Here is a 241,830-nt window from a genome sequence, read left to right on the forward strand (position 1 = left end):
TTAGCACCTAAGACAGTGCCTGATACTTAAAAAGTGCTAAGTATCTGTTGGTGAGAGCACCAGTGAGTAAGTGCTTGAGTTGGTAAGAGCATACACTAGGGATCTCTGACTTCAGTCGACTCCAGCCACCTGAAACTGGCAATGAGACTTTCATGTATCAGGGTTTCATTAGAAGATATAAAGACAGCCCTACTCTTTAAGCCCTAGATAAGGCTCCAGGGATGAGAAACGGTCAGTACTTGGGGGTCAATGTGTATTTGACCCTGGTCTGTGAGCCTCAGAGCCCACTCAGATGATGTTTGTCGTATCTTGTAGAGGCAGACAGCTGGTCAAAAAGCATTTGCGTGTGCACGTGTGCAGTGGGTGGGAGAATTCAGGACAGGGTGTTTACCAGGTACTATTAGCTCTTGCCCTGGATGGCAGACTTCCATGAAGCGGGAAACTTAGTGCTGGTCCTAAGGACCTTTCCAGTGGATTTGTAATTTAGAAAGAAGTGATTACCATGATGACTAAAAATCAGCAATATTTTATTACTTCTGGATCTATTTATGTATGCTGGATAACCAATTTTTAAAGATCTGGGAAGAAAGAGAGGAGCCAATGAGAGCTTTCAAAGCAAAAGATTAAGAATCGACAGTGACATTGCCACAAAGCTGGTGCTCTGATGCCACAATGTTAGTGGTTTTTCTCAAGAGAGGAAGATCACGGGGATGAAGCTCTGCTGGGGTATTCCCACAGTGCAGAGCCTCAGCAGAAGCCAAGAAGGTTTGGGGTTTTTTTTTAATTAATTTATTTTTAATTTATTTATTTTTGGCTGTGTTGGGTCTTCGTTGCTGCGCGCGGGCTTTCTCTAGTTGGGGCAAGTGGGGGCTTCTCTTCGTTGTGGTGCGTGGGCTTCTCATTGTGGTGGCTTCTCCTGTTGTGGAGCACGGACTCTGGGTGTGTGGGCTTCAGTAGTTGTGGCACGTCGGCTCAGCAGTTGTGGCACGCAGGCTCTAGAGTGCAGGCTCAGTAGTTGTGGCGTACGGGCTCAGTTGCTCCGCGGCATGTGGGATCTTCCCGGACCAGGGCTCGAACCCATGTCCCCTGCATTGGCAGGAGGATTCTTAACCACTGCGCCACCAGGGAAGTCCCCAAGATGGTTTTAATAGGACTTCTATAACCAGTATGTTGTGTAAGAATTGATTTTATTTTTGTCCCCCACTAATCCTTCGAAACTTTGTTGAGAAGGCATGATCCTCCTCTGCCCATGGGTGAAGACTTGGGCAGACACATGATTTCTGTCAGATTAAGTCGTCTTGTCACTTTTAACCATACAATCTCATTACACTGAATTATCTAGTCACATCTAATAGTTAGAACTACAAACTTGGCATCAACTCTTTCCTAACTTGAGCTTGCTTCAGGCTTGAAACCTCCAGCGGAGCCATGGGATGGGGTCCTCTGCTCTCTCCTCTTTCCCCCTCTTCAACTTCGCCACTGCGGGAGCTGAGGGAGGGAGGAGCACCAGAGATGGGACAGTTCTTACATAGCTGCTTGGCTTCGTGCTCTCTCTGCCTGATGATTAGAGCTGGTTCTTTCTCTTAGGTTGGCACTTTCGTACGCTTACCAGGCGTTCCCTGACCCTGGCAGAAGCATCTCCATCCTGGCTGCTCACTTGCCGTCTTCTCTCCTCAGTCCCTGGGCACCAGGCAGTACACCTCCAGACCCTTTCTCTGAGGTCTCCTTGGCCCTGCTGATGGCTTGTTGAGCAATGTCAAATATGACCCCATAGCATGGTCCACGAGAAACACTTGTGCATCCCAGGGCTCTGTCATCAAGGTAGTTAGCCTTGCCTTTCTCTCACCCTCTAGATTTCCTGGGCAGGAGTCAGGCCCCAGCCTTCAAGCCCACTTCTGCTTGCTTTCTCAGGCCTGAGTCAGGCACCACTTTTCTGGGTCTCTCAACTGCAGAGGACACATTTCCAAACTCTCTGAGTTGTCCCCTTGAAAGTCCCCTCAGCGGATAGTGGTAGAAGGTGTCATTTCCTCACCCTTCCACCAAGATGGGGGTTGGAACTCAGCATAGCAACAGCTTTAACCAAGGAAATCTCTTCATCAATCTTCCTACCAAGTCCTCTCTGTTCTCTCAAAACTCATATTCTTGAAGTGGATAAAGGGGTTCAAGAGCCATGGAACAAGTTCTCATGTTTTCCCCTTAGAATCCTCAATTAAATTTGAGGCAGAAGAGTTCTATGCTAATACCTGTGTATTAGTTACTTATTGCTGCATGGCAAATTACACCAAAACTTAGTGCTGTAAACAATAAACATTTATTATCACTCACAGCTTCTCTGCATCAGGAATTAGGGAGCGGCTTCTGGCTCAGGGTCTAGTGAGGTTCCAGGCAAGATGTCAGCCTGACTGAGGCTTCACAATGGCTTCCAACGTGGTTCCCTCACATGGTATGCAAGTTGGTGCTCGTTGGTGGTGGAAGGCCTCAATTCCTCTCCATGTGGAATTGTCCACAGGGCTGTCTGAGTGTTCTTAGGACATGGCAGCTGGATTCCTGCAGAACGAGCAACTCAAGTGATCACAAGGTGAAAGCAGTAACATCTCTTATGATCTAGCCTCAGAAATCACACACTGTCACCTCTGATTCTTTTTTAGTCATGGCAACCAGTTCTGGTTCAATATGGAAGGAAACTACAAGGGCACGAATATCAGGAATCAAGGATCATTGGTGGGAGGAGGGGCACCTCGGAAGCTTCCTAACATACCCTGTTACACTTCAAATGACCACTGTCCCCTAAAACAAACTGAACAAGGTACAAATAAAGAAGAACCCATTGACTTAGATTGTTTAATCAAAATTTCTTTGGGGACTTCTTGATCTTCAAAATTATATATGTCACCTGGCCCTCTTCACATTTGTTCCTTATCTATAAATGGGTCCAGGACTCTTCCTGAAGGAAGTCAGGGCCCAGGCCTGATATTAAGGGTTCTTTTTGGTTCTCCTATCTCTGATTCTACATAATAATCAGAAAATAAAGCTTTGGAAATATCTTTTAGTGCTAACATTTACACTAAAATTTACAATTAAATAAAAACATTCTGAGGTGTATACAAGAATCATCTCTGTTTTATTTATTTACAGAGTAATGATTTAAACTGAATACATTTGGGCACAGTAGATATTTGACATGAAAAGCAGTTGTATCAGAATGGGCATCAGAAAAATAGCAACTCATCTGACACATAATTACTAGAAAATATTTTTCTGTCGATCATTTAAGTGTTACAAATCCTGAGAATGTTAAACACTGAACAAACTAGGTACTACCTTATAATTAAATCTTGCTTGGAAATCATCCTTTAAAAAAATGCACTGAGGTACAAATCACCTACATATTAAACATGAGTCTTTTACATTTTACAAAGAGTTTAAACAAATATATCAAATGATTCCAGTTCAGTGGCTCTTAAAACAGCTATTAGTCAGGTTCAAGGACACACTGTTCCACGATTTCCCGTAAGTTGGGGTTCTCCATCGCAGCTGCCACTCGTTCTTTGTCATTTATCTGCTTGTTGACTACAAAACACACAGGCAAAAGTTAGCAGGACTATGTCAATACACAGCAGCAGACAGTAATTTTATTAGCTTGTTAAAACAGAATTTAACACCTTGAGAACTTAACGCAGGTTTTCGCTAGTTATTCATTAGTTTTGAAGGGGAGACTTAAAGAGAAAAAACTCCCCTGTAATCCCACTTTTGCTTTTCCTAAATCCCACCTCTGTTATTTTTAAGCAGCTGCCACTTTATTTCTCTCCGTAGGCTAGAGATCCTTTATACAAAAATGCTTCTCTACTCCCATTTTAATACATTAACCCAGGAAGGCAACACCTACCCCAAGATTCCCTAAAGCTTTACTTGCTGGACCTTTGATTTCAATTTCAAGTACACAGCTCTCTATCCTGCCACCAAAGAGAAGAATCAAGCTCTCTTTAGAGCTTATAATTCAAAGTTCCTACAGCTGGATATTCCTCACAGATGTGTGGCCACTGGCCTAAACCAGTCAATATCCACAGGGCTTAACTCTAGTTACACTTCAAATGACCACTGTCCCCTAAAACAAGCTGAACAAAGTACAAGTAAAGAAGAACCCATTAATTTAGATTGTTTAATCAAAATTTCTTTGATTAAGGAACAACTTAGGAAAAGCTAAGAGCTGATTTTGTTCTTCTTTGCAAATGACCCAATAGATACTTGGCTGGCAGAATAACGTAATACCCAAGATAAAGTACTATATGAAGCTGTTTTCTAATAATGGTTCAAAATTCACTTACTATCTTCCTCCGTTGAGTGGGTTCCTTCAGAAATGTAGATTTCCAACTAGGAAAAAAATACATTAAAAGCAAAACATTTAGAGCATTCTAAGATGAGTGAGGTGGAATGTACAATGGACTCAAGAGTCTAGGGATGAAAGCCCAAATCCTGTTTCCATCATCAAAGACTTGGGACAAATCTTCACATTCTTCTCTAAAATGAGGGCTGAAGTTAGTAGGATTTTTTATTTTGGTCATATGGGGAAGGCCCGCGGCGGGTATTCCCATTCATTATTTTTTAATGAATACAAACCTACAATTTTATGCAAGTGAGATCTCATACATGTTTTACTCAACAATATATATCCCCTGCACTCTACCTCTTCCTCCCAAATCAGTATCTAAACTTTCTCCCTGCCCCACCCCACAAGAAAGCCACATTAATAATCTAGTGTTGGGGCTTCCCTGGTGGCACAGTGGTTGAGAGTCCGCCTGCCGATGCAGGGGACGTGGGTTCGTGCCCTGGTCCGGGAAGATTCCACATGCCGCGGAGCAGCTGGGCCCGAGAGCCATGGCCGCTGAGCCTGCGCGTCCGGAGCCTGTGCTCCGCAACGGGAGAGGCCACAACAGTGAGAAGCCCGCATACCGCAAAAAAAAAAAAAAAATAATAATAATCTAGTGTACTTTCTTCCATATTTTTCTCTATTCCCACATAATTTAAGATTTCACACACACACACATTACATACATACACACACACACACACACACACCCCAAGGCTAGAAGTTTCTTTTTATTGTGTATTTTACAAAAATCGGATCACAATATACAGTTTTCAGTATCCTCCTTTTCTCATCTACTATTATCTTGATAAATTTATTCTCAAGTACAATACTGGTTAAGCTATCTCTCCTGGTCCTGCTGCACTCACTCCCTTAAACTAGCTAACCTCCAAGAACCAGAGCTTTTGAGACAAACCCACAAAATTATTGCAAATCTTGTGGTAAATAAATCATGCTATATGATAAAGATATGTCTATTTTTCAGGGAACATTGGAGCATGTGATCTAATTCGCATATACTTATTTACTACTGAGATAAATGTTTTTCATGAGGGGGAAAAAATCATAGCCTATTATGGCTCTAAGAGACCCTAGAGACCATTTAGTCCAGTCTTCTTTAAAAGACAAAACACCTTATACATTCCCCCAGTGGCATAACACTAACTCTTATTTTAAACAACAAAGGAAGTGGTATAAAATCACTCTATACTCATTTACTTTGGCTTAAAATTATGCACGACTCATTATTCTGAAAAACGGTAAATAAAGGGGAAGAGTCAAGCATTTACCTTGCTATTCCTATGCAAACTATACCTCAGGGTAACCAAACAGTTGGTTTGGTCCACAGAAGATTCTAAATTTGAGAGGTTTCTTGTGGCCCTTTTTAAGTGGTTCTTAATTGGTTTTAAATTTTTGGACGAATATTGTCACCCATCAGGGAAATGCAAATCAAAACCACAGTTAGATATCACTTCACACATTCTAGTGATGGCTATAATGAAAAAAAGAGATAATCATGATAAGTATTGGCAAGGATGTGCCGAAATCAGAACCCTCACAGGCTGCTGGTGGGAATGTAAAAGGGTGAAGTGGCTATGGAAAACAGTCTGGAAGTTCCTCAAAAGGTTAAACGTCGAGTTACCATAGAATCCAGGAAGAAAAGAAATGGAAAACATATGCCCTCGGTGGAAAAGAAATGAAAACACATGTCCACACAAACACTTGCACACAAAGGTTCATAGCAACATTATTCATAAAAGACAAAAAGTGGAAACAACCCAAATGTCTACCAAATTATAAAACAAATAAATACAATGTGATATCTACACAAAAGAACAGTACAAGGCAAAGAATGAAATACTGATACATGTTATGACATGAATGAATTCTGAAAATATTATTCTAAGTGAAAGATGCCAGTCTTAAAAGACCACAAATTATATGATTCCATTTAAATGAAACACCCAGAATAGGCAAATCTATAGAGACAAAAGTGGTTGCCTAAGGATGGGAGAGGGTTTAGGAGAAATGGAGAATGACTGCTAATTGGTATGGGTTTTTTTTACTGGGATGATGAAAATGTTCCAAAATTGATAGTAGCGATGGCTGCATAATTTTGTGAATATACCAAAAAACATTAAATTCTATACTTTAAATAGGTGGTTGTATGATATGTGAATCAAATCTCAACAAAGCTATTATAAAACAACAACAAAAAACACATTCCTTACCTTATGTTTAAACGGTAAACACCGCTGAAGTTTAACTCTTAAGCACAGCCCTGCAGAGGAAAAAAAAAAGCCCCAATTATCTCTTCTTATTGGTTCTTGAAAAAGCATACAGCTGTGTCTAGGTGTCTCTATACAAAACAGTAGCTGAAAAGAGCTTAGGCTCAATCCAATGTACGCCTCCGTTGAGCCTGGCACCTTTACCTAGCAACTTTAATATTGATACATCTTACGAATTCCTCATGATAATCCAGTGAGCTAGGTATTGTCAATCCCATTCTACAAATTATGAAACCAAGGTCACAGTGTAACTTCCCCAAGATCAAAGAGCTAGTAAAATGACAGAGTTGGGACTGGAACCCGAAACCACTGCAAAACGCAGGTCATTTCTGCTGTATCAATTTGCCTTCCATCAAAGGCCAATTCACTCATTAAACTTTATTGAATGCCTGCAACAGGTCAGGCCACACAAAAACTTAAAACCGGGGCGTCCCTGGTGGCGCAATGGATGTGAATCCACCTGCCGATGTAGGGGACACGGGTTTGTGTCCCAGTCCAGGAAGTTCCCACATGTCGCGTAGCGGCTGAGCCCGTGAGCCATGGCCGCTGAGCCTGCGCATCAGGAGCCTGCGCTCCGCAATGGGAGAGGCCACAACAGTGTGAGGCCCGCGTACTGCAAAAATACAAAAAAACAAAAAAACTTAAAACCAAGTAAGAGCCACTTAAAAAGCACCACAAGCGGTCTTCCCTGGTGGCGCAGTGGTTGAGAATCTGCCTGCCGATGCAAGGGACACGAGTTCGAGCCCTGGTCTAGGAAGATCCCACATGCCGCGGAGCAACTGGGGCCGTGAGCCACAGCTACTGAGCCTGCGCGTCTGGAGCCTGTGCTCCGCAACAAGAGAGGCCGCAACAGTGAGAGGCTCGCGCACCGCGATGAAGAGTGGCCCCCGCTCGCCGCAACTAGAGAAAGCCCTCGCACAGAAACGAAGACCCAACACAGCCTAAATAAATAAATTTATTAAAAAAAATAGGACCACAAGCAATCTCTCAGATTTGGACTCCTCTGTGCCTGCAGGGTACAAATAGAGTTGTTTCCCTAAAACAAGCTCCTCTGAAGTTCAGTTTATCACCCCAATACCAAGTCACAGTTCAATATTTTTTTTTCCATTTGAGACTTCCAAGAGAAATTAAAAGTCAGCTTGGAAAAGAGCCTCAGTGCCAATGTTTCACTTCTCCCCCACCATAAAACATAGCATACAATTTTAACTAAGTCTACACCTCTAGACAGAGAAGATAAACCAAGCTGCTCTTATTATGAGGAAAAAGTGTCTCTAGTTCCCTGGCTTTGCAGGTTTTTATTTAGAGCAATTTATTTCCTCTCCCAACTAATATCAATACATAAGGGCTTGTTACGTTATAAGGAACATTTTCTTAGTATTTTGGTTTGATTAAAAATAAACAACAATAACAAAACCCCAAACATAACACAGCAAAACATAATTGTTAGACTACCTCTCTTTTGGGGAGGTATGAAATTAATTTGCTTGTGGTTTTCTAAAGTACCACTAGGTTTTCTAACAGAATCATCTGAAAAATTCCAGAGAAGGAAAAAGAATTAAATGAGCTACAATGAGATTGGGCCTACCTTAGAGTCTACAACACAGTAATTCCATAATAAATATTAGGGAATTCTAAAGAAAATATATAATTTCCTTAAGAAGGGTCCCCCTTAAAAAAAAAAAAAGAAGGGTCTCCCTTTAGAGTATCTATCTGCCTTAAAGCTTATCTGGAGGGTTTTCCTTCCTCTGCTCCCCCATTGTCTCCTTAATTTGTTTCTTGAGCATCCTCATGTGTTCTAGTCACTGTTGGTAGGTATTTTACCCATAAATAATAACTGTTTTACAATTCACAAAGCACTTTCTTGAATATCAGTATCCTCAAGATAGGCAGTATAGCATAACTGAGACAGGTAATTTGGGTTCAAAAGTGGCTCCACTACACACTAGCTGTGTGACGCCAGGCAAGTTACTTAACCTCTCTGAACTTCAGTTTCCTTATCTGTTATACAAGTATTATAATAGTACCACTATATATAAGGTTGTTACGCACGAGGAGTAAATATAGTCATGCTTAAAACAGTAGTTGATGCATAATAAGTATCCAGTAAATGTTAGCTATTACTATTTTATCATTTTCATTTTACAGCCAGGAACCAAGATGAGCGATTTGTTCCACATCACATAGCTAATATGTGGCAGAGCTGGAAGCTAAATCTAGACTCCAAATCCTATGCCCTTCGTATCCTGCCTTCAGCCATTCTTGTTTAAGTCAACAGAAAAGATTATCAAGTGGTTTTTCTGCTCTACCCACTCACCCGCTTTGAGTCTTCCTTGTCTTTGGAATGATATACCAGGGTAATTGAGTAGGTGACAACCTAAGCAGTCAGGGTGGAACTCTGACTCAGATGCCTTTCTCTGCTTAGTACTACCTGCTCATAGGAAATGCCTCCTAATGCATCAGCCAGAAAGAGGACTCCCTTCATCGAGTTTTCCAGTCATGTTGCTTGAACACGATTACTATGATACACTACCATACAACCTTCTCAAAAGCCAATGGTCTTAAATGAAACCCATATCAAAAGGGCCAAAAAAGTGACAAAACTCTGTCAAAAGGTGTAGAGATCTGAAATTCAACCATAATCTAATCTTGACACCTTTACAGTTATTTTTATTTCATGTGCTCTCTCAATCTTTGTCCACGTAAACACAGTTTTTTAAAATAACTGCAATCATAACACAAATTCAATTTATCATTCAAGCTTTTTCATCCACTCTCACACAGATACTTTGATTCCTTGATTATATTCATCATTTTCAATAGAAATAAGAAATGCCATTATTTTTATATCATTTCAGTATTAATCGATACTATAGTTTCTTCCAGGATTTATTATCATAAATTTACTATATATGTTTTGAACATGCTACTATTTTCTCCTAGGGAATTATTTCCTTAATTCCTCGGTCAAAGAGTATGAACTTTTTTTTTGGCTATACCACGCGGCTTGCGGGATCTTAGTTCCCGGACCAGGGATTGAACCCGTGCCCTTGGCAGTGAAAGTGCAGAGTCCTAATCACTGGACCACCAGGGAATTCCCTGTGACTTGCTAATATTTACCCAGAGACTTAAAAATATTTCTACCATATGACCCAATAATTCCACTTACAGAAATTTATCCTGAAGTAATAACTAGAGATAAATAAAAATATTTATGTGTAAAGCTGTTCATCATAGTATTATTTATAATTGTAGGAGGCTAGAAGTAGTCTAAGTGGTTACAAAAATGATGACCATATAATTACATGACCATATAGTTGACCATATAATTAAACAATAATATTTAAGGAGAACTAAAAAACATTTCTCATCTACTTCATGCTTTCTATTACTTAACCCTTACAACTCAGTAGTTACCCTTACTATCAGTATTTTACAGATAAGGAAATAGGCTCGGAAAGGTTAAGTAACTTGCCCAAGACCAAAGAGTGACAGAGCTGACAGAGCTGGAATTTTAGCCTAGAGCACACATTCTAATGACAACTTTTAAAAATTTTCTTCTTTATACTTTTGTGGAATTTCAAAATTATTGCCAACAAATATGTTACTTTTATAATTTAAGAAACACAATATAAATATTACTTTTTGAAATCTGTTTTCGATATCTGTTGATTCAGAAACTGTCCAATGATGAAAAATATGTATTCAAGAATGCTTTTTCTAGTATTGGAATTTTATAACCACAATAGTATCTATGGATTCACAGACCATCTAGTCCCTCAAGATGTGCCCCATATGCTGGAAACCACTACTTGAGGGATCCCAGGTCCAACAAGTGAGAAAAGAAAGACAACTCACAACAATAGTAGAAACAATAATAAAATATTTACCTTTCCAATCCTTTTTATAAATTTGTCTATTTTTAAATAGGTAGTATAGTCTCAATGTTCAAAAGCTTAAACATATAAAAAGTTATAAAGTCTCCCTGCCACCCTATCCTCCATCTGACCAGTTCCCACCATCACTAATGCCCACACCCATCTTAGCTATTCATTTCTTATGTTTTCTTTATGGATATGCAATCAAATATAAATGTATATTTTTGCTCTTCTTTACACAAATGTAGCAATATTATACTTGCTTTTATTTCCAAACAGTATGTCATAGAGATCTTTCCATATTAGTATATGGAGAGCTTCTTCATTCTTTTTTATAGCTGCATAGTATTCCATTGTTAATAAACACCATCACTGATTATTTAATTGGTTCCCTACTGATCAAGATCTGGTTTGAAAGAAACTTTCTTTACCTTCTTTTTAACAAAGTATACATTCAAAGATATCTATTGTATATCTCACAGCTAACTAATCCAAAATATTGGGAATGCAACCTCTCAAAAAGAAAACTACCTGAAAAAATACCCTCCCACCAGGACTTCTGCCCATGCTACATAGAAGCCAAGAGAGCAGCTAAAAGGAGGAGATGGTAAGGACAGCAGTGCTAGTCTGACAACACCCATTCCGATCTCCAGAACTGAGGAGAGGAGCTGGCCCACACTCAGGCTCCATTAACTGTAGAGAAGCAGCATGGTATAGCTAAAGGAAAAACACACTTAAAGTCAGGAGACCTGGAATTGAGCCTCAGCTTCATCATTTCCTGCCTACATGATGCTGAGCAAGTCCCTTAAACTCTCTGAGCCTCAGGTTCCTCATCTGTAAAATGAAGATAATATTGACCCTCTCATACGCTAATTGTTGAGAACTACAGAAAATATTCTGTAAACCATAAAGTATGATACATGATGCTAATTGTTACTGCGGGTCAGTATCAGCTAGAATAATTCAGAATTAATATATAAATATCTTTATCTAAAACCTTACCAATAAGAGTCGCCAAAGAGCAATGAGGTACTGTTGGCGTGAACCTGATAATAACCAAATAGTCTTCTTCATTTATCTCCTGAACCTCCACACAACTTTCCGTTACCACTTCCAGTTCTTCTAAAGTATTGGGCTTCTCTGGGTCCCGGATAGTTCGAATCAAATCTAAAGAAACATCAGAGAAAAGGTTTTATGTTAAAACATGAATATTCTAAATACAAACAATTTTGCCAGTCCTAATCCAAACACTTACTTCTTTTTGTTTGAGCAAATACTACAGCCACTCCCCAGGTTTCTGACAGAAATTTCCACTACTAGTGTCCTTTTGAGAAAACCATTTTCTTGGATTATTACTACCTCATGTCCAGTTTCTTGGATCCAACCTTGCAGAGAGAATACATGAATGGGGAAAGTGTCATAGAAGTTCAAGGGAAAAAATAACTTAGTTTGGGAGAATGCAGTATCGGGATTTATGGAAATGGAATCTGAATCAAGCCTTTAAAAATGGGTAACATTTTGGGGAATTCCCTGGCGGTCCAGTGGTTAGGACTCCACGCTTCCACTGCAGGGGCCCAGGTTTGATCCTTGATCAGGGAACTAAGATCCTGCAGGCCACACTGCGCAGCCAAAAAAAAAACCCACAAAAAACAAAAACAAAAAAATGGGTAACATTTCAATATTTGCCATTTAAGGTGAAGGAAAGTAAAGAACAAGTTTAGTTTGCACAGAACTCAGCATAAGGGAAGAAGTTATTAAGAGTTTAGGCCAGCCCATTAAGGCTCTTTTAGAGTCAGCAACAGGCAACAGGATGTCCTCAAGAGGTTCTGAACAAGGGAGTGACATGGACAGCATTACACTGTCAGCTGGTAGACTCAGAACTAAAGAGCAGAGCCCGGGATACCAGCTGAAAAAGCTGGGCCTAAAACAGGGACATGACCATAGCAATAGAGAGGAGGGGAAAGACGAAGAAGTAATTTCAGAGGCAGAATCAACAGAATCTGACAACTATTTGGATGTAGAAGACAAGGAAAGGGAGAAAAGGAAGATGACTAAGATTGTAAATCTAAGCCCCTGTGAGAACAAAGATAGAATTAAAAAAAAAAGAAGAGAGAACAAAGGAAGAAATTTAGGTGGGGGCTGAGATAAACAGGTTAAATCTTATATATAATCATTCTGAGGTGCTTAAGGGGCAAACCAATGGAACATTCCAGCAAACACTGAATTATGGCATAAGGTTTAAGAGAACCAAGGCTGGAGTGGCTGTTGAACTCATGGGATTCACAAAGAACAATGAGTAGAATCATAGTTTTCAACCTTGGCTGAACAATGGAATCACTAGGAATGTTTCAAAACAAAAACAAAAACTGGTGTCTGAGTCCTACCAGGGATTCTGATTTAATTGATTCACAGTATGACCTGGGCATTGAGACTTAAAAAAATTCTTCAGGCTGTTCTTATGTGCAGTCCAGTTGGAGAATCACAAATGTAAAGGGAAAGAGAACCAAGTATGGATCTGTAGGAAGCACCAAATTTGGGGATCAATAGGAGGAAGAAAAGCAAAACACAGCATAAAAGGAAAGAGGGGATGGTTAACAACATCAAATGCTGCAGAAAAGGGCCTTCCCTGGTGGCACAGTGGTTAAGAATCCACCTGCCGATGCAGGGGACACAGGTTCGATCCCTAGTCTGGGAAGATGCCACATGCTGTGGAGCAACTAAGCCCGTGCACCACAACTACTGAGCCTGCGCTCTAGAGCCCGCGAGCCGCAACTACTCAGCCCATGTGCCACAACTACTGAAGCCCGTGCACCTAGAGCCTATGCTCTGCAACAAGAGAAGCCACCGCAATGAGAAGCCCGCGCACCACAACGAAGAGTTGCCCCCGCTCGCCACAACTAGAGAATGCCCACGTGCAGCAACGAAGACCCAACACAGCCAAAAATAAATTAAAAAAAAAAATGCTGCAGAAAAATGCAGGTTAACGAAAGCTAAAGCCGGTCTCAGAAGGTCACCTGTAAGAAAGCACTTTCGGTAGAGAGGTAAAGGCAGAGGCCAGCTTGCAAAAGGGGAAGTGAGAAGGAACTGCAAATGTAATCCTAGGGCTTTGACAGGGAAGGAGGGAAGAGCAAAAAAAGGACAGTGCGTTTAGAAAAAGCTAGAACAATGACAAGGATAAGGGAAACTTGAGTATGTTTTATAGCCCAAGGGGAAGGATCAAACAGAGGAAGGAAAAAAAAATAGAGGAAGAGCCACTGAAATTTCAAGGAGGGGAGTGGAGGAGGCTGGTAAACTAAGCAGAAAGGAATGAGACCAAAGATGTGGGAGGCTGGGTTCGAGGTGGAGAGGAAAAGATTTCCTTCTTACCCTGAGGTTGTAGAAAAAGATGGAAAAGGAGAATGATAAGAGAAATAGTGAGGTAGAAAAAAGCAGAGGGAGTTCACATGCGACAGGCTTGATGTTCTCAAGCCTGAGGTTTTGTTCTATTACTCACAGCACCCCTGTAATCAGAAATCCAGCTGGGAAAAACAAATCAATCAAACTCTATCTTCTCGCCAGCAACTCCTGAGCTTATCACTTGATTAGAAACAGAATTTGAAAAGGGAAGCAGGAAAAAGAGGCTTCACAAGGCTGTGAAACACGGGGCTCAGGGAAACAGGTTTTTTTGAAAAGGAATTTTTTCCCTTTCCTCCTAGGCCTTTTCCCTGTAAGGCTCATATATACAAGCTGCATTATATTGTTCATATGTTAAATAACTCTGAAAGTAAACCTCACGCGTTATTTAACTTCTCTCCTTTTCTAGTGATTTGCATTTTTTTTTTAGAAAGAAAGCAATGTTGCTCTCCTCACATTGCTCCCTTGACTTAAATTCTTCTACTGGCTCTGCACTGATATTAAATTCTTCATTTATATTTAAACCTTCAGGATCCAGTTCCAACCTGCTATGTAAAACAATTTTTGACCACACCTCCCTCCACCTTTAACCACAAACCCTACCTGTACAATGAAGATGGTTCAAGGGGTTGAATAGAGAATATAAGTGTGTGTGCATATATATATATTGTATATTATACATATATAACTCACTGTGTATTTTTTTTTGCACTCCAGTCTTGGGTGTGTTAAAGAACTATAAGTTCAAGGCCGGGCTCTTGGGGACCTCTGCTTTACTGCTTTGTGGAGATCAGTCCACTCACACTTGTCACCTGACTGGGTTTAAGTCCTGCCCCTAGCAAGAGGTAAACCAGATTAACTCCGAAGGTCTTTAACATCCCTGGCTTCTTTCTACGGGTCTATAATCCTTACCTGCATTATCTGTATTCTTGTGGTTATACTTTTACCCTAAGTCAGCAGGAATCTTTGAACGCTCGTTAGATCCAGTCGTTTTAGTTTTCAAAAACAATACTAATAAGTCCAAAAAAGGCAAGTCATAAAGCAATTATGAAGTGATGAAAAGCGCACTAAGTTTGGAATCAGAAGACAAGAGCTTTGGTTTTTGCTGTTTCTTTACTGGCAGAGTGGCCTCCAGGTAGTTGTTTAACCACTCTACACCTTTATTTCCTCATCTGTACGATGAAGATGGTTCCAGGGGTTGAATAGAGAATATGTGTGTGTGCATATATACAATATACGTTATACATATATGTAACTCAATGTGTGTGTATTCCTTTTTGCACACCAGGCTTGGGTGCGTTAAAGAACGATAAATTCAAGGCCGGGCTCTTGGGGACCTCTGCCTACGGCCTCTGCAGCAGAAGAGGGTGGCTGTGACCTTGGGCCAGTCCCCAACTCGGCAGTCAGTCAGCAGTACCCTCGGCGGCGGAAGGAGAAGTGTGTGTGTGTCCAGGGGCTAGGAAGGAAGGAGGTTCAAGTAGGGCAATCAGGCCAGCTTTGCTTCCTAACCAAACACCCTAGACGCTTGCTCTGCCCATAAGTCTTGAGATAGCCACTAGAACGTGGGGGAAGACAAGGGAAATGAAGCGTTTGAGACCTCCAGGCTCGGCCTGCCCCGGGTTTAGCAAGAGCCTGGGTCCTAGAAAGACCCACATGCCCGTGTGACTTAGGACTCCGGAGAAAAAGCTTCCTACGTTCCCGGACGAGATCTGGCAAAAACTCGAGTCTCCACTCTTAACCCTCAGGTGAGGCCCTCGTTACCCCCGCCTCCACGTATACCACCAAATGCTGCCCTGGGTAAAATTAATTACCATAAACTTCTAGCGCTTTCTCTTCCATGATCCGGGGCTGCCGGGCAGCTCCCCGCTCAAAGAGGCCCGACAGCCACAGGACTCTGCTCAGCGTCCAGGAGAGCAGTCCGGACACTCGCTCCATCCTTACGCTCCGCCATCCCTGGCGACTGTCCCACCCGAGCCACCGTCTCTCAGCAGCGAGCCTCGCGACTTATCAACTTCCTGGTCTTCAAACGGGCCAAGAGAAGCCTAAAGGTCCGGGGCAGAGAATAGGCGGGACCGGACGGAGTATCGCGAAAGACCTAGGTAAGGGAGCCACGAGAACTACAAGCCCCAGCATGCTTTGCTCGGTTTCGGCGGAACAAGGGAAAAACAATTCCTAGAGGCCCATGAGGCGCGTTGCGTGCTGGGTCGTATGGGCGTTTTCTTTGGAAGACGGTGAGCTGCAATATGGGATCTGTAGTCTCCAACGGTGGGCGGGGGCAGGTAACGGTCTGTTAACCGCCGTTAATTGCCTCACTCAGCGTCTGGATAAGCTAAAGATGAAACCCTGAAGAGGTAGGGGAAAGGAGATCTTGATTTCTAGTGCTGGAAGAGCGTCTGCACGGTGACGCCCTACTATTATTTCTCCGAGGGGGCCGCTTCCTGTCAAAGTTTTCTTACGTCCTAGTCAGGCCGGAAGTGAGTTTCCGTCGCGGTTAAACGGGATGTCTTTGGAGCCTAGTAAGGATGGTTAGGCGTGGCGGGAGGAGGGGTTCCTTTTTGTTTTCTCGTCTCGTAGAGACTCAGGCTAGCACAGCTCCCCACTACGAGCTGAGTATTTCTGCCAATCGCCTTCAAGATAACTTAGAACGAGAGAGCTTTCCGACTGTCCAGTGTGTCCAATAGTGACATTGGAGATCGCCATCCTAAAAAGAACGTCTTAAGCCCTCCGGTTTGGTGGCAGTGATGGATGCCAGTAACAAGGTTGATGATGCTAATTTTACTTTTATCCATCCATCCCTACAGTCAAATCTCAAACCTTTATTCGATACTTAATTTGCCAGACTTGGTCTATAGACGCCAAGGATACGAAGATAGGACACGGCCCTTACCCTCAAGCAGCTCACAGACCTGTGAGGGAGCCAACCCCTGATGTTGAGGAATTTGCAGTTTCGAACAAATGAAACCTTTTGTCAAAGGTGATGACAAGTTTCGTACCATCTCTATTTTATATTTTATAAATTTATTAATTTTATTTGTTTTTGGCTGCATTGGGTCTTCGTTGCTGCGCAGGCTTTCTCTAGTTGCGGTGAGCGGGGCTACTCTTTGTTGCAGTACACAGGCTTCTCATCGTGGTGGCTTCTCTTCCTGCGGAGCACGGGCTCTAGGCACGCGGGCTTCAGTAGTTGTAGCATGCAGGCTGAGTAGTTGTGGCTCGCGGGCTCTAGAGCACAGGCTCAGTAGTTGTGGCGCACACGCTTATTTGCTCTGCGGCATGTGGGATCTTCCCGGACCAGGGCTCGAACCTGTGTCCCCTGCATTGGCAGGCGGATTCGTAACCACTGCGCCACCAGGGAAGCCCTCATACCATGTCTATTGAGAGGAAAGTAAGGATTATCTTGCTGAATTATCCCATGATAACATATCCCATTTATCTTTTTTTAATAGATATTTATTGGAGTATAATTGCTTCACAATACCGTGTTAGTTTCTGTTGCACAACAAAGCGAATCAGCCATATGCATACACATGTCCCCATATCCCCTCCCTCTTGAGCCTCCCTCCCATCCTCCCTATCCCACCCCTCTAGGTCATCGCAAAGCACCGAGCCGATCTCCCGGTGCTATGCTGCTGCTTCCCAGCAACCAACTGTTTAACATTCGGTAGTGTATATGTCAATGCTACTCTCACTTTGCCCCAGCTTCGCCCTCCCACCCCATGTCATCAAGTCCATTCTCGATGTCTACCTCTTTATCCCTGCCCTGCAACTAGGTTCATCAGTACCATTTTCTTTTTTTTTTTTTAGATTCCATATATATGTGTTAGCATACGGTATTTGTTTTTCTCTTTCTGACTTACTTCACTCTGAATGACAGTCTCTAGGTCCATCCACCTCACTACAAATAACTCAGTTTCGTTCCTTTTTATGGCTGAGTAATATTCCTCCCATTTATCTTTAAACTCTTGTCTAGCTGATTAGATTTTAGGCCCACCAGACAACCAGTGAATAATTTAGGTCCCAGGAAAATTTCGTTCAGAGTTTAATAATTCCCCTGCCATCTGTTCCACTCCACTTACTCCACAGCAATTGAGAGGATAATTCTAACTTCCTTGTAATCAAATTTAGGACACTGAAGTCTCACCTCCTCTTTGAGGCCTCCCGACTTCTCCAAACAGAATTGATGATCTCTTTTACTATGCTCCCACAGCACATTATAGCACTGTTCACTTACATGCCCATCTCCCTCAAGCGCCTAGGGGGCCAGAAGCGTCTTTATTTCTATATCTCAAATGCATAGCAGGGTGCCAGGCACACAGTAGATGCTCAATATATATTTCTTGAATGAATTAACTAAATGTTGTTGAAAGAATGAATAGCAAAGCTTTACTGTATCTGTTCAGAGACCTCAATCAAAAATATTTATTGAGGACTTCCCTGGTGGCACAGTGGTTAAGAATCCGCCTGCCAATGCAGGGGACATGGGTTTGAGCCCTGGCCCATGAAGATCCCACATGCTGCGGAGGAACTAAGCCTGTGCACCACAACTACTGAGCCTGCGCTCTAGAGCCCACGAGCCACAACTACTGAGACCGCGTGCCACAACTACTGAAGCCCATGCACCTAGATCCCGTGCTCCTCAAGAGAAGCCACCTCAATGAGAAGCCCACGCACCACAACAAAGGGTAGCACCCCGTTCGCGGCAACTAGAGAAAGCCTGCGCAGAGCGACGAAGACCCAATGAAAGCAACAATTAAAAATATAAATAATTTTTAAAAATATTTATTGAAGCTCTATGTAGCCACTGTGCTTGGCATGGGTTGGTGGCACGAAGAGGTTTTCAGACTCGCTTCTTCATCTCCTTAAGAAGCCCGGTAGATAGAGCTATCTAGAGCACAAAGAGCCCTTAAGCACGTCCCCGAGCGCCTCCTTTTCTGTCCCTTTGCCGCGTAGGTTAAGAGCTCAGCCCTGAGACCAAGGGTTTGGATTGGCTGGGCAGGAGCTCCGGGTCGTCCCGCCCCGCCCCCAGCGCGTAGGCCCCGCCCCGCGCGCCCCGCGGGACTGGTAGCGGCCTTACCTCTTCGAGCCGCTGGAACGCTTTGCTCGCGGCACTATCTCTTTATAAAGTTGTTGTTGCGGCTTCCGCCGTGGGTGGAGGAAGATGGCGTCGGGGGGTGGTGGCTGTAGCGCTTCGGGAAGACTCCCTCCGCCCTTCCCCGTCCTGGAGCCGGAGTCCGAGGGAGCAGTCGGGGGGTCAGAACCAGAGGCCGGGGACAGCGACACCGAGGGGGAGGATATTTTCACCGGCGCCGCGGATGCCGTGAGTTCGCACCCTTCGGGGCAGGCGGGCGGGCGCCCCCAAAGGAAAGCGACGCTAAGCGAGGGTTGGGGAGGCTGGGCAGAGTGGGCCCGGCGAGACCTTACGTTGGTGACAGTTGTCGTGGCTTGGGTTCTAGATGAGCACCGAGACGTAGGGCCCGGCTTCCCCGCCCCTGGGCGGACGGTGAGGAGTGAGGGATGTGGTGGCTTCTCAGCTGAGGTCCGTGACAGCGAAGAGCCTCCGAGGCGGGCATTTGACCCTGCCTTGCGGCCCCACGGACCCACGGGGCTGGTTTGCTGGTGGTTTCCTGCCAGGCTGATTTAATAGATCAAGATAAAGGGGTGGGGTGCAGACTTTCCTTTACCTCGCCTTACTGTTCCAAGGATGAATAATGTTATCTGGAGTTGCCCAAGATAGTGACCTGCCCACAAATCCTTTCGTTAGCTCCATCCTTACCGGTGATTACTAAAGGTCCTTTTGGATCTTAGTCTAGGAGAATTAACTTGACTCCTTTGATCTCTAGGAAAATCCTGCCAGATGTCGGTTGAAAAAAAGGTCCTGCCAGATAAACCACTACGTAGATCGAAAGCTTTGTCCCTGTTTTTTGTGCCTAAGTACCTCAGTGGGAGCAAATCTGTAAATGAGAAGAGGAAATGGTGTTTCCCATAGTAATATCCGGGTTTCTTTTAAGAGTTAGGTATTAAAAAAACTCATCTTTATATGTGGAATGTGGAAATCAATAATCAGTTCTGGAACCAATGGAGATGTTTTTGGGCTGTTTTATAAGAATACTGACTCATACCATTTGGTACAGTTAGTTCCAGGTTGAAAACTTCTTCAGTGCTAGGAGTGAATTTATGTTTCTTTCTATCTTGGTTAATGCTTAGCTTCATAGTAGCTACTCAGTATATGAGTGACTAAATAAAACAGCTTTAAATTCTTTATGCAAGCATGTGTCTGAAAAAGTTTGAGGCTTCTCTCATTTTAAGTCAGAAAAAGGTTAAGCTTCTTGGCAATGCCTTCTGTGATAATCATTAGATTTTTCCGTGTACTGTATTTAGGAATTAAGTCCATAATCCCAGCTCCAAAAGTGTTTGCTGATGCTTATATAACAGCTCAGACTGTCAAATGAAGTCTCTGTTATTCTGAGAAATAACTCTTGTTGCTAATTTAGTTCTGTATCCCATTTAAAACAAATCTTTTGTCTATTCCTTTAGTAATTCCCTCATAAGCCATGCAGAACAGCGACTGTTGATAACTGCTGAGATGGTAGATAGTCAGACTGAACATCTGAAAACAGAGACTCTGGCTCTGAAAGCAATTGGTCACATTGGTAAATGATGATTTATTTTTCAAAAAGGACCCTGGAAGGATGAGTTGTTATTTTCTAAAGTTCTCTAAGTAAGTTCAAGAGGTTGTGATTTGATTGGTCTCACCAGATTACTTCCCAGAGGCATCCATACTTGTCTCCTAAGATAGTGAAAATACTTTGCCTAATTTCCATCTAAGGGGAGGAGGAGGGGGTCAGAATGAACTTGTTCTACCACAGAAAGCCAAATTATTTTTATTTAGATTTTGATCCAGGAAAATTGAGTTGCTGAGGGAACTAAAATGCCACCTGTAAGCCATTTTTTAGCAGCTTGTCTTGATGTTAATCTTCAGAAAGCCATTTCTGATTCCTCACTAGTTAGGCTGTGACTTTTTTATTAAATAGTCAATACAAATTATATTACAATAAATGCTTTAGTTGTGAGCCAGTGTGAGAAGATGGATTGCAGTGCTTCTGTATCTTAAGGAACAAGATTGAAGAATAAAGTAATTAAGAAAGTGGGCTTTGAAGCCTGGTTTAAATCCAGGCTCTGTTACTTGCTGGCTTAACCTTGGGAAGGGTACTTATTTACTCTGTACAGTTTCCTCACCTGTAAAATGTGAATAGTAATAGTATTTACCTCCACCATTATTGTGAGGATTAAATTAGAATACCTGTAAAACACTTAGAACAGTTGAGCATTTTGTAAACTAGAATTACTCAAAGAATCAAAAAACCCACAAAATCTAATAATGAATTAGAAAAGTTAAATTAATTAATCCTAAAAATGGTTAATGTAATTTATCAAAATCAAACTGGTAATAAGATTGATTAAAATCCATCAAAGTAGGCACTTAATGACTTCAGTAGCATCCTACTGATTTAAGTTTATCTTCATACTAGGTTTTGTTGCATGTTGGAGGCAAAGAGAGGAATATTAAAGAATTGAGAAGCTGAGGCATATAAAGTTTAAAACTCATTTTTGGTATGCATGTAATTTCCTGGACATTGATGTAACAGCTGCTGCTGTTAATCATCCCATCTGCTCTCTTTTAGAGCCCAAGAGGCTTCCTTAATATGGTAATAAAAATATGATTTGATTTTTAATGGAAAGAGCAGCCCCTGATATGCATTTTAGGATCTACAAACCAGTTATTTGAATGGGATAGACTGGAGTTAAAAGGATTATTAAAACAAATCTGAAATCATTGCTTTAAGCCTGAAAACCAGTTTGTGGAAGGTCTGGTTCTTAAGAATACTCAAGACCTTATCTTCTTTATGCCTCTTACTTTGTGGACCTATGAATAAAAAGGTCTAAAATTTTAAATATATTATCTGAATCTTTGATTGAACCTGAATCCAGATATGTATCTATTTAATTAAAACTTTCTTAGTTCTAGGATAGGATTAATTTTTCCCTTAGTAAAAAGAGAGACTAAATTAGAGCCCCTTTTCGGTTCTTCTAATTCTTAAAATTGTTATGTTAAAAACACTAAATAGCATACATGTTTTTACATCTCATTTGACCTCACTGGTCTTATTTGCATACTTCTAAACCGGAAAGGTAAAATTGAAGCAAGTTCTTTATCTGCCTTCCCAGAAGCTCGTATATGCTCATCTCTTTAGCAGTATGCCAGGACCACCATTAGATTTGCCCTCTGAATAAATGAGGAGAACTGTGGTGTCCTTTCTCATGCTGAGAAAAAGGAGGGAAACATAGATTAATGATATCCTTGGTTCAGGTTTTGGCCAAATCTGGTAACTTCTTCATTTGATGATATATTATACCAATTAGATTTTTTTTTCTCACCACTCTTATTCTTGAATTGAAACCCTTGTAATTAGAGAAATGGCTAGAAAAAAAGAATAGGATAAAGACAAAATAGCAGGGGACTTGAAAATGAAAAGTCACATATTGAAAAAATTGTCTTTGGTTAATCAAGACTTATTTACATATTTCCACTGGTGTTTAAAGAACAATGTCACTAGCCTTTATTGGTAGTCAAAAGTCAAGGATAGCAATTGGCTTCTGATTGACAATGTTTTATGGACTATAGGGAATTATATAAACATAAGTTACATATTAACATTTAGACAGAAAAGGGCATGGTATTTTTAGAATCCAGTCCTACATCTATGATCAATATAACATGTATCCTGAGGGGAAAACAAATCAACTTTTTTTAAATTGTGGTATAAAACACACAACAAAATTTATCATCATAACCATTTTAAATTGTACAGTTCAGTAGTGCTAAGTATACTCACATTTGTGTGAAACAGATCTCCTGCGTTAAATAACAACTCTCCTTATCCCCCTCCCCTGGGCCCCTGGTAGCCACCATTCTACTTTCTGTTTCTATGAATTTGACTGCTTTAGATAACCTCATAAAGTGGACTCATACAGTATTTGTCTTTTTTGTGACTGGTTTATTTCACTTAGCACAGTATCCTCAAGATTCATCCATGTTGTAGCATGTATCATAATTTCCTTCCTTTTTAAGGCTGAATAATATTCCATCAAATGTATATACCACATTTCGTTTATCCATACGTCCTTCAGTGGACATGTAGGTTACTTCTGCCTTTTGGCTCTATGAGTAGTGCTGCTATGGGTATGCAAATATCTCTTTGAGACCCTGCTTTCAGTTCTTTTGCATATATACTCGGAAGTGGGATTGCTGGATCATAAGGTAGTTCTATTTTTAAGTTTTTGAGGAACCTCCATACTGTTTTCCATAGCAGTTGCACCATTTTACAATGTTATCTCAGCTCTTTTTTAAGACCAGTTTATTTCCTTTTGAGTGCTTATAGGATAACTTTTTTAGATCTGGATATAAGTTGGTAATTTCATTAAAAGCTCTAAGGAAATTGATAGTTTAACTGGCTAAGATTTTAATTCTCTGTTCTGCAAAATGCGTGGTGGCTATTCCCAAAGGTATAACATGTCTTCAGTAAGTTTCTTGATACTGTCCTTTCTCTGTTCCTAATCAGACTTCTTTTTTTTTTTTTAAAAATAAATTTATTTATTTATGGCTGTGTTGAATCTTTTGTTACTGCGCATGGGCTTTCTCTAGTTGTGGTGAGCAAGGGCTACTCTTTGTTGCGGTGCGCAGGCTTCTCATTGCTGTGGCTTCTCTTGTTGTGGAGCACGGGCTCTAAGCGTGCAGGCTTCAGTAGTTGTGGCTCGCAGGCTCAGTAGTTGTGGCACACGGGCTTAGCTGCTCCACGGCATGTAGGAGCTTCCTGGGCCAGGGCTTGAACCCGTGTCCCCTGCATTGGCAGGCAGATTCTTCATCACTGCACCACCAAGGAAGTTCCCTAATCAGACTTCTTAAAGTTAATCTATACAACAGTATTTTTAAACAGATTTAATACTTAGTTTCTTTAGTTAATGGTATAGTCATTTACAACTAATATTAGTAAATAGTCATGGGTAACTGTCCGTCTAGTTTGTAGTATTTTCTATACGCATATTGTCCCAAACACTTGTTTTTGGAGCTAACATCACATCAGGTGGTCAGATCTAATCAAAAGATCAGAAGTTGAAATTACACATTCTTCACACAGGTCTGATACAGATGTTCTTGGAAAAGTCAGTAACTGGTGTTTTGTCTAAAGATTCATTTTAATGCTCAGCTCAAATTGTAAACTTCTAATAAGTTTAGATTTTCCTGAAGTACATAGACTCATTGGTTTCTTGATCATAGACTTGTACTAGCAGTTAACCTAGCTTTCAAGGTTATGGAGGAGAAGCTAACAAAAGTAGTTACAAAACACTTTTGGAGAAAGGGGCATGAGAGAAGACTTAAAGATGACTAATAAGAACCCAACTTAAAATGTATTTAAAATGAGAGTTGTGGGGGCTTCCCTGTGGCACAGTGGTTAAGAATCTGCCTGCCAATGCAGGGGACATGGGTTCGAGCCCTGGTCTGGGAAGATCCCACGTGCTGCGGAGCAACTAAGCCCTTGCACCACAACTACTGAGCCTGTGCTCTAGAGCCCTCGAGCCACAACTATTGAGCCCACGTGCCACAACTACTGAAACCTGCGCGCCTAGAGCCCATGCACCGCAACGAAGAGTAGCCCCCACTCACCGCAACTAGAGAAAACCTGCACGCAGCAATGAAGACCCAACGCAGCCAAAATAAATAAAATAATAAATAAATTAAAATGAAATAAAATTAGAGTTTGGGGCTTATGAGAGAAGCAACTAACATTGTGATCCGACTTCTAGGTTTTGTAGGGAGTTGCTGCCCCTTTACTTACTCAGATGTCAGGGTAACTCTAATGACTTGGCCACTTGTGATTCATTTGGCTGGGAGAAGGGAGAGGAAAAAGAACACTCTAATTTCTCTCCCTTGGTCCTCAAAGCTTCTCAGCACTCTTCAGTAACTGCTGTCATAAATAAATCATGAGTAGTTGATAGTTACTAGAGCAAGTAGCCATAAGTATCTCATCTCCAGGAAAAGTCTGTTGCTCAACTTTGGCGTATTCTTTTGCTTAGTCAGATGGACAGCTGGGGCTTTGTTTTGCTTTCAGAGCAGATTTGAACTGGGTTTGTTCTGCTTTTTCAATTTAGAAGCTAATGCACCATTAGTACTCTGATCCTTCTTCAGTTCCAGGCCCTTCCAAGTTATATTAGTGTGAGACCCCAAAAATTTGGTATGGAAGTTACACCAGAGGATTCAGTAGAATGTCTGTAGCTAAATTTTGGTAGATCATGGATGGCCTTTCACTTTGAGGTCTCTACTGCACTTGCTCATGGTTTTCCTTTACTAACTCAGTGGTCAGTTTCAGGCTTATTTTCCCCACCCTTCTAGCTCCCCCTTTTCCATTTTCATTAGTCCTAGAGGAACTAGCTCAGAGGTTCTCTACCTTTTTTGTGTCATGGACCCATTAGCAGTCCACGGAAGTCTGTGGACCCATTCTCAGAATAATGTTCTTAAATGTATAAAATACATAATATTACAAAGGAAACCAGTTATACTGAAATGCAATTATCAAAACGTTAGAATAATTTTATGTTATATGCTTTTTAAAAAAATGCTTTAAATAATATCTAGGGATAGGTTTCATACCGTGATTTTTAAATTGAGATGAGCATAAATGATATTTTAAGGTCTGTAATAACTGTAATATCAAATAAAAATATCTAATTTTTATTAGCTATGTCTCAGGTACTGCTACTACTCATGGTTTGTTGCCTGTCTTTATAATTGAAGAAAATGCTGAATTTCAGTTAGAGGTTAGTGAAAAGTAAATTGTAATTTTATTCCCATTTAAATTCATAGGCCCGATTCTCAATTCTGTGGCTCATGGACCCCACATTAGAATCCCTACTTTAACTCCTTAAGTTATGAGAGGGGGTAATATTGTGAAATCATTTGGGTTAGTTAGATATCCACCCAGTTTGTAGAGTAAGATGTACCAAATCCAGTGGACACTTAAGGTCCATTCTCCTAAGCACAGAAACTTTTAGTGCATCTGTGCCATTTTTGAAACATGGTGTGGGAGAGGAGTCACTGCCTGCGGTAGGCGGAATGACTTCCCCCTCCAGCATGTCCACTCCTATTCCTGGAACCTGTGAAGGTCTTAGGTTACAAAGTGAAGGGTAAATTTGAAGTTGGAATTAAGGTTGCTAATCAGCTGACCTTAAAGTAGGGAAATTATCCTGGATGATCTGAGTAGGCCCAGTGTAACCACAAGGATTCTTTAAAAATGGAAGAGACAGAGAGTCACTACCTTCAGAAGAAAGGCACAGAGAGATGTAACATTGTTGGCTTTGAAGATGGAGGAAGTGGGCCATGAGCCAAGGAATGTAGGCAGCTTCTAGAAGCTAGAAAGAGCAAGGAAACAGATTCTCCCCTAGAACCTCCAGGACGGAATGCAGCCGTGATGATACCTTGATTTTAGCTCAGTGAGACCTGTATTGACTTCTGCAGAACTATAAATTAATAAATTTCCATTGTTTAGTCTGTTAAATTTGTGATAATTTGTCACAGCCATGATAGAAAACTAATACACTGACCCACTTAGCTCATTTCTCCCCAGAAGTAAAGGTGGCAAAAGGAGTAGTATTTCATGCCAAGATCTTCCAGTGTAAGTTTTTTTCTTGGCTGCGTTGGGTCTTTGTTGCTGTGCGTGGGCTTTCTCTAGTTGCGGCAAGCGGAGGCTACTCCGTTGTGGTGTGTGGGCTTCTCATTGCGGTGGCTTTTCTTGTTGAGGAGCACGGGCTCTAGGCGCGTGGGTTTCTGTAGTTGTGGCACGCGGGCTTAGTTGCTCCGCGGCATGTGGGATCTTCCCAGACCAGGGCTCAAACTCGTGTCCCCTGCATTGGCAGGCAGATTCTTAACCACTGCGCCAACAGGAAAGCCCTACCAGGGTAATTTTTAAAGACTTTGTGACTGCCGTTTTATCATCTGGGTATAACTTCTGGGGTTGACTTATTCCTAATTGTCCTTTCCTTGTCACACAATTCCGTAGCTCCATATTGCCTTAACTAAATTATCCAAATTTTTCATCGGAAAATGAGTATGTACCCAGTTTTCCAGAAGCACTGTTACTTGAGCTTTTTATTTGGATTCATCCTCTAAATGCAGTTGAGAATTTCAATTGTACTACCCTTCTGAGGTCCCTTGAACATAATGCAAAGATTCTGCCTGGAGCAAAGAGCAATTGAGCAACATGAGGAAGAATCAAAACTGGTTAACATAAACGGAAGATACCTGGAATCACAGCAGTACTTTTCAGTACTGAATGGCTGTCAGCTCTGGGGGACAGGAAGCCCACATCTGTCCTTCCCTGAGCTAAGAAAATTTCATTAGTAGCCTGAGCCTCATGGTTTGAAGCCAGTAATTGGCAAGGAATACCTGTTTGCTCTTAACACAAGTGCTGTCTTGCTGGCATATCTTTCTAGTGACTCTCTGAGAATTAGGATTAGGCTGTCTGAGTGCTCTTGTAAGTACAAACAGAAGCACAAGAACCCAGAGAATACTGTTCCTCTGAGCACTTCCTTAGACAGCCAAAATGATTGAAGACACATAGACATATGGACCGGTGGTGAGCACTGAAGATGCAGTTGCCTATAGAATTCAGACTTAAGGAGGAATAAGGAGAGAGCATCATATGTCATGGTCATACGCTCTGACACTACAGATACAAAAGAACTATATTTTTTATTTTTTTTTGCAGTACACGGGCCTCTCACTGTTGTGGCCTCTCCTGATGCGGAGCACAGGCTCCAGATGCGCAGGCTCAGTGGCCATGGCTCACGGGCTCAGCTGCTCCGCGGCATGTGGGATCTTCCCGGACCGGGGCACGAACCCATGTCCCCTGCATCAGCAGGCGGACTCTCAACCACTGCGTCACCAGGGAAGCCCACAACTATATTTTTTAAAAAGGAAAGGGAATGGGGATAACATTTGCAAAAAAATGTTTGACTGTTTTCAGTAATCATAGTAGTTGGTGATAGTATCAGCATTGTTATCCTGAGACTGTAATGTGGGATAAATCAAGTGAATACTTACGAGACAGTCTAATCCTATCATCCACTGTGTTCTCGAGAATCAGAATTCTTATATGAAAGAAAGGAGACTTGAAATTTGTAGTCTTGATATTTGAATGGAAAATGTCAGTATGAACACATGAAACATTTTAAAAACAAATGTGTGTATCTATATCTTTCTACTGAAAAGCTCTAGGTACACTGATGAACCCAGGTACCTCTGAATACCCCTAGTGCTCAGACCGTGGTCTTGAAATAGTATTTCAAGAAACCAGGGCTTCTGGTTCTCGTAGAACAGGCTGATTTCAGGTGTGAGGTAGGAAACGTACAAAAAGAGCCTGGACAATCTTGTCATTACAGATAACAAGGAAGCTTTCAAGAACTACAGGGTCACGTCAAAAATACTCAGAGCCAACTTGAAGAGGTTCCCACTGGCCAATGATGGAATGATTTGAGCTTAAGTAATGATAATAACGACCATGAATTGCAACACATAAAATATATATGAATTGTAAAACAGTATGGAAGTTTCTTAAAAAACTAAAAATGGAACTACTGTATGACCCAGCAATTCTACCTGGGTGTATATCCATAAAACACTAATTTGAAAAGATAAGGCACCCCACTGTTCGTAGCAGCACTATTTACCATTGCCAAGATATGCAAGCAACCTAAGTGTCCATCAACAGATGAAGGGATTAAGATGTGGTGAAAAAAAAAAATACACACACACACACACTCGGGAATGCTACTCAGTCATAAAAAAAATGAAATTTGGGGCTTCCCTGGTCGCGCAGTGGTTGAGAGTCCGCCTGCCGATGCAGGGGACACGGGTTCGTGCCCCGGTCCGGGAAGATCCCACATGCCGCAGAGCGGCTGGGCCCGTGAGCCATGGCTGCTGAGCCTGCGCGTCCGGAGCCTGTGCTCCGCAAAGGGAGAGGCCACAACAGTGAGAGGCCCGTGTACCGCAAGAAAATTAATAATAATAAATATAAAATAAATACAATGAAATTTTGTCATTTGCAACAATAGGAATGGACTTGGAGGGTATTATACTAAGTGAAATATGTCAGAGAAAGATGAAAGACAAATACTGTATGATATCACTTATATGTGGAATCTGAAAAATACAGCAAACTAGTGAATATAACAAAAAAGAAGCAGACTCACAGATGTAGAGAACAAACTAGTGGTTACCAGTAGGGAAAGGGAAGGGAGAGGGGTAATATAGGGATAGGGAATTAAGAGGTACAAAGTACTATGTATAAAATAAATTACAAGGATATATTGTATAACACAGGGAATATAGCCAATATTTTATAATAACTATAAATGGAGTATAACCTTTAAAAATTGTTAATCACTGTTCTGTACACCTGTAACTTATACAATATTGTACATTATACTTCAATAAAAAATAAATTTAAAAAATTTCATCACAGAAAATAGTTTTATCTATTGCCTAGAAATTTAGCCCCCTTCAAAGTTTTGTGACTTACTATTAAGAGATTTTTAAAATATGGATTATAAAGCAAGCCTTATTTTTAGTTTTGATTTTGTCACTCTGTAATCAGTGTGCCTCCACCCCCAAAAATGAGTCCTTCCTAAAATTTAAACTGTTGCTTCAAAATTAGCTTTTTAATATAAATCATTCCTTAATACTGATGAAAATTAGCCTTTTAACCTTGGGCATATGAAATATGTTTTAATACCAGGTGGCTATTTATTTTGATGAGAAGTAAGCTATTATTATAAACTCTAGTCTCATGGAAGACTTGTTTTCTATTAACAGTCCTGTATAAATGTTGGGTACCATGAACGGGGTTCATTTCTTCTTATCCTTAAAAATAGTCCTGCTCAGCTTCTCTTGTATTTGATTTTAAGTAAAACTTGAGAATATGCCTCAAAGGACAACTGTGTGCTGGGTACTCTTCAGCCTAAAGAAATAGGCCAGTGCCAATACAAATCAGTCAATTGAGAATAAATTTGCTAAGATCAAAAATAAAACAAAGAGAAAAGAGATAAAATTGGGGGCGTGGGTACTATACAATATGCCGGAGAGAGAGTTAACATACTTATGTAAGAGAAGTGTACATCTAAGTAACGCTAACTCAGCATAGAAAAATGGGCAAAGGACACCAAAACACATCACAGGGATTCAGATGGCCAGTAAACATGTGGGAACAAGACAACTTATAACTCGTTAACATACAAAGATTTTTTAGAGAGAGAGAGAATGCTTAATGTTGCTGTGGTGGTGTGGGGTGGGGGCCTGGGGGTGGATGCAAATTGTGACCTTTCTGGAAGGGAGCTTAGTAGAGCCTTTGAAATTTTCGTTTAATAATTCTGCTTAAGAATCTATCCCAAGGAAATAATCAGATGTAGACTTATATATAGGGATAGACATCACCATATTTTTTGTGATGATAAAAATAAAAACCTGGAAACTGTCTAAATGCCCATCATTAGGGAAATGACTATGTTGTAGTATACCCATATGATAGAGAGTCAAGTCACTAAAAGTGGGATTTTTGTACAACCTTAAAGACATGAAAAAACTGCTCAGGTGGCAAAGGGGGCAAAAACAGAATACAAAGTTTTGTGTACATAGATTAATTTTATAAAAGAACTACTGAGGAAAAATTAGAATAGTAAATACAATAATCAGTCTAACTATGTTCAGCTTTCCTAGAACTCAGCCTTTAGTGGTTTTTGGAATGGAGTCCCAGAGTATATTTGAGGAGCAGTTTTCTATTCTCAAAGGTAGTTGTTACCTAGCTTACTAAGAGTGCACAAGCTTTTGTTTTCATCACAGTTCTAGTCAAGCAAAGTATGGTTTGGGCTTGAAGAGGATCTGGTAGAGGAAGAATGACAAGTAGTTGTGCTCTAGTTGTCACCACAGTATCCCATCCATCTGGATCTGTCTTTTCTGATTAGTATAGGGAAAGACAGACTGCTATTCCTTTGTTTTTTTGATTGAAGTATAGTTGATTTACAATGTGTGTTCGTTTCTGGTGTATAGCAACTTGATTCAGTTATACGTGTGTGTGTGTGTGTGTGTGTGTGTTTGGTTATATATGTGTATATATTCTTTTTCATGTTCTTTTCCATTATGGTTTATGACAAGATATTGAATATAGTTCCCTGTGCTATATAGTAGGACCTTGTTGCTTATCTATTTTATATATAGTAGTTTTTATCTGCTAATCCCAAACTCCTAATTTATCCCTTCCACATCCCCTTTCCCCTTTGGTAACCTTAAGTTTGTTTTCTATGTCTGTGAATCTGTTTCTGCTTTGTAAATAAGTTCATTTGTATCATATTTTAGATTCCACGTGTAAGTGATATCATATTTGTCTTTTTCTGTCTAACTTCACTTAGTATGATAATCTCTAGGTCCATGCAATATGGCTGAGTAGTATTCATTGTATATATATACCGCATCTGCTTTATCCATTCATCTATCAGTGGACATTTAGGTTGCTTCCATGTCTTGGCTATTGTAAATAGTGCTGCTGTGAACATTGGGGTGTATGTATCTTTTCGAATTAGAGTTTTCTCTGGGTATATGCCCAGGAGTGGGATTGCTGGATCATATGGCAACTCTACTTTCAGTTTTTTAATGAACCTCTATACTGTTTTCCATAGTGGCTGCACCAATTTACATTCCCACCAACAGTGTAAGAGAGTTCCCTTTTCTCCACACCCTCTACAGCATTTGTTATTTGTAGACTTTTTAATGACGGCCCTTCTGACCCGTGTGAGGCAATACCTCATTGTAGTTTTGACTTGCATTTCTCTAATAATTAGCGATGTTGAACGTCTTTTCATGTGTCTGTTGGTCATCTGTATGTCTTCTTTGGAGAAATGTTTTTTTAGGTCTTCTGCCCACTCTTTGATTGGGTTGTTTGGTTTTTTGTTATTGAGTTTATGAGCTATTTGTATATTTTGGAAATAAAGCCCTTGTCGGTCTCATCGTTTGCAAATATTTTCTCCCAGACAGACTGCTATTCTAGCATTGCTCCAGAAAATTTTCTTAATCTTTAAACTTCCAAGTTTAGATGATAAAACAGAAATAGAAAGGTGCCTTTATTCATCTTCGTATCACAAGAATGGGTTCTTCTCGGTGTTGTTAAAAATGGGTAAATTTTAACCTGTTCTTTTCCTGTTTCTTTAGTCTCTCTGGTGAGCTACTAGTAAATTACATTTATATATGTATATTCTTAATGTATCTGAGTTTTAATCTCTCTTAGATCTCCATCTAGAGGCAACTGGTATTAGTGGGAACTGAATTAAAAGACATCAGATGGCTTTTTATGAGATTCCCTATACTGTACAAGAGCACAAGAGCATGTATAGGATGGACGTGTGTATGTAAGAAAGTAGTTGGCAATTTAAGAGGCAAAAGGGAAGTGTAGGGTTTGGTTTTGCCCTATTATTTGTTGTCTGTGTCTCGGCAGTGGTTTTTTTTTTTTTTTTTGGTTGTTTTTTAAGATTGTGGAAGCAGCTAGAAGACAGGATCACTGTCTCTAACAGAACTGGTAACATTTAAGCACATACAACTAAAAGCTCATTAAATTTTATTAGGGTAGAAAATTCCGTTGTTTGCTAGTATAAATCTACATATTGGTAACAGTTTCTTTCCCTGAGGGTGGCCCCAGTACTGGGATGGAGCTATTTGCATGACAGATTCAAAGTACCCAATAAATCTGTCATTTCACTTTGTTCTGTTGGGTCAGAAAGGGCCTGTTTCCAAGGAACAAACACCCTCAGATTTGTTAAGGAAATGTTTCATAAAAGATTCCTTAAGTCAGGTCTTTTAACTGATTTGGCCTTGGGGTCTGACTTCAAAACCCTCTAATATGACACCATGGCTTTTGAAGTCAGATTCTCAGCTTTCTGTTAGTTTTCTACACAATCCAGCTTTGTTCACTCTGGTACCGGTCTGGGGCCTCACCCCACACTTGCTTGCGGCGGATCACAAGGCCATGGACTGACTGTATTTTCACCATGTGCCTGTAGGCTAAGCATGGCTGGTTTTTCTTCTGCTAGCCTGACACGAGTCTGGTTGAAAATTGTGTCTCTATAAGTTAAGGATGAAAAGATAAGTTATAGTTACAAACAACATTAAAGAGTCATACCTTCCTTTGCTTGTCGGGAGGGTCGGTAATATCCACATAACTGGGCTTCAGTGAATGGTTCAGCCAAGGCCACAAAATAAGGCAGGATCAGAGCTTGATTTATGGTCTCTAGTGTGGTGTCCTGGACACTAGAATGTGCCCTGTCAGCATTTGAAAGAATAAAGGTCATCAACTGAGGAGAAATGCATTTGGACAGGTTCTTTTGAAAATTATCTTTGTATACACATATCCATGTTGGCATCATGTGCTTTGGGGTAGGGCATTTCAGCAGGGTTATAGTGTTAGAAGTTAACCCTAAAATGTGTGAGTTTATTTTAGCTCTGTGATCACTCAGGCCACACTTACATAACTAATAATGATTTGCTGCTTATTAAACTGGCTGACTAGTGATCCTGTCTTCCCCTAAACACCTGGGGAAGCAACTGAGGGGTGCATCAGAAGTCACTTTCTAGGTTGGTTTGTTTTTTGGTGGTTTTTTTGGCCGTGTGAAGCAGCATGGGGGATCTTAGTTCCCTAACCAGGGATTGAACCTGTGTCCCCTGCAGTGGAAGCGCAGGGTCTTAACCACTGGACCGCCAGGGAAGTCCTCTAGGTTTGTTTTTAATGGTACAATTTTATTCATAGTATTCAGAGTATTTCTTTGTTTTCAGAGTAAGCCCCAGTCTCCAAAGAGAATTGCTTCCCTTCTTCCCATCAACAGTGGCTCCAAAGAAAATGGGATCCGTGAGGAACAAGACCAAGAGCCACAGGATCTCTTTGCAGGCAAGTATGGACTCAAAACTTAAGCTAGGAATCTTCTAAGTTGCTGAGTTAAAGTAAAAAGCTATATATATATGAGAAACACAACTCTATGTTAAGATACTATTGTGGAGGATTCCAAAACATAATAAAAGGCAGTACCTGCCATCACGATTCTTACAGGTTTAGGGAGTAAGACATAAATATACAGTTATTTAAGAATGTGATTTAGACAAATTGTTAAACAATAATATAAATGTGGCCAGAGGACTGATAGAAATATTAGGTCACAGGAGCTCAGAGGGGTCTGAGGTGAGACTAAAGCAGTGGTTTTAGACTTTTATGACCAAGACTCATAGTAAGAAATAACATTTTGTGTCATAATCCAAAATATTTATGCACTTGTATAAAACTAAAAGTTTTATTAAATGACTTGCCTTTACTACCCTCCATACAATCTGAAATTTTCTGTTGTTTCTCTTTTTTTAAAATGCTGTTTGTAACCCACTGAATCACTGTCACAATTCCCCAGTGAACAACAGACTGCAGTTTGAAAAATACTAGTATAGAACAGAGTTTCTCAATCTTGGCACTGTTAACATTTTGGGCCCAATAATTTTTTGTTGAGAGGGACTGCCCGGTTCTCAACAAAAGGTGGTCCTTCGCCTGCACCACCCCCAAAGACATTCAAAGACATTTGGCAATGGTTGGAGACATTTTTGTTTGTCACACCTGGCAGTGCTGCCGGTATCTGCTGAGTAGAGGCCATGGATGCTGCTAAACACCCCACAGTACACAGACAGCCCCTCACCAAAAAGAATTATCCAGCCCAAAATATCAGTAGTGCCCTCATTGATAAGCTCTCCTCTAGAGTGATCTTGTTAGACTTCTTGGAAGAAGCAGGATTTATGTAGGAAAAAGAAAAAGGGTGCAAATGGTTAGGCAGGAAGTATATGGTGTGTTTGAGGGACAGTCAGTAAACTCAGTGGGCCAAAACAGGGGCTTCTTAGAGATGCCATGGAAGGTAAGTCTGGAAATGTTGTTTAGGAGGATTTTAGATAACAGTAATAATTAGAATTTGAATTTTCATCCTAGTGCCAATTAAGAGCCATTGGTAGTTTTGAGTAAGGAAAGTGATATGGGCAAAGTGAGGAAAGACTGACCTGGTAGAATTATTATATAAAACGGATTGCAATGGACAAAGACTGGAGATGTCAGAAGGCAATCACAAATTAGTTCAAGAATAAAATGGTAAAGACCAAAAATAAGGTAATGGAAATAGGAAAAGAAAGGTGAAAACTTTTCAAAAACTGAAATCAACAGAATCTGGTGTTGGTGATTGGATATAACGGGTGTCCAAAAATAAGGATTGAAGACAGTCAAAAGTTTCAAGCCCAAGGATTAGGAAGAAAATGGTACCATTTTGAGAACTACATTCTACAGAAGAAACTAGCTTTGAGTTGGAAGGTGGGGAGAGTGAGTTTGGGTTTTAGATATTTTAAATTTTAAATGTGGGGATCAACTTCCTAGAGGTGGTAATTGAAACTGCCATGTGAATGAGACCCTCAAAGGAGAGAATGATAAGGAAGGGAAGAGATGAGAGGGTGGACTTGGGAAGGGAAGATCTTGGGAGGACTCTCACATTTGAACTCGGTGCGAAATTAAGACATGACAAGGGAAGAAGAGGTTAGAAGAAGGAATATAAAGATTTCAAATATTTTCCAATTCCTTTCCTCTATGAAACTTAAGTGCCCACTGTTCATTCTGCTAATGTTTACATTTGGGATAAAATTTCTGGAGGAGAAATGCAAATAATGAATCATCTAGTTATATGGCAGACTGCAAAGAAAGTTTTTCTATCTTTGGGAACTTAACATTTATATGATTTGCCCTTTAAGAAGACCTGAAATCTTGGTGTGACTGAGTTACCCCATGGTTGGGTTTTATATATGAACATGTAGAAGATCTTTATTAGGGACATATTTATTGCTGATGAAGGTTCTGATTTACTTCATTCCCCAACTGTTTTCATAAGCAGCCAATGACTGCCTCATTACTAAGAAAGGAACATAAGATATCTGTAGAAAGGAATGCCTACAGTGATACATTTAGTTTAGGACTTGAGTAGTTTCTTGGATATTTCAGTTATTGACTGTGGAAATTTAAATGTTCTAATACTTTCTACATGATTAGTTTAGTGATCGTCAGAATCTCTGTGATGGAGTCCAGTGGCTCTTCCATTACTCTTATCAAGAGTACAAAGAAAAAAGCATTTTTGATGTAAGTTTTGTCACATTTGTCACAGGACTCTCAATAAAAAATGCACAGCTCTTCAAAAGGCTTTTAGTAGCACTCTAATAAGCCAAAGGTTTTAAATGTTTAAATTCCTGTTTCGTTTTCAGTCACATTTATTGGATTGGATAACTTAATTATTTATGTGGTGCCTGCATGATATGAATTTCTTAAACATACTTTAGCTGGTTGCTTGCTTCAAAGAATCCTATCACCCTAGCATGTTCATTATGCATATTTTTGTGTGGTTTGTACTCCTACAGTAGGGCCAGATTATATTACCACCTCTCTTTTCCTGATGAGGAAAAGAATCCTGATAGGATTCCGACAGTCTGGCAAACTTGTTTATAGACATGATTAACTTTTTTTTTTTTTTTTTTGCGGTATGCGGGCCTCTCACTGTTGTGGCCTCTCCCGTTGCGGAGCACAGGCTGTGGACGCGCAGGCTCAGCGGTCATGGCTCCACAGGCCCAGCCGCCCCGCGGCATGTGGGATCTTCCCAGACCGGGGCACGAACCCGTGTCCCCTGCATCGGCAGGCGGACTTTCAACCACTGCGCCACCAGGGAAGCCCTTTTAATGATAATAACATTGATCTAGGACCTGGTTATGCCTTATAGACCCCTCTGTCTGGTTTCATTTTAGCTCTAAATGAAAGTCTAGAAAAGAAAAAGAAACAGTTCTCTTTGAATTCCCTAAGGCTAGAATTGAATACTTACTGATCAGGCCAAACCCTAATGGATATTTATATTTTTCTTTATTAAAAAGAAAAAAAAATCTCAGTTATTTAGGCTTTGAACTTCTAGCTCCATTGCTCCTAGTTGAGAGTGCGTTCTTATTATTTGCCTAAGAAATTGTAATGCCTAAAAATGGTACATAATGCTCTTTTAAAAGTCCCCTCCCTAGAACACTTAGGGAATGAGTTGTTCTGTTCAGCTGAGATTTTCCTAGACAAAGACAGCTCTTTAGCACTTTTTTTTTTAAACTATTTTGATTAGAAAGATTTTCAGATATTGCAATATATTTTTATCCCCCTTGGACAGCATATATTAAACATAACTTAATCTTTGCAAGATGATCTAAAACTGTAATTGTGAACATTCTTAAACTGTGGTAAAACAACAGTGTCATCTTCAGATGTGGCAAACAGTACTTTTCCCCCAGTGTTACTGCATTTGTATCTTAGGTCCATTTTTTCTAGCTTACAGTTTTTCTGACTCTTCTTTCATTATAAAATATCAACTATTTTTAGATGCCACAGTGGAGCTATCCCTGGACAGCACACAAAATAATCAGAAGAAGGTGCCAGCCAAAACACTCATTTCTCTTCCTCCACAGGAGGCCACAAATTCTTCTAAGCCCCAGCCAAGCTATGAGGAGGTGAGAATTTGTGCTGTTGGTCTTCTTTTGGATGTTTAGGACTGTGCTACCAGTCTGAAGTTCAGTTGAGTTTGAACCTTGATATAACATGTATGACTCTTGAAGAAGACTCTTATGGTTAATGGACAGCCAAAATCCAATAAAGGACTCTTTCCTGGGCAGAGTATCTGTTACCCAGAAGATGGCACAGAGGCTTTCAATCGTCATTAATGATATTTAGTGTCCGAAGCTCCCATATTCAAGAGTATAGTGTCTCCTCATTCCCTCCTTAGCCTGACAGCAGCAAGTCTTCCAAAACCTAGTAATTATTCGTTATGATCAAAATAATGTTTTAAGAGAATAGATGTAACAAAGACCTTCGTGCAAGCTCCAGCTTAAAGTAGTGGAAGTTGCTTCATCAAGATTGTTGGGAATGGACAGAGCTGAACACTGATGTGTAGAAGGATATATCTATATCTAATATATGTTATTATATTGATGTAATGTTAATGCAGAGTAAAATTAATATAGCCTTTTTTGGGGTATCTCATGATTTGTCTTCTCTTTAAAAGCTAGAGGAAGAAGAACAGGAAGACCAATTTGACTTGACAGTTGGTATAACTGATCCTGAGAAGATAGGTAAGTGTACTTGGGACTCCCTGTGATGTTAGGATATGGCTGTGGAAAGCACAGTTAGCTAATTTCTTAATGGTTACCTCCAGAGCTGAACTAGCTAGTGTGAAATACTTCATCATTATCTTTCCTATGAAACTATGCCCCTTGCTATGCTTCCAAGGCCAGAAACAGCAGTTACCAGTACTTATTTAGGCCTTTTCTGGCTTAAGAAAGAAAAATCAGAAAATCAAATATTATTCGAATCCCTTTTTAAAAACCCAAAATTGGCTTCTCCCACAGAGTTGTTGACACCATTTTATTTCCTCTTGAGATCATAAATTCCATTTAAGCACCCTAAAAACACGTTTTAAAATCTTGGGATGCTGGATTTATTTTTCCCTCAAGAAATTTGGATTTCTTGTTACATGTCTTTTTACTATGTACTCTTGATATTCTAATAAAGTGGGGAAATCTGCATCTCTCTTTCATACGTAAAGATTAAAGAACCCAGGTTGAATTTTGATCGAATTTAAATTGGATTTTCAAAAAGCACAATACTTAACTTTGACCAGAATGTGGATTTTTAGGATAGCCTTCCTGTGTCTCAAGCTTGTGAGACCTTTTAGTGAGCGGCGGGCAAACAGGCCTCGACTTTCCTTGTTCCAGGTATAGTCTCTAAGAGAAGAGGCTGCACAGAGCTTTTTCCTCCTATTAAGTAGGGGTGATATTTGTATGGTTAAGAGGAAGAATGTGATTTCCAACCCTTTGTCTGTTCTGAACTAGGAACAAGAATTTTTAAAATCTAATTAGACTTTATGCCAAAATGGTTTGTTGTTAAACTGTAGAGTTTTACTTTTCCTAGACTGGTGCACTGGTAGGATGTTTATGAGCATCTTATACAATTCCCTCATCCACCAGTAGAGGAAATTGAGAACCAATAAATGAAATGTAGCCTTCCTGTCAGGTCACAATATATGGCCCGTGGTAGAACCTGGACCAGAATTTTGGATTACATGTTTAGGATTCTCTCTTGCCTCTCTAATATTTATGAATATTCTATATGCACGTTGATTTTAGGCTAGTTATTAGCTGCTTTAAATTCTTGGTAGAGGGCTTCCCTGGTGGCGCAGTGGTTGAGAGTCCGCCTGCCGATGCAGGGGACACGGATTCGTGCCCTGGTCCGGGAAGATCCCACATGCCGTGGAGCGGCTGGGCCCGTGAGCCACGGCCGCTGAGCCTGCGTGCCCGGAGCCTGTGCTCTGCAACGGGAGAGGCCACAACAGTGAGAGACCCACGTACCGCAAAAAAAGGAAAAAAAAAACCCAGAAATTTATTCTCTCAGAGTTCTGAAGGCCAGAAGCCTTGTCATGGTGTTGGTGAGGCCATGCTTCCTCTGAAGGCACTAGAGAAGGACTGTTCCGTGCCTCTCCTCTAGCTTTTGGAGCCTCAGGCATTCCTTGGCTTACATATGAATCACTCCAGTCTCTGCCTTCATTGTCACATGGCATTCTCCCTGGTGCCTTCACATCATCTTCCCTTTATGTGTGTCTGTCTCTGTCCAAAGGTCCCTTTTTTATGTAGACACCAGTCATATTGAATTAAGGCCCACCCTACTGACCCCATTTTCACTTGATTTCTTCTATAAAGACCCTGTTTTCAAATCAGGTCACATTCTGAGGTACCACGGGTTAGGATTTTCAACATATCTTTCTTAGGGGGACACAGTTCAATGCGTAACAGTAATTTAAACATCCCGTGGATCAGATTTATTTAAACACAAATCACTTTTGGTGATAAACCTTCATTCCCTTGCACCACAGTAGATTCTTAGTCATGTCGATGCCAAGAAACCAGCTACTTCAAGATTCATATTGATCTTTATAACAGCACCTTCTGTTTGCGTGGGCTGTTTACTCAACATGAGCTTCTTATTCCCACACGCATCTAAATAAGAGTCTCACTACCAGGATATTGCTTTTTAGAGCCTTGGTAATTTGCATATGTCATTTTCAACTTCCTGAAATTATTTAGGAAATTAACAAATTTAAAACTGCTGCATTTCTAGGACATTTCCGTATCTTATAAGCTCTGGACATGAAAGTATGTCTCTTTTTTTACACATTGCCTCAATAAAAACAGCTGATAAGCAGGCAAAGTGTCTGAAGATCCTACTTCACTACTGTGTTTTTATGTATGTTTGCACTTAGTCATTCCTTAATTGCAGGCACTAAATCATGGAATTGACCTTTTGGACATTTGACCATGACTATGCAACTGTGAATGAAAATTTGAAAGTTTATAAAGTAAATTTAGATTTTTTTCCTTTTATCAGTGGTAAGCATCCTTAGTAGTATTAGGCGATATAGTTTAAGTGGTTTAGAAGAGAACTAACAGTGGTAATAAATATAAAGTAATTTCTAAAGCTTTACTTAAATAGTTTCTGGGTTTTGTTTGTTTGTTTTTTAACATCTTTATTGGAGTATAATTGCTTTACAATGGTGTGTTAGTTTCTGCTTTATAACAAAGTGAATCAATTATATATATACATATGTTCCCATATCTCTTCCCTCTTGCGTCTCCCTCCCACCCACCCTCCCTATCCCACCCCTCCAGGCGGTCACAAAGCACTGAGCTGCTCTCCCTGTGCTATGTGACTGCTTCCCACTAGCTAGCTATTTTACGTTTCGTAATGTGTATATGTCCATGCCACTCTCTCACTTTGTCACAGCTTACCCTTCCCCCTTCCCGTGTCCTCAAGTCCATTCTCTAGTAGGTCTGCATCACATTGCTCTTTTGGTAGGGCTTGGAGAGATGAAGAAAGCAAGCCCTCTCTTCCTGTACAGTCTCCAACTTCTCTGTGTAATTTATAAAAGCAGTTATTCCCAGCCATCTCGGTGAACCCAAGTTGTAATACGTGACCCTGCAGGTCTAGAACTGCACGTTCCTCCCCTGGGCCCTTACCCCAGGGCCAGTTCAGAGGCTTTGGCAGCTAGTAATTGTTGACCTACGTTTTCCTGGTTGGTGTGGGGAAGAATCGGGGTGGGGAGGAAGGGAATGAAACCAGCCTAATGTGCCAGAGCCCAGCACTGGAGTTATGTCTGTCTCGAGTCCAATGTGTGTCTTTTCACTGCTCAGGGAGTCAATGGTGCCTTTATGTCCCTAAGTGGTTGAGGTCAGGACACTACCACAGAGAAAAACAATTGCTTGAATCCCAAATTATTGAACAGTCAAAGCCTTTTTCAGAAAAATAATTCCTCCAGGAAAGAGAGATTTGTGTGACATCAGGCAGCCGAAGTGTCTTCCTGCCAGGCCCTTTGCTCTGGGTGAACATACTAGATGAGAGGGGTCAGTGTCCCCCAGCACCAGTGGAGGGACCGGCGCAGTACTTCTGAAAGAGCAAATGGAGCCCAGAGCTAGCTTAGGGTAGAACTTCTTGTTTCCTTTTACATCATTTGCTTCCTTCTCCTCCTCCTGCTTTATACAGCAAGAGAATTGTTTGGATTTAGACAGATGTGTGTAACTAGCCCAAATACTGGCATGGTAACAAGCGATGGATTGTCAGTATCCAGTGCTGCTTTGTGGAGGGTATAAATAGAGCCTGGCTTTGGAACAGGAGGCTGACTCTCTTGTCTGACTTAAACTGGGGCCCAGCCAGCATCCATGGGGCCATGATATGCGCCACAGAGGTCCTGAGACAAAGTAGGAACTGGATTATAGGATAGTATATAAAGCTTAGAGATGAAACAGATATCCCTTCTTGTACACAGCTCCTGTGGCTGGCTTATGATTCCTGGTTAAATGTTAGCAAGATTAGTTCTGCTTTGGTTTACAGAATAATCCTCTCCTGCTTTCTTGTTCTCCCCACAGGGGATGGTATGAATGCCTATGTGGCCTACAAAGTTACAACACAGGTGAGTCCAAGTGACCCTGCTGATGACCACCTTAATAGACTTGGGTGCTCATACCAAGAAGGTCATCATTCAGATTATTTCTGGGTATTTCTTTAGTTTCTTTGTCAACATCTTCCTTCAAGTTTACTCAAGATGGAGCAAGTCTGCATCCCCTTGGTAATCTCATCTGAGCCTTTCCACTTTTCTTCCAGAGAGCTAACACTTCAGTGTGAAACTTTGTAAGTTTTATTAAGAAATGTGGTGTATCTGATATAGTACCATCCCTCTTAAGAGCTATGTGGCTTAGAGCTAGTTTGGCGGATCACCCCAAACTATACCACCTGTTTAAAAATCATCAGTTCTTCTGAGGTTTCCTATGTGGAACTTCTTTTAATGCTCTCCCTAACCTTTTGCCCCTCGGGTCTGGTCTTCCTTTTTTATATAATATTAATGCATACAAAACTTACACGTTGTTGTATGCAGGTTATGAAGCATAAAAAATGAAGCCCCGAACCTACCACCAGTCTTAAGATGAGTACCATTGAATCTACCTGCGTGTTTCTCCCTCTCCTATCCCCTGCCTCACACCTTAGAGGTGACCACTCTCCTGAGTTGTCTCTCATTTCCTTTATTAAAAAGTCTTCCCATATGTATCTCTAAACAATGTACTGTTTTGCTTTTTTTTTTTTTGAGTTTCATTAAAATGGTATCATGCTGAATATAGTGCTTTCTTTACTACCATTGTTCCTCAGACCCATCCATGTTGTGTGTAGCTGTAGTTAATTAGTCCATTTTGTGATTATAGCATAATACATTCATGTTCCTCTTGTGAATATTTGGCATGTTTCCAGTTTTTGTAATTATGCGCTGTGAACATACTTGCACATGTCTTCTGGTGTACACATAAGAAGAGTTTCTTTTGGGTATATACTCAGGAATAGTTTCCCTGGGTCATAGGTAGTGCAAATGTTGAAGAAAAGGAATACAAACTGCTTTTTAAAGTCCTTGTACCAGTTTATACTTCCATCAGCAGTATGTAAAAGTTCCCATTGACACACTTCTCTGCCAGCAGTTGGCAAGGCCCCACCTCCTTAAATTTTGCCTGTCTGGTGAGTATTAAATGATCTCTCAATATGACGTAGGCCTAGTCTTTTTTACTAGAAGTTTTCTTTATATTATCTCTCTACTACTTGTTGACCTGCCCCTGTGTTCTAGATCCTGTGACACTTTAAAGGTTAAAGTGTCTACAGTGTAGACATTTCGTCTGATCCTCCCCCTTAGGGGCATTGTTCACTCTGTCTTTTCTTCCGTTTGGCTGCTTTAATTCCAGCAGCTAATACCCTTAATAAGTCAGTGCAGGATGAATGGGTTAATAGATGACCATAGAATTCTAGCTTTAAACTAGATTGCAACATCTCTTTCCTTAGAGCAAGAGCCCTTAACCTGCAAATAAAACCACATTTGAATTTAATTAGTTGCCTTTGTAATCTAATGTATATTATTTTATGCACTTAAAATCATTATTCTGAGAAGGGCTCCATAGATTCCCAGACAGCCAGAGGGGATTATAGCTCAGAAAACAAACAAACAAACAAACAAGAGTAAGAATCTCAGAGAAAGTTATTTACCAAGTGGCTAAATGACAGGGATCTGGGAAAAAGATTCCCTTGATGTCAGCTGGATGACTTTTAAGATACTCATTCATCCCCTATTTAAAATGAGATTGCCTTGTATTTTTTCTTTCCCCAAGACGAACTTACCAATGTTCAGAAGTAAACAGTTTGCAGTGAAAAGAAGATTTAGTGACTTTCTGGGTCTTTATGAGAAGCTTTCAGAGAAACACTCCCAGAATGGCTTTATCGTCCCTCCTCCCCCGGAGAAGAGCCTAATAGGTAAGCCTGTGGTCTTTAATTCTGCTTAGATTCTTTCCTTTGCATTCTTTCTGCCATATACTTTCTACTTAGTATATGAGACTACTTTTAATAGCAGTGTAGACTCTTGCAGTTAGAAAAGAAGTATTTCCGGGACTTCCCTGGTGGCACAGTGGTTAAAAATCCGCCTGCTAATGCAGGGGACACTGGTTCGATCCCTGGTCTGAGAAGATCCCACATGCCGCAGAGCAACTAAGCCTGTGTGCCACAACTACTGAGCCTGTGCTCTAGAGCCCGCGAGCCACAATACTAAAGCCCTAGAGCCCGTGCTTGGCAACAAGAGAAACCACCGCAATGAGAAGCCCATGCACTGCAACGAAGAGTAGCCCCCGCTCGCCACAACTAGAGAAAGCCTGCGCGCAGCAACAAAGACCCAACGCAGCCAAAAATTAATTAATTAATTTAAAAAATTATTTCCAGCATTTTCCTATAAATTACACGTGGTCTAGAGAAATAGTATGTTTTGACATGGTCTCTTTCTTTGAGTGCAATAGGAGGCTCTGGTTTTAGCTTCTACAGTTGTGTGTGTGTGTGTTTGTATTGGTATCCTGGAGTCTTCAATGATTGCTGTTCCTTCCAGATTGAAATGTACTAACTGAATGAGGAGAAGGAGATGGGGCAAGGAATCTTCCCATTACAATCAACTGATGTCTGTTAATCTTTACTCAGAGCCCCATGGCCCCCTTTTAGAAAACATGTGCTCTGGAAATCCCAGAGTGTAGAACCTTCAGCACTTTAAGACTAGTTTAAAAATTGACTGTCATGAAAAGAACCTTTTGTTCATGCCTGCTCGTGACATAGACGTGGACTTTGGTTGTATTTTGTAGAGCTGTCCTCATTGCCTTCCTCCTGTGGGCTTTTTTTTTTATAGCCTTATGCTTTTCATGATGATATATGGGTTTTTTGTTTTTTGTTTTTTTTTTGCTTTTTAAATTCTTTTCCAGGAATGACAAAAGTAAAAGTTGGGAAGGAAGACTCCTCTTCTGCAGAATTTCTTGAAAAACGGAGGGCTGCTCTAGAAAGGTAAGTACCCTAAAACTATTTTCTTGAATACCATGAGAACAAATGAGAAGCAGAAACTGAGACTTAATTACGATGAGATATTTGCTGGAGTTACTAGTGGTGAAACTTGAGTGAATTAAATATTCCCACCTCCATATTATCTCTAACCTTTCCTAAGTCTCTTTCCTTCCCACCTCAGGAACAGAACATCTTCTTTCCCCACCTTGAGTGAGCAATCAAATTCTCCTTCTTCAACAGTCAAACATGAATGGCTCTGAGGTCACTTTCTGAGCAGTTATTTTTCTTCCCTTTTTGGAAATGTGAAGAATATGAACTTGAATGTGCTTGTACTTAAGTGCCTTATCTGAGGACATTTTAAAGTAATGAGAGACATTGTACCCCTGCCAGCACTGTATGATACTCCAAACCTTGTGAGGCCAGGTCAGCTAACCAGATAACTCCTTACCCTGTAGGTACCTTCAGAGGATTGTGAATCATCCTACCATGTTACAGGACCCTGATGTCAGGGAGTTCTTGGAAAAAGAAGAGGTTAGTATTGTACAAACTGAATTTCACAATTCATATCTGCCCCTGTGAAATGAAACTAGTTCATTCAACAAATATTTGAGCACCCGTGTATAGCCTAGTCTCAGACTACATCCTAGTTCGTAAGCACCCAAAAGTGACAAGTATTCTTCAGCCTCTGAAATAAAAGAAGCTCTGCCTGCAGTCAAAAGTAACTGGTTGTAGGGTTTCCCTGGTGGCGCAGTGGTTGAGAGTCCGCCTGCAGATGCAGGGGACACGGGTTCGTGCCCCGATCCGGGAAGATCTCACGTGCCGCGGAGCGGCTGGGCCCGTGAGCCATGGCCGCTGAGCCTGCGCGTCCGGAGCCTGTGCTCTGCAATGGAAGAGGCCACAACAGTGAGAGGCCTGCGTACCACAAATAAATAAATAAATAAATAAATAAAAGTAACTGGTTGTAGAGGTCAAACTGCAACCTAGTTTTGTCTTTGTCTTATTAGATCAACACAGTGATCTGTTGGGCAAGTCCTTGGAATGTCTTTCATAGGTTACTACTTGGCTCAAATTGAATGCTTATTTTGTGCCAGGAGCTGAGGGGTTTTTAGTTCAAAACCAGTTACCACAGAGCACAGAACTGCCAGCATATAGCAAAAGTGTTGATTCAAGTGGACAGTCTTTTTTAACAGGCTATGCGCAGGCTATTCATGATTGTGAAAAACTAGAGACAGCTCAGTTGCTAATAATTGGAGAATTAGGTGAAATATATCGATACAAGAAATACTTAATTCTCATCATAAACAGAGAATATACAGAAATTCATTGGAAGCATACATTTAAAGAATTATGAGGGAGAGGGATAAATTACGTGTATGAGATTAACAGATATGCACTACTATATATAAAATATATAAACAACAAGGATTTACTGTATAACACAGGGAACTATATTCAGTATCTTGTAATAACCTATCATGGAAAAGAATCTGAAAAAAAATATAACTGAATCACTTTGCTGTACACCTGAAACTAACACAATACTGTAAATCAACTATACTTCAGTTTAAAAAAAGAATTATAAAAAGTGAAACATGAAACAATATATAAATACAGCTGAAGAAATATGTTATGTTAGTCATTAAGGATCAAAAGAAACACTGGAATAAAACAATGTTATATCTCATAGGAAAGAAAAGTAGAAGAAAATAAGTGACAGGGTAGGATTATTGTATTTATTTTTTTCATTTTGTTTTTATTTTTACATTTTTCTTTAATTTGCATATCCTATGTATTACTCTGATTAAGAAAATGGTACTAAGTATATGGGTTATTTTCCCCCCCAAAATGGACTCTTTTTTTTTTTTTGCGGTACGCGGGCCTCTCGCCGCTGTGGTCTCTCCCCCTGCGGAGCACAGGCTCCGGATGCGCAGGCTCAGCGGCCACGGCTCATGGGCCCAGCCAATCCGCGGCACGTGGGACCCTCCCGGACCGGGGCATGAACCCACGCCCCCTGCATCGGCAGGCGGACTCTCAACCACTGCACCAGCAGGGAAGCCCCCAAAATGAACTTTTTAAATTAAAAATTCTCTGTCTAATGCTCTAAATCTTTTTTCTCCTCTGGGATCCCTAAATCCACTTTTCATTTTCACGCCCTGCTTGGTACCCCTAGAGCAGGGTTTCTCTCCAGTGGCACTGCTGACATTTGGACTGGATCATCCTTTGTTGTGGAGGCTGTCCTGTGCTTTGTAGGGTTAGCAGCATCCCTGGCCTCATCCACTAGATGCCAGTACCCTCCCCCACCTCCCTGTCCCCAGTTTTATTATTATTTTTTTATAAATTTATTTATTTATTTATTTTTGGCTGCGTTGGGTCTTCATTGTTGCATGCTGGCTTTTTCCAGTTGCAGCGAGCGGGGACTACTCTTCGTTGTGGTGCCTGGACTTCTCATTGCGGTGGCTTCTCTTGTTGCAGAGCACAGGCTCTAGGCACGCGGGCTCAGTAGTTGTGGTGCGCGGGCTCTAGAGCGCAGGCTCAGTAGTTGTGGTGCACAGGCCCAGTTGCTCCACGGCATCTGGGATCTTCCCGGACCAGGAATCGAACCTGTGTCCCCTGCATTGGCAGGTGGATTCTTAACCACTGCGCTGCCAGGGAAGTCCCCCCTGCCTCCAGTTTTAATAAGCAAAATTATCCCCAGACATGGCCAAATGTCCCCTAGCGGGCAAAATGGCCCTGAGTTGAGAACCAGTGCCTCAAGAGTCCTGGGCACTAAAATCTAATTGTTCAGCGTGGTATACTATATACACTATGGATTCTTCAGCATCCCTTTCATGCCTTCGGAAAGGAGTGGGAAGACTGAACCAGTCAAATTGTTTCTAAGTATTCGGAATGCTTGACTTAACTAGATTGTCCCTAAAAGTAGCCTCAATCTGAATAAATTATGTTCTTGTCCTTGGACCTTTGTTCACTGAGGAAAATCCAAATGGAATTGCAGCACGACTTCAAAGTGTCTCAAGATTTTAAGTCTAGCTGTGTGCAGAGTATGCATCCAAAAGAACTTCTGACTTTTAACAAAAGCGTGTTTGGTGTTTAAGAAGTTCATGCCTAGGTGGACAGACTATCTCAACGTGAGGTCACCTGGCCACGTAACACACTCTGCTTTCTTTCTGCACACAATATCAGAAGCTGAAAATTTTGCTGATTCTATTTAATGTGGTCCTTTGATTTTTTTTTTTCTCTTTACATGCTAGTTATGGATTTGTCTAACTGCCTTTGAAAATAACAAGCTACAGTTCAAATAATTTGTTTGGCAAGTTTTGGGCATGCCATCTGATGGATACTAATTCTTCTGAACCTAAAATAGGAGCAGCAGATAACTTGCCACCCTGCCTTCTTGGTCTTGTAGCTGCCACGCGCCGTGGGTACCCAGACATTCAGTGGTGCTGGTCTCCTCAAGATGTTCAACAAAGCCACAGATGCAGTCAGCAAAATGACCATCAAGATGAATGAATCAGACATTGTGAGTAGCCCTGTGCCTCTCAGCTTTCCCTACCCCCTCAGGCTTATGGGTCAGAAGCCTTGAGGAGTCCTGAAATTTCTGAGATTAGAGACTTTCTTTTTATGATAATTCAGTCCCTTTAAAAAACAAACAAACAAAAAAACTGCTAAGGAAAGACTGCTCTACACCTGTATGAGTAGCCTCCTTTAAAGCTCTGGGCCTGTGTGTTTCAGTGGTTTGAGGAGAAGCTCCAGGAGGTAGAGTGTGAGGAACAGCGCTTACGGAAACTGCATGCCGTTGTAGAAACTCTAGTCAACCACAGGAAAGGTAACAAACCTCCAAAATGCACTTGGAACTGGGGGAAACTGATGTCTCCAGTGAGCTGGAGATGGGAGGGTATGCTGTTCCCAAGCCTCTCAGCCATTCAAGTTGAAATTCTCAGCCCACCTGGTCCTTGATGTTCTTATCGAAAAGATATGCCCTGCATCTCCTGGCAAGAAACATGACTCCACCACTGAGGACATTGTACTCTTTACCTGGGAGAGGTACAGGGAAGCCATCCCAGTTACAGCTTGACCTGGGATGTAGGCTTCTGTTGGTGGCATTTGAGTTGGTGGCTTATATCCAAAATGATGTTACATGCCTTAGCTACATGGTCCAATGAGCAATATGTAAATGCGGGAAACCATATATGTCTCTTAACCCTTCTTCACCTTTCTTTGGTGAGATTTACTTAAGAGCTAGTGAAATTTGCCAAGTTTGAATGCTTTCCTTTTCTGCCTTAAACATGCTGATAATCAGAACTCTAAACAGGCAGAAAACCATTAGAATGAGGGCAATGTAAGGGTTGGCAAAATATGACCCAGCCCATGGGCTGTATCTGGCCATGGGCCTATTGCTCTGGGTTGGGAATGGTTTTTACGTTTTTAAAGAGATGGGGAGGGGGGGCGGGGAGAGTGCACCAAAGCTTAAAATACAACAAAGTTGTCCTGCTCTGCCGCATGCAAAACTATGCAGTGTGCATACACTCACTCTTGCAGAAGGCTGCTTACCACAAGCTCTAATGTAAAAATCAGAATCATGCCATTGGCCTGTTTTTATTAACTGGCCCCTGGTTCTCCAGGAATATTGGAGCTGCTTCTTCCAAGTAAGCCTAACCTAGGGAAACTAAGATCAGCAGTTACCTCTCCCTGCTCAAGTGACCGAGCTGCATTGCCCTCACTTTCTGAATACAGTTAGCTGTGGTGTAAGTGACTAGGTTACAGAGCCCACAGTTGCCAGACACGCGGGGGCCAGCATTGCTAAGGCACCCATTGCAATGCCAGCCGACTTGTCCCTTTTCCTTGGGAGATCAGAGGCCTCTGCTATCTTCCTCCTTCCAGAGCTAGCGCTGAACACATCCCAGTTTGCAAAGAGTCTCGCCATGCTCGGGAGCTCTGAGGACAACACAGCATTGTCACGGGCACTCTCCCAGCTGGCTGAGGTGGAAGAAAAGATCGAGCAGCTCCACCAGGAACAGGCCAACAATGACTTCTTCCTCCTTGCTGAGCTCCTGAGTGACTATATTCGCCTCCTGGCCATAGTCCGTGTAAGCGTCTCATTCCTTTCCTCTTTCTCCTCCACTTGATTTAATTTGTCTTTTCCTTTGCTCTTCCCGTTCCCAAGATGGTTTCATCCATTATAGCTCGAAATAATTTTTTCTGCTCTCAAAAGAGAAGGTGTCTCGTAAACCAAAAGTCCATTAAACTTTTAGTTATCACTGAGTCACGTTGAGGCCCACAGCCAGTTTTTTAAATGAATTTGGAGAAAAGACCACTCTTGAATTTCCAAGTAGGGCCCTCCTTATTGTTGAAGCTGGACAGTATCCTCTATGCTCCTTTCTTCAAGCAAGGTTTATTACAGACCTGCGGTCTTGTCCCCCTGGAGCAATGACTTCCTCAGTCCTTTGGTGTTTGCCTCCTTAACAGTAAGCGGCGGCTTTGCCCTGGCAAGAGCTCTTGCTGGCTTCCACTTGTCCCTCCAATGTGGGCAGTCAGGTAACTAAACAGAACTGGCTTGGCACTGGCTGCATGGAGGAGTGTGGCCAGGGGGCCAAGAGAGCTTGTCACCAGAGCCCTCTGTGAGCTTTGCTGACCGCACCGGTAGAAACACTGCAGCCTGCCCCTCAGGTCGAGCACCTCACCTTCTCTTCTGGTGACCAGGGCACTCTGGTTTCCCCTGACCTTTCAGAGTGGCCAAGGAAGCTTCACCGGGCAGTGATATTAGCTCTCACATGGCCTCCCTGAGACAGAGGAAAGAGCCAAGAGGGAGCCTGGCGCCTGCCCTAAAAGGGCCTGAGTCTGCCCGACCCAGGTTGGGACCAGAATGTATGAGCCTCTGAGTTGGAGCAGAGCCACCTCCACTCCCCGTCCCCAACCTCGCCCTTGCCAGAGAGCTCCTGTATTGTCAAGAGCCAAGCTGCACCCAGGACTCTCATTTCCTCCGTGGTAGAGGTGCTTAATATAGCCTGTGAGGTTGCTCATTGTCCTCTCCCCTTGCTGTTTGCTTTGCTGCTAACTCCAGAGTGATAAGAGGCTGAAAAAATAACCTGCTTGGGAGTTTTTGGAACTGGTCAGACTACTTAGACTGGAGAGCCGTCCCAGGGAAGGGTTCTCTCTGGGGAAGCTTTCAGAGAGAAGTATTGTTTGGGGTCTCTGGAGAACTCGGCACTTGGATATGACCTTCAAGCCAGGTGAGCCAGTATGGACAGGGGTGAGGGAGGCCTAGCTGGGGCAGCTCGCCTTAGAGCACAGAACTGCAAGCTGGTCTTTTTTCAGAGATCCCTCACCTGCCCTCCTCGTAATCATGAGCTAGCTGTGGGGTTGGAGAGATGAACAGATGTTTCTTTTCTGCTGAACCTGCAGCTGTACCACAGTTAGCCCGGGGGGTTAGGTTGGATTTGAGGTCACCCTTTACCTAATCCTTTGACATTCAGCTGTTTAGAAATTGAGGTGAGCAGCAGTGACAATGCGGGGGAAGGTAACTTTGGTGTCATTTCACTCCCTAAGGCTCAAGTCTCGGCAAAGGCCTGCACTAAGGAGGCCTAGAAAACATCCAGGGATCTCTTGTAGGGAAGGGGAGCAGGAGGAGCAGGGCTGGGAGGCTGCCCCAGACGCAGGTCTTTCATCCAGGCCTCTTGAAGCCTACAAAGCCAGTGGTGGTGCAGGATGGTTTTGTTAGGCCAAACAGCTATCCTCTGGAAACGCTGATTGTGGTCAAGGAGCTAGAAACATGGAAAACCAGCAGGTGGACTTTGGAGAGCTTCTTGGGGGCCTTGATAGCCTAGAACAGTTGAATGTATGGATGAGATGAAAGCAGTGTGTCCCTGTGGTAGGTTTAAGTGTTTATTTAAAGATCTGTTAAGCTCACCCTGTATATTGTTCGGGTATCAGTTTAAAGTTTGCTTCCTTAGGTTGGCCTTCCCTGATGTATCTCCCAGGCTAAGCTAGATCCCCAGTTTTATTACAGTACTGTGCTTGTTTTCTCTGTACTCTGCATACTTATAATTACTTATTGGCAATTAGTAGTACAGTGTCAGCCTTTCCTGTTAGATTACAAGCTCCATGAAAGCAGGCCCATGTGTTTCATTCCCCATTGTATTCTTAGCTCCTGGCACATGGCAGACACTTAGGGAAAGTGTGTAGACTCGTGAACTGACTGATCTGAGAGAGGCAGTTCCAAAGCCATAGGACTGGGCACCAGCATCAGGCCACCTACTGTGCTCCCAGCCCTCCAGCCTTGGGAGTAGCATGAAGCAGCATGGCGCTGGCCCACTGGATCCTTGGAGAGGAGTCTTACCCAAGCTTGTGCTTTTGGATGTTAAACTTCCAGCTGGGCACTAACACGTGGCTGCAGAACCCGCTCTTGCTCGGTCCTTCCCTAGCACAGCTGCTGGGAGAGCCCCCCAAGGCAGAGCCAGCAGAGCTCCTGAAGGGCTGGTTGTGCTCTTCCCCAACCTCCACCTTCACAGGCCGCCTTTGACCAGCGCATGAAGATGTGGCAGCGCTGGCAGGATGCTCAGGCCACACTGCAGAAGAAGCGGGAGGCTGAGGCTCGGCTGCTGTGGGCCAACAAGCCTGACAAGCTGCAACAGGCCAAGGATGAGATTGTAGAGGTGAGGCCCCCGAGGCAGCCCAGCAGGGGTGTTCTGCCGGCTCCTGAATGAGCCTGGGTCCCCTCCCACCCAGATGCTTAGAACCCCACAGCAGGCAAGAGAACTGATTGAGTCTAAAGGACAGCTGCTGGGGAAGCCTCTGAGAATGATCCAGGCTTGCCATGAGACCTGGCCCTCCTTCTCCTTTCCTGTTCCACTCAAACTTGCCAAATTAGAATCTCTGCAGGAGCAGTCCTGGCTGGGTCTTTGAAAAGCTCCAAGATGATTCAGATGTGCCCCCTCGGTGAGAACTAAATTCATTTCTGTGGGGCTCCCAGCTTTGCTGGCGAATACCTAAACCAGAGCCTCTGGGGTACCAGAGCTTTCTTAGGAACCAGGCTTGGCCTGAGGCACGCGGCATCTCTTTCCCAGCCAGCCTGAAAGATGGCCTTCTACTGGACTCTGGCTGAATCTCCATATCTAGTCTTACCCAGAGGGACAGACAAATGCCAATTGAGGTCTCAGATACAGAATTTCTATTCAAAGGTAAAGACTTAATACCATAATATATTAAGTGATCCTTTCTTTCCTTTTCTTCCCAGTGGGAGTCTCGGGTGACTCAGTATGAAAGGGACTTTGAAAGGATTTCAACTGTGGTCCGAAAAGAAGTGATACGGTTTGAGGTGAGATAGAAGATCCTACTTCTCACAAGTGTGCAGTGCCTGGTTTAGTAACATTGTTGGTTTTGTCCAAGTCTCTATTGAGTAGGGAGACAGATGGCGGTGCCAGTGACTTGGTAGCTGTTGTGAACAGGCGTGGCCGCCTGTGTGTGTGTGTGTGTGTGTTCATGTTCGTGTGTTTGTTCCTGAGGCAAAGTGGCTGTCCTACACTTGTTGCTGGACCAGAGCACAAAACAAAGCTTGCAGCTGTCATAAACCTTCTACTCCCCTTCCCCACCCTGCCACCATTCAAGAAAACCTTGCAAGAGGCTATTTGGCTGGAAATTATAGCCAATCCAGCTGCTGCCTCTACTTTATGAGGCTGTGCTCAGCCTTGGTCAGCAAAAAACATCAGCACCCTATCAAGAGGGGAAGGAGCAACTGTCTGGATGGTCAGTGTAGAATCCTGTCTCCTTTAGAAAGAGAAATCCAAGGACTTCAAAAACCACGTGATCAAGTACCTTGAGACACTCCTGTATTCACAGCAGCAGGTATGTAACTTATGCATGGCTTTCATCCTCTCTTGCTTGCTCTGAAGGCCAGCTGCCTACTTATGGCTTTGGTGACAGGATGATCTGGCCCTGCTTCAGAGGGGCTGGGCCCTGCTTAATCAATACTTGAAAGTAGGTCCTGGTTCTCTAACGTGGCGCATCCAGTAGGGTCTCTTCCTAAGCAGGATTGCCCTAATCCTATAATGAGTTAGTTCTTAAGAACAAACCCCAGCTCTCCTCTCCTTATAACCCCGTGATACCACCTAACCCTCTTGAGGCTGAGGCCCCAATCAGTATGTGAAACAGTGGCTGCCTGTGAGGAGCTGACTGAGCTGAGCCAAGCTGTGGCCCCCATGGGGGTACTTCCTCCAGGGTAGAACCAGAACTGTCTTCAGATATTGCCCTTGCACTTGATGCTTCCCTCAGTCTAGAGAGGTAAGGGCAGTGTGGCTGGCTGGCCAATCTGTCCCAAGGTCCACTGTCAGCGAAGCCATTTCCTCAGCTTGGCCTTAGCCCAGGCCTCCCTGTGGGTGGCTGAGGCACTTGGGAGAGTGCCCTGGCACTGTGCCTGTTCCCCTTCCAGGCTCAGGCTCTGCCACTAAATGGGGACACTTGCTTACTGACCCCACTTCTTTGCAGCTGGCAAAGTACTGGGAAGCCTTCCTTCCTGAGGCAAAGGCCATCTCCTAATGGACCAAGGACACCAGAGTCCACCTGCCTGACGCTGCCTTTTTATACACTGTCCTCCTCCACCTCTGCTGGACCCCAGTGATGCATCCTGCCTAGCCTGGACTTCACCCCTTCCTCCCTGCCCCCATGGCCAAGCTGTCCCCAGTCACTCTAACCAGTCCTACATTTAGCTTCCATATATATTTTCTTACCTGAGAGAATAGTTTCTTGCTTTAAGCAAAAAACCTATACTAGATGGTGGAATTATGGGATAGGGGTGGAGTATTGATATAAATATATAAATACAAATGTATATTTTTCAGGATGTGGTTAGGAACTGGGAATAACATTTTCTGTTACTCCTGATGGTGCCATGAAAAGATTATGTAATAAAATACTTTAAAATCGGGTCACATGACTCAGAATGGTGGTGCTTTTTGCTTTAGGCTGGGGAGCAGTTGGGAAGCAGGTCTGGAATACTCCTAACCAAGAAATGCCCAGGTATAGCCAGGTATAGTTACTTCCTCTCCACAGGAGTTCACAAGCTTCTGCTCCTGCTTCCCTATGGATCTGGAATTTCCTTTTCTCTGTCTACCTCAGCTACCTGTTCTGAGGGTCTCTTAATCTATTTAACTCTTACTCCTACTTCTTTAGGGAAGGAGTTTTAAACACATCTCTTATAATAAGAGGGACAAAAGCAATTCTCCTGCAGAGGAGGCCAGCTTTCACTTTTATTCCTGCCCTGTTTCCCTCAGCTGCCCAGGGTTCTCTGAGAGTCTTGCTTTCTGATCGCAAAGCCTTGCGTTCTGAACATCTTTTTGCTGCCCATCAAAGCATGTCCTCAGTAGACTGGTCCATGTTAAAAACGTAAAGGACTGATAAGGACTTAGCACTTTGTCCCACTGACAACAGAACCAGGCACTCTGGCTCTAAATAAAGTCATCCCAGAATTCCTAAACCTTCTGAGTTCCAAGAAGCTTCACTATCTGTGCCCAGGGGGGAGCATGCCGGCAAGAGGCCCTAGTGTGGTCAGCACAAGCTGAGGGCGTTCAAAGGGGTCTCTGTGCTGGCCTGGCCAGGGAGGCCCAGTCTTGGATGCACCCGTGCCGGGCTTCCCCTCAGCTGTCCGCAGCCGCTAAGCTTGCTGGTCAGAGCAGACTGTGAAGCTCCTCTGTGGGACAGGCTGGCAGGCTGCCTGCACGCAGGAACCTCCCCACTCCCAGCCCTACCAGCTGCAGAGATGCCCAGCTCTGTCAGTTCTTGTGGGGGCAATGTCAACCTTTGAGGAGGGCAGCGTGAGGCAGGAACCGGCAGTAAACAGCAAGCAGCGCTGATCTCCAGTCCACCAGCCTGACTGGGAGTGCCAGTGCCGGCAAGTACTTTTTCAATATGTGGATTTTTTTTTTTTTTTTTTTTTTAGAAAAAGTCACTCAATCTCTCCCTCCCCGCTAATATCCTTTTTTTTTTTTTAACATCTTTATTGGAGTATAATTGCTTTACAATGGTGTGTTAGTTTCTGCTGTATAACAGTGAATCACCTTCCCCTAATATCCTTATTACCACCTTTGATTTTATCCTTCCAGTCTTATATGCTTGCTCCGCTTAGTTATAATAATATACACATAAAATATTTTGTATCCTGCTTTTATCATTCAACACTGTATAAGTTATAAGCATTTTTTCTATTTTGTTATCTATCTTCACAGACTTTATTTGTAAGGCTGTGTAATTTTAAGGCTTCCATAGAGTGACTGTACCATAATTCTGACTCATCCCTTGCTGTTGGATTCCTGGTTTGTTTGGTAACTTTTAAAATTTTAATATGATTTTAAACTTACAGAAAAGTTACAGGAATATCACAAAGAACTCCCATATATCCTTTACCCACATTTACCAAGTGTTTACATTTTTATCCCATTTGCTTTATGACTTATGATTTGCTTTATCTGTATTTACATGTTGTATTTTCTGAATCATTTGAGAGTAAGTTGCAGGCATTGTACCCCTTTACCCCAAAACTTCAGTATGCCTTTCCTTAAGAATAAGGACATCCTCTCATAATTTATAACCATAACCACTTATCAAAAACAGGAAGTATAACACTGATAAAATACTGTTAATCTGGGCTTCCCTGGTGGCGCAGTGGTTGAGAGTCCGCCTGCCGATGCAGGGGACACGGGTTCGTGCCCTGGTCTGGGAAGATCCCACATGCCGCAGAGCGGCTGGGCCCATGAGCCATGGCCGCTGAGCCTGTGCGTCCGGAGCCTGTGCTCCGCAATGGGAGAGGCCACAACAGTGAGAGGCCCACACACCGGAAAAAAAAAAAATAATACTGTTAATCTAACACGTGCTCTCTATTTAAATTGTGTCAGCTGTCCCAGTAATGTCCTTCATAGTGATTCCTGGTGCAGGATCATGTGTTACATTTAGTTGTGACACATGATTACATGTGTCTCTTTTAATCCAGACTTCTTGAGCCTTTCCTTGCCTTTTATTACCTTGGCATTTTTGAAGAATACAATCAGGTATTTTGTAGAATGTTCCTCAACTTGGATTGGTCTCATGGTTCCACATGACTAGATTAGGTTTTTGTATGTTGGGCAAGAACACCACAGAAGTGACATGTCCTCAGTGCATCTTAAGTTGGCATGTGATGGTAGTTGGTCCCATTAATGCTGACATTAACTCTGATCTCTTGGTTAAGCTGATGTCTGCCAGGTTTCCCTTTTTAAATTTACTCTTTTCCCTTTTGTAATTAACAAGTTATTTGTGGGGAGATACTTTGATATCATGTAAATATTTTATTCCTCATCCAGTGTGATTTTCTCACTCCATAGTTTCTTCTACATTTATTGTTTGGCATTCTACTTCTAAAGAACAGCATTTTTCCTTCCTATTTATTAATCTACTTGTTTATAAGTACGGATCAATGGATTCCTATTTACTCAAAGTTGCAAGCCATTGCTTTAATTTGTTTTGATTCTCAAACTGTCCCAGATTTCTGGCCGGCTCTTGTGTCTTTTTAATATATCCCCTTCATTTTTTTTTTTTTTTTAACACTTTCTTACTTTCTGGCTTAACAAGATGTTTCAGGCTTATCTTGTATCTTCCCTGCCCCAGCCGTGGAATCAGCCATTTCTCCAGGGAATCTTGATTCCTTTTAAAGGAGAATGATATTTAGAAACCTAGAGCTGGGTGCTGAGTGTGCCCATTGCTACTGGGATGTCATTGCTTCTAGGCTCTTGGCAGACAGAGCAAGGAAATAGCTACAGATAAAAATATATGGAAATATTGAGAGAGATGGAGATAGATGATATAAAGAATTAGATATTAAAAATCATGAATCCACACTGATATTTTCAGTCTAGCTCCATAAAGTTTATTCTTATCTTCTCCCTTTCCATATTTGTAACTCTTTTCTCCAGACTAAATTTTAAAACTTTCTCCTTGCTTTGTTATGTTCCATCCAGTGATCATCCTGATGTAAGTCTGTTTTTATTATTTCCTTGGGATGGGCTCCCTTCTGGTTTCAGAACTTCCTCCTCGGCCTCCTATCTCGAGGCTGATAGGGCCAGCTGTCTTTGGGGCCTGTGCATTTCTGTGCAGAGCTTGCGGACATGGAAATTAAGGTCAATAGCAGGTTAAGTGTACTGGGCTGTATGGGGGGGATAGTGCCACGAAGATGGAGTCATTCCACCTGGGGACTCAGGATAAAGAAACTGGAGAAGGGGATGTTTGAGCTGTCTTAAAGGTGAAGAGGTGTTTGCTTCTTCTGCTGGGACCATTCTGCCTCCCTGTGTCGTGTAGTGGGAGGTGGGCACATGTAGGGAAATGCAAGCGGCTCGATGTGGGCAGAGTTAAGTTAGTGGATGGCCCACGGAGAGTGACGAGCAAGAGCCGGATCACACAGTGCCTGTGACCTGTGGGGCACTTTGAACATTATCCTGCAAATGTGGGGAGCTCCTGGAGGGACCTAAGCAGGAGATAACATGGTCACATTTGTGATGTAGACATATCAGAAGGTATGAGACTGGAGGCAAGGAGAGCCTGCCAGAGTGCCGAGGAGGGCCATAGTGATGGTGCTGGAGCTCAGAGAGAGGTGGAGGACCTGGCGAAGAGCCACTGTGGTCTGGCCACCGATCTGATGAGAGGCCCAAGGGAGAGCATGGTGGCTGGCATGAGCCGCCAGCTTCTGGCTTGGATTTCAGGGTAGACGGTGAAGCCTTTCATGACATAGGTAATACAGGAGGCCAAATGGGTTTGGAGCAGATGGGCAGGAAAGCAGAGGGCACAGCAAGTGCTGACCGTGTCAGAGGCTCCTCTAAATGGGAAGGGAGGACTGTGCTGAGAGATGCGGGAGATCCAGAGTGAAAGCTGGCTTTGATTTATTTAAAGGTGGGTCAGACCTAGCATGTTAATAAAATTCAGAGGAGATAAAGGGAATAGCCATCAGCCCTGTCTGGGAGTAAATGCAAAAATGCACAGAGCTGGGAGCCTCGCTGCTGGGTGTGGCTGGGGAAGAATTAAAATGTTCTCAGATAGGAATATCTAGTTTACCTATTTTGAGTCAAGTGGTTTAGAGAAGAGGTATGGAGATGAGTCTTACTTCTCCTGCTTCCCCTTGGGTTATTTCCCCCATGAATCTCTGGGCTCTGGAGTCCTGAAGGTGAGGGTTTAGAGCTGGAGAGACCCCAGCGAGGATGAGTAGTCAGTGACAGAACAAACGCAAGAAGTAGAAATGATCGGAAGTGTCACACGTAGAGATATTTGTAACATTAAGCTCTTTCCAGATGCTTTTCATTGTGAATGCACCTGTAGCTGAGAACGCTAAAGAAAATAAAGAATGCCTGTGCGGCTCAAATTTTTAAAAGCATGAGAAGATAATGGAAATCTAAAGATGGGGTCAGGAACTGGTTGAGGAGGGAACATGGTGATGGAAGGAGTGTCCTTTGCTGAACGTGCTTAGGGCCCACATGGGATTGAAGACCATGGATTCTGAGGGACAGCAGGCCCTAAGGCGGTGGGATTTTCCCCACCAGTTCAAGCAGCCTGGGGGTTGAGAGGAGGGGAAGGGGAAGAGAATGGTGATCCCTCCTGCAGCAAGGAAGGACACACCTTTGCTGCAGTTGCCACATGACTGAACCGGACACCCGGTCTTCAGAGTCACTGGCTAAGATTCTCAGCTCCACATTGGGGAAGAGGCAGGCCTGAGCTCAGAGTTAGAAATGCACTAGAACAGCTTATCCCTGTCTTCTGGCCCCGGGGTTGGTGTGACATCTGCCAATGTCTTGTGATACCACTTGTGTGGTTTAATGTTGGCTCTCTCTGCCAAACAATAAAAATTCTGTAATATTTGATTTGGGCCTTAGAGTATCAATAGGAGCTCAACTGCTACAAGGGATAGGTTGAGAGGAGGCAGGTGACTGAAGCACAAAAAGCAATTTAAGGCATAAAAAAAATTAGACAATAAACTCTCCAAAGTGGAACATGTTTATCACCCCATGGCCCCTGAAAAGATCTGGGCTTAAAATAGGTGCCAGATATCAGTAGGTAACTGTTGAGTGATCTCCAGCTGTGGGCTCTGCCACCTGGCCTTCACAGCCTTCTGTGAGAGGACCCCAGCTCGCCTTTTCCTGTTTATCTCCTAGTCCTTCACAGCGGTGCGCATACCTCATGGAAACGGATTCCACATATGCCCCTTCCTTCCTCACTCTGTGTGGCCTAAGAAGCCTTTATTAATACTGGGCTTTGTTCCTGAAGCACCCTATCTCAGTCCCCATCCCTCCCTTCAATCTCAGCATTACACCTGTCTGAAACAGCCAGCCTTCAGTATTGTGGATAAGAGTGTGAATAAATAGAGATGAGGGCATTGGTTAATGTGTCAGAACATTCACTGGGGATTCCCATAGACACCTCTAGAAACCAAGTCCATGAAGAAGACTGTGCAAAGAGGCCCATCATAGCATTGTTTACAGTTGTAAAATTTGAAATCAATCTAAATGTACAGCAGGAAGGGATTAAATGAATTATGGTACGTAATTAGATATTATACAGCCATTGAAGATGATATATAGCTATATTTATTGACAAGAAAAACTCATTTTTGAATGAAAGTAGGTTATAGAATTACATGTATGATATGGTCTGCATTTATATAAAATTATATATATATGGGAAGGATGTTGATCGAATTGTTAACTATGGTTGCCTCTAGGGATGGAATTTCGCATTATTTAAAATTTTTATACTATTTGATATTGCTTGGAATTTCTGTGTATTACTTTTATAATCGTAAACATTAAATAAAGCTATTTTCATTATGGGAAAACAATCCACTGCATCCTTTTGAGGCCTACTTTATATGTACATCTCTGGGAAGCTTTCTTTGATCTACTCTTCACCCGCCCCCGACCCACACTGGAGTGGGAGGCCTGCCTCCTTTATAGCTCTTGGCATGGCACTTTGTCATCCTCTTAAACCTCTGGTCTTTCTCGCTTGTGTTTGTTATGTTATCTCATTAGCCTCCATGGCTCTGAACTCCTTAAGGTCATGGATCGTGTTCCTACTCATCTAGGTGCCGTCCTCCACTTCCAAAGGCAGCCTCAGGGGGAGGTGACTGCCCTTCAGCTGTGGAGATTACTGTTTTACGAGCCTATGGGCCCAGAATTTGGGGTTTTTCACGAGATCCAGAAATCAGGCCTGATTTGGGGTTCAGTAGGCTTTGCTCTGGTTGGCAGGATTGGTGCTCAGTGTTCCAGGTGGGGCCTGCAAGCGGGGAGGTGATAGCCACTTGCTCCACTGCTTGCCCCAGAAGGGCCTCCCCCCTTTGCCTTTGTCTGTTGTGGAAATGCCCCTCTGGCTCTGATGACCAGACCTCTGGGGCAGAAATCCCCACAGCCCCACCACTGAGGCTGCTCAGAGGAAGCCAGCTGCTCAGCCTCTGGGTCCAGAAAAAACCCCGAAGAAAAACCCTGTCCAAACTGAGATAGGACCTTTCCCTAAAGGGATGTGACGATTGTTTCCAAATGACTGCCCGCTCCTAGCTTCAGAGCTCTCAGCTTCCTCTTCCATTATGAGTGACAGTGATGATGACCATAGGGGCCCAGTAGCAGGTGTCCCCTTGGGAATATTAGCAGCCTCACCAGAAAAAGATGATGAGGCATGTGGCAGCCAGGAACACATGCAGGGCAGCGTCCAGACTGCCCCGATAGTCCCTTCCCACCCCGGGACCTAATAACCAAGAGCTGCCATGCGTTTAACACCCACCCTGTGCCAGCAGGCTCAGGGCTTTGAAACTCATCCAGCACCACGGCTCTGCCAGGTGGGCGTCGTTATCTCCATTAAAAGACTGAAGCTTAGGGACCTTAAGCAGCTTGCCCAAGGTCGCACCAATCTGCTTGACTCGGCTTGTCTGCACCCCCATATCCCATACGATCCAGTCGGGATGGACAAGGAGGACCTAGACACTAACCCACTAAGTTGTTTTCTTAAAGACCTGAACAAATCCATGGAGCAGGCCTGTCAAGGAGAAGCTACCCACCTGACCTTGTAGGCATTTGAGCTTCTCTCACCCTGTGAGATACTCTCCCCAGATGTGCTCAGTGTGTGGCAGGGGCAGAAGCTGGAAGACAGAGAACAGCTTGGGTGAGTAGCTGGGGACCATTAATGGCAGAGAGTAAAAACGCGACTTGCTGCGAAACCCCAGACAGTATCCAGGGCTAGAGCCGGTGGAGGTGCATCTCCATTCCAGACCTGGAGGCCTCTCAGCTTCCCTGTTGTCCTTAGTTCTTAGTCCCACGGCTTCCTCCATGCTTAAGTCCTGTGACTTGAGGGTACCTGAGCATGTCTTTATTCCTTGAGCCCTGGTGCGGGCGCACCAGAAGGGCAATCGGTTGGTCCCCTGACATACCACCCTAAAGGATGTTAGGAGTTGTAGCGCCAGAAAAATCTCCCCGGGAAGCTGTTGCTTCGAAACCGGGTGGCTGGAGTGGTCTCTGCAGCTCCCCCTGCTCTGGCCTTGCATCCTGTTGTCTGAAGCAGCTGAGCTGCCTCTGTCTTCTGGGCAAGAGGCGGGGGGGCTCCTAGGATTGACACTGCTGGCTGGAGCCTACCTGTCCCTTGGGAAGCCGGGCACCAGTCTAACGGGGGGTCAGACTTTGCTCTCAGGGCTCAGGCAGGACATGCTTGTCAGAGGTGCCTTCCTAACACAGCCCTTTCCACAGCCCACTTCTCCCTTCCTCACACCTCAGTTTCCTCATCTATAAAATGATGAATTTAGACTAGCTCAGTAATTTAAAATGTTGTGGCAGCGGAACTAATTTTTTAGACATCTGTACCAAAGTCCAGTATTCACAACATAAAAATTTTTATTTTGATTATTATTATTTCAAATTTATAAGATGTACTTATTAAGCAGTTAGTAAGTGCTCTGAGGCTGTTAGGATGAACAGGATGGTTGCTGATTTACACCAACCTGTGCTTCTAATTCATTCTCTTACCTGTTTTTGGTTGCACAATGAGAAAATCAGGAAAAGCCTGATCACAGAGTTAGTAGTTGGAGTAACTAATGTTTGTTTGTTTGTTTGTTTTTAAGCTAACCTTGCAACCTCAGGATACTGAAAAAGGAATAGAAGAATTTGCTTTTGTTGTTTCAGAGATGAATCATTAACAATATATTGGACGGACCATATGTAATTGGCAAAACCCCACAGTTTTGGCCTGCAAAAACAGCGAATTCGTATAATTCAGTCGAATAAGAATAGCTAATGTTTATTTCCTGTGTGCCAGGCCCCATGCCAAACACTTTGGAAGCATGATGTCACTTAGTCTACACACAACTCCCCGTGGTACAGGTAAGGACGCTGAGGCACGGGCATTGTCAAAGGTTGCCCTGGCGACCAGAACCTCCAACTCCAGCCCCCATCCCAGCAGTCCAGGCCCAGCCTTGCCCGGGGTTAATGGGGTTCCAGGTCAGTCCGCCTCCGCCCACCCGCGGGGAGGGGAAAGCATCCAGTCTCTGTGCCCAGCGGCGCCCCTCTGCCCGCCCGAGGCCCAGGAGCTGTTTGTTTTCTTAACGGGGTTAACCAAACCTCCGGAACAGCGCCGGCCGCCCAGTAGAAGCCGAGCCCGTGAAAGGGGCTTTGTGTGAGGGCAGTGGAAGGTGAGGGCCGAGCCAGGGCGGAGACGCGGTCCAACCCACCCGCGCGCCCGCGACCAGGCGGCCCCAGGAGAGGGGGCGTGTCGGGGGTGGACACCTCTGCCCCCAGCCCTTCCTGCCCTCTGCTTGGCCCTTGATCCTCATCTCCAGGCTTCACGTCTGTACAGTGGGGCGAGAATGGCCCCCCTCCCTGGCAGGGCTGGTGTGGGCGTCAAGAGACAGGTGTTTACAATGTGGCCCCCAACCAGGAGCATAAGCATCACCAGCGACCTTGTGGAAAACGCACTGGGTCAGACTCCACGCCAGGCCTATGCATTCGGAAAACCCCGGTTAGGGCCGTGTAATCTGAGACTGGAACTTAGATCACTGTTCACATACTGAGAGGGCCAATGTTTAAAGTATACAGAAAACAAACTTTTCCTTTGACTGTAATAACTGCTTTGGAGCGTACATCATGTCACGTGTTCCTCTTTACAGGAAAATATTCTCCATAAGTTGTTTTATCTCCCCAAAGACATAAATGTCTCCAGGTCAAGGATCTTGTTTTTCTTCATTTGGATCTTCACTCAGGTCTGAATGAAATGCTGTGGAATAAGGAGCTGCAGGTTTACTACCAAATGTTTTACGAGTCAGGTGCATCAAATCTCCCTCTATAAATGGGGATGAAAATCCACTGATTTGAGACTTCTCAGGAACAGCTGAAAATCAAGTAAGTGAATGAGGTGGATGATGGTCTTCAGAGAGAGAGAGAGAGAGAGCGAGAGATAAGAGTCTAACTCTGAAGGTAGGAAGAGGATTTCTGTTGTTATCCCTCTGCAGGCCTTCCTGTAACCCTTCAGCAACCCTGCTCCCTTCCGGCCTCTTTCCCAGGCCTTCCCTCCTCTCCCTAGCCTTTTCCCAACATCCCCCTCCCCCATTGATTCATACAGTCTTTCAATCAACAATGCTTCTTGTGAGCATCTACTACATGCTTGGCACCATGGTGGCAAAACCCTGACAAGAGACCATGCCCCTGGCTCACTGGTACTGAGTCTGGGGGCCGAGTTGGGGACACCAGGGAGAAACAATAAACAAACAGTAACAGTAATATTGGAATGAGTGCAGAGACAAGGTGCTATGATAGGATGGTCAGGAAGGAAGGTGTCTATGAGAAGGTGAGTTTTAGGCTAAGAATTAGAAGTTTTAGGCAAAGCCCACCAGGTGAAGAGTAAGGAAAAAGTGTTGCAGGGAGGGATTCCCTGGTGGCACAGTGGTTAAGAATCCACCTGCCAATGTAGGGGACACGGGTTTGATCCCTGGTCTGGGAAGATCCCACATGCCGCAGAGCAACTAAGCCCGTGCGCCACAACTACTGAGCCTGTGCTCTGGGGCCCACGAGCCACAACTACTGAGCCCGTGCACCACAACTACTGAAGCCCACGTGCCTGGAGCGCGTGCCCCACAACAAGAGAAGCCATCGCAGTGAGAAGCCCGCGCACCGCAACGGAAAGTAGCCCCCACTCGCCGCAACTAGAGAAAGCCCGCATGCAGCAATGAAGACCTAAGGCAGCCAAAAATAAAAATTTTAAAATTAAAAAAAACCCCACAAACCTTCTAAAAAAAAAAAAGTGTTTCAGAGAGATGAAACAGTGAGTATAAATGTCCTGAGGCAGAAAGAGTTCGTTAGGTTTGAAGAACTGGAAGAATGTCGCTGTGGCTGGAGCCCCATGCATGAGAGGGTAGGAGAGAAAATGAGAGATGGGCTGGGTCATTTAGAGCTGTGTAGACTATGGTGGGGAGGGCGGGTTTTGTTTTAAGCACAACGTGAAGCCTTTGGACGGTTTTAAGCAGATGCCTTGACGGTCTGTGCTACTAGGTAGAGAGTAGACCTTGTATGAGGGAGAGAGGCAAGGAAAAACAAGAGAGGTCCATTAGAAGATGTGGCAGTGTTCTGGGTGGTAGGAATAGAGACAGAGGCAGACCTTCATTAGGATGGGCGACCAAGAAGTTTAGAGGTTTGAGGGTCCTAGAAGAGGACTCCCTGAACAGCAGACAAGGAGAGCAGGGTCCCTGACTGATGGGGCCCTAGAGAACAAGGGAGGTAATGAAACACCAGCACTTCTCCTCATGGTGGATCGTTTCCCTTCCAGGAGGTTTCAGCTTCCTGATTCTGAGGCCCCTGTGAGATGGAATTTGGCGGGGGGAAAGTGTGGAACATAGTATTGGTGAGACCTGCTTGCCCCCTTATGGGGTCATCCTCTCAGCCTCTCTCTGGGGGCAGAGCTGGGAATGGGGAGTTTCTGCTCCAGCTCAGAAACACCTCTGCACTAGCAAGGGAGGGAGAGAGTCAGTGGTCCCCCAACCCCAGTTCCTAAGACAGGTTCTCTGCTCCTTCCCACCATCAAGCTTTCTGCTGGGGTGAGCTCTGGGAGGCAGGGGCCTCGCCTTCCTCCACTGCCCCCCAAGACTATCTGGGGAGGAGTCAGTGGAGTGGAGGCTTGTGCTGAATGGGAAAGCTCCCTTAGGCGGGTGGGGGAAGAGCGCTGAGAGGTGGGAGCAGAAGCCTCTCCTAGCACAGGAGGTGAGAGAGTTCTGGATTAAATCCCGTCACACACCCAGAAAGACTCTGCCAGAAGAGTGGGCAAGGGCAGCCTCGTGCCACTTCCCACAGTCCCTCTTCCCCATCCATTGCCCTGCATACCAACATCACCCACCTGTGTTTCCAGGATGAGCCCACAAACTACCATTTTCCTAATACCTACTCTGCTGAGGGCTTAGCAGGCATTATCTCACTCAGTTTTCGTACACTCTCCTGAAGGAGGCATATTATCTCAATTTTGCAGATGAGCACAGATCTACACAGTTGGGGAAACCCAAGCTGTCTGACCGCTAAAGCAGAGCCTCTGTCCCTACACTGCCTCTCCTCCGCCTGATGAAGGTTTGGGCTGAAAGATGATTGAAATGGAGGAATGGATTTTTAAAATGAATGAATGGGGACTTCCCTGGTGGTCCAAAGGCTAAGAATCCGCCTTCCAGTGCAGGGGAGGTGGGTTTGATCCCTGGTCTGGGAACTAAGATCCCACGGGCCGCGGGGCAACTAAGCCCGCACTCCACAACTAGAGAGACCGTGTGCTGCAACTAATGAGCCCGTGCGCTCTGGAGCCCACGCGCTGCAACAAAGAGCCTGCCTGCCGCAAAGAAGACCAGATGCAGCCAAATAAGTAAATATTTTTTTAAAAAATGAATGAATGGGGCCTACGAATGCTGGGGGAAGGGGGACATCAAAGCCAGAGTGCGTCCAAGCTTTACCCCAGGCCGCGCACCCAGGGTCCACGTTGAAGGTGGAGGGAAGGAGATGGGGGTGCAGCCTGGTCCTGGGTAAGGGTGTGAGGAACGCAAGGAACGCCCCTGGTTGATCTGGGCCCAGCCTCCCTCCTTGCCAATGCCCACAGGGGCTTACAGTCCTTAGCAGGCGCTCGAATAAGAGCAGGTGAAATTTGGCTCTCCCGCATTCCTGTCAATCACTGGGGACTCGGTGAATGTGGACATGTTGACAAACAGATGGCTCTCTGCCGAAGGGTCTCCATGTACTGCGACCCCACTAGGCTCAGTGGGCGGTGCCCGCCTCGCGCCATCGGGCTCCAGCCTAATCAGCCCCTTGCAGGACCCGGCGGCGCTGGGGAACGCCCTGGGCGGGGCCAACGTGGGGGCGGGTCCTGCAGGCACGAGGAGGCGGGGTCGGCGACGCCGCGGTCTCTGGTCGGAGCGCGGAGAGTTCGGCTGCAAGCGGCGCGTGCATGCTGGAAGTTCGCATCCCGTCGGTGGGGCCCGAGGCCGAGGGGACCCGGCAGAGCCCCGAGAAAGGCCACATGGTGAGCGGGGGCAGTGGATGGGAAGGGGCGCGGGGACCCGCCGGATTTCCCTGCGTCAAATGCAATGCGGACCCCGCACCTCGGGTTCGGGGTCCGAGCGCGGCGGCCCAGGACGTCTGGGGACACGCTGCCGAGGGTCTCTGGGCCGCTTGGACTTGCCAGCCCTGCCGACGGCGGTCCCGGCTCCTGAGGGACTGACTGCACGGAGCAGAGCCCCCCAGTGTGGGGGGACTTGGGAGGGTCCCTGGAGAGCAGCGGCGCTCCCAGGCCGCTTTGCGCCTCTGAGGGTGGAGGGTGGGTGCGTCGCCGGGAGCCGGTCCTGCTGCACCAACCCGCCAGGCCTCACGCGCACCCGGCTGCCCTCCCGCGCCCGCCAGGTGTTCCGAGTGGAGGTGCTGTACCACGGGCGCAGACACACCGTGCAGAGGCGCTACAGCGAGTTCCACGCGCTGCACAAACGGGTGAGGCTGCGCCCACCACCGACAGACCGACCCCGGCCCGGCTCCTTCCCAAGCCCTGAGAGGCAGGCAGACGAGCTGGCGGGCCCCAGCCTCTGCCACCCCCATTACCGGGCCCTAGAGAGCTCAGGTCGTGGGCACAGACCTCCCTGCGGGCTGCGGAACGCGCGCAAAGGGTTAGGTCCCACGTGCTGCCCGTGCCCCTGCGCGGCTGGTCTGGCGTCGGGCGTCTTGGGGGTGGACGGGGGTGTTGGGGGCGCCTCTCGCCCTTGTCCCAACCACTGCTCACCACGCGGGCGTGTCTCAGGGTACAGCCTGAAGTTTGGGGGTGTGGGTGGCAGGGAGGACTGGGGAGGGCTCTTGGCTAGGATGAAGTGAGCTTGAGGGCTCAATCGGGATGCTGTGATCGCACTGCGGTAACCTCCTGGCAGATCAAGAAACTGTCCAAAGTGCCCGACTTCCCCTCGAAACGCCTGCCCAACTGGAGGACCAGAGGACTGGAGCAGCGGCGGCAGAGCTTGGAGGCCTATATCCAGGTGTGTGTGGGTCTCACTCTGTTGCCTCTCAGCCTGCTGGACCAGAGGTGTGACACCAGCAGAGAGGTGCGGGGGACTGGGGTGAAGGGGACCTACATTTTGGCCATGTTCTAGTACTTCATCCCTCTCTGAATTGGTAGGATTGCGTGAGGTAACCAGGAGGCAGATAGTCCCAGTTAAATGAAGGCTAGCTCTCTTTCTCCAGGGTGAGATCCTGTGCTGCCCTCCTGATAAGGGTGGAGATCCTTCCCCCCCTCTCCCACACGGTTATGCCCAATTGCAGGCCAGGCAGGCTTCGTGGGCCAATCTGTATAGTCACCCAGGGCCAGTGCTCAGAAGGGCCCTAGCTTGGTTTAATGCTCTGCTCTGGCTGTCTTGAAATTCTTTATCATTTTGGAAGGGCCCACGTGTTTTCAATTTGCACCAGGCTCTGCGTATTACACAGCTGAATCCGATTACAGGTTGCCTCTGTTCTCTTCTCCAGGGCATCCTATACTTGAACCAGGATGTGCCCAAGGAACTACTGGAATTCCTGAGTCTTCGCCACTTGCCCATAGTCCCCAAGGCCAGCAGCTGGGGGTGAGCATCTCTAGAGGCGCTTGGCATGAGAGGGGCCCCAGTGTTGTGGGGACAGGGGCTCTCTGCAGCCAGCAGGTGAGGAAAGGTTTTAGAGGTCAAGCCCCTTTCCTTCTTGTATCTGCCAGGCCCTAGCCTGGTTCTTCCTCTTTAAGACACACCTCCCCAGTAGGCTTTCTTGACCCCTGTGGAGGGGCTGTTTTCTGAAGAGCCTTGGCTACCCCGGGTGCCTCCCGAGCTGAGTTTGTTACAAATAGAAGCAGCAGTCCCCTGGGAGGTGAAATTCTGGGCTTCCGCATCTCCACCCCTGCCACACGCCCCCCCCCCCCGCAACCCCGGGCATCCCCAGGCAGCTCACAGCCTCTCTCTTCTTTTCAGCGCCCTGGGGGAGTTCCTGCCCGGCAACAGCAGGCAAGTCCAAGTCCCTGTCTGCACTGGGTTCCTGCTGCCCCCTCGTGGCCATACGCCAGGGCCTGAAGCCTCTGGCCTGTCCCCGTGCTCCAGGTTTTCATGTTGTTGCCTCCTGAGCCCACTTCCCACTTTTCCTCTGTGGGTCCTTGGTGATCTCAGTCCTTAGTCTCCACCCAACCTGACACTTTTCTCTGTTTCCCCCTCCACTGTTCATGACCCCTTTTCTTCCCAGCTCACAGCTGTACCACCGGCCTGTTATCAGCTTCTGCATGGATCCTTATATTTGCATCCCATCCCCAGGTGAGGAGGTGCCTCTGACCCATAATCCACACTTAGGGCCCAGGTACCAGGGTGGGAGTGAGGGTGAAGTTGATATTTCTCAGCTCGCAGGACCCCTAGGCAGCATCTCCCTCCTACTGCCCCCCTTTGGGGCCACACCTCCCCACTGTTCCTGTGCCCCTGTAGCCTGCTTTGTATTTTCCTCCAGGAAGTAGATATGGTGAAATGAGCTTGGCTCCCCTGGTCTCCATTCTTTAGCAGCCTGGCTTTACCAAGATGTGAACAGAATGTGAACTGGGAATGCCAAGGCCTCATTTGAGGTGGCCAGCTGCTACCTGCTGCCTTGGCAGGGACCCCTGTTCTCGGGGAACAGGGGGTGCTGAGCCTATGAGCAGGAGCTCAGGGAGCTGCAGGCCTGCAGCCAGGCCCACCCCACTTCCTCTTGCCCTGAAGCCCCTACCCCTTACTCCTGTTTTCCTTCTGTCCTAGAGCCTCTGCCCAACGTGGTGGTGAACGGTGTGCTCCAGGGCCTCTATAGCTTCAGCGCCAGCACAGCTAAAGCCCAGCCTGAGGCTGCCTGTCACCCTGCTCCAGTGCCACCGATGCCCTGACCAGTCCAGAGGGCTTTAGGCCACCTGCCAGGACAGTCATGGACCTCAGTCCTCTGAAAGGGACATGGGCTGGGTCAGCCTTGGCCTGGACCCCGGACTCACCACCCTCCACCCCTCCAGGCTCAGAACTCAGCTGCACTGGTGTCTGAGGTGGTAGGATCCTGCAGTCCTAGAGCCCAGGGGCCAGGGTGGGGACAACAGAGGATGGGGAATAAAGGGAGAATTCCTTTAGAATGTTCATAGCCCACCAGTTTGGAGGTGGGCTATGAAAAGGTACAGGTGTATTCCTTTACCTGTCAGGAGAAAGGCGTGGCGGGGACATGCAAAGGTTGAGGCACAGTGGCTAGCCAAGTTCAGAAGCAAGGGGCAAAAACTCCTGCTTGACATTTTGTGCGTAGCACATTTTTCTGTGAATGTCCAGATCTGTTTCCCCCTGCCCTCCCAGACTTGTGTGGCCAGTTGGAAATGTCTGGTTTGTGTTCATCTCTCCCTCATTTCTGGAGCATTTCTGGAGGGAAAGGGTTCAGGCCGGAACCCAAGGAGGGGACAGGCACCACTGCCACAGGAGCCCCAGACGGGCTGGCACTGGACTTCGGGTCGGGTGGGGATGCCGGAGGCCCCAGAACCTAGCCCATACGCAGATTATAAAAAAACACCTTTTTTTTAATCGGTCAGTGTTTGTTGGTAGGAGTTTGTTACAAAACTGGGCCCGCGGGCCCGCAGAATGTGGGGGGAGGGGTCCGCTCCGTCAGACGCCAGCACTACGGCCAGTGCAGCATGGAGCCCTGTGGCGGGCTGTCTTCACCCCCAGGAGGGCAACAGGGCCACACAGACAGTCGCTCAAAGGGAAGAGGTCCCTGGGGCCCTACTCCTTGGCGATGGCAAAGGGCTTCTCCACTTCGATCTTGCCACAGTCTGCGATCGTCACGTCCTTCAGAGGCCTGTCCCGGCCGTCTGTCTTGGTGCTCTCCACCTTACGCACTACATCCTGGGGAGGAAGGCAGAGTGTCAGGCGGTCTGCTGGTCGAGGGAGACGGGCCCCAGCGTGTGGCCGCGAGGGCTGAAACCTGCACGTGATGAACAGCGTAGAAACCACGAGGCACCAAAATCCTAAGGGCATCGTGGCCGGGCGCCAGCCCAGGGCAAGTAGAACCCAGATTTGACAACAGGAGGATGCAGTAGTTTCGATCCTCTGAAGTATGACCCAGGCTGGGCTAGGGGTGAGGAGGGGGGCGGCTGGGGAGAGGGTGCCAAGAGACTTCTCCGGGACAGCGTGTTCGGCTGGGCCCTGTACAACCGACGGTGGTGCCAGGACATGCCTGAGGCTGCAATTGTGCAGCCTCACCGAGACCTGGCCGGCCTCTGCCTGGGGCCTGGAGGGATTTAGAACTTGGAGGCAGGACTTCCCTGGCGGCCGAGCAGTTAAGACTCTGGGCTTCCATAGCAGGAGGCACGGGTTCGATCCCTGGTCGGGGAACTAAGATCCTGCACGCTAGACGGCATGACCAAAAAAAAAAAAGAACTCGGGGGCATAGAGAGAGAGGCTGTTTAGTCTCAATTCCCCCCAGGTTTGTAGAAATAAACACTGGTCAGAATCTGTACATTCCCTTCTGGGAAAGGGATAAAATATATGGATCCCCTGCCCTGGGGTCTGTGTCAGATCCCTGGTCAGGGTTGCCCAGGGTTATTCCCTCCCCCCCACCAAACTCACCATGCCCTCTAGAACTTTGCCGAACACTACATGCTTGCCATCTAACCAGGCTGTCTTGACCGTCGTGATGAAGAACTGGGAGCCATTGGTGTCTTTGCCTGCGTTGGCCATGCTTACCCAGCCAGGGCCATAGTGTTTCAGCTTGAAGTTCTCATCAGGGAAGCGTTCACCGTAGATGCTCTTCCCTGGGAAGAAAGAGTAGGTCAGGGGAGCTGGGGGAGCCCCAACGAAGCAGATCTTAAGGGCGAGGATTCCAGAGGCTGAACCTGTCCCCCGTGCCAGGCCAGGCTCCAGTGGAGTACAAGGACGTACAAGCTGTTCCCTTCCTACCCTCTGGCCCTGGAGCCAAACCATACTGACAGCCCAAGTGGGACATGAGGCCAGGGTGATTTAGTGAATAGCTCACACAATGATTACTTTGAGAATATAGTTTTATGACTTTCAAATAAGGCACATATTAAAAACTACCTTGGCTGTGGCCTGCGAGGCCTTCCATAGGGACTTGCTTTAGTGGAGGGAGGTGCTGTGCAGGATGCAGGGGAGGTAAGAACCCTCCAGAAAAGGAGGACTAGGGCTTCCCTGGTGGCGCAGTGGTTGAGAGTCCGCCTGCCGATGCAGGGGACACGGGTTCGTGCCCCGGTCCGGGAAGATCCCACATGCCGCAGAGCGGCTGGGCCCGTGAGCTATGGCCGCTGAGCCTGCGTGTCCGGAGCCTGTGCTCCGCAACGTTAGAGGCCACAACAGTGAGAGGCCTGCGTATCGCAAAAAAAAAAAAAAAAAGGACTGCTGTGGCTGACCAGCTTTTCTTCCTAAGAGCACAAATGATACTGAGGACAATCCAAAGCAGGAAGAGAGATGAGTGGGGAGGGGCAGGGAGAAGCAAAAGAGAGGGGCTGCCATTTGAGTTCTGGAAAGTCAAGAGCCTCTTATCAACGCATGAACCAAAATAAAAGGTGGCTCTGAGTGTGTGTACTGTGTCTGTCTGTGGAGGGTCTGTGGCCAGCATACAAGATAGTGGAGCCGAGAGGATCTCTACCCCATTCCAGAGATCCTAACCTAAGTTCCCAAGGCTGGTTCCCGGAGAAATACTGCAAAATACTGCACCCTTCTTTGTCCCGGTCCTCTCCTAGAGATTCACACTGTGCACTAGAGGCCCCAAGAAACCCAGCAACAAAGAAGTAATTCTCATTTTGTTTTACCCAACACCCTTCAAACTTATTTGTGTACAAAACCTTTTTCCTCTTCAATACACGTATTTCCATCCTGTGGTTCCCACAGAGTGGAACCAGGTTGGGAAGCTGTCCTAGACTGATGCTGAGGAGGTATTTCTGATTGTACAGTAAGTGGGAAGTTTGAAAATCACCTGGCCAGGAAGGACTCAACCAGACAGATAAGGAGATTGGGGAGCCTCTTTACATCAGTTTTATATTACTTGTTCTACTTCACCAGGAGATCACGGCGCTGTGACGTTTTCTAACAGCATGACAAGGAAGACTTGTTCCCCCTTCCTATCAAAGAGAGAATAGTTTTGGAGGGGAGTAGTGGGACCAAATAAAGCAATTTTAATTTGTAATGTGAAATGCGAAAATAAAACTGTCAACTCTTTTAGTTTTTTTTTAAGAAAAGAGGATTCCCATGTGAGAATCCTCTGTGCATCTCAGTGAACTGCAGGAATTCAACTACTGCTGCTATCCAGAAAATTCCCAAGTCTATATCCTTAGTTCCAATCACTTTACCAAGATATAAGGAGTCCCAAACTTAAACGGATAGTGAAGGTTTTAAACTCAACATACTTTGTCATCTTTCTCTCCAGACTTCAGTTATTCTTTTGACATTTGTTTCCTCCGCACGTTGTCAGTGTTGTCCTCACCCCCATCACGGATCATCCTTTTCTCCCATTCCTGCTACCCCCGCTGCAATCACGGCTAGTGCTCAGAGTGGGAACAGTGTGCCAGAGGGCTGGTGCAAGCATGAGAAACATAAAAAACCCACCCTGTAAGGCAGGAGCTAAGAGCCCCATTTCAAAGATGAAGAAACCGAGGTACAGAGGTTAAAGGCACCCCAGCTGTGAAGTAGCAGAACTGGAATTCAAACCAAGGTGGTCTGGCTCTCGAATCTCTGCTCTTACCCACTAGGTATCCTCCCTGGGTTCAGGCCCACATCGCCCGACGCAGGGGCAGCTGCACCAACACCCCTGCCAGTCTGCTTCTCCTGTGTCCATGTCCTGAATCTGCCACGTTATTATCCCTCAAACTCCTTTGCGATCAGGCCTTGCTCCCATTCAAGTCTTCAGCGGATCCTCACTCCGTGGAGGACAAAGCCCTGGGTCCCTGGCCTGGCCACGGCCCGCCACTCTGGGTTCCCGGTGGGAGCTTCACTTCCATCCTCCTGACCCCACCTTTGGCCAAGTTCCTGCCGCAGACCAGACCTGAGCTCACGCCTTAACCCTGCCTCTTCCCTGCCCATGCAAATTCTCCCCAGCCAGATCTGTCCCCGCTCAAATCTGTCCTCACGTTTACGAGGCCATTTCCTGATCACCTTGGCGCAAAGTGAGTCCTTTACTTGTCAGCACTTTGACGGCGGCTGACTTTACTTACCACTCGCTGGGCACTACGCGCTCAACATCTCACCTCACCCTCCCAGCACCCACAACTCTTGCCACTTACTCTACAGAAGAGGAAACTGAGGTTCAGAGGACTCACTTGCCTGAGGTCACAAAGTAAGAAGGCGGCAGACACCCAACTGTGTGTGACTCCACGATTACAGTGCTTTTGTATCACGTCTGCTTTGTCTTTGTCGTCCAGCTAGCTATGACTTACATCTTGTATTATGTCACTTTCATGGTGTTTTCTCCTCGTTCTTCCCACCTCGACGATAAACCACTTGAGGACAGAGCCTGAGCCCTAAAAGGCTGTGTTACAGCCCATTTGTGACTTTTCAGGTACTGGAAGTGAAAGGGAGTTGCCGTCCCACTGGTTTTTGCATCCTCAGCACCCACCACAGAGCCTGGCCCAGTAAATATTGATCGGTGGGGTGAGCTGCAGCTGTGTCTAAAGGAACCGCAGGCTGTGCACCCAAGTGTGGTGAGACCTGTTGGTTAGTCCAGGCTGTCTGTCTGTCCTACGGTACAAGTAGCGCAGGTGAGACTGCCAGCGCTTGTCAAGTGGTCTCTGGGGGGAGACTGCCAAGGAGAGCAATTTCTCCCACCCTTGCTGGGGCTTTCAGGGCCGCCCACACAAGCTTTGCATGCCTGACCTAGAATCACCTACAGGTGTTTCACTTTGCTCCCTGCCCCGCCCCGCAGGGCGTACTGCTAGGCACGTCACCGAGGCTGTAGGCCTGGATCAGTTGGTCTGCCAGCTGCGCGAGATTCTCTTATGTCCACCTGAAACCCATTCCTCCCTCTCCTTTGTACTGGGTTCCCTGGCCCTCCCACCTTGGGGGCTGCACTGACAGACCCCTCTGCCCAGAGGATTTGAGGTTACCTCCAGTGCCATCTCCCCGGGTGAAGTCTCCACCCTGGATCATGAAGTCCTTGATCACACGATGGAATTTGCTGTCTTTGTAGCCAAATCCTTTCTAGAAAAAGGGATGAGAAGGTGAGAAGGTGGCATGAGGCACCAGGCAGACATTAAATAGGCCCTGCAGGAACCCAGCCCACAACAGCAACTGCTCACAGAAGAGAAACCCCTGCTGGCAGATTCATCCTTCAACGTGCCACTGGGTGACCAGTAATCAAAGGCCAGGCCTGGAGCACACAGATCCAGGAAAGGCTGTAAGACCGCACATTTCCTCTGCCTTTATACAAGTCTACTTCATACATAATGCCTCCACCTTTCCCCTCTCGTTTTTTCCTAATCTAATCATAGGGAGAGAAGCAAGAAAACTGACCAAAAAAAAAAAAAAGTTACCTGCTGACCCAATGGGAAGTTGGAATACAGACTTTCTTTTTTTTTTCTGTATGCGGGCCTCTCACTGTTGCGGCCTCTCCCATTGCGGAGCACAGGCTCCGGACACGCAGGCTCAGCGGCCATGGCTCACGGGCCCAGCCGCTCCGTGGCATGTGGGATCTTCCCGGACCGGGGCACGAACCCGTGTCCCCTGCATTAGCAGGCGGACTCAACCACTGCGCCACCAGGGAAGCCCCAGACTTTCTTAAATGGGGCATTCATTTCCTTAAAACCTGGAAAGCTCTGGGCCCCTCACTCTGGTGCAGAGACCACAAACTAGTTTCCCTGGATGTTTTCTTTGGTTACTGCAACGTCTCAAAGATGAAAAATTTTCTCAAAAAAAAAATTCTAATTCTGGATTTAGTTAAAAAAAACGGAGAAGATATGATAATCCTGGGTTCCCAGTGCCAGAGAGCATAGCTGGTACTCCGTGACGGCCACTGCTATGGGTGGGCCACGCTCTGCAGTTGAGTTTGCCGCCAACCCTACTTGCCAACTCCGCTGCCTGTGAGCTTGGCTACCTCAGCTCTAGCCACTTACCTCTCCTGTAGCCAAGGCCACAAAATTATCCACTGTTTTTGGAACAGTTTTTCCAAAGAGACCGATGACCACCCGGCCTATATCTTCATCTCCAATTCGCAAGTCAAAGTACACCTGAGGAAAAAGACAATTTCAAACTTAACCTCTTAAAAGGGTCTTTCCTAGGGAACCGAGGGCCCAAGAAGCTACCCGGAGGATGCGAGAAAAAACAGACCCATATTTTAAGAGCAGTTTCTGAATCTGATTTTGGTGGTGACAAAAACCCCATGAGAATCTAATGAAAGCTCCATTTGTTTACACTCTCCTTAGACTACAGGGTAACAACCTTTGCTCTAAATAAATAATGGGCCCAGATTCTAAAACTTAACATCAAAACACCATAAAGATGGGAGCCTAAGCACACCACTCAGGTGTAAACTATTACATTGCTGTGCTTTGTAAATGAAGTGGCTAAAATCTGGCCTACGTAGAGAAAAGACCGGCAATCTGGCAGGCGTGATCTTTCACCATTTCCTCAGCACTGTTGGGTATCTGCAAATAGGCAGCTCTGAGTCTGCAACGCCGGCCCCAGCTAGGCATCCTGGGCGCCAACGCCTGGGTCAGGGCTGGGCTCTCGGGGAGGGTCCGGGTCATTCTCCAATCTGAATGGGGGAGGACGACCCAGGCGCCAAGAGGCCACGACAGGGAAACTAGGGAGGGGTAGAGCCAAGGCCGAGGACGCCCAGGCCCGAGCTCTGGGACCCGAAATGCCTCGGACATGTGTGACCAGAGGCGCCAAGGCCGGAACCCAGGCGGCGGAGGGCAGGCCTCGCTAGGCAGGTCTGGAGACGGGAGGCTGGACCTTAACAGTGACTTTGGGTCCCTTCTTCTTCTCATCTGCAGCAGAAGGTCCAGGCAACAGCAGGAAGAGGACGGAGCCCACGATGAGGGCGGCGACGAAGAGCACCTTCATGTTCCGCTCCGAGAGCCGCAGCATCCACCGGGAGAAGCTAGCGCGGGCCTTGCTGCCGAGGCTGGAGGAGGGTAGGGGCGCGGCGACGTGGGCCCGGCTCCTCCACCGAGCGCAGCCGGGGGGAACCGGGGCTCCTGCAGGCCTCCTAGCGGGAGGCAGGCCCCATTTCCCCCTCTGGTTGGGCGCCAGATGGTAGGTCCCCCTGGGGGGCGGAGCCCGGCTCGCTGACTGGGCGGGCGGAGACGCGGGCTCGTGGGTGGCTGCCACGTTACTGTGGCCTCATTGGCTTCACAGCTCGTCGACGCCCACCAACAGGAAGGGGATGAGCGGAAGGCGACGCCCTCTCCAAGAGCCCCGGATTGGGCTTCTGAAGAGGCTACCAGCCCAAGCGGAGAGACCCCATGGCCCGCCGCGCTTTTGTGGGCGTGGAAGTCGTTTGGCAGGTGGTGACCGAGGCTTTAGGTTAGGAAGTCTGTGGATGGGGCTGAAGACACTTGTCGTTGTCCGTATTGGGCCAGTCAAGGGTTAGTCACACCGAATTGGGTTTAAATGTGATAGCCTCCAAAAACTCAGGACACGTTTATGCCTACCCAGAGTATATAACCTTATACAGCTCCGTCTGTCTTGCAAAACTTGCTTCAAAACCCACTTCCTTTTGACTTAATCCCCGTCACTGTCCTTTTTTCTCTCCCTTCTCTAATCTTACTGTGCTTACTGCTGTATAGTCAACGCACACTATTGTATACTCTGGTTCTTAACTTCCTTTTTTTACCTGTTTTCCTAAGCAACTACATTTTAAATTTTTTATTTATTTATTTTGGTGAGAAACGGACTGTTGCTCTTACTTTGTATACAGCTCCCCCAACTGCTGCAGGGCTAAGTGCTCAACAAATGCTGGATGGAACAGCCGTCACGTTGGCACTGAGGTGGGAAATAATATCTGCAAGGGTCTGAGGTTGAGTCCTTCTTTTCTAGAAACCTCCCGGAAGGTCAGGAGTAGTCGTCAGATGCGCCCCAGCAGTATTTCAGGGCTCCGAAGACGCTTGTTCCCAACAGTCCGCAACATATATACTTCAGTACTGCAAGTCTAAAACACACACACACACCCAAAGTTGCCACTGACATCTTTCTAAAGCTCGGAACCATGACATTATTAAATGTCTTTAATTTTCAAAGATTAACTTTACAGAAATTCCTGGTCTTCACAGCCCAGATTGTAGGTAGACATGGCTCCATTTCTATAGTCGAACTTGGCAATTTGGTCTCTATATAAGGTGCCGACCTGAGTTTGAGGTTATGCATGGCCACTGACATTACCTCGTCCTTCCTTACACTGAGGTCACTGCAGGCGGACTGCAGAGCTTCAACAGACAGTTCTCTCAAATAAATGCAAATAACATTTGCTGTTTCTAATTCTCACACCTCAATCCAGACCACCTCTCAATGAGGTGGAGGTTCTTCTGCGTAAAACTGTTGCACTGAGAAAGATGATCTTTCCACCCCCTCTTCCTCTCCTCCTTCATTTTTTGGGTCTCTTAAGCCTCTTTCCCCACTCACTGGTCTCACACTGCCCACACTGAGAAAATTGTTCACCAAGCTATGTTTTCAAAGTAGCCTTCTCCACATGAGGAACTAATTAATGCTAAAACTAATTAATGCTAAAACAGCATTAATGAAAAAAAATAAGCTTGACGGATACAGTGTTCTCAATATGAAGTTTTTCTATCATGATGATTTTTTAAAAAAATATTTGGCTGCACCGGGTATTAGTTGCAGCATGCAGGATCTTCAGTTGTGGCATGCAAACTCTTAGTTTGCAGCATGTGGGATCTAGTTCCCTGACCAGGGATTGAACCCGGGCCCCCTGCATTGGGAGCACAAAGTCTTAGCCACTGGATCACCAGGGAAGTCCCTCTCATGCTGATCTTAAACGTGTTTTTTACTAGTGAAAGAAGAAATCGTTAAGTAGCAATTGAGTAGTAACAGAAAGAATTGGAACCAATGATGGCCAGACTGCCAGTTGTTTTGTGCCATATGTGCACATCATAGTCATACCTTCTGTCTGTATAGATGTTCTTCATCAGTAGAGCAGAATTACAAAGCTGCCATTTCATAGTTGTTCCAGAGCAGATCCTAACTTCCTGGTGTTCTAGCACCTAAGAACCACAGGGATACAGGAATTAGTATGTGTGATGAATGTCCAAGTTCTACCAGAAATATTTATTGTTTTTTATTTTATTAATTTTATTTTTGGCTGTGTTGGGTCTTTGTTGCTGCATGCAGGCTTTCTCTAATTGCGGCGAGCAGGGGCTACTCTTTGTTGCAGTGCGGGGACTTCTTGTTGTGGTGGCTTTTCTTGTTGCGGAGCACGGGCTCTAGATGCACGGGCTTCAGTAGTTGTGGCTTGCAGGCTCTAGAGCGCAGGCTCAGTAGTTGTGGCGCACAGGCTCAGCTGCTCCGCGGCATGTGAGATCTTCCCAGACCAGTGCTTGAACCCCTGTCCCCTGCCCTGGCAGGCAGATTCTTAACCACTGCGCCACCAGGGAAGCCCCAGAAATATTTTTAAAGTGAGCTGCTTATAAATTTTGGAGGTTAATCCTTTGTCAGTTGCTTCATTTGCAAATATTTTCTCCCATTCTGAGGGTCCCACAGGAGAGGTCAATGTTCAACCCAAAAGAATGACGCAAGAATGCCAAAGTATCAGGCATTATTTTCATTCCTGGAGCCTTGTTACTAAGAGTCCTAGACGGAGTCTCCGTTACAAATGAACCAGGAGAGCTTAAAAGCAGAGAAACCAACCAACCAAACAAGCAAAATTAGCCAAGAAAGGTAAGACATTTTATTGTACATACAAAAAGGGTGCAAACTGAGTCCTTTCCTCCCCAGATTGGAGAAGAGGTATACTTAAAGATCACATTTGTGTTTTCCATGGTGCCCTAGGAAATGGGCTACTCTGAGATAATATCAAGACCCATTTCCATTTACTCCAAAGAAGGCTTCTTCCTCTGCAGAGGAGTTTCTACTTAATGGTGTACAAATCTCTCTCCTGGAGGAACTGTTTCAAATACACTTGAAATTGACATTCATGTTTAAAAATACTACAAGTTTCATTTTCACAGCTGAGCTTTGCAGACCAGTGCCAGGGTTTATGAAACAAAATTATGTATCTAAAATAAAAGCTTAAAAAAAAGGCATTTAACAATAATCAGACACATCCACGCATCAATTAAAACTGATTTCCACAGCTGATTTATACATTATCTAGTCTTAAAAAATTGCAGCCAACATCCCAACATCTTTTAAAAAGTACAATGGGCAAAGATTAAAGAAACAGACAAAATAATAATATAATAAATTAGAGCATGTAATACATCCAATGGGAATTGATGAATGAACATTATTTTCCATTGGGGGGGCTTATAATATTTTTGGTTTCATCTTTTTTTCTGCTGTTTACTCTTCTCCTTGATAAATGGGGCTCATTCCCAGAGCCAGCTTGCTGCCACACCAATTTGAGAAACTCATTTGTTTCTTGTTTACTTCTGAGAATATTCAGGAACACATGGTCCCAGCAACCTGGGCTGTGAGTTTTTTTTTCTTCAGGTGGGCTGTGAGTCTTTATGGAAGTGAAATGCATACAGATGAGTGCTGGCACGCACAGACACACACACACACGCATACAAATGCAACCACACACACCCATCTGTAGATACAGTCCCCCGTAACCCCCCGCCAAAGAAATGGCTCATCTTCCTGAGACATTCCTAACAGATTGATAAGCCTCTTAAAAAAGCTTTTGGTGTAAGGGCTGGCCTGGGATTTGGTCTGGAGCTCAAAAAGAGGAACACTGAAAATGTCTCACCTGCTCTGAAAGAGGGGATTTGCGGGGAAGGGGCAATCAGGATAGCTGTCCTCTTGTGTGTGTTACTGGGACAACTGCACTGCATCCCCATTTCTTACCATGGATAACCCTCTGCTTTGAAGGTGGTGATGGCACTGGAAAGATGATTGTGAGAAGTAAAAAAAGAAAAGTAACAAAATAAATTCTGTCCACAGAACTGAGGTTTCTTTATAACACTGAGTTTGGTAATCGAACTAGAAATATATGGAGTACACATTCACTTTTTCCTTTGTAATACAAGCTGAGCTACAAACAAACTCTGGAGTGGACTTCCTGGTCGCTTTTTGAGGAAATATGTCAACTACTACTGTCTATATCCAGGGAACCTACTTACTATTCTGAATACAATGGAGAAACTATTCTTTTGCACTCAGTCACCTGCAAAAGGAATTAGGAAAAACATTTTTAAGACTGCTTAATTGATCAAAGACTTCCAAGATTCCTTATTTGTGGCTAAAACACTGCCTAAACCCTCAGAAGAGCCATGGTTTCCTCTTTTTCTTATTCAGAAACAAAATCACTCCCCTCCCCCATCAAAAACAAACAAACACCCAAGAAAACCAAACCACAGGCATCCCATTTTGATTCCTACCAACCCATCATGGGGAAGACTCTGGCCATCAACCTCTAGAGGGACCTTCCTGGAGCCCTGAAGTTGGCAAAAGCAAGAACCCCAGAGACAAGTACCTGCTGCTCAGGCCAATCCAGATGGGGTGCCAAGTTATCCTGGCTCCCTAAGGGTTTCTGGAACTCACCTGCCCACCTTGGGGCAATGGTGGATTGGTGGCAGTGGCCTGACAAAGGCAGTGTTGGCTGTATGACAGTGCAAGCTCCCGATCTGAGAAATTCTAGCCCTAACATGGCTCTGACGCTGGAGACAGTGTTGTCAGGGCAACTCACTGGGAATGAAAACTAGATTAAATATGAAAATGGAAGAGGTGACTGCGACACACGAGGCATGCAGACTTGGGAGAGATGCATCAGAAGAAAGATCAAGTTCCTTAGAGGAGATCCTTTCTAGGCTGCCGTGGAAGTACTTATTTTTGAAAAATGCAGGCCATGCTGCTCACTGGAGGGGGAGCAAGCTGTCTCTTTTGCATAAAAAAAAGTTAAGGCTATGATCTTTAGTAACCACTCTGACATAACCTTACCCTCACTCATTTCTGACAACAGAAGTGGTTACTAACACTGAGAACCAACACTGAATATGTACTCCCAAGGTACATTTCCAGTGAACCAGGTTGGAAGGTACTTTAGAGGCGATGGACACCTCTTCTGGCTAATGGCAGGGGCTGTCTCTACGAACTTGGAGTTCACTGAGAATGAAGAGGCAATCAACACTTCTACTGGAAAACTCAGGATCCTGCTGTCTTCCGTCGCCCTATATCCCAAAATAAAATGGGGCTTTAATTGGAGGCCAACCTCATCACCTGACTTTGTACCTTCTTAGACCGTTTCCTCCTAGACAAAGCCAAAATGGCAGGAGTATGTTAATTAAGGCAGACATGAAAGCATGCTGCTGCTGGCACGCTCTGCACATCCTTGCAGAGCAGTCTGGAGTGAAATCACTGGGAAACGCCAAGGGCTGCACAGCAAGTAATCAACCCTTACTGCACAGACACAGCCATGCTCTAGTCACAAGGGAAGGATCCCTTACGTCTTGGTGGATTCCTGGCCTGCTTGCTTCAATCTGCTCAGGATGCAATGCCTGAAGGACTGCAGGGCTTGGGAGAACCCCTAATGTTGTTAGTGCTTAATGCTAACCCAGCAACTGCATCAATCCTGAAGAAAAAGATCCCTAGGTATCATGGTTATGGAGTGAAGGAAGCTCAAAGACTACAGAGCAAGTGGATTTGGGTGGGCGGTAGGTGGAGGGAGTGCCCAACCCCGAGGCCCTGGCTGAGGAATACAGCTACTCGACAACAGCAACGGGGCTGAGGAGGGAGGCCTGATGGGGATGAAACTGATGGCCAAATTACTCCTTAGGTATCCTTCTCAAAAAGAAAAAAAAAAAATTTTTTTTTTTCTTTTTTAAAGGAAGATCACAGTAGACTCGGGGGTCTGGAACCACCCTGGAGTACCAATGGCCCTGGGAAGGTAACCATTACTGTGCATGCCAGAAGGACTTGGGCTCTTCACCTTTGTTATGAAAAATCAAATATCTAGTAAGAGATCTGAGCGGGGGCAGAGAGTGAGAAGAGTGCATTAGGAAGAACCCCACAACTGCTCACGTTAAATCCCGCAATAGCGAGCCTTTAAAACAAAGTTAACACCCTGAAAAAGTCACAAACCCAGCTGCAAGAGGGCTTGCCCTGCAGCCAAGCTGGTAACTGCCTTTGCTTTTTTGTGGAAGTGGGGAGGCACTTAGTGGAGTAAGGGGTGCCAGGGATGCTCTGGACTTTGCCACCATTTCCTCTTGCCCTCCCATGAGAAGCAAGGCTTTTTCTACACAGGGATGTGGAGGTTAAAGATTCTATACGGGAAATTAGAGTTACCCAAATTGAGAAGAGTTACCCAAATGCCAACTGAGAAACTATGTAAGTTTCAGTGACAGTGCCTTAGCTAATGTCAAGGAAGCAAACCCCAATATTCAAAATTCTTGTGGGGAAGCGGTGTGACCCTGCATCTCCCAGCCATTCTGTTAATAGGAAATTTTCTTTTAAAGAAATGAATGATTACAATCTTTATATAAGCTAGGCTAATTTGAAGCCAGTGAAGTGAAATTTCCTAGCCAAGGACCAGTGGAACACAGGTGAAGCCCAGTAACTCTGATCCACGCTACCGCTGCTCTCTCTGCTCCATGTAAGACACATCAAGGGACTCGTCAGAAAATACCAACTACCAGAAAGTATGTCTGCATCCTCCAGTCCAAAAGACAGCCCTACATCTCAAGCCAGAGGCAATGATTTCCATGTTCCCAAACCCCCCAGACTAAGTCACCAGCCACTGCCCTCCATGGTTAGCTCTCTCTACCCCCAGATACAAGACCTCGTTCTCTGATGTAATTAATCCTTTCTCCTCGATCACATCTGGAATGCGAAGTCACTGTTTGGATAAGTCGCTCATCTCCAATGAAAATCAAGCACGAGAAGTTCTATTAACTCCATACGTTGGCGACTTTTCAAGCAGTGAATGAGGAACCAAGACCCTTCATGGCAGCATGTCTGGACGTGGAGAGTGTACCGGGGAGAACAGGCTCTAGATGCGTGGCCATCTCATCTAGAAGGAGTCTAAGTCCAAGTGAGAGGATAATTTCACACCTTTCATTTCAGTCTCCTTTCCCCAGGAATTTTCCAGCACTAACCAGTCTTACCCCCCTGTTCACTATAGCCCCATACACTGAGGCCTAAGCCTGCAGCTATGGACCTGCTGGAAGAAGATTTGCAGGTACTTGGTTTCTGATAAGGCAGGCCAGCCCAAATGCTGTAACTCAGCTATTGGGGCAAACAGTACAGACCAAGTTTATTTCCTGGCCCTATGATGAGCCAAATCCTGAGGTTCCTCTGGCAGTTGGAAGGCAGGATCACTTTCCTCCTTCTTGTCCACTAGTGGCAATACAGTGGTGGCTGTTTCATCACTAATTTTGTCCCCCAAGTCACTAAGGAAGTCACATGGCTATCTAGTTGGAAGTCCCTGGCAGTGGAGGAAACAGATATTTCGGATTTTTGTTGTTAAGCATCTCCTTCTCTGGGATGAACTGTCTCCTGTCACAGTCTGGCTTGGCTGGCTCATCCCATGTGCTGGAGAGCTAGGTTGTCCAAACTGCAGGCTGATGAGGTCAAGAGGCTCTGGTAGGGACATTCTTCAGCAGCTGAGAAGATGAATGAAAATTCAAGTATGTTTCCTTGCCAACCTGAGAGTTCACTCAGAATGACACAGAGTTTGGCTTCTTCTCTTCTGGGTGCTGCAGACCCAACTCTTTCCATTGAGAATGTCCTCTGGACCCATGTTCTCTCTGAATGGCTTGGCTGGCCCCATCCCCCTCAAAACAGAAAAAAAAAGTAAAACTCCCAATATAACCAGACACAATATGCATCTGCCATGTTTTTTGTTTAAAAAAAAAAACAAACTAAAAGTGCAATAAAGTCAGTTTTTTTTTGTCCTTTGCTCAGAACAATTTGCAATGTTCTACTACTGTCTGGAGAACAGAGTTCGCTTGTCAAGAAAGCTAAGAACGCCAACACACAGGGACAGTAGACTGCAGATTTCTCACAGCTTGTGTCCTACAGTGTAACTTCACAAGAGGGAAGGAGGGAGTAACCTGCACCCCGTGGCCAGCTCGGGATGGAGGCTGCACAGGCACAGAGGAAGAGGGAGCCATACTGCCAGACACACCTGGTGGGCGGAGAAGGTTCTTCTCCAGCCTTGGCCTGCATCTCCCTCCTACCTTCTTGGCCGCACCCCCAGCCTCTCAAGCTCCTTCAGCAGACAAAGCCTTCAGCTCATTAGCTTTTATGCTGGAGAGGGTTGAGGGTGGGGCAAGAACCAGGAGCAAGTAAACTAAGGGGAGGGGAGAGAATAGTAGTCCTTGAGTTTTTGTGAATGACACCTTCACTGTAAACAATAGGAAGGAGAGTCAACCAGGCAGCCCCAAGGGTAAGCAGTGGAGGACCAGTGGCTCTGGGACCTGCTCAGAGCCTCAGGCAGGTAGGGGCGGCCACTGACCCACTGGGCCCTGGCTGCCTGCACTAGCTCCTTCTGGGGGCATCTGTTTTTCTTCTTTTTGGTTTGGATCTCCACCCTCCCCCACAGAGGAGTCCCTTCCAATGAGAAATGGCAGGAGCTGCGGGTGCAATCGAGTCAGAGTCCCCAGGGCCTGAGGACTCCTGGGAGGCACGGGTCACTTGTGGCGCTGAGCAGTCTTCTTCCTTTTCCTCTTAAAGAAGCAGCAGCACCTGGAGCACAAGGAAGACCACAAGTCAGTGCGGGAGGCCCGCAGCTGCCAACAGATTTCTGCCTGCCTCTGCTTATTGCAGGGGTGGAACTCCCCCCGGCACCCACCCACAGGGTCGCCCGCCATCTACAGTGCACATACTGGAGGCAGTGGGCAGTGTCTGCCAGGAAAGCCAAAGGAGAGGGCTGCTTTATTCCAAACCTAATCGTCAAAGTGCTGCAGGCTAGGCAGCAGGGCGGAAGCAGGCATTTTTGGAAGAAGGATGAAGAAGGCTTATTTCTCAGTCTAACACCCCAACCTGAAAGTCTCATCCTCCTTTATACTGAACCAAGGCTGGGGTCCTCAGGGCTGCATGAGAAGAGCCTGCACTGTTTGCCCCTTCATACAGAGGGCAAAATTATTTAATGCAACTTCGGAGGTCAGTGAGTATGGAGGCTAAACTAAGGCAAACAAATGCCAAGAAAAGCATGATGTTTGGAACTCTAGGAGGCTCTCACATGCTACCAATGAAAGGATTAAGGATTCTCTCTAATCTCATCCCCGCCCCCAGCCAGCTAGCTACCTGGCGTAGGCAGGAGAAGCCCCGACCCTAATTGTGTGAGCCAGGATCTTTTAACTGAAATCAGCATAGCCTACTCTTCATCTGGAGAGGATCAACGCCACAGTTGATCACCAGGAAGCATCGGGTTGCAGGGTCCTCCCCAACTTAAGCTTCCCGAGGCTGCTGCTGTGCCAGGCTGGGTTCAAGGACTGACCCTGTTTAGGGTGGGGCTGAGGCCTGATGCCTTCAACAGCCACAGCTCTGCCACAGCCTTTAGCTCGGGTACCTGCTCTGTACTGCTGTCTTTGGAACAGGAAGCCCCTCTTGCTCAGGCAGCGACTATTCCAGAAGGGGGTGATGAGGGCTGTGGCATGGCTGGTGCAAAAGATATGTCCTTTCCAGGAAGCTGACACATGGGAAATGAGAATGTGAGGGGCAGAAAGTGGTGGATGAGTCAAAGATGCCATGTGATGGAGGGGAGTAAACTGGAAGTGTCACTCAGACTTGCTGGATCCTTGAAACGAAAGCTTTTCTCAGAAACTATCTCTGGGTCTTTTGCCTAATCCTTCTGGGTTTAATGTCAGAAATATTCATACAGAAATAAAGAGCTGTTGCTTACTTCCGCATACCCCTAAGTCCTCCACTGCAGCTAAGATTCCCCCCTTTTTTAGTCAGACCCTTTTGTATTCCCACACCCCATGGACTAGTTATCAAAAATTTGGAGAAAGTGTCTTCTTAGAATGCAGAAATAGATGTTTACACAGACAAAATGATGGGCTTTAACCATAACTGAATGAATTAAACATGGAGATGTTGGAAATAGGAGCTTCTTAAGAGAGTCTTAAAAAAGATTTTCTAAGAGTATAATGACATATGTGATGTACTATTAAATGGGTGTCAATATAGTCACTAAACAAAGTGTCCTTTGTATTTACAGGCTGAATAAATTCTTTTAAGTAAAAATGACCAACACTTTTGATTGTTTTCAGTCCTTAAGGGAATCCCTGGGGAAGGATTTTTTAAAAAGGTCATTTTTTGTACATATGCTTTAGAAAACAGACATTCTTTCAAGCTGAATGTCCAGAAATTATTAAATAAGGTGAATTAAATCTCATGGGAGTACCAGTACGTCAATAGAGCTAGCTACCTGTTCCCTGTTAACCATGATTTTCAGAGGGATCACTAACATTTAAGTCAGTTTTTATTCTTATGCTTTTTGGAGGATGCTAAGATGATGATTTTGTGTTTTTAAGTTAAGAACAATCATTAAAAAGTTTGAAATAATGTTTTGGTCCGTTGCAAATGATACAATTTCTCTTCTACCTCCTCCAAGGCAAGTCATAAGAATTAATATCTACTTATAAGCATATCATAACCTGATGTGCAAAGCTGAATTCACCTGACTGGAGGAGAGTGTGAGGTGTGGTTTAGAGCCTTAATTTTTGCTAGTTACTGTAGTTAAAACTTCAGCAGTAGCAGAAGCTTTTAATAATTCTACCCACGAGGAAACGGGCTCCACAATCAACTCTTTGGTTTCTGTGGTGACTACCGGCAATAGGACCTGTGAAACTTGGTCAGACCCCAGACCAAGCCCATTGACTGACTCCATACGGATGTCTTACTCTCAGAAGAGACTGAAGGCAAGTGATGAACTCTTCTTGTGTCTTAGGTTTCCTTCCAGCTGATTCTTTGATTGGCTCTCCCTTCAGCTATTCCTTTACTGTGTTTCTCTGCTGTACTTATACATTCTTCCCTTGCTCTAATGCCTTGTTTAAGCCCCACAGTATCCATCAGGTCTTCCTTAACCATCCCTGTCAACACTGACCTCTCAAGGGACAATACCATAAAAGTGTCCTTTCAAGCATGCATGTCTTATCTCTCCAGGTAGATTGCATCTCAGCTCTTTGGGGAAGGCCTTGAGACCCCCTAGAGTTCCAAGCACAGAGTGGATGAGCACAAAGTAGGCCCTGTATTTGCAATCAGGATCATGTGACTGACATCTCACAGGAAAAAACAGACCACGATGATGTCAGATTACACAGACACATGTTTGCTAAATAAATAGGCCAAATGTACTCCTTGATACTGTAATACTATAAATTCTATCTCCATAAAACCCAATTGCTATCTTCAATACATCTCTGTCCCTTGGGAAACTCTGTAGACAACTTGGCTTAGAGAGTTAGGGTACAGAAACCGGTGCCCAACTCAGTTACTGAAGACCAATAGAAACAAGGTAGTCACAGAGGCCAGCAGACTGCTATCACCACACGGAGGATCATCCCACACGTGCAGTGTAGGAGGTTCTGGCTCCAGACCACAGCAGACCAATCAGCTCACGAGCACCTGGAGCTCACAGGCAATGCCCAGGAAGCAAGGCAGGGAGGGCACTGCCTTACAGTGAGAACATGCCCCACCCAACGTGGAGCCGCCAGGGCTTCCCCTTCAAGACCCGCATGCTGCCCCAAAAGTGCATTCAAGGGACCTTCTCCAGGAGTGGGAGAGAGACTCCAATGTCTCACTAGCCAAGTCGGCCCTTGGCCCGCTATATGCTCGTATAAGAAGAGAAAAGAAAAGAAAAGAAAAGGAAAAAAAAAAAAAGACAATAAATGAAAAACAAACAAAAAACTCAAAACAACAACAACAACAGCAAAATGTCCATCTCTCCCCCAAGAAGCAGCTCTCTTATTTGGAGATACTCATATTCTACAGATGGAAGAACCAGCTGAACCAAAAAGAAAAGTCACAGATTTTTCCAAAGCTGCTAATTTTAAGGTTAGAGACCAAGCCACAGAATGTGACATTATCTGGCAACAACTGTCCTTGGAGTTGTGAGGAATAATTAGATTCTGATTGTACAACTGGTACAGTAATCTGGTCTTCTTACCTCTGTCCCTCTCTGCCTGATAATATCTAGCCGTATTAATTTGAGAAAAAATTCACTCAGCTAAAAATGAAGAGACAATTTTGGATACTGTGGGATATTGTTCTGACGGGAGGAGGCTGCAATGTGGTGGGTTTGGAAAGAAAAAAGGAACAGATTAATTGCTGGGTACAGGCCTGCCCATCCCCACCTTGTGGATCTAGTTCCCCAGTCTGGGTGGGTATGGCACAAGGTGGCATACGGGAGCCATTGAGTGTTCCTAAGGCATTTTGTTTGGCTTTGCCAATCCCAACCTAGCCTGGTCCGCTCCCCTAGCATGTGGACTGGAGAGAGGGACTCACCACAGGTTGAGCATTTTCAGGCAGCTACAGAGTGTGTAAAGAGAAAAACACAGAAAGGAAGAGAGAGAAAGAGAGATATTAGTCCACAGAGGTGAGATGGAAGCGACTCCCTGTGAGCCATGCAAACATGCAGTATGTGTCTGTGTTTAGTTTCTTCCTCTGTCAAGGCAGGGTGAGTAGGCCCAGGCCACTTGGTCCCCACACTAAAGTGGAGGGGGCAGGTGCCTGATAGAAGCGTCGAGGTGGGAGCTGGATCTCAGTGAGGGCTAAGGCAAAACAGAAAGAGTTGGTGGGAGCCCCAAGAGTGGGCTTTCCTGGGCAACTTCCAGGAAGGTAGCAGGAGAAAGAGCATATGATCCTGCCTGTAAGAATTCAATCAGGAACCAAGGCCAAACCATTTTGGTTCCCACATGAAGTCTTACCGTGCAATTTGTTAAGCTAACCTCCCAAATATTCTGAGGGAAAGAGAAGTCCCTAGCCTTTCTATAAGACCAACATGCCTGACCAATGCAGCCAGCAGTTAGCTCTTTCTCTAGAGGGGAAAACAAGCTTAAGAGACACTTTATCTTATTAGGAGGTGACTATCGAGGAGGGTCACTGCTTGGATTAAGGTATAACTGCCAGAAAAAGGCCTAAATCCCATTCTTGTTAATTCTCAGAGAAAATGAGGTCCACACTTGCTAAGTTGTAGCTAAAGTCAGTGGATAACCAAAAATTCCTGTGTTCTTACCATAACAAAAGTCAGCCAAAAAGCTTTGCCTTGCCTCACTACCCTTCCAATCACCCTTAAACAAGTACATGTGTCCTATATCTAGAGAAAAGGGTAAGTTAGATGTTTATTTTGTTTACAGAACAAAAAACGGGACCCTGTTATTTCTCTCCTCCTTTACATGAAACAAGCTGGCTGAGGAACCCAAAATCAAAAGCTGGGAAGTGAAGGTTTCCACACTGTTTCCCCAGTACTCTAGCTCAATCTTAATGTAGGCAACAGCCCCCTTTTTCCCACAAGCAGGCTGCATGGACAAATGGCATCACAGCTGTGTGCAATGAGGAGCTGTGTGGGATGCCCTGTGCTTCTCTTAGCTGTGACTTCTTCCCATGAAAGTGATCAAGCGGATGGACACATGGCTCCCCCGCCCCCAACCAATACATAGAAGGGCCAAGAAGAAAAACACATGGCTGTGCCCTGACAGTTCCCTGGACAAGATGGAGTGGTAGCTCATGAAACCACTGGGGGAAATGCCACGCAAAATGTCCTAAGCCATGAGCTTTTGATGACAACTGGTCAAATACGACTGCTCCCCTCTGGTTTCCACGTCTTTCAGAAGGCTCACACCTGGCACAGTGGTCTTTGCTAAATGGGGAGACTTTAAATTCTCTTTACATCTAGAATTTAGATTATACCAGAACAGAACACACCAGATTGAAATCTGTGTGTGTGACTGGTCCCCTATCTTATACACAGAACACAAACACCACACTTACATACACAATTAGTGTACACATTTACCAAAATGAAATGAGATAAATGGGTTCAAAGATAATTCTGTATAGGGCATATTATAAGACTAAAGCCCAATTCAATCCTGGTACTCAAAGTATAGTATGAAATCCAGAGCTCAACTTTTGGCCTTCAAAGTAATAGCCGCAACGGTGAATTGGGAGTGAGGTGGGGATGGGAACGGGCGCAGCCATCTTTCAAGCCCAGACAATGTTTGGATCAGACCACAAACATTGCCATCAGACCCAGTACAGCGGTTCCCAACCTCAGCGACATATTTGAATCACCGGAACTTTAAAAATTCCTGATGCTCAGGCCACATCCGTGATAACTTAAACCAGAATCTCTGGAGCCAGGATTCAGGCATTTGTATTTTCTAACATGCCCCAGGAGACTCCAAAGTGCAGCCAAGGTTGAGAACTCAGAGGGTAGGAGTACCACACTGTTTATTTGGGAGAATGAAGTTTTGTCATGGAAACTGAAAAACTGTGAGAACCATTAAAACTTCCAAAGCCCCTGAGAATAGGGAGCATGTTTCCTTTTACTAAAAATGGTCTCCTCCTGGCATTGACCCCCCCACTCCCTTGTCCTCCTTACGTATTAGGGCCTTACATTAACCAGGAGAGGAGCATCTGAAGCTGCCTACAGTCAGTAGGGACTCAACAAGAGAGAGTCCAAGTCACCCTCGGTTGCTTTTTATCTACTGGGTAGGAATCCTCAAGTCCTGGCTTTTAAAGGAAACGACCTCTCGAAAGGAAAGTGAGCTCATCTAATAGATGGGCAGCAGAGCAGAGGAGTGGGCAGGGGGACAACCATGAAAAGTTGTATCTGGAAGAACGCAGATCTTGACTAGCCTCTACCTTTTACTGAGGCATAAGCATGTTCTGGTTTGTACTTAGGCTAGTTGGGGGCTCAAGAGATCACTTAAGGCACAATATCACTATAAATATGTTGCCTGCTTCTGAAAACAAGATACTGGGATAGCCTGGATGTTCTCAAAGGGTTTATAAGAAAAGTCATCCGTGTCAGGTGTGGCAGCAGTTACTGATTGGTGAAGGACTTCTCTCTCCCTACCTCATGTTGCCTTGGAGGTTAAATCTGGACCTGAATTTGGGGTGGGGCAAAAAGGGAAAGAAGTGATAGAAATGCTGCTTTTGCCGCAGAATCAGCCATTATTTCACCTTCTACCCCATTTTCTAAGAGTTTAAACACAGACCATGCAGAGAGCACCAAGGGGCTGGTGGTAGGGGCAGGGCAAGACATTAACATGCAAGAGAAGCAGAAAAGGGAGTGGGGTAACCTCTTCACCCTCTTGGGATTAGTGTAATTTCCTCTCCATCCCAAGACTCTTTCATTCAACAGGTGCAGAGACTATTTTTCTTGACTGACTTATCTGAGTCTCTCTGAATTCAGAATCATTTAAGTGAGAACAAAAGGGTTCTGAGACCCTTGTCTAGGACTATAGATGCAAAGTGGTTAGCCAAGAACCAGAAATCAGATGCTGTTCAGCATGGCCCATGGCTTAGACAAGTAGATTTCTCTCTGTGTCCCTTAGGGAGCAAGAGGCTCCAGGGCCCCAAGAGGCTCAGGACTGCTATCTGCTATAGCTCTCATACCAGGATTCTTTTAGTTCACTATGTCTTTTCATCCACGTGGACTAAAAATGTGACTGTCTTCTCAGAAATCACAGCTAAAGAAGGGCAGCAGCAGCCTTAAGGTACCATGCAAAAAATAAAATGGTCAAAGGAAGAAAGCTGTGGGCACAAGCATGAGGTATCCAGTCTGAAATGAGCAGCACACGAGAGGAAGAGACAGAGAAAAGGCTTTTCAACCTATAACTCAAGAGCCCCCTTGAAAGATGAACGTACTTAGCTTCCTCCACTACCTCCACCTCGGCGTGAGCTGTGATTGGTGCATTGGAGTGGGCTCCCGTAGGGTCATCGACATTCAGCTCTCCATTGGTTGAGCTAACCACCTGAAACAGAAGGACAGAGTGTGACTGACACCGCGGTAATCGGAGCCTCCTGCCAGTGCCACAGAGGGTCACTAAGGGAGATCTGGTCTCTAGCTTAGGTGACAGCCAGGCAGTGTTTGGTATGTTTGTTTTCCTGGGTTGGGGGGCTAAATGTCCTAACTTAGGGAATGTTCCCAGACCCGTATCATGTGAGAACACAAAACTCAATGATTTAATTATATAATGATGATAACTTTCATACTGAATGCCTACTCTGTGTTAGGAACTCTGCTACATTGTGTTGTGTGTGTGTGTATATCAATTTAATCCTCACAAAAATCATAAAAAAATTTTGGTCATATTACTGTCTTTAATTCTATTCCTCTCATTTTATTATGCTATAATTATATACAGACTCAGTGATGATGTTAAAAAAAATTCTAAAAAGGAAATCAATAGTGAGCATCAAGAACTATAAGCAATCACACTTTCCTTCAGAAATTTCTTCATGGCTTTGGACCATCGGTTTGAAGTTACTCAATTAAGACTGCCATATCCTCTCTGGTGAGACGGCAGACAGTAAGGAAACACTTTCCCTTGGAAGACCAGTCTTATTTCAACAACCTTTATTTCAGGTTCACTGTCATCCCATTTCTCACTGACGGTCCCCGAATTGTAACTGAAGGCTCTCACTCCTGTCATCTGGTTAGGTGGAACCGATCAGGCTTCTCCTGCTTGTGCAGCTGCTTCTGTCACCTGCTTTCATTTCCAGCACATGATTCCTGTTTATGTGGGTGCTGGGAAGTGGGAAAAGGGACCTCGCTGGACAAACTACTCTGCTGTTAAAAGGCTGAAACATGGGAGAGAACAACAAAATAGGATAAATGGTTCAGATACCATACGCCCTCGGGTAAGTAACTTTTCATCTATATGAGACTGCTGCTTACAGACTGATGTGAGAATTATACAAGAAAATGCATGAGACAGTGTGTGGTACAACAGCTGGTACACAGTAATGGAGGCAGCACAGTGCAGCAGATGAGAAATGGGCTCTGGATTTACTCAGCCCTGGCTCTGAGCCCTAGCTCCACCACTTACTTGCTGTGGGTCCTTGGGCAAGATCTCACTCTTTCTGTGCCTGAGCTTCCTAATCTGTAAAACAGGCAAACAATGCTGCTTACCTAACTGGGTTACTGTGCAGACCATCCACAGAAAGTGCTTAGCCCAGTGCCATGGTCCAAGGTAATGGCTCAATAAACGTTCATAGTACTGTTATTCTCCCTCCATAAATGTTTACTCTAATCTCCCTCTAGATCTGGGGTCCTCATTAGCAGTTAATTTGCAAAAATTTCCTGCACACTTACAAAGAGGAAGGTGGAAGGAAATGTTTAGTATAAGGAGTCTTTGAGGAAAGGGTAGACAAGGTGAATACTACTTACCAGAAGTCTATACCCACCATTATTTCTAAACCAGAACTATTTATTACTCTTATTAATTATACAAGCTTTAAAAAAATTAAAACAATGCTGTACAGTTAGTCAAGGAAACATACAATATTAAACTTGGACTTAACCCATGGGAGACCCAAGTTTCTGCTAGTGATCAAATTTAGCATCTCTGATCAATGGAACAACCTAACTTTATTTGTCTCCTGACATGATATGATGAATACTACATAACATTATCTATATAGTATTCTTGCCAAAAAAAAAAAAGTTTTATCTGAATCTAAGTATGATGGAAAAAAAACAGACAAATCCAAAATGCAGGACATTCTATATGACAGCAAGCCTGGATTCTTCAAAAAAGACATGCCTCAAAAATCTTTTTTTTTTTTTTAAACACAGAGGTGGCTGTTACAGATTTTAAAAGATTAAGAGACTAAGAGATTGAAGAAGACAACAGGCCTAACAACCGAATACAATGCAAGAACCCTGATTAGATCCTGAACACTATAAAATTAATTTTGGAGACAACTGGGGGAAATGTGATATGACTGCCCATTAGCTATTATGGAATTATTAATGTTCTTAGATATGACAATGGTGTTGTTGGTTACATGAGAGAATGGCTTCATTCTTAGGAGATGCAGGCTGAAGTATTTTGGGATAAAATGTACTTACAAATAGTTTAGAAAACATACCCCTCCCGAGTTAAGGCAAATATGGCAAAAATCAATCATTTGTTAATCTAGGTTAAGGATACACACAGGCTCACTGCACACACCCCCCACCGCCCCAGCCCTTTGCTGTAGATTTAAAAATTTCAAAATGAAAAATTGAGGAGAGAATGTTTACAGACTGGAGAAACCACAGCCTGTCATGCTAATGTTGTCCTGTTAATTTCCTCAGCCTATATATGCTTCTTGTGGGCACATTCTGGCTGCACACCAGTGATAATGCTGGTAAATTCATTCTGTGAGCACAAGGGCTAAAGGAGAAATCACAGTAAGTTTTTTAGTAGACAATTCAGACACTAGACAAGATGTTAAATAAAATGTCTTGGCCTCTACTGATGTGAACAAAGCAATAGTAAGCATCACCACTGTGAATTACTTGGTGACTTTGGGTCACGGCACTTGCTTATAGTGTTTTGCATGTCTCATACTCTCTAATTTCTCCTTACTATGTTGCTGCTTGACCCACAAGCCATGTCCTTGAGCAATCTAAGGAAGAAGAGGTTATCCCCATTTTACAGACTAGACATCTTGTCTGTATCCATGAGTATCTGGTCTCAAACAAATCAGGCACAAATGGTAACCTTACCACCAGCTGTCTAACCTAGAATATACTTGGGAATCAATGGCAACTAATCTGGGTCTCTAGAGCATCCACTTAATTATTTCAGGTTGAAGGTACAGTTCGTCAAACCACTGAACAGTTGCCTAGATGAACAGTGGAACAAAAACCTAACGTAGGTGACCCAAGAGCTGGATTCCAGGCCTAGCTCTACCATCAACATTCTCTTTGAGCCCTGGTTTTTAATTCCGTAAGATTAGGCCGATAACCACCTTCGTCCTATTTACCTTGTAATTACTATGGTAGTTAAATAGAATGATGTTTAGGAAAAAAAGCAATTTGAAAAACTGTAAAGAACCTAACGAATGTAACAAATTATTAGTATTTGAAACTATCATTTTTATACTTTTCCATTTATTATTTTAGAATAACTTAATTAAAAAGTAAGCGTTATTTGTATATCTGGAATACTGACAATTTATTTTGCTGCAATCACTATTAATTTCTTTTTTTCTTTTTTTGCGGTACGCGGGCCTCTCACTGTTGCGGCCTCTCCTGTTGCGGAGCACAGGCTCCGGACGCGCAGGCGCAGCGGCCATGGCTCACGGGCCCAGCCGCTCCGCAGCATGTGGGATCTTCCCGGACCGGGCACGAACCCGTGTCCCCTGCATCGGCAGGCGGACTCTCAACCACTGCGCCACCAGGGAAGCCTGTTTTCTCCATTCTTATATGGATTTATACCTTAAAAAAAAAAAATCTCCTTATTTTTTTAGTGCTGTTTCAGAAGTGGGTGTGTTCAATCCATCATTTTTACCTGTGAGATGTTCCTATGAGATCATTTTTGGTTTAGAGGACAAAACTGTCTCCTAACTTCCTGTGAATAACACAATCTTCAGTGAGTCACTCCATGTAAAGGCATATCCGAAACAATCAGCCTATCAAGATGTGTTTCTATGTGAAAAAGGCTTGCGTATCCCTTTATAAGAATTTACATTTGGTAGCTCTGGGTTCACCTGTGTGCCCCAACTGGTGGTGTCACTTACCACTATGAGAAAAATATTCAGGTAAAGATTATTAAAATAGTGACATATATGAAAAATTAAGAGATGCAAGGTGTTCTTAAGTACAAGAGAGAATAGAGATTCAAAACAGTCCAAATGAAATCAGAAATAATTCTCTAAGACCACACTTATTCTAGGGAGAAAAAAAGAAATAGCCCAACTTCTTGGGTTCCCACTCATAAACGGTTGAGTTGGACCAATGAACAATCTCACCTTACGTACCAGGGCATATATCATCATGGAATGAGCTACATATGCAGTCCTCTATCGCCAAAATACTTATTTTAAATATTTCTTTGCAGTTCCCAGACTTGACACTAACAGACTTCTACCTTGACGTTATTTTATGGTCTATCATGAGTGGATCAAGGTTGTAGGATTAGTTTAACCAGGAATCAGTATCAGAAGTCATATAGATATTTCTTAGTCAATGACAACTACCCAGAATCATCTCAACAAGTGAGTCTTACAAGTCCACCTAGGTAGAAAATCAGCACAGAGATATTCAGTTCACTATAAAAGCAGCTCAACCTCGCTGTAAGTTTCCATTCTAAAGGAACTTGGGTTTCAGAAGCAAGCCAACATTCTACCAGCTAAGCTGGGAGGGCCATGAAAAGGCAATAAAGGCCGTAAGTACCTGCACTGATCCCCCATGGCGGTCTGCAGCCAAGTGAGACGTCAGGTACGAGGTATTGGTCTGCCGGCTGGGCTGGATTTCCCACTCTCCTCGGCGCTCTGACGATGCAGTCTGCTCAGGCATTAGGAAGCATGAGAGCAAGATACGGAAGGAAAGGTGAAGCAACAGCGAGCAATATCAAAATCAAGTACATTAGTGTCCCTAAGGGTTTTGTGTTTGTTTTGGATTTTGAACAACTGCTGCAAAGCACTGAGAAAAAGATAGCTTGGCTACATTCATTCAGCCTAATGAGCCAACACGTAATTGTCTCTAGCATACCATCCTTGCCTAGACACAGAAAAACAATGATCACCAAAAGAGGAGGTTAAAAAAAATAAAAACTATCAAAAGCTGGAATCACCTTTCAGCTTCCATATTAGTAAAATTTCAGTAGCCACTAAGCAGACCCAATTCAGAAAGTTAGGATTGTTGGACAAAGGAATAATCATACTTACAAGTCATTTCACTAATTAACTATCTATCTAAATAGACAGTAGTCAATATAGAAAATTCCCAGCATTAGGAATCAAGGTAATATGCCTTTTCCTTGAATAGGGAGCCCACTACCCTCAACATAAACTTCCAGAAGACTTTCAACTACGATAAAATGAGCAGTAGCTGGAATATGCTTTCTTATCTAAAAGGATGAACAAAGTATCTCTTCAAAAGCAGGTTCACAGGTCAAGAATATGAAAAGATGGGGGGAAATAAGGCTACAATGTTTTTCAGATTCCTCTGGCTAACAGCCTCTAGTCTGGAATTAGAAAAAGTTTAGATAAGACTACTATGAACTATTTTCTTCTATAAAGCAAAAGGCAGATCTTTTCCCAGCAAAAGGAGGGCTTGCAATTCAAAACCTCGTTGGGTTCTGCTTTCACCTTTGCTGTCATTCAGGCTCTCTTCATTCCTTCTTTACCTGTTTTTTAGATCTCACACTATTCTGATCTTGCTCCTATGTGATATTTGTTCTGAAGAATCTGTTTAGGTGCCTCTTCCCCTGTGCCAGATGGCTGAGGAGGTGTTAACATCATGATGCTCAGCTGTAACAGTCCTAAGGCTCTACAAAAATGAAAAATGAGGTGTTGGAGAGGCAGCAATGAGGGATTAGTAAGTCAAATTTTAACTGCTGCTGATATAAACAGCAGCAGGGGTTGGGACGTGATATTGCTGCTTTGCATGAAAACCAGTAAGGATGCTATAAATATTAGAAATGTTCACAGCTATAAATGTTGTATTCTATAAAAAAGAAAAGGAAGACCGAAGTAGTAGTAATTTGAGGCTCCATTTCACTCACCCCCTTCTGTAACTCATTGACAAGAGTTGTTTAAAGCTCATCTATAAATCATCAGAAAGGCTTTTCCCATTCAAAAAAAGCATCGTACACCAGCTACAACTTACTCATCTTCTTTAAGTAATGGAATATGAGGTGACATGGGTAACAGCACTATAAAAGATCCTGGCCATGTTTTCTGATATTCCTCAGGGAATGAGCATATTCTGTAAGAAGGCAACTGTATTAACTTGCTTGCTATATACTCTTACAAAAGAGGAGTTTAGTTTTATACTGTCACATTTGAGAGATTCAAAGCTACTCAAAATATCTCCCCACCCCAATTAATTCTGCCAAGAAGTTCAGTTTAGAAGTTCAAAAAATTTCATTTTTCCAAAATAAGACTGTGGTTTATAACATAATCATAACTATTTTATAAACCAACATCCATATCTCAGAGCACTTAATCTCATTTATTCTCACTACTGGAGATTTGAGAATATATCTGTTCTTCTAATATTATGAGTAATATCTATAACTAATATCTATTAGTGATAGCCTCTTCAGTTCTCTCTAGGACTTTAGGAGTTTTTTGTAATATTTAAGTAGACTGTTTAAGCTCCTAAACTACTACATAGAATTGTCTGTTCTCAAAAAATTTAAATGCTTAAAAAATATCCAGACATTTATAAGTCATTTGCTGCCGTTTTGAGTTCCATGATACATGTTCAGTGCAATTACTTCTCTCATGAACGCTCTCTGTTTTGCATTTGTTTTTAGGGCAGATGAAACGTATGTAAAACACTCATATGCTTTTAAGCTTAACAAAACCCTGGACAGCTGGATCAGCTATTATTTCTATTTTTACTGAAATACATGTCAGAAGTCTGATTTGATGCTACTGTCTGATTCCCTGGGCTGTGTATTTGTTTATATTAATTCTAGCTAAATAGGTAATTTGTTGGAATAATTAACATTTTTGTCTAAATGAAAATAGCAAGACATTTTTTCAAAGGCCCAGAAGTTACACTCCATCTCCATCCTCAATGCAATGTTCTATTTATCTTTTGAGGAAAGAAAAACAATGCTAGCATTCCAGATTGCTTCATAAATGCTTGCACTGTGACAAGTGAAGAACACATGGCACCATTCTACTGCTCTCCAACGCCTTCTGTATCCACTGAAAGCAACAAAACCAAGGGACAGACTTGAACCTGGGGTTGTTGGTTTATTACTTTGGGAACTACTTTCACCATAATACTAAACTCTATGGCTATTCTTTTCTGGAATTTAAGGGCCTGGACTGGTATCTAGAGGTTGATGTAGCAGAAGTGTTCATCTGCCAGTTTTAGAAAGCAACTGAGTGCCTAGAAACTAAATGAAAGCAAGGAATGTTCACAACTACAGAATTCTGCTAGTCTACCTGTTCCTGAAAGGTACTCTAGGCAATGCTGTATACACAGAGGTTATGATTAGGCATAATCAGCACAGGAGCCAGTTATACCAAGCAAACCAGCAGAGGAGATCGGCATGTAAACCCTTCATTCTTAAAAATCATTCATGCAACATGTCTATCTAAAAAGCAATCAGGAGCGTCCATGGGTAGAAGAGTCATTCAACAAAACCAATCTCTCTGCATTACTTGAAAGGCAAAGGTCCAAATGGAGTGTGTAAATCCCCAAAGGCAGGAGCAGGAATCTCAAGTAGTGGGAATTCCTTGGGATAATGCTTTAAAATCTTCAGCTGTGATTGCATCACCTGCGTGGAAATGCTTAGTTTACTATCTAGTAGGTGAATGTGGAAATCAAAAAAGCAGCAACCTAGCAGAACATAAATCAAAGGCAAAGCTACAAAAAATAGTTAAGGGAAAACATAGAAGCCTAGTGTAAAAAGTCAAAACCACCACATGTGCCTAGGGCAGAGGAAGCAAGTCTCTCCCAGCAATCATTTGGCAGCGATTCACAGTCAGACAGAGAACGACACTAACAGGAGGGCAAGAAAATACAGTCTGAAAACACCTCAGATAACCAGTTCCATCTATGGCTTGAAAATTCTCTCAAATTTTTATTGGAGATAAAGCTACTTTCCTGAAGCAGAAGGCAGGCAAATATCTTCCTCCTGTTGTAACAAACAGATCACCAAATCCTACTCTTTATGTAAAGTTATTTTGAAAAATTAATGTTGATTGCATCTATAAAATGGATTTTATCCATTTTACTTCATGGCTCTTAAAATATTTTAAAAGTTGCCATCTATACAGAACATTTTGGCCTCTCATGTCAGTCTTCTAGGCCTCCTTATATAATTACAGTCTTCAACTGTAATTAACAAGAATAGAGACTGAATAGTACCAAAAGGTTAGTAATAAATACACTTGACTACATTCTGTCTTACCACACTTCCAAGATTAAACAAAATTTTAATATAGTATATTAAGTACACTATATTATGTGTTAGACCTCAGGTATGAAATGAAAAAAAGTTGGTAAAGTTATTAAAGTGTATACTTTAACAAAATCAAAAACTCCTCCATTAAGCTCATGAAATAGAACCAATTTTCCTCTGCCAGACAGGGACTGTTACGTGCAATCTGTCAGGTGTACCAATAGTGAGTTCCTGTTTTCTACAAACTTGATCAAATATCAGCGATATTTGAAAATCACTGATAAGAACCTGGAAGGATTATTTCCAAGCCCAATACTATATAGGCCCACAGAGACAGCAGCATCAATTCTGCGAAGCTCTGAAAAAAAAATCGCAGGAACCATCCTAGAGGTTTGAAATTCTCTCCTCAAATCTTGCCCTATTCTTACTCAAAATGGCATAAGACACCTCCCCTATGGAATGATGATTTATCTAGGTAAGACTACTTTGGAATCACCTCCTACAAGGAGGTGCCTCAGAATACAGGGTATATGCTGATATACAAAATACTGAACAATGCATACAGACAGAGGAAGAAAACTTTTAATATGGAATAGAGAATTAGGAGCAGAGGTGAGCAGCAAAGACTAGGTCACAGAGTGGGAGAAGCTAAGAAAAGGACTGCACTTCCGTTTTGCACTTGCTTGTTGCAATATCCCCTTGGAATTAAGGTCCCAGAAATGAGGAGGGACAGCTCATTCTGCACTGAGCTCTGTGCTGGAGCGGGGCAGGGTGAGTGTGCAATCTCCACACCTGAGCTCCTGCTAGACAGCAGGCAGCAAGTCAGGAAATCACACGCGGGTCAGAAGTAGGCAAGTGATCGCTGAGCAAACTCATCTGCTCCTTAAACTAGCAAACTCTGAACCTCGCTGAAAACAAAGAAGTACTCTGTAAAAGGAAGGGAATGGAAAATTCATCAGCTTTTTTTTTTTTTTTTTTTTTAAGGCTACTGGACTTAAATCTAATCCCTTGGAGCCTAGACACAAACAGAATAAATCTGAACTACTCTTTTATTGGGACATATCTTCTTCAGAACTCAATATGACATTCTTTCCCTTAAACATATGCTGGTCCTATAAAAATGAATAAGTAATATTTGAGGATTCAATATTATCAGGGGTAGGATACCATGTCTGGTAGAATTTAATAATTCTCGATGGCCAATATGACTCTTTCCAACCTCAAAACAGATCTGTTCTCCCTAACCTTTTAGGTCAAGTACCCCTTCTTCAAATGCCCACAGAAAATCTACCAAATAAAAGGGGTCTATGGGAGAAAAGAGAAACTATCAAAACTGCTGAACCACAGTAGTATATATTTGTGTAGCATCTACCTGAGTAAGGATTGTCACAAGCTAGAGGTTCTGAAAGGAAGTGTATTGCTGCATGCACGTGCTAATCAATGCAATATGCTATATATATATATATATATATAAATTTATATATATTTTGTTGTGTGTCGAACAAACACACTGCATAAGACCTTCGACAGTACTGCACTTTAATATGAGCTATCTGGATAGTGGCAGGACTTACTTCCTGATTGAATTTGATCAGCGAATGCAAGGGAAGCTTTGCCGGGTAGAAATAGGAAGAACTAGTAGAGTTTTCATCGTCTTCCTGATGAATGGTAATGCAGAATTCTTTAAGAGGAACCTGAGTCATGGCAAGATTGACCATCTTTGGAACTGGGAAAGGACAAATACCAAGGGTAAAATGACAGAAAAGACTAACCCGTTGGGATCCTTTTGAGTGGATCTAGCTTTTAGGAACATTTATTCTACCCAAACTCATGACTGAATTACAGTTCTCTAGCTGGGTAAATTAATGTTCAAAGAAATTGATCTTAAGCACCTGGTATTAAAATACCAGACAGATTCAATATAGGTGAGTTTAAATGCAGTTCTCTGGCCACCATGTTTGGGCTCTAGTACTGTATCTAGGAACCAAATGATACTCAATTCAATTCAGTATGCTGGTCAGTCGACCAGCAAAGCAAACTTTCCCTGAAAAATCCCATCATGATGGAGGAGAACTAATACAATCTCCTGAACTTGCTTTGCAGCAAGATCCTGCTGTGTTTTTTCAAACCCTTCCCTTTGAGCAGACAATCCAGCCCTACTCTGGCTGCCAAACAAGGCAGGATGGCTCTTTGTGGAAATGGAAAAAACAAGTAGGAAGAAAAGTTTAAAATTTACTTTTCTTGGAAGGTTAAATAAAAATCTATCTAAATTTTTTAAAGGGGAGGTGGATAGAGGGAAACATCTTGAAATTACAGTATTAGTTTATTCCTTATTAATTAATTAATTAATTTTTTTGGCTGTGTTGGGTCTTCGTTTCTGTGCGAGGGCTTTCTCTAGTTGTGGCAAGCGGGGGCCAGTCTTCATCGCGGTGCATGGGCCTCTCACTAGCACAGGCTCCAGACGTGCAGGCTCAGTAGTTGTGGCTCACGGGCCTAGTTGCTCTGCGGCATGTGGGATCGTCCCAGACCAGGGCTCAAACCTGTGTCCCCTGCATTGGCAGGCAGACTCTCAACCATTGCACCACCAGGGAAGCCCAAAAATCTATATTTTAAACAAATATCTGATTTCATCTAAACTCCTCATTTGACAGATTCATTCATTCATCATTCAAACAATTATTTACTGAGTGCCTACTATTCCAGACATTCTTTCAGGGGTTAGGGATACAGCAGTGAACAAAACAACAAAAATCTCTGCCCTTACAAGGCTTACATTTGTGGAAGCTGAGGCCCCCAAAAGCTTAAGTGTCCTGCAGCCTAAGGCTTGGGATAAGCTAAAACCAAGTTCTGAGCTCCTCATCCTTCTCCTCTATCACACAATTGATGGGCAGATTTATTCAGAATAAGTAGGCTCTTCAAGCATTATCATCAATGTCATCTCCAAAGAGCTCTCAGGTTTTGAGAGTCGTCCTCTGCCTGCCAGCCATCTTCAGCTGAAGCGCACAGCAACAGCTTTGACCCATCCTTCTCCCTCAACCCTGCCATACATGTGAGCTCCCAATTCTGATAGATTATATCCCTGTTTCATTTTTCAATTTTATTTCATTCTCACCACTACAGTCCATGGCTGCCAGGTTACTACCACCTTCTATGCTGAAAGATTTCTAAAGCAAAGTTTTGATCTTATCACCCCTCTGTTCAAATACCTTTAGTACCTATTCCCTACTGAAATTAAGCACTAACTCTCCAGTAGCCCAGCATTTCAGGAGCTTTATCGAATGGCTCCAACCTATTTTCCTAGCCTTGTCTCCTTTATTCACAGAATATATTTTAGCAAAATGCAACTAGATAACTTGCTGTTGCTCATATTTCCTTTTTGCTTGGAATGCCTCTTTCATTTCCACCCAATTCTTCCAAGAGCATTTCAAATGCAGCTTCTTTCATGAAATTCTTTGTCATGCTCAGATTAGATGAAAAGTCTCCTTCCAGTCCCTAAAGATTGTGGTTTGGGATGCTTATCTGTTCTGCCTTGTGTTATAAGTTATCTGGCCACCTGGCTTATCTGCTTGTCAGTTCTTTGAGGACAAGGACTCCCTACTTATCTTGGTATCTCCAGGACATACTTTCACATAGCAAGTCCTTAGCTAGATTTACCGAGTCAAAATTGCTGAAGAAAGGTTAGCTGTCCCTAAAGTTAATACCTTTCAATCTCTCTCAAGGAGAGATTTTAGTGTCTTCTTTGGCTGATTTCAAAACTTGCAAAGAATTAATCTTAAAAAAAAAAAAAAAGCATAAGGAAAAAACCCTGAAGGTGGAACCAAAGCAATGAGACCACAGACTAAGACACAGTGTAAAGGCTGAAAAGACACTAGAAATCCATTTACCCACAGTGCACAGTACAGAAAGAATTCTACCCAGTTAGAATTCAGAATCCTGCTGGAAAGGAGGTATAAAATTTGCACTGATGTGGGGAATTTCAATCCCTTAGCAGCCATGGGATACTAAAAACCCTAAAAGAAAAAAAAAAAATCAAACACGCTTTCAAGACTCAAGTCTTCACAAAGAAGCTTACTGCCTTGTAGATGAGATTTCCTAATTACATACCCGGGTTTAATGACTTTTCACTTGAAAGTACACTGAAATTCACTGTACTTTTACTCAGATACTAGGTATGACCTCATTTTCCACCCTGGAAATCTAGGTTTTCAACCATCTCTTTTCCCCATACCTTTAAAATTCACTCAAAACAGCAACATTGATTATGAATTCACTGAAGCAGAAAAGACAAGGGAAACTAAAGGAAACACATATTTTAGTTTTCAAATATTCTAAAACTATTTGAATATTTATTCAAATAAATATTGAATTATTTGAATAAGTATTCAATATTTATGATGGGCAGGTATGTTATGATTTCACTGACTACTTATTTTTTTATTTCTTTCATACCTTTACTATTTAAATGTATATTTCATTATAAGGTAACATAACTCCATTATAGAATAGTTTGTAGGGGCTCCCCTGGTGGTGCAGTGGTTGACAGTCCGCCTGCCGATGCAGGGGACACGGGTTCGTGCCCCGGGCTGGGAAGATCCCACATGCCGCGGTGCGGCTGGGCCCGTGAGCCATGGCCGCTGAGCCTGCGCGTCCTGAGCCTGTGCTCTGCAACGGGAGAGGCCACAACAGTGAGAGGCCTGCGTACCGCGGGGAAAAAAAAAAAAAAAAAAGAATAGTTTGGAAAAATATTACCCACAATACTACAACTTCCAACACTACTTCTGTTAATATTTTGGCATTATCTCCTCCCATTGACTTTCTCATTTTCCCTTCCCCTTCAGAAAAATTATGAGGTGTTTCTAATTTTGTATTGTGATTTCTTTACTAGACAACCATAAACATTTTCAGGTTGCTACAAGTTTTCCTAAATATTATTTTAAGTGGCTAGATAATATTCCACTGAATAAATGCATTACAATTCATTTTATTATAACCCAGTTTGATAAAAAATTTGAGCGGATCCATAACCATTCCCTTATAATTGGATAGGTGGATCATTTCTAAAACTTTGCTAGAAATAGCACCGTGACAGTTTAATGCACATAAGTAAATCTGTATCTTGGATTGTTTTATTGTGATTGTTTTATTATGATTCCAAGAAGTAAAATTATTCTATCAGAGAGGATTGTAACTTTATCAAATTACTTTCTAGAGAATTTGTAACAATTTGCAAAGACAAGAGCAATGCATGAGAATGTCATTTGAACTGTGCACTCTACACTTTTTAAAAGGGGGGTAGGGGAGAACGACTGCAGAAGTCAACAGTACTCTGCTGTCAAATCACAAGTCAGTCAAAATAGAATCATTAGCCAAGTACTCTGATTAAAGTATGTAACTCTGGACCCAATTAGGGGTCATAGTTTGCTAAACCCCATCTTTTTGCCTACCTACTCTCTCTTTTATCTACTCTCTAATATATAGATTTCCTTCCTTCACATATTTTTTTCTTCCCCAACATGCCACACATACATGCCAAAAGTATGTACTCACTGGTGAGTCTATCTATATTTGTGTACATACTTTACTGTATGTATGTGTGTGTGTGTATACCTAAATATACTACTTTTTTGTTTGTTTTTGTTTTAGAGGGGGCAACTGGATTCTATATTCTATTTTTAACCTATGTACTTTCACATGTACATCTGTGAGATAAGTGTTTTTTGCATTTTATTGTAAAAATGTCTGTGAGGTCAGGGATGAGCGGGGAACAAGCTAATTTGATATGATTATGTGTGTGTGTGTTATCTGTTTATTATTCTTTGCTTCTTTATCTATTGAGGTACTCATTTTCCTCTTAGCAATATATAGGGTAATGAGGATTAAAACTGTCATATTTACTTCCCAATCAGTTACCCCTTTCTTTAAACGTTGTCAAATTTGTTGATTTTTTTTTTTTGGCAGGGGAGGGGGTGGTGTTTGCCTCCTCTGTCTTTAGGCAGAGAGAAGCCTCTCATCCAAACCACTAGCTTCCCAAACCATGATCACTGAAGGATGGATGACACGGCCTTCTCTGGAATGGCCTAAAGCAAAGCTGAATCTTCACTACAGGTCCAGATCCTGGCCAGCTATAAAGTTAACCTGGATATAGGGACAGAGGTGGGGTGGAGATGCCAGTCCATGCCTATGTCAGCTGGAAGTCCAAATTACCCACCTTTCTTAATCAGCAAGGGAAAACCGGCATGGGTGAGAGCTCTACTCTGGACTGCAGATGAGACCCAAAGTGGGCTACCCTGTCCATCCAGTGTGTTTTTGGGCCTGTGGCAGACTGTCCCTTTCAGCCAACAGATTTTGACAGGCCCAGCTTCTCTAGAGTAGATGCTTCATGTAAGACACCTGGCCACATCTCAGTGCTATTACACAACCCTGAGGGATGCTGGAATGCCACACCACAACAGTGAGTAACGCTAAGCCCTTTGTCTTTAATTTCAGTCTATACGCTTAAGTGGAGAAGCTGAAGAATTTGGATTTTAATATTAGCCACGAAGAAGGGGGATTTCTGAAACAATGAAGGTCCAACACATACCTGATTTCGTAGAGGCTGTTGTGATGGCCGATCCCTGTGTGTGTGGCTTTCTCGAGTTATTGCAGATGCACCAGAATCTACATGAACTGACCCTACTGGAGTAGGCTGAAAAAATACATAACAAAAAGTCAAATGGGGAAAACAGGTCCAACTTAATGCCTCCGCAAAGGACAGCATCATTCTAATTCTAACAGAACAGTAGTAATTATTATTACTGTTATTATTACACCAAGGCCAGTTTCAAGTCTTCTTGCCTTTTCAGTTTGCTTATCTGCAAAAGGGAGATAGTTTGGTCCTCAATAGTTCATTGGAGAGTAGCTTGCCTTCGAAAAGAAAAATAACATCCTACAGTGATGACTGTTAGTATGCTCTAAGGCCCTGTGAACCCAAGGCCAGAAGAAAAAATTCAGAAGTTTCCTCTGGTGCTGGGCTCCACCCGACGGAAATCAAGTACCTTAATAGCTTATGTAGCACCAGCTCCTGGATCATTCAAAGAAAACTTCTTAAAAACTGACTTAAATTCTGATATCTTAGGACACAGTGGTCATAATCTTAAAAACACAGTTAGTAACTCCTTTATTACTCTAGTGAGAGTGACCCCTGGCATCACCCTGAAAAGACTGGCAAATGGAACGTCTACAGTCAAAGGAATGTTGTTTTTTTTTCCCCCATAGATTTAAGCAGAAAGTCTGGCAAGGGTAGTGAGACAGTGCTGGTCTGAGGTGAGAACGTTAAAAAGAAGATACTTACAATAGGCCTCCCGACCCAATCATAGGCGTAGTCAAAGGTGTAGCCTTTCCTTTCAAAGAGGTCTGTGAAGAGCGTCCGTAAATACTCATAGTCAGGTTTTTCAAAGAAGTCTAATCGCCTGACATATCGCAGGTAGGTTGCCATCTCCTCTGTTAGGAAAGAGGTTAAAGGCCACGCTCATTAGCTGAATGCTTCTCATGGGGAGAAGCTTTGGGCCAGGCAAGGAATATCTGTACAGACTATTCGACACTGATGTTTTCTTTATGGACCAAATCAAAGTGATAAAACCTATCTTGATTTAAATAACAATAAAAGGAAACATAAATTTTCTGGAGAGTATCTAGAAATACTAAGATATGGTCTCCACCTCCTTCAAAGCTTCAGTCACACTGGCTGGAGTGTCCTTTCAGCATCCTACCTGGAAAGTTTTCACAGAGAGCTTCAATGGGAGTATTCCTTTTGGTGTCACCAATCTTTTGATATCTTTCTTTTAATGTATCAGCCTGTAGAGAAGAAAGAGAGAAAGTTAGTTGGAAAGAGGTGTTAAGTATGGGAGGTCCAATATGTTTCGGGACATAATGACTGTTTCACTCAAACTGGCAGGATTTGTTAGATAGTCTCAATTTTTTTCTAATACTAACAAACAAGAAATGTAGTAGAGATGATATATTTAGATATGTACAAAACATCTGTTCTGGAAAGTTTTACTTGCAAATACATTTAGTGGTCTCAGATAAACACCACCAAATGTAATGAGATGAGAGGCTAAGATAAGAAAATAAACTCAAAATTATAACCGCTTAGTAATGACCCATGGCCACTAGGGTTCAAAAGTTATTCAACCTTCTCATCCTTAGATCAGCTCTAGATAAGATTAAAAACACTGCTAATCCAAATGGGGGCAAACAGACAGATGGCTCCACAACATATTTATTGTGAAGTTGAATAGAAAAAGAACAAGATGTAAGAAAACTGCCTTTCTAAGAACCTGCTGTATAAAAAATAAATAAATTAAATTAAATTAAAACAAAAACAAAAGCAAAAAACAACTGCCTTTCCACAATGTGCTTCTAGAGGGAAAAATGTTAACTATGATACAGGCATGGCTAACAGACAGGTTTGCTATATGTCAGTGGCTCAAAGTAGCCAAGTCTGGTTTGCTCAAGACTGTAGACAGAGGGCTCCTGGAGCATGGACCAATAATGTGGTCTCAAGGATTCTCATGAGGCTCTGCCTAGCCTGCTGCACCAGGCTTTAAGCAATTATGTTTTGAAGTATACTGGAGGAGTTTTAAATCTACAACTACCACTAAAATGATTCATGGATCATGAGAAAGTTTCAAGCAATTAATAATATACAAATGCATTATTTGGCTGTATAATGAGCAAACAGGATGTGAAACTCTATTTGACAGCTGTCAATGTCAATGAGAAGGTATATGTGACTAGGAGAAGACCATGGAGGAGATGTTAGGAGAGGAATTTAACGGGAAAGAAATAAAATCTTCCCAAAGGGAAGGGATAAAAGCCTCACTTTTCAGGACAATGTCCAAGAAAGCACAGCAAAACGAATCATTCTGCCCTTCGGGAGGGAAGGGGTATAGTAGTACCCAAAGCTACCAATTAAGTTTCCTTCCATACTAACATGTTGAAATAAATCACAACTCAAAAATGTCTTGCATTTAACTATCTAATGGGACGGAGAATGGGTTAGAAGCTCACCATTTCCTAGTCTAACCGCCAGAGGCACAGAGTAATCATTACAATGGTTGTAACTATAATTAATAGTTAACTTCGACACAAATGCACTGTATTGACACCTACCTAAGGAAGGCTATTTAAACTACACATTTTACAAGGAACAGCTATTTTATGCAAAGGCATTTATTCAATTAAACACTTGAACAGCAATGTTAAACCTGGATTTTCGTTTTAGTTCAGGTGGGTCCTTAGCCTATATAGGAAGAACAAGTATTTCCCAGTTCCCCTTAGGGGCACACCTAGTCCTGCTGGCCTTGCTGGTAAAATGTGTAGCAGCTGCTATCATCCATTTGTTCCAGAAATTCCCCAACACCCTGGGAACAATATGCCTGCTACATAATGTTAGTGAAGGAGGCATACTGACACAGAGAGAAAAGCAGCACTGCCAAGGCTGGGAGGGAATGAGGGAAGAGACTATGGAAAACTCGAAAATAAGGAAGAAGGATCAGAAGGGGAAGAAGACAAACGTGGGCAAAACAGAGCTTCCAAGGCCCAGGTGAGCATTTACATTATAGACTAATGTCGTTCCTGCCTGTCATCCCTGTAGCCAATCTTCCCCTTTGTGCTTCCTACAGACATCAAGTAAGCAACCCCTTCATTATCAACTGAGTATTTAAACAAAGCCCTCCACTGAGCACTTCCAAGGATACCTTGAGTCCTTGCCAGGGTAGGCTGCCTCGAAGGAAATACATGAACATATGGCCTAAGGCTTCCAAATCATCCCGCCGGCTTTGCTCTAAAAAGGAAGACAGATGACACATTATGTTTGCAGTTATTAAAGCAGAAAGGGGTTCAAAACCAAGTAATCCCTTCAGAAACCCGTCTGCTCTGGAAAGGCTCTGCTTACTAATTCTTTGTATATCTAAATCAGGGATAGTATTTTAGATCAAAACCAGAAACAACGTGTACTTCCTTTGCCTAGATCTGCTACTGGCAAGTAAATATCAAGTGAAAAGAGCAAATCCTAAACTAAAACCAAGTCCAAATCACCAAATGGTGAGTAACCACCCCTCACTCTATGCCGTCACCTTCCTGAAAGTAAGATAATTTAAACAAAATGTTATTTCTAGTACATGGGCTACAATTACTCTTTGGTTACCATCACGAAAAGTGAGCAGCAGATTGAGTAGCTGAGGCTGTTAAGAGAGTCCATTCTGGCTAGGCCCGCAAAGACACAAGCTGCAGAATGCCTAGCATACATGCCTAGTGCTTGTTATTCATCATAAAAATTAACACTTAAAATTTAGTTTAATGTAAGCCAACATCAGGGCACAATCCTCAGCTCCATCCCATTTGTACCATGTCCCATAGCCACCTAAAGAAAAATGTAAAGTTTATTACTAAGGTGCCCTTTGTGGGCACATAAAACAGTATCCCTGCATTCAGAGAGCTTATCATGTAAAACAAGTTGCTGGATTTTTCTTTCTTTTCTTTAAATCGGGAAGATAAGGATGGTAAAGAACTGCAGAATAGTTAATAAAAAATTGTAACTACATCTCAGAAAACATCGTATACATTCTTTGGCTGTCAGACAATAGAAGTAGTACATTCTTCCATTTTTAATTGCCAATGACAATTTATCTCAGACATTTCATGTGTTTATTTTTCAGAATCGAGTTCTGGGCTTTATCAAAAGAAATGACAGATGCAAGAATAAGGGGCTATCTTAAACTTGATTTTGTCTTCTTTGTGCAGAAAGTAAAACCTAACAGAGTCAGGAAGGCAGGGAAAGCTACTCAGGTAACCCAAAATACAAAAGCACAACACATTTAACTGCCGCCTCCAATTACAGGAAATTTGCATGAAAAAGAGTGCATAGTACTCTACAGGGCAGATGAAGAAAGAAAAGGCAACTTTCTAAATTGTACTTTGAAGGAGGTTTTTGGAAATGAGGTCACTAATGGGAAGGGGCGGCACCCTGACAAGAGACATAAATAACATAAAGTTGAGCTGATACAGAGCAACTGAAATAATCTTAAAAAGAATGAAGCAAAACAGCAAGGCCATCAGAAGCTTTTGACTACAAGGCTTGCCTGAAGTTTGCAATAAATTTCATATGTAATTGAAAACAAAAAGAAATTTTGTTAACAGAACTTAAAGAAACAGATTTTGTCAACAGACAAAAACAGATTTTGTTAACAGAACCTAAAGATACACCAATAAAGAAAGAACAAGCAGGGTGAGTTGAGGCCTCCCACAAAACAGGGCAGATAGAGAAACCACACTCTGCAGGTTCTCACACTATATCACACCTACTCATCGCCTCTCCATTTTTATATCCACTTCCTGTAAGGGGGCCCCTTGGTAATAAATAATTCAGGGTACAAATGGTTGTACTTTAGACAGTTGAGCACTAGAGGGCGAAACTCTCCACATTTTCAATGACTGATCGGCCCTACAGAAATAAGCCCAGCTTCTCTTCACAGCAAAGCCATTATAAAATGAGATTTAAAAAAAAATCAAAAACCAAAAAATATAATAAACACATTTAAACTCACTGGAATAAGTAATAAAGTAACTTTTCAAATACTTAAAACCACGAAGAAAAGCTGTGGAATATGGGATAACAGGAAAAATAATGGTTCCTGAGTCAGGTTATCTAGGTCTTGGCCTGTCCTTTGTATTAATTTATTAATCCACACAAAATTAAGCATGGCCAAGTCACCCTTTGGGCTTCGATGTCCTCATCTGAAAAACAAGTGGTTGATTTAGATACTCTGAAAAGTCATTTTCCATTTCTAAAATTCTAAAATAATCTACAATAATTTAAATCATAAACGCCTTTCAAAAAAAATGAGAGTGAAAATCAGAGCCATGCTTTATTTCCACATTTCTTTGAACACTCCACATTCATTCAATTCAGTATTTCCCTTGTTTTTTTCATGCAGGATATTTCATTTTCAAAGAAAAAAGGTTTCAATACCAGTGAGACCAGCAGGACACAAAATTCTTCCATACCATAAAGGCTTGCTTTTCAACCAATCAGAAAGATGTGCTTGGTTTACTTGCATCACATCCCTGATTTTAGGTCAAATATATTTTGTTGAAGGAAAGGGGCCAGGTGACCCAGTGTCCTCACCCTAACTTCAAACATTAAGGAATACAAAATGGGCAGACTTAATCAGTGGGAAGGTGGCTAATCTAATGTAGTAAATATCAGGTTTACGGGGCTGCTTCCCTTGTTTTCTGCCCTCACAAAATTAATAGGCAATTCTTTCCAGGTCATTTGAAGATACACTTCCCTTTTTCTTCATTACAACATAAAGGATGCAACACATTTGAAGACCAATAGGATTAGGGTTCCTACAGAAACCTCTCTGGGTTTGAGACCATGGCCAGAGTTTAAAGGGCATGTGACAACCACCTATATGTATTCTCTGTAATAGGGACATTATAGACAAATACGGTGACAGGTTGGATCTGACCTGAAAAAAACTCTGGAACTCAGGAAGTCCACGCGTGGAGATACACTCAAAAGTTCCAGCAGAAATGGCTACATCAAGAGATAAAGGAACCTGAGTCTGATGACAGTAGATGCTTAAAACATATTTTGTTGAATAAATGATAACTAACATTATAGAGTCTTTACTATCATCAAGCACTAAACAGTTTATATGCATTATCTCACAGAACCCTACGGTATAAGGTACTATTACCATACATCTTTCAGGGTGGGTGAGATAACTGATGCTGATGAAGGAAGGTTACTGGACCACATAGGTTTAAGGGGAAAAGCCAGAATTTACATCCCTTTTTCTTAACTGTTACACTGTACCTTATACAAACAACATGGATATGCATCTTTTGTCTGTTCTTGCCTTTCCTGACAAGAATAACAAAATCAGAACACAAATGCTGAGCCCAGGAGGCAGGAATTAGAACAACTTCTAGACTCTGTCAGTTAACCCAAACAATCATGACTTTACTATGTACCACACACTCTATCTCCTTGTAAAAAGGAAGGAAGAAGGGAATTCTGAGCCCTATGCAAGAGACCCATGTTACATATATTATCACCCATTCGACCTGCAAAACATCCTTGTGAAATGTTACTCTATTTTTACAGGTAAGTTTCAGGGAGATTAAGTAACTTGTCCAAAGTGACACCAGTAATAAGTGCCAGAGAACCTTCCAGCCTAATTTTAAGCTATTATGTTAAGTGAGAATATCCATGTGGTTACCGAAAAAATCCTGACAGCATTCATTTCAACTCGGGTTGTATCATACCACTTTATAATGTCATTTTTACTCTTCACTAATACTAGAATCCTCATCTGAATATCTGAGCAGTTTACTTGATGAGGCAACTTGATAGCAATTTACATTAGCTTTAATGTACTACTGTGTAAAATACTTATTGTGTAAACTGTTTGTTAGTATTTAAATACCTTACATAATTAGCTACGTCTAGGAGTCTAATATTCTGTTTATATGTCTACTCTCTAGGGTGGTGATTTTCGAACATATCTTTTCAATCACCTTAGAAGCTTTTCTTCAAATATAATCTTCCAATGAAAGCCCAATATATAAAACAGATAAAAAGGGAAGCTTTCCTGGAGAAGCTGGCAAGGGCCCAGGGCCCTACCGACTGGGCCTTCTCACTGTTCCTTAGGCTTCCCTCGCAAATACTCTCCCCTGGACTAGTCCCTCTAACAAGTGAGACTACAGCTTTTAGCAATATTTATGCAAATTGTCTATCCTGCGTAAAATTCAAGACTCATGGAAAGGCAAATATATTTTCACTGAATAAGACATAGGCTTCTCCCTGAAAAATGAGTCACGAAACTATGCACAGAGAACAGAAGGCTAGTCCATGTTTTAGTGAAGCACTCTTCCTCAAAGCAGATATCAGCCTGATGTCCTTTTCAGGTTATATATGGGGTCATTTGTATGTAAATATAAAACTCATCACTGAACTTACTAAAATGTTATCATCTTAATTCAATAATTCAAGTGCCACACTCTGAGAAACTAAGCATTTGGAAACAAAGAATGAAAAATCCTTAAGTTGTCAACAGGATACTTAGGAAAGTCACTAACTTACCATCTTAATTTCTCAAGTACAAAAATCACTTACCCTGTGAAGCAATAAGAATCACAAGTTGTAATGCACAATGGGTACAAAAGTGTTTTGGGAATAAAAAGGTGTTTTAACAACCTGCCGCTTTCATGGAGCTGAAAAGAAACACACCTTTGCCAAGATGCGTGTTGATAGACATGTATCTTGCAGTTCCAGTTAAACTTTTGTGCTCCCTATAAGGTATATGCTTTTTGGTTTCAGGGTCAATGTATTCCTTGGCCAGTCCAAAGTCTATAATGTGTATAACATGCTCTTTCTTATTGCCTTGTCGGCCAATCAGGAAGTTCTCTGGCTTGACGTCTCGGTAAATGAGATTCTTTGAGTGCACGTATTCCATTCGGGAAAGCTGAAAGAGAGAAAAACAATGATAGAAATACTACTCTAAAGAAGTTTACTGTAAAAATACATCAGAACGTTTTCTTTTACCAGCCCAAAGCTTTGAAATTAAAATAAAACTCATTTCTTCGCCACCCAGAGCCACTTTACTCTTGTAAACCAGAATATATTTCCTGATACAAATACATATATGACAGATATCAAGATAAAAGAGAGAAGGATAGGAACTTCCCTGGTGGCGCAGTGGTTAAGACTCCATGCTCCCAATGCAGGGGGCCTGGGTTCAATCCCTGGTCAGGGAACTAGATCCCACATGCATGCCTCAACTAAGAGTTCGCATGCCACAACTAAGGAGCCCGCCTGCCACAACTAAGATATTGTGTAGTCAAATAAATAAAAATTTAAAAAAAGAGAGAAGGACAGTACAGTTCATCTAAAATGATAATACACAGTTTTACTTCGTTATGCAATGATTTGCAAATGATGAATAGAGTTAGTGTTTTTATGTTACTTCAGAAAGTAAGCATTTGAGAGGCAAGAATTACTCCCAGGCAGGAAATCAGAATACGTTGGTGGCCTTTGAAGACAGGTGCCACTGCCACATTCACGTCCTGTCCACACCTTCCTATACTCTGTCTCTTTGTTGCAGAAATAAGGGAAGTGAGGCCCAGAGAAGTTAATACTGGACTGATATCACAGAGCTAACTAACAGCAGAGGTAGGAGTATAGGTTTTATGAGAAAGTAAACATAGCCCAAAATAATAATCATAAAATTATTCAAACTTCATTAAGTTCACTTCTATCTTCAAAGCTTTTCTACTTAGTATAGAAAGGGAAGCATGAGCATTTGAATTTTTGACTCAAAAGTCAAGATCAATTTTCTAACATTTCTAAGTCTTTAAACTGGGTGGAGACCATCACCATTTCAGACCAATAAAGACATCCTTCTGCTTAAGGGATGACAAAGTTCTCAAAGGAACTGTCTTAACTGTTCCTTAAAGTGGTACTAGTGTGTAATTTGGTGGGAGCTGAGAAAGCTGCCTCTTCAGCTGTCTCAGTCTCTGTGAGAACTAGAGGCAAGAGAACTAAGGCAGGTTCTTGGTCACACAACTTCAGAATCTGATTTTAGGGCAGTGGGTTACATCTCCAATCTTTTCTTGGATGCGATGGTAAGGAGAGAGGGAGGACATGACAAAATTTTACAGTCATGTGTTTAAAACGTATAAATAAAACAACAAAGAAGTTACTTGCATCTGTACAATTTTTCCTAATCATCCTCTCTCTCTCTAAATAAATTTCCACTTCAGTCAAGGTCAGAGTATTGCTCCAAGGTGCAAATTCTTAAAATAGAGCAAACAGCAAATGCAGTGCGACTTCTCTGGATTAACCCTTTTTGCCCCAGCCAGCTTCCTAGAATGCCACCAAGCCAGTAAGCGTGCATTCACTAGGTGTCACTACAGCTAGCAAATCACCAACAGGGACACAAGGATGTGGCTGGGAGACCCGCCCCGCCTATCCTTCTGCAGAATGGCAACGCCAACTTACCAACTGAATGGCTATCATTAACACAGTCTTCAAAGTAAAAGTTCGGTCACAGAGATCAAACAAGTCCTCCAAGCTAGGGCCCAGAAGCTCCAGCACCATGGCATTGTATTTCCCACATGGTCCAAAGTAATACACCTGTGGGAGACCTTCACCTGAAAGCAGAGGGAAAATAGGGTGCAGAGTGAGGGACACAAAAACCAAAATATGAGATAGCTGCAACAGCACTAAGTAGATAAAAAGGAAATATAACTTGTGAGATTTTTGTTTTCTTTCATAGTCCCTACTGGAGAACTCAAACTGAGCACAACAGCTTCAAAGGGAACTAGTAATGTGTGGGAAAGGCTAAGCCATTGCACAATATGTTCAAATAAGCAGTTATTTAATACCAGAGTGCCAAAGGCATTTCCACTGCTATGTAGGACAGAGAATGGTCCCTGATCCACTGCTGGATCAGAGCGTAAACTATTCTCCCCCAAGGATGCCCAAAAGCGCACTAGCATAAAAGGTTCAAAAGATGGCTCATGAGCTCAAAGGCCAGGCTAACACACCTTGTTGCATTAGCTGGTTTCATTTGCACTCCCTATGCTTACTACCAAAGCCACAAGGAGATGGAACTGTTTCCAACTGTTGCTCTGAGGAGAGCTCAGACCGAAGGGCTGAGGTCACAGAGGATGCAGCCTGGTCCTTTTCTCATAGGGAGTCTCTGGAGTTTCCTGTTTTCTATCAGTTGGAGAAAAGTCAACAGACTGGGTTTGGTTACTGATAAGTAATTATGAAAGGAAAAGGAATAAAAATACAGGCTGGGTTTTCCCCAGATTTGAAATTCATAGTTATAAGAAGCCAAAACCTAGACTTTCTCACCTACGTGGCAACTTGTGAATGAATTTCCTCCTTAAAGTGTATTGTAAATATGAGGCACTCAATAAATATGTGCTAAATGGCACCATGTGAACTGTAGGTATGAATGAGGCTACAGAACTTCTAAAAATCTGGTCTTACAGTGAGAACACTTCCATCTTAATACACTTATGTACACCACAGTCTACAGTTGTACACGCTGCAGATTACTGCTTGCTCCTGTCTATAAGTTTTTTGGACAACAAAATTCTTTCCATCTTCGCATTTTATTTGTACAGATATGGTACAGGCAGAGGTAATTATATCTACTGTAATCTGAATGTTTGTGTCCCTCCAAAATTCGCATGTTGAAAACCTAATGCCCAGTGTGATGGTTTGAAGAGGTGTGGGCCTTTGGGAGGTGAGATCATGAGGGCAGGGCCTTCATGAATGGGATTAATGCCCTTAAAAAAGAGACCCCACAGAGCTCCCTAGCCCCTTCAGCCATGTGAGGACACAGTAGGAAGTCAGCAGTCTGCAACCCAGACGAGGGCCTTCACGAGAACCTGACCATGCTGGTATCATGATCTTGGACTTCCAGCCTCTGGAACTGTGAGAAATAAATTTCTGTGTTTATAAGCCACTCAGTCTGTAGTATTTTGTTACAGCAGCCCAACTGGATTAAGACAATGTCTAATACTTGGAACTTTAACCCAATGTGCCCATCCTTCTCTCCAGCACAGGTCTTGTATATCTGGAATCTGTATGATTCATTGCTATGATATGTGTTTATTTCATGTGCTGCAATAGTCTATCCTATTCCATCTAAATACTAAACAACTTCTTTCTTAGTGTTTAATAGGCTCATTCCTGTCTCCTACCACTTCATATAGTATACTCTGAATTTTCCTTATGGTTGTTTTGATTCTCCCTATCTCCAAAAGGAAACAGAGTTGAATTTATCTTTTTTTCTCCTGTTGTTTTGAAGAACTCCTTCTTCAGTTCATTTAAAGTATATAAAACCTAACAGCTGTTCCCAATGAGTTCTACTGAGAAATCCAAAGCAGAACAGTACCATAGAGATTTATTGCTTTTATTAATCAGATACATGGTAGATTGTAGTTTGGAGATCTTTAAAATTTTATATCCTATATAATAGTTTTTGATGTGACTAAAATTTGATTTTCCTAATATAAAAATTATACTCTTCAAAACAGGTGTGGCAGATCTGTTGGTTACCTGCTCAATATCCATTCCCTCCTTCTTTCTTAACAACAAAATTTCTAATTATTGTGAATAGCAACTCGCCCAGTTATAACTTTCCAGTCTCCCTCGATAATAGGAATGACCAGTGAGATGGAAGCAGAAATTGTTGCATAGGGTGGTTCTAGGGAAGTTCTTTCAAGGGAGCTGACTCAAAAAAAAAAAAGGGAGCTGACTCAAGTTGGAGGTATGCCCCTTTGAGATGACCGAAGCTCCAGAAGCCATCTAGAACCATCAGATACCTTGAAGATTTAACATAGTACCAAGATGGATGGAGCAAAATTAGAAGAACACATCCCTGACAGCTATGAAGCAACCACACTAATGTTGGGCTTCCCTTCCCTCTAGACTATTTTAATCCAAAAGAAAAATCAATCTGGGACTTCCTTGGTGGTCCAGTGGGTAAGACTCCGGGCTCCCAATGCAGGGGGCCCGGGTTCGATCCCTGGTCGGGGAACTAGATCCTGCATGCATGCCACAATTAAAGATCCCATGTGCCACAACTAAGACCCAGTGCAGCCAAAATAAATAATAAATAAATTTGAAAAATATATATATATCTCATGTAGCTTTAAAAAAAAAAAAAAGAAAAATCAATCTCTACCTGACTGAACTACTGTTATTTGGATTTTTCTTTTTAACAACCAAATCTAAGCCTAATTAATAAACATACTATTCCTTTACTTGGTTAAATTGCAAATCTAGGCACAATATCCGTCTGAAGTACAAGGTAAAAGTCAGACCTGTGTAGAAATATAATATTGGCATAATTTTCTAACCTGCTGCCAATACTTAAGGATCAGTTTAAAAATAAGACAGATGATCATCTTGTTCTTGACAATCTTCGGTACCAAATCTAGGCATCTCTTGCCAGAAATTTCCATGTTTACAAAAAAGTCACAAAAGCTTTCTGGGTGATGTCTATAATTTTTAACTGTGAGTAATGTCACTCGTAACTCCTGCCTAGTAACTTCAAAGATGCGAGGAGTTCCTGCTGGCTGCATTATTGCTCCTTTTATTAAATAGTCTGAATCTCACAATACTCTGTTGGGCTTTGGGATGCTCAGGACAATTTCTAGATTACTGAGTGGCCTTGAGGCTTTTCTCAAAGATGGACTAGGTCCAAGATGCTAGTGTAGAAAGAGCTCAAGTCAGAGTCATGGATTTGGTTCTGCTACCAACTCTGAAAATTCTTTCACCTCTTTGCTCTTTTTCATCTGTAAAGAGGAGGGGTTTAGACTGGTTCTCTTTTATTTTTTATGTTTTGGCCACGCCGCGTGGCATGTGGGACCTTAGTTCCCTGACAAGGGATCGAAACCTCACCCCCTACAGTGGAAGCGTAGAGTCTTAACCACTGGATTGCCAGGGAAGTCCCTAGACTGGTTCTCTTTTAAATCCAAAATTCTGATTATAGCTAGGATTTCCTTCTAGCTACCTTCTAGGTTCCTCTTTGTAAAGCCATAGCACCAGTATGAATGAAACTTGTCTTCATGTTATATAAAATATGCATAGTACAAATTCAAATGTAGCTTGTAGTGGTAACTGGTAGTGGTACTCAACTGAAAGTGTGTATATTAGAAATATCTCCAAAACTTTAGAAAACAGATACAGTGACTTTACTTCAAACCTACCAAACCAGAATTTCTAGTAGTGGATGTAAGCATAGCTCCACAGGTGATTCAGAAGTGCAACCTAGAGGGTAGAAATAAAGGGCATTGCTTTGCTTTACGGCTAATATATTATGAAGACTCAGAAAACACTGACAGACTAATCTGTTTCAGAAGTTCTCTCACATCAGAACAACTGGACTCAACACCTACTGAAAGGAATCATTTTAAGGCTATTTGAAAGACCTGTTTAGAGTTTCTTAGGTATTACAGAAAATGTGCTGCTGACTATAGAAGTCTCTTTGGGAGATGTGGCCTTAATTTATTAGAACTGTCTGTACAGATAAAGATGCCCACACAAGTTCCAATCTGTGTCTGGTTTCACACATGATTGCCCCAAAACTGGCCAGTGCTGGTGGTGAACAACACAGACACAGGCCCACTAAGAAAGTCTGCCTCTTTGGTCAGAGATTACTGTACAGTAATGATTTATCACCTGGGCTGTATTTAAATGAGAAATCCTGTATATTATGTTTCACACTACTTTTGCAGAGCTATCGCTAATCCATTGTTTAGGAAATTTTAAATTAATCAACGTTATGGTGGAACTCCTTTAATAAGACTGGGGATGAGGGCAAAGCCTTAAATGCAATAAACATGCTGAAAACAAGGTACTTCCTGCAAATAATTTTGAGGTAAAGGCAATGAAGTGGGGGAAGTAAGCAATGTAGATATGCACTGAATTCTTTGATCCATGGTATTTCAGAAACTAAGGTACTGTTATAATCTCTCATCTGCTCTGAAAATAAAAGCACTTAGTTAAGGTCTCCCTCCTAAATTGGTCAACTGCATAAAAGCTTGAAAATTAAAGAAGTAGATTCCAAATTCTCCTCTTCTGAAGGATTTCCAACAGATTTCATTATATTACCTTTAGCCACAGGTTAAATCTCTCATAAACCAAAACTGCAAGGTTCTATACACACTGTACAAGTTACAGTGTATATTTTCACAGGGAACTATGAAACAGCTTTTCCATCCATCAATAACATATTCTTATAACTCCTGCTGGACATATGACCCACACATATATCAAATTGCACAGAACAGGAAGCGAGATGTATAACACTACGGCTAATTTTCAGTCTGTCATAAATTTAACTTGGGTTAAACACACCAAATCAAGGGTAACGGCTTCTTTATCATCCAAGCTGTTACCTAAAAAGATTCCATAATGTATTATGAACAGTAACTACTCTAAGTAGAGATATTTTTAAATACACATCAGGCTGAGAACTGAAATAGAACCACCTTGAAGCTTTTGGTAATTTGATCACATTATTGCCTAATAATTAGCCTTTCATTATTTTTGAAAAACTAAATTACCTAGATGTGAAGCAAACTCAAATAAGTCCCACACCTACATTAATACCTGGATGTAAAAAAATAACATCATATAAATATTTCTATGAAAAAATAAGTATATGCTGATGATGACTGTCTTCTAAAGTCAGGGCTTTAGGAAAAAACCTTTAAGGACATAATGACCTTGGCAATTCCCTTCTTTTATTTATACAGTTTGCTTTTTAATTTTTAAAGAAAAGAGGAGAGTTTTTCTCCAAAGTTAAGCTGTCCTTGGTCCCATCAATGGTAGTGGCTTTTAGCACAGCTACTGGATGTTCCTTAGTGTTTATGAGAGGTCAGGGAATTACTGACACACAGGGAATTATCACCAGGGGTAATAATAATAATATTAAGTAAGTCCACTTAACAAGAAAGCAGAAAGAATAGGCAGACAAACATGATAATATTCCATAGGAAGAAGTGAAAGGGGAAAATGAAAGCATAGGCTTTAAAACTCAGAAAATAACTCTATAAAAACAATGCATTATTACAAAAATATGGGACAATACATGTGTTTGTTTCTCTTTTAAAAAAAGAACAGAATCCCTCTCATTTCTCTGACTCTGAAAAAAATGGTTTTTTACAATAAGAACCAGTTCAACATATGAATCTACTTCAACTAAACTGCTGATTTAATAACAGAAACAGCTAGACCCAAAATTAAAGAATCAGGATTACTTTGCCTTACCTATAATGAAAAATGTTTTACTACTGTCTTGTTCACTGGCCTCTTGGGAACTGGAATATCACCAGACATATGCTCCTAACATGAGCTCAAATTTGTATGGTGGGAGAAGAGAAGGTGAGGAAAGGCAGAGCAGAGGAATAATCTCACATTTCCGAGCCAGAGAAATTGAGCTTTTACAGTTTCTCTATTACACACACACATAATTACAAAGGCCTTAAGCCTCAAAGCAGGTTCAAAGTTTTGTTTATCCAAAGGAGTCAGGAAAGAAAGTCCAAGATAGGACATATTTCTTCTGCAGCAGATAGCATCAAAGATAAAAAATGTTTTAAAAGTGTGTTGTGTACTGGGGGTGGGATTGAAGGGTAGGGGATCCTTTCTCTTCTCCAAAAGACTAACAACTCAGCTCAGAACTGGTAAATTTATAGGATAAAAAAAAAAACCCAATCTCTGAAATTTTACCACTTCGTCCCTGTGATTAAGTTATACAGACAGGGTCTCCCTGGTGGTACAGTGGTTAAGAATCCGCCTGCCAATGCAGGGGACATGGGTTCAAGCCCTGGCCCGGGGAAGATCCCACATGCTGTGGAGCAACTAAGCCCATGCGCCACAACTACTGAGCCTGAGCTCTACAGCCCGCGAGCCACAACTACTGAGCCCACGTGCCACAGCTACTGAAGCCTGCGCGCCTAGAGCCCGTGCTCCACAACAAGAGAAGCCACAACAATGAGAAGCCTACACACCAGAACGAAGAGTAGCCTCCGCTCACCACAACTAGAAAAAGCCTGCACACAGCAAGACCCAACACAGCCAAGGGAAAAAAAAAAAAAAGTTATATAGACAGACTATCTACTGAGCTTCAAAAGCTGAGAGATGATCAATTCTTCTTAACACACACCTGAACAATAACAACTAAAAAGAAAGCTATAGCAGGCATTTAGAAAGAATAAGAAGAAAAAAAATGAGATTATTCAAAGTACAGTGAACCTCTTCCTGACAATCCTGCCCCACTCCCATTACACTTTCTTTGTCCATGTATCTGCCTTCCCTATGAACTAAGAGAAGGCTGTTTGAAGGCAGTGACTACTATGTGTTAATTATGTCTGTATATCGGTGCCTAGCACCAGTCCAAGCACATGGTAGATAAGGGCAGAATAAGTACTAAGTAAATAAATAAATACAATTCAGTGAAATTGACTTGAGTTTTCTATTTGGAACACACAATATTTAAACCTCAAAATGCTAAAATACACAGAGCAAAACAAATTAATCAGATTTTAAATGTGTGGGAATGCTAACATAATTGATATTTCTGAGTAGTTCTTATTTGGATTTCATGGGAATGATATTTAAGAAGTTCTGTTGGGTAAGCCACCAATATGAAGATTCCAAGTAATTCAGAGTTGTAGTATTTCTACATGGACTTTCTTCTGTGTATTTTCTTCCATGATGGTTGTATATGGTATGTGCAGTTATGTCTTTGCTGTTCCCACATGCAGGTGAACTATTTATAATTATTCATTTTAGTGAACAGTACTGAAAAACATACAAACAAATGTAAACGTCTTCCTATCTCTCAATAAAGCACCTGCCCATCCAAATAGATTAAATGACCAACGAAATTAGCCATCTAAGTTGTCTAATGTGCAAAGGAAGTCTGATGACATCTTCCTATCTTTTTCTTCTCCCACTCCATTTTTAGACACATTCTTTATTTTGGTCCTGTCTAACTTGGAATTATATGATCTTTTCTTTACATACATAGCCCTTTTCCATCTCACTTCAATTTCACAGTCATCCTATGAACAAAACAGGGAAAATACTAATGACTCCATTTTACATATGAGATAGAGACCCTGAGAGACATCGTGTGACCTTTCCTAGCTGACGGGGTGCCCAAGTAACACAACCAGACCTCTCAACTCCAGAATCACTGCTCATGTCGCTATACTAAGCTGCCAACATTCTCCGCCTTCGTTCTTCCTCCCTTTCATTCATGTGGTTGCCAAAGTTATTCTCTGTGCTCCCTACCCCACTTCTTCCAAACCACATGCCTTTTTGGTTACCATTATCCTTCCAGGATATAAATCTGCTACCCTACTACACAGGCAGATGAATCTGGTTAATCTGTCCTACCCACCTCCTTGGTTCCCAATATTTATTTTTGGCTGCGATGGGTCTTCGTTGCTGCCCACGGGCTTTCTCTAGCTGCAGCGAGGAGGGGCTACTCTTCATTGCAGTGCGCGGGCTTATTATAGCGGTGGCTTCTCTTGTTGCAGAGCACGGGCTCTAGGCCTGAGAGCTTCAGTAGTTGTGGCTCGCGGGCTCTAGAGAGCAGGCTCAGTAGCTGTGGCATTCGGGCTTAACTGCTCCGCGGCATGTGGGATCTTCCCGGATCAGAGCTCGAACCTGTGTCCCCTGCATTGGCAGGTAGATTCTTAACCACTGCATCACCAGGAAAGTCCCGATATTTTTATATCAGTTACCTGAATACTATTTTACAGTTTTTACATCATCTGTCCATCTCTCTATAGTTTTTTTAAATTAATTAATTTATTATTTATTTATTTTATTTTATTTTTGGCTGCATTGGGTCTTCATTGCTGTGCGCGGGTTTTCTCTAGTTGCAGCGAGTGGGGGCTACTCTTCGTTGCGGTATGCAGGCTTCTCATGGCGGTAGTTTCTCTTGTTGTGGAGCACGGGCTCTAGGTGCCGCAGCCTTCAGTAGTTGTGGTGCACGGGCTCAGCAGTTGTGGCTCACGGGCTCTAGAGCACAGGCTCAGTAGTTGTGGTGCACAGGCTTTGCTGCTCTGCGGCATGTGGGATCTTCCCGGACCAGGGCTCGAACCCATGTCCCCTGCATTGGCAGGCGGATTCTTAACCACTGTGCCACCAGGGAAGTCCATCTCTATAGTTCTTGATTTGTCAATTCCAGTTCCTTATCTGGAATGGGGGCCACCTGGGACATTAGTTTTTTAAATTATAAATGTGATATATACTAATTTTAAATAAATACAATAGCAAACCAAAAGCAGTACAGAAACATATGAATAAAAAGTATTCATATCCATAATAGATGATACACATAATTAAAAATACTTTTCTGCAACTTCATTTGTAATTTAATATTATATAATGGACATTTTTCCTTGTCAACACATGTATGCACATCATTCACTTTAAAAGTTACATCATATCTCCCCCTATGATGTATCACATTTAAGTTTTCCTGTACTGATGGACATTTAGGTTGTAACCGTATATTTGTTATTAGAAATAGACATTATAGTGAACAGCTATTGCTTTCGCCTGAAACGCATCCTTTCTTCCTTCTTCTGATAACATCTTACTCTTCCAGCAGGAAAGCACCATTCCTTCATTGTTACTACATGTGGTTAAAGTGGGGTCAAGCCATTTCCCACTGCCACCCCAAGGATATGACTCAAGCCAGATTAATTAGAGGATTCTATCCTCCTGCCCTGGGGAACTGGGTCAAGGATAGGAGCTTGAACTATGTCGGTACAATAAGAGTCAACTCTGGGCCTTTTTGAAACTATAGAGAAGGAGGAGCGATTTTCGTCCCCCTCGATCACTAAACTGGAAGGAGCTTAGCCTGAAGCTACCAGAGACAACCACATGAGAACAGGTAGACTACTTATCTGAGAATGAAACCAACACAGAGAAAGCAGAGCTGAGAGAAGCAGACAGACAAGTATACCACAAACCTGAGGACCAAGGACAATGCGGGTCCTGGATCTGGCTGGCCTGAGGTGAGAATCCTGGACTTCTCAGTCCTGTGAGCCAAGAAATTCTCTCCCCAACCCCCCACTCCCTCAATTAAGTGAGCTTGCACGCTATCATTTGAAAATGCAATGTGTCTAGACAGATATGCATACAACACTGCAAAAAAAATCCTTGTGCCTACATTTTGGGGCATGAATACAAATGCATCTTGAGGGTAGATTCCTTGAAGAGGAAATGCTGAGTCAAGGGTCATGCACATTTAACATTTTACTATATGTTGCCGCATTGCCAGTTCTAAATCCTCTCTGGTCCCTGGTCTGTTTCCAGTGCTCTTTTCACATTTAGTACTACCGTCCTATTACTTAAGTATCCAGGCCCATAGAGTATTTAAAAATGTTTTCAGAAGCTGCCTTGACTCATTCTTCTCAAAGCCCCAGCACTAGGTTACCTCCTCTCTTACACGTAGCCAGCAGCAGCATGTTTGGAGGAGCCTCCTAGGTTTTTGTCAAAATTATCACTGATATTTCAAAGTCAGGAGAATCCTTCCTCCCCCATTATTTGTTCAACACTACAATAAGAAATTTCCACTCAAAGCATACTTGCATCACAAAAGTCTATTGGCCATAAACTGCTTTACAGTTTATGAAGTGTTTTTACATAGGCCTTCCCATTTAATCCTAACAAGTACATATAGGAACTACTATTCTCATTTTATGGGTAAGGAAATTCATTTGAAGTGACTTGCTTAGGTCATACACTGAGTGGTAATAGCCAAGACCTAAAACCCCACTTCCGCCTCCAAGTTTCAGGCTCTTTTCTTTTTGCCCGTGCTGTGCAGCATATGGGATCTTAGTTCCCCCACTAGGGATTGAACCCTGCGCCCCCTGCGTTGGAAGCACAGAGTCTTAACCATTGGACCGCCAGGGAAGTCCCCCAGCCTCTTTTACTATACCACATATACCTATCTGCACCCTGAAGTCCACGGACATCTAGAGTGGCAGCGAGGACTACTGGGTCACATTACTTTCATAGGAGATTAACCAATTTAATAAAGAGTCAGTAAACCGTAGTCTGTGTGTGAACCTAAGGGACAATCACAAGATACTGATGATGTTGATAGGTTATGAACTCAAGTAATAAAGAAAGAGTAATTTTTTACTTACAAAAAGCACAGGTAAGATTCTATCAGGAGTGCATTAGTAGTATTTTTCTAATACAAATACCAATCTTTAAATTAAACCTAATAAATTAAACATATCATTAGGAATTCAGAGGGCAACGTGGCATATGTTTAGATTAATATAGAAAGTATAAAAAGCAGATAAGCATATGTTTTCATTAACTTTGGACCCATTTAACAAATTTTTCCCAAAAGTCTCCTGATTGAAAAAACAAACCCACTAAAGCATACAGTCTAATCATAGCACAGAAGCAGAGTGTCCCCTATTATTGAACTCTCTTAATACTTAATACCCTTCCTTAAGCATCAAAATAGTCATGGAAGAGTAAAGTACCAAGTGTCACCCTCATTTTCTGAATGGGAAAGTAGAGGTTAACTGGATTGCCACAGAACTGGTCAATGGAACAGATGCTATAGGCTGCCATTCTTTCCTCATCTGAGCCTTCACCCAAACACCTCTCCAGTCAGAACAGATGTGACTTGGTGGAAAATTTGAGATGACCTTATAATTCTGGTCACTGAGGAGGCATGAAGACTTCCAAGGAGGCAAAGTGAACTTACTTATCTTGCTGATTTTCACTTAATCTAAGGAATAAGTGCTGCAATGTCCCTGCTTCCAGTTTCAAATTCATTTAAGTTTAAAATGTCTGGTGGTCAGTTTGTCCATTCATCAAACAACACAAGTGAGAATAGAGTGCCAAGGGAACAATAAAGAGAAGCATATAACCTTGACTGAAGGGATTGGGGACGGCTTCACAGAGAGCGGGGGTTATAGGCTGAGTCTTGAAGGATGGTTAAGAGCGGATTAGGCTGGAATGTGCGGAGAGGGAATAATCTTGCAGGCTGAGGGACCAGCAAGCATACAGGTAGCTCAAAGCACAGCGGCAAAAGCAGGGTAACAGCTCTCCGAAATTAGAAAAACTAAGACTATTTTACTCTCACCTGGAGTTTCTTTAAATTCTGAACCACCTACTAGTTAAGCAAATGTCTCTAAAAATTATGGCAAAGGCCATTAACAAAGTTGAAAAGGCAGAGATAGATATCTGAGTAAATAAAAAGATCAAAAGAATGAAGAAAAGGAAAAATAAGGATTTTATCTGAGTATTATACACCCATATTGCCTTAGTACATCTTTAATAACAGAACTAAGTATACACTAGGACCTTAGCATTGCCTTATAACAGCACTAATAGAAATATAATGCAAGCCATGAATGACAACCATGGATTTAATCTAAAATTTTCTAGAAGTCACATTTTAAAAGTAAAAAGAAACAGGTAAAATTAAGTTTAATAAGATTTTATTAAACTCATATCTAAAATATCATCACCTCAACATGTAATCAATTTAAAAATTATTGAGATTGCAAAACAGAAATAGAGTCACAGATGTAGGAAACAAACTTATGGTTACCAACGAGGAAAGGGGGGATGAATTGGGAGATTGGGACTGACATATATACACTACTATATATATAAAAGATAACTAATGAAAAACTACTGTATAGCACAGGGAACTCTACTCAATGCTCTGTGGTGACCTAAATGGGAAGGAAATCTAAAAAAGAGTGGGTATGTGTATATGTATAACTGATTCACTTTGCTGTACAGCAGAAATTAACAAAACATTGTAAAGCAACTAAACTTCAATAAGAATTTAAAAGAAATTATTGAGATATTTTACAACCCTTTTTGGCATACTAAATCTTTGCAATTCAGTGTGTATTTTAAATTTACTTTTATTTTATTTATTTTTGGCTGCATTGGGTCTTTGTTGCGGCACGCGGGCTTTCTCTAGGTGCAGCAAGCGAGGGCTACTCTTTGTTGCAGTGCGCGGGCTTCTCATTGTGGTGGCTTCACAGGCTCTGTGCACGCGGGCTTCAGTAGTTGTGGCTCGCGGGCTCTAGAGCACAAGCTCAGTAGTTGTGGCACACGGGATTAGTTGCTCTGCAGCATGTGGGATCTTCCTGGACCAGGGCTTGAACCTGTGCCCCTGCGTTGGCAGGCAGATTCTTAACCACTGTGCCACAAGGGAAGCCCCCAGTGTGTATTTTATACTTAGAGCACATTCGGATTAGCCACATTTCACGTGCTCAGTAGTCACATGTGGCTAGTGGTTCAGCTCTGTGAGAAGTTATGAAAGATATAAGTGAGGCTGACTTACATACAACAATGGAGCAGACAAGAGGTTCTGTACTTAGCAATCTGTATGATCCTGACCAAGAAGCTTTCTCCAGCCCATAACCCTCTCCTTCCTCTGAAACTCTCTAGAACTGCTGATTCTGCTTACCTGGAGCCAATCACAGGTTGTCTCCCTCTTAGAATGTAAGTTAGTGGGGGCTTCCCTGGTGGCACAGTGTTTAAGAATCCACCTGCCCATGCAGGGGACATGGGTTTGAGCCCTGGTCCGGGAAGATCCCACATGCTACAGAGCAACTGAGCCCGTGAGCCACAACTACTGAGCCTGAGCTCTAGAGCCTGTGAACCACAACTACTGAGACTGTGTGCCACAACTACTGAAGCCCGCGTGCCTAGAGCCTGTGCTCCGCAACAAGAGAAGCCACTGCAATGAGAAGCCCGCACACCGCAACAAAGAGTAGCCCCTACTCACCGCGACTAGAGAAAGCCTGTGTGCAGCAACGAAGACCCAACACAGTCGAAAATAAAAAGTAAATAAATAAATTTAGAATGTAAGTTAGGGGCAATGCCTACTCTTATTCACCACTGTATCCCCAGGGCTTTAGCTTAGACCAGTACTTAACCCACGTGGGATGCTCAGTGAACACCTCTTTAATAAATGTATGAACAGACACATACCTGCCTCTGGGCCTTAGCTTATTTTATTCTTGGAAAGCTTTCTTTACCCTTCTATTTGAACATGTTCGAGTAAATCATACCTCTTTTTGAAAGTTCAGCCCCATAGCCACCACCCTCTTTAAAAAGCCTTCCCTGTTTCCCATAATTAGAAACCATTTTTCCCTTCAGAACTTCCATATAATTTTATATGTAACTTAAAAAAATAACATTCCACACATTCTGTGTGTGTTATAGTTACTTACATACCTTAGTGAGCTCCTTGAGAGTAGTACAACAATGTCTTACAAAAAACATTATGAAAGCTCAATAAACATTACATTTTCCTTCCAATGGGCAGTGACCATGTTATTTATAACTCTGTGGCCCTCAAATTACTCACCGTAGTGCTATGGACACAGCTGATGCTGAGTTCTTGCTAGTGAAAACTTCATCTCCTTGCACCATGACTAAAGTAATTATTAGTAAGAGACTCTGTAGGTTGGTAAGAAAAGGTGAATTAAAGCAATATGAAGCATAAAGAAAGAGGAAAATGGAGAGAAAAGTTAAAAGTGTGTCAGACTGTTGAAAGCACAAAAGAGTGCAGAAGTGTACAGAGCTGACAAACTCTTCTTTTAAGGGGGTGGAATATAAAGCACTTACTTAGAAGTCATTGAAAGATGAAAATATTGGTCACAAAGGTTAAAACTTGATCTTTGGGCTTCCCTGGTGGCGCAGTGGTTGGGAGTCCACCTGCCGATGCAGGGGACTAGGGTTCTTGCCCCTGTCCGGGAGGATCCCGCGTGCTGCGGAGTAGCTGGGCCCGTGGCTGCTGGGCCTGCACGTCCGGAGCCTGTGCTCCGCAGCGGGAGGGGCTACAACAGTGAGAGGCCCGGGTACCGCAAAAAAAAAAAAAAAAAAAAAAAAAAACACTTGATTTTTTTGTTGGTTTTTGTCTTAAGTATGCATATAGATACATTATATTCTACAAATACAAAAGGGCTTAGCTAGCAACTGGATTATCATTTTGATAACAGATGTGAGGCGTTATCTATCATCATGTAGTCTGTTACTGGAACTTAAGGAAAATATTCTCTCTCACAATGACACTGAGAGATACTGGAAAGGAATTCACTGAGTTTTAATACAAGACAGTAGATACAGGCTTTCACCTTCTCATAACCCATAGGAATAATTCACTTCAACGACTCATCTCTTTCATTCCATAGTACTCCATAGCTTTGGGGATGCTAAATGCTACCTTCTCTCTTAATGATTAACCTTGACAAACTATGAGTTAAGGAGGGGGAGTGACTGAGGGCTGTGGTCAGTCCTATGATGGTCACTGAGACTTCTGCCTCTGCCCTCCTTCAAAAAGCATTCTCTAAGGGCAGCCACTAAGCTATTCTTCATGTCTGAAGAATGGCTTTGAAGACATAGAAGGAAGAGAAACATGCAGGTACATAGTAAGAGAGATGTGAGTAAAGACAGAAAAGTAAAGTATGATCAAGAATTAAAGGGAGAAAATGACATCAGAAGCTTTAGGGTCTGTGCAAACTTATAAGCAAGCTTCCTCTGACAGGCTTCGGTGCTTGACCTTTTCTAAACCTTTGCCTGCATAAGCACTATAATGGTTTTCTGGAACTAATCACCACACTCCAGCCCAGGCCACGTACATATAAGTTACTTGGGTCTATTTTTGGAACTCTGCCTTCTATTTTTCATGAAGATCCTTAAAAGAAGTCAAAATTCAAATAACAAATTCTGCCTTCACACTGAGCAAATATCTCTAGCAGTTCTGTACTCTGCAAAACAATGCACCGAAAAGGTGTCAGTACTTTGTGTAACTGTGAGGTGCATGCAGGCCACACAATTTCTATAATAAACTCACAACTCCCTATTTGCAATTAAAGGAATTACTGGCCCAACAAGTCTTCACCAGCTAAGTATCTAAAATAGAAGTGGTGCTTTTTTCTTTTTGCAGGAGAGAGGAATAAATTTTATGTACATAATTAAAGATAATTACTCTCTATGCCTCATGTAACTTAGAGCTATTTGAGAGTTTTAAGGAGCAGAGAAGGGCCACAAGGGTTTGGCTCTAACAGATAAACAAGTCTCTCACAGCATTACATATGAACTTTTATGTTTATATTTCACGATACTATAGAGTACATTGTTAGCCGTAACATGAGAAATGTCCCAATGCTCGAAACTATGGAAAATAACACAAAGGACACACAACCAAAGAATTTATCCTAGTCCAGAAGTGTGCTGAGTGTTGAGTTTCAGAAATATCTGTTCCTATTTATGGCTAACTACTGTAGCTAGCTAATAAAGGTTAAAAGTCATGATGTTTTGTCCTTGGAAGAACGAAAAGGAATTCATAGTGCTATCATGACTAAATTAGCTCCATCAAAGACCAGCAACCTAGTACGGAGTATGACAATTATGCCTTTCCAAGCCCAGCAAATGAAACAATCCTTTCTATTTTTGCTTCACAAAATTTTTGCTACAGATTGGATTTACGCTGTAAAATCAATAGAAGCATTTAAATGTCCTTTTAAAATGTTTTCTGGACAAGGTAGGTAGATTTGGAAATGTACACACATGCACACACACTCTTTAAGAGGAAAAGATGAAAAGCACAACACACTTTCCCTTGTCTGAAGTTTGCTCCATATACTGTAAGACAGAGTTTTGTTTTTGTTTTTAATTTATTTGGCTGCATTGGGTCTTCGTTGCTGTGAGCGAGCTTTCTCTAGTTGTGGCGAGCGGGGTCTACTCTTTGTTGCAGTGCACGGGCTTCTCATTGCGGTGGCTTCTCTTGTTGCGGAGCACGGGCTCTAGGCGCATGGGCTTCAGTAGCTGTGGCGCACGGGCTTGGCTGCTCCGCGGCATGTGGGATCTTCCTGGACCAGGGCTCGAACCCGTGTCCCTTGCATTGGCAGGCAGATTCTTAACCACTGCGCCACCAGAGAAGTCCCCCAGAGCTTTTTTTTAAGATTGAAGTATAGCTGATTTACAATGTTGTGTTAATTTGGGCTGTACAGCAAAGTGATTCAGTTATACATATACATACATTCTTTTTATATTCTTTTCTGTTATGGTTTATCATAGGATATTGAATATAGTTCCCTGTGCTATACAGTACGACCTTGTGTTTATCCATCCTATATAAACTAGTTTGCATCTTCTAATCCCAAACTCCCAATCCATCCTTCCCCCACACCCCCTCCCCTTTGGCAGCCACAAGTCTGTTCTCTATGTCTGTGAGTCTGTTTCAAGACAGAGATGGTTTTCATATACCCATAATGGGCTCTTGCTACTGACTCACCAACCCAAGCACACTTTCATATTTAGGTTCTTCTCCCTGAGAGGAACAACAGTGACACTGGAGCTGTTCCTTCTGCAAAGTATATCCAAATATACTCCTCGTCCTTTACCCAGTGGATAGGACTTTAACTTTTTTGGTTTTTTTGTTTGTTTGTTTGTTTTTGCGGTACGCGGGCCTCTCACTGTTGTGGCCTCTTCCGTTGCGGAGCACAGGCTCTGGACGCGCAGGCTCAGCGGCCATGGCTCACGGGCCCAGCCGCTCCGCGGCATGTGGGATCTTCCCGGACCGGGGCACGAACCCGTGTCCCCTGCATCGGCAGGCGGACTCTCAACCACTGCGCCACCAGGGAAACCCTTTTTGTTTGTTTTTAATATGAGGCTTCTGCTGTTGCCCTAATGTTTATTTATTTCAAATATGCCACTCATGCTGAAAGGAGCAGGTCCTTCAAAGGGTGAAAGTTTGGCAGAAATGGCTTTAAATTCATCATTCCAGACCCTTCTAAGTATGAGAAGCTCTGTCTCTCTTAACACAGGCCCAAAGCAGATTTTTCTCTTAAGATTATTCTTTCCCAACAAGCGTATGATAAGTACAATAAACACAGGCACAATCAGCAGTGAAAGAGGGAGTTCTTTTTCTGGGAGTACTCACTGCCCTTTGCCAGGACATCACACGGTTGTTGTTTTCAGGCTCTACTCCCCACTTTGAGAATCTCAAGATGCTGAACTGCCTTAAGGCAAAATGTTTTGCTTTCTAGCAACGGTTACATGAAGAGAAAGAAAAGTATGGTCTGTGAGTCCACCATTTTCTTGTCACACTGTCAACTGTCTTCTCCCAGTTCTTAAGCCACATTCTTAGAGAACGTGCTCTATGCTGAGCGATGGAGTCCATGTGATCCTGCGCACCCTTATCACAGCATTGGGACCAGAACTGGAAGGCTGTTCCAAGCTAAGTCAGCCGGTCTCTTTCCTAGGAACTTGCATGTTTTTTGGCCATGCCGTGTGGCATGCGGGATCTTAGTTCCCCGACCTGGGATCAAATCTGTGCCCTCTGCATTGGAAGCGTGGAGTCTTAACCACTGGACGACCAGGGAAGTGCCAGAGCTCGCAACTGAGATACAGGACTCCAGTCAATCTCTGCTGGTGCTTAAATGGAGAAGGGCTGCATAAAAGACTTTTTTCCACCAAATGTAAGGAGATGCAGAGAAGGCTGGTAACACATAGCAGATGAAGAGGGCTAACAGAAGCCAAAGCATAAGATTTTATGACACTAAGCAGAAGGAGGGTCAAATATAGTGTCAGAGTCCAGAAGAGTTAGACAGAAAGCCAGGGACAAAGAGCAGTTGTTTTGGTTCCTAGAGGCTTTCTAAGTGCTTTGTTCCAATCCCTAGTGAGACCTGTATATTTCCTTCCTTGGTTCCATGATATGTCCCTATGATTTTTCAGTAAATTCTCCTTTAGAATCATAGCTAATTGGAATAGATTCTGTTCTTTGTAATCAAATGGTGTTTACCAATACACACACATAACTGTTCCTCTTGCTCTTCTATAACCATCACTTCCTAAACACTATGCGCAAGACACTACACTAGATGCTTTAGGGAGAGAAGAAAAAACAAAGATAAGTAAGACACAGACTCTCTCCTTAGGGAGCTTACAGATAGAAAACAGAGAGGCAAACAGCTAACATAGTACTAGGTCAAGTCTTCCATAAAAATTAGCAAAAAGAGTGAGACATGGAATGGTGTAAGCATCAAATCCACTTACTTAAATTTCATGATATATGCTTGGCCAAAACAAAGTTTAAGAAATAAAAAAAACTACCATATTTTGAAGATGCATACCTTATTACATAAATTCTGCAGCACTGTATATACTGAACATCCATACCATGCATATTTACTGAGTATGATCATATACACAAATCCAGTTAGACTACACTCTATAAGCCATGGGCAATTTGAGAGATTTTTCAAGGCTGACTCTGATTATGTGTGATTTTCACCTGTGTGCCAACTTTAGCTCCTAAACTCAAATAAGACTACGCTGTATTTAACAGTTGGTTTCCTTAGAAAATCTGTCACCCTTGAAATCCTAGCATTTTATTTATTTATATCTTTTTTGGCTGCATTGGATCTTCGTTGCTGCATGCGGGCTTTCTCTAGTTGCAGCGAGCGGGGGCTACTCTTCATTGCGGCACGGGGCCTTCTCATTGCAGTGGCTTCTCTTTTGCGAAGCACAGGCTCTAGGCTCGTGGTATTCAGCAGTTGTGGTTCGTGGGCTCTAGAGTGCAGACTCAGTAGATGTGGAGCACAGGCTTAGTTGCTCCATGGCATGTGCGATCTTCCCGGACCAGGGACTGAACCTGTGTCCCCTGCATTGGCAGGCGGATTCTTAACCACTGCGCCCCAGGGAAGTCCCGAAATCCTAGAATTTTAAATAAGATACCTATAAACTAGTATATAGAAGTGAGGTATGATCTGTGACAGCTGGTGGTGGTCTAGTTATTGACTGATTATTAGGTTATCCCAGCAGCTAACTGAACTGAAATATGGTGTTCTGAGAATTATCTTAGGATTTTGAACAAAGCCTTTATACTCAAATTAGGCTACGAAGCTCCTATAGTTGATGGTGCCTCAATACAGGAGACATGACAAACATAGATGGGCCCCAGCAACTTATTCTCTAACATTTTTTATTATCTGCCTAGAACTGTTTTCAATATCTTCAATATTTCAACTGTTTTCCAATCATAATATTCAAATTGACATTTAACTCATTCTATCCCTTTAGTATCTCATCTCTCAAATACATATTGGATAATAAAGCTAAAAGAACCTCAGCACTGTTTGAAACTTACACCTTCCCATTTGATAAACAGACCCCCATCTTATATTTAAATCAGAAAAATTTTTAATGAAAATATATACATAAAAAGATTAAGGGGGGGGCTTCCCTGGTGGCGCAGTGGTTAAGAATCCGCCTGCCAATGAAGGGGACACGGGTTCAAGCCTTGGTCCAGGAAGATCCCATATGCCGCGGAGCAACTAAGCCTGTGCGCCACAACTACTGAGCCTGTGCTCTAGAGCCCACAAGCCACAACTACTGAACCCACGTGCCACAGCTACTGAAGCCTGTGCGCCTAGAGTCTGTGCTCCGCAACAAGAGAAGCCACTGCAATGAGAAGTCTGTGCACCTCAACAAAGAGTAGCCCCCACTCGCCACAACTAAAGAAAGGCCGCGCACAGCAACGAAGACCCAACGCAGCCAAAAATAAATAAATTAAATAAATAAATATTAAAAAAAAAAAAAGACTAAGGGGGACTTCCCTGGTGGCGCAGTGGTTAAGAATCTGCCTGCCAATGCAGGGGACATAGGTTCGAGCCCTGGTCCCGGAAGATCCCATATGCCGCGGAGCAACTAAGCACGTGCGCCACAACTACTGAGCCTGCGCTCTTGAGCCCGCGAGCCACAACTACTAAGCCTACGTGCCATGACTACTGAAGTCCGCGTGCCTAAAGCCCGCGCTCTGCAACAAGAGAAGCCACCACAATGAGAAGCCCCTGCACCACAACGAAGAGTAGCCCCCACTCGCCACAACTACAGAAAGCCCACGCACGGCAATGAAGACCCAACACAGACAAAAATAAATTAAAAAAAAAAAAAGACTAAGGAAGTACACATGAGAATAGTAGTTGTGAGTAGAGAGATTAAATCTTTCTTTTATGTATTTTTCTAAACCTTCAATGATATTAGTTTTCTCCATAACTTAACAAAATAATTTTTTAAGTGAAAAAAAATTTTTCCTTTGGGCAAGCTGCACACAGATAGTTGTACATTCCTTCTTTAAAGTTACTCTCTTTTGGGACTTCCCTGGTGGTCCAGTGGTTAAGACTCCATGCTCCCAATGCAGGGGGCCTGGGTTCGGTCCTGGTCAGGGAACTAGATCCCACACGCATGCTGCAATGAAGATTCCACATGCCGCAACCAAGACCCAGCACAGCCAAATAAATATTAAAAAAAAATGTTACTCTCTTTTTTAGGTAGCATAGTAAGAGATCTAGAGTCCTATCTTTTCTGAACTATAACTGTTGAGAGTGGAGCCAAGCAATACGTTGACAAATTATGACAACTGTTTCAATGTGATTGTGTCCAAATAATTTTCTACCCGCTGATGGGCCATTTATGTATGAAGATGTGCACTACTACAGCCATTATATTTATGAGAACCACACATAATTCCTACCTTCAAAAGGCTTAAATTCCAGAACTTTCGCCAGGCAGTTCTTGGATGCTCTAAGTTTATAGGTAATAGTGAATATACATGTCTCTGACTACACCAAATCCCTGTAGAAAAAATTTGGAGGACTTCATTCTAATATCTTGAATTATTCATTCATATCTCTATTCTTCTTCCTTAATACAGTTAATCAAGAATTGTTAGCATAAGCAAATAAAGAAGAGGCTGAGATCTTGAAGAGGAGAGTGTATACATAAAAGAAAGAAGCTGTCACTTAACTTGGTGATCTCACTGCCAGTGAAATCCTGCTGGAAGAGTTTATATACTGAGATTTCATCAATTTGACATCTGTTGAGTCTCTTCTTTGGATTAAGTGATATGCAAATAATACTATAATGAATAAAAGATGCTTCTCACCCTTAAAAAGCTCACAACCCAGGGAACCCTCCTTACATTGTTGGTGGGGATGTAAACTGGTGCAGCCACTATGGAAGACAGTATGGAGGTTCCTCAAAAAAGCTAAAAATAGAGTTGCCCTGTGATATAGCAATCCCACTCCTGGCCATATATCTGTAGAAATCTATAATTCGAAAAGATATATGCATCCTAATGTTCACTGCAGCACTATTTACAATAGCCAAGACATGGAAACAACCTAAATGTCCATCAACAGATGAATGGATAAAGAAGATGTGGTGCATATATACAATGGAATGCTACTCTGCCATAAAAAAGAATGAACTAATGCCATTTGTGGCAACATGAATCGACCTAGAGATTATCATACTATGTGAAGTAAGTCAGAAAGAGAAAGACAAACACCATATGATATCAATTATGTGTGGAAGCTAAAATATGACACAAATTAATTTATCTATGAACAGAAGTAGACTCACAGACATAGAGAACATACTTGTGGTTGCCTAGGGGGAGGAGGGTAAGGGAGGGATGGATTGGGAGTTTGGGATTAGCAGATGTAAACTATAATATTAGAATAAACAACAAGGTCCTACTGTATAGCACAAGGAACTATATTCAATATCTTGTAATAAACCATAATAGAAAAGAATATGAAAAAGAATGTATAACTGAATCACTTTGCTGTACAGCAGAAATTAACACACATTGTAAATCAACTATACTTCAATAAAATAAATGGAAAAATAAGTTCACAATCCAGCAGCATATTACACTGTGAAAAGTCCACAGAATGAGGGATATGGCTCTCACTCTGTAAGTTCTCTCATTACAGTGCCTCAGGGGTAGAATGTGGACTTCCCTGGTGGCTCAGTGGTTAAGAATCCGCCTGCCAATGCAGGGGCACGTGTTTGAGCCCTGGTCCGGGAACTTAGTTGCAGAGCAACTAAGCCCGTGCACCACAACTACTGAGCCTGCGCTCTAGAGCTCACAAGCCACAACTACTGAGCCTGTGTGCCTAGAGCCCGTGCTCCTAACAAGAGAAGCCCCCACACCGCAACGAGAGTAGCCCCCGCTCACCGCAACTAGAGAAAGCCCGTGTGCAGCAACAAAGACCCAACGCAGCCATAAATAAATAAATAAATTTATTTTTTAGAAAAGGGTGGACTATATATAAGGAATAAGGAAGTATTCCTTGCAGTAATCCCTTTTTTTTTTTTTTGGCTGCACCACTCGGCATGCAGGATAGTTCCCCCATCAGGGATTGAACCCGCGTCCCTTGCATTGGAAGCATGAAGTCTTAACCCCTGGACCACCAGGGAAGTCTCGAGGTAATTCTTATGTTATGCAAACTGAACTAAGCGATAAAAAAGAATAAGGAGTTTTGGTAGCTGCCATGCTAGAGCTGAGATCAGCAAACTATATAGCCTTTAGGTCAAATTTGGCCCAACTACTTTTGCATGATTAGAGAACTAAGAATAGTTTCTACATTTTTAAATATTTGAAAAAAATTTAAAGAAGAATATTTCAGCAGTGAAAATTACATAAATTTCAAATTTCAGTGTCCGTGAATAAATCTTTATTGGAATATAGCTCATTTATTTACAAACTGTTTAAGGCTATGTTTGTGCTACAAGGACAACAAGAGCTGAATATAGATAACACGAGTTGAATAGTTACAACAGAGACAAGTGGCCCACCAAGCCTAAAGTATTTACTATCTGTCCCTTTACACTGTCTGGCTTCCTAAGAAATCTCACCTTCTACACTGGAGGCAGGAGGCAGCTCAACCATTTGTATCTTTCATTTTGGGGGGCAATGACATTCACTAATATTCCCACAGACTACTGTAATAAACCTTACTTTTGATGTTTCAGTAGTTCATCACTGGTAAGACCACTTCCTTTGAGAATTCAGAGATGAATCCAGTTATGGTAAGGACCAAATATTAATGAATCCTTTGGCCTGGTCCTTGCATAGTGGTTTCAATTCCATTTTACAAAACAAAAATAGGTATGGCAATTGGATTTTTTTTTTCTGGGGTTCTTTTCCAGGTAGATGGAAAAGATGGCTGTGGCCAAGTGTCCCCTCCAAACTGGCACGAAAGGCTGTGGAGTTGTAGAAGCAAAAGTGGTCATTCTCACCAAGCAGGCTCATAACTGTATTTCAACACGACCACATTGAGCTCCTCTGAAAGAAACAAACTTCTCAAGATCACAGATGTGATGGGTTCACCACAGCAGAATTCTGCTCTATTAAGTCAGAGAAAGGACTGGGAAATATTAAGTCACTATTGTTTGAGAATCCATCAAAAATTCTTCAAAAATGAAACTGTTATCTCTTCATTCTGATATTTTTCAAAGCTATAAGAAATGTAAATAGGATATTTCCATTTCTACGGAAAGTTAGATCTTTGGTTTCAATGTAAAACAATGCTGCCTTGTGTTTATATAGCACTTTTTCCTTAAGGATTCAAGGCCTTTACAGACATTACCTCATTCATCCCTGGAAGTTCTGCAAACTCAATAAGAAAGAGGAGGTTTCCCGTTACATGAATAAGGAAACTGAGGCATAGCAGGGGCACAAGGTTAATAGTAACTCACAGAAAAACAGTGGGAAAACTTGGGCTAAACTTTTCTCCTTGCTCCCATTCTTGGCTGTCTCCACTTACGCACACTGCCTATAATTAGAGATGGCAAGTGTCTAAATCTCCGGTTCTCAAAATGTAATTTCAAGACTGCCCATTTATACTAATTAAGATTGGTTTTCCCTGAATTTAGTGGTATATGTCTCCTCTCTCTGTAATACCTCTGGCAGAGAGACTTCTGAAAAACTTATATATGGCAAGAAAGAATCCAGATTTCACTTTCTTTTACCAAGGTCACTATTTCATCCTTTCTTCTCTTGTTATGAAAACTTTCTGCCCAACTGGAGACGAAAACGTTTCTTCTCAATTCCTTAAAGCACTCCTAACTATTGAACATCTACGCTGACCCATGTTATTTGTTCGTAACTACTCTTGTTGTAGGATTCACTTCTATTTTCAGTAAAATCCCCATCTTTCCAACATCTCTTCAGATGTTCTTATTTTTTATTTTCCTGTGTCCTTCTTCCTGTGTTTGCCCAGCCTATTTATAATTTACTCCTAAGGAAGTCCACAACACTACAGGACGGTTTTGCCAATCTCACACTTTCTCATGATATTCTTCAGATTTATGCTTTATTTCTCTCTTGAAGTAGAACCATGTTCCTGTTAACTTAACAGGTGCCTAGATTCAAAGCTCTTTTTCTGGTACCAACCTATACCTCCTACCTTTTCTGATGACATATAAAACCACTCCTTCCCAGAAACTTCAAAATTGCAGAGTATGAATACTTCTTTTAAAAATTTTATTGGTGTATAGTTGATTTACAATGTTGTGGTAGTTTCAGGTGTACAGCAGAGTGATTCAGTTATACATATACATATATTCTTTCTTTTTCAGATTCTTTTCCCATATAGGTATTATGGAATATGAATACTTTATTCATAGCATAAAGGTTTCAGTGGGTGAAAATGGCTTGGGTGGGGTAGCTCTGAGCTCCTCAGTTGCACATATGGCACAAGTATTCAACCCAAATGATTAAATTACTTTGGAAAGAAATGTTTCAAAACCTAGATCACCCAAGGCCATAAAAGATTTTGGAGGTAACAAAGGCATGAAATTTGGGGGCACCGTATGAAACAGGAAATCCTACTGTTTCGCTGGGAAAAGTTCTAGGGCTTTGCATCAATTAACACTTTAACAACTATGTCCCACTATTCTATTACAATTAGGCAAGGGGTAATGGGTAGAAGGTGCCCGGCATCTGGCCTCTGCTCGGTATACACGCAAGACAGAAATCTGTAGGAAAACATGGGACAAACACATTCCTAGCTCAGGTTTTCCTACTGTATGACCCTGGGTAAAGTAAGTTACTAAACTTCCCTGTGCTCAAAATGGGAAAAATGAAATAACCATATAAAGTACCTAGTGGGCACTTAAGTTCACTTGCTTTCTCTTTCCAATGAGATTTTTGCCTGGGCTTTGTTACACTGTGAAATTTCAGTAAGTATCTTATTGTCTTTTTAATTTTAAAGATTTTATTTATTTATTTATTGGCCTCGCCGCGAGGCTTGCGGGAGTTCCCTGACCAGGGACAGAACCCGTACCCCCTGTAGTGGAAGTGCGGAGTCCTAACCACTGGACCGCCAGGGAATTCCCTTTTGGTGTCTTTAATTTGAGGATTACCATCTCCTTTACAAGAAAGGCAAAGCAGAATAGTCATTAGCAGATTAGAATAGCTGCTGGAAAGCCAGGACATGGCAGCTCAGGCTTAGATTGTCTATGATGTGATATTTATTCCCAGAGCCCCTGAGAATTTTTCCCAGGCAGGTTGCTGGGTAGAAGTGGAAATAAATGTTTAACCACAGCACGATGAGTACTTCTACTACCTTTAGGATCTCTCAATACAATTAAGAAGCCTCCAGAAGCAAAGAGATCATTGTATTATCTGTTTATATTATAAATTAGGCCTTTCCAAATGCCAAGTGAAGTGATGGGAATTTACCATAACCTACCTTACTACTTTTACTAAAAATATCCAAGCTATTGTTCAAAACCACTGTTCCTAAGAAACAGCTAACTCTGAGAACAGTAATAGAAGGCAACTTTATTGCTCCTTCTGGCTACTTCAGAGGCGTCCACCAGATTTTATCACTTGCACTCTCATTTCTGTCTCTAGAATCCTATTTTCTTGCCATTTGCCTATTCACCCCTCCCCCATCTTCCTTCATTTGCTCCTGCTCTTGCTGACTCATTCCCTCTCCCTTCCTCCCTCTCTCTCCTGCCACTTCAGCTGCATGCTTGGTTCTGGTTTATTCACCTTTTAGTTAATTACCAAACATATACTGACCCGTATTATGTGACCAGTCCCTATCTAGCTATGAACCTTCGTGCTCACACTGTCCCTCTCTTATGTTTAGGGCTCCTCTCTGTTGAGGCCACTGGTTTTGCCTATCTCTGCCCCAAACCTGTCATCCACATGTCCTGTTCCTGTGTGTTAGGACATAAGCAAAAGTGGGAGGTGTGCTGGATAAAAGATTTGTTGGCTGGGAAATTTATAAACTGACAATGTATATACTCTCCTAAGAAAAAGGACACTCGGAGCACAGGGAAACCTAAAAACATTCCCATAACAGGAAAATAAGTTTGAGATTTACCCATGGTGACTATATTACAATTAACCCAACAATGATCACTGAAGAAAATGATAAGAAAATAAGAAAGATGGTTAAAGCTCACTGGGTGCTTTCATCTGCTGAATGCAAGGCTTACAGTCTTTAATTACCATGATTAAATACTGTTCTTTCTTGTGAAGTTGGCCCATTGTACCAAACAAATACTGAAGCTACCAGGAGGGCAAGCCAGCCCCAGGGAACCCAGAGTCAATCTTTAAGTCCCTTATTTCTAATCTTGTGTACTCAGAACAACCTATACAAAGTTACATCTGAAAAGAAAAGTATAACTGTGCTCAGTGCCAAAGCCCTTTGTACTGTGAAAAATCAAAACAATGATATAAGAAAAAATTAAGCAAAAGTAAGACAAAACTGAAGAATGTATTTGGTTTAGTCACTGGAGAAAACCTAAAACTTTGATGTTCCAACAGTGAGGAAAAGAATAATATAAAAATTTTCCATAGTCATTACATATAGTTGCAGAGTTCACATTTTAAAAATACTGTTTTGCTTTGAAATAAATTTGTAAATTCTCCAGCAATATCAGGCTCAATGACTGAACCATAATTTGCAAATAAAAATCGACCCCACCCGCACCCATCCAAATATGTGAAAATAGTAGATAATGTTCCCATTTGGATTCACTGACTACTGGGTGTCCACTTTGCCAGGGTTATATTTATGATGTAATTAACTTAGAAAAATAAGTTTATATCTTCTGAAACTGAGTAAGATCCCAAGTATAAATATCTGCACCAGGATGTTTTTTGCATGGTAACATGGTCTTTAAAGTTTTTAATACAATCTCAGTGTTCAAATAGGTCTTAAAAAGTCACGTAATCTAACTTTCTACCCAGTGCACAAATCTCCCTTATAACATCCAGAATGTATAACTGTTTAACTTCTGCCTGAAAACTGCCCTCCTGCTAAGCGACAGGAAATCCTATTGCATAAAACAGCTTATTCCAGTTCACAATTTGGTTTTTTTCTTCCTACAAGAAGGTGTTTGGAAAGAAAGGAAACACAGTATTGCCCCACTTTATCATCATTTGTTGACCTTATGCCTGAAACTGTTAACACATGGCTCCAGATAAATGGGGACAGAAACAGGTTGCTTGGTGATGGAAGAGGTAAGAGAGAGACCATAAATCCACTGCTGCAGTCTTTTAAAAAATTAGCTATTATAATAACAATACAATAATAATACATGATCAGGGCAAAAAATACAACCAACGTGAAAGGATTAAAGTGTAAACCTAAAGACTGCTTCCCATTTCTAATCATTCTCTTCAAAGATAATCATTAACTTTTTTTTTTTTTTTTTTTTGCGGTACGCGGGCCTCTCACTGTTGTGGCCTCTCCCGTTGCGGAGCACAGGCTCCAGACGCGCAGGCTCAGCGGCCATGGCTCACGGGCCCAGCCGCTCCGCGGCACGTGGGATCTTCCTGGACCGGGGCACGAACCCGTGTCCCCTGCATTGGCAGGCGGACTCTCAACCACTGCGCCACCAGGGAAGCCCTCTGCTTTTTTTTTAATAGCTAATTCCGTGGTATAAATATATCACCATTTATTTACCCCGACCCATATTGATGACACTTAGATTACTTTCACACTGTTTTAACTGTGATACAAAGTCAAACTTATCTTACTGAAATTTCTTTCTATAATTTTTATTCTGGAATCCTTTGGAATAAACTTAATCTATCATTTAATAGATCTTTAAACATTTGAAAATCACCATCGTATCATATGCGGAGTAGATGGCAGAACGTATGAAGGAAAAGTTTTGAGTTATATATACTGAGTTATATACTCAGGTATATCAATAGGAGAAATGCTTTCTTCAAATAAAAACAAGCTACAAGTCTGACAGTGCTAAATGCATGCCTAAATTATGGTCTACAAAGCTGACAGGATATTATACAATGATTAGAAACGTGCATCTAATGCAGCATCAAGACAAATGTTACAATGTTCAGTGAATGAAGACATGCAATTGCATGTGAACTGAGATTAACTATGAAATATGTCTGCATATGAAAAAGAGAAATATTCAAATAAAATGTGGCTGAGTTAGGGTGATAAGGACATGGACCACCATCTCCTTTCAAAATATCCTTTAATATTTCATAATTTGGTTTCTACAATAAATGAAAAAAGGAAAAAATGACAGCTTTTAGGAAGACCAAAATCCTCATTCTCAGTTTCAAGACTCTCAAGGCCCTCTTTCTTCCCTGATTATCTTAGAGATAACCTTCACAGTAAATAATCAGGTCTTGAAATTCTTGATGGCAAAGTTACAATCAGCAAAGAAAGCTTGAAGTGTGACTGTCCACTAGAGAACATGACGGTATAGAAGGGAAGAAGTTAGAGATCAAACAAGGAAAAGAAGGGACAATCAGGAAGAGCTCCACCTTAAACCATGTTCACAATCATCCAGTACTACCATTTTTGTTCTATCTACCCATGAGTAGAGAACTGGTATGAATTTCCAGATCATACAGTCAGGGCAATGTAGGGGTCAAAAAGCAAGGTAATGAATAAGACTTTTGTACTTAAGGAAAAAATGGTCAAATTATTCTCAAGCCAACACAGAAGTTCTTATTCTAGGAATTTAAAGTCTCAAGCTATACCAGTGTCCTTTAAATTCATAATCACTCATTTCTCCCCCCAAATTTCATCCATTTATTTCTTAAGTACTGATTAATTCCTTGAACAAATCTAAGTCACAATGGGCTTTTTTTTTCTTTTTAAATATTCCTTGTCATGATATCCAAATATCGTGCAAATCTTCGGCCTGTGCTGAATAATGACAGACGAAGCATCAATGAGTAAAAACAACGATTGCATAATTTTGGTTTGTGTGCTTTCAGCGTGAAAGGCTGTTTATTTACAGTGCCACAGCATCACCTTGGTTCTGAAGAGAAGGGCATATGTGCTCTAGCTGCTCATACATTAACTACTGAGGAGTAACATTGGCAGCTGGGAACTTCACTCTAGAAAAATAGGAAGAGAAATGCTTGTGCCTGTAACTTAGGAAGAAGCTCTAGTGTTCATGCTCACATTTATAGGGAGACATGGTGAAATCTTGTCTACTTTGTCAACTGATCTACTTTCAAAAAAAATTTCCTGGCCTCTCGCCTTCTGAGATGGCCCACGCTCTGTGGAGTGTGTTTCTCCCAGGGCCGTTCTCACCTTTTGAGACGGACCACATTCTGTCTACGGAATGTGCATCTCTCTAAATAAATCCACTTTTTACCTATCATAAATAAATAATTTCCCCTTTTCAGCCATCCTCAGGGGAATATCTTTCTTAATAACTTGGCAAAAATCTAAAACGCATGCTTATCAAATCTTCCTAAGTTCCTTCTGTCACCAGAATTCTTCCCAGCTTCCTCTTATGTGAAAGAACTATGTAGGGCCCTGAGATACATTTGAGACACCAGGGTGAAGAAGGCACAAGCCTGTTCTTAAGGAGCTTATAGTAGTCTTAGGGAAGGGGCAGGGTGGATATGCAGTTATAATTAAAAAACAGTCAATGTGTAATCATCAGTAACAGAATTAGGATTGAAAAGCATCCGAATACTTAGTAATAATGGGATAAAATAAGATGACACTTAGGAGGTTCTGGTGATCAAAATCAATTATATAACCAGAAAAATTCAGAAAGCCTTGGTTGATGGCAGCTTATGTAAAAAAGACATAAAGGTTTCAACTGAGTAGAACTCCACAAATGCACAAAAGTCAACTATGTAAAATGGCTGTTAAAATAGCTAACCTAGGGGCTTCCCTGGTGGCGCAGTGGTTGAGGGTCTGCCTGCTGATGCAGGGGACACGGGTTCATGCCCCGGTCCGGGAGGATCCCACATGCCGCGGAGCGGCTGGGCCCATGAGCCATGGCCGCTGAGTCTGCGCGTCCGGAGCCTGTGCTCCACAACGGGAGAGGCCACAACAGTGAGAGGCCCGCGTACCGCAAAAAAAAAAAAAAAATAGCTAACCTAAATTAATAGAACTATTGTGTCCAGATCAAGGAAGATAATAATCCCACTGCCTCCAAATCCAGAGTTACTGGTGCTGTTTTATGAGGCTCATTTAAGAGGGACATCACAAAACCAGGAGTGTGTGTGTGTGTACATTCATGCTTCCTAGTGGAGCAATGACAGTGAAGTACCTGTTAATCACATAACGCAAAAAACTGAAGGAACTGAAGACACGCAGCTTAAAAGAAGACTTGCAGGTGAGCAGTGGAGGGGCAGCATATAACAGCTGAGATGAATGCATTTGAGCTGTCTGCAAGAACTCATGTTAGGTTCAATGAAAGACAAACGCTCATCCTGGCCTCCCTAGGTTATGACTATGGCTGATTATTGCCATGGTCAGGGTATAAGATGACTTGAATAACACCCAGTGGCTCTTATATAATTGTATATATTTTAGGAAGTGAAACTCAAATTCCTTCAACAGTACCTTCAATAATGGTACTTGAAATAGAAACTATGTTTCAGTCATTCACAAAAAACTGTCACATTGAAGAAGCATAAAGCAGAGGAATGTCTATTAATGTCAAACAATTAAACTAGCACTGGAGGATTTCATCTTCTGCAATAGGAATCCTATGGGTTCAACCTCCTTAGAGTTGGTAACATTTGTTCAGTCAATATATTTTTCTGCAAGCCAGTAAAATATTTCAGAAATTTGACCTTTTTGGTAAAAAAACAGGAATGTTTTTAAAAATTATAAACTTAATTTTTTAAAAATCCTCAGAGGTCATAGGTTATTACAATCATATAGATAGGTCTTCTAAATTAATGAGAACAATAGATAAAGTGACAGTGTTAAGGTATTTCAGAAGATATACTTTAGTAGTATGTCTTTAAAATGGATATATAGTCTCAATGTGGTAAAAACAGCTTGAAAATTACCAACACCTCCTCCTTTCTTTCTGTATACACAAAGGAATGAAAAGAGAATGAATAAACTACCAAAAAGCAAAAACCATTCCATGTGTATTTCAGGTGAATGAAAGCATTCACAGGTTGGTCTGTGGGCAGGCATGGTAGCATAGACCCCCAATCAACTCAACTGCCCTTCTAGATGCCAGAGAGTAAGTAGCTTTTTAGTTGACTATGTGTATTTACCTATCCAGCAAGTAGGGGAGATACATGGTCTGGCAAAAAAGGTAGACAAGAAAATTTACATATGTCAGGGCTTCCAGCTAAGCTATATGCTGAATAAATGGAGGAAACATTGACTTACCTGCACTGCCGAGCTGTTTATAAAACCTGTACTCTAAATGAAGCTGTGGAGCACGTGATTTTATTGGTTCCTGAAACCCAAGAAGAGAAATTGTGATCAGATTTAGACAGTTTTTTCATTCCTAGGTTTTCAGAGTAAACCAGGGCTAAGACCACTTAATATTTTAGAGATGATATTCATATATAATAGCATTTTCTTACCACAATTTCTCTTTGAAAGCACATCTAGGGGAAGATGAAGCTGAATTATATACAATCCCTGCCATGGATGTTTAAATAAAAATACTCTGTATGAGACATCACTCAAGGATAGCTCTCTCACCATGAAGTATTCTTCTGAAATATATTCTCCTAGGAAACCAGGTGCCAAATCTTTTAATTAAATACCAGCAAGTAGGGCTTCCCTGGTGGCGCAGTGGTTGAGAGTCCGCCTGCCGATGCAGGGGACACGGGTTCGTGCCCCGGTCCGGGAAGATCCCACATGGCGTGGAGCGGCTGGGCCCGTGAGCCATGACCACTGAGCCTGCGCGTCCGGAGCCTGTTGCTCCACGACAGGAGAGGCCACAGCAGTGAGAGGCCTGCGTACGGCAAAAAAAAAAAAAAAAAAAAAAAATACCAGCAAGTATTTCCTTCTTGTTTTATTATGAATTTTGGGTAGTAAATGGTTTTATTATTTATAGAAAAATGATACATGCTCAGGAAAAAAATTTCATATACACAAAAATTAGAAAGAAAGTAAAAATAACCTGAGATTCTATCATTTAAAAAAAGCACTATTAACATTTTGGTGAATGTTCTTCCAAATATTGATTTATACATATATTTATATATAATATAGACTCAAAAATGTATTTTAAATAAATGAGAGCATACTATATTTGGTGTTCTATGTCTTTAAATTTAACATGTGATGATGACATCATTCCATAACAGTAAGTAAAACTATATATTTGTGTGTGTGTGTGTGTGCATGTGTGTACATACACACAAACCTTAACTTTTGGACATTTGAACTGTTTTCAGTTTTCAGTATTATGAATAAAGCTGTAGGAACAGTGTTATGTATATTTATTTTTACACTTTAGAGAATTAAAGACTGTAAATGCAACTAAGATATGTAACTTGTAACTTTAATTAATACAGTGTTCAAGTTTTTAAAAATAGAGTTTTCTAAAGAGCCCAAAGATAAAGCAGCCATACTACCACACTTTGCTCTATACCAAACTTCAAGAATTGGCTGGCTAATCATTCTGAATTGACAGTATATCAGGCAACTAGTTAACAAGAAAATCAAACATTACCCTGAAAGATACATCTGTATATCCATTAGGATGGCTAATATGAAAAACACAGAAAATAGCAAGTGTTGGTAAGGATGTGGAGAAATTGGAACCCTTGTGCACTGCTGGTGGGAATGTAAAATGGTGCAGCTACTGTGGAAAACAGTACAGCAATTTCTCAAAAAATTAAATATAGAAGTACCACATGATCCAGCAATTCCACTTCTGGATATACACCTAAAAGAACTGAAAACTCAGACTCAAAATGATATTTGTAGACCCATGTCTGTTGCAATATAATTCGCAATAGTCAAAAGGTGGAAGCGACCCAAGTATCTATAAACAAATGGATGGATAAATAAAATGTGGTTACATTTTGTTCCATATGTGTGATGGCATATTATTTAGCCATAAAAAGGAAGGACACTCTGACACATGCTACAAAATGTATGAACCTCGGGGATGGTATGTTGAGTGAAATAAGCCAGACGCAAAAGGACAAACACTACATGATTCTACTTGTATTAGGTACCTAGAATAGTGAAATTCATAGACAGAAAGTTGAATGGTGGTTGCCAGGAGCTGGGGGGAGAGGGGAATGCTGCTGGTGTTTAATGAGTACAGCATTTTAGTTGAGGAAGGTGAAAAAAAAGTTCTAGAGATGGATGATAGTGATGGGGGCACACCAATGTGAATGTACTTAATGCCACTGAACTGTACAACTAAAAATGGTTAAAATGGTAAATTCGAGAATCAATTCCTTATCAGATATATGATTTTCAAATATTTTCTCCCATTCCATGGGTTATCTTTTCACTCTGTTCAGAGTCCTCTGATGCACAAAAGTTTTTGATAAAGTCCAACCTATCTATCTTTTCTTACTTGTGCTTTTTTGTGTTATATCCAAGAAATCACTGCCAAATCTAACCTTATGAAGCTTTCCCCCTAAGTTTTCTTCTAAGATATTTATAGTTTGGCTCTTATGTTTAGGCCTTTGACCCATTTTGAGTTAATTTTTGTGTATGATGTAAAGGGTCTCACTTCACTGCATGTGGATCTCCAGTTTTCCCAACAACATTTGTTGGAAAAAACTGTCCTCTCCCCATTGAATGGTTATTTGTCCTATTTTTAATATAGGCTCAAAGGAAGGAGAGTTCCACAGCTTCCCTTATTAATTCATGCTGGTGTTTAACAAGTTTCATGGTTTAGAAGGTCTTTATATGTAACTGCAATCTCCACTTACTGAAAGTTTAGCCTATTTCTCTTATATCCTCAATAACAAAGACAAAACAGCTCCCGAATAACCTGTGAATACTATAACAGCTATCTTCAAATAACAAAGCTATTCAGTCATTTCTTAAACTTCCTTTATTCAGGCAAAGTAATTTAAATTTTTTTAACCTTTCCTCACTGGTCCTACTTTTTAGTTATTTGATCACCCCTGAAAGCTCTTCCTGAACCCACTTGAAGTTTTCTGTATTTTTCTTAAAATATAGAATCCATAAATCACAGAATTCAGAACTTTCCTTGAAGTTATCTAGTCTACACCTTTGCTTCTAGGAAGGTTTTATCTAAATCAATTCAGGTAGGCTAGAATACTTCAAAGCCCTAAGGAGCTCTATGAAAGAACTCATACCCTTCTCTGATTGCAAAATCAGCAAGCATCAGAGTTGGCCTTCAAGTTTCTCAAGATTCTTGTATTCCAAAAAAATGTTATTTAAGACTATACTGTAGAGTCACTTCCTTATTCATTTATCTCTTCAGCTATAGAGTCTCCATTCAGGTTTTAGATCTTCTAATATATCACCATCAAAGCAGCCAATTTCAGAATTTGTCTTTTAGCAAAATCATTAATAATTCACAAGAAACCAAAAGAGACAGTGATGACAAATTGATATGAAACCAGAGGTTGATCTAAACACTAGAAAGAGGAGTGTTCTTTCTGGAGAAACAGTCTTGAATTCGAACAAACCACAAGAGTCAATGAATTTTTAAAAACACAGATCCTTCTTCAAACCTAATACCTTCAAACTTCATACTGGAAACATTAATAGGAAATAGTCAATCTGATCTTGGGTAAATAAGTTAACAGATTAAAAAAAGCAATATCTCGGGGCTTCCCTGGTGGCACAGTGGTTGGGGGTCCGCCTGCCGATGCAGGGGACACGGCTTCGTGCCCCCGTCTGGGAGGATCCCGCATGCCGCGGAGCGGCTGGGCCCATGAGCTATGGCTGCTGAGCCTGCGCGTCCGGAGCCTGTGCTCCGCAATGGGAGAGGCCACAGCAGTGAGAGGCCCGCGTACCGCAAAAAAAAAAAAAAGCAATATCTCTTTAGAGTTATAGGGCTAAAAGTGGGTGTACACATCACATATATTCAGACATGAGGGGCTTTTTATCACAGACGGAAGGACTTACATCCTTCAGCCAACCCCTTCAGCACGTAGTCGTAGCCTGCTCAACCAACTGGAGCTTCAAGTGCTCTTCTGAAAGCACTATGAATAAAGGACACTGCAAACAATCTATAAGATTGTAAAAGGCAGTGGGATTAGCAGCATGGAGAGAAAACTTTTTCAACAACTGTTAGAAAACCTCTGTTAAAAAGAACCCCAGAAACCTCAGTGATAGGGGTAAAGGAGGGGTTCATCACACTAGTTTGTTTACACTGTATCTGATTTTTTAAAAAAAGTTCCTAGAAATCCAAGAAACAAGAGCCCACAATGAAGATCCAAACAAAGTAGAACTGAAACACTACCAGCCCCGGCTTCCTTGTATTTCTGTGCCAGATGCTGATTACATTTCCATAGAGGGCTGGCTATTTGCCAGAATCATGGTTATTCTGGAACACACACGCCTGCCTGAAATCCTAAACTGACAGCAGACGGCTACCTTGTAGGACTGTAATGCTTAAGGCAAATTTTGCTGTTACAGTGAAAAGAGCTCAATTACTGCCATCATATCTCCCACAGAGAATACAGCCCCACAGCAAGAGAGGAGGCCCATAGACAAGATTGTCATCCTCTAAAAAGCCTTTATTTAAGGTTTATTTGAAAGAGAAATGAGGTACTGAGGCACACCATACTAGATGACATGAAGTCTATCTACCTTTAACTGTTGCCCATACAAAGAATAAAACTTTAATAAAATGTAAGTGAAATGCAATAGTCAGTCATGTCAATAATGTTATGCAACCTTATCTAAACAGGTCAACTAGTATGAACCTGGAAAGAGGAATCTAGATAGAATGAGTTGCCCCTAACAGAAAGCCTCAGAAGAAGTCTTGATAAATAAGGGGACAATAACAAATATACAGTATTGAGGCAACATTTTAAAGTGTTTTAGTGGCTGCTTCTCCCTATTACTAGTCCCAAAGAATCAAAATTATTCCAACTTGGGGCTTCCCTGGTGGCGCAGTGGTTGGGAGTCTGCCTGCCGATGCGGGGGACTCGGGTTCGTGCCCCGGTCCGGGAGGATCCTGCGTGCCGCGGAGCGGCTGGGCCCGTGAGCCATGGCCGCTGGGCCTGTGCGTCTGGAGCCTGTGCTCCGCAGTGGGAGAGGCTGCAGCGGTGGGAGGCCCACGTACCGCAAAAAAAAAAAAAAATTATTCCAACTTAACAAAACAATAAAACAGAAAAAGTAAAAAAGAGATGAACTAGATAACACTTTCACAGAATAATCAAATTCCCATAAATACAAATATACACTTAATTCCTTGACATTCAAGCTGAGAAAAATATTTGGTCTGCATTGTTACATGCATTGTCTCTCTTCCTGCTCCAATTTCTCCAACAAAAGTTCCAAGTCAACAAACAAAACACTTGGTTCCCAAGGAGCTACCTGCTCTAAGACCTGCTCCCTGTCCACCTCTTTGTAGAGAAACTAATCTGATGCCTGTCAGTTCTTCACAGGACAACTCTAACTCCTCCACAGACAAGCTTAATGAGAGGAAAGGACCGACCACAGAGCAGGTGTGGATGTGGTAGGGGCAATTCATTAGAAAAGAACAGCAATTACCACAAGATACTTCCTTCAACTATTAACGCCTCTGCCTTCCAACTAATAAAGCCCAAAACTACCTTCAGATCCTGGGAAATGTACTAGGATTTATTAGGAGGACAATATTTACACAGTTTCATAGAAACTAGTTACATAAAGCATTTCATATGGCTAGAAATGGTTTTTCATCAACCTTACATATAAGATAAAGAACTGTTTCTTCTAAAACTATTAATCCTTAAAAATAACAGAATTATTCTTTTTTAACAGGATGTTATTTTCAATGACTAGGTTAGTTATTCATAAGATTAGCAATGACAAAACCAATTGAACTCTTTGCTTCAAATCTGCCCACGTAATGTGTTTTTCACGTTTGACAGCTTTTTAAGGCAATGATTAGATGATCACATTCAGAAGTATATTAATAAATACCTTACATTTTTAAAATGGATAAGTCATATTCAAGAATAAGAAAATTATAAAAAAAAATAGCACTGTGAAAGGTACAAAGTTTACAGCAGTTACTAGGGGTTTTTTTTTCCTTCCAGCTATGTTTTATAAACTTTTTCTGATTTATCATTGCTAACACTATAGTTAGCATCCTCTAACTATATAGTGTTTTACAGTATACAGTGATTCATCACTGTAACACTATATATATTTGAAGGAAATGACTATGTGGGATCATATGCAAGGAAAAATAACATTAGTATTTTTGTGAATGGTTACAATTATTTCCTGTAAAAAGATATGTGAAGGGTGAGAGCACTAAAACATAATTACCACAAATACAGATTCTACTCACCAGTTTGATAGCTACATATTCATTGGTGTAGAGATTTTTACCTAGGGGAAAAGCAGAATGTATATGTTTTAGTGACATTTATTCTGGGAAATGCAAAGCAAAATCTTAGCTTACAGGGTCATGAGAAAGGTCACATTCCCAACGCTGTTCACATATATGAAACATGATTTGTAAGTGAAAAGCCAAACAGAGATAATGAGGCCCAGCAAGACAAGAACAAAAACAGCTTGAGAATTTGAAAATTTAAGCTAGACATGAGAATCTTTTATTTTAAAGAAAACAAATCTCAGGGACTTCCCTGGTGGTCCAGTAGTTAAGACTCCACGCTCCCAATGCAGGGAGCCAAGGTTCCATCCCTGGTCAGAGAACTTGATCCTGCATGCATACCTCAGCTAAGAAGTCTGCATGCCACAATTAAGAGTCCACATGTGGCAACAAAGATCCCGCATGCCACAACTAAGACCTGGCGCAGCCAAATAAATAAATAAATATTTTTTTAAAAAATGAAAGAAAAGAAAACAAATCTCTTTGTCTGTCACACACACATTTTGTTATTTAATATTTCCCAACTATTGAGCTATGAGGCAACCCAAGAAGAAGAAATGCCAGAATTACAAAGATAGAGAGATTTTAACTCTTGGCACAAAAAACACAAACCCTCATTTTTCTAACTCACTGACAAGTAAGGTTTTCTTATTTTTTGTCATGGTATTTAGTATCAACTTTAGTTGGCATAAAGGACAGTGTGAAATAAAACCAATTATTGGCCTACTCCTTTTGGAAAACTCATCTACTGTCTCTAAGTAGATGATTCTCAAAGCTGTTTTGACTCTTCACCAGAACTCAAGCTCTACACCTTCACCTATATGCAGAAACAGCTCTCCACCCAGACAACACTTAACTCAAAGTTCTTCCTGCAGTTGCAACCTTTTTCCTCTCAACTTCTCTACTTACAGAAATGGAATCAATATTCTTCTGTACTAGTCATCTAGAGTCAGAACTTGGGGTGAGTATAAGAGCAACAACCATCAGTTAGTGAGCCCACAGTACATGCTGGGTCCTTAGCTACCTTTACCTCTTCAACTCCATTAGTCCTTGAAGGCTAATTTTAATTCCTTGTGAGTGCTTAGTATAGACCATATATAGCTCAGCCACTGCACTGGACTTCACATTGCTTCTTATATATTTGTCCTATCTTATTCAGCTGGACTATAAATATCTTGAGAGTAGCGATTTTATTTAATGGATCTATCAATGCCCTATGGTGCTTAAGACCATGTTCTGCACATCTCAGACACTCAAAACCTTGATTGATTAAAAGTTATAAGTACGTATAGTATGACTACTTTTTAAATAATACATGTAGGTAAAGGTTATATATACACATAAACGTACATATATGTATGTACATAGCTGAATATATATGCATGGAAAAGGATACATAAAGATGTATTAAGGTATTAAGATGACTGTTTCTGGGCTTCCCTGGTGGTGCAGTGGTTGAGAGTCTGCCTGCCGATGCAGGGGACACGGGTTCGTGTCCCAGTCCGGGAAGATCCCACATGCCGCGGAGCGGCTGGGCCCGTGAGCCACGGCCGCTGGGCCTGCGCGTCCGGAGCCTGTGCTCCGCAACGGGAGACGCCACAACAGTTGAGAGGCCCGTGTTCCGCCAAAAAAAAAGAAAGATGACTGTTTCTAATTTTCATATAATATAGGTTGTTTCGATAATGAACAAAAAACAAACCCTGCATTTTGGGAACAAAAGGCTGCTTGTAATATTGATTATTTTTAACAAGCTCTAGACAATAAATGGCCATTATACTTTTAATACAGTTAAAATTACACCATTATACTTTTAATACTGTTATCAGTTTTCCCAGTACTTTTATGTGGAGAAGAGTACACTAACTTAGGAATAACTTTTGTCTGCAAACAGCATTAATAGAGAGGATTCACAGGTTGCCAGACAAACATCTAAGACATTATAAGATGAATAACTTCTTTTTTAAAGGAGCAAAAGTAGAAAATAGCCATTTTTTCCCTCTCTGTATTAATTGCATTAAGTTCTAAAAGTTAATTTGTGTTTCTGATTAATGTTCCCACCAAAATCATTTTAAAAAATATATTTGATGAAATTGTGAAAAGGATACCAACAACCGGGAGAGGACGAGATGAGGTAGTAACAGCCAGCTCCCAGGCAGATTAAAACTCCAGCTTGGCCACAGACTTCTTCCATGCGAGATAGGATGCTGCATAAAGAGTTTTCAGGAAAGCCCTTCCCGGCACTGTATAAGCATAGTTATTGTGATCTAAAACTTATTTTAGCAAAGGGCTGACCCTAAAAACTCATTACTGCTTAGAGGAAAATGGTCAAGTTTAAAACTGTAAATGTGTTTGGGGAGGGGGATGTCTTTCCGAATTGGACACTCCCTCCCAGTTTTTGCAGTAAGAATTACTGGGGGGTAGGGAAGTAGGGGCACCGAAATTCACCCCTTACTCATTTAGAGTACAATATGACTTCACTGTTAAAGAATTAAATTAATTTTTGAAGTATATGCTTAAAGTAACAGATCTTTAATTCAAATAGATTACAACTTTTAAAGTGAATTGAGATGGTGGTATCAGTGTAAGCCTAGTAATCAATCTGGATTCTGATCTGTGAGCAAGAAAAGAGAGAAGGCAATCACAGGAGTCTCAGAAAGGATGTACTTTCCTTTCTTTCTCCCACCACCTCCCCACAAGGTGTGAAAAAATGAGTAGAATTTTAACAGTTGAAGAAGGGAGAAAAACACATCTCAGGGAGAAGAAACTGTATGAGCAAAACAATAAAAATGAGAAAACAGACGGTTTAGGAAGAGAATGGGCGATGGTCTTGGGGTAGATGGACCATAAGTTGCACCATGAAGATCAGGAAGGAGTAGGGATGGGCAAGGAGTGGTTAGGGCAGCAAAAGAAACTAGAAAAGTAAGGGTGAGTCCACATTAGGAAAGTCCTCAATGCCATCTTAAAACTTAAAATGAAAGGTTTCTGAGTAGGGTAGTGACACGATCAGATCTCTGATTTAGAATAACTATACCTCCTTTGTAAAGAGGTATAAAAGATTAACCGGAAAAACAAGACACCAGAGGTAAGGGAAAGTATTTGAGTATTTAATACCCCTCATATGCAAATATCAGACACCTAAGATGAGCAACACTCACTTCTCACCCTTCAGAGACTGTATTCTAGATCCTCACACAAGACCCTGCACATGGTGCCTCAGAGTTTGATAAATAAATCATATAAAGTGATAAGTGTTAAAAAAAAAAGAAATATGAACAAGACAGTAGATGACTTAGATGAGGGAGGGTAAAGCATTTGGGCACAAATGGCACTTGAGGTGAGCCTCTGAGGACGAACAGGAGAGGATAAAGAGCATTTCTTATAAAAATACTAATTTGAACATTGAGGTGGAGAAATGATAGAAAATGCAGAGAATGTGATAAAGTATGAGTGCACCAATATGAAAGGAGCACAAAGCATATGGGGGAGAATGGTGAGAAATGAAGCCAGAAAAATCCATACGAACAGAGTATGAATAACCTTGAAAGCCAGCTTCTTGCTCTGAAGTAAATACTTTTCCTAAATCCTCACTTTTTTTGAAGATTTGGGGGAATCTTTTTTTTTAAAAATAGTAAAACAAACTTGTTATATTATAGAAATCGTGCAGGGACTTCCCTGGTGGCTTGGTGGTTAAGAATGCACCTGCCAATGCAGGGGGCACGGGTTCGAGCCCTGGTCTGGGAGGATTCCACGTGCCACGGAGCAAATGGGCCTGTGAGCCACAACTACTGAGCCCACGTGCCACAATTGCTGAAGCCCATGCGCCTAGAGCCTGTGCTCTGAAACGGGAGAGGCCACTGCAATGAGAGGCCCATGCACCACAGCGAAGGCCCACACGCAGCAACGAGGACCCAACGCAGCCAAAAAGAAAAAAGAAAAAAAGAAAGAAAGAAATCCTGCATAGTTTTCTTTTGGAGGAAAAACAAACAACCAAACAAGAGTTCAAAGAAATCCCAGGCACTTATGGATCTGCTTATTCCAGAGTCTAGAAGGCCTCACGCATCAGAGGGGAACCTTTTCCTCATTTTCCCTGTGTTCAGCTGGGCGGCCCAGTTTTCACAGATCAGTTTACCTTCAACAGTGTGACCTTTACATCTCCTGTGAAGGTGGGAAAGAGTAGCTGCCGGGCGATGCCAGGGAAGGAGGGGATTTAGTGATGCAACTGCTCCATATATATATATATATATATATATATATATATATATATATATATATATATATATGTATATACTTGCAACTACTCTTCCTGTTTTTAGCACCTTCTGCATCCCAACTTTTTGAAATTCCTACTGTCTCCAATTCTTGAACTTATTGATATCTGGTGTATTCTATGTTACAAACTGGCCTACCCATTAAATCATTCAGCTTTCTCTGGACTGCTAAATTAGTTATCACTTAACTGCTTTCCAGCTTCCAGAATTTTGTTAAAATTTCTCACCTGTTTTTATCTTCTCTCTCTCTCTCTTTTTGGTTCCTGGTGAGTTTTATGCCTTAAAAAAAAATTCCTTTTCTAAACATACATTATAAAACTGAGGCAGTGACTTCCCCTGGTGGTGCAGTGGTTAAGAATCCACCTGCCAATGCAGGGGACACAGGTTTGAGCCCTGGGCCAGGAAGATCCCACATGCCACAGAGCAACTTAGCCCATGTGCCACAACTACTGAGCCCACGTGTCACAACTACTGAGAAGCCCACGCACCACAACGAAGAGGTGCCCCCGCTCACTGCAACTAGAGAAAGCTCACGCGCAGCAACAAAGACCCAATACAGTCAAAAATAATAAATAAATTAATTTTAAAAAATAAAATAAAACTGAGGCAGCACTCAGTTTCATCAACTTACACATATATTATAATTAGTTATTCATGCATCTTTTTACCTCCACTAGGCAGTAAATTTCCTAAGGACAAGAATGTTCCACTCATGTTTATCCCTATCGACCAACATGGTATCTGATATATAGTAGGTAACAGATGCTTGCGGAAGTGAACCAAATTGACTTGATATACAGAGAAGGTTCTTCTGAGAAAGTTTTAGGGCAATTAAAAAAAAATTTAGTTTAGAATCAGATATGGATAATTCTAAGTGTGAATATAGGAGTTTTGACTTCATTATTCAACTTGTGAAATCACCAAAGATATTTGTGCTAAGAGGAAACGTATAGTCGTGAAAGTTGTATTTTAAAAATATTAATCTGGTCCCAATGTATACAATAAAAGAGACAAGAATACCTACGAAGAAAATGAATAGGAAGTTTTTATAGTAGAACATTTAAAGAATAACATCTACCACACAGTGTGGTTATGATGATTACACGAGTTAGAATATGTGAAAGTACTTTGCAAACTGCAATGTCCTAGATAAATCTAATTTTTATGACTTCTATTATCACGGCAGGTACGATGCAATAATTCCTTGAAGATAACTTTAAAAAATAGGATTTATAATCAAGGCATTTAGAAGAAAAAACTAACAACCTTTGGATTACATATAAACATGAGGGAAAAGGAAAATAGAAGGGTTAAAGTTGATGCTTTTAATTAGAGGAGAACAGAAAGAAAACCAGGAGAGTAGGGAACGATCGTTTCACTCTACCATGATGCCTTCCTCCAAGTTCTCACTGAACCTAAAAGCAGCAGAGAAATTATGAAATGCCTCTCAGCTTCAATTTTTGTACCTGTATAAAAGAATATAGACACAGAAGCACAATGACACAGCTTATGTAACACCAAACATGATAGCTAATACATTACAAAATGCTAGCTTGCTTTTGTTTGCTTACTTTACCTGCTTATTTCAAAACAAGCTGAATACCTCACCCTCTTAAAAAGCAATTATCCTTATTCCTAAGAGGCCCTGGAGGTGACTAGATAATTCTCCTGAGCTATGCATCATTCAAATGAATTTCTTTGCCAGGGGGCATCATTAAGACTGAAGAGGTCAGGGGAATTCCCTGGCAGTCCAGTGGTTAGGACTCCATGCTTTCACTGTCGTGGCCTGGGTTGGATCCCTGGTCAGGGAACTAAGATCCCACAGGCCACGCGGTGTGGCCAAAAAAAAAAAAAAAGACTAAGAGGTCAATACAAAACACAGCCAAGTGGAAGGCTAGACAAACACTAAGCCACTATTCTCAGTGATACACAAAAATTTTGCTCTGGAAGAATTTAATTACAAAGATAGAGGGTTACAATCCTGCCCATTTAAAATAAATGACTGCTTCATCATACAAAAAATTATATATACATATGAATGATATATCAATAAATGTGAGAAAGGCAGTTTACTGAACAGAAAAATACCATTGATGAGGTGGCATAATCCCAAGCACTCAAAGCTTTTAGTTGCTGCACAAAATCCACAATGCTTCCCAAGGTCACTTCCTGGCCATGGGTTCTTTTATCGTTAATATAAAAGAAACTGCATTACATAGTAGTTTTGCGAGCTTTACATCCAAACTCAGCCCTTTCGAAGCAGCAGTCTTAGATGTGAAGCTACCCATAAAATCCACTGCATGAAGACTTCCTGTTTCAGTAAATCGCCTACAGAGACAACATTTATGGTAAGCTTCATCAGACAAAGCACTATTTCAAAGAACCAGCAGGTGTCAGTTCTCAGAGTCACGCTGATAAAGGAACATACAAGCCTCGGTTCCCAGTTTAGTTAGATCTCCAGCTGTCAGATTTCTTGCCGTAAAATGAAAGTAGTACATTTATAAATTACTACCTAGAACTTGTCAGAAAAAAAAAAAATCCAGCCAAATGAATGTGAGGCAATTAGTAGTTAAAACAAGAAACCCATCTATGGTTCAAGATGGCGGAGCAGAAGGATGTGCTCTCACTCCCTCTTGTGAGATCACTGGAATCATAACTAACTGCTAAACAATCATTGACAGGAAGACACTGGAACTCACCAAACAAGATATCCCACATCCAAAGACAAAGCCACAGTGAGACGGTAGGAGGGGCGTAATCACAATAAAATCAAATCCCATAACTGCTGGGTGGGTGACTCACAAACTGGAGAACACTTATACCACAGAAGTTCACCCACTGGAGTGAAGGTTCTGAGCCCCACAACAGGCTTCACGACCTGGGGGTCTGACAGCGGGAGGAGGAATTCCTAGAGAATCACACATTGAAGGCTAGCAGGATTTGATTACAGGACTTCAACAGGACTGGGGGAAACAGAGGCTCCACTCCTGGAGGGCACACACAAAGTAGTGTGAGCATTGGGACCCAGGGGAAGGAGCAGTGACCCCATAGGAGACTGACCCAGACCTACCTGCTAGTGTTAGAGGGTCTCCTGTAGAGGCGGGGGGGCAGCTGTGCCTCACCACAAGGACAAGGACATTGGCAGCAGAAGTTCTAGGAAGTACTCCTTGGCGTGAGCCCTCCCAGAGCCCACCATTAGCCCCACCAAAGAGCCCAGGGAGGCTCCAGTGTTGGGTCGCCTCAGGCCAAACAACCAACAGGGAGGGAACCCAGCCCCATCCATTAGCAGACAAGCGGATTAAAGTTTTACTGAGCTCTGCCCAAAAGAGCAACAGCAGGCTCTACACACCACCACTCCCTCCCATCAGGAAACTTGCACAAGCCTCACAGATAGCCTCATCCACCAGAGGGCAGACAGCAGAAGCAAGAAGAACTACAATTCTGCAGCCTGTGGAAGGAAAACCCCATTCACAGAAAGTTACACAAGATGAAAAGGCAGAGGACTTTGTATCAGACGAAGGAACAAGATAAAACCCCCCCAAAAAACTAAATGAAATGGACATAGGCAACTTTCTAGAAACAGAATTCAGAATAATGATAATGAAGATGATCCAGGGCCTTGGAAAAAGAATGGAGGCAAAGATCGAGAAGATGCAAGAAATGTTTAACAAAGACCTAGAAGAATTAACAAACAGAGATGAACAATACAATAACTGAAATGAAAAATACACTAGAAGGAATCAATAGCACAATAACTGAGGTAGAAGAACGGATAAGTGACCTGAAGACAGAACGGTGGAATTCATTGCTGCAGGACAGAAAAAAGAAAAAAGAATGAAAAGAAATGAAGACAGCCTAAGAGACCTCTGGGACAACATTAAACACAACAACATTCACATTATACGAGTCCCAGAAGGAGAAGAGAGAGAGAAAGGACCTGAGAAAATACCTGAAGAGATTATAGTCGAAAACTTCCCTAACATGGGAAAGGAAATAGCCATCCAAGTCCAGGAAGCACAGAGAGTCTCATACAGGATAAACCCAAGGAGAAACACGCCGAGACACATAGTAATCAAATTGGCAAAAGTTAAAGACAAAGAAAAATTATTGAAAGCAACAAGGGAAAAATGACAAATAACATACAAGAGAACTTCCATAAGGTTACCAGCTGATTTCTCAGCAGAAACTCTACAAGCCAGAAGAGAGTGGCATGACATATTTAAAGTGATGAAAGGGAAGAACCTACAACCAAGATTACTCTACCCGGCAAGGATCTCATTCAGATTTGATGGAGAAATCAAAAGCTTTACAGACAAGCAAAAGCTAAGAGATTTCAGCACCACCAAACCAGCTCTACAACAAATGCTAAAGGAACTTCTCTAAGTGGGAAACACAAGAGAAGAAAAGGACCTACAAAAACAAACCCAAAACAATTAAGAAAATGATACTAGGAACATACATGTCAATAATTACCCAAAACATGAATGGATTAAATGCTCCAACCAAAAGACACAGGCTTGCTGAATCGATACAAAAACAAGACCCATATATATGCTGTCTACAAGAGACCCACTTCAGACCTAGGGACACATACAGACTGAAAGTGAGGGCATGGAAAAAGATATTCCATGCAAATGGAAATCAAAAGAAAGCTGGAGTAGCAATACTCATATCAGATAAAATACTATAAAAGAATGTTACAAAAGACAAGGAAGGACACTACATAATGATCAAGGGATCAGTTCAACAAAAAGATATAACAATTATAAATATATATGCACCCAAAATAGGAGCACCTCTATACATAAGGCAACTGCTAACAGCTATAAAAGAGGAAATCGATAGTAACACAATAATAGTGGGGGACTTTAACACCTCACACCAATGGACAGATCATCCAAACAGAATATTAATAAGGAAACACAAGCTTTAAATAACATGACAGACCAGATAGATTTAATTGATATTTATAGGACACTCCATCCAAAAAGAGCAGATTACACTTTCTTCTCAAGTGCGCACAGAACATTCTCCAGGATAGATCACATCTTGGGTCACAAATCAAGCCTCAGTCAAATTAAGAAAATTGAAATCATATCAAGCATCTTTTCTGACCACAACGCTATGAGATTAGAAATCAATTACAGGGAAAAAAACGTAAAAAACACAAACACATGAAAGCTAAAAACTACATTACTAAATAACCAAGAGATCACTGAAAAAATCAAAGATGAACTCAAAAAATACCTAGAGACACATGACAACGAAAACACGACGATCCAAAACCTATAGGATGCAGCAAAATCAGTTCTAAGAGGGAAGTTTATAGCAATACAAGCCTACCTCAAGAAACAAGAAAAATCTCAAATAAACAATCTAACCTTAGGAAACTTACACCTAAAGGAACTAGAGAAAGAAGAACAAACAAAACCCAAAGTTAGTAAAAGGAAAGAAATCATAAAGTTCAGAGCAGAAATAAATGAAATAGAAACAAAGAAAACAATAGCAAAGATCAATAAAACTAAAAGCTGGTTCTTTCAGAAGATAAACAAAATTGATAAACCATTAGCCAGACTCATCAAGAAAAAGAGGAAGAGGACTCAAATCAACAAAATTAGAAATGAAAAAGGAGAAGTTACAACAGACACCGCAGAAATACAAAGCATCCTAAGAGACTACTACAAGCAACTCTATGCCAATAAAATGGACAAGCTGGAAGAAATGGACAAACTCATAGACAGGTATAACCTTCCAAGACTAAACCAGGAAGAAATGGAAAATATGAACAGACCAATCACAAGCAATGAAATCGATACTGTGATTAATAATCTTCCAAAAAGCAAAAGTCCAGGACCAAATGGCTTCACAGGTGAATTCTATCAAACATTTAGACAAGAGCTAACACCCATCCTTCTCAAACTCTTCCAAAATATTGCAGAGAAAGGAACACTCCCAAACTCATTCTATGAGGCCACCATCACCCTGATACCAAAACCAGACAAAGATACTACAAAAAAAGAAAATTACAGACGAATATCACTGATGAATATAGATGCAAAAATCCTCAACAAAATACTAGCAAACAGAATCCAACAACACATTAAAAGGATCATACACCATGATCAAGTGGGATTTATCCCAGGGCTGCAAGGATTCTTCAATATATGGAAATCAATCAATGTGATACAAAATATTAACAAATTGAAGGATAAAAACCATATGATAATCTCTATAGATGCAGAAAAAGCTTTTGACAAATTCAACACCCATTTATGATAAAAACTCTCCAGAAAGTGGGCATACAGGGAACCTACCTCAAAATAATAAAGGCCATATACGACAAACCCACAGCAAACATCATTCTCAATGGTAAAAAACTGAAAGCATTTCCTCTAAGATCAGGAACAAGGCAGGGATGTCCACTCTCACCACTATTATTCAACATAGTTTTGAAAGTCCTAGCCACAGCAATCAGAGAAGAAAATAGAAATAAAAAGGAATGCAAATTGGAAAAGAAGAAGTAAAACTGTCACTGTTTGCAGATAACATGATACTATATATACAGAATCGTAAAGATGCCACCAGAAAACTACTAGAACTAATCAGTGAATTTGGTAGAGTTGCCTGATATAACATTAATGCACAGAAATCTCTGGCATTCCTATACACTAATGATGAAAAATCTGAAAGAGAAATTAAGGAAACACTCCCATTTACCACTGCAACAAAAAGAATAAAATACATAGGAATAAACCTACCTAGCGAGACAAAAGAACTGTATACAGAAAACTGTAAGACACTGATGAAAGAAATTAAAGATGATACCAACAGATGGAGAGATATACCATGTTCTTGGATTGGAAGAATCAATATTGTGAAAATGACTATACTACCCAAAGCAATCTACAGCTTCAATGCAATCCCTATCAAATTACCAACAGCATTTTTTACAGAACTAGAACAAAAAATCTTAAAATTTGTATGGAGAAACAAAAGACCCCGAATAGCCAAAGCAGTCTTGAGGGAAAAAAACGGAGCTGGAGGAATCAGACTCCCTGACTTCAGACTATACTACAAACCTACAGTAATCAAGACAATATGGTACTGGCACAAAAACAGAAATACAGATCAGTGGAACAGGATAGAAAGCCCAGAGATAAACCCACACACCTATGGTCAGTTAATCTATGACAAAGGAGGCAAGGATATACAATGGAGAAAAGACAGTCTCTTCAGTAAGTGGTGCTGGGAAAACTGGACAGCTACATGTAAAAAATGAAATTAAAATACCCCCTAATACTATACATAAAAATAAACTCAAAATGGATTAGAGACCTAAATGTAACACTGGACATTATAAAACTGTTAGAGGAAAACATAGGCAGAACACTCTTTGACACAAATCACAGCAAGATCTTTTTTCATCCACCTCCTAGAGTAATGGAAATAAAAACAAAAATAAACAAATGGGACCTACTGAAACTTAAAAGCTTTTTGCACAGCAAAGGAAACATAAACAAGACGAGCGGCAACCCTCAGAATGGGAGAAAATATCTGCAAATGAATCAACGGACAAAGGATTAATCTCCAAAATATATAAACAGCTCATGCAGCTCAATATTAAAAAACCAAACAACCCAATCCAAAAATGGGTAGAAGACCTAAACAGACATTTCTCCAAGGAAGACATACAGATGGCCAAGAAGCACATGAAAAGCTGCTCAACATCACTAATTATTAGAGAAATGCAAATCAAAAGTACAATGAGGTATCACCTCATACCAGTTAGAATGGGCATCATCAGAAAATCTACAAACAACAAATATTGGAGAGGGTGTGGAGAAAAGGGAACCCTCTTGCACTGTTGGTGGGAATGTAAATTGATACAGCCACTATGGAGAACAGTATGGAGGTTCCTTAAAAAACTAAAAATAGAATTACCATATGACCCAGCAATCCCACTACTGGGCATATACCCAGAGAAAAACATAATTCAAAAAGACACATGCACTCCAATGTTCACTGTAGCACTATTTACAATAGCCAGGTCATGGAAGCAACCTAAATGCCCATCGACAGACGAATGGATAAAGAAGATGTGGTACATATATACAATGGAATATTACTCAGCCATAAAAAGGAATGAAATTGGGTAATTTGTAGAGACGTGGATGGACCTTGAGACTGTCATACAGAGTGAAGTAAGTCAGAAAGAGAAAAACAAATATCGTATATTAACGTTTATATGTGGAACTAGAAAAATGGTACAGATGAACCAGTTTGTAGGGCAGAAATTGAGACACAGATGAAGAGAACAAACATATGGACACCAAGGGGGGAAAGCGGAGGTAGGGGTGGTGGTGGTGGTGGGATGAAGTGGGAGATTGGGATTGACATGTATACACTAATATGTATAAAATGGATAACTAATAAGAACCTGCTGTATAAAAAAATAAAGAAAATAAAATTCAAAAAAAAATCAAACAAAAACCAAGAAACCACTTCTATGTAACTCAGATTGTTTACCATGTCTATTTAAGGCAAAGAGGCTGGCCTACTGCCTTTACCACCCAGATAGCATCTCTTTAAGTAGGCAGCATGATCAAGGGTAAGAAGATAATAAACACTACAACTTTAAAGAAAGAAGCCAGAGGGTTTTTTAATTTTTACTAACTTAATTCTACTAGTTTATTAGTACACTATGCAGAAAGATTTCCCAAATGGTTAGTAGTTAACAGCAATGATAATTGTTTCTTGTGCGAAGTTTTTTGAAGGGATTACTTATCAATACCAGTAAGTAGTTTATTATAAAAAATCTTATTAAATCTTCCTTAACATCACTGGTAATGGTATAGAGCATGTTTACTATTAATATGTAAGACATATCTGTTTTAGACAATGTTAAAATGTTTTCTAAACTGCAGAACGTGATCGATTAGTGGAGTGTGAAATAAATACAGTGGGTCCTGACCAATACATTCTTTAAAGAAAAGTAGTATAAAATTTAAAAGAGTACATCACACTTAGTAAGGTGTATTATTTCATAACACTTTTGCTTCAGACATACACAATATTAAATTCCGTATATAATGGATCACAATATAGTACGTATTTTTTTAGTGTGAGTCATGGTGAAAAAAATAAAAGCCATTAATAAAAATCTTCTGAAAAGCAATTTCAATTATTTCATTTTGAGATGAAAAGCTTAGGTCAGACAACTAGTTACTATGACTTTCCTAAACTGTTAAACATAATAGTCTATTCTGAATAATCTGTTAGAAAAATCCTCATTTTCAGCTGAAAGTCTGGAGTGAGACTGATCAGAGTGAGGTAGAAGAGGGTGGATGATGTCATTGATAAATGAGGCCAAAGAAGGACCTGTACTCCATTTCAAGAGGGTGACCTATGAAGTACTTACAGAGGCAATGCTTTAAGCAAGTGTGTAAAACTTTCTACATTATAGTGGTGAGGGGAAAAAAAAAAAAACAAAGCTGGAATGAATCACTCCAGAAAGCATGATACTCTACAGCAGAAAAATAACGAAGTACTTTAGTTTTTAAAAATTTTATTATGCAAAATCTCACTTATACAATGATTCCCCGATATAACCTCACCCAATTTCAATAACGAAATGATTTTGAAACAAATCCCAGATGTTATGTTATTTCATCAGTAAATATTTCATAACAGATCTTTAATAGATTTGAAGTATTCTTTAGAGCAGATGGATTACTTGCTATTTGAAGACCTGCCACATAAATGTGAAAGATTAAAAGACCAAATGGAGATCTGCGGATACTGAAAAAGTTATAGTACCTAGTCGACATTTCAGCCATTCAGGAAGAAAAGTCCAAATGGTCCTTTGAAAAAGCAAAAGGGTTGAAAGTGAAAAAAGCACAATTATGAACACAGTTAAAGGTAAAACAATTGATTCTAGAAGAACTAAAACTATGGATTGTCAATGACTTGAACCTGATCATCAGGCCAAAATGGTCCAATATTTCATTAATATTTTCCTGCCAAGAAGAATATGACCTCCATTCTAAATGATAATGCAAGTTTTAAGAGGAAAGAAATATATTAATGAAGTTGCAGGAGTAGAAAAGTATGCACGTTTAAAATTAGGCATTCAACTAATGTACAAATTAGAGAAGCCACAGTACCTGAAAACTTCACAAATCCCAGTGATGCACTTATGTCCATTTCTTTCTCATTGTAATGAAGGTACTTACATTAAAAGCAATGCTAACTTACTGTTAATTATTTGGACAATTTCCTGGAGTCTGGCATATAATTTTTCAGCTTTGTTTAGAGCCAGTGATTGTGAAGTAGCTCCTCCTGAGGAACAGTGGAAAGCTGTGTGAGGGCCACTAACACATACTGTTAACATCTAAAACCAAATTTTAATCCTCTTGCGCAAATGATATCCCCTAAATTTTTTTTACATTTATTCTTCTTTTTAATTGAGGCATAATTAACATGAAGTAAAGTGCACACATGTAAAATGTATAATTCAGTGAACTTTTACATATCCATACATATACCTATGTAACCATCCAGGGAGAGAACATTTTCAGCTCTCCAATAGACTTTCTTGTGCCTCTTCCAAATCAGTAATCCTCATTTACCACTACCTGAAGTTACCTGTTCTGTTTAATTGCAAGAAATTAGTTTTGCCTATTTTGAACATCTGTTAATGGAAATATACAGTAACCACTCTTTTGTGTCTGGCTTCTTTTGCCCAACATTATGTCTGAGGTTCATCCATTTTGTTGCATGTATTAATAGCTCATTCTTTTCCTTTTTAAAAAAAAAAAAATTAGGGGGGTAGTTCATGTTTATTAGTTTGTGTAATGACTTAGATGTTCGGTTTGAACATTCTCGAACACAATTTTTTGGTGCACATAGATATGCATTTTCCTGGGCACATACCCTGGGTCATAGAGTATTCACATGTAGAAATAACTAAAATGTCCATCATCTGATAAATAGATAAAACAAAATGTGGTATATCCATACAATGCACGAAGAAGTGACCTGACTCCAATGAAGTGATCCACAATAAGAAAGCACAAGGCTTCCTACGTCCGAGGACCATGTTGTTAGTAATAAAAATATAAATAAAGGTCTCAGTGTGTCCAAGTCTTTTCTTTTTGAGGAAGGACAACAAAATTGTCAAATCCACTTTGCATTCCATCTAGTAGCATATTGGGCCATAAAAGACAGTCCTCCTCAGAAAGAAGTCTTTGGGAAGTGTAAGTTGAGCTGATATCATAAACTACTCTCACTGGCCACCAAGGACAACCAGGGCAAAAAGGTAGTCACCCTATTCAGGATTACCTTTCCTCATTTTTTAGTCTTATTTTGGAACTGCTGTTTCTTCCTCCACAACAAAACTTTAATATCTTAAGCTAAACATTAAGAAGCTACCAACTTAATTTCACTCACAATAGCCAAGAGGTGGAAGCAACCCAAATGTTCATCAATGGATGAATGGAGAATGGATGGATAAAAAAAGTGTGGTATATACATACAACAGAATATTATTCAGCCTTAAAAAGAAATTCTGTCATGTGCTACAATGTTGGTGAACCCTGAAGACATTACGCTAAAGAAATAAGCCAGTCACCAAAAGGCAAATACTATATAATTCCACTTCAATGAGGCATCTAAAGTAGTCAAATTCATAGAACAGAAAGTAGAATGGTGGTTACCAGGGGCTGTAGGGAGAGGGAAAAGGGGATTTTGTTTAATGGGTATAGAGTTTCAGTTGGGGAAGATTGAAAAAAAGTTCTGGAGATCTGTTTCACAACAATATGAATATACTAAACCCACTAAACTGTACACTTAAAAATGGTCAAGATGGTAAATGTTGTGTTGTTAAAAAAATGAATTTGGGCATCCCTTTCAGACCCACAAATGCCATTTCTAGGAAAATAAGAAATTGCAAGACGTACCTGGTCAGTCATAATAACTACTGTCATTTTGAGCAGGGTCACTCGCAATTTGTAATGGGAGAACATGGTCTTTGGAGAGACCACATCAAGATATAACAATAAATGGGTTTGTACTTGAGAAGAAGAAGAAGAAACTAACTTAATTCCAAATAAAGTATAAGTAACTGAAAGCTTAATTCAATGGACTTGCTAAACTCTAATTTGTAGAATTTAGGCAATGTAGTATTTTTTAGTAAAACTTTTGCTGCTTTAGGGGCTGGAACTGAAAAGTTCTTAACCTACAACAATCAGATTCTCATTTAAAGTCAAAAAATCTTTCCATGTGGGTAATAAGAATAAACATCAAAGCAGCACTATCTGTATTGAAAACTGCATTTCTTTAGATTACTTTAAAAACCTTGCAGGAAAAAAAAATCTCTCTTGGTTATTAAAGTGATTACGAAGCAGTGAAACAGATATGTATAATAATACAAAATCATGATTTACAAAGTATAACTTAAGACTGACCACAAATGAAATAACAGTTTTATCTCTAATCAATAATTTATTAAAAAATTTTAAAATGTTCAAAATGTGATGAGATTTGAAATTTTCCCTAGTTTAATTCTAAATATAGTTTCACAAGAGGGAAAAATCATTTCAACCTATACTAAGTGATTACACTACTTAATTCTAACATGAAGTTACATAATCATATTTGTAAGTCTGCATATTAATTTTGACTAAGCCTATGTACATTTTTTGGTAACGGCTTTTGAGATGTAATTCACATAGCATACAATTTACCCATTTAAAGTGTACAATTCACTGGGTTTTAGTATGTTCTCAGAATCATGCAACTGTCACATCAATTTTAGAATATTTCTATCACCTCAAACCCCCCCCAAAATAAAATAAACCCCATACTCTTTAGCTATTACCCACCCATCAGTCGTCCTGTCCCTCTCTCACCTCTAAACACCAGTCCTTAAGCAACCATGAATCTACTTTCTGTCTCAATAGTTTCTGTGAGTCAATAGATTCATCTATTACGGATGTTTCATACAAATGGAATCACATAATATGTGGTCTTTTTTAACTGGCTTCTCTCATTTAGCATAATGTTCATCAATAGCATGTATTTTTATTCCTGGATTCATTTGTTCATTCATGGCCAAATAATACCACATTTTGTTTATCTATTAATCAAGTGGTGGACATTTGGTTTATTTCCACCTTTTAGCTATGAAAAATACCACTATGAACATTCACGTATAGGTTTTTGTGTGAATAATGTTTTCATTTCTCTTGGGTATGTGCCTAAGAGCGGAATTGCAGGAAGAAATGGTAACTCTTATGTTTAACTTTCTGAGGAGCTGCAAAATTGTTTTCCAAAGTGGCTGTACCATTTTACATACCCTTCAGCAGCATGTGAGGTCTGTAACTTCTGCACATCCTCACCAGTCAACACTTATTATCTGTTTGATTCCAGCCACCCTAGTAGGTATAATGTGGGATCTCACTGTGATTTTGATTTGCATTTCCCCAATGACTACTGATGTTGAGCATCATTTCATGTGCTTAATGGCCATTCCTATGTCATCTCTGGAGAAAGGTCTATTCAAATCCTTTGCCCATTTAAAAATCGGGTTATTTGGGGATTTCCTTGGCGGTTCAGTGGTTAAGAATCCTTGCTTCCACTGCAGGGGGCACAGGGTCAATCCCTGGTTGGGGAGCTAAGATCCCGCATACCACGCGGTGCGGCCAAAAAAAAAAAAAAGAATAAAAGTAAAATCGGGTTATTTGTCATTTTATTGTTAAGGTCTAAGAGTTCTTCATATACTTGAAATACTAGTCCCTTATTAGATATGATTTGTAAATATTTTCTCCCATTATATGGATTGTTGTTTTACTTTTTTTCAGGATGTCCTTTGCAGCACAAAAAATTTCATTTTGATGAAATCCAATTTATCTATTTTTTCTTTTGCTATTTGTGCTTTTGGTGTCATATCTAAGAGTCCACTCCAAATCTGAGGACCTGAAGATTTACCCTTATCTTTTCTTCTAAGAGTTTTACAGTTTGGGCTATTATTACATTTAGTTCTTCGACACATTTTGGGTTAACTTTTGTATAGTATGAGGTAAAGGTTCAAATTCAATCTTTTGTACGTGAACATCCAGTTCTCCTAGCACCATTTGTTGAAAAAATTATCCTCTCCCCACTGAATAGTCTTGACACACTAGTAGAAAAGCAATGGACCATAGATTCATATCTGGATTCTCAATTCTATTCCATTGACCTATATGTCTATTCTAATGCCAGTACCACAGTGTCTTGATTACTGTTGCTTTGTAGTAAGCTTTAAAATCAAAAAGTGAGAGTCATCCAACTTTGTTCTTCTTTTTCAATATTGTTTTGGTTCTTCTGGGTCCCTTGCAACTCCACATGAATTTTAGGATCAGCTTGTCAATTTATACAAAAAAGCCAGCTGGGATTCTAACAGGGGTTGTGTTGAATCTGTAAATCAATTTGGGGAGTACTACATCTTAACAATATTAAGTCTGATCCCTGAATGTGAATGTTTTTCCAGGTATTTAGGTCTTCTTCTTCCTTTTTTTTTTTTTTTAATTTACAATGCTGTGTTTCATTTCTGCTGTATAGCAAAGTTACTCAGTTATATATATATATATATATATATATATATATATATATATATACACACACACACACACACACACATATATATATATTCTTTCTTTATATTCTTTTCCATTATGGTTTATCACAGGATATTGAATATAGTTCCCTGTGCTATACAGTAGGACCTTGTTATTTATCTAAGTCTTCTTTAATTCCTTTCCAAAATGTTTTGTGGTTTTCAGAGTATAAATTTTACAGTCATTTTGTTAAATTTATTCTCTTTTGATACTATTGTAAATGAAACTGCTTCCTTAATTTCATTTTTGGATTAAACATAGATACTTTTGTATAATAATGATTCAGACCTCTTCTTTCATTATCCATTCTCAGAAGCATACTGCCTTTTCTTTTTTTTTTTTTTTTTTGGCCAAGCCATGCAGTTGCAGGATCTTAGTTCCCTGATTAGGGATCGAACCTTGGCCCCTGGGAGTGGAAGTGTGGACTCCTAACCACTGGACCGCCAGGGAATTCCCCATACTGTCTTTTTTTTTCATACTGTCTTTCAATTAGAAAAATATTAGTATCTCTTAAACCTCAAGTAGGGAACTCTTTTATATAAATAAATTTTTCAGAAAAGTGAAGTGACACTCTTTCAATTAAAGTTAAAAAGTAAAATCATTTACAACGGAAATGTTTCTAAAGCTTCATGTTTCATAAAGAGAATATCGGGTGTTCACTCTAGCAGCATACTATTTACTAAAATTGATAGAGATTAGCGTGCCCCCCACCCCCGTGCAAGGATGACATGCAAATTCATGAAGCATTACATTTTTTTACAAACTTAAAGTTATGAAATAAATAAGTCACAGGGGATGCTATGTACAGCATGATGACTAAAGTTAATAATACTGTACTGTATTAATAATGTTAATAATATCTGAAAGTTACTAAGAGAGGAAATCTTACAAGTTCTCATCACAAGAAAAATAAATTTTGTAAATATGTGTGGTGATGGATGTTAACTGGACTTACTGTGGTGATCATTTTGAAATATATACAAATAATGAATCATTATGTGTACACCTGAAACTAATATAATGTTATATGTCAATTGCACCTCAATAAAAACGTTTCCATGAATATCTGATTTTTTTTCCTTGATGAATCTACCCAAGATGAGTAATAATTATATTGCCCCACTTGAGCAAACACCCTTAGGGGTTAATCCAGTATATAAGGCTATTCTGCCCAGACTGTTCTGCTCTGTGACTTTGTTACCTCCCTTGCTATCAGTCTATCAGTGATCACTTCTTGATATATGTAATTCCCTCTTCCTTCTGTGTTTGTACTCTATGGAAGATTAAGAAAACTAATAAGCTTGTTAGAAATGCATATAGAATAAGAACACAAAGGCTTTAAGAAGAAGACTGAAGGTCTGAAGCACAGGAACTTCTGGGTACACAGATCCTAAGATATCTATTTTGACTGCTAAGAAATTTTTTATTTTTATTGTTGTTTTGGTTTGCTAGTCCTCAGCTTTGATGGAGAGAGCTGGAGCTTATTAAGAAAAATGATACCATGTACAGTTTTACTATAACATGGATAAAAATTTCAACAAATGTAATTTATAATTCTAATTTACATTAATGTTAATTTATATTCTACATAAATTTTTGTGAAAAAATGCTACATTTAGCCTTGTCTATTCTGAAATATGAGTATTTTAGAGTAAAATAAAACTGTAGAAAAATAATTACACTTTCATCACTGATGTGTAAATTTTCTGCTCTATATAAAACTAATTTATCTAGCAAGCTAGAGAGAATAATGTGTTATAGTTCTAATAATAACCTATCTTCATGAACATGTTTATTGTGTTATTTACTTATAATAATAATAAAAGCTAGAAGAAAACGAAGCCCAATTATATAGTAACGGTTGTGGTAATCCACTTGAAGAAACAGAATAGCCATTAAACTTATAATTACGAAAGTCACATATAGGAATTTAGTAAATAAAAAAGGCAGAATCTCAAAGCACAGCCAACTTCGTTTATACCAAAGTACATATATATGTATATGCATGTATATATAGACATATATACATTTACACACAACTAAACAAAGAGCTGCTCTAATTTTCTGTAATGTTACAATTCTGTCTACAAAAACAAAACCCAAACAAACAGAAACAAAACAAGCTTCATGAATTGGAATTACCATTAACTTCTCTATAGGCTAGGTGCTCAAAACCAAACAATCTAATTATTATTTAGATTACTCTATCTCTGAAGTAGTTTATAACATGAAGTAGAAAAAGGAACATGACAATCTCAAAAAAAAAAAGCTAACTTTTAGTTTCACAGTACAGACATTAGCCTAAACTACCTACAAGAGCCCTTTAATCAAAGAAACACTTAGAATTACTTAAATCACAAGGCATTTACTGTTTCAGCTTTCTATCATCCAGACAAACTGGAGAACTCCCCTATTATCCTTTAATATCAGCACCACTAGATAAAACAAGACTGCTCTGTGTTTTTTAACAATACAGAAAAATGATACCTTTTGTGGGAAGGGGCAGTGAGATCAGAAGTTCTAATTAATTTATGATCTCTGCGGAGGGGCGGGGTACAGGGGTGGAAAACATGACATGCAATTCCTTCCAAGTTTGTTTTGTGTTTTTTTTTTTTTAACTGCCTACAAGACAAAGTCCAAATCTGTATCATGGCCCACAGCTAGTCAAGAACAGACTGCTCACATCTCTACCCTCATTTCCCACTTACCTTAGTCAAATAAAAAGCTAAGGGTAGAATAAAGAACAGTGTTTATAATCTCCTCCACTTTGATTTTACTCTAAATTTAAAATCTATACTTTGCAAAATTAAAAATAATAAAAAATTAATTATTAATCAATTAGCCAATGTTTTCCCTCCTTACCTCCCAGAAAATCCCTGAAGATTAAAGTTGGTTCAACATAGAAACTAGATAGTGATACTTAGAGAAAAGATTATTGGCTATCATTTTATACTTTATATTTCTTTTCTTGGTAATAGGTATAATTATACTGAATGTAAATGATTATAACCTTTGGAATTTAAAATTACTTCTTATGTCCTTTTAAACCTTTTTTTTCCCCCAGCATGTAGTATTTCAACTGCACACTTAACCAATAAGTAGGGAAACTACATGGTATATAATAGAAATATCTGTCTGGGATGTCCCAGACCTGGGCTCTAGTTCCAACTCTGTGGCAAGCTAGTTTATTTTACCTTGACTAAGTTGTTTAATTTCTAATTTCTTTCATTTTTAAAATGATGAAGTTTGGACTAGACAATGCCGAAGTTCCTTAGAGGTCCAAAACTTAAGAAAGATCTTATCTATTAAATCATTCTAAGTTACCATGAGCTTTTTGGGGGTAAATCCCACTCCTGTCTCATAGTAAACTCAGAGCCAACTTTTTCATATAAGTGTCGCCAATCTAGTTGTCAGACTTGAAACTGTAGAGTAGGATTCTTGAATCATGGTCAAGTCTTTTGTTCAAGTCACTGCTTTTTCAAAAAATTTAATGTTGAATCTTGATTCTGTTAACCAGTCACTATATTAGCTGCCCCACCTCAAGCACTGTATTATGTGAGGATTTCATTACTATGTCCTTCAAAGATCTCCATCCAATTCACGGTTGAACTGAATGGAATCAAAATACAGAGCTCTACTGTTCAGCATCAGTGATGACAATGATCCGATTCTCTTTGGTGAGGTGGTTAAAACAACTACAAATCTCAACTATCTTCCCAGCCAACTCATATTTCTAAATGTGTTACTAGACTATCACAAAAGTCTGTCAAACAAATGCCTTGCTGAATAAAAATATGAGATACATAGAGACATCTGGTTTAACACGGCAGAGAAAATGTAGGCATTTCACTCTATTCCTTTCCAAAAGCCCAATGAAACGACAAAAGGAAGAAGACAGAACAAGTAAAATAGGTGGGAAAAAAGCAGACTATAGATGTCAACATTTTGGAAGATGGGCTCCATTTCCTTTGGTAAGAGCTTTGCCATTTTCTGGAAAAGTATGGCCATAAGTTCAGACAGTTTTCTCCTTAGGATGCATGATCATCACATAAATATTGAGTCTGAACTCTCTTCATAATTAAATCCTTAATCGTCCTAGTTTTGTACTCCTGCTGAACAATTCCAAACTGGTTTAGCAATCCTGAAAATTTTACTGTTAAGTTCTCCTGATTAACTAGCCAAGATGTCAATGCATAATCCTGCAAGTTATCATATCTGTGATAATTCTAAAGTTACCATATTAACATGACACAGTCTGTGCATCAGCGAATGTGGTTAAAACTACTTGCTCCTACCATTTTTTGGTGGATTATGCTACTGACAAAAAGAATTCTTCCTCAACATCTGTTAAAGCTGTTTAACCTCAGCAAACTGTGCTTGAGTTAGAACCAACAGGATGAAATTCCAAAAGAAATTTAAACTACAATACTATTAGGAACAATAACTTTACATTCATTTGTAGTTTTCCAAGAAAGTTAAAATACATTATTTCTGGGATCATAATTTAAATTGAATCCCTCCACAACATACTGCAGAAAACAAATGATATAATTCGTTACATATCTATGAAGCAGGAACCTAAGTATCCCCTTCTGAGGGGGAGAAAAATATGTTTTATCAGTCTTACAACTTACTACAACACATAAACAAATGTACACACATACATATCTCCAAAGAGGTAAAGTACATGGGACAAAATATTAACAACTGGTAAATCTAGGTGTTATTATGGATCCTCACCATCCTATCCATTTTAGTTTTTTGTAAAATTTTGAAATTTTTCTTCATACAAGTTGGAAAAAAATAAAACAAAAATTTAAACAATGTTTTGTATTATGTATACAAACCAAGTGCTCACTATCTGTCAATCACTGTCTTAGGTGATTATATGCATTATCTAAATTTTATCTCTACAACAAATCTGTAAGATAGATATTATTATACCCTCCTCTTACGGAGGAAAAAAAATGAAACTTGGAGAGGAAATCTGACTCAGGGCTCTTACTTTTAACCACTTGAGGCAGAAAGTAATGACACGACTTCTAAAACTTGTTTTTAGTTTGTTCCATCCACAGACCCCCCCAACATTTGCAAATTTATAGGGAAACTTTAACAATGTTATAAAAGCACAATACAGTAGCCCCTTACTCTCTGTGGAGGACTGGTTCCAGGACCCCCATGGATACCAAAGTCTGTGGCTGCGTACGCTCAAGGTCCCTTTACAAAATGGCGTATTATTTGCATATAACCTAGGAATATCCTCTGTATACTAGATCTAGATCTCTAGATTACTTATAACACCTAGTACAGTGTAAATGCTAGGTAAATAATTATAAATACAATGTAAATCCTATGTGAAGAGTCACCTGTAATAGGGCAAATTTAAGTTTTGCTTTTTGGAACTTTATGGGACTATTTTTCCCCAGAGTGTTTTCCACCCCTGGTTGCTTGAACCCAGAGGTGAAGAACCTGTGGATATGGAGGGCCAACTTTGTATCAGTTTTTTTGTTTCGCTGACTGGCTTGATTTTTGGCTGATACAGATTGAGTTTCATTTGTTCAAAATGCTAAGATTTCCTATGAAACTATTAATAAAAAAGTAAACATTTGATTTTACAATGCTTTCACTTTCTACTAGAGAAGAAACACTTTTAAATCTTATTTTATCTTAAGCCTATATTCTTTCAGATGAATGCTTTTCAAAAAATTTTAACACAACAGACCCATACCTTTTAAACAAAATCTTGCTGAAAACTCAATATAAAGGTAAGAGAGAGTCCTGCCTGCTCACTTTTCCTTTCCCATTCTCTTGAAGTAGGAAATCAAGGGCTCCAAGACTTTGTGGGATGTAATATGAAACCAATTGCTTTATATAATATGCAACTGTAAACTGTTAATTATCACAACTGCCAGAAACAGAACTGGCTGGTAAGAGCTGAAGTTGTAAGTCCCAATTTAAGTTCATTAGTGATACTTAAGTAATTCAGATATGGAAAGAACAATATGCAGAGAAGTTGTCATGTACACTCTACTTTAGTCATAGAAATAAGTGTCTTATTTTAGAAGCAAGGGAGGAATGTGTCACAGGACAAGCTGATACCCTTACACAATTTACCTTTGTCAGAAACATCCTTCTGTTCTAATGTACTTTTACATATTTCACCAGATACCAAAGATGGAATAGAACAAAAAGGTCAATTCTTTGTGCCTCCATTTTCTTATGTGTAAGTAAAAACATTCTCTAACAAGATACTATTTCACAAAGACAGTATACAAATTATTAAAATTTATATGCAAGATTGTTTAGTCTAAATGGTCTCCCATAAACATAGGCACATACTTGTTAGGATATGAAATCACCTATCTACTTATTCTTGCAACTAAGAAGGAAAAAAAGCTGTTATTTGTAGACTAGGGATACATATTTTCTAAATTCTGGAGGAATAGAATCATTTTTATCTTAATGTTTACATGATTCTTTCCAGGCCTGATTCAGGAGACTCAAAACTTTAATTAAAAAAAAAAAAAAGGAAAAACAAAGGGCTTCCCTGGTGGCACAGTGGTTGAGAGTTCGCCTGCTGATGCAGGGGACACGGGTTCGTGCCCCGGTCCGGGAAGATCCCACATGCCGCGGAGTGGCTGCGCCCGTGAGCCATGGCTGCTGAGCCTGAGCGTCCGGAGCCTGCTGCTCTGCAGCGGGAGAGGCCACAGCGGTGAGAAAGAAAAAACAACCTGCAGATCTGTTTCCACTCCATTGTGTCCTCCTACCTTTTATCCACGATCATCCTTCATCAATCTTCCTTTCTCAAATCTTCAAAATTCCCCTTTCTATTGAGGCAATATACATAGGTAAGATGCCACAGAAATAATCTTTCCATTGAAAAATATGCAAAGGCCACAAACAAGCAACTCTTAAAAGAAGAAATATAAATAAATGTGTAAAGATGTTTAACTTCACCCATGAACATATACACATTTAACAAGATACCATTTTCCCCTATCAGACTAGCATAGATGAAAAGATTCTCGATAATGTTCAAGGTTTTTGAAGGAGAAACACAAACACACACACACACACACACACACACACACACACACACAGGCTCACACAGAAAGTAAAGGAAAACCATCTCTCTGGAGGGCAAATTGACAATGTGTAAGAAAATCACAAATATGTATGTATCTTTGACACAGAAAGTACACTTCCAGGATTTATCCTAAGAAAATAATCAACCAAGCTTAGACTACTACAAGGATGTATTTATTACAAGTATCTACAAGGACGTTCAGATAGTATTACTTATAATTAAAAAACAGAAATAATTTATATGTGTATTAAGACTAGCTAATAAATTTCTACATACAGACATTAAAAATGATCTATATTTAAGCTGAAACAATAGAAATTCATGCTGTATTAAGTGATAAAAGCAAGTTTACAGCACAGTTTGATTGCATTTCTAAAATATGTCCTGATCCATATTTGTTATTCTGGAAAATTAAATTAATTAAACAAAATTAGTAATTATCTTTGGAGATACTTTTAAGAAAAAATTTTAAAAAACTTTGGGCAACAGCATGTTTTCTTTTTAAAAGCATTCCTTTAAAGGATATGTTTATTGCTATTTTTCCCCTGGTTACAAAATACAGGTATTCATTAAAATAAACGAAGAACTAAAAGGAAGGAAAAAAGGAATCATCTCAGAAATATATAAACAGAAGTAAAAGACCAAAGGCTATAATAATCAGCTTCCTGTTTAGCCTTAGGGCTCAGGCTGTGCTTAACACCCCACCCCTCTAGAAACTCTTGTCTTGACTTTTCGACTTCTCTACTCTTGAGGCTCTTCCTCTTCCAGCATCCTTTAAATGCACCCTCTTTCTCTCCTCACTCACACAAGGTCCACAAGCATCATATCATCACTGATGATTGCATGCTCATTAACACCTACATGGTAATGATTTCTTAATCCCAGCTGAAGTCTAATTTTTCTAAGTCTCAGAGTCACATTTCTGCATATGTGCTACATAATCCTCAAAGTCAATATATTCTCAAAGTCTAACTTACTTGCCTTCCCCATCGCCTACTCTAATCCCATGTTTCTTAGCTCTATTAAAGGTTTCCTCATTCACTTGGTCTTCCCACGCTGGCAAAATAACTGGTAACCAAATCCTGCCTAAGGTCTCCTTCTGAAATTTCTCCCTAATTCATCCCTTCCTCTACATCTCACTGCCATTTTCAGAGCTAAGGCAGGCCTGGCCACTTCTGACCTGGACTACTTAGGGTACCCATTATATGCCATACACAGTAAAAGGAACTAAGAATACGAATAAATATGAGAATATTAATAAAGCAAATTACTACCATCAAGCGTATCTTGAGGTAGAGAGATGGAGGAACATGACACAATGTGACAAGTACAATTAGAACAAAAATCCACACGATGTCAACCTCTTTATTATCTGATCTAATCTTATACTGGGAATTATCTTTCTAGAATACAAACCAGATGTCACTCTTCTGTTGTAAAACCCTTGAGGATTCTACTCCACTGCCTACAGGATAAAGTCCAAATGCTTTAATACCAAGCAAACACTTCACAATCTGCTCCCAACGTATCTAATAGCCTCATCTATTACTCTTCTTTCACTTCACACCCCATAACTCAGCCGTGTATAACTAGTTGCTGCTCTGACAATATGCTAAACAATTTTACAACACATAGTGTTTGTGCATCCTGCTGTTGGACAGTCCTTCTTCCTTGTGCTCGCCAGTGAAGTCCCGTACTACTCTCAATCAAACCACGCTCCTCTGTGAAACCTTCATTAACCTTCTCTGCCAGTGTAGTTTTTATACACTCTATTACAATACTTATCACTTTATGTTGTAATTTGTTTTTCTTTTTCTGTCATTAGACTGTGAGATTCTTTTTTTTAAAATTTTAGTTGATTTATAATATTGTGTTTGTTTCAGGTATATAGCGAACTGATTCAGTTATACATACACATATATATTTTTCAGATTCTTTTCCTTTATAGGTTACTACAAGATATTGACTACAGTTCCCTGTACTATACAGTAGGTCCTTGTTGGTTATCTATTTTATACATAGTGGTGTGTACCTGTCAACCCCATACTCCTTATTTATCTCCCCACCACCTGATACTGTGAGATTCTTAAGCACATCTTATAATTCTTTGTATCCTTCCCAAGTCTAGCAAGACAGTAAATATTCAAGAAGTGTTTGTTAAATGGATGATGAGGTGGAAACAGATTTACATAGAGCCAAAATACACTAATCATCCCTTTTCTTTTTTGGCTCTCTGTCTGGAATTCAGGAGTCTATTGAAGCAGTAATGCCACTACCTACCACGACCCCCACATACCAGGAACCCAAAGGAGCCCATGTATTTTTTTTCTCCCCTCTTCCTACTCATCTGGCTATCTATCCATCCAGCCCACAAATAACATCAGCAAATAATACAGATAGAATCCCTGCCCTCCAAGGGGCTTATACTGGAGTAAGGAGAGACAATTAACAGGTAAACAAATACATAAAATAATGTCAGACAGTGATCAATGTGATGAATAAAACAAAGCAGTTTGATGAGACAGAATGTGGCTAGGGGAGTAATGTGCTATTTTAAATGGAGGTGGGAAAGAAGTCACAGAAGGTTTCTCTGAGACAGTAACATGAAAGTTGAGGCCCAAGGGATGAAAAGCAACCAGCGAAGCAAAAGTTTGAAGAAAGAATCCTTCAAGCAGAAGGAATTGTAGGTGTAAAAGCTCTGAGGCACAAATGCACTTGGCTATTTGAGGGACAGAAGAGACAGGTAGCTAGAGAAAGAAATGAGTTTGGAGAAGAAAGCACAGCGTTGTAATGGCAGCCTGGGTGGAGGCCTATCTGCTCCTGCCTTGAGTTTGGAATTTTCCAGTTTTCACCTCCTGTTGTCTGCACAATCTTCTACTTCCTAATACCATAGCAAGAGGACAATGGAATGGGGTATACAGCACACCCTGTTGTCAGGAGACATCAAATGATTCTGAAAGTTACTTTTCTGGTTTCTGTTGATAAAAAGTACTCCTAGATACAATGCCCTAACAATAACGGTCCCAGGGCTAATGAAAACCTCATCAGCACACAAGAATAAAATCACTTGAAAAGAGAGACAAGTTCTTTCTACTGACTACAATGCAAGTCAAAATGGGATCCATCATATTCACCCTAGATTCGTTAGAGGAAATAAAACACAACACTTTACCACTCTGAAAATATACATGAGCTATCCTTCTACCTGAATAGATTTTTCCATTCCTGTGTAAACGTCAAGATCATATAATACAAATCTAGACTTAAGTAATTAAATACATTTGCAGTTTTCATTGACCAGGATTTTTCTTCATCTTTATAGAAATTAAACAATTTTATGATGTTTTGAGAAAGCATGAATTTATATGCATTATAAACTGCCTCAGTAATTTTGTGGATGTTTGTCATAATCTATTTAATTCAAGTACTACTGTGATGTTAGAGCAAAGTCAATCCACTATATAAATGTATAGTCACAAAACTAGCTACTAAAGCAACTCAGTAGTTGGTAGGAACTCAAGCAGTGTGAAATTACACATCTTACTCCTATTTTCAGTAGCATCTGCTGGCTTTACTAACCAGAACATGAACACATCACTAAATATAAAAGCCTTTCATTATCCTAGTCAGGTCTTAAAATTCCAGGCTCCCAGCCTTCTAGTGGTAAAAATAAATTCATTCTCAGCATCCCTAGATTCAATTCTACACCCAGTGATCTCTGGCTAGTACAGTGATGTTTCCCTGAATCTCTCTATGGGGGGATGAGAGGTAAGATTTTTTCGATCTCCTTTGGAAAAATCATGAGAAGTAGCAGAGGTAATCAAAAATAATCATCTTATACTCCCACGCTCCCACTTCCTCAAAGGGCAAAGCCTCTTACGATGGGTCTTCATAATACTACATAGTCTCAACAGCTATGAAAAATAAGAAAACACTTTAGCTTAAAAAAGGACCTTGTCACAATCTGCACCAATACAGATTGGTGACCAACTTCACATATTCACAAGATCCTTCATTTTCTCTTCCCCATTCACCTAGGGAGGGCCATAAAAAGTTTCTAAATACCCAATGTACCTTCTTCCCAATTTCACGTCTTCAAACTGGTTCATTTTATCATTATTCATCAACTCACTCATAAACCAATACCTGAAATAAAAAATCCTTTCCTTGGTTGGGTAATAAAAATTGCAAAGTTTCTCCCTGGAGTTCTAGCTCAATCCTGATGTTGGGACTTCCGGGAAGGAATGCAAACATGGTATCAGTTGGAAAACCTCTCTAAATACTGATGTATCTCCTTGCAGACTAAGTATGGATATTACAGAGTAAGTACTGACTCTTCCCTTACTAAGGGTAGATTCTGAATTAAAACAAGGCCTTAATCCCTTCTCAAAGTGTGGTTCAAGGACCAACAGCATCTTAATCAACTGGGAGTTTGTTAAAAAGACAGTATACAGGGCTCTACTCTCCAACCAACTAAATCAGAATCTTCGTTTTACTGATATCTGTATGTAGATCTCCCTACATCACAAAATCTCAGAACTGGTGGAAAATCTAAAATCCTATCACACACAATGAGGGATGAACCCTGGATAACAATTATACCTGATAATGACTATAGTCTCCTTCACAAATTCTTCAGTTCTTTTAACAATAGGTCCTCATTATAAGAACTTCTCATAAGATTATAAACTGCTGGTCTTGAAATGCACCAAAGCTTATTATAGCTGCTGTTGTTCTTGTTAGGCTAAGCCAATAATATAACCAAGTTCTTACCTAATCTGAGCTCTCCAAAGTTCCCACACCCTATCTTCTTGCCAACCCTGAAGTTGGGTCCCACCATAAGAACCCCAGAGGATGTTGTGGAGCCAGATGGTCGGGAACAGTGTCCACTCCTTTGTGCCATGGGTTTAGTTGTCCGTTGTCTTTCATCCTTTTCCCTACTAGGATGGTCCATGATCCTACACGACAGAGTCTCTGCACAGGTATCCTTAATTTGTATACCTCTCTTCAATACAAAAGTACGTCCGAATAAACTGGAGTTAGAGTAAGGTAAGGAGTTCTTTTGGCACCATGTTTATGTTTCTAATTTATCTCCAGGAGATGAAAAACCATTGATTAGTTCTGGTAGGACACGTAGTCTGTAGGTCTCAAGCATAGGAGGATATTGTGTAACCTAGGTAAAAAATCAAGAAAGCATACAGTTAAAAATTATATTTTAAAACAAATTAAGAGTTACCACTAATTAGAATGGACTCTATCCAAAACTGAGCAAAGTGGACAGCTTCCTGAAATGGATTTTGGTTTTACATCCTCCAACAGTTTAGCCATCTGGACTAGTAATTCATCTGGTAACATAGGCTCAGTAGGCTACAGACCAGGGCAGCTAATGGAACACAGAACCCTTTAACATAAAATGCTTTCTTCTAGTGTTGTACATATGACTTAAAAGAAAGCTATTTGTTGGCTTTTTCATCACTGGCTAACAAAGATATGGTGGGGTTCAGCCAAGTTAAATAAACTGAGGCCAATTAAAAGCTCTTCCCCTCAATTTGGACAGAACCTATCAGAAACAAGCTACTCACTACTCACTGTCCCCCTCCTCCATCCCCACCATTTATAAAGCACTGACAGCAATCACGAAATCCAAAACAAGTTACGGATTGACACAGACTACTTCTATGAAGGCCTTTCCAAAACCCTAGTGGTACAAAGTAGTACTAGACTAAAGGTTGGGAAAGCTCAACTTTTGGTCTAGTTTTCACTGTGGGCTGAGTACACAATGACAGAGTGCCTGAAGCAGGTCCTTTGCACAACCCCAAAGTGAGAATAAATCTGAAGAACAAAAAATCTTAAACAAAACTCATCCCTACCAGAATTCTCCAGTTTCTCAATTTAGGACTAAGCCCAAGACAAAGTTTACAATGAGATAATTTTGATGATATTTTTGATAATCTAGGTGAGTATCCTTAACAAAAAAATATTCTGTTACCACCAATCACAGACTAAACCATACTTTTGTTTCACTTTCACTGACGATTTCCCTTAAAATTTTAAGGAAGAAGAGAATTAGAACTGCTTGGTTACTATTGCGTGTATACAAGAAAGCAAATATGTGCAGACTGTAAGCTTCTTATGGACACCTTTAATTCCCTAGTACAGGAACAGGCACATACGTGTGAGCTGAATGTACAAATGGGCACATAATCCAAGAACATACTCTGTTTACTTCATTATAGTAGTTAACTGTTTATTTTCATCTTTTCTGTCTGCTTTCTTTGCATTATTAAAACTGCATAATGACTTTAGGCTTCCGTAAAGCTAATCATCATTAAAATACATTTCCCTGTGGGCTTCCCTGGTGGCGCAGTGGTTAAGAATCTGCCTGCCAATGCAGGGGACACGGGTTCGAGCCCTGGTCTGGGAAGATCCCACATGCCGCGGAGCAACTAAGCCCGTGAGCCACAACTACTGAGCCTGCGCGTCTGGAGCCTGTGCTCCATAACGGGAGAGGCCGTGACAGTGAGAGGCCCGCGCACCATGATGAAGAGTGGCCTCCGCTCGCCACAACTGGAGAAAGCCCTCGCACAGAAACAAAGACCCAACGCAGACAAAAATAAATACATTTATTTAAAAATAAAAAAATTTAAAAAAATAAAATACATTTCCCTGAATTCAGGAAATTATACATCTACATTCAAAATGTATATTCTGTTAAAGTAAAAACTCAGGGTGGTAAGAATAGGTCAGTAATTACTGGATTTCCTACATGAACAACATTATGAATTTATATTTCTCCTCACTCTTTCTCTTATTATAATTTCATCTAATATCCTTCAATTATCTTTGTTGTCTACCCAAAGTCCCTCAAACAATGTGAGTAAAGAAAGAGAAGTAGGGAATTCTCTGGCTGTCCAGTGGTTGGGACTCCACGCTTTCACTGCCAAGGGTGCGGGTTCAATCCCTGGTCAGGGAACTAAGATCCCACAATACACGCAGTGCACACCCCCCCTTCAAAAAAAAAAAAGAAAGAAATGAAATTTAAGATGTTTTATTTAGATAGTCCATCTTAACAGGTGGTCGTGTGTCTATAGATGATAAACTGTCAGGCTATACTTTCTTCCTTTATATCATATATTTTTTTGAGAACAGGTAAAGGGTGTCTTAGCCTATCCAGACAATTTTGAGCATTGAACTAACTCCTAAAGTTTCATCAGTTATCATTAGTATAACAGTCTTATTTATAAGATTTGAAAATCTGTACTACCTTGTCTATTGCTCTTCATATTTTTCATTGTGTTCACTTCTTTCCTAACAAAAGGAAATTATTTTTATAATGTTTGTCATTAGCTTTCTCCATTGCACTTAGACTCACGTAACATCAGGTTCAGTAATCACTCACAGCCCTCATATCCAAGTATACTTGCATGTATGTATTCAAAAAACATACAGTAGTACTTGCCAGGTTAGAAAACTGCCGAAAGCCAACAACCGTATTCAGCTGGGAAAAGGATGTTTCTTTTTTTTAAACATCTGCTTGTAGATTAGAACAATCATTTTACGTCCCACAAACATGGTAAACACACTTATCAATGTTGTAATCTATTCATGAGACATTAGCACAATTTAATTTGTAACTATGAAAGATGAAATATATTCAATACTACTTTATGTGGCACCTCTCATTAGAGAAATCAAATTGAATGATTAAATTTTTTAAAATCCTATTTCTTTTTCACCACTCGCTGCTCAAAACTATTTCCTACTTCCCAATTACAAACTCTTTAGCTTGTCACTTGAGTCCCTTCAATATCAACTCCCTAAATAAATTCATGTATTAAAGCTACTACATAAAGCAAAGGAACATCCACCCTTAGCTCTTACACCTAAAATGGTCTCTTAAGTCTTGTCTTATTTAAGGCCTGACTCATATCTTACATCCTTTGTGAAACCTTTTATAATCAATTCATCATTAATGCTTGGAGCACCACTATCTATACCACCATTTGCTACTTACCATATATCAGATTATATTGATATGTATTCTAATATTCAATTGGATTATAAGCCCTTGAAGTTAGGGATCTTGTCACATCTCTTTTAGTTTCTTGCATATAATTGGTACTTAATAAGTACTGAGTAATAATTATGATCTTGAATAATAGAAGACAGATTCCTAGCAACATAACCTAATATTTATACAAAATAATATGTAAAAGTAAGGAGAACCCTAAATAACCCTAAGAACTCCTAGAATTCATCTAGCAAGAAGCTGGTATTATTTCATTTAAATTCATTAGTGTTAAGACATAGGCTACTTAGAATTTCCATTTCACAAGGATATTAAATGGTTTATTTACAGTTACTAGCAAATAACGTATGAAAAAGTTAGCTCAAGAACCAGGTGAAATGGAACACCCAAGGTAACAATTATGTTATACTTTAACCTTATTTTAAAAAAATGGCTTCTAAGGACAGCAGTAAAAGATAAACTATATGTTTATATTATATAAAATTATATAAATGCAGTAAGCAGATGTTTGTTTTTCTGGGGAATAAACTATTCAGCAATCACTTAGATCTCATTAAACATGTTAATGTTACAATGCATATGTATTTGGATTTTTAGAGTCATACCAGCAAGTTTCTTAAAAAGCCTAATTCTAGTAGTTTCTACCACTCTAGGCATGCCTGAATTAAAGAAAAGGTATTTTTAAAATATGACAGGGGCTTCCCTGGTGGCGCAGTGGTTGAGAGTCCGCCTGCTGATGCAGGGGACACAGGTTCGTGCCCTGGTCCGGGAAGATCCCACATGCTGCGGAGTGGCTGGGCCCATAAGCTATGGCCGCTAAGCCTGCACGACCAGAGCCTGTGCTCCACAACGGGAGAGGCCACAACAGTGAGAGGCCCATGTACCACTAAAAAAGAAAAAACATAGAAAAAAATGACAATGAAGACACGACAACCCAAAACCTACGGGATGCAGCAAAAGCAGTTCTAAGAGGGAAGTTTATAGCAATTCAATCTCACCTCGAGAAAAAAGAAAAATCTCACATAAACAATCTAACCATACACTTAAAACAATTAGAGAGAAAAGAACAAAGAAAACCCAAAGTCAGTAGAAGGAAAGAAATCATAAAGATCAGAGCAGAAATAAATGAAATAGAAACAAAGAAAACGATAGCAAAGATCAATAAAACTAAAACCTGGTTCTTTGAGAAGATAAACCAAATTGATAAATGCTTAGCCAGACTCAACAAGAAAAAAAGGGAGAGGACGCAAATAAATAAAATTAGAAATGAAAAAGGAGAAATCACAACTGACATTGAAGAAATACAAAGGATTATGAGACTACTATAAACAACTATATGCCAATAAAATGGACAACCATGAAGAATTGGACAAAATTTTGGAAAGGTATAACCTTCCAAGACTGAACCAGGAAGAAAAAAATATATAAACAGACCTATTACAAGTAATGAAATTGAAACCATAATTAAAAATCTTCCAACAAGGGCTTCCCTGGTGGCACAGTGATTGAGAGTCAGTCTGCCAATGCAGGGGACACAGGTTCGTGCCCCGGTCCAGGAAGATCCCACATGCCGCGGAGCGGCTAGGCCCGTGAGCCATGGCTGCTGAGCCTGTGCGTCTGGAGCCTGTGCTCCGCAATGGGAGAGGCCACAACAGTGAGAGGCCCGCGTACCACCAAAAAAAAAAAAAAAAAAAAAAAATTATCTTCCAACAAAAGTCCAGGACAAGATGGCTTCACAGGCGAATTCTACCAAACATTTAGAGAAGAGCTAACACCCATCCTTCTCAAACTCTTCCAAAAAACTGCAGAGGGAGAAACACTCCCAAATTCATTCTATGAACCAACCATCACCCTGATACCAAAACCAGACAAAGATATCACAAAAAAAGAAAATTACAGACCAATATCAATGATGAACATAGATGCAAAAATCCTGAACAAAACACTAGCAAACAGAATGCAACCGCACATTAAAAGGATACACCACAATCAAGCGGGATTTATCAAGGGGATGCAAGGATTCTTCAGTATACGCAAATCTATCAATGTGATACACCACATTAACAAATTAAGGATTAAAAACCATATGATCATCTCAGTAGATGCAGAAAAGGCTTTTGACAAAATTCAACATCCATTTATGATTAAAAACTCTCCAGAAAATGAGCATAGAGGGAAGCTACCTCAACATAATTTAAAGGCCATATATGACAAACCCACAGCAAGCATCATACTCAATGGTGAAAAACTGAAAGCATTTCCACTAAGATCAGAAAGAAGACAAGGATGTCCACTCTCACCACTATTATTCAACATAGTTTTGGAAGTCCTAGCCACGGCAATCAGAGAAGAAAAAGAAATAAAAGGAATACAAATTGGAAAAGAAAAAGTAAAACTGTCACTGTTTGCAGATGACATGATATTATACATAGAAAATCCTAAAGATGCCACCAGAAAACTACTAGAACTAATTAATGAATTTGGTAAGGTTGCAGGATACAAAATTAATGCACAGAAATCTTTGACATTCCTATACACCAACAACGAAAAATCAGAAAGAGAAGTTAAGGAAGCACTCCCATTTACCACTGAAACAAAAAGAATAAAATACGTAGAAATAAACCTGCCTAAGTAGGTGAAAGACTTGTACTCAGAAAACTTTAAAGCACTGCTGAAAGAAATCAAAGATGACATAAACAGATGGAGAAATATACCATGTTCTTGAACTGGAAGAAACAATACTGTGAAAATGACTGCACTACCCAAAGAAATCTACAGATTCAATGCAATCCCTATCAAAGTACCAATGGCATTCTTCACAGAATTAGAACAAAAAATTTTACAATTCATATGGAAACACAAAAGACCCCGAATAGCCAAAGCAACCTTGAGAAAGAAAAACAGAGTTGGAGGAATCAGGCTCCCTGACTTCAAACTATACCACAGTAATCAAGATAGTATGGTAGTGGCACAAAAACAGAAATATAGATCAATGGTACAGGATAGAATGCCCAGAGAAAAACCCACACACATATGGGCACCTAATTTATGACAAAAGAGGTAAGACATACAGTGGAGAACAAACAGCTTCTTCAATAAGTGGTGCTGGGAAAAGTGGACAGCTACATGTAAAAGAATGAAATTAGAACACTACATAACACCATACACAAAAATAAACTCTAAATGGATTAAAGACCTAAATGTAAGACCAGACACTATAAAACTCTTAGAGGAAAACATAGGAAAACTACTCTTTGACATAAACCACAGCAAGATCTTTTTGACCCACCTCCTAGAGTAATGGAAATAAAAACAAAAATAAACAACTGAGACTTAATTAAACTTAAAAGCTTTTGCACAGCAAAAGAACTCATAAAGGAGACAAAAAGACAACCCTCAAAATGGGAGAAAATACTTGCAAATGAAACAACAAAGGATTAATCTCCAAAATATACAAACAGCTCATGGAGGTCAATATCAACAAAACAAACAATCCAGTTAAAAAATGGGCAGAAGACCTAAACAGACATTTCACCAAGGAAGACATACGGATGGCCAAGAGGCACATCATGTAAAGATGTTCAACATCACTAATTATTAGAGAAAAGCAACTCAAAACTACAATGAGGTATCACCTCATGCCAATCAGGATGGCCACTATCAAAAAATCTAGAAACAATAAATGCTGGAAAGGGTGTGGTGAAAAGTGAACCCTTCTGCACTGTTGGTGGGAATGTAAATTAACACAACCACTATGGAAAACAGTATGGCAGTTCCTTAAAAAACTAAAAATAGAACTATCATATGACCCAGCAATCCCACTACTGGGCATGTACCCTGAGAAAACCATAATTCAAAATGAGTCATGTACCACAATGTTCATTGCAGCACTATTTACAGTAGCCAGGACATGGAACCAACCTAAATGTCCATCAACAGATGAATGGGTAAAGAAGATGTGGCACATATATACAATGGAATATTACTCAGCCATAAAAAAATGAAATTGAGTTATTTGTAGTGAGGTGGATGGACCTAGAGTCTGTCATACAGAGTGAAGTAAGTCAGAAAGAGAAAAACAAATACCGTATGGGAATGCACATATATGGAATCTTAAAAAAAAATGGTACTGATGAACCTAGCTGCAGGGCAGGAATAAAGATGTAGACATAGAGAATGGACTAGAGGACATGGGGTGGGAGGGGGAAGCTGGAGTGAAGTGAGAGTAGCATTGACATATATACACTACTGAATGTAAAATAGTTAGCTAGTGGGAAGCAGCAGCATAGCACAGGGAGATCAGCTTGGTGCTTTGTGATGACCTAGAGAGGTGGGACAGGAAGGATGGGAGGGAGGCTCCAGAGGGAGGGCATATGGGGATATATGTATTCATACGGCTGATTCACTTTGGTGTACAACAGAAACTAACACAGTATTGTGAAGCAATTATACTCCAGTAAAGATCTATCAAAAAAACAAAAGAACATATACGTATGTATAACTGAATCACTTTGCTGTACAGCAGAAATTAACACAACATTGTAAATCAACTGTACTTCAATAAAAAAATTAAAGCAAAAGAAGAAATTAAATTGAACTTTTGGAGCTAAATAATATAGTAACTGAAATTAAAAATTAACTATAGGGCTTCCCTGGTGGCACAGTGGTTGAGAGCCCGCCTGCCGATGCAGGGGACACTGGTTCGTGCCGCAGTCCAGGAAGATCCCACATGCCGCGGAGCGGTTGGGCCCGTGACCCATGGCCGCTGAGCCTGCGCATCCGGAGCCTGTGCTCTGCAACGGGAGAGACCACAACAGTGAGAGGCCCGCGTACCACAAAAAATAAAAAATAAAAAAAAAACTATAGAGCCCATGCTCCGCAACAAGAGAAGCCACCACAATGAGAAGCCCCTGCACCACAATGAAGAGTAACCCCTGCTCTCTGCAACTAGAGAAAGCCCACGCACAGCAATGAAGACCCAACGCAGCCAAAAATAGATTAAGAAAAAAAAAAGGGGCTTCCCTGCTGGCGCAGTGGTTGGGAGTCCACCTGCCGGTGCGGGGGACGCGGGTTTGTGCCCCGGTCTGGGGGGATCCCACATGCCGCGGAGCGGCTGAGCCCATGGGCCATGGCCACTGGGCCTGCGACTCCGGGGCCTGTGCTCCGCGGCGGGAGAGGCCACGGCAGTGAGAGGCCCGCATGCCGCGAAAAAAAAAAAGTTAACTAAATGGGTTCAACAGCAGATTTGAGCACGAAAAAACAAGGAATCAACAAACCTGAAGGTAAGTGAATTCAAATTATTCAGTCTGAGGAACAGGAAATGAGTGAAGAAAAATGAACAGAGCCTAAGGAATCTGCAGAACACCATCCAGCATACCACCATTATGGATAATGGGAGTCTCAGAGGGAGAGGAGAGAAAGAGAAATTATATTTGAAGAAATAATGGCTACAAACTTCCCAAAGTTTATGAACATGAATCTTCATGTCCAAGCAGCTCAACTAACTCCAAACAGCACGAACTAAAAGAGATCAACACCAGGACACATTATAGTCAATCTAATGAGACACAAAGAACCCTGAAAGCAGCAAGACAGAAGGGACTTATCACCTACAAGTGATCCTACATAAGATTAACAGCCAATTTCTCAACCAAGAATTCTACATCCAGCAAAATTTTTCTTCAAAAATGAAAGAAAAACTAAGACATTCCCAGATAAACAAAACCTGAGGGTGTTTGTGACTAGTACACCTGCTCTATAAGGACTCTGAAAGAGAGTTCTTTAGATTGAAATTAGAGGACACCGGATAGTAATTCAAAGTCATACAAAGAAATAAAGAACAAGAGTAAAGATAGCTGGGACTTCCCTGGTGGCGTGGTGGTTAAGAATCCGCCTGCCAATGCAGGGGACATGGGTTCAATCCCTGATCCAGGAAGATGTCACATGCCACGGAGCAACTAAGCCCGTGCACCACAACTACTCAGCCTGCACTCTGGAGCCCATGACCCACAACTACTGAAGCCTGCGCGCCTAGAGCCCATGCTCTGCAAGAAGAGAAGGCACCACAATGAGAAGCCTGTGTACTGCAACGAAGAGTAGCTCCCACTCACTGCAACTAGAGAAAGTTTGCATGTGACAACGAAGACCCAATGCATCCAAAAATAAATAAAATAATTAAAAAATAAAAGAGTAAAGATAGCTACATAAGTACATATACAAGCCAGTATTATTGCATTAATAACTTGTACCTCCTCTTTTTCTGGCTTACATGATTTCAAATAAGAAAGCATAATAACTATATGTTTAAAACTACGGTTTCCCTGGTGGCGCAGTGGTTGAGAGTCAGCCTGCTAATGCAGGGGACACGGGTTCGTGCCCTGGTCCGGGAAGATCCCAAATGCTGCAGAGCTGCTGGGCCCGTGAGCCATGGCCACTGAGCCTACGCGTCCGGAGCCTGTGCTCCACAACGGGAGAGGCCACAACGGTGAGAGGCCCGCGTACCGCAAAAAAAAAAAAAAAAAAAAAAACGAAACATCTATGTAAATAGGAACACAAGGTATAAAGATACACTAACAATAACAAAATAGGGTGCAGGGAGAACAGAGCTGTATAGGAGCAAAGTTTTTGTATACTACTAAAACTAGGCTGCTATTAGTTAAAACTTGATTGGCATCACGTTAAGATGTTAATTGTAATCCCCAGAGTAACACGAAGAAAATAACTTCAAAATATACAGAAAAAGAAACAAAAAGAGAAAACAACAGTACACTAGACAAAATCAACTACAGTTGACCCTTAAACACAGGTTTGAACTGCACAGGTCCATTTATACATGGATTTTTTTCACCACATACACACAGTACTATACAATCCATGGCTGGTTGAATCTGCAGATGCAGAACTGCGGATATGGAGGTCTGACTGAAGGACTTGAGCATCTGCTGATTTTGATAAATCAAAGGCAGGTCCTAGAACCAATCACCTGCAGACACTGAGGGATGACTGTAATCACAAAAGAAGGCAGTGATGAAGGAACTGAGAAACAAAAAAGATATAAGACAAATAGAAAACAAATAGGTAAATAGCAGAACCAAGTCCCAACTTATAAGTTACTTTAAATGTAAATGAATTAAATTCTCCAATTAAATAGCAGAGACTGGTATAATAGATTAAAACCAATCCAACTAAATGCTATCTACACACTTAATTTATATCAAAAAGATACAATAGCTTAAAAGTAAAAGGATGAAAAAAGGCAGTCCATGCAAATAGTACCCAAAAGAGGAATAGGGTGGCTATACTAACATCACACAAAATAAGAGTTTAAGACAAAGTGTTACAAAAGACAAATTGTTACAATGACAAAAGGGTCAATCCATCAAGATGACATAGCAATTACAAACATAAACACACCTAATAACAAAGTCACAAAATAATATGAAGCAAAACCTGATAGAACTGGAGAGAGAAATTGACACTTTTACAATAACAGAGTTCAAAACTTCACTTTCAATAATGAAAAAACAAGCAGACAACAGATCAATAAGGAAACAGAGTATTTGCACAGCAGTATAAACCAACTAGTCCTGACAGACATATACAGAACATCCCACTGAACAAACAGCGGAATACGTATTTTTCTCAAGTGTACATGGAACATTCTCCAGGAGAGATGTTAGGCCACAAGTCTCCATAAATTTTATTTTATTTATTTTATTTAAATTTAATTTTATTTTATTTAAAGATTTATTTATTATTTGCTTATTTATTTTTGGCTGCGTTAGGTCTCAGTTGCAGCATGCGGGATCTTCATTGAGGTACGTGGGATCTTTCATTGTGGTGCGTGGGCTCTTGGTCGCGGCACACGGGCTTTCTCTTCTCTAGTTGTGGCGTGCAGGCTCCAGAGGGCGTGGGCTTGTAGTTTGTGGCATGCAGGCTCTCTAGTTGAGACATGTGAGCTCAGTAGTTGTGGTGCATGAGCTTAGTTGTGCCACAGCATGTGGGATCTTAGTTCCCTGACCAAGGATCGAACCCATGTCCCCTGCATGGTAAGGCGAATTCTTTACCACTGGACCACCAGGGAAGTCCCCATAAATTTTAAAAGACTGAAATCATACGAAGTATTTTTTATGATAACAGAATGAAAGTAGATATTAACAGAAGAAAAACTAGAAAATTCACAAATATGTAAAAAGTGAACATACTCTTTCTTTTTTTAAAATTTAATTTAATTTTCTTATTGAAGTACATTTGATTTACAATGTTGTGTTAGTTTCCGATGTATAGCGAAGTGATTCAGTTATATATCTGTATATATATATATATACTTTTTCAGATTCTTTTCCCTCATAAGTTATTACAAAATACTGAGTATAGTTCTCTGTGCTATACAGTAGGTCCTTGTTGGTTATCTATATTATATATAGTAGTGCTTATATGTTAATCCCAAACTCCTAATTTATCCCTCTCCCCCTTACCCTTTTGGTAACCATAAGTTTGTTTTCTATGTCTGTGGGTATTTGTTATGTATATAAGTCCATTTGTATTTTTTTTTAAGAGTCCACATATAAGTGATTATCATAGGATATTTGTCTTTCTCTGTCTGGCTTATGCACTTAGTATGATAATCTCTAGGTCCATCCATGTTGCTGCAAATGGAATTATTTCATTCTTACAAATGGCTGACTAATATTCCATTGCATGAGTGTATATATATATATAATATATATATATATAATAAATGTTTTTTATATATATACACCAAATCTTCTTTATCCATTCATATGTTGACGGACATTTAGGTGGCTTCCATGTTTTGGCTACAGTAAATAATGCTGCAGTGAACATTAGGGTGCATGCATCTTTTCAAATTATGGTTTTCTACAGATATATGCCCAGGAGTGGGATTGCAGCATCATATGGTAGCTCTATTTTTAGTTTTATAAGGAATCTCCGTACTTAAACAACATACTCTTAAACAACCAATGGTTCAAAGAAAAAAATCACAATGGAAATTAGAAAATGCCTTGAGACAAATTAAAATGAAAACACAACATACCGAAACTTACGTGATATAGAGAAAGCAGTGCTAAGAAGTAAATTTATAGGTATAAATGCGTACATTAAACAAGAAAGACCCCAAATCGGTATCCTAAGTGTACACCTTAAAGAAGCAGAAAAAGAAGAGCAAGCTAAATCCAAAGCAAACAGATGCAATGAAATAATAAAGACTAAACTGGAGATAAAAGAGAATTAAAAAAAAAAAGATAGAATCAACAAAACCAGAAGCTGATTCTTTGAAAATATGAACAAAATTTAAAAACCTTTAGCTAAACTAAGAAAAAAAAAGAAAGAAAAGACTCAAACTACTAAAAAAATCCAGAGATGAAACTGGGGACAATTCTATGGACCTTAAAAATGAAAAGGATTATAAGTGAATACTATAAACAACTATACACCAAAAAGTAAGATAACCTAGATGAAGTGTACATGGTCCTATAAATAGACAAGGTACCAAAACTGACTCCTGAAGAAAAGGAAAATCTGCAGCAAGAAACTGAATCAACAATCAACTTCCACCAGGGAATTTCCTGGAGGTCCAGTGATTAAGACTCTGTGCTTTCACTGCTGAGGGCCCGGGTTCAGCCCCTGGTCTGGGAACTAAGATCCCACAAGCTGCGTGGCACGGCACGTAAGAAAAAAAACAAACAAAACACTTCCCCCAGAAGAAAAGCCCAGGACCACATGGCTTCACTGGTAAATTCTACCAAACATTTAAAGAATAATCATCAATCCTTCCCAAACTCTCCCAAAATCCAGAATAGGACAGAACCCTCCCTAACTCACTGTGTGATGTCAGCATTACCTCAATACCAAAACCAGGTAAAAACATTCAAGAAAATTATAAACCAATATCCCTTACAAATACAGATGCAAAAATCCTCAACAAAATACTAGCAAATCTAATCCAACAGCATATTAAGAGGATTACACATTATGAAAAACTGAGATTTACCCCAGGTGGGTCAATAATGAAGACCTATCAATATAATATACCACATTAATAGAATGAAGGAGAAAAACCATATGATCATCTCTATTGATGCAAAAAAAGCATTTGACAAAATCCAACACTCTACCATGATAAAAAATATTCAAACTAGGAATAGAAAAGAAATCCTTGGGACTTCCCTGGTGGTCCAGCGGCTAAGAATCCGCCTCCAATGTAGGGGACGCGGGTTCGATCCCTGGTCAGGGAACTGAGATCCCACATGCCGCAGAGCAACTAAGCTCAACTAAGCCCGCACATTGCAGTTACTGAGCCTGCGTGCTCTGGAACCCGCGTGCCACAGCTGGAGAGAAGCGTCACAACTAGAGAAGCCCGAGCGCCACAACCAAGATCCTGCGCATGCAATGAAGATCCCGCGCGCCACAACTAAGACCCAAAGCAACCAAAAAAAAAGAAGAGAAATCCTTCATCGTGATAAAATGACTTTTATTGAGAACCCACAGTTAACAAACTCAATGGTGAAAGACTGAAAGCTTTCCCCCCTTGAGAATAGGAACAAGACGAAGATGCTGTTGTTTGACACTTCCATTCAACATTGTACTGGAAGTTCTAGCCAAAGCAGTTAGGCAAAAAAAAAAAAAAAAAAAAAAAAAAAAAGCCATCCAAATTGGAAAGAATAAAATTATCTCTATTCACAGATAATATTATCCTATATATGGAAAACCAAAAGAATAGACACACACAAATTATTAGAGTTAATAAATTCAGCACAAAAATCAGTTGTATTCTTACACACAATGAACAATCTAAAAGTGAAATTAAGAAAACAATTCCATTTATAATAACATCAAAAAATATACTTAGGAATAAATTTATCTAAGGAGGTATAAGAATTGTACACTGAAAACTGGAAAAAATTGCTGAAAGAAATTAAAGAAGACCAAAACAAATAAAAAGATATCCCACTGCTCAAGGGTTAGGAGACTTAATATTGTTAAGATAGGATTACAACTCAAAGCAACCTACAGATTCAATACAATCCATGTCAAAATTCCATTGGCCATGGGGAGGGTGAGGGGGAGTCTCAAGAGGGAGGGGATATATGTATACATATAGCTGATTCACTTCCTTGTACAGTAAAACTAACACAACGTTGTAAAACAATTATAATCCAATAAAGATGTTAAAAAAAATTCCAGTGGCCATTTTTGCAGAAAAGGAAAACCTGTTCCTAAAATTCATAAAGAGATTACCATTTTCTGCTCTGACATGTAAAGAGCAAGGAAGTCACTGTTCCTGTCCTCACAAGAAAACCAAACAACAAAAACTCTTCTTAGCTCCATCAGAGAATTGAGATCACAGGGTAAATCACTGCCCTGAAAACTGGAGAGAGAGGAGGACAGGGAAAATCCCAACTTACTGGAAGCAAAAGCCCAGGAGTATAAGCCCGTTGTCGGAGACATTATTTCTTTTTCATAAATTCTATAAGCAAGGAGAGGATGAAATATTTAAAGTATTAAAAAAAAAACCTAGAATTCTGGATCCAATAAAATTATCTTTCAGTAGAGGAGAAGTAAAGAATTTGTCAGACAAACAAAAACAGGGAATTTATCGTCAGCACATGTGCCTTGCAAGAAATGTCTAAAGAAGTTCTTCAGAGAGAAGAAAGATGACACAGGTCAAAAACTACATAAAGAGCACTAGAGAGGAATAAATGAAGGTAAAACAAAAATTCTTTTTCTTAATTGATCTAATAGATAAGTATAGGTTCAAAATAATAATAGTAACAATGTATTAAGTGATTACACTTTATGGATAAGTGAATGAATCACAGAAATGTTTTAAGGGAAAGGAGGGAGGAACTGAATATCCTGTTACAAGGTACCTGCATAAACCACGAAACAGTACAGTGTTATTTGGAAGTAGGCTTAGATTAGTTATAGCAAACCACAGAGTAACCACTAAAATTTTTTAATTAATATGCAATTGCAAGGGACAACAAATAGCCAAAATCCAATCTTGGAAAGCCTTGAAAAACAAAACAAGATACCACTTATACCCACTAGGATGGCTATAATTACACACACACAGACACACTATAACAAATTTTGGTGAAGATGTAGAGAAATTAGAATGCTTGAAAGTTGCTGGTGAGAATGTAATTGTCACACTTCCTAATATAAGACCTAAATACAAGAGCTAAAACTATATAACTCTTAGAAGATATACAAATGGCTAATAAGCACACGAAAAGATGTTTAACATCACTGGTCATTGGGAAAATGCAAATCAAAAACCACAAGACACCTCATCACACCTACCAGCATGGCTATAATCAAACACTGGAAAATAAGTGTTGGTGAGGGTGTGGAGAAACTGGAATCCTGCTTATGCACTGCTTATAGGAATGTATTTAAAACAACTCAGGGAATTCCCTGGTGGTCCAGTGGTTAGTACTCTGCACTTTCACTGCCTAGGGCATGGGTTCGATCCCTGGTCAGGGAACTAAGATCCTGCAAGCGGCATGGCACAGCCAAAAAAAAAGAAAAACCTCAGCAGTTGTAGAAAACAGTAGGTAGAGTCCTCAAAAGAACTAAACATAGGGACTTCCTTGGTGGTCCAGTGGTTAAGAATCCACCTTCCAATGCAGGGGACTTGTGTTCAATCCCTGGTCAAGGAACTAAGACCTCACATGCCAACTGAGCCCAGTGCCCTAGAGCCCACACACCACAACTAGAGAGCCCTCGTGCCCCAACCACTGAGCCTACGAGCTCTGGAGCCCACGGGCCACAACTAGAGAGAAGCCCGCGCACTACAACTAGAGAAGCCTGCATACCACAATGAAAGATCCTGCATGCCACAACGAAGATCCCGCATGCCACAACTAAGACCCAATGCAGCCAAATAAATTTAAAAAAAGAAAAAGAGCTAAACATAGAATTACCATTGGATCCAGCAATTCCACTACTGGATATGTACCCAAAAGAAGTAAAAGCAAGGACCTGAACGGATGTTTCAAACGTGTTCAACATCGTTTCAGTTAAGGAAAATAAAAAAGTTTGGAGATAGTGGTGATGGTTGCACAACATTGTAAATGTACTTAATGTCATAGAACTGTACACTTAAGAATGGTTAAAATGGGGAAATTCATGTTACACATATTTTACTACAATTTTTCTTTAAAGCAAGGAAAGGCAGAGAAGGAACTATTATGTGAATCTGTGCACTAATCACTTAGGAAATATGACAGATTGAGGAGGAGAGTTCCATTTAATGAATAATTATTTAATGAATAATTTAAGTAATGAATAATTACTTAAAATGTAAAATCTGACCAATCATAAACAAATAAAATGGAAACTCTCTACAAAAAAAAAAATTGGCAAAGGACTTGTATAGACATTTCACCAATAAAGATACACAAATGTCCAATAGGCACTAGAAAATACACTCAACATCATTAGCCATTAAGGAAATGCAAATCAAAATCATAATGAGAGGGCTTCCCTGGTGGCGCAGTAGTTAAGCATCCATCTGCCAATGCAGGGGACATGGGTTCGAGCCCTAGTCTGGGAAGATCCCACATGCCACAGAGCAATTAAGCCCCTGCGCCTCAACTACCGAGCCTGCGCTCTAGAGCCCACGAGCCACAACTACTGAGCCCAAGTGCCACAACTACTGAAGCGTGCACGCCTACAGCCTGTGATCTGTAACAGGAGAAGCCACCCAGTGAGAAGCCCGCGCACCACAACAAAGAGTAGCCCCCGCTCGCTGCAACTAGAGAAAGCCCATGTGCAGCAACGAAGACCCAACGCAGCCAAAAATAAAAATAAATAAATTTATTTTAAAAAAAACATAATGAGATATCACTTATACCCATTAGGATGGCTATAATTAAAAAATAAGTAGGGGGGACTTCCCTGGTGGTCCAGTGGTTAAAACTCCATGCTTCCACCGTAGGGGGCATGGGTTCGATCCCTGTGAGGGAACTAAGATCCCCGAATGCTGCAGCACAGCCAAAAAATGAAAATTAAAAAATAATAAATAAATAAATAGGGAATTCCCTGGCAGTTCAACGTGGCCCCAGGTTCAATCCCTAGTCGGGGAGCTAAGATCCTGCAAGCTGAGCAGCAAGGCCTAAATAAACTAGTAAATAAATAAATAACAAATTTCGGAGGATACAGAGAAATTAGAACCCTTGGACATTGTTGGTGAGAATGTAAAATGGTGCAGTCACTGTAAAACAGGTGGTGGTTCCTCCAAAAATAAAAAGTAGGATTACCATATGATCCAGCAATTCCATTCCTAGGTACATATCCCAAAGGACTGAAAGCAGGTATTCATACAAAAACTTGTATCTCAACATTCATAGGAGCACTATTCACAATAACCAAAAGGTAGAAACCACCAAAAATGTCCATCAACTGATGAATGAATAAACAAATGTGGTATATCCATACAATGGAATATCATCCAGCCATAAAAAGAAATGAAGTTCTGATACATGCTACAACATGGATAGGCCTAGAAAACGTTATGCTAAGTGAAAGAAGCAGACACAAAAGGTCACATATTATATGATTCCATTTGTATGAAATACCCAAAATAGGTAAATCCATAGAGATAGAAAGCAGATTAGTGTTTACCAGGAGCTGTGGAGAGAGAGGAACGGGGAGTAACTGCTTAACAGGTTTGGGATTTTTCATTTGGGGATGATGAAATGTTTTGAAACTAGATAAAGGTTATGGCTGCACAATACTGTCAATGTAGCAAATGCCACCAAATTGTGCGCTTTAAAGTGGCTGATTTTATATTATGTCAATTTTATCTCAATGAATAAGAGGGTGATAGAACAGAACTGATAACATCTTATGAAAACAATTACCCAAACATGTTATTTTACTATTTACTGCTTCCCAACTAAAACAAAATAGCACTTAAATAGTTCTTAAACTGTCTTAAGATGTTCCTGACCTTTTTCTAAATCACAATATCTCTCTAGAGAGGGAAGAGTGGTATTACAGAAAGCTTCTCAGGCATAATTGACTTAAAGACTTATCTACTCTAAAATCTAAAGGATATTTTTAAAAAGATGGATGAGGTTTTAAACTCACTCACCATGAGCAAAAAGGCCAAACAAAACTCAGAAACTCAGCTATCCCAAGTTACTTTAAACTTTTTACCTAAAGAGCACAATACAAAAATTTCCATTGATTACTTCTCACAGTCACTTTTACAATATAGTTTCAAATGGGCTAAATGACTTGCCCTGGTACCCACTGTAAGCACTACTTCCCTTCTGACAGTCACTTTCCCCTTGCTATCTGTCACCTAGGGCTGAAACTTTTGAGTCTTCCTTATCTCTTGGTTTCTAGTTACTATGAGCTGTTTCTTCAAGAGACTTCTGAGGTAGAAGTACTTAGCTTGACATCTGTGTCTCCCACTTATCAACAGTGTGAAAGCTGGAGGTAACCTTTCTTTGCCTCACTTCCTGTCCGTATAATGGGAATAACAGCCACACCTCAGTGGCTTGCTGTGAGAATGAGATAATGTATACAAAGCATTTAGCAAACTCCCATGATATGAACACTAAACAAACTGCCATCACTATTATTACTGTTCTGTGTTTTCAATGATATTTCCCGAGAATAGACCCTCCCTGCTGCTAGATTATATCCACTAGATTATGTCTGCACCTCCTCAACTGGCTTCCTTCATTCCTCTTTCAGTAGTCCAAAGGATTCTGCACATCATAAACAGATTTACCTTGTACATACAAATACATCCTGTTACTCCCCAGCTTAAAAAACCTTCAATGGGTCTGTACTTATTACGACATCAAATCTAACATTCTCTGCCTTTCATTATCCTCTGTTAACAGCTGTTCTCAAACTTTAGCGTACATCAGAATCATCTGGATTGCTTGTTAAAAACACATTGTTAGAACCCACCCCCAGAGTTTCCAGTTCAGTAAGTCTGGAGCAGAGCCTCAGAATTTGCTTTGTAATAAACTTCCAGGTGATTCTGATGCTGTTGGTTGAGGAACCACACTTTGAGAAGTGAGAAGTACTGCTTAAAATATGACCCCCTTCTGCTTCCTTAATCTTAGTTCTTCCTACTCCCTAACCAGTACATACGACTTTCATTAGTTTCACAGGCTGTGCCCAATTCTCCCTCCCTGAGTTAACTTTGCTGCCCCAAAAGACTTTCTTGCTTGCCCAAATCATAACCATCCTGTAAGCCTGCACATTACAATCATCTTGGGAAAGCTTTTAAAAACGATGGATGGGGGAATTCCCTGGCAGTCCAGTGGTCAGGACAAGGGCGCAGGTTCAGTCTCTGGCCAGGGAACTAAGATCCCACAAACTGTGGCACGCCACCCCTTCCCACCGCCCCCCAAACAAAACAAAACAAATAAAATTGTGGATGTCCCACACCTGAGATTCTGATTCAACTGATCCTGGGGACAAGTTGCCCCAAGTGATTCTAATAAGCAGGCAAAGTTGAGATCCACTACTTGACCTTCAATCTCCTTCTGACCAGAATTATGAACGCTCACTAAATTTTCTTCCCCCTAAATTCCTACAGTGTTACCAGATTATATCATGAAGTTTGCACTTAGTTACATATCAAACTGTTACTCTCTTTCATTTTAAATTCATTCTCACACTTGATCAATTATCACATCTTTAATTTCTATATTACTACAATACTAGTATGGTGATAATACACAGTAGGAACTCAGTGTTTACTTCCTCACTGACTGTGGATTCAAATTGGAATTCAAAGCTTTGAGTATTTCTACTCTATACAATTCAGGAAACTATACTCCTTCTTTTATACTCTGCAACAAACTCATTTTGTTACTGAGTCATTTAACTCCTTCCTTCCCCAATAAATAAATTGGAAAAAAATACTAATGCATCAAAATGCTGTGGAGAATAATAAAATGATTAATAGAATCATAATGGCTTCAGAGTTGCTTCCTTAGAGCAAATAGCCTTTTCTAAATCCATTAAAGACTGTTTCAAAACAGTTAAAGAGAATCAAAGCACACATATTTAAAGATGCTGAAGCTCTGAATAGTTCTATGATTTGTTTTCTCAACAGATGTGCATCCTTCAAGCCCTGAATTCACCACATGCATATTAAATTAATCTGTACTTTCAGTTCTATATAACACTCCACTCTAGTTTTATAAATATACCACCACATGAAGCAGAATTCCATAGTTCCTTTATGACATTAAATATTAACAGATTACCTCCACTGTGCAAAGAAAAAATACATTAAGATTCATTTTAGGGACTTCCCTGGTGGCGTAGTGGTTAAGAATCCACCTGCCAATGCAGGGAACGTGTGTTCAAGCCCTGGTCCGGGAAGATCCCACATGCCACGGAGCAACTAAGCCCGTGCGCCACAACTACTGAGCCCACGTGCCACAATTACTGAAGCCCATGCTCCTAGAGCCTGTGCTCTGCAACAAGAGAAGCCACCGCAATGAGAAGCACATGCACCGCAACAAAGAGTAGCCCCCATGCGCAGCTACGAAGAAGACCCAACGTAACCAAATACAAATAAATAAAATATAAATAAATTTATTTTTAAAAATTAACAGATTATCTCCACTGTGCAAAGAAAAAATACATTAAGATTCATTTTAGGGACTTCTCTGGTGGCACAGTGGTTAAGAATCTACCTGCCGGGCTTCCCTGGTGGCGCAGTGGTTGAGAGTCCACCTGCCAATGCAGGGGACACGGGTTCGTGCCCGGGTCCGGGAAGATACCACATGCCGCGGAGTGGCTAGGCCCGTGAGCCATGGCCGCTGAGCCTGCGCATCCGGAGCCTGTGCTCCGCAACGGGAGAGGCCACAACAGTGAGAGGCCCGCGTACCACAAAAAAAAAAAAAAAGAATCTACTTGCCAATGCAGGGGACACGGGTTTGATCCCTGGTGTGGGAAAATCCCACATGCCACGGAGCAACTAAGCCTGTGTACCACAACTACTGAACCCGTGTGCCACAACTACTGAAGCCCACATGCCTAGAGCCTGTGTTCCACGCCAAGAGAAGCCACCACAATGAGAAGCCCATGCACGGCAAGGAAGAGTAGCCCCCGCAACTACAGAAAGCCCATGTGCAGCAATGACGACCCAACGCAGCCAAAAATAAATAAATTTTTTAAAAAAGATTCATTTTAATACAGCCAAATATGTGCTTGCTAAATATAGGCTATAATATCTTCATTATTTTTGAACTGGCTGATTTCTATCTAGAATGTGAAAAATAACAAATTTGCTCTTAACTAAAGATCCAGTGACACCTGGTATTTAAAGAAATACTAACTCAACACTTCAGAAATTAACCAGGATTTCAACTAAATACCTGAATTCTAATACTGTAGAAGTTTAATTATCTACTTAAATTTCCCGGAAATTTTATGTCTTATACAATCATTATTTCTTCATTAACTAAAGAGAACGAATTAGTGTATTATATATGTCAGGAGTCCTGGGTTCCAGTGTGACTCATTAGCTATACAATCTAGATCAAGTCTCTTAGTCTCTCTGCACTTAAGTAGTCTCAGCTGTAAAATGAAAAAGTCTAACTAGACCATTTCCATGTTTTCTTTTACTTTATGATTCCATAATCTATGAAACTCAAGAAACATAAGCATTAACCAAATGGATCCCATTAAAGACAAAGCGAGCTTACGTATTGATTGACTTGGAGAGCAGCTATCTTTGGAAAACCTAAGTGCTTTCACACAAACACATCATTCCTCATGTCTGTTTTTATTTAACTAGGTGAAAAAGCAAACAAAATCCATCAAACATGGAGTTATTAAACAATTTTTGCATCATACTAAAGATGACTGGAATATTTGGATGTCACAATACCAATTAAGTTAACATGTTTAGAAAACAGAAGGTGTCCTAGAAATCCAGACAGGACAATTTTAAAGCCAACTGAAAGAGGATTCTAACAATTACTACTCAGGCTATGTGATAAACAGTGCCTCAGGACAGCATTTTATTGCTTTTAAAATAGATACTTCCACTCTGAATCCAAATTGGAAATATCAGGCAACTACAGCAGTACCCATGATATCTCTTCCTACTCAAACGTTGCCAGCTCAAGTTTCTGGATGGCCTTCAACAAATGTAACAGGAAGAAGCAAATACTGGAGATGGCAGCCAAGAAATCTGTATAGCTGAAACCTGCACAACTATAAAATGTAAGTGGCAAAGGATCTTAACTTTAGTAACAGTTCAGAAATCCTGAATTTAGATCTCCTATCAAGCCCCTTTACCACCTGCAACTGTCATGTGAACAGTACCACATTTAGCTCACACTTCCTAATGCCCAATTACATATCTCAAAGAATTAAAGCACCTGCCAATTAACACCTAATGACGTAGTATCAATCTTTTTGAAAGGGAAACTTGAGACTCTGAATAATGCTTCCAATTACATCTCATAGTTAGAAAAATCTCTTTTCAAAACTACCCCCAGGAATTATTTCATACATTAATTTTCTAAAAAAGAAAAAAATACTCAAGGGTTGGGGTGTGAGGGAGGGATAAATTGGCAGAGCACAGAGGACTTTTAGGGCATTGAAAATACTCTGTAACGGGCCAATATCACCGATGAACACAGATGCAAAAATCCTCAACAAAATACTAGCAAACAGAATCCAACAGCACATTAAGAGGATCATACACCATGATCAGGTGGGGTTTATTCCAGGAATGCAAGGATTCTTCAATATACGCAAATCAATCAACATGATACACCATATTAACAAACTGAAGGAGAAAAACCATATGGTCATCTCAATAGATGCAGAGAAAGCTTTTGACAAAATTCAACACCCATTTATGATAAAAACCCTGCAGAAAGCAGGCATAGAGGCAACTTTCCTCAACATAATAAAGGCCATATATGAAAAACCCACAGCCAACATCATCCTCAATGGTGAAAAACTGAAAGCATTTCCACTAAGATCAGGAACAAGACAAGGTTGCCCACTCTCACCACTCTTATTCAACATAGTTTTGGAAGTTTTAGCCACAGCAATCAGAGAAGAAAAGGAAATAAAAGGAATCCAAATCGGAAAAGAAGAAGTAAAGTTGTCACTGTTTGCAGATGACATGATACTATACATAGAGAATCCTAAAGATGCTACCAGAAAACTACTAGAGCTAATCAATGAATTTGGTAAAGTAGCAGGACACAAAATTAATGCACAGAAATCTCTGGCATTCCTATACACTAAGGATGAAAAATCTGAAAGTGAAATCAAGAAAACACTCCCATTTACCATTGCAACAAAAAGAATAAAATATCTAGGAATAAACCTACCTAAGGAGACAAAAGACCTGTATGCAGAAAATTATAAGACACTGATGAAAGAAATTAAAGATGACACAAATAGATGGAGAGATATACCGTGTTCTTGGATTGGAAGAATCAACACTGTGAAAATGACTCTACCACCCAAAGCAATCTACAGATTCAATGCAATCCCTATCAAACTACCATTGGCATTTTTCACAGAACTAGAACAAAAAATTTCACAATTTGTATGGAAACACAAAAGACTCCGAATAGCCAAAGCAATCTTGAGAACAAACAATGGAGCTGGAAGAATCAGGCTTCCTGACTTCAGGCTATACTACAAAGCTATAGTAATCAAGACAGTATGGTACTGGCACAAAAACAAAAATATAGATCAATGGAACAGGATAGAAAGCCCACCTTCATGAAGAACCTAGGGGTAAGACAGGAATAAAGACACAGACCTACTAGAGAATGGACTTGAGGATATGGGGAGGGGGAAGGGTAAGCTGTGACAAAGTGAGAGAGTGGCATGGACATATATACACTACCAAACGTAAAATAGATAGCTAGTGGGAAGCAGCCGCATAGCACAGGGAGATCAACTCGGTGCTTTGTGACCACCTAGAGGGGTGGAATAGGGAGGGTGGGAGGGAGGGAGACCCAAGAGGGAAGAGATATGGGAACATATGTATATGTATAACTGATTCACTTTGTTATAAAGCAGAAACTAACACACCATTGTAAAGCAATTATACTCCAATAAAGATGGAAAAAAAAAAAAAAGAAAATACTCTGTATATTAAAAGGATGAATAATTGTTACTGTACATTTTTCCAAACCCATAGTAAGTACAGAACAAAGAATGAACCCTAAATTAAACTACAGACTTTGGGAAATTATGATTTGTCCATGTAGGTTCATCAATTATAACAAATGTACCACTTGGGTAGGGGATATTGATAATGGGGGAGGCTATGCATGTGTGGGAACACATATGGGAAATCTCTGTACCTTACTCTTAGTTTTACTGTGAATCTAAAACTGCTCTAAAAAGTAAAGTCGTTTAAAAAATACCATATTAACATTTTTAGAATAGAAAACATCTTAATAACTGGACAGGGACTTCCCTGGTGGTGCAGTGGTTAAGAATCCCCTTTGGCAGGGGACACGGGTTTGATCCCTGGTCTGGGAAGATCCCACATACCGTGGAGTAACTAAGCCCATGCACCACAACTACTGAGCCTGTGCTCAAGAGCTCGCAAGCTGCAACTAGTGACCCCACAGGCCTAGAGCCCATGCTCAGCAACAGGAGAAGCCACCGCAATGAGAAGCCCACGCACTGCAACAATGAGTAGCCCCCCCTCACCACAATGAGAAAGCCCATGCGCAGCAACAAAGACACAATGCAGCCAAAAATTAATAATAAATAAATAAAATTAAAAGAAAAACAGAACAACTGGACATCCTTGTGCAATAATATGAATATAGACACAGTCCTTAAACCTTCTACAAAAACTCAAATGGATCTTACAACTCAGTGTAAAATGCAAAACTATATAAACTCTCAAAGATAGCATAGGAGAAAATCTTTGTGCCCTTGGGTTTGGCAATGAGTTTATAGATACAACACCAAAAGCATGCTCAGTGAAAGAAAAACTTGTAAAGCTGGACTTCATTAAAACTAAAAACTTTCATACTATTAAAGACACTGCTAAGAGAATAAAAAGACAAGCCACAGATTGGAAAAAAATATTTGCCAAAAATATAACTGATAAAGGATTCCTATCCAAAATATACAATGAACACTTAAAACCCAACAATAAGAAACAATTTAACAATGGGCAAAAAGATCTGAAAAGGCATCTCACCAAAGAATATACATAGATGGCAAACAAGCATATAAAAAGGCAGTTCAGGGGCTTCCCTGGTGGCGCAGTGGTTGAGAATCCTTCTGCTGATGCAGGGGACACGGGTTCGTGCCCTGGTCCTGGAGGATCCCACATGCTGCGGAGCGGCTAGGCCTGTGAGCCATGGCCGCTGAGCCTGCGCGTCCGGAGCCTGTGCTCCGCGATGGGAGAGGCCACAACAGTGAGAGGCCCGCATACCGCGAAAAAAAAAAAAAAAAAGGCAGTTCAACACTGTATGTCATTAGGAAATTACAAATTAAAACACCTATTAGAAAGGCTCAAGTACAAAAAACTGACGATATCAAATTCTAGCAAGTACTCAGAGCAACAGGAACACTCATTCATTGGTGATGGGAATGCGTATTGGCATAACAACTCTGAAAGACAGTTTCACAGTTTCCTACAAAATTAAACATAGTCTTATCATACAACCCAGCAATCACACTTGTTCTTTACCCAAAGGAGCTGAAAGCTTACGTACACACAAAACCCTGCACATGCCACCCCCCCAAAAAAATGGAAGCAACTAAGATGTCCTTCTATATTTGAAGGGATAAACAAACTGTTACATCCATATAATACAAAATTATTCAGCAATAAACGGACAGAAGCTAGGAGACTGGTTCAAGATGGCGGAGGAGAAGGACATGCACTCACTCCCTCTTGAGAGAACACCGGAGTCACAACTAACTGCTGAACAATCATCGACAGGAAGACACTGGAACTCACCAAAAAATGATACTCCACATCCAAAGACAAAGGAGAAGCCGTAATGAGATGGTAGGAGGGGCACAATCACAATAAAATCAAATTCCATAACTACTGGGTGGGAGACTCACAAACTGGAGAACACTTATACCACAGAAGTCCACAGAAGTCCACTGGAGTGAAGGTTTTGAGCCCCACGTCTGGCTTCCCAACCTGGGGTTCCAGCAACGGGAGGAGGGATTCCTAGGGAATCAGACTTTGAAGGCTAGTGCGATTTGACTGCAGGATTTTGACAGGACTGGGGAAAACATAGGTTCCACTCTTGTAGGGCACACACAAAGAAGTGTGTGCAGCGGGACCGAGGGGAAGGAGCAGTGACCCCACAGAAGACTGAACCAGACCTACCTGCTAGTATTGGAGGCAGAGGCAGGCGGTGGCTGTGGCTCACCATGGGGACAAGGACACTGGCAGCAGAAGTTCTGGGAAGTACTCCTTGGTGTGAGCCCTCCTAGAGTCCACCATTAGCCACACCAAAGAGCCAGGTAAGCTCCAGTGTTGGGTCGCCTCAGGCCAAACAACCAACAGGGAGGGAACCCAGCCTCACCCATCAGCAGACAAGCAGATAAAAGTTTTACTGAGCTCTGCCCTCCAGAGCAACACCCAGTTCTACCCACCAGTCCCTCCCAACAGGAAGCTTGCACAAGCCTCACAGATAGCCTCATCCCCCAGAGGGTAGACAGCAGAAGCAAAAGGAACTACAATTCTGCAGCCTGTGGAAGGAAAATCCCATTCACAGAAAGATACACAAGATGAAAAGGCAGAGGACTTTGTATCAGATGAAGGAACAAGATAAAACCCAAGAAAAACAACTAAATGAAGTGCAGATAGGCAACCTTCCAGAAAAAGAATTCAGAATAACTATAGTGAAGATGATGCAGGACCTCGGGAAAACGAATGGAGGCAAAGATCGAGAAGATGCAAGAAACGTTTAACAAACACCTAGAAGAATTAAAGAATAAACACCTAGAAGAATTAAAGAACAAAGAGAGATGAACAATGCAATCACTGAAAAGAAAAATACACTAGAAGGAATCAACAGCAGAATAACTGAGGCAGAAGAACGGATAAGTGACCTGGAAGATAGAATGGTGGAATTCACTGCTGCTGGAACAGAATAAAGAAAAAAGAATGAAAAGAAATGAAGACAGCCTAAGAGACCTCTGGGACAACATTAAACGCAACAACACTCGCATTATAAGTGTCCCAGAAGGAGAAGAGAGAGAGAAAGGACCTGAGAAATACCTGAAGAGATTATAGTTGAAAACTTCCCTAACATGGGAAAGGAAATAGCCACCCAAGTCCAGGAAGCACAGAGAGTCCCAGGCAGGAGAAACCCAAGGAGAAACACACTGAGACACATAGTGATCAAACTAACAAAAATTAAAGACAAAGAAAAATTACTGAAAGCAACAAAGGAAAAACGACAAATAACATAAGGGAACTCCCATAAGGTTAACAGCTGATTTCTCAGCAAAAACTCTACAAGCCAGAAGGGAGTGGCACGATATATTTAAAGTGATGAATGGGAAGAACCTACAACCAACATTACTCTACCCAGCAAGGATCTCATTCAGATTCGAGGGAGAAATCAAAAGCTTTACAGACAAGCAAAAGCTAAGAGAATTCAGCACCACCAAACCAGCTCTACAACAAATGCTAAAGGAACTTCTCTAAGTGGGAAACACAAGCGAAGGAAAAGACCTACAATAACAAACCCATAACAATTAAGAAAATGGTACTAGGAACATACATATCGATAATTACCTTAAACGTGAATGGATTAAATGCTCCAACCAAAAGACACAGGCTCGCTGAATGGATACAAAAACAAGACCCATATATATGCTGTCTACAAGAGACCCACTTCAGACCTAGGGACACATACAGACTGAAAGCGAGGGGATGGAAACAGATATTCCATGCAAAAGGAAATCAAAAGAAAGCTGGAGTAGCAATACTCATATCAGATAAAATAGACTTTAAAATAAAGACTGCTACAAGAGATGAGGAGGGAGACTACATAATGATCAAGTCATCAATCCAAGAAGAAGATATAACAATTATAAATATATATGCACCCAACACAGGAGCACCTCAACATATAAGGCAACTGCTAACAGCTATAAAAGAGAAAATCAACAGTCACACAATAATAGTGGGGGACCTTAACACCTCACTTACACCAATGGACAAATCATCCAAACAGAAAATAAGGAAACACAAGCTTTAAATGACACGATAGACCAGACAGATTTAACTGGTATTTATTGGACATTCCATCCAAAAACAGCAGATTACACTTTCTTCTCAAGTGCACATGGAACATTCTCCAGGATAGATCACATCTTGGATCACAAACCAGGCCTTGGTAAATTTAAGAAAATTGGAATCATATTAAGCATCTTTTCTGACCACAGCGCTATGAGAGTAGAAATCAATTACAGGGAAAAAAACATAAAAAACACAAACACATGGAGACTAAACAATATGTTACTAAATAACCAAGACATCACTGAATAAATCAAAGAGCAAATCAGAAAATACCTAGAGACAAATTACAATGAAAACACAATGATCCAAAACCTATGGGATGCAGCAAAAGCAGTTCTAAGAGGTAAGTTTATAGCAATACAAGCCTACCTCAAGAAACAAGAAAAATCTCAAATCCTAAAGGAACTAGAGAAAGAAGAAAAAAACCCAAAATTAGTAGAAGGAAAGAAATCATAAAAATCAGAGCAAAATAAATGAAATAGAAACAAAGAAAACAATAGCAAAGATAAATAAAACTAAAAGCTGGTTCTTTGAGAAGATAAAAAAAAAATTGATAAAACTTTAGCCAGAGTCATCAAGAAAAAGAGGGAGAGGACTCAAATCAATAAAATTAGAAATGAAAAAGAAGTCACAACGGACACCACAGAAATACAAAGCATCCTAAGAGACTACTACAAGCAACTCTATGCCAATAAAATGGACAACCTGGAAGAAATGGACAAATTCATAGAAAGGTATAAACTTCCAAGCCTGAACGAGGAAGAAATAGAAAATATGAACAGACCAATCACAAGTAATGAAATTGAAACTGTGATTAAAAATCTTCCAACAAACCAAAGTCCAGGACCAGATGTCTTCACAGATGAATTCTATCAAACAGTTAGAGAAGAGCTAACACCCATCCTTCTCAAAGTCTTCCAAAAAATTGTAGAGGAAGGAACACTCCTAAACTCATTCTATGAGACCATCACCCTGGTACCAAAACCAGACAAAGATACTACAAAAAAAGAAAATTACAGACCAATATCACTGATGAATATAGATGCAAAAATCCTCAACAAAATACTAGCAAGGGCTTCCCTGGTGGCGCAGTGGTTGAGAGTCCGCCTGACGATGCAGGGGACACGGGATCATGCACCGGTCCGGAAAGATCCCACATGCCACAGAGTGGCTGGGCCCATGAGCCATGGCCGCTAAGCCTGCGCGTCTGGAGCCTGTGCTCCGCGACGGGAGAGGCCACAACAGTGAGAGGCCTGCGCACCGCAAAAAAAAAAAAAAGAAAAAAAATACTAGCAAACAGAATCCAACAACACATTAAAAGGATCATACAGCATGATCAAGTGGATTTATCCCAGGGATGCAAGGATTCTTCAGTATACGCAAATCAATCAATGTGATACACCATATTAACAAATTGAAGGAGAAAAACCATATGATCATATCAGTAGATGCAGAAAAGGCTTTTGACAAAATTCAACACCCATTTATGATAAAAACTCTCCAGAAAGTGGGCATAGAGGGAACCTACCTCAAAATAATAAAGGCCATACATGACAAGTCCACAGCAAACATCATTCTCAATGGTGAAAAACTGAAAGCATTTCCTCTAAGACCAGGACCAAGACAAGGATGTCAACTCTCGCCACTATTATTCAACAGTTTTGGAAGTCCTAGCCACGACAATCAGAGATGAAAAAGAAATACAAATTGGAAAAGAAAAAGTAAAACTGTCACTGTTTGCAGATGACATGATACTATACATAGAGAATCCTAAAGATGCCACCAGAAAATTACTAGAGCTAATCAATGAATTTGGTAAAGTTGCAGGAAACAAAATTAATGCACAAAAATCTCTGGCATTCCTATATACTAACAACGAAGGATCAGAAAGAGAAATTAAGCAAACAATCCTATTCACCACTGCAACAAAAAGAATAAAATACATAGGAATAAACCTACCTAAGGAGGTAAAAGACCTGTACTCAGAAAACTATAAGACACTGATGAAAGAAATCAAAGATGACACAAACAGATGGAGAAATATACCATGTTTTTGGATTGGAAGAATCAATATTGTGAAAATGACTATACTACCCAAAGCAATCTACAGATTCAATGCAACCCCTATCGAACTACCAGTGGCATTTTTGCAGAACTAGAATAAAAAATCTTAAAATCTGTATGGAGAAACAAAAGACTCCGAATAGCCAAAGCAGTCTTGAGGGAAAAAAATGGAGCTGGAGGAATCAGACTCCCTGACTTCAGACTATACTACAAAGCTATAGTAAACAAGACAATATGGTACTGGCACAAAAACAGAAATACAGATCAATGGAACAGGATAGAAAGCCCAGAGATAAACCCATGCACCTATGGTCAACTAATCTATGACAAAGGAGGCAAGGATATACAATGGAGAAAAGACAGTCTCTTCAATAAGCAGTGCTGGGAAAAATGGACAGCTATATGTAAAAGAATGAAATTAGAACACGCCCTAACACCATACACAAAAATAAACTCAAAATGGATTAGAGACCTAAATGTAAGACTGGACACTATAAAACTCTTAGAGTAAAACATAGGAAGAACACTCTTTGACACAAATCACAGCAAGATCTTTTTTGACCCACCTCCTAGAGTAATGGAAGTAAAAACAAAAATAAACAAATGGGACCTAATGAAACTTAAAAGCTTTTGCAAAGCAAAGGAAACTACAAACAAGATGAAAAGACAACCCTCAGAATGGGAGAAAATATTTGCAAACAAATCAACAGACACAGGTTTAATCTCCAAAATATATAAACAGCTCATGCAGCTCAATATTAAAAAAACAAACAACCCAATCCAAAAATGGGCAGAAGACCTAAACAGACATTTTTCCAAAGAAGACATACAGATGGAGAGGAAGCACATGAAAAGCTGCTCAATATTAGAGAAATGCAAATCAAAACTACAATGAGGGGCTTCCCTGGTGGCGCAGTGGTTGAGAGTCCGCCTGCCGATGCAGGGGACGTGGGTTCGTGCCCCGGTCCGGGAAGATCCCACATGCCGCGGAGCGGCTGGGCCCGTGAGCCATGGCCGATGAGCCTGTGCGTCCGGAGCCTGTGCTCCACAACGGGAGAGGCCACAACAGTGAGAGGCCAGCGTACGGCAAAAAAAAAAAAAAAACTACAATGAGGTATCACCTCACACCAGTTAGAATGGGCATCATCAGAAAATCTACAAACAACAAATGCTGGAGAGGGTGTGGAGAAAAGGTAACCCTCTTGCACTGTTGGTGGGACTGTAAATTGATACAGTACTATGGAGAACAGTATGGAGGTTCCTTAAAAAACTAAAAATAGAATTACCATATGACCCAGCAATCCCACTACTGGGCATATACCCAGAGAAAAACATAATTCAAAGAGACACATGCACTCCAATGTTTACTGTAGCACTATTTACAATAGCCAGGTCATGGAAGCAACCTAAATGCCCATCGACAGACGAATGGATAAAGAAGATGTGGTACATATATACAATGGAATATTACTCAGCCATAAAAAGGAATGAAATTGGGTCATTTGTAGAGACGTGGATGAATCTAGAGACTGTCATAGAGTGAAGTAAGTCAGAAAGATAAAAACAAATATCGTTTATTAATGTGTATATGTGGAACCTAGAAAAATGGTACAGATGAACTGGTTTGAAGGACAGAAATAGAAACACAGATGTAGAGAACAAACGTATGGACACCAACGGGGGAAAGTGGCGGGGGGAGGGGGAGGTGGTGGTATGAATTGGGAGACTGGGATTGACATATATACACTAATATGTATAAAGTAAATAACTAATAAGAACCTGCTGTATAAAAAATAAACAAAATTCAAAAATTCAAAAAAAAGGACAGGAGCTATCAAGCCACAATAAGACATGGAGGAACCTTAAATGCATATTACTAAGTAAAAGAAACCAATCTTTAACAAAGCTACAGGGACTTCCCTGGTGGCGCAGTGGTTAGGAATCCGCCTGCCAACGCAAGGGACACGGGTTCGATCCCTGGTCCAGAAAGATCCCACATGCCACAGAGCAACTAAGCCCGCGTGCCGCAACCACTGAAGCCCGAGCGCTGCAACAAGAGAAGCCAGTGCAATAAGAAGCCCGCGCGTCGCAACAAAGACCCAACGCAGCCAAAAACAAACAAACAAACAAAAAACCTACATACAGACTTCCCTGGTGGCACAGTGGTTAAGAATCTGCCTGTCAACGCAGGGGACATGGGTTCGAGGCCTGGTCCATGAAGATCCCACATGCCGCAGAGCAACTAACTAAGCCCGTGTGCCACAACTACTGAGCCTGTGCTCTAGAGCCTGCGAGCCACAGCTGCTAAACCCACGTGCCACAACTACTGAAGCCTGTGCCTGGAGCCCATGCTCTGCCACAAGAGAAGCCACTGCAATGAGAAGCCCACACACCACAACGAAGAGTAGTCCCCGCTCTCCGCAACTAGAGAAATGTGCAGCAATGAAAATCCAACACAGCCAAAAATTAATTAATTAATTATTTTTTAAAAAGCTACATACTATATGATTCCAATTGTATGAAATTTTGGAAAAGGCAAACTATAGAGACAGTAAAAAGGTCAGTGTTTGTCAGGAATTCTGGAGGAAAAAGAGGAGGGATGAATAGGTAAAATGGGATTTTTTTTCCGGTGGTAAAACTATTCTGTATGAAACTGTAATGGTGGGTACATGTTATTATACATTTGTTATAACCCACAGAACCGACCAACACAAAGCGTGAACCTAATGAAAACTATGGATAATAATAATGTATCAATATTGGTTCATTAATCGTAACTAACATAGCACACTAATGCAAGATGTTAATAATGGGGGAGGGACCTCCCTGGTGGCGCAGTGGTTAAGAATCCGCCTGCCAATGCAGGAGACACGGGTTCGAGCCCTGGTCCACAAGATCCCACATGCTGCAGAGCAACTAACCCATGTGCCACGACTACTGAGCCTGCGCTCTAGAGGCCGCGAGCCACAACTACTGAGCCCATATGCCACAGCTACTAAAGCCCACGCACTCTAGGGCCTGTGCTCCACAAGAAGAGAAGCCACTGCAGGGAGAAGCCTGCGCACCACAACGAAGAGTAGCCCCCACTGGCCACAACTACAGAAAGCCCACACACAGCAACGAAGACCCAACCCAGCCAAAAACAAATAAATAAATGTTTTTTAAAATGGGAGAAAATGGGGGGGGAACTGGTTGCGAATTAAGTGGGTATGAAGAGAGATAAAACTCTCTACCTGCTCAATTTTTTTGTAAATCTAAAACTGTTCAAAAAAATAGTCTTAATTTTTTTTAAAAAAGTTGGGCACCCACAATCTCAAAGAGTACCTATTGCTACTTTAAACTACAGAAATCCTAGCAAAGTTGAAAAAAAAAACTAATAAAATCAAATTTGAATAAGCATTTAAATAAATTTAAATGAAAAGAAATTAACTTTTTCTTTTTTTTTTGGCCACGCGGTGCGGTTTGCAGGATATTCCCCAACCAGAGATCAAACCCGGGCCGCCACAGTGAAAGCATGAAAGTGCCAAGTCCTAACCACTGGATTGCCAGGGAATTCCTGAAAAGAAATTAACTTTAATCTCCTTGCCTTTTTATTGGCTTGGTCATATCTCTGCTCACTAGCACATACATCAGAGAGTGACCTCTAGGAAAGAGAGAAGAAATCCAGCTGGGAAACTGCTTCACCACAGTTATGGTTAGCAATTTAGCCTGAAAAACTGAAATTTGGTAATCATCATGGACACTCAAGCGCGCGCACACACACACGCGCACACACACACACACAACTTAAAACATTTTCACATCATTCACTGATGCCAACAGACAATTTAAAGTGTATTTATAAATCTATCAAGATGGATGTAATGTGTGATACTCTCATTCAGAAGCCCAAAAGTCCCCAATGCCTCTTCTTCTAGTTTAAAGAATTAGAAAGTGAAAACTACAGAAACCAATGTGGTCCAATGCTGTTGTTTCTTAGAAAATTTATGTGACATTTTGATGGAGACACCAAACTGTAGCATTTTGATAGGCTTACCCAGCACCCAGAGGTGCTACACCAAGTTCTCTTTGACAGCCAGGGCAATGGCTACCTGTTCACTCAGCTTCTCTGGCCAAGACAAAATCCAAGAGAATTCCCCTTTCCCCAATATGTCTATGCCTCCATAATGATGGGTGAGCAATTAATGAAGAACAATTCCCATCCCTGACAGCCCAGCCCCTGCCATAACTACACTGCCTACTTGGAGCTTCTGGGTGAGGAACAGACTACAAGGGCAGTTTATCTGTTTTCCCACATCACCAGAACATTCCTATTGCAGACACAGCATGGCTCTCTTCTATCCAAAAGACTCTCTCTTCAGATAACTTCTGGGATATCATACCACTTTTACTTTATAGTTTTTCAAAGATGCCTGGGTCTTTCTGGTCCATGCTAAGTGCCCGACTACTGTAACTTGAACTAGACACATTCTTTTCCAGCTCAGTAAATCCAAAAGCTTGTGCTCAGGAGTATTAAAGATTCAAACTGAAAAGTGACAAGTATGTACCCTATGAACTGTATGGTATCACTTAGATGAAAACTATAGCAATTGGCATAAGGTAAGGCAAAACTCACTACTCAAAGAATAAGTTTAAGTGGATTCATCAGTAAATAAAAAAAAACAACAACAGAAACTTCTCTTCTGGTTGTAATATCAGAGGAAAAAAAGGATTTATTCTATATCTCCATAATCCATTTTTTTAGCAACTTCTACCAATAAGTGGACTGTGGTAAGCACTAATGACAAGAATGGTTTATTAAGCAAATGACGACAAAGATGTATGAAGCTATCTCATGTTCAGATAGTCTGAAATAACAATTACTTTTAACCAATGTCTGTGATCCTTCTGTGTAATTCAATATAAAATGCAAGTTCTTTTAGTAACAGGTTCACCGGTATAGCTGAAATTATATAACCTAAATCTACTGAGCGTTTTTATGTAAAAAAAAAAAAATCTGATAAATTCAAAGCCACAAAACATGAAGGGGTGAGGGAACAGGAATCTGAAGCAGATGGCATCTCTCTAATTTTTTTTCCCCGAGTCCATCTTGAACACAGTCCCAATAATGTCAAAATCCAATTTAGCTCTCTAAATAAGTAACCTACAAAACATAAAATGCTAATTCTGAAGTAAATTCATTCTTTTTTCTTTTTCTTCCCAGCTTCTCAAAGTTTCTATATTAGGCAGAAATGAGCAGAGACAAGTTAGATGTTCAATAGAGAAAAACTATCGTTCCACAAATTCTTAAGTTCTTTCATGAAAATCTACTTCCACTTATTTGAAGCCATTGAAGCAGTTTCTATCAAGATTGGTGGTAATAAAATCTGTCTGTGATATCAGCCTTTTTTTCTGGATACAATGATTATTTATCTTTATTAGAGAGCAAATCATAGTCCAAAAAGAAATAAGCTCTAAAATAGAAACAAGCTCTGGAAGAATACTCATTTGGTTTGAGGAAAGCACTGCCTGGTATTTTTTAAACATTTCCACAGTAACTCACTCCTGATTTGGCAGCACCAATAAAGTTAACTGTACTTTGTTCATTATATATTCTAGTATGGTATACAAACCTTCCCAATCTTTCCTAAAGTTTTCTGAGACCATCCAAGACACAGACATTAAAGGAAGGTTTAGTCATTTTTAGATTTCCTGACCAGCAAATTCCATAACTGACAATTGCAAAGATCTGTGGAATGGCCACATACTTTGTTTAAGTGGAAAAGGTCACTGAGAAAAGCATTATCTGTAACAGTCTCTATTATTGCCCACATTTTAAATATACCTTTTTCCAGCTAGTATCCTAACTCTTATACCAAAATGAATTATTTATTAAAGTGTTATGAGAAGATAGGGAAAAAAATGGGAACTTCTCATGGCTTTACCAAAGCAAGATAATATCATCTCAACTTTAAGATTCAAAAGATACTGAAAAATAATGATCCAGGAAAACGCAGTTAAATGCTTACATATACACTAAAGACTTTACAGTGTACAGAAAAGCCACTTAGAACGTTGAATAACCTTACAAAACATGTAGTAAAAACATAATTAGATACCTTATTAATAATCTTAAACACATTCATCCATTCAATTTGACCAATATTTATTTGGTGCCTATTATGTAGCTGCAGTGGTGGATAAAATTTAAAATAGTATTTCTACCTCAAGAAGCATGAAACATAGCTGGACAGTTTTATTTTATTTTTTATTTTTTTGCGGTAAGCGGGCCTCTCACTGTTGTGGCCTCTCCCGTTGTGGAGCACAGGCTCCGGACGCGCAGGCTCAGCGGCCATGACTCATGGGCCCAGCCACTCCGCAGCATGTGGGATCTTCCCGGACCGGGGCACGAACCCGTGTCCCCTGCATCGGCAGGCAGACTCCCAACCACTGCGCCACCAGGGAAGCCCTAAAGGAAGTTATTTGATTTTTATCTTTTGAGTATAAAGTACATTAAAAAATTAATAATTAAAAATTACTGGGAATTTCCTGGCTGTCCAGTAGTTAAGACTTGGCACTTTCACTGCGGAGGCCCGGGTTCGATCCCTGGTCAGGGAACTAAGATCCCTAAAGCCATGCAGTGTGGCCCCCCGCAAAAAAAAGAAAAAAAAATTACTAACTTCAAGTTACATCAAAAAGCAAACTACAAAAAAAAATAAAGCAAACTACATTAGCTGAAAATCTGGCATATAATAGATTACAAATAACTATATTGTTTTAAATCTACAAAACAAATGAATATAAAGACTTCAATGATGTGGGCTTCCCCCGTGGCGCAGTGGTTAGGAATCTGCCTGCCAATGCGGGGGACATGGGTTCGATCACTGTTCCGGGAAGATCCCACATGCTGTGGATCAACTAAGCCCGTGCACCACAACTAGTGAGCCCACGTGCCGCAACTACTGAAGCCCGCATGCCTGGAGCCCGTGCTCCACAAGAGAAGCCACCTCAATGAGAAGCCCACGCACGGCAACCTAGAGTAGCTCCCACTCGCTGCAACTAGAGAAAGCCTGCGCACAGCAACGAAGAGCCAATGCAGCCATAAATTAATTAATTAATTAAATTAATTTTTTTAAAAAGTGGGGCTTCCCTGGTGGCGCAGTGGTTGAGAGTCCGCCTGCCGATGCAGGGGACGCGGGTTCGTGCCCCACATGCCGCGGAGCGGCTGGGCCCGTGGGCCATGGCCGCTGGGCCTGCGTGTCCGGAGCTTGTGCTCCGCGGCGGGAGAGGCCACAGCAGTGAGAGGCCCACGTACCACAAAAAAAAAAAAAAAAAAAAAGTGATTAGCCTGGTACCTGACCAAAAAAAAAAAAAGACTTTATATTTCTGAGATATATTTCCATATTATCATCACAAATGATTTAAAGGCAGAAATTCATTCCATTTGCATTTATTTTATAGAATATTATACATATAAAAATTCTGTAAGTTTTGCTAATAGTTTAAATCTAATTAAGATGAGTCATGCTACTTGTGATTTTATTCTTAAAATTATAACTACTTTCTTCTATTTTATGCCCCAATTTTAATTCTCTCCAGACATGTGATGTTAATTAAGATTTATATACATTACTTTTTAAATTTTTTTCTTACCAATCCATACTACACACATCACAAATCTGAGAAAAACCTTTGAAACATTATTGGTCATTTCAGTTAATGCATATATTCTGCTTTATTTTTAAGAGTTTTAAGAAACTACTGATAACTGAATTTCATGCTAGTTATGATCAATTTCTAGAGGCTACTGAAAGTCCTGTTGTATATATATGTTTTGGAATATTATACAGTTCTGTTCCTATATCAAACCTCATTCCACAAAACTGGGCTACCCTGACTGCATAAGATTAAAATTATTAATAATTCATCTTTCAACTGGAAGGTGCTTCCATTTAAAGTGGACTGTTATTTAGATACATTACCCCCCTCTTACAATACTGATTAGAATTTTAACTCGTGTTACTTATGAAAAAACTGAATCTCTGGTAGGTTCCATGACTTGCCCAAGGCCAACAACTAGCCAGTGGCAGTCCGAGTTCAATCCCAGATTTACCTAACCTCAAAACCAATACTTCCACTTGACCACAATTATCTCCTTAAAAGATTATGAGGCAGGCTCAAAAGCAGGGAATCTTGTCTCTCTGAAGGTTCACGCAACTATTCTGAGACATTGATAACCACACAGTACCTACAATTCAGTCACTGATTGAAATATAAATGAAGAGGATCTGTGTGCTTCATTTAAACTAGGTCAAGCTCACTGGCAGGTAAGAAAGATGTTGGAAAAGGCTTGCCTCAACACGTCTTGCCTAGACCTCTGTATCTTTACGGTTCCCCCAGTCTATTTTCTAAAAACACGCATATCTACCAAAGAAGGCTATGCCAGACCAGCTTACAGTTTGCTGGTTTCCAGAACTGCACTTTTCTAAAAATAATTTAGACCAAACTTAATATTGAGCTGGGAGACTTGGTTGAATATGTCAATCTGGCACTTTCCGAACATTCGAAGTATCATTTGGGGCCACAAGCCCAGTTCCACCCTCTTTCTTTTACGCTGTGATGCCTACCCACTTGGGGAGGGGGCTACCGCCCCTGTGGGACACTGGGGCAAGAGAGCAGTTAAGGAAGAAGTGGGGGAAGCGCACGGAAGTTGGGAGGAGGGAGGTCTCCTTACCCACTCTTCTGCCCTAGCTCTGCCAAGGGCGGCTCCCCACGGTGCCCAGCCGACTCACAATCCCCGAAGCCGGGCTCTGTCCCAGAGGGGTGGGCAGAAAAAGCAGGCAATGGAAGTATGGGATTGCCCCATCCACCCCGCCGGGGTCCATGCTCTCCTTCTGGACCTAGAGGATGCTCCCTCTTTCAGAGCTAAACCTCCAGGTGGCAAACTCCCCGTCCACACCGCCCGAAGTCTTCTGCATCTGAGGGGGCGCCTCCTCCGCAACCTCGACACGGCCACCCGAAACTCTCCGCCAGCCGTCATCCCCAGCCCTTTCCTTCCACCCCCGCAACCCGCCAGGGGCACACACGCCGGCCTGCGCCCCACCCAGGATCTCCGCGCTCCCCTCCCCGAGCCGGAGAAGGGGCCCCCACCACCCCCCAGATACACACACACATCCTCAAGCTCCAGCCTCCCCGACCCCGTCGAAGCCGGAGAGAGTACCTGGCAGTGCTTCGGGGTACAGACGGGGCGGGCGCAGCTCCCTCCCGGAGGCGCCGAGCGCTTCTCTACCCACCCGCAGCTTTGGCTTCTCCCATTCCCAGGAACGGGAGGGAGGAGAGGCGCGGGAGGGGAGGGGGAAGACGAGGAGCCGAGGGGGTCGCAGAAGCCGAACCGGAACCTCTAGCGCTGGCCCCACCCTCGGCCCGGCGCAGAGCACCCTGGCGCTCCCTATAGGACAAACTTAAAGCAGGCAGTGAGAAATAGACACCACCACTTCCGGGTCATCCCCGCTACCGTCCCTCCTTAGCAACCGCGTGGGGTTGCTAAGCGGAAGTGCCTTCAAAGACAACCACCCCCATTACTTACGGGACTAACAGGAGGTAGCTGGGAGCGTGTACTCCTCTTTGGCAACACACTCTTAGCTTCTGCTCCTGGTCTTGGGCTGAGCACGGGCTTCGCTGCCAAAGTCACGAAGCCAATCCTGCTTTCCCCTTCACTTGTACTCCCCCCAGCCACTATTTACTCCTGTTCCCTCCCGCCTTGAATCCCGGGCGGACCTATTGGCTCCTGTTAAGGCTCTCTCAGGTCCCTCGTGGGAGTTACTTTCTGGCGGTTTAGCAAGCATCTCCCTCTTGTGGATTTTCAGTTGTGTTTCTACTGAGCTTTTAAAGTCTCCTCCAATGTTATGAAACCTTTTTCATGCACTTCGTTCTCCTGTGATAGCCCCTGAAACCGAATGGTGAGAAAGTTTTGTCTTCACCCATCTCTTTTGTAAGGATTGCACATGCTTGTGTATGATGTGGAAATAATTAATCCTTAAAAAACAATGAGAAAAGGCCAAAGGAAGCCGGTGATCAAGCTTGGGAAGGAGGAAGACATTTAATCCTCCACTCAGAATAAACTTTCAATCCTATACTGTGGACAAGACAAGTTAATAAGAGACCTAATTTATTCCTGTGTTGGGGTGATCTGAGCTTGAAAAATACTGGGAAAACCACTGCTCGGAGCAAAAGCCAGCAACATAATTAATCCTCTTTCTAGAAAAATGACCTATATTATTATGGCAGTTAAATATTCAGAGAAATGTAGTTAGGCATTCAGAGGAAAATGAGTAAAAATCTTGGCTTAACTTTCCTATCTTGAATAGGTCTGCTTAAAAGCAATAAAGCTTAATAGTAGCTCCTGAATTTGTTCTCTAGTCCATGGCAGTGAATGTCTTTGCAACTGCTGGCTATTGGTCATAATAATTTGGTCATGATAATTTTACTGGTCATGATAACCTCTTAGTCACCGATATTGGACTGTTGTCCACCTAGCTGGGGCAGAGGAAATGACTTTTGGTAACGTCAAAGAAATAGCAGGTCTGTTGGTTTCCTGTACATGTGACACAGCATTAAATTGATTCACCAAGAGAGTCAGTTCAGCAAAACCTTTAGGAAATCACTTCAGGTTCAAATGTCACTAGTAGATTGTTAAAGAAGTCTAAAACATTTCCACCCTTGCCATGGAAATGCATACATGTGGGAGTATACACACACAAAATTCAAATGGAATCTGAGCACATCCAGTCATTAATTGTTCTTTAAAAAAAACCTGGCTGTACTTGACAAGTGATAAATCTGTTACCATGACAAAACAGAGCTTGGTATTTCAATTGGCAACAAATTTAAATATTTAAAAATTTTGAATTAGAAAAGTAAATAAAATTATGAGCCCAATGAGCAACAACTTATCTAAAACTTTGCTGGGGCTTGCCTGGAGGCCAGTGGTTAAGAATCCACCTGCCAAGGAAGGGACACAGGTTCAAGCCCTGGTCCAGGAAGGTCCCACATGCCACAGAGCAACAAAGCCCATGCACCACAACTACTGAGCCTGTGCTCTAGAGCCTGCAAGCCACAACTACTGAGCCCGCATGCCACAACTACTGAAGCCCACGTGCCTAGAGCCCGTGCTCCACAACAAGAGAAGCCACTGCAGTGAGAAGCCCATGCACCGCAACGAGTAACCCCTGCTCGCAGCTACTAAAGAAAGCCCACGGGCAGCAACGAAGACCCAACACAGCCGAAAATAAATAAATAAATAAATTTATAAAAAATAAATAAAACTATGGTGGACTTAGATGTCTTTAAAAAATTAAAAACATGAATACAGTAAATCTTTTCTATAGAAAGAAATGTTTTATTGGGTACAAATAGTTAAGATCAAATGTGGTAGTTTAAGCCAATACAAAAATGCAAATTCCTATGCATCATTCATTTTTCCTGTTGTCTGAAGAAATGACTTATAATAGCACATAACAGCATTTATTTAGATCCTCTCTTCCTACAGTTTTTAAAAAATTATTACTGAGTCACTTTTGTATAGGTGTATGAATACCTGGCTTAACTCCTAAATGATCACGACGTGTATAATTCCATCACTTTTAATATACTCATTACTTGGAGACCTCTAAAGATGTATAGCACAGGTATATACATTTTATTGTACACTGAAAACATATACATTTTATTGTAAGTAAATCAACCTAAAATGTTGATAAATGTTTAAAAATTCAAATAAATAAATATAGCACAATCCACACCTAAAACTAGCTATGTGCGTTTAACTACGCTTTTAGGATTTTGTGAGCAGTATCACAGGAATCCATATTCTTTTTTTAAAATTATTACCCAAATCAACCTTTTATTTTATTTTTTTAATTTTATCTATTTATTTATTTTGGCCACACCACTCGACATGTGGGATCTTAGTTCCCCGACCAGGGATCAAACCAGCGCCCCCTGCCTTGGAAGTGTGAAGTCTTAACCACTGGACCGCTAGGGAAGTCCCCAGGAATCCATATTCTTTTTTTGTTTGTTTGTTCGTTTTTTGATTTTTTTAATTTATTTTTATTTTTGGCTGCATTGGGTCTTTGTTGCTGCGCACGGGCTTCCTCTAGTTGCAGCGAGAGGGGGCTGCTCTTCGTTGCGGTGTGTGGGCTTCTCATTGCGGTGGCTTCTCTTTGTTGCGAAGCACGGGCTCTCGGCACGCGGGCTTCAGTATTTGTGGCACTCGGGCTCCGTAGTTGCGGCTTGCGGGCTCTAGAGCATAGGCTCAGTAGTTGTGGCGCACGGGCTTAGTTGCTCCGCGGCATGTAGGATCCTCCCCGACCAGGGCTCAAACCCGAGTCCCCTGCATTGGCAGGCGGATTCTTTACCACTGGCCACCAGGGAAGTCCCCAATCAATATTCTTAATATGAACCATAATTAAGACAGTGCTCTCAAATCTACGGTAGATCTCAAATAGCCTTCAAGGTCAATATAGTACCTTCATCCTTCAAATCAATATAGGACCTCTAGCCTTTTTTCTCAATCTCTTGAAAGCTTTTTGTCATTTTTAAATTGTCCCTTGTAATCATTTAAGAAAGAATTAGGTTGTATAACGTTTATTTTTGGGAAACCCAATACTCTGTTAATAATTATTACTTAAAAATTCAAATATTCTTAGAGTTCCATTGGCATCTCCAAATACAAAAGACAAAACAGACAAACATAAAAGATACCAAAATCAATGAATACTTGGGATCAGTTAGAAGAAATATAGCCAGATTTACTTTTTATCTGCCTAAGCAATATACCACACACAAGGCATGGCCTCTTGTACAAGGGACTTAGAGAAACTCACTTAGGATACATGTGACATAAACAACATAATGTTTAGCCTTAGGAAGAGAAGGCTAAAGATGTAACAGCTATCTTTAAATAATTGAAGGTTGTTATGTGGAAGGAGTAACTTGTTCTATGTTATTTCAAGGACAGAACCAAGAAGAGGAGGAGGGGAGTTAAGAAAAAAATCAAATTTTTAACTTGTAGCACTTTCGATTGTCGTTGCCAGCTAATAAAATACTCCATCTAATGAAAAGCTATAGCTGGCTTGGGTTGAACAACTTCTAACACTCCTCCCAGTTTTGATTCAGTGACAATCTTTCCCACCTCCATAGGCTATCCTCAAAGGTAAAAGGAACCATTTTAACAATGTTGGTTGGACCAAGGTCCAGCTGAATCTTCAGTTTTTCCAAAAGTGAGTTAGCGTGAAGAATTCTAAGTACAGTGAGATTTATAAGCAGTGTATATATACATATGGGAAAAGTTCAGTTAGTTTAGGCTTTATTTTCTGCTTTTTAGAAAAATGACAAGTATTTGTCATCTCATAAATAACTCTGAGCACACTTTATAATTTTCACTATAGTATTATCTTCCTTTGTGAAACTATGTAAACACAAAATTCATATGATCCTCACAAATTCCATTAGCATTCAAAAATTCCATAAAAGTAGCTTTAATCATTGTTTGCTCCGGAATTGAACAGTAACATTAATTATTTGAATAATCCATTCAAAAAGGAAAATCAGATTAACTTTGTGAAGGGTACAAAATTAAAGCTTACTTTATATTTTTAATGTATAATTTATTTTTTGATTCAATTTCAATGTAAACGGGGAGTCTGTCCTTCTCTTATGTTTAGAAGAGGCTAAATTGACAATCTACATTTTAAAAAACCTTTGACAACGAAACAGATTACATGGGACCTCTGCCTAATAAAGTTAGGCATCACCAAGTATTATATATTTTGAAAGGATTGTATTTGAAAAGACTGTAGGTTCTTTAGGTCAAATTTTTGGGAAACAAGTACATACCAAAATTAGACTTCATTGGACACACCACCATAAAGTTTCTCTCTCCATCAATGAAAAATAGCAAATCAGGTTTCATACCCATCAAAAGCCTAATTGTCAAGGAAGCACTTAGGATGAAAACTCTGGTCTCAATTCAGTATCATTACGTTTAATATCCACCTCTAAAAGACAAAGCAAAAAATACAATCTACAGTCATAAGGACTTATTTTGGAAGTTGATAAAATCAGGTCAGTACAGTGATTTGCATTTGGAAGGAATAAAATAGAAATACCTAGTAGGATATAATCTTAGAAAGCACACATATGGATAGTATTGTGACAATGAGTATTCATTTATTAAAAACAAACTTCAGGAAAGCATTCCTGTTAAACATGGTTAGTTTTGATAACAGGTTGTCAGTGAGCAAAAAGCCTGATGAGGAAGCAAGAATATCAGTTATAAATACTATTATACCCACCTCTTCAATTATACCCCTGACTATCTTGAAAAATATAATAGTAGCTCTAAGGACTTTAGACATAGTTCTGGTCTTATGGCATGATTTGCCTTTCATATTTTATTGATTTCCAACTTGAAAAGTATAGGCCCAAAGAGTAAGATTTTATGACACTAAGCCAATTGCATATTCTAGGAAAATTCCTCTCTTTTAATGTAGTCTATGGAATTTTCCTGCCCAATTCTATGCGAGTATTTTATCTTTTTGTTGTTGTTTTTAGAAGCTTCATCAACCCTTTAAATCCTTAAGACAAAACTGCCCTTAAATTTTTCTAAGAAGAAGGTAGACGGCCATCCAAATTTTTTCAACATTCCATTTTTGGCCCCCTTTCTTAAAAAGGGTATGGGTTCAGTTTAATTAATACTGAATTTTTTAATGTGCAAAAATCTACCTCTGCTTTTTAAAGCAAATAAAAGGAACAAAAATATGGCATCACTCCAATAATCAAATGCCAATAAAAATGGCAACAGTACAAAAGTCTAAGCAAATCTCAAAAACAGCAGATTCATAAGTAGAACACCATGCAATAATTTTAGCAAGAAAAAGCTTAACAGGTAAAAGAAACCGAATACTGCATTATACTGAATACTAAGTTAAGTAACCATAATTAATCTTATAAACTTTCCAATATCATAACTACTTGCTTTTGAATAACTAAATGTAAGCCTCATTTTTTAAATTAAATGCTTATTCAACAAAGCTAATTGGAACAAATATATTTATGCAAATTTACATCCTAGAATACCAGAGTAAACAGGAGACATCAGTCAAGGGTGAATAAGTAATTTCTATTCTTTTTCATCATCTGTATGATCAGGTGGCAAAGGACATGACCTGTGGAAAGAAGAGAGAACTTCGATAGTCACCTGAGTCAAATGTTTAAAAAACAGAACATAAGTAGTTTTTAAAAACTTATGTAAATCAGGAACATTAACAGTGCAGTGTGTCTTGTCAACTGACCAGAAATGGGAGAAAATTAAACTCCATTAATTGACAAACTCCTACATGTTCCAAATACTAGAGTGACAAAATTTTTAATAATCTATTTTGCCTGTTAATTTGCCAAATCACTTTCCCCTTTAGGATATGTTGCCATGTTTATTAAAGACGGAATCTCTATTTCTATAGCATCTTCTTTCAATATGTTAAGTGGATTGATGAAGAGTACAATCCTTCAGCAAGAACTCTGAGATTATGAAAAGCAAAAGAATTTAACCAATCCACTTGAGCAGAGAAAACAGCAAGTTGACATATTTGACTGTATACCCTTTGGAACTATATGAATGTATTATCTAATTAGAAAAACCCCAAAATTGTCTTAAGTTGGCATATGGTAATCACAGCTTTTGAAAAATAATTTATATTATCCCAAAGCCATTTTGTACTCATTATACTTTTTTAAAAATACATTTATTTATTTATTTTTGGCTGGGTTGGGTCTTCCTTGCGGCACGTGGGTGTCTCATTAAGGTGGCCTTTCTTTGTTGCAAAGCACAGGCTTTAGGTGCGCCAGCTTCAGTAGTTGAAGCACATGGGCTCAGTAGTTGTGGCTCGAGGGCTCTAGAGCACAGGCTCAGTAGTTGTGGCACACGGGCTTAGTTGCTCCGTGGCATGTGGGATCTTCCCAGACCAGGGCTCAAACCCATGTCCCCTGCATTGGCAGGCGGATTCTTAAACACTGCACCACCAGGGAAGTCCCTCATTATACTTTTTATAGAGAAAATGTCAATTAAAAACTTAATCATAATTTTTTAGAACTGATAAAGATTTGTGAGATCTATTTTAAAATGGTTTTCAAATTAGATCCAGTGAGCCTGAATGGTCATAGGGCAAGTGAGTGAAGGAAGCTAAAACAAGGATATTCTGACTTGGAATAAGATTACCATTGACTCACCTACTCTTATATTACGAAGAAGTCTTCATTGTACTTTCCTGGAAATTAAATCAAGTTAACAAATGAACACTATCATAACCCAAAATTCTATTTTTTCAAGGACCTGATTTAATTTACTTTAGGTATCATAGTTCTGTTCAAGGTTTTAAGAAGACAGTTTTTCTTGATTCTGATTCTCCCCCATGCATCTGCCTCTGTGAGAATAAAGCCATAGGAGTAGCCATATTCCAGATTAAGAATTAGGGAGACAGAAGTCCTTCTGATATACTGGTAGTTTTCGACCAGTATTTACGACCAATAGTAAATCTATTGAAAGAGCTCCTATCAAAAGGAAAAAAAATTTTCTATTTCTTTAACATGTCAGTATGAGATAGATGTTCACTAACCTATCGTGGTAATCATTTCATGATGTACGTAAGTCAAATCATTACACCTTGAACTCATATAGTACTGTATGTCAATTATGTCTCAATAAAACTGTGAGAAAAAAAAGTCAATCTATTGATTTATTATAAATAAAGGGATAACTACAACTCTCTTAAACAAAAACAAATCTAAGACAGAGGCCTAAAGTAATAATATAAACCTCTATTACCTAGTTTTATGTCACAGATTTTATTATACTATGGATCAAAGTGCTTTATGAGACTATATGTGTAATCTTTTCCATATGATAGGAAGCCTGTAATATAGGTTTTATTGCTGTCATGATCAATGGTATAGCCATATTTGGCTATATTACCAAATATTTTCTTTCATCAATGGAAGTCATAAATAATTCAAGAGGATTGTCATATATTCTAGAGCTAATATTGACTATTAGCTTGTTCACATTAGAATGAGAAAGAACAAGGAAGAATGGTGCCAGTAAGTGAGAAGGAACTAAAGGAGACTTACAGGATCATGAAAACAAGTCTATTAAAAAACTCTACCCAAAAATGTATCCCCTTCCTTGTTGATTTTATTGAAACAGAAATGATAATAGTGATGTAGCAACAAAGTATAAAATTTAGTTACTGCTCCAGAATTTGACACTCCTTTTAAATATCTCATAACAATTTACTAAATGACCTTGAACAGTATTAAGTCTTAAAATTTTATATGCATAAACATCATTTTATACGTCAAATACTTTGTTTTAACTGCTCATTAACCATTTATTTTTATTTAGTTGTGTTCAATGCAAATCAATTCCAAACAATGTACAATCCAAAACAGGTGTACAGTGTTCAGATATGAAGCAAGAGGTGTTCATTCACACGCACAGATCTCACATAACCTGAGATCAGTTGGATCTAGTTGTTCCTGTGTAGACTTCTAAAGATGGCAAATACTGGCTTAAACCTTATTAAGAGTACTATGGCCATATTGGATACTTAACATCTAAGCATCATTGTGTGAACCTGTGAACCAAAGATTTCACAGAGTTTCTATTTCTAAAAAGGTTTCTGTACATCAAGGCAGTTGTAAAGTTTTATTTTCCAGGATCAAGTCCACTTAGGCTTAGAACCATCTAAAAATAATGACTGATGTAGAAAGTGCTCCACGTGTAGCTATTCCTATTCATTAAGTTTTATATTTATATATATATGTTTACGGAAAGGGCACAAAAGAGTTATGAATTCAATGCAGGAAAGTTTCCAGTCTTCACTTCCCAAATACCTAATATACATTATTTTTGCTGCCTTTATATATTTGCCTCTTAATTTCAAGATTTGTCAAATATGCCTTCCAAACAGATCAATTTTTTAAGTTGTAAAAGTTATTCAATATATGCAGAAATAAAAAGCAATATTTTAAGACTGGTTGAAGTCAATGCACTTCTAATCTTTGGAATCAAGTTAAACGATCCAACTTAGCTAAATAAATCTGGATGGGAATGTGTGATAGGAAATACCTGTTATTTGACTTTTAAGTGCATTTGCTGGGATTACTTATGCTTGGATTTGTAGTAGATTCCAATCCATCATTGCCCTGGAACGTGTCAGTTACTGCAGAAAGTCAAATGCAATGTCAAATCCAAAGCCCCAGAGAAAAGAGTTAAGTTCCCAAGAGAACAGTGCAAACAGTGTAAAACCTGATGGAGAGTATATCAGCATTAAACCAGGACTGCTGAAACAATACACAGAGGATTTGCGGTAATACCTGGTGGTTCCTTCCAGTGTACATCATAAATAGAATCACTGAAGCTTTTTATATTACCTAATCATTTTACCGCCTTCTAGATTTCGTGAAAAAAATGGAAACTGAATCTCCATTCCATAGCTCATCCTTTTTCTCTAGATGAAGATGAAATTATTCTTATTTGCAAGGTACAGTTTGAAGTATCCATATTTCTTAAGTTATACTTAATCACATCATTAATTCTCGATGTTGTCTCTTTCCAGTCTTGTACATGAAACTCCAGCAGATTTAATATTGGCTTTCATTATCTGGTCAAATCCTTCAGATGCTCTTTAAACTAGTCCAATTTGGGAGTCTCAACATTCTCTGTGTTAATAAAACAAGGGATGGAATTAGTAGACTTGATGAAGACCTGTTTATTTTCCTTGCCACACTGGACTTCTAGATGGCGTACTGATTGGGCTTTAGAACATAGGTTGGTAAACTGTAGAAGTTTCTTGGCCAAGTCTCTTAACGGTAGAGATGTAGAAGGGCAAGCAAGACCACAAGGAGACTAGCTGTTGACTGCAAAGCACAGCTGACCGTTGTGGTTTCGAACGGAGGACCTTCCGTGTCGGTTAAAGGAACGAATGAATAAATCTGCTTGAGTAGGAGCGGCACCAGAAGCAGCAGCCCCAATCTGAGCCTGGCCACCATCCCCTTGCCCATGGTGATCACTCCGCCTTGGGCAAGGCTCGCTGCTTGGTGCCGTGGAGGAGGATCACAGGCTACTGGCTGGTGCAGGGGAGGTATCTAGCAGGGTCTTAAATCTAGCCAGAGGCTTCATAATGGCGGTGACGTGGCACCACCAGCGCTCACCACTCCCAATCTCCAGTCAAATAATTTGTTTTTGAAACAAAAATTTCAAAATTCTTTAAAGAGTCTGGACACTATTACTTATAAATCTATTTAAAAAGCAGGTTTCCATTGCTTTTTTCCCCCCAATGGTATTATTTTTTTTCCTGATTCTTAAAATATTTGTTGTTGAAACTTGGTAGCACCGAGTATAAGAGGTTTTTACCCAGATATATCACTATTGATATTTGGTATATTTTGTACAGAGATTTGGTATATTTAGATACATATCTTTTACACAATAATTGTACTTTTGTACCAGAATTTTTGCTTAACACTTATCATGAGCATTTTCCTGACATTAAAAGCTTGAAAGCATGATCTAATTATCTTCTTAAAAAGTTTACACAATGAACTCTGCATGTTCGCAGCTTTATCCCCACCTTGTTTTGTTTTGAAGTTTTCTTATGTATTTACAGAGAAGTTGTAAAGAAAATACACCACGGTGTTAGTTTTGGTTGTTTCTAAGTGATGGGGATTTCTATATTTTCCAACTTTTCTACATTGGGTATATATTTCCTGTGGAGGCTGAACTAATAGTTTTAGAAAGGTGAGGTTAATGGAATTCAAGCTAGATAAACCAACATAGAAATTGCTTTTTGAAAAAAGACTATAGAAAACAGACAGAAAAAATTAAAGAATAAAGACCAGAAGTTCATGATTAATAATGTAACACTTATCATCTGAATGGGAACTGATCCTCTTTGAGTGACTGAAATGAGTAAAAATAATACCTTTCTTTGATGTTTGAAATTTGGGAGTGACTTATAATAAAAGGTTAGCACAGTTTAAAAAACCTCTGGTTTGTATTTTCTTATCTGCTCAAACAGAAATTTTAAAGTTACTCAATATTCTGTTGTCTTTTATTTTCAAGAATATAAGTATTCCAGAATATAAAAACTTACTTTCTCTTTGCTTTTCCCAAGCCACTGCTTCCTGCCTCCTCAGGAATCCTATTCTCCTTTTCTGAATCTTTAGGGGACAGCCTGAAGAATTCTCCGATTCCTTTTTGCCACTTGGGAGTTGGGCGCACACAAACTGGATTCCCTCCTGCATACTTATTTTCAGCTATAAAATATAAACAGATAGAACTAAATAAAAATTAAGAATACAATCACTATTCCTTAAAGGGAAAGTTAATTCTTTAACATCAAATCTAAAGGGTATTAAATGGTGTTACATCCATCTTTAAATTTTTAAATGTGACATGATAAAGGTGTATTCAGTTATAATATAATGTATAACACTTTATTACACTTATCCTTTAGCCTAGAAAAATAGCATTAACAAGATGTTTACAACTAGAAAATATTTTTCATATTTTGTCCACAAGCTGAGCTATTCAGTTAGTCTTATGTACTGTCATACTAAAGTTTGACACACTTTTTCCTGTATGTTCTTAACTACAGCTTGTGGAATTAATCTTCCAAACTGTTCAACTTCCTCCTAAAAGGAATGAGACAGCAGATGGCATGGTATTTTCTCAACTTGTCGCACAGAAGGAACGATGTGAAACTATTTCCCTGGCCCGGTTTTCCCTTTTAATGTCCCAAAAGCGGTAACAGGAGCTGCAAAGTTGTAAAACACACACACCGACACCAAACTAAAATAAAAGGAAAGAAAGGAGAGAGGGAGAAAGGGAAGGAAGGACAAAGAAAAATATGTAGAAATGAAAACAAAAACGTGAATAGCACTGTCAACTATAGTCCCGATTCTTAATCTAGTAAAGAGGTACTTAAATAGCCTCTTACAAGAAAAAGCCCAGTTGTCAATACTAAGAAAAATAACAACGCTAAAGTAGAAAAGAAAAACGAGTTTGAAGAGAAACTGTGTCCATCCCTAACCCGAGACTTGAAATTCTTCACAATGCGACCCACTCCGCCCCGCACCCCTACCCCATCCCGCCAAGAGACAGGCCCGCTCATTAGAGCAAAAGGCAAGGAAGAAATTCGGGGGTGAGGATCTCAGGAAAAGAAATTCCACGGTGGGGCAGGGGGCTCGCAGGTCAGGAGAACTGTGGTGCCAGGCCTGATCTCCTTTTGAGAAGGTTTCTCCAGGATCTTGCAGGGGCGCTTTTTACCTTTCCTTGACGAAAGCGGCGTGGAATTAGCGGCGGAGGTGGAGGAACCAAGCACCTTCCTGGGGGCTCGAGAAGCCACCACTGCGGAGAGAGGCAAAGAAGGACATTCAGAAGGGGTCACGAAGAGTCTCAGAGCCACGTTCTCACCACCTTCTCCGACCCAGCCTATTGGAGAGGAGAGGCCCGCGATCCAGAACAGCAGATAACCCTCCCCTGTCCCCGCCGCGTCTTCCTCCTCGTTAAAGGGATCGGGCTGCTGCTTCCTGACGGGCTGGACCAGTTTGGCGGCCAGGGTTGTGGGCAGGTCCGGCTTCTCCCGCCCGCGGCGGAGCTGCCCAGGGAACCACCTGCCCTCCACTACCATGCTCGCCTGCCTCACCTTTTCTGTACGTGCCAGCGACACTGCCTGCTTTAGTCCGCACCATGTTCAAACACGAGATGAGAACAACGAACTGACTCCCCAGCCGAAGATGTTTCACGGGACAAGGCCCCGAAAACGAATCTCCCGCCACAGTTTATATTGGTCCCTTTCCCGCGCGCTCCACTGACTCTCCCAGGCCTCCGCTCCCATTGGTTCCGCGCCTTTCAGGTGCAACCAATCGCCAGTGTCCAGTGGTGACCGCGGCGGGGTTGGGCGCAGTGCTGATTCGTCCATCAACTTGCAGAAGCTTGTGATTCGTACCCGCCTGAGGTGGGCGGTGCCAGGGCGCTTTCCTGGGGTGCCCCATGTGTGGGTGCCAAGAACTAGGTAAAGGGGCCTGCTTAGAAAAGAAAACCCAGGAAAGACAGCGAATTCCAACATTTCTTTAAAAGTTAACCACAGGCTTAAATCCATAATGTCATTCCTGGAAGTGACACCTGAAATGAAGCGGACTTTTTAATATCTCAGGTATGAACACTCTTTACAGCATCCATAACTAAAACGAGTCTATGGAATGGGAAAAAGCTAATACAATTTATTTACAGGGATTTTTTTTTTTTTTGCCAGGCCGTGCAGCTTGTGGGATCTTAGTTCTCCGATTAGGCATCGAACGCTGGCCCCAGCAACACTGAAAGCTCCTGGCCCTTACCACTGGACCACCAGGGAATTCCCTATTTACAGGGATTAAAAAAAAAAAACCCAAAACTTTTTAGGATGGTGTGAAACAAGAAAAAACAGTGAATTGTATATACATACATACATTAAAAGAAACATTATTATAATAATAAAACGTTTTCCCGAGACCTGTATGGTCTCAGAATTCCTTAAAAATATGTCATATGTGCCAAGGGCACATCCCTGGCACATAGTGAACGTGATTTTAGAATAAGAGATAACTATTTTCCTTCCCTATGCTTATCTTAAGTACTCACAATACCCCCTGAGCAATGATTTTCACTCTCTGAATACCACGCACAAAACCTGATCAAATGAATTTGCTTTAGGATGTACTTTGTTAAATGTGCACTTGAAAGGCAAACCTGAAAGTGTAAGCATGGCATTAATTCTCTCCAATAAATTATGCTTGAACTTTCAGAATAAAGGCTTCTCAGTACTTTAACAGAATCAACAACTACTTTGTGTTTTTGAATTACAGAATCTAAACAGCAGATGAAATTAACATTATAATAGGAGGAAAGGTATTGCAAATTACCTGTAGCTTTGTCTAAATCTTAGTGTCTAAAATTACAGCCAAAGTCCTATCAGAAAAATCAACAAGCCCTAGGGTATCCCTCCTTGTTCTTTGTCATCATGCCCCTCTCAATACACAATGTTTCTTCAATGCACATTTTTTCATTTTCAGTTAAGTGGCTTCTACAAAGGCCTGAATTACCTAATTCCCAGATCCTTGTAGAGATTAGAACTGAGTTGAGAATCTGCTGGTCTTTTCTCTTAGTCCACATGCCAAGTAAATTGCTAGAAAGAATTGCAAATATACCTTTGCACACAGGGGCAATCTACATATTATAGCTGTGTTTGTATGTCTGTCTTTTTAATGCCAATTATGATAAGGAAGGATGCAAATTAGAATAAAAACTCAGGAAAAAAGCAGTGATGTCTAGTAAAAATTCTTAATTTAAATGTTTGCTTTGCAGAAGTGCTTCTCCTTTACAGTTAAAATAGTTGTGTGGTGTGAACCTGAAAATTTTAAAGGCCTAAGGCATTAAGAAAAGTTATAGTATGTACAAATGAAATTTCTGCCTAAATTTATACAAAAGAATATCTTTAAGTCATATTAAATAGGTGTGCTTGCTTTGCTCAGGCATAAATTCATTTTAATAAATGGTAATATGGTAAATGGCATTACATTACATACATACAAACTAGAGATTTCAATCAATAACATATTCCTTATGAAAAAGAACACTTATTCTTGAGGACCTAGTAATTTCATCATAATGTGTGATATACTAAGTCTTATTGTACAAAAAGCTTGTCAGTTTATCTTCAAGAAGTTATCATTTTAGTTATGGGAACAGAACAGATATAAAAACAGGTAAAGGATTTGGATATGTTATAATTAGTATTAAATGTAGCAGACATCTATGAAGAAACAAAGCTTGTACCCACTATTTATGAAAATTCAGTCTTTTTAAGCTGGAAAGCCACATATTTTCCAAATTAATGACAAAGATAATGTAAACTCAATGTAAATCAACACACATATGATTTTGATTATTTATGTCGGTGAAAACACTAACATAAAAAGGTGAAACAACATCCAATTGATGTAATTATTTAGTATAAATAGCCTAATGGGAATGAAGAGCCTATCCATGTAACACAAAGCCAGTCAAACTGATCCATGAAATATATCAGAAGACGTTATGTTATGCTCTCCAGAAAAATCTGGCTAAATTTTCCCCAGTCCGTTGTCCCAATGGAGTAGAGAAGTAGCAAAAGACCCTTAAGTCTCATCATCTTGAGTTGAAGTACCTTTAATTTCTTAAAAATCAACACAGAGAATTTATATGGAAGGTCTTCAAAGCCAAATCACATCACCTGTTTTTATTAAAGTTTTTTTTTTTTTTTCTCCCTCGAGCTTGCAGAGTTGTCTTGGCCCTCCTGGAAAGGACCTGGCTCAAAAAAGCAAAAAGAGGTTTTAGGAGCGTGAATCAGGTATTAGACTACAAAGGGTATTAATAAAACCACTACCACCGGAGCAAACCCTTACAGCGTTTAC

At 41.0% G+C, this 241,830-nt stretch overlaps 6 protein-coding genes across 24 annotated transcripts; 2 read left to right on the forward strand and 4 right to left on the reverse strand.

The window, feature by feature from the left end:
- Positions 1–506: 506 nt before the first annotated feature.
- CIAO2A (cytosolic iron-sulfur assembly component 2A) lies at positions 507–16,033 on the reverse strand. 3 transcript variants are annotated; one of them, XM_067750099.1, is made up of 5 exons: positions 15,734–16,033; positions 11,532–11,696; positions 6,598–6,647; positions 4,326–4,371; positions 507–2,547 (listed from the first exon to the last, which is right to left on the reverse strand). In XM_067750099.1, the coding sequence occupies exons 1-5, from the start codon at positions 15,855–15,857 to the stop codon at positions 2,411–2,413; spliced, it is 522 nt and encodes a 173-aa protein (XP_067606200.1). In that variant the 5' UTR covers positions 15,858–16,033; the 3' UTR covers positions 507–2,410. The 3 variants fall into 3 exon arrangements, with proteins under 3 accessions (XP_067606200.1, XP_067606208.1, XP_067606217.1); XM_067750107.1 differs by lacking the exon at positions 507–2,547 and adding an exon at positions 3,101–3,570 and having other exon boundaries at positions 15,734–16,027; XM_067750116.1 differs by lacking the exons at positions 507–2,547; positions 6,598–6,647 and adding an exon at positions 3,101–3,570 and having other exon boundaries at positions 15,734–16,027.
- Positions 16,034–18,995: 2,962 nt separating this feature from the next.
- On the forward strand, positions 18,996–54,954 carry SNX1 (sorting nexin 1). 2 transcript variants are annotated; one of them, XM_067749932.1, is made up of 15 exons: positions 18,996–19,236; positions 33,844–33,955; positions 37,475–37,602; positions 38,154–38,220; positions 42,064–42,107; positions 43,837–43,978; positions 44,962–45,040; positions 45,493–45,568; positions 48,441–48,554; positions 48,767–48,860; positions 49,916–50,121; positions 52,543–52,686; positions 53,268–53,348; positions 53,787–53,875; positions 54,515–54,954. In XM_067749932.1, the coding sequence occupies exons 1-14, from the start codon at positions 19,078–19,080 to the stop codon at positions 53,835–53,837; spliced, it is 1,497 nt and encodes a 498-aa protein (XP_067606033.1). In that variant the 5' UTR covers positions 18,996–19,077; the 3' UTR covers positions 53,838–53,875; positions 54,515–54,954. The 2 variants fall into 2 exon arrangements, with proteins under 2 accessions (XP_067606033.1, XP_067606026.1); XM_067749925.1 differs by having other exon boundaries at positions 18,999–19,236; positions 53,804–53,875.
- Positions 54,955–55,101: 147 nt separating this feature from the next.
- Positions 55,102–73,097, forward strand: SNX22 (sorting nexin 22). 3 transcript variants are annotated; one of them, XM_067750059.1, is made up of 8 exons: positions 55,102–66,901; positions 67,345–67,552; positions 67,930–68,013; positions 68,442–68,546; positions 69,031–69,125; positions 69,501–69,533; positions 69,766–69,833; positions 70,302–73,097. In XM_067750059.1, the coding sequence occupies exons 1-8, from the start codon at positions 66,822–66,824 to the stop codon at positions 70,421–70,423; spliced, it is 795 nt and encodes a 264-aa protein (XP_067606160.1). In that variant the 5' UTR covers positions 55,102–66,821; the 3' UTR covers positions 70,424–73,097. The 3 variants fall into 3 exon arrangements, with proteins under 3 accessions (XP_067606160.1, XP_067606177.1, XP_067606167.1); XM_067750076.1 differs by having other exon boundaries at positions 67,403–67,552; XM_067750066.1 differs by lacking the exon at positions 67,930–68,013.
- On the reverse strand, positions 71,066–77,658 carry PPIB (peptidylprolyl isomerase B). The gene is made up of 5 exons (XM_067750087.1): positions 77,466–77,658; positions 76,625–76,738; positions 75,620–75,713; positions 72,135–72,319; positions 71,066–71,411 (listed from the first exon to the last, which is right to left on the reverse strand). Exons 1-5 carry the CDS (start codon positions 77,598–77,600, stop codon positions 71,289–71,291), a joined length of 651 nt encoding a protein of 216 aa, XP_067606188.1. The 5' UTR covers positions 77,601–77,658; the 3' UTR covers positions 71,066–71,288.
- A 2,734-nt stretch (positions 77,659–80,392) lies between these two features.
- CSNK1G1 (casein kinase 1 gamma 1) lies at positions 80,393–226,697 on the reverse strand. Of its 12 annotated transcripts, XM_067749950.1 has the most exons (15): positions 226,502–226,640; positions 189,177–189,220; positions 186,686–187,085; positions 170,426–170,509; positions 155,859–155,899; positions 149,783–149,852; positions 117,774–117,925; positions 116,004–116,238; positions 111,463–111,548; positions 109,471–109,555; positions 109,053–109,201; positions 108,303–108,407; positions 98,029–98,139; positions 93,507–93,613; positions 80,393–86,372 (listed from the first exon to the last, which is right to left on the reverse strand). In XM_067749950.1, exons 3-15 carry the CDS (start codon positions 186,864–186,866, stop codon positions 86,318–86,320), a joined length of 1,461 nt encoding a protein of 486 aa, XP_067606051.1. In that variant the 5' UTR covers positions 186,867–187,085; positions 189,177–189,220; positions 226,502–226,640; the 3' UTR covers positions 80,393–86,317. The 12 variants fall into 12 exon arrangements, with proteins under 12 accessions (XP_067606051.1, XP_067606043.1, XP_067606061.1 ...); XM_067749942.1 differs by lacking the exon at positions 189,177–189,220 and having other exon boundaries at positions 226,502–226,638; XM_067749960.1 differs by lacking the exons at positions 189,177–189,220; positions 226,502–226,640 and adding an exon at positions 226,016–226,346.
- Positions 226,698–231,305: 4,608 nt separating this feature from the next.
- Positions 231,306–239,209, reverse strand: PCLAF (PCNA clamp associated factor). Of its 3 annotated transcripts, none has more exons than XR_010946166.1 (5): positions 239,046–239,209; positions 238,667–238,747; positions 237,492–237,654; positions 235,466–235,559; positions 231,306–232,508 (listed from the first exon to the last, which is right to left on the reverse strand). XR_010946166.1 is itself a non-coding variant. In XM_067750127.1 (4 exons), the coding sequence occupies exons 1-4, from the start codon at positions 239,089–239,091 to the stop codon at positions 232,463–232,465; spliced, it is 336 nt and encodes a 111-aa protein (XP_067606228.1). In that variant the 5' UTR covers positions 239,092–239,207; the 3' UTR covers positions 231,306–232,462. The 3 variants fall into 3 exon arrangements, 1 of the variants encoding a protein (XP_067606228.1); XR_010946165.1 differs by lacking the exon at positions 235,466–235,559 and adding an exon at positions 235,771–236,058; XM_067750127.1 differs by lacking the exon at positions 235,466–235,559 and having other exon boundaries at positions 239,046–239,207.
- Between the last annotated feature and the right edge of the window lie 2,621 nt (positions 239,210–241,830).

Source organism: Pseudorca crassidens, chromosome 1, assembly GCF_039906515.1.
Source record: "Pseudorca crassidens isolate mPseCra1 chromosome 1, mPseCra1.hap1, whole genome shotgun sequence".
NCBI classification, from domain to species: Eukaryota; Metazoa; Chordata; class Mammalia; order Artiodactyla; family Delphinidae; genus Pseudorca; species Pseudorca crassidens.

What these genes read in the sequence shown, in the direction of transcription:
- PCLAF (XM_067750127.1), bottom strand. Translation starts at nt 239,091, where the DNA reads ATGGTGCGGACTAAAGCAGGCAGTGTCGCTGGCACGTACAGAAAAG. An exon ending in CGCTGGCACGTACAGAAAAG is followed by an intron (nt 238,748 to 239,045) that starts GTGAGGCAGGCG and finishes CTCTCTCCGCAG; the next exon opens with TGGTGGCTTCTCGAGCCCCC. An exon ending in TTGGGAAAAGCAAAGAGAAA is followed by an intron (nt 232,509 to 237,491) that starts GTAAGTTTTTAT and finishes TTCTTTCCACAG; the next exon opens with GTCATGTCCTTTGCCACCTG.
- CSNK1G1 (XM_067749950.1), bottom strand. Translation starts at nt 186,866, where the DNA reads ATGGACCATCCTAGTAGGGAAAAGGATGAAAGACAACGGACAACTAAA. An exon ending in AATATGTAGCTATCAAACTG is followed by an intron (nt 149,853 to 155,858) that starts GTGAGTAGAATC and finishes CTTGGGTTTCAG; the next exon opens with GAACCAATAAAATCACGTGC. An exon ending in GCCATGGGGGATCAGTGCAG is followed by an intron (nt 93,614 to 98,028) that starts GTACTTACGGCC and finishes CTTCTGTTTCAG; the next exon opens with GTGGTTAGCTCAACCAATGG.
- SNX22 (XM_067750059.1), top strand. Translation starts at nt 66,822, where the DNA reads ATGAGCCCGTGCGCTCTGGAGCCCACGCGCTGCAACAAAGAGCCTGCC. An exon ending in GCCCCGAGAAAGGCCACATG is followed by an intron (nt 67,553 to 67,929) that starts GTGAGCGGGGGC and finishes CGCGCCCGCCAG; the next exon opens with GTGTTCCGAGTGGAGGTGCT. An exon ending in TATTTGCATCCCATCCCCAG is followed by an intron (nt 69,834 to 70,301) that starts GTGAGGAGGTGC and finishes CTTCTGTCCTAG; the next exon opens with AGCCTCTGCCCAACGTGGTG.
- CIAO2A (XM_067750099.1), bottom strand. Translation starts at nt 15,857, where the DNA reads ATGGAGCGAGTGTCCGGACTGCTCTCCTGGACGCTGAGCAGAGTCCTG. An exon ending in GAAAGCGCTAGAAGTTTATG is followed by an intron (nt 11,697 to 15,733) that starts GTAATTAATTTT and finishes ATGTTTCTTTAG; the next exon opens with ATTTGATTCGAACTATCCGG. An exon ending in CTCTTTGGCGACTCTTATTG is followed by an intron (nt 6,648 to 11,531) that starts GTAAGGTTTTAG and finishes TTTCCTCTGCAG; the next exon opens with GGCTGTGCTTAAGAGTTAAA.
- PPIB (XM_067750087.1), bottom strand. Translation starts at nt 77,600, where the DNA reads ATGCTGCGGCTCTCGGAGCGGAACATGAAGGTGCTCTTCGTCGCCGCC. An exon ending in CCGGGGAGATGGCACTGGAG is followed by an intron (nt 72,320 to 75,619) that starts GTAACCTCAAAT and finishes CTTTCTTCCCAG; the next exon opens with GGAAGAGCATCTACGGTGAA. An exon ending in GCAAAGTTCTAGAGGGCATG is followed by an intron (nt 71,412 to 72,134) that starts GTGAGTTTGGTG and finishes CTTCCTCCCCAG; the next exon opens with GATGTAGTGCGTAAGGTGGA.
- SNX1 (XM_067749925.1), top strand. Translation starts at nt 19,078, where the DNA reads ATGGCGTCGGGGGGTGGTGGCTGTAGCGCTTCGGGAAGACTCCCTCCG. An exon ending in AACTGATCCTGAGAAGATAG is followed by an intron (nt 38,221 to 42,063) that starts GTAAGTGTACTT and finishes TTCTCCCCACAG; the next exon opens with GGGATGGTATGAATGCCTAT. An exon ending in CCCGGAGAAGAGCCTAATAG is followed by an intron (nt 43,979 to 44,961) that starts GTAAGCCTGTGG and finishes ATTCTTTTCCAG; the next exon opens with GAATGACAAAAGTAAAAGTT.